Raw genomic sequence first — 288358 nt, 5'->3', positions numbered from 1 at the left:
ATAGTTAATAGATTATATATTGTCTTTAGTTTTTATTAGCAGTAGTATTTCATTCTGTATTTCTATTATTTTATTGCGTCTATTTTGTCCTGTTTTTAATTTTCTAATCTGTCACTCAACCACTCCTGTAACAAGTGAATTTCCCTGGTGAAGGATCAATAAAGTAACATTATATATAATATTATATATTTTATACAAAAGTATCTGCTGCCGTACCACCAGACTACAGAGCAGCTTCATTCTTCAGGCTGTGAGACTCAATTCATCCTCTGGCTTTGCAGGTGTTGTAAAGTAAGTCACAGGCTATAATGACTTTGCAGACCTTCTCTGACATCAGCTGCACCTCTCCATGCAAGAAACAAACTTTTCAATTTGCCAATATCCCACTCAACTACTGCCAATATTTTGATGGGCCCTATCAGTCCATACAAATACATCAACAAATTTTAAATCAAAGCAGCTGAAAATGAAGTTAATACTTTTCAGTACTTATAACAGTAGGATATTTGAGGGAAATATTTAAAGGTAGGATACTCCTACACATTTGTTGCAATTTAGCTGTGTTCCACTGCCTAGATGGAGGTATGGTGTAAGGGGCCTTGGTTTGCATGGTTTGAACAGCTACTGTCCCCTAACAAGTGGCAACTGTCTGGCACATAATATCCTTCAAAAAGCTTTCTCAGACCACGTCATGTGTTGAGCCTGGCCATTTTAGTACAATGTCCCAAATGTTGTAGTCTTCACAAACAATTTGAACAGTGATACTATTTTTGCTTAACTGCTTTTTGTCGGCAAAAATGTCTTTATTTCTGATATTGCAATATTGCAGATGTACGTCCAATAAATTATGCCAATGACACCAGGGAAGCAAGCTATGTCCATGAATGTCATTTTGTGAGCCTGCAAGGTATGGACATGTAGTAATAATGAAATGAACTCTAACACCATATGAGGCTGTGAAAGCACTGTTATTGCTTGTGTGATCACTCTGCTGATTAAAGGTTGTGACAGACCCAAGTCATCACTGCTGTGCTGTAGCATTATTCCAGATGCCAAATATTTTAGTGTTGTGATCACTTTCATTTCAGGTGTTATCTCATCTTTAGCTCACTGTCATTAAGCATTTCAAAAACATTTCTCCTAACTCTTTGTCTTTCTGCTATATTTTCCTCTGCTTAGGAAACTCTTAAGCCTCTTAAAAGTCGTCCTCCCTTCATCGCAGGAGCTCTCTTAAGGGCCAAAATGCTTTGTGAATAACTTTTATCTTTACCAGGACCTACTCTTAACTTTAAGGGGGATACATTTAAGAGTTGTTTTTAGAATTTTGACACTTGGAACAACTCTTTGTACTAGGAAACTTTATGAATATGGCCCCTGGATAAAAAGCAGTTCACCTTTGCCCACATCCAGGGTCAGTCCAAGTGGTGTAGCCATGTAAACCTCTCATGCCCCCACGGCTCCATCATGCAGTGTACAATAATCGATCATACCATTTCCTCATCTGCCTTACAGAACAAAGAGCCTGACTGTCCAAGGCAGACATCATCAGTGCCTTCAAAGTTGTTCCCCTGGAAGGGCGCATATTACTTGGCGTCCATCTGACCTTCGGATGGAAGAGCAGCCTGAAAACGTTTGATTCTTTATCTGAAGCGCTGTTCTGCATTTTCTCACCTTCTTTCACCTCATCATACAGTTTCAACACTCTGACCTCCACATTTTACAAACTAGGAGTTCCTCTCACCTCTGAGAAAACGGAAGGCTCCAGCACATCCTTGAATTTGGCATGGCATCATCCTTGACTCTGTTTGACTCTAAGCAGCCCTGCCTACTGAGAAAATCCAGTGGATTTCAATACTCATTTCAAATTCTCATATTCCCTCTGCCCTACAGATGCACTAACTTCTTTTGCTGCCAGGCCACCTTAACTACACCATCCATATCATCCCTCAGGGTCTATCCCTCCTTACCAAACCTCCTTTCTATTGCCACGTCTGTTCCATCTCTCCATAACCATGTTACACTCGAAGTATACAAGATGGAGCTATAACTGTGGCATCTAATTTTATGATGAGGGAACCAGTGGTCCATCTACTCTGAAGACAGTACTGTTGTAGACATCATTGACAATGGACAGTTGCACTGTCTACACATAATTCAGTTCATGCGGAGGCTCACCCTGGTTTCAACACCAGCTGAGCCTCCTACATTCCAGGTCACAAAAACTCAACTGCTGGCTCACATTCTAATTTCTCATTCAAGAAATTCAGGCAATAGGCACCAGCATCTGACCCTCTTTGAACTCCAGTTCCACCATTTTCGGCCACCATCATCAACTGACCCCGCAGCTGTAACATGTAGTCACCACTTACCAAGATGCCATCCTCAACAGCATAATCCTTTGAATGCTTTCATCATATCTGACTGGATGGACTTGCTTCAAAGCTTTTCACACCTCCCTCAGCCTTTTATTTTCTTCACTCTGTTCTGACTCTCTCTAGCTTCATTACATTCACCAATTCCATTCTCAAGATTAAATCTTCCCCCAGGTCTACATCGGTGGAATTAAATTCTTTGTTAAACTGTCCTCAGGGGCGGTGACTTCCGCTGGAGATAGCACCCAAGATGGCTGCCTAGGGGACTCCTCTGCTAAGCCGTTTCAAGATATCCAAGATTTTGTACAGAGGCTTCTCTCGGAAACACTGGATATCGAGGTGAGCCCGGATTTTGAGATCGACAGGGCCCAAAGAACCGGTCAATGAGGGAGCACAGACCAACACATTCTGGTGCATTTCCTGAGGTCTGGAGCCCGGGAGGCAGTGCTACAGGCAGCCAGAGAAAAGGAGTGAGTGGAGGGGCAAGCAAAATGGCTGTCTTCTTTCCAGGATTTGTCATAGGACAAAATACAGAGGCGCAAGAAGTTTGATGGAGTGAAAAAGCGGCTTCAGGAAAAGGGTTTGCGCTACGCCATGCTTTACCCGGCCACGCTGAGAGTAGTGGGCGATAACATAAGACACACTTTTACTTCCCCAGAAGAGGTGGGAGTTTTTCTGTCATTGAGAGCCTCATGAAAACCCCAGCACAACAGACAGGATGTTATCGACACCTGACCGACACGGGTGAGCCGTTTTAGGCTCCGATTTTTGGACCCACTGTGTGATTCCGACCGTCTTATTTCATGTTTTTTTTTCCCATTGATGCATCGGGAGATGAGGAGCCTGATACATAATATGACAGAGGGTTGGTCAGTAAGTTAATCGTTTAATAATTTGATGAGGACAAACTGGAATATTGTTTTGAGGTTTGCTTTCACCATTTGAGGGAAATGCTTTGAGTTAGGATGTAAGTAAAGCAAATTACATTAGGCTAAAAGACCAAAATATACATTAAAAGGGCGATAGGAGATGTTCAGGGCTCACTAAAGCTAATCCTACTTGTCGCTGTGACACTCATTTGCTGAAAATGTAATACACTAAAAATCTAGTCTGTTTATTTTTAGTCTTTTTTTTGTCAAACATTAGGTGTGAGCAGAGATATTTTGTTCAGCCGGTTAGGGACTTTGAGTTTCATGGACGCAGATGATCAGATGCCTAAGGGCATAAAACCACAAGTAATAGAATACTATGACTGAAATGCCTAAAGTGCTATCTTGGAATATTAAGGGGGCAAATCTTGCTATTAAGAGAAAAGAAGCTTCTTCTATATTTGAAACAAAAGAAAGTAGATCTCTGCTTTCTGCATGAGACTCACTTAGATAAAGAAGAATCAACTAAATTACAAAGAGAATAGGTTGGTAAAATATTTTACAGTGCCTACTCATCTAATCAACAGGTCGTTAGTATTCTAATTCGCAAAAATCTTAATATTAATATTCACTAGCAGCTCTCGGACAGGGAGGGCAGATGGGTGGCTGTAGACGCAGACCTTTCTGGTATCAGGTGCTCTATTATTAATATGTTTGCTCCAAATTCAGATTCTCCTGACTTTTTTATTGATATCTGTAACACAGTGAAAAAAATCGGGAACTCGTATGTAATAATTGGAGGGGATTTTAATCAGGTGAGAAACCCGGAGGTAAACAAGTCAAACACCACAAATATAAGAACAGCAACACGGACATCACAATTGGCAATTGATGTTCTAGAGGAGGAACTAGGATTAGTTGACATTTGGAGGCACCTACATCCCCAAGACAGGAAGTACATTTTTTACTCAAACCCACATAACTCGTATTCTAGATTTGACTATTTTTTAATATCTAAACAATTAGTGGGTTTGATTGTTAATGCATCAGTTGGTAATATTGCATTGTCTGATCATGCCCCAGTGGAAATAGTGTTATGTTTTGGATCATCAGAAGCTCCTAGACCTAGAAGCCGTTGGAGACTTAACACCTCTCTGCTCCACAATGAAAAATCCTGTAATTTTATAAAGAAAGAAATCCTGGAATATTGGCAATTTAATGAAGGGTCAATTTCTAATCCAGGTCTGGAGTGGGATGCATTTAAAGCCTGTTTGCGGGGCCGCTTGATACAACATTCTTCTTATTTGAAAAAACAAACGATCAAACGTCTGCTTGAATTGGAGACAGAAATTAAAGACCTTGAGAAAATGCATGCATCCCAACCAAACCCTGTGGTTCTTTCACAATTAAACAAAATCAGGTTTGAGTTGAACTCAATACTGCAGAAAAAAGCAGAATTTGCACTATTCCTGTGTAGGCAGAGGTACTATGAGCAAGTGGAAGCAGCAGGAAGGTTCTTGGCCCAAAGAGTAAAACAATATAATCCTACATTAATAACCTCTGTAGAGGACGAGAATGGGAGTTTAGTGACAGACACTGTGGAGATTTATGATGTATTTAGGGGATTTTATCAAAAATTGTATACCTCACAATGCACTACAGACCAGGATGACATAGATAATTTTCTGTCCTGGGTACATCTGCCCACCCTGTCCGAGGAAAAACAAAAGGAGATTGGGGGTGATATCACATTAAAGGAGGTCCAACAAGCTATGAAAAGATTGAGGTCTGGGAAGTCACCAGGAGATGATGGCTTCCCTACAGATTTTTATAAAAAGTTCTCTGATATAATAGCACCAAGATTACTTATAGTATTTCTGGATGCACTGGAAAGGGATAGGATGCCAGAAAGCATGCAATCTGCTGTAATGACACTTGGCTACAAGGCTGGAGGCACATTTACCCAGTCTTATTGATCCGGACGAAGTGGGTTTTATTAAAGGAAGGTCCTCGGCAGATAATGTACGTAGGTTATTACATTTTATCTGGCAGACTAGAAATAGCACTGAACATAAATATTGTTATACGCGGACGACGTATTATTACTGACCACAAATCCGGAAACAGCTGTACCTCATATTCTGGCATCGATTGACTCATTCTCTGTTATCTCAGGGTACAAAGTAATTTGGGGAAAATCAGAGGCAATGCCCTTGTCTAGGTTGTGTCCACCAGATATTAGAAAAAAATGGCAGTTTAATTGGCTTCCTTCAGGTTTAGTGTATTTGGGCATCAAGTTTACCCCAGGCCTTAAAAACATGATGACAGAAAACCTCCTCCCCCTTATACAGAAACTCGAGAGCACTTTACAAAACTGGTCTAAATTAGGGTTATCTCTGTTGGGTAAAATTAACATCCTTAAAATGATAACCATTCCACAGATCGACTATATTACATACATGTTATTTCTAAGTTTCCCTCCCCTATTACTAAAAAGGTTCAATAAGGCTGTAGATACTTTTCTATGGGCAGGCAAAAGATCTCTTTTTAACAGGACAAAGGTATATGCTGCTAAGGAGGATGGAGGTCTGAGTCTACCAAAAGTGGACTGGTACCACTATGTCTTTTCCCTTAGTCAGCTGTCTAAAATTATTTTTTTAGGAGATCAAGCTCCAGGTTGGGTCCCGATTGAGAAGGAACTTACTGAACCTTTCCCAATACAGGCTTTCATATCACAAACGGGGAGAAATCCCATTTAAGAACCCATTGTTGGAGTTTGCGAGAGAAACTTGGAGAGTATCACACCAGGTTGCAGGGCTGAAGCCCTCTTTGACTAATAGGACATGTCTTTGGCATAATAAGCTATTGAAAGTGGGTAAAAAAATTATCTATTGGAAGATATGGGTGGAGGCGGGAATTGTCTTTATTGAGGATGTTTTTGAGGCCGATGCTTTTATGTCTTTTGAACAGATGTTGAATACAAAGTTCCAAAAACGGACTTGAAAATGGAAATATCTTCAATTAAGAAACTATATAATGTCTACAAAGAGGAAACTTCCACTTATATCTCGAACAGCGATACAGGAACTATTTCAAGGTAGCCAGTTGGTTAAGGGCGGTGCATCTAGATTTTATAGTCTTATGAGACGACCTCACCCACCAAAACTTGACGGTCTCAGGAGAGCTTGGGAGGAGGATATTGGAGGGGGAATAGCTATGGAGACATGGGAGGAAATTGTTGGGTCCTGGTATAAGACATCAAGGGAAGTCCAGACAAGGTTAATTACATATAAAGTTATTAATAGGAGCTATTGGACTCCCTGTAAGATGGCATGATTGAAAATATGGGAGTCGGATATATGCTGGAGATGTGATAGGAGCAGAGGCACACTCATACATATGCTATATGTATGCCAGATGACATGGAATTTATGGGAAAATATAATAGCGTTTCTAAATAATGTACTCAGGACAGAGTTACTACAGAGCCTTGCACTCTGCATTTTAGGTATATTCACAGAGGGGGTGGATCTATCAGCTCAACAGACTCTATGGTGCAGACTGGCCCTTTCCACAGGTTGCAGGATTGTACTAAAACACTGGAAAACAAAAAACATTATCCCATTTAATGAATGGTTAATAGAGAGATGACCAAGATAGCCAATTATGAACAGTTGATCTTTAAAGTGAACAACAAACAAGATGTGTTTTGGAAAATTTGGGGGCCCTACATGAACACAGTGCTGAGTGGCTAACTAGGATGAAGGGAACACTGTCATAATACTGTATGAGTGATTGAGATGGATGGACATTGAAAATGCTTACCTGTGTTTACTTTTATTTTATTTATTTTGTATTGTCTTATGTTAGCTTTTTTGTTTTTTTCTTTTTTGTATCTTTGTGGATGTTTGTGTTGTTGTTGTAAATGTTAAATTCAAAAGGCAATAAAAAGTGAATTGCAAAACTGTCCTCAAAGGCATGGTGTCCAGCGTTGTCTCGCTCACATCTCTACATGTTAATCAAAAGTTTCTGTAAGGATGAACCATGTCTTACACCAAAACGCTTGTCCCTCACTTCGCGCCTCCTTGCCCACTAGGACAGGTGTCGCCGACCACATCAATAAAATTCTCAAATCTTGATCTTCCCTTTTTAAAGTTTTTTTGAGGGCACTATCCAAAATCCAAGTACATTGAGAGACTTCTTCCCTTTATTTGGACCCTTATATAGTATGCCGTAGACCAGTGGTTCTCAACCTTTTGTCAGTGATGTGTACCCCCTGTGAAATATTTTTTCAGCCAAGTACCCCCTAGCCAGCACCAAGACTTAAAACAGAGTGCTGTGCCATCAGTGTCTGATTTATTAAACTTTGGAACTGATAAACACTTTCAAATCCATGGCTAAATTTATTGCAAATCTTTCTCATCACTAAAATGTAGGGATTCAAACTAATGTAGTGAAAACAATGACCATTTAAAACCATTAAATGAACCATTTAAAACTCCATAAATGTGCAAAACACTGCTCATTTGCAGTGGTCTCTCTTGAACTATTTGGAAATAAAAATATATAACTTAAGACTTGTTAAAAAAGAAATAATTAACTTAATTATCAATAAAGATTTGTGCACGTAAAAATAATTATCAACTTGAAGTGCCCTCTTTTGGGATCATAATAAAGATCTGTTCTCAAAAAGAAATCATTAACTTAATTTTAAATAAAAGCAAAAAATGCTTTAAAAATTGCTAAAAATAAAAATATTTATCATCTTAAAATATCTTCTTTAAGGATAAAAAAGAAGACTGACATCTTAAAGTTACAAACTGTCAACACTGAATATTGCATTGTGGCACTGAACTGAGTATTTTTGCACTTAGTGAGACATTTTAGTAAGAAACTTGGGCTTGTGCTTCACTGAGGAGCTTTGTCATTCTTGGTGGCAGGGAGGCAACAGCCAGGGCTGGCTCTAGGCATAGGTGATATAGACGGTCGCCTAGAGCGACGCTGGCTAAACACGCTAGACAAAGACACTGATAGCTACTAAGAAGGATAAATGAATCATGAATCAAAGTAGAGGCCGCAGGTTGTACTCTGTGTTGTTTATTGTGAAATAGTAGTGAATCTTTTATTATAAGGTAATTATAAATGTTATGTTGAACAAACCACTTATGCAAATAACTGCTGCAAGCTGCAACAGTTGTTTGTCTGCAGTTGTCTATTCTGTCTGCTGTAGTTTTTTTTGTTGTTGTTGTTGTTGTTTGTACAGTAATAAGTGAATCTACTCTATATCTGTCTAGATGCGCTCAAAAAATATTTCCAGACGCCCCTAACAGCTGCCGGAGAGGGGCCTCCTGATGCAACATCCACACCACTCTCTGAAGCATGTAAGTTTAGCCAATTGTTTGTGGTCTCTTTTGCACTGCTATGTTGTTGTTGTTGTTATGATTATTATTATCATTATTGTTGTTGTTGTTGTGACTGAATGGTACAAGCTTGTTAGCAGTTACAGTAAATTTAGGTTTTAGGCAAATAAAATAAAGTTTATTTGTACAGTACCTACTTTATATCAAACCTTATTAATTAATTAATTAATTAAATGAAGTAGAATGACACAACAAACTTAACAGTATGGGTGTACTCTATGTTTGAATACAGCTACAAGTCAGGCGTCATGCAGCAGCAACCACCTCTGAAAGTCAGCTTGAAGCAGGTGAGTTATGTAATTGCTTGTTACAGCTGTAGTCACATTACTGAACAATACTATGTTTATTCATAATTTATGCTGGAAAGAGTGACTTGAAAGCTCATTCTTGTTGTTCAAATAAAACAGTTGTGAGTGTTCAGATGTTGTCATTCAGTTGTATGATGGTGTTCTTTTTTTTTGGGGGGGGGGGGGAGTAATCTCGCCTAGGGCACCAAATGGGCTAGAGCCGGCCCTGGCAACAGCTGTGATCAAGCTCTTCTCCAGGCACAGTCTGTTTCTTTACTTTGTTTTGATCACAGTCATTGCAGAGAAGGAGGCCTAACATAAATATGTGGAGGCAAAGGGTAGTAGCTGCTCCAAAGCTTTCTGTCCCAGGTCAGGGTGCTCCTGCTTCACACACACCCAAAACTGTGTAAGTGTGAACATGGCAAACTTCATCTGGAGGCCACGGTCAGGCTTCTGTTTGCTTCAGACAAGAGAAATGGGTTTCTCACCCAATCCAGCTGTGCAGATTTCTCCTCCATGTCAGGAAAGTAGGAATGCAAATCTTGAATCAACTTGGTCAAATGTCCCACTATGACCGACTTGACTGGAGCTCTGTCCACATCCTCACTAGAGAGAAAATCATCCGGCTGAGGAAAGCAGGTGAAGTCCTCCTGTGCACAGGCCCTTCTCCACTGCTGGTTTCCTTGCCCTGCAGAGACCTATTCAGTTTGTTCAGTTCGCTGAATATATCTGCCAGATAGCACAGCTTTGCAATCCAGTCTGTGTTCTGGAACAAGGTGGCATGGGGAGATCTGTGCTCAATCAGAAAGGCGTGTACTTCGGATCGTAATTACAACAGCTGGTTGAGTATTCTCCCTTGAGAGAGCCAGCGCACTTCTGTGTGCAGCAGCAGTTGTGTGTGTTAGCACCCATATTTTCACAGAGGCGGCGAAACAGGCGTGCATTAAGTGGCCTTGACTTTATGAAGTTGATCATTTTGATGCTGCCGTTTAAAACGTCATGTAACACAGGGCTCATTTTCTTGGACACCAATGCCACATCATGTAAGGGGTTTCTTTTTTAATGCGCGCTATTAGTCCTCTTGCGCTGCCCGTCATTGATGCTGCTGCGTCTGTGCAGATGCAGCTGCAGGATTTCGTTTCCACAGAAAGTGGCGTTGACAACATCAAATATGTCCTCTCCTGTTGTTTTCCCCTCCAAACTTTTGCAGAATAGTATGTGCTCATAAATGTCGTCAGTATCAACGTATCTCACAAAAGCAACAAGTTGTGCATTTCCACTGACATCTGTGGATTCATCCAGCTGGAGTGAAAAAGAGTCGCTAAGTTTTCCCACAACTTGCTCGTCAATGTCTGTTCCCATTCTATCTACTCTGCGGCAAATGGAGTCATTTAACAAAGGCACAGTCTTTAATTTCTCTGCTGCGTTTTTGTCCAGCATAGTCTCGGCCAGCACAACAGCCGCTGGAAGGAGCAGGTCTTCAGCGATAGTGAATGGTTTCTTGGCTTTAGCTACGAGCAAAGACACTGCATAAGAGGCCTCCAGGGCTTTGGCTGATGTTGTGGAGGCCTTCCGCATCGTGTCTTGAGATGACCTGAATTCAGAAACTTTCCTCTTAAAAAACTCAGGTGGCTTACCAACATGACATCAATGTTTGGTCTTGAGATGCCGCTGCAGATGTGCTGGCTTCATGCTACCGTTGGCTAATTTCTCCCCACAGAAAAAACACAGTGCCTTGGGTGGGTTGCAACTTGTGGACGTAAATCCCATTAAAACGTATGCTTCAAGATACTGCCGGAATTTTGCCGGCTCTGGTTAGTCCTTCTTTGGCACTTGTCCCGCCGTGTTTTCAACAGCATTGCTGCTACGCTTCAACCACGACTCCATCGTTTGAGTTTTCAAGAGATTGACAGGTAATGCCAAGTGCCATATGACAGGTTGGGTCAAACCATTCTGGTATGGGGGAGACTCTGGGTTTTTAGGACAATGAAATTGAATAGCCTACTGAATATAAAATTCAGTTTATGGACTTACACTTACATTTTTCTGAAATATTTATTAAATAATTATTTTCAAAGGATTTTTGCATGGATGCTACTTTTGAAATATATGTATATTTTAAAATCTCACATACCTCCTGGAGTGCCTTCACGTACAGACAGGGGTACGCGTACCCCCATTTGAGAACCACTGCCATAGACTATTCTAAATATTCATATTTTTATTGGTGTGGTCTTTCATAGGTGAAATTAAGTTTTATAGGTAGGTTTGGGAAGAAAGACCATGTCTGGAATACACCACATTTCCACACAAAAGCTCACCTGATCTATTCTTTTTCTTTTCACTCAGTTTTTTAGATCCCTCCCCAAAAGGTGCAATAGAATATCCTGTTTCTATATCCATATCCATATTTCCCTCAAAGGACCCAAATGCAAGACGACAAGGCAGGTTGAAAAAATAAAGCTGAAATCCATAGAATAAAAACTGACAGGTAACAAAACCAGACAAAGCAGGCTGGCGAAAATTCCCCAAAATTCAAGAGAAATACAAAACTGAGAACAAACCGGAAAGGCACAGAGAAAAAATTAAAACAGGGCCAGTTGGGCACCTCGGACAGCAGGGGCACAAGAGTTCTCGGGTGGACTGCCAAGAATCTGCACAGCAGGGGCAACCAGGAGGCTTGGCGTGAGTGGAAAAAAGGGGACCTCTCCAATACAGAAACCAGTGGCTGCTCAAGCTCAGCGGGTTGTTGGAGGACAGGAAAAGGACACAGTGGTAGGGCTGGATGTCAGCAGAGGTTCAGAAAGTCCTTGCCTGGAGCAGGTGTTGGCCGGATCGCCGATGGGAAATTGCGAATAGGATTCGACAGAAAGGTCAATTGGGAACCAGGAACAGGTGTCAACTCCAAGTCAGAGTCAGGAAAAGGACGTTAAAGACGTGAAACTCAGGAACTGACACTGGACCAGACGAGGTGTCAGCTGACCCTGGAACCGGAGAGACATCACAGGCTCTGGAACAGACAGGATGTCTGAGCAGGTTGAGGCCATACTCCTGATTATTTTTTTATGGACACCCAACATTTCCCCCATGAGCAAGCACTTGGCGACAGTTGCGAGAACAAACTGCCTTTTAACAGACAGAAACCTTGGAGTAGAACTGGACTCAATGGTGGGTGGTCATCTGCCTCGACCGGTTGGGTTGAGAGAGAGAGAGAGAGGGAGAGAGAGGGAGGGAGATGGAGAGAAAGATGGAGAGGGAAGAAACAGTGGGAGAGAAGCAACAACAGTAATAACAGCTTTACTAATTGAGATGATGAATATCAATAATACTAAAAGTATAATAATAATAATAATAATAATAATGTTGATGATAGTAATGATAGTAGGACTCAAGCAGGACCACAGTAGCAGGACAACCATCCATGGGAACCTGTGAGACAACAGGGCACAAAGACTTGACAAGACATGAATATGTTCAGACAGAGAGAACAAGAGTGGAGCTTAGTGCATCATGGCAAATCTCCCAGCAGTCTATACCTATGGCAGCATAGCTAAGAGCATGTGCAGGCCCTAACTATGAGCTTTATCAAAAAGAACATTTTTAAGCCAACTCTTAAAAGTAGAGAGGGTGTCTGCCTCCCTAACCAACACTGTATGATGGTTCCACAGCAGAGGAGCTTGATAGCTAAAGGCTCTGCCTCCCATTCTACTTTCGGAGACTCTAGGAACCATAAGTAACCCTGGATCCTGAGAGCGCAACGTTGTAATGGGCTAATAGGGTGCTATGAGGTCTATGAGATATGCCAGTGCCTAGCCATTAAGGGCTTTGTATGTGAGGAGGAGGATTTTAAATTCAATTCTGGATTTTACAAGAGGCCAGTGTAGAGAGGCTAATATGGGAGAAATATGTTCTCTAATATGAGTTCCTGTCAGAACAGCCGCAGCAGCATTCTGGATCAGCTGGAGAGACTATAGAGACTTATTGGGGCAGTCTGATAAAAGAGAATTACAATAAGGTAACATAAGCATGGAATGGAATGTTCCGTAGGTGGAAGAAGGTAGACCTTGAAATTTGTTTCATGTGGGAGTTAAAGGACAGATCCTGATCAAAGATAACTCCCAGATTTGTTTCTGTGGTGCTGGATGCTAGAGTAATGCTATCCAGAGTAGCTATATCATTAGGTAATATATCTCTAAAATGTTTAGGGCTCAGCACAAAAACATCTGTTTTGTCTCAGTTCAGTAGCAGAAAATTGCAGGTCATCCAGGTTTTATATGTCCTTAATACATGCCTGAAGTTAAGCTAACTGATTTGTGTCATCTGGTTTAATGGATAAGAATAATTGTGTATCATCTGCAAAACAATGAAAATTAATGGTGTGTTTTCTAATGATATTTCCTTAAAGAAGCATTTAGTAAACACAACTTTGGCATGCAATGAGAATTAATTGTTAACTTATACAAACTGAGATTGATCTAAATAAATAGGCCACCTCAATGCAGTTCCTTTAATGGCAATTTGTCAGATGTGATTAAGAGATCATTTGCAACTTTAATCAATGCTCTTTCGGTGCTATGATGCATTTTAAAACCTGATTGGAAATTCTCATATAAACTATTGTTATGTAGAAAGTCACATAGCTGATTGCCAACTGTTTTCTCAAGGATCTTAGAGAAATAGGGATGGTTAGATATGGGTCTATAGTTGGCTTAAACCTCTGGGTCTAGTGTCGGCTTTTTAAGAAAACAATGACCATATTGGATGGTTCTGCTGAACTTTTTTTTTTTTTTTTAAACAATGATTTATACAATTGCATAAAATGCTCTCAACCTGCTGTGACTCTGCTACATACAAGTACTGAAACAATTCAGTTAAAACAGGTTTAGTTTGGACTATTTTGGACTCTTTGTTCCTTACCTGATGCCTGTAGTGGTCAGGCTGAGCGCAGCGGTGATGTCATCAACATGGAACTCTGTGCCAAAGGTTTGTGCTCACATGTGCTTCATAGCTGGCTGGTCAGTCTGTTGACACAAATGGTCGAGTGGGTTTCCTTAAGAAAGCACATCAATGACGGAAGTAAATTCTTGTAATCTGTGTATTTTATGGGCAGTTAAATGCCATTTCAGAAGAGTTTATTGTTAGTAAGAATTGAGGAATGAATTGTTAGTTACTGTATGTAACTTGGGTCTCTGAGTACATACGATGTTTTGTGTTAAGTCAGTATTAATCCAACCCTTTATCTGTTGTATCAGGTGAACTTCATGCTGCACATTTGGTTGTATGTCTGTGTATAAGATTTTCAGTCCTTACTGCCCATTTGCTTCCTTGCTGGTTGCCGCTGCAGTTGAGCATGTTCCTTAGTGATGTAATCCTGCACAATCCTTTGTGCCTTCTGTTTTTAATACTAATCCAGGGATATAATACAAATCTGAGTTGTGGTAACTATACTGACCACAATGAGTCAGTATTCTGATATTACAACACAAAGATGTATAGAGTTTAAATGGCTTACATTTGAACTATCTGTTTCACCATCTAGGAGATAAAGCAAAGGGAAACAGAAGTTTATTACAACATGTACATTTATCCATCCATTAACAGCCCCACTACACCATTGTTTGTCAGTACATTAGGTGCCTGGCTCTTATTTGTGAAGCTTTAACCAACTGTTTATCAAGATGCTGAAATACCAAATACATCAAAAAGGTAACAAATTCCAAAATAATCTTATTTTAAAAGATTTTGTATTTTTTAAAAACTTTTTGAAAACTTCCAAATTTGATGGCCAGCTGTAAATCAATTACTAGATCCATGACGTGTGAAATGCAAATTACTATAATCTGATGAACAAAGCGTCATTTGGCCTACTTCATTGCTGAGTCTGTGAGCTATGTGCTGTGTATACGCTGTGCATACGTGTGTGTGTGTGTGTGTGTGTGTGTGTGTGTGTGTGTGTGTGTGTGTGTGTGTGTGTGTGTGCGTGCGCATCATGGCATACACCATTGTTCAATGAAATCTGTCTGGCCTGTATTGTCCTTATGTGATGGTATTGTTGCTGGTATTGTTTAAGCCAGTCAGTTTGTACTGAGTTCCTGTGTATCTTGATGGCCATTATGCTGCTAGAGGCCAGGCCATGTCAGATCGATCGAAGCGTAGGGGAAACAAAGAGACAGCACAGCTTGGCTTGAACCATGGGGTAATGGGCTGAGAAAAAATAAAGATGATGGGTATGAGAAACCCAAATGCTTAAGCTGGATGGGTAGAGGGATCATATGGGTAAGAAGTGACACAAAAAGAGTATGCTGAGAAAATATAAAGACAGGATATCTTCATAATAGTCCAAATGAAAGGACTTTTAACAGGCTATATGTTTTAAATACCCAGAAAAGAAAATAATTTGTGATTTCTAAAATGATAATAGCAAGAATGAAATGCAGAAAAATGAGCTCAAAGGATGATAACTAAGATTGTAGTGAAGAATGGAAATGTTGTTTTAAAGGATTTGCTGACATAAATCATGATTCATCATGATGATGAAGATGAAAGCAACACAAGGTCAACCTAAGTGATGTAAGTGATAAAATATGTAAGTTGCTGGTGCATTCTTAAACTTTCCATATGCTGATCTGATTTCACTATCACTGGGTCAGAGACATGACACCAGTATTTTTCTCATACTTCTGTAATTGTAAGGTAAATATTTATGTTGGTTAAACAAAGCAATTTTCTCAGTAACCAGGACGAGGCCAGCGTCGAAGTTAATCCATTGTGCATGTCCAGATCTTCAACTCCAACATCATACATAAGACTTTTCTCAGCATCCGGCTGCCCGTTACCTGAATTGTCAGCACATGGACCATCAGAGAACTGATTAAAATATTCCAAGATGGCACCTTATCCTTTTCAGTTAGTTGTCGATCGGGGGCATATGCCAAATAAGTTTGTCAGGCTTCTTCCAGCTCTAATATTTTTGGGCCCATAGACCATCGAGCACCCCAGTCCGTCTATGGTCTAGCTGGTTGAGCGCATGCATGGTAGAGACCTCTTCTGAATGGCAAAACATGATTTACTAGTACAACCCTTATAAATTTGTTGAATGTATTCAAAAATAATCAACCTCTGTCCCATCAGACATTTTGACATGCAGTCGTTGGAAAAGCACAGGTGTTACAAATAATATTAATAATGGCCCTGTTCCATTCAAGTATCCCACTAAGCCATAACAGTGTGACTGTGAGTAAGCTTGCAAAATACCAGAATCCTACTGTTAGGTCAGAATGGCTGTGTTCAATATATCTCCCTTACTCACTCATTCACGACTCTGCATAGGGATGTCGCAACATTGCGATATTCACAATAAGCATGATATTAAAAAAATATCATGTTAATACAAAAAAGATATGTAATTGTGAACTTGTTTGGCCATGATAATCGTGTAGTGAAAAACTGTGGACTCGCACAGTGGTAACTTTCATATTTATAAAATGTGACTCAGCGCATTGTGGGATTGTTAGCAGAAAGCAGATTACATGTGCTACAGACACTACTTTTTACATTCCATTGTGGATATTTTAAGGGTACAGTATAGTGCATTCAATTTGTAAATATAATGCACTATATAGTAAACAGGGATATTGGGATGCAGGTTTATGGTTGCAATTGTGATTATATATTTTTAGATAATAATTTAACTGGGGGCTCGTTTGTAATGATTATGTGTGAGGAAAAGTTTTTTTTAGGTCAGTATACATCATTTGATGTGCAATACCAAGTGCAAGTCCAGCAACTCCACCTGAATTGCCTCCTGAATTGTTCCTGGAGGCTTGGACAAGATCCGTGTCTCCCTGTCAACAGTACAAATTTGAATGTGAAGCTGACAAAAGTTCGACCGCTGAGAAGGTTTACTTAGCCTCTGATGGTAGGTAGGGAAAGGTGTGACAACACATGCTGGCCCTTTTGGAGAGTGAAAAACTTTAAGTTTAAGACTTGCAAGAACTCTTAACTGCATTATACCTGGGGCACCACAGTAGCTCAGTTGGTAGAGCTTATGCCACAGAGGTGTCCTCGCTGCAGCAGTACAGGGTTTGAATCCAACCTGTGGCCCTTTGTTGCGTGTCATCCCCCATCCCTCTCATCCTGTTTCATGTCACTCTTCATCTGTACTATAAATAAAGCCATTACATTTGTCTAATGACAATAACTAACACTATGATGATGCTGATGATGATGGCAATCAAAGAAAAACTAAATAATGAAGTGATTAGTTTAACATAGTTTTGACATAGTCAACAATGACGATGAACATGATGATCGTGGTGGTGGCAGAGGAGAGTGGCCGCCTCATCAAAAGTGTCTATGAGAAGCTTGGCGTCAGAGGATACTGCTGCTTCTTTGGCCTCAGCGGGTGGCATGGCCTGCTTCATAATCAGCTGAATAATGTCATATAAAATTAATGTGTCTTATCAAGCATGTCCTACAGCATTGTGATGGACTGGATTTTTTTCCCATGCCTTTCCTAAACACACACACACACACGTTTTCTTTCAGTTGCGTTTAATTTCTTTGTCATTACGTTTTTTGTTGTATTTTCTTGATGCACTCGATTAAAGAAGATGAAATGTTGTGAGAGTAAAAAGATGTGTGTTATTCTTGATCATGTAGTTTTTACCATGAGCCCATGCCACCCATTTGAGTGGCGTCAGAGGCTGCATGCTGAATGTTTTATGAATAGCCTAAAAACTAAAATTGTATTTATTTATCTATTTATTTTTACAATAATTAGAAATTTGCATGACCAGGACAGAAGAGAGGAGAAGAGAACAGGATGACAGAGCAAAAGAGAGGACGAGTGCTACACGCAGATGAGACAAGAAAAGAGCTGGAGGATCTCTAAAACTTTTTCTGTCCACACAAATTTCTTTTGAGTAGATATTTGTTAACATGTAAGGTATTCATTTTACATGATAATCCAACCACCTGACAGGTGACTGGTGACAGTATTGCTGGACGATGCAACTTTTCAGACACTTGTAGGAACTTTATTTCTAAAAAGTGACTTTTAAGAAATTAAGTTACTTTTTGAAATCATCAGGGAAAAGTCAAGAAAGATATTATATTGTAATTTATTGCCATGTACTCTGCTCAGAGTAAGCCGAGAGAGAGCAGCCCACGGCTCATCAATTTTCTCCGTCTCCTCATGCACTGTGTGTAGGCTGTCAGTAAGTGTGGTGTGTGAAGCAGGCAGGAGGACGCTGCTCGCTGCAGGAGTCAGAGGTCAGTTGTAGTGACTTTCTATGGTTATGTGATGCTCTCACTCTGAAACGTCTTCTGTAATGGAGCTTGTAAATATGTCAATAGTTTAAGCCTCTCTATCACTCTCTCTCTCTCTGAATCAGGGAGTTCACCAGCTTGTAAATATGTCAATATTTTGATCTTCTCCTTTTCTATGTAGATTTTTTAAATTCATGTAGTGAGTTTGTGAGTTCTTGGCTAAAGATTTCTATATTTTACATGGAAGGATCCCACAATGCAACAGACACAACCACTATAGGACAGAAACAGAACATCATTCTTCCATATGATCTACATTCCTTCTCTTTAGCTTGCAACTTCTACATAAAATAAAACAGCATAAGATAAATTAACAAAACATTCATTTTCTTACCATGCTGTCATATAATTTTTAGTACACAGCTCAATGAAAAAATGTACTTGGTTAAACTCAGGTATGTTCAACACCAAATTAAAATCCACATTTCAACAGATGTGACCACTGTAAGCAACATCACTCTATGACCCTGTTTGCATGGAGGGAAAACACATATATTTTCATGCGGTTTGGCCTTTCATTTACACGAAAATGGAGGTTTTATCACAGAAAACGATCATTTCTAAAAACTCTGGCCAAAGTGGAGATTTCTGAAAAAGCCGCTTTTGTGTTTGCGTGTGTACTAGGTCAAACGGAGTTTTAGGTACTCAAACGTCACAGTATGCGACTAAAAATGCATCACGTCATGTGAGCGTCCTATGTTTACAGTTTGTTTGCTTACCAATCATGGATGCTGTTAAGGTAGTGCTCAGTTTGTGCAAACGCTTTTGGCCTGTTTGCATTTGCAAACACAACTGCTCTACTATATCGAGGAGGCAGAGGCAAGAAGTGCACGGAGGTCAGCAGTATTTCTACAGCTTTCACTCCCAAGACGTAGGTACATTGCCTGCCAACGTCGCCGCCGCCAGTTTTGGAAGTCGCTCGTGTTATTCGTTGTTGTTGTTGATTTTGAGGATTCTGATTGGCTTGCATGGCTTTATCCTTCTCGTTACACTGCCGCCTACATGTTTGGCATAGTTATGATGGCGCTCGACGGCGTATTTATGTGGGTTCATGTAAACGAAAACTTTTTTGAAAACGATCTTGTGTGTACGACATTATTTTTGAAAAGGGAGGGGGAGAAATATTCGTTTCTGTAAATACCCGGCTATGTGTAAATGTGGTCTAAGTGCCTAAGTAAGAGAACTTAAAGAGAGCTTATTGCAGATATCAAATAAACACTGTATTCATTAACGGCAATTTACATTGAACACTTTTTTTGTCTCTTTTTAAATGGTCCTTTACATTCCTATATATATGATAAATGAAGTTACTATAACTTATATAAGTTCAGGAACTAGACCATGCCACTCTCCCTCGCTAATTTGCAACCAGGGCCTATCTAATTAAACCACCTGTGTCTCATTAACACAACCACCAATGCCTCTCCGATTCATTCACCTGTGCAGACCTATATAGGTGACTCTAACCATTTCACTCCCGTTCGTCTCAAGTTCTGACATTCTTTCGCACTTAGACAGACTTTTTTCTCAAGTTAACTAAAAGCTTTACCGTCTAACTCATGGATCATGAGCTGATTCTCAACCCATCGGGTGACAATCCTTTTGGCGGTTGATCCATCATCTCCGAATCTCCTCAATCTCTGATCATCTTCAAATCAACATGGCAAGCCAGGCAGCCACAACGCCTGCGCTCCGCTATCCACATTCCTCAGCACCGCATCGTCTATTACTCTCCATCCAGCGGCTCCAGCCAGACACCACTTCACCCACGCAAAGGTCGCAGTCATCCCTGATAGCTGGTCTCCCAGACACCGCGTGTCCGACTGACCAGCCTCTTGACGCACAACCCTCACACATAAGGTGCAAACCCACAACTCTGATCCATCTCCTCTTCCCACTACAGCCATGTCCCACTGGACAGTCGCCCGCCGCCAGCAGGCCCTTAAGGAAAGGAAAATTCCGTTTCACCAGACCAACAACAAAGCCTGGCTTTTCCAACTACTCACAGCCTCCACTTCCACCACCACTACAGCCAACTACTCACTTCCGGGTCCACTCATGAGCGCCACCCACTTGCGGCGCACCGGTGACATCACGACGCAGCCCACCTCAGCAGAGCTGCATTCTCTTCCAGCCCCTGCAGAGGGTCAGCTCTTATCTCCCCCTGTGCCTGCTCCCTCTATGTCTCACCTGTCTAACCTTTTTTCCGAATTTCTCTCATGCCTGTGTCCGCATAATTGTCCCTCACACGTGCATCCCTCCATCCCAGCATTTTTTCCTCTTCTCTTCCATCTTTCTTTCCTCCCGCTAATGTAGCTTCTGCAGCTACCCCCAGTTACTCTTTACCAGCAACCACTAACAACCACACCAATGTTCATACAGCCACCGCCACAGCAGGCCAGGGCTCTTCCACTGCTGGTCCTCCCCAATTTCCTCCTTTTCTATCCCCGTACCCCTCCCTCCCCCTCCTATCCCCCTCCCTCCCCCAACACCCTCCTGTTTAAACTGTTCCCACAGCGCCCCCCCCCCCCCCCCCCTTCCCACAGGCAGCAGATCTTATCAGGTACTTACAATGACCTTGCCCAACTTTTTCGGCCATCCAATTGCCCCTCCGCCGCCCCCAGTGAGCTTTCCACACCCTCCAGTGCAGCCCAGCTCAGACACCCCTCACCTTCACATTCCAGGAAACTCACAGCAGTGGAGTTCACCTTCGCCTTCTCTTTATCAAGACACCATCTGCTTTGTTTTCCCCGACCACAGGGCCAAGCTGGATGACTACCTCTCCACCATCTTGGACGTTGCTCTGTGGTTCAGTGGCACTGATTTCTACACCTACCACGTCCTTTTTTCTTCCCAAGTTGCAGGTCGCCTCCACCAGTTCAACCAGGTCACCTACTGGGGGGGCCTGGGTTGCAACGTTTCTAGCTACTGCTTTCTCCACAGCTGCCCTTTCTGTGGCGGAGCCCACACCAGGTCTATCCCCATAATCCGACCAAACATGCACCCTGACTAAGCCGATACCTCAAAACACCCATTGACATCACTGTTCTGACGTCCACTTTTAAACATCACCCCGACCATCCCTTTGTTCACTTCCTCGTCGGTCATGGTTTCACTTTCAGTCACCTCCCAGGCATCAAGGTCATCCCCAACTCATCATTCATCTGCCACAATCTACAGTCCACACTCACCAAGCCCGACATAGTGGGCCGGTTACTTCACAAAGAAGTTGAGGACGGTTTCATGATCAGCCCATTTTCCAGCCCCCCCTTCACCATCTACCTTATCAGCCCCGTTGGCATCGCCACAAGAAAGTACTCTGGAAAAAAGAGGCTCATCATAGCCCTCTCTTCCCCCCACGGCACCACCACACCAAGCATCAATAGTTTCATCCCCAGCCCAGATTTTTCCATGCATTACACCACCATCACCCATGGCGCCTGGTTGGCTAAAGCAAACATCACCAGCGCATTCAAGGTTCTGCCCATCCATCCAGATTTCTGGAGATTCTTTGGTGTATCCTGGAAAGGCTGATTCTACTTCGCAGTCCACCTCACCTTTGGATGCAAAAGTAGCCCGAAAATATTTGATTCCCTCTCCAAAGCCCTCTGCTGGATACTTCTCAACAACTACAACCTTCCTTATGTCGTCCACCTCCTGGACGATTTTCTCATGGTCACTACGCCATCCTCCCCACCAGTGCAAAGTCTTTCCACTCTTAAATTAACCTTCCAACTCACATTATCCCCAAGGATCAATCATTCATCACCCACTTACTATCCCTGTCTTCCACTATTCCATCCCTCCACGACTGCATAACCTTGGAAGACTTCTATAAAATGGAAGAATGGAGAATGGAATGTGGTGTGACTTGCTCTCTTCATGGAACAACATTTCCTTCTTCTACAATAACCAAATCACTCAGCCAGGGGACATCCAGCTGTACACAGATGCCGCACCCTCAGTAGGTTTCGGAGGCCACTACAGCGGTAGATGGTTTATCTCCGTATGGCCCCCAGAACTCTCCTCACTCTCTCCTTCCTCTGCCCTCTACGAACTATATCCAGTCGTAATCGCCACACTTCTTTGATCTCCTCACCCATTGCATCCAAACACTCCGCTCAGGATACTTACCCACGTCCATCGACTTGAACCTTGAATTAATGTTCCTCCTCACAATCTTCGGCTTCTTACGATGCTACATACTGAATCCACTTATGACCCATCTCTACATGCGACCCTCTCCGACATCTCCATCCACTCCAAGGACACCCTCTGATTCAACCTCAAACAAAGCAAGACCGACCAGTTTGGCCTCTCTCATCCCATTTTCCCCTTCTGTTTAGACTCATACCTGAGCCCTTACAAACCCATCCTATCATACATACACCAGAGACTAGCACGCCATGCTTCCCTCTCATCACTGAATCAGTCACCACATGATTCTGGTTCCACCACCATCTCTGCCTGGTTTTATCTGAGTCAGTGATTTCTCCTGAACTTTACTATAGTCACTCCTTCTGTATAGGCACCGCTACTACTGCTTCCAGACAAGGAATTCCTGACCACACCATCAAAGTTCTCGGCCGCTGATCTACCCAAGCCTACAACAGCTATATCCAAAGCCACCTCAGCGATATTCAACGAGCCCATTTCCGCATAGCCCAGTAAACCTTTTTGGGGGGTGATGAAGCCATGCCAACGGAGACATGTGTCCATCAAGATGTGCCCCCACTCTGACTCTCAACCTCCCTGGTTCTTAGATGGTCCAGCAACTCTGCAACATGACTCAAACCCCTTTCTTCATCCCCGGACCTTGACCCCTTTGTCCCTCGTCCACTGATCTTGACCCCCTTTTCCTCCACCCCCCTTTCCTATCCTTCCCAAATATTCTATTAATTTAAATAAACTACCTTTATGCTAAACAATGGCATGGTCTTTGTTAGTGAATTACTTCTTTTTTCACTGCACATATTTTGGATTTGGCCCTTCAGATGTTGCCTGAGCGTGCTATGTACTGTGTGGTGCTGTTCTCAGTGGGGGAGGGTGCTGTGGGTCTTGACTGGAGAGGTGATGTGTGGTGTGACTGTACAATGTTAGGTCCTGGTGTTTGTGGTGTGTGGGGAACATTGGCCATTGTGGTGGGGCTGGTGCTCTGGGAGTCTAAATCCTCTGCATAGAGCTGTGGTGGTGGTGGCTCGGCAACAGCAAGGATGTGGTGATGATTTCCCCTGTATGTGTTCCCTTTGGACTGGATGATATAGGAACATGGCTCTTTGCACTTCTCCTTCACAGTCCCAAGTTGGATCACGGGGAATGTTTCTGAGGTTCAGGAGATTAAAGAAGACTTCGGGCCCCTCTCTGAGGGACCTCTCCATCAGCTGCGTGGCGATTGGGACTGCCCTCTCCTCGAGTCCGTTTGACTGGGCAAACTCTGGGCTGCTGGTGGTATAGATATAATCCCATTATTTGGCAAAGTCTTTAAAATGCTGATAGATGTATTGTCTGGCATTGTCAGAGAAGAGGGTTTGTGGTGTGCCATGCACCGAGAAATGTCTCTTCAGTTTGGAGATCACAGGTGATGATGTCAAGTTGGGAAGAAGTGTTAGCTGGTGAGTTGGCTTGAGTGTTAGGAGCTCTGGAAGAGTATCAGCCAGGTACATGCATTTGCCGTTTTTGTACACCAAGCTGATATCGTAGCTCTGTAGCCAAAGCAACATCCTCTGGAGTTGGGCAGGGGTAGCGTGAATGGGTTTCTTTAGGATGGTCACCAGAGGTTGGTGGTCAGTTTCCACAATTGTGGGCTTTCTGTAAATGTAGTCTTTGATTTTTTTTTGCAGTCAAACACGACAGCTAGCAGCTGTCGCTCTATCTGAGCATAGCCTGTTTCTGTGTCTGTGAGGATGCGTGATGCGAATGCCATTGGCCTGCTGTATTGCAAGCATGTATCTCCATAGCAGTCCATAGCATGACGCATTATAGGTGAGCGTATCTGGTCAAATGCCTCCTGATGCTGCTGAAACCAACACCAGGCAGTGTCCTAATGGGTCAGTGGTGTAGCGATGTCACTGAAGTTTGGTATGTATTCGCCAAGGTAGTTGACCATGCCAAGGAAATGCTGTAGTGAAGTGATGTCTGTGGGGGACTGGCATGTTGGTGATTGCAGCATCCTTGAGGGATCAGCTTTCAGGCCTTCGCTGGTGAAGATGTGGCCCATATAGTCTACTTGGTTCAGGCGAAGCTTGCATTTGTCAGGATTCAATCTGAGGTTGACCTCTCTCACCCTTTGGAGCACATTAAGTTGGCATCATGCTCAGCTACTCCACGGCCTCCAACGATGATATTGTCGACGATGACTGAGCATGGATAACCTGAAAACAGTTGCTCCATTGTGCACTGAAACACCTCACTTGCTGAGTTTATGCTGAAAGGCATCCTCAGAAATCTGGAGCGCCCGGATGTCATACTGAATGTGGTCAACACTGAGGATTTCTTGTCATGATGTATCTGCCAGAATGACACATTTTTGGCATCCAAAACAGAGAACACTGTTGCTCCTGACATATGAGCTGCCACCTCTTCAATGCTGCGTATGGGGTGGTGGGGCCTTTTTAGTGCTGTGTTGAGGTCTTTTGGGTTGATAGTCTGATTTCTGCTTTATCCTTCTTATGTGCAGCTACCATAGAAGAGACTGTCTTTGGGCTCAGTGACTGGTGTTATAATACCTAGGTTTTGCATGTGGTTCCCTGCAGTTGCATTGCAACTGGGATGTGGTGAGCTGGCCGGATCACAGGCTAAACTCTGGGATCCACTGTCATGGAGTATGTAGCTCATCGCTGAACAGGTCTCTGTACTGTGTGAGGATGTGTGTGTTAAAGTCTGTGTTGCTCTCCACAGTAACTTGGTGAACATCAGCACTCATTTTGACGATTCCCATTTTCACAATTGCACAAGATCCTAGCAGTGGCTGTACATCTTTTTTCCACTATGAAGAAAGGCACTGCTCTTTTAAGAAGCAAGGCAGTGTAACTCTGCCAGTGGTCGTAAGTCTGGAGCCGCCATAAGCATCAAGGTTTGCTGCTTTCTTCTGCTTTTCACTTGCTCGCCATTAGCAACATGTCTGAAATTCTCCTGTGACATCACATTGCATTTGGCCTCTGTGTCAACTTTCATTTCAGTGGGGTTGCCATTTATGTGTATTTTGACAAATCCTTCATCCTGCTCACTGTCTTGGGATTCTACACAGTCAACACAGTTCTCAATATCAACAGTATCCACATAGAATGTGTCATTTTCGCATGATGCGTGCTGATCCAGTGCCACTTCATGCACAGTCTGTCTGAAAGTCTGTCTGTGTGGCACTGCTCCTTTAAGAAGCAAGGCTTTGCTTTGGCTCTATAGTTTAGATTTGCAGCACTTTTTGTAGTGGTTTAGTTTTTTGAAATTGTAGCATTGTCGTCCGAAGCTGCGTGGCTTGTTCCACAATTACTGCACTTTATGATGGTTTGGGTGAGAGGTTTTGATGGTCTTGACTGGTGCTTTCTGTTATTGACTGACTTCACTGCATCAACACTGGTGGCTTGGATGGCTAACTTCTTGCTACGCTTCTCCGTCATTTCATGAATGCGGCAGATTGAAATGGCTTTGGTAAGTGTTAATTCACTGTCTCTTAACAGAGATTTTCTCAGTCACTCGTGACGCCACACACGATCTGGTCACTGATAAGCTCATCAGTCAAGTCACCAAATAGGCAACTTTTAGCCTTTATCCTCAAATCACTGATGAATGACTCAATGGTCTCACCTTGTGTCTCTCCATCGTTCTGTTGTTTTGATTTCACTGAATTTTCTTTTCAGGCAGTCCAGTTCCTCTCTGAAGTCTGCCGGGGTGATTACAGCTCCGTCCGCTCCAGGTTTTCGGACTTCAGCTGCATAAACAGAGGAACGCTCTTTTGTCTTAAGTGGTTTGTCGGTGTGTGATGTTGCCACAAAAATATCATACTCCCTCTCAAAAATCTGCCAGTTCTCTGCAACATTTTCATCAAAAACAATAGGGTCGGGTCTGCAAAATCCTGCCATGATGTCCAACCCGCTTGTCAGCCGGCCAGCAACAAGTGTCCTACAAAAAAAGGAAAAGACTCAAAGACGAAAAGTCCTTACTGTCTTCTAACACCATGTAGAAATCAGTCCATGTGTGTGTGAGTCAGAGATCACACCGATGAGTGATGTTTAACTGGTTTATCAGAGTCAAAAGCAAACTGAGTAAACACAGGCAACAGCCTGACTGCACTGCGTCATGTTGTTGTGTTCAGGTTTTCGGCGGACCTAAAATGCAGAGAACGGAGACGGTACTTGTCAGGTGGCAAAAGGATTTATTTTTGCAGAGAATTAGTTCAGGTGGTGGCGAGAGTGAGGCGACCAGGCTGGCAGGTGGACAGGCAGGCAGGTGGGAAGGCAGGCGGGCAAGCAGGTAGGCAGGCAGGCGGTGTGGACCGGAGCCGGCGAGGAGGAACTCGGAGGAGCCGGCGAACAGGAACAGAGCGGAACAGCGCTGACGGTTTCTGCAGGGCAAGCAAACAACAGGAACATAAGCACAAACAGGAAATACGAGGGCAAGAAATACTATACATATAGACTAGACGTTGAGGCACAATGCAATACCGCACGGGACGGAATAATCTGGCACTGAAGCAGTGAGGGGACCAGGGTAATATAGGCGGAGGTTGATGGGTTGATGAGAGTCAGGTGTGCCGCTGCTGCTGCTGCTGCTGCCGCCGCCACGCCCACAGACACACACACTGAAAAAGGAGCAGGTGAAAAAAGGAGGGGGAGAAGGGACACGTGGAAAAACACAGACAGGACGAGGCAACCCGGCTGTCATGGTGGCACCATGACAAGCCTAACGTAAAACTGACTAGCCTAGATGCCCAGGTAGCTCAAGGTACAGTGGCTCATAGAAAACAAACAGAACATAATTCTGCCAAATGATCTACATCAACTCTATCAGTAAAGTTAATATGGTCCAAATAGGGCTTAAGAGTTCCTTTACTGGTACAATCATAACCTGTTGTACTACTATGGTTGACCTGTGCATCAGGATCTCACACTTAGTGAAAAACACACAAAAAAATGTATGTGTTGTACCTCACACCGACTTAACGCAATGGAACAACATGTCTTGGGTGAATTATAGGCAATGTTTGTCATGTAGAGACTGTAGTGGTGTTGGGGTAATTGACATCCAGTGAATGCAGACTGTCTCTCAGATCCGTGTTGCTCATGTGCCAAGTGACTGTGCAGACCTGACCCTATAGAGTTCAGCATATGGCTCAACTCAAATGAGCAGTACATCATTACACAGAGACAGCTAGAACATAATTGAACAGACGGCCACAGAGTTATATTCAGATACAGCCATGAACAAACACCCTCAGAGTGAGGTTGATGAGACCATGGGGTCTACTGTATGGGATCTGTGATACAGAGACAAAGGCTGCACCTGCTGTCGGCAGCACTGAGTGTACACTCAGTTGGTGTGCATCACTGATGAACACTTTCCTGTTTTTCAGAAAAATGTTAAAAACGTTTGTTTTTGTGTTCACAAAAGTTCCAACCTGTATCTGTTATTTAATAGCCAGTTTAATGTTTTTATTATCACTGACAATTTTTTGTGATATTGATACATTGTTACAGTGTACCGTGAAGGAATGATTCGACATTTTTGGAAACACTGATTAACTTTCTTTCTGAGAGTAAGATGAGAAGATCAATATCAATCTCAGACGGACAGAGCTGGATTCAGGACATGTTTAGTCTACCTTAGCATAGACTGAAAGCTGGAGGAAACAGCCAGTCTGGCTCTGTCCAAAGTTAAAATATTGAGTGCCACATATGTAATTTAATTCATACTGTTCCAGTATTTGTTTAGGTTGGTGGAGAACTTGGTTGAAAGAGCCAATCAAATCTTGTGTAAAATGACAGCAGAGCAAATGGTCACACTGAGAACAACACAAGAGCATCAAAAACTCACATTAGCTTTTCCATTTAAAGGATAAGTTCACCAATGAAAATAAAGATTTTCTTATGGCAAAAACAATAATAATAATAATAATAATAATAATAATAATAATAATAATAATAATAAAAAACATTATCTACTCATTCCATGACAACGGAAAGTCAGGTGAATTTCATGCTCCACAAAACACTTCTGGAGCTTCACAGCAAAACAGTGCTGCAGCATTCTCCTCAACAACTAAAGAAGCATAATACAGCTCCACACAGCTTCTCCTGCTTAATCTAACCCTCCAGAGCCCCACAGATCCCAGAAATATCATTATTTAGACCATTTTAATAGGCAAGATCTTCACTTTAGCTGCTAAGCTAAAAGAACACACCTCACCGGACTGTGGGTGCATGAGCTCCACTGTAGTTTGAGGGTGTAAACAACATCTTTTTTAATCGGTTTGGGAATTGGGACTTCCAGAAACTTGGATTATGCCAGAAGAGCTGTATGGAGCATTTTTTACATTTTAAAACAAGTCCTTAGTTACCCTGCAAATCAAATCAAAATCAAATCAATTGTATTTATATAGCCAAAAATCACAATAACATTGCCTCAATGGGCTTTACAATCTGTACAGTGAACGACATCCTCTGTCCTTAGACCCTCGATTCGAGTGAGGAAAAACTTGACATGTTGAGGAAAAAAAAAATTTTAATGGGGAAAAAAGAAGAAGATGTGAGAGCCACAGAGGCATTGACAGAATATCTGATACAAATTATGTATGTATGTATTATGTATGTAAAGTGTGTGGATCCAGGAGAAGGCCTAGGCATCGCCAAGTGGTGGCTGGACACACAAGATAGTTAAACAGAGGAGAGCAAAGATCCAACAGAGCCCAGGGTATGATGATCAAAGCCTTCCCACAACAAAGCCTTTCTAACCGGTGGTTAATATGAAATTGCAGTTTGGTTAGGTTTTAAGCAGAAAAACTGCTTGGTTAGGTAAAGGAAAAAAATGTTGACTTTTGCTTATACGCGGAAAGCCAACCCCAGTCATGTAGGGTCCTGTGTGTGACCCACCACTTAATCCTGACCTCCACCCTTTTCTGTCACTCTGTATCACATCACATCATGTGGAGAAGCTGCTTGATCGTCTCATATTTCCATGGATGGGTTTAAATTGGAGTTAGTTTAAAGCCTCTCACATAGATGTTGGGACTGTGTTCTGTGGTAAATGGTTCCTTCTGAGATGCAGGGGTATGTGACAAAACATCACTATTAGATGCCATGGGAATGAGACTGGCTTGAGTCCTTACTTTTAATACCACTATATAAATACTATTCTATTTATTTTTTAAAAGATAATAGTTCAGCCCTGGGCCACCTTTTTGTCTTCTTTATGGCCTGCTTTCATTGCCATTACCCTGAGTCTTGTTCTTACAGCATTGGCATCTTAGTCTCCAGCTTATACCATATAACTCTGTATGTTTTATTTTTAAATCATTTTTACAGTCAAAGGTCCTATTCTGTCATTTTCCAGTCTATTTCATATGATTAAGGTTTAATATCATCTGTCAGACATTTATTACACACACACACACACACACACACACACACACACACACACACACACTATTATACAGACAGTGAGCCTCCCGTTCAACAAGGCAGCTTTGGTTCAGTGGACAACTATAAAACTTCTTCTCCTCTAAATTACATGCCACAAGCCAGGCTGGTTGCCAGGCAGGCAGCTGGCATCAGCTGGCATCATTGTTTTTGATTGTGGTGAGAGCAGGAGGCTTGATAGGCTTTTTCTTCTCTGTCCTCTCAGTGTTCAGCTGCTCCACAAGCCCACACGTCTGTGTTAACACAACAAAGAGCTGAGAATGGGGCACACACAGGGGAACAGTTTGGCTGAAGAAAAACACTACATTCATTAGCTACTGAGCTGCTCCACAAAACAGACTGTACGGCTGAGTGACTCCCCTAAAAGACAGATCTGGTTTATAACTTTGCCGACAGGAGACTTGAGTCAGTCAGTTTTACACGTGGTTCAGTTCAGTACTCCATCAATAGAAATACTACTCAACCGGTGGGTGAAAAGTATCTTTTATGATTCTGAAGGGGGCATTCCAACATTTTGAAAAAATACCAAGTTGATGTCATCGTGATATCAGGGTTTTCTTGGCTAGGGCTTAAAGATGTTAATGATAATATTCAGCCACTAAATGTGGCATTCCATCTCTCCATTTCCATTGCATTCAAGCTACAGTCTGTTGTTCGAATCATCTGCCCTGTCAAATGGTTGCCATTTAGCTAATGTTGCTAATGCTAGCTAGCAAACAATGACAATGCTAACACATTCCTAACACTAATGTTGCTAATGCTAATGTTGCTAATGCTAGTGTTAGCTAATGTTAGGGTAGTACAGTATGCTGGGCGCAGGTCAGTAGTGTAGGTAGAAATCAGCCATTTTTACGGGGGTGTTTTTCTTTCTACAAACTGGCAACTACCAAGACTGCTTTGTCACACTCCTCATACAGATACATGAGGTACCCTTCTGTCTGTGTGCAATAAGCAAATCTTTTGTCCCAGACAGCCTTTCTAAGACACAGATCATGTTGTCAAGTGGCCACTGCTTGGTTAGGTTTAGGCACAACAACTTCTTGGTTAAGTTTAGGACTGTTACCATTTGTTTTCACACAAGATGGTCTCCTGTTTGTAAAGTCAATTACACAACAGCTCTTTACCAATTTATTGTTTTATTGTTTTTTATTTTTTTCCCCCATATGAATCAGGAAGGTGGATTATGAGTGTGTGCACCACTCACAGGGCCCTGATCATGGTGATACAGTGACACTGTGTGCATATCTCTTATACACAACCAAGTAGTCTTGTCTGTGTATAAACTTTAAGTTGTTTTTTGAAAAGTTAGCATGGACATAACATGATGCTCCTATATAAAACATAACATGACATAAAACAACATAGCATAAAGTCCCCATCTCAACTAAGGGTTAAGTTTAGCATCAGCTGCTCAGACCCAGCCAGCTCTTGAGGAGAGAGTTGGGTATAGAGCCAGACATTCTGGAGGAATAAACACCCAGTCACATTGGATTTGGCTCTGACTTGGCAGGATTAGATGGGACTGATGTCCAAGAGAATGAGAGCTCAGTTTACTTTTAAAGCAGAAATCTTTGTGAGGTGACCCCCGTTGAAGAGCATTTATGTACTGTAATGTTGACTGCTGACTGGAGCTGGAAGGGAAATGTACTTTGTTTAATGAACGTAACGTTACATAGAGGAGAGGGGAAAAAGAAGAGAGGGAACCAGAGTCCCTGGTGAGCATAGGTGTAGTGCTGTCAGAGTGCACTATAGTGCCTCTCCACCACTTTTCTTCCTCTAAGTGAGGAGATAGAATGCTCACAGTTTGCACAATCCATTTGAAAGCCATATACTTTTAAGCACTTGAAAATCCAGTCATCACTAAAGTGTCATGCAAGAGAGTCAACAAAATTCATTCATTCAACCTTTATTTAAATCTTGAAGTTATCATTGAGGGCAAGCCCTAATTTTAAATGATGTTGAGAGTGCAAATAAAAAAACAGAATATGTTAAAAAATCTGGTAACAAACAAACAAAAAACATAATCACAGAGCGAATAAACAGAATGGGTACATAAAAATGATAACATAAGAAGCAATATGACAGAATACCAATAAAACAGAAAAAAGTGCTAGAAAATGATAAACTGCAAGCAAATGAACATGACAAAGCACAAATAAAACAGAAGTGCATAAAAGATAAATGACAGACAACCATACAGGACAGCACGTTGTTAAAGACAGTTACATCCAAATGCTGAGTAGTTTGAAATCAAAGTCTTAAACTGACCTATAGGTATAACTGTATCAAGTTTAAATGTACATTGTAAATGTTCCAAGTTTATGTAGCACTGAAACTGAAAGCAGTTTTCCCTAATTTACCCGGGGAACTTCGAGCATCATACAATCACTAGAGTGTGTTGAATAGTGACTCTGTGACCAGTTTAATAAAGAGCTGATATATGGTGGCATGTTGCCCTTCAAGGCTTTAAAAAGAAACAGAAACCAATGGCTGTCACGTCTTACTGTTAAAGGTGCCCATCCAACTTTTTCATGTAGAATGCAATGATGAGTGGAATAACAGTCACCAGTAATGAATCTGAGGGCGGAGTGATAAACCGAGTCTACTGGAGTAAGAGTGGAGACAGAGGCCTGTCTATTGATAACATCACCATAATCCAGGACAGATAAAAAGACAGCTTCAATGATCCATTTCCTACAGAACATGGGGAAAGTAGTTCTGTTTCTAAATAACCCATTTTTTGTCTAAGCTTGCTAACAAGTGTGTTACTATGAAATTTGAGTTTCTGATCCAACCAGATACCCAAATATTTGTATTCAGAAACCCTTTCAGGATTGTGTCCTGTTAGAGTGGTAACATGCAGACCAATGTCTGTGATATCTCTGGCTCTTGAGAATATCATGAATTTGGCCTTGTTTGCATTGAGGACTAATTTCAGGTTAAAAAGAGAATCTTGCAGTTTGTGAAAAGCTTGCTGGAAAATTGTAATGGCTTTATGTGCAGTTTTAGCACAGCAGTACATGACTGTATCATCAGCATAAAGATGGGCGTTACAAGTTGTTATAGAGGATGTAATATTGTTAATATAGATTGTGAATCCAGGACTTTAGCCAAGACAAGGCAGTTTAGAAATTGGTCGATAGTTGTTAAGATCGGCTTTATCATCACCTTTATGCAGTGGGACAACGTGCAGTTTTCCAGATCTTAGGGATAACCCCAGAAGAAATGGATAGATTAAAAAGATAAGTAATTTCATAAGAAATAAGTGGAGCACAGAGCTTTAAAAAATATGGGTCTAGTTTACCCTCCCCAGTTGCTTTCCTTATATCTACACCTTGAAGTGCCTCCTTAACAATAGAGGAAGTGAAGTTCTGCAGTGTAAACACAGAGGTATGGTTTGAGGAGGGCTCATGAGGCAGCAGCTGACTGTTAAAGGCAGAACCTGAGTACACCATGTCAAATTGATTTCCAGCAGCAGCAAAATATTTGTTAAAAGCATCACAAATGTCTGATGGTTTATCTATTTGGCAGTTATTAAATGTTATACTAGAAGGTATAGACATAGAGGATTTGTTTTTATTTATATTTATTGCTTTCCAAAATGTCGATGGGTTTGTACAAGTGCTGGAGATTAACTTTGTGTAATTGTTGGTCTTTGCTTTTCTCATTGAAGATATGCATTTATTTCTGAGTTGTCTAAAAGTTAATCAGTGTGCTTCCTCACCAGTACACCTTGCTAGTGCCCAGGCTTTGTCCCTTGCATTGAGCATCATTGATTGTTCTGAACTGAACCAGGGGTTTGATCTATCTTTAACCCTGAGCTTTTTGAAGGGTGCATGTTTATCAATAATCGTAACTAAAGAGTTGTTAAAATGTTCAAGAGCCTGTTCTACATCCAGTATTTCAGTAGTATACTGTATATTACTGTAAGCAATGTCAGTTCAAAAAGCCTGTTCATTAAAATGTTTTAAATTTCTTTTGATAAAAATTCTTGACCTTGATTTTGCCAATCCAGCACTTCTAATACAGGCTACAGGGCAGTGGTCACTTAGACTAAGTGAAAACAATCCAGTCATTTTGTCCCTCGTATTACACCAAATCAGATCTATCAATGTTGACATTGAGAGATCCTTCAAATTAGGTCTGGTCAGCTCATCGATCAGCTGTGCCATATCTCACCATGTTGTGCCATGTGTCACATATCTCTTTTAGACAGTGTTAGACCGCTAAATTATCAGTTGCACTGGGGATAGTGGAGGGTGGTCTGTATACACCCACAACAATGACTGCAATATTACAAGATTTTCAGAGCAATAAATACAAAGGAATGAGGTAAAGTGACAGCATTTAAAACAGTGACAGATAAACCCGATTTCACATAAACAGCCACACCGCCCCCTCTTCCAACTCTGTCTATTCTGTACAGGTTATGCAGAGAAATATCTGAATCATGAATGCTCTGCTTGAACCTGTGAATTTTCAATTAATCTAATTTAGATTGATTACACAGACTTCTGATATTTGAATGTATCAAACCTAAGCCCTTTCTGCATTTAAAAGCATGTGAGTTGAATGTAGGGGTTACTGACAGAATGCAACTTAGAGCAATGGATGGTAGGTTGTACAATCATTAAATTTTTAGATCTATAATTGTACAGGAATTAGACATGTGATGTTTGCGGTGACCATTTGAGATCAAAACAGCAATATTAGATGCAGGAACAGATACTGATAGTGGAAAAAGAGGGAGTATTCTGGCTGTCATACCTTCATGCACTGAATGCTTTACCAGAGCGTAGCGTAAGTTGGATGGTGACAAAAAAATCGGTTATGTTGTGGAAGGTGGTGAAGTTGTCCACGTAGGGGATGCCCCTGTCGCAGCAGTAGCCCTTTAGCCAGATGTGCAGCTGTCTTAGTCGACTGAAGTTCATGTTGCCAAAACAGGGGGAGTGCAGTGAAAAGTAAAGTCCCAGGCTTTACAATCCCAGGACATTGGTACTTATTAGTGCACACATTTTAGGCTGTTTTTATTTACTGTTACAGTTATCACAAACCTCTATCCTCCATATTGAGCAAGTGTGACATTTCTTTTGCATCCTACTATAGTACGATACACCTCGATAACTGTATGACCAAAGAATATAAAATACTCCTAAAAAGACAAAGTGCAGTAATTGTGTATTTATTCGCTGCATTTTGCTGTCAGTTTCACATAATTTGACATAAACTGAGGTGAATCAATGATAAAAACATGCGTATGGTCTTGGCTTAGTGCCTCTTTCTCACACAATGACTACAACTTGTCCATGTGTGCCATCATTCGGTAACATCTGCTCCTTGAAAGATATCTATTTCTAAGTAACCTGCTATCTGCCTTGGAGTTGCTATTTCTCTCCTTGTTGTGAGTGCTTGTCTGCAGGTTTGCTGGAGTCAGGGAGGAGCCACTAGCTGCACTGCATCACCATAATCAAGACCTCCTCAAATACCCTGCTCAGCCATCTCCACTGCCAGTTTGTTGTTACTACCGTGCAGCCACTTTCAAGTCATTTTGCTCTTGTGAGTTCACATGCATGTTTTCATGAAATTATTGATAATTTGGTGCCAGTGTCTCGATAATCCTATCGTATAAGAGGAAACAACGCAATATAATGCCACATTGATATTTTGTTGAGTTAATGGGTGACCAAAAAGAAAAAAGAGGTCTCAACATGCATTGTTTTTGTATGGTGTTGTTGATCCAGGATGGATGAAGTGTGAGGAACTCACAATGGATGATCAGCATTCGTCCTGGATTTAGTTTTTATGGTGGTGGAGAGTGCTGTCTAGCATGGTTAGATTCTTTTCAGGGTTTAGTGTCCTGAAGGGGAAACACACCGTAGTTACACACAGTGGTTACATACAATAACTGACAGTGTTGCTCCAAAATCTTACTCAGGTGTTCATTTGGGTTGCCACAGCATATATCATTTTCATTCTCACCAAACCTGTATGAATTTGCACTAAGTATGTTTCCACTCATTTATTCAGTCGTTTCCCTTAACTTGTCCCCTTTCTGACATGTCAAAGCTGTGCAAGTTTAAACTGTCGGACTACACAGTATTTGTTGACTTGTATATGTACACAAAGCTGTTGTACTTCAATCTTTCTTCAACAGACAGTAAACACAAAGGTGAAAGAAGCTAGATAATTCCAAGCCATAATGACCAGTATGTTGCAGGATTAAGTCAGATACTGTACATTGGCGAGGTTTGTCATAATCAGAGTACGGTTTTGCTGCATTATTAAAACACTTTATATAACATTTAGTGTACATTCATTAGTTCAAAGCAGGTAAGTGGACTGACTGCCTCTCTAACCTTTGGGCTGTCTGTGGAAATATGGGTGTATGAGAAGTGCTCTTCACTTTTACCCGTTGTAATGTTCTCTCCCTCCATCACACCAGTTATTTCAGTTATTTCCTCATTTCCACTGCATGGTTCAGCTCAACTCAACTTCACTCTCTTGGAACCATTTGTTTTTTGATTTCCATTGTCAAAAGTTGTTGATAGTACCTGCTACTTATTTTACCCACTTACCTTACCTACCCACTTTTATTGCATTACCTCTCAGGTTCCAAGCGAGCTGAGCCATTACTAAAAGTTGCAGTTAAAACACTTGTGCAACAAGGAGCAACCAAAGTCATCTCTTCGTCTGCACTCTAATGAAGGATTTTTATCAGTTCTGTTTTTTCAAGTCTTTTGTCTTGCCACCTTCAGGCTTCTCTGAAACAAGGTTTGTCCCCCTACTGTGACGAACAGCCACAAACCAAGAATCAAGAACACTATCCCTTCTATTTTCTCCATTGTTCCTGTATTTGTGCCCAGGATTTTATCTTTGGTCGTCACAGATCACGTCACGATCATGTCAAATGTCTTATGTCTTTTTGCCTACATGTGATTTCATTTTTAAAAAATGCTTTGAGATGTGTGCTTGTGACTGAAGGTTTTTGGTTCATTCCCCAGACTTGCAAAACTAAATCTGGGTTAAGAAAGAGCATGATTTGCCTCTTCTTTCATGTCACTGAAGTGCCATTGAGCAAGGCCCTTCACCCCATCTCCTCCAGTGGAGCTGCTCATTGACAAACAGTTCAGACTGTACTAGGTAACTTGAGGTTGAAAATGAGTACAGAGTAAGTGTGTGAGTGTGTGTGAGAGCGTTCCTGAAAAACAAAGCATTGCATTCAGTCAAAGTATTTGATTGATCACTGGTACCATCTACAGAGCATCAGTTACATCAGTGAAGTGAGATGTCTGCACAGAGCCCAAAGATACTTAAAGGCAGCCACAGTCTGTTCACCCTGCTGCCATCTGGCACAAGATACATTATGCGCTGCCATACAACCAGACTACAGAGCAGTTTAATCTTCAGCTGCATGGCCCTAGTTCCCTTGACAAAAAGCCCATGGGAGTTGTATTACTGCAGAAAATGAGATCTGTGGCAAACTAAAGTTTGATACTTTCTTGTTTTATTCACCAAGATAATGCTCACAGATGAGCACCACTTTTATGATTTTTGGAGCATCAATGAAAAAGCCTGAAATAAAAAGCTAAAATTAGGCTATGATCAAACTACATTGTGTTCACATGACTTCAATATCACCAAAACTAAGCATCCTCCTGCTCTTTAGTATACAAACTTTATTATAAATTGATTGATCTGCAAGTTGTGAAGTTAGTTTGCAACTGCAGTCCATCTGTAAAGGCAGACTAGTGAGTAGATTAGTCTTAGTGTTCGACATTATGACATGTCTGTTTCTTTTGGGAGTCAGTGCCTCCACATCTGTTAGTAATCAGTTGTGCGTTTCTTTGTGTTATTGCACCACTTTACAGTACAGACATATGCATTTTAATTGGCAAAGGATTGTCTCGACACACAGACATAAACATAAAATGTGCGTAAATACACATACACATTTCACTCATTGTAGCTGATGTGGCTTTATACACGTTCACCACACACAGGGTGATCAGCGTATGGACCTATATTCTCTACATTTTAGACGTAAGATAATTTCGTCACAATGTAGATTCAGGCTTGTACTGTGTTCTCTCTGACTCTGACCACATGTGTGTGAATATATACAAGCCTATGGGTAAGAATAGGCATGTTGCCTGATTGATTTCTCTTTTTCTTTCATTTGCAACAACAAAGACACAGAAATGACATACACATAGGCAGGGGCGGGCTGGCCATAGGGAGGTTCGGGAGTATTCCCGAACGGCCGGTCTTTTCCAGGCCGAACCGGCCGGTGGTCAGTACGTTTTTTTACCCCATAAAATGGCCGCTGGTGGCACAGAGTGGAACGTCAGACTGGGTCAATCTAATATTTTGCATATTAAGGGGGGATACGAGCGGCCCCTCCCAACTTGAGCTGATCCTTGTTTCTATTGAAATGTGATTGGCTCAGCCGCTCAGTCAGTCATTAAACCGTTATTTTCCTGTTTAAAAAAAAAAAAAGAAAGAGGAGCGGGATAAATTCAAATTAGCAAACATGCTAAAAAGAAAGAAGCCGGAGAAAGAGATGGGTGGAGCAGAAAAATTAAGGGCAAAAAAGGAAAAAAGGTTAATACAGGATGCAGCCAAATGCGCCAAATTAACAGCTTTTCCATGGTGGAGGGCGAAGGTCAGCGCGGCTAGTGTCAGCCAGGCCAGTGACGACACGGGACCCAGCAGCTTCGGGCAGCCAATTAATGCAGGTATGCCGGGCTGCGTCGGGTTGGGTTGTAATTTTCAGGCCCATTGAGAACTCTAGTTTGTGTTTTTGGATGTGTTCAGGGAACACAGAACTAGGCTTTCCGCCGATCTGATCGGCTATATCGGATCGGCCGATATTTTGCATTTTATGCAATTTGTGAGATCAGCCGTAATGTTTTTTTTTTGTTTTTGTTTTTTTCTTTATTGACAATAGATCGGCCGTAATGTCTTAATTCACCGATCCGATCAATGACGTCATCCACGACACCGACATGTTTGTTTGCTAGTGATGATGTTGCTAGCTAATGATTCAAGATTCAAAAAACTTTATTGTCCGTCACATAGTGACAGGGCTCAAAACATAAACGCCACAAAGACATAAAAAACACATTTAAACCAATGAGTTTACACTTATCATTAAACACACACACACAGTAGTTTTGATTGTTGAAAAAACAGTGTGTGAGTATGAGTATGCATAGTTTGTGTGAGCATATGTACTTCAATACACTCTACTGACTGACTAATCTGTGTGTGTTGTGTTTAATATCATTAGATTGTTTTTATACTGCAAATAAAGTATTCGTGTTAAAATTATGGTTCCACTTGCGTCCGTCATGCGATCGGATAAAAGGCCTCTCCAAACCAAGCTCCCGGGCTGAATTTCAACCCCAGTCCGCCCCTGCACATAGGGACTAATAAGACATACAGATAGGGACTAAAAACAACAAACAATTTTGGGATATGGAGATGAACTGTAGATGCACTTAGAGAAGATGTGTGGTGAATGGTTATTGAAAGGAAGTAGTAGTAGTTTTGTGACTGTGGTTATAATAGATACAGGCAAAAAGACTGAGAAATAATAGGGATGAACAAGGATAATAAAATTTGAAGTGCAGCGAATCTCCTCATCACTCCTGGTTAAATACCATGGTCAACTCTGCATTCACTGCCAGATTGTTTCTGACGCTGCACCGTGGTAGTTAACTTTCGAGCCTAGATCTTAGTTAATTGCCTAGCTGCTATTTTTGTCTTTCGACCAAGATTTTGCCCTGTTTCTCCTCGTCACTCTCAAGTGTTGGCGTTGCCAACGCTCTCCAGCCTCTCACCCACCACCCTCCTGCCTACGCACCTCTGCCACCAGCCACACTGCCTCTGAGCCCCCCGAGCCAAACCTACTCCAGGACCTTGTCTACCAACTGGTAACATCACACTACCATCACCCAGCCAGCCACTACGCTTCTCTGCGTTCTTTGGACTTTTCTGACCTCTGGTAACCCCTCTCCTCACGGAGCCCTCTTCAACCAGCTTCAACGAGCTACCTCTGAACTGTACTTCATCTTTAAACCTTCTCCAGTCTGGTTGTCCACTTTTGGGTCTATCTACAAACATCAAACCATCACATCTTGTCTCTGTCATGTCTAGCTCGAAAGAATGTATGTTTTTACAATAGTGTATGCAAGTCTATAATCCCATTTGTGTTTCTCTATGTAAATGTACATCTCAAGAGATTTGAGAAGTTTGGATTACTAATACTTGTTCTTTTAAGAGATTTAACCACTGTGGGATGCTAAGTTGTTTTCTGTTTTTCCAGCTGAGCAGAATAGTTTTCTTGGCGATCATTAAGGCTACCAGTAGAGATGATGTGATTTGTTAATGTAATGCGTTGGGTGGTGATGGAATAGTGGAATGTTGCATCGGAAGAACATTGATAGTTTAATGGTTATTGTGTTCCAAAAGTGTTGTAAAGGAGGGCAGAGCCAGAATGTGTTGAAGTGGAGGTATGTGGTATTGTAAGTAAAGTGAGTGCATATATCTTTTTCCTTCTCCCATTGTGTGTATCTTGTGTTGTGTAAAATGTTTTTGGTGAATGGCAATATGACATATGATGTCCCAGACAACTTTTGTAGTCTCATGGGATGCCCCAGTTGTCATAATCTATGCTTAATCCAAATTTGAGTTTTGTTGTTAACTGTCTTGATAGAGACAATATTGATATAATCATCAAATCATCTGCGAGTGCATGAGCTAATTTCACAAAAATAATCTAAGATGTACCTTTATTGATCCCCCGTAGGAGAAATTTAGTTTGGCACATGGCATTGTTAGCCATCTATTAGTTTTCCATGAAGCTTTGAACAGACATTCATGGTCAGTAATCCCTATAATTTCACCCTTTGATTTCACTTAAGCATTAACATTAACTTTGGCATGCTGACAATATGGGGTATAGCATCTTCTAGGGGCTGCCAGATGGGCTAGACTATTAAAAAAAAAGGATAATTGTGTGTCTTGGTGTCATTTGATAATGTAATGGATAATTTAATTACTATGAAGCACATCATGTGTTTGGTAAAAATTTAAATCAAGCGATGTTGGTATGTGACTAAAATTTGTGCTTCCTCTTTTCAGTTCACAAGTTCACTGACAGCACGGTCAAAAGGTAATCATTTCTTTCATTAAAAAACAGGAGAAAGCACTCAAGCAATACTAGGTAGTTTGGACTCATTACTTCCCCCAGCTGGTTGAGAAGCGCAACTATCTGTTACCAGTGTCGTAAATACTGTCGCTGTATGAGCATCCCTGGGGAAAACCAGTGTTGGGGAGACTTTAACTACATGTAGTTGAACTACATAGCTTAACTACAATTTGCTGTAACTTGCTGGTAGTTAAACTACATTCATATTTTGTGCTTTGTCAAGTATTTCAACTACTTTTTGGGTCATTTTTTGTAGTTTAACTACTCAATTTACAAACTACAATTTTGGCCAATAACATGAACTATTTTTTTTTATTAAAAAAAAGACCTATAATATATATTTTTTTTTTTCTTTGAAAAAAGGCATGAAACATGTCATGACATGCTAAGCCAATGCTGCCTCTGATTGGCTTGCCCTGGCAGCACTCAAATGCTTCACAGAGTGGGTGGGTCTTTATGCCAAGGAAGGCAGTGCTCATATGGCACAAGCACGTCATGGACAACCCTCCAGCTACCCCGATGTGCCCCCGAACGCGCCAGCCCAACCATGGCCATATTTGAGCATGTACATGTTGGATATAGATGGCTTTTTAGTGTTGGTAAAGATGTTCTTAGTGCCAAACGGAACTGGCTGTCTGATAAAAACTTTGAGAGACTGCTCATGTGTCGTGTCAACAAGCGATTCTGCCCTGGCATCTAGTTCTAGTGCCTAAGTGTTAGTGCCTCTGAAGTTCCTGTGATGTTGACCAAAAATGTCAGCTTTTGTTCTTTAAAAAATAAAACTTGAGTTGAGAGGCATATTTCTGCTGGCATGTGAAGTTTTTGTAGGCTATTATATTTTGTTTCATATACACCATATGTTGATTTATTTAAGGCTGAGTTAAATGAGTATAATGAGTATAAGTAGTATTTATATAGCTCAAAATCACAATCACATTGCCTCAGTGGGCTTTACAATCTGCAGAGTGAGCAACATCCTCTGTCCTTAGACCATCGATTTGAGTAAGAAAAAACTCAGACAATAAACACCCTTGTAGCAGGGGGGCAAAAAAATGGAAGAAACCTCAGGAAGAGCCACAGAGGAGAGATCCCTCTCCCAGGACAGACAGACATGCAGTAGATGTTGCATGTACACAACAGAACAAAAGAATCACAGAATATCAAAATTTGATTGACAATATCTGATACCAGCAAATTATATAAAATACATATATGTGAAGAATGTGGATCCAGTTAGGAATAACCCTGTAAAACAGGCCACACCAAAATCCTTCACATAAAATTGATGTAACAAAAACAAGTTGAAGCATTCACAGGGAAAATGCATTTAAAAGTCGAGGTGATATTTGACAAGGTCTGACACACTAGATTAAAACCCAAATGCATAACTCGAGACAGTTCAGTTTAAAGGGCAAAAAGCCTTTACTGAGGACAGGTTCGGTAAACAGGAGAAGGTGGGATGGATCCTCCAGGTTCTGGAAAGCTTGAGCCGGACCGCTGCTGGTTGATCTACTTGGAGATGGGGAAGGGACCAAGGAATCGGGAAGCCATCTTCCGGGACTCCACTCGGAGAGGTAGGTCCTGAGCAGAGAGCCAGACCCTTTGGTCAGTCTGGTAAGTGGGAACCACGGTGTGTAGTTGATCCACCGCCTTCTTATTGCGTGCCACAGCTTTGATGAGCTAGCACTTAGCCTGGCCCGGCCCCAGATGCAACAACACTGGCAAATGAAAGCCTGGGCGAGACCAGAGGCAGTGCAAGGCAAGGTGTTATGGGCATATTCAATCAAAATTAAGTTCTTACACCAGGATGAGGGGCAGGAGGAGACGAGACAGCAGAGGCCGTTTTCCAGCTCCTGGTTGAGTCTTTGTCTGGCCATTAGACTGGGGTGGGTCCCACCTCCCTAACAATGGCTGGCCACCAGAAACGCTGCTTGATGATGTAGATTGTCCCCTAAACCCCTGGATGGCAGGTGAAGAGGGAGGTGTGGGCCCAGTGGATGACCTGAGAGCAGAAAGAAGAGGGAACAAATGGCCTGTTTGGGGGACACCCTCAGGGACAAGGACATCCAGATCAGTGTGTCTAACCTGCTCCTCAATTCCCCATGTAACAGCCCCAACAAAACAGGAGGAAGGCATGATACTAATGTTTTTATTGCTGTCAGATTCTGGGTCAAACTGGTGAGAGAGGGCGTCAGGCTTAACATTCCTGAAGTCAGGACGATAGGACAGAGTGAAGTTGAAGTGATTTAAAACGAAAAATAAAGCCCACCTTGCCAGTTGACTCTCTCAATACATCAGATGTATTCGAGGTTCTTGTGGTTAGTCCAGATGATGAATTGCTCAGCCCCCTCCAGCTGACGCCTCCACTCAGGGCCAGCTCTAGGCATAGGCGATATAGGCGGTCGCCTAGAGCGCCATCTGCTGTAGGGGCGCCGCCAGTCACCCTCGAGTGAGAAAAAAAAATCAATAATAATTTTCGATGCCCATTGGCGCCCTCCCTTCGTGTTCTGTCTTGAAAATAATAAATATTAACAAAATAAAGAAACAGATAAACAATTACATGTTTCTCACTTGTGGTGCTGAGTCACGTGACGTGTAGTCATTAGCTGCGCACCTCAGAGGGTCAGATAGGTGTCACGTCAAGTGACAGACAGGTTATGTTTTTTTATTTTGCGAGATGAAACGGCCGTCAAAGCCCTCGGCTGCGCGATACCGAAAGAGAAGAAAAGAGGAGGAGAAGAAGTCCCAATATAAAGGTAACATTATGTCATCTTTTTTTAAATGCCGTTTTGTGTGAAGACGTTTCATTTGTATTAGCTTGCTAGCTAGGTTGAAATAAAGCAACGCTGGCTTAGTACGCTAGACAATGACACTGATAGCTACTAAGAAGGATAAATGAATCATGAATCAAAGTAGAGGCCGCAGGTTGTACTCTGTGTTGTTTATTGTGAAATAGTAGTGAATCTTTTATTATAAGGTAATTATAAATGTTATGTTGAACAAACCACTTATGCAAATAACTGCTGCAAGCTGCAACAGTTGTTTGTCCTATTCTGTCTGCTGTAGTTTTTTTTTGTTTGTACAGTAATAAGTGAATCTACTCTATATCTGTCTAGATGCGCTCAAAAAATATTTCCAGACGCCCCTAACAGCTGCCGGAGAGGGGCCTTCTGATGCAACATCCACACCACTCTCTGAAGCATGTAAGTTTAGCCAATTGTTTGTGGTCTCTTATGCACTGCTATGTTGTTGTTGTTGTTATGATTATTATTATCATTATTGTTGTTGTTGTTGTTGTGACTGAATGGTACAAGCCTGTTAGCAATTACAGTAAATTTAGGTTTTAGGCAAATAAAATAAAGTTTATTTGTACAGTACCTACTTTATATCAAACCTTATTAATTAATTTATTAAATGAAGTAGAATGACACAACAAACTTAACAGTATGGATGTACTCTATGTTTGAATACAGCTACAAGTCAGTAATCTCGCCTAGGGCACCAAATGGGCTAGAGCCGGCCCTGCCTCCACTCCTCCAGTGCCACCTTAACAGCCAATAACTCCTGGTTTCCAACCTCGTAATTCCTCTTTGCAGAGGACGAACTGTAAAGCAGGATCCTGGAATAATAAAGAAGGAGGATTATCTCCAAATTCTTTAGGAAAACCTAAACTCATCAGACAGAAGATTGGGTCTTGGGTGCAGTTGGGTGTTCCAACAGGACAATGATACCAACAGACATTGAAAGTGGTAAAGGAGTGGCTAAATCAGGCTAGAATTGAGCTTTTAGTATGGCCTTCTCAAAGTCCTGACTTGAACCCCATTGAGAACATGTGGACTGTGCTGAAAAATCAAGTCTGTGCTAGGAAGCCATCAAATTTAGTTGAACTTCACTGATTCTGTCAAGAGGAGTGGTTAAACATTCAGCCAGAGGATGACAAGCTTGTGGATGGCTATCAAAAGCACCTAACTGAGGTGAAAATGGCCAAGAGACATTTAACCAAATATTACAATTACTGTATGTATATTTTTGATCTAGCAAGAAGACCTATAGTAAATTCATTATTGAACCAAACTCCATGAATGTTTTTGTGACATAGAAGTATGTGTTCCTCTCAATACATCACAGAAAAATGAGAGTTGTAGAAATCATTGGAACTCAAGACTGCCATGATATACAGGTACATCTAAAAAAAAATTAGAATATCATGGAAATGTTCATTTCTTTCCCTAATTTAATTCAAAAAGTGAAACTTTAATATGTTCTAGATTCATTACACATAATGTGAAATATTTCAAGCCTTTTTTTGTTTTAATTTTGATGATGATCAGGTCAGGCCAGTTTGCTGGCCAATCAAGCACAGTAATACCATGGTCAACAAACCAGTTACTAGTAGTTTTGGCACTGTAGGCAGGTGCCAAGTCCTACCGGAAAAGGAAATCAGCATTTGCTGGTCACATTCAAGTTTGCTGACCATGGTATTATTGTGCTTGATTAGCCAGCAAATTCACCTGACCTGAACCCCATAGAGAATCTATGGGATATTGTCAAGAGGAAGATGAGAGACACCAGACCCAACTATTCAGATGAGCTGAAGCCTGGATATTTAGAAACCACTGGGAGTATAATTAATTGGAGATAAAGCAGATTGCTGCCTTATTTCAACATTTTTTTTCCAAGCACAAGCCTGTTAGCAGCTCAGGCTAACTAGCATCAAAATGCCTCCCTTTACTGTGGACGACTTTCAGAAGATCCTACAGAAAATTGCTGTGCTGGAAACCAAGGTCCACCAAATAGAAGTAAACGTGGAAGTGAATGGACTATGTGGGAACGAAACTACTCTACCATGGAATCAGAACAGCAGACAAGAGCCTGCTAACACACGGCTAATTAGCCCCATCAATGCTACAACGAAAGAGGAGTACTGTGGACTGGAAAATATACCCTGGAATTCTTCCTTGCTGGAACACTCTTGGCGCAAAGCCTAAAGATAAATCCTTCACCTCGGATATGGGAGAACAAGTAACAGGCAGAGCCCAGCGCCCTGAGATTTGTGATGCGACTGGTTGGCCTGCACTATCATCTGAAAGGAGTGCATCCTCAACCCCCGTACCATGGAGGAAACAGCCGTGGACAGCAGCGAAAACAAAAAGTAAGAATAAGCCTACCTAAATAACAAAAATACATATGAAGAACAGATTTGCTCCACTCTCACAAGACCTCACAAGCTCTCCGTCCCATGACCTGAAAAACACCAGAAAAAAACACGAAAAATATGAGACCAAATCTAGAAATGAAGGGCAACTGTTACGACCAGGGCCTAGGGGAAACCCTGGCGCAACATGAAAATGAGACTCCCCTCTTCCCATCCCTCAAGCACCACCAGCAGTAAAGCATTTTAGAGGTTTTATTTAAAAACACGCTAGTCTGGCTGAGAGAGGAGAGCCCCCGCGGAACTGGGAAGAGCCGGCCTTTAAACTTCTGGCTTTGAGGCAGGAACCAATCCGCTCCCTGGACAACCTACAATCACTAAAACACACCTGCAACCAATCACACACACACTCAGGTAACAGAGAGGGTTATTTAAGCAGAGAGACGATAGAAACATTTATACGACCTCTGGGGTCGTAACAGCAACAGAGAGAGCTAATGACTGGGCCTCAAACACTGATTGTGGGTGATGTTGCTGTGAAGGAGGTTGTAGAAGCTAAGCCAATGCTTTAAGCCACTGAGGCATTTCAACAGGAAACCTAATTGACGCGCTTTTACTTTACCATGGCGGATGAATGAGAGTCCTGCTTTTCAGTTAAGATGCAAACAAGTCCATTTATTTCACATCTCATGCTTTAAATCACACAATCTCACACACACATCCGCATGGAGCATAACGTGATGCTGCACAGTGGTCAAAAACTGTTTTTCCTGTTCCGGTTGGAAACACCTGACAAGCCCCCAAAGGTTCCTACACTATATAGGCTGACCCGCCAATGACAGTCAGACCATGACACACAACAATTAACATAAATCTGCTCTTACAGAGGTAAACAGCTTTTGCAGCAAGAAGAACACCAAAGTACTCTGTTTTACCAACGATATGGTCTCTGACATCTCAGGAAAAATTCTGGATATCGTTGCTGAACATTCGACAGCGAAATCTCTCATTATACACACGGGGGCCTGTGATGTTGTGAAGCAACAATCTGAGGTGGAAGACTTTATTGATCTGTTGAGTAAAGTCAGATCTCTCGATACTGTGGTGTTTGTCAGCGGTCCTCTACCGACTGTCCGAAGAGGTGATGAGAGATTCAGCAGGTTGTTGATGTTGAACAGATGGCTCAAAGCTACATGTGCCGTTCAATCAGTGAACTCTATTGACAATTTTAACATTTTCTGGAAACGCAGACACCTATTTAAGGCTGATTGATTTGCCTCAACAAGTCAGGAGTAAGGCCGTTCACCTCCAACATATTTTACTCTGTGCACCACACATCAGTTCCTCCTGCCAAGGACAACAGGCGAGACAAACCAAAACAACTAATAAGACAGCCCTCGGGAGGAGAACTACTACTGCCTGAGATAAGCTTCAAACAGAGAAGACAGCTGAGCCAGGAGGAGGAGTCTTCACCGCCGCCATCTTCGCCCCCCAAAGAGGAGTGCCCTCTGGCCTCAACAAGAGGGAACTTCCACTCTTCACCACCCCGAACCCCATCCAACTCTCCGCCTTCTCCAGTAACGCCAGGTTCAGACAGGACGCTGAAGCGCCGCGAAGCGCAGCGCTCGGAAATTCTCTCGCGAGCCACAGCCCTTCCGTTCACACCAGATGCAAATTTCTCCGCGCCGGTCAGCAAGCGGCTCTGCTCCTCGGCTGTTCTGTAGTCACAGCGTTGGAGCTGTCCTTGTAGAATGTATGCTGGGGGTCATACAACTCCCTGTACTTCTCCACTTCCACAATCAGCTTCACATCATCCATCTTCAACAGCTCCGGCGCCCACTCTGTGTCTCTCTCTCTCTTTTGTGTGTGTGTGTTCATCTCGTGCTCTGATTAGATACACACACACACACACACACACACACACACACACACACACACACACACACACATATCGCATTCGTCAATTGGGGTGTTTAATTATTGAAAATTGTTTTATTTTGAAATTTGTTTTATTTTGAAAATCGACCGGATTCTCTCGCTGTTGCTTTGTTTGACTTCCTGCCCGGCTTGACACATTCGGCCAAACACACGCGAAAAAATAGACCAGACGCCGAAACGATCGCTGCACGGCGCGCCGGCAGCGGAGCAGAGCGCCTCGGCGCTTCGCAGCTAATCGCAGCGCTTCGGCGTCCTGTCTGAACCTGGCATAAGCCTCTCCCCCTCCTCCCCCTTCCTGGATTTCAAGGACGAGATGAAAAAGCTTGTCAGTGCTGGAATCAAACTCACACCACGTCCAAATCCCATATTCTCTCCCCTAAATCTCCCTCACTGCCCAGCCCCCTTCCCACCACCACACTTGAAACAACCATCATCGAAATGTCATCACGCCCCTCCACCTCCTCCACAGTCTGATAACAGCAGAGCACATCATGTCCATGTAGACAATACAACTAACTCTAACTGATATGTGCCGGGTCCAGGCTACGAAGTTGATATCGTTAATGTCTTCCCCCCAGAAAAGCCGGGGCCCCTTGGAGTTCAGGTAGCCTCCTCAATGCCTGTGTTTACAGGTAATAGAAAAATGGTGAATTTGCTGAGAAACAGGAAGTGCCTAAATAAATCTGCCAATCTATTAAATTTAGCTCCCATTCCTCTTCAGCCACAAACTGTCGCAAATAATTGCACAGCTGGTTTTGACTCTCTAAATTTAGCTCTAGTAAACATCAGGTCTCTGGCAGGAAAATCTTTTTTAATACATGATTTTATCATCAAACATAATCTTAAATTTTATTTTTTTAACTGAAACCTGGTTAGACCAGGGTAACAGTGCAGCTGTTCACATTGAATCAAGCCCTCCAAACTTCTCTTTCATAAGTGAGACTAGAATGCATAAAAAAGGAGGAGGTGTTAGTATTCTGTTTAATGAGTTACTCAAATGCAAGCAGATGTTTTATGGAAATTTTACTTCTTTTGAATATGTGGCTCTTCAGTTAAACCCATCTTCCCGGGCCATATTTCTAAACATCTACAGGCCACCTAAATACTGTAGATTCTTTTTGATGACCTTGTTGAGTTACTGTCTCTTATCTGCACTGACTTGATTGTGTGTTAATTGTTGGCGACTTTAACATCCATGTTGACAAACCTGAGGACAGATGGACTAAAGAATTGTGTTGTGTCCTTGATAACTTGGTTATCTCCAAGGGTCTGAACATTTCTAAGGTTCTGGTATCTGATGTTGCTCTCTCTGATCATTACTGTGTTTTCATTGAGAGTGATATATCTGTGTACACATATGTTCAAACTGAGGTCGTCTCAAAGCGCTACATCACTGAAAACACAAAATTTAGGCTTTCTCTTCCACACCTCCCCTCTCCAGGTTCTCTGTCAATGACCTTGTAGATCATTTCAGTTCTAAAGTTCCAAATGTTATTGATGCCATTGCACCCACTAAAGTGAAGGTGGTCTCTGATAAGAAAAAATCTCCTTGGAGAAATGCCACGCTGGACAAAATGGAAAAAAGGAATGTCGAATAGCAGAGCGCAGGTGGCGAAAAACAAATCTCCAGGTTCATTTTGACATTTATAAAGAGAGACTTTATATTTTTAATTTAGAACTGAAAAAGTCAAGGCAGTCCTTCTTTTCAGACATTATCACCAAAAACAATAATAATGCATGTGCCCTGTTTGCTACTGTCGACAGGCTAACAAACCCTCCTGTGCCAGTAGCCTCTGAACATCTATCTACCAGCGCCTGTAATGAATTTGCATCCTTCTTCACTGACAAAATTCAGAAAATTAGACAACCGGTCAGTGACACCACACCAGGAACAGGAGGTGTGTTATCCATGTGTCCACCTAAAACCAACTCTAACACCATGACACAGTTTGATCCAATCAATGGCAAAAACCTGCAAGAAATAATACAACATTTGGAATCTTCTTCCTGCTGCCTTGATATTTTACCAGCAGGGTTCTTCAAAAAAGTTTCAGACTGCATAACTTCAGATCTGCTACAGATTGTCAACATGTCTCTTCTCTCAGGCGTCTTCCCCCAAGCCATGAAAACTGCAGTTATTAAACCACTCCTGAAGAAGAACAATCTAGAAACATCAGTAATGAATAATTATAGGCCCATATCAAACCTCCCTATTTTAAGTAAAATCATTGAAAAAGCTGTTTTTCAACAGCTGAACAATTTATTAACAATAAATGGCTGTTTTGATGTCTTCCAATCAGGATTTCGACCACATCACAGCACTGAGACTGCTCTAGTCAAGGTCCTCAATGACATTCATTTAAATACAGACAATGGAAAAATTTCAGTCTTAGTATTGCTGGATCTCAGTGCTACGTTTGACACGGTTGACCACAACATACTACTGGACCAACTGGAAAACTGGGTGGGACTCTGGTACAGCACTAAATTGGTTTAAATCCTATCAAAATGATAGAGACTACTTTGTGTCTATTGGTAATTACACATCTGAATGGATGAAAATGACAAGCAGAGTACCCCAAGGCTCCATTCTGGGGCCTCTACTATTCAACATTTACATGCTTCCTCTAGCTCAGATAATGGAAAACAACATAATAGGTTACCATAGTTATGCAGATGACACACAAATTTACATAACCAAATCACCAGGGGACTATAAATAAGGGATAATGTATAGTTCGGAGGTTGTTATGGAGAAATAAACCCCGACAGGTTGTATGGAACCTTGGTTTCATACAATCTGAAGGGGTTTATTTCTCCATAACAACCGACTAACTGTACATTATCCCGCTTATTACACGGCTTACGAGTGAAATAAATAATAAATAATCACCCACAATGATTCAGCAGCGACAAGGATTGGTCGGTAAAGTTTTCACTTTCACTTTCACTTTCAAGGCCGGCCTTTGAGAGGAGCTGGACAGCGGTGCTTCTTATGCTATGGTTGGTGTAACGCGTTGAAAGTCCAGCTGTCTGTCAAACCAAGCCAGAAACCTTGGTGTAATCATGAACTCAGACCTGAATTTCAGCAGCCACATTAAGTCAATTACAAAGTCGGCCTACTATCATCTCAAAAATATATCCAGGATAAAAGGACTTATGTCTTGGCAGGATTTGGAAAAACTTGTCGATGCATTTATCTTCAGCAGACTCGACTACTGTAACGGTGTCTTTACAGGACTCTCTAAAAAATCCATCAGACAGCTGCAGCTGATTCAGAACGCTGCTGCTTGAGTCCTAACAAGAACCAAAAAAGTAGATCACATCACTCCCTTTCTTAGATCTTTACATTGGCTTCCTATCAGTCAAAGAATAGATTTCAAAATCCTGCTGTTGGTTTATAAAGCACTGAATGGTTTCGGGCCAAAATACATTTCTGATCTGCTGCCACGTTAAGAACCATCCAGACCTCTGAGGTCATCAGGTACAGGTCTGCTTTCAGTCCCTAGAGTCAAAACTAAACATGGAGAAGCAGCGTTCAGTTATTATGCGCCACATATCTGGAACAAACTCCCAGAAAACTGCAGGTCTGCTCCAACTCTCACCTCTTTTAAATCAAGACTGAAGACCCTTCTGCCACTGCTTTTCACTGAAGCAATTTTAAGGCTTTGAACTGCACTGTGACTTTTATTTTCTATTCTTGTCTCTTTTAAACCTATTCTATTTTAGCCTACTTTCCTATTTCTTAACTTGTTTTAATGTTTTGTTTTAATGTATTTTAAATGCAATTTTTAATTTCTTTTAATGTAATTTTTATGCCCCTGTAAAGCACTTTGAGTTGCCTTGTGTCTGAATTGTGCTATACAAATAAACTTGCCTTGCCTTGCCTATTGAGTGCATAAATGAACATACTTTTCAGAAGGTCGACATTTCTGTATCATAAATCCTTTTTCTGATTGGTCTTATGTAATATTCTAATATTTTGAGATCCTGGATTTTTTTTAAAAGGCTTGAAATACTTCACTATATGTGTAATGAGTCCAGAATATATTTAAGTTTTTTTTTTTTAAATTAAATTAAGGAGAAAAAAAAATTAAACATTTTTGAGAAGCACCTGTACAAATTTTACAAATGTATATACATTTCAGATAGAGATAGACCGATATGGTTTTTTCAGGGCCGATACCGATACCGATTATTAGTAGTCAAGGAGGCCGATAACCGATATTTGGAGCCGATATTCATTTGCAGTAAAAGGGAAAATATTGGCCTTGATGCAGTTACATTATGTCTTAAGTCTTGAACAGCAATATCCTGCTCCTCTCTACAAGAAACTGTCAAAGACAGCTTCAGGACACACTTCATCTAACAATATGTCATTTTCTGCTGCTTGGGATCTCTCAATCAACACAAAAAAAGGTAAAGTAAAATAACTGGGTAGTTAAACAGCCATTATTGCCCTACAGTTTTCTCTCAGACAGACGGTGCTTTGCTGTCAGTTTCTGCAGCTTCTCATGTGGCTTACACACACACACACACACACACACACACTATTCTCTAGCCATCCCCTCAACGTGCTTCCCTGCAATAAAACTAACTGAATTTTACTCACACACACACACAAACACTTCTTACTTTGATCACTGACTATTTCCCTATCAATATTATCAGCAACCTTGTTTCAAGTGATTAAACCCACTAAATAGTCTGCAGCATCTTCTCTTTAATAATCAGTGTTTATCATAGGAACAAACAGCTGCCGCTAACGTGTTGGGCCTCACAGTAACGTCAGTAGTCGTGAGTTGTAGAGTTTCGCTACAGTCTGCTGAGCGTCCAGAGCCAGAAGGAGAAAGCAGACCGGCGGGCTACCGGCGGGCTACGTTACTATCACGGACTATTTCCATATCGATATTATCAGCAACCTTGTTTCGAGTGATTAAACCGTTAAAAACACTAAAAAGCCTGCAGCATCTTCACTTCTATAATCAGTGTTTATCATAGGAACAGACAGCTGCCGCTAACGTATTGGGCCTCACAGTAACGTCAGTAGTCGTGAGTTGTAGAGTTTCGCTACAGTCTGCTGAGCGTCCAGAGCCAGAAGGAGGAAGCGGACCGGTGGGGCTACCGGCGGGCTACATTACTATCACGGACTATTTCCATATCGATATTATCAGCAACCTTGTTTCGAGTGATTAACAAGCACGTCTGGAGGGACTGCGAGCGGAGAGGAGAAAAAGTTTTGCCGAACGGAACCGGCGCTGTTCCTGGGGGCTCGGTTTCGAAGGTAAGTTAAGGCAGCAGACTCTCCCGAAATTGCTTGCTCGCAGTCCCTCCAGACGTGCGTGTTAATCACTCAAAACAAGGTTGCTGATAATATCAATATGGAAATAGTCCGTGATAGTAGAAGTCTGTGTGTGTGTGTGAGTGAGAGAGTAAAAACCTAATGAACTCAATTCAGTCCAGTTTTATTGCAGGGAAGCACGTTGAGGTGAAGGCTGATTAGCATTAGCGTAACATTAGCCCACCGGTCCGCTTGGCTCTACACGCTCAGCAGACTGTAGCGAAACTCTACAACTCACGTGAGCACTGTGCATGCACAGCTTTCACTGCTGATTGGCTGTTACCTGTGCCGTGGCTCTGCGTGTAACCAGAGCGTGTAACCAATCAGATGGTGCTGTGGGTGGGACAATGCTGGAGACAGAGTAGTGACAGCAGACAGAGAGGCGCGGCTGCATCAGAGCCAAAATAACCCAGTTTTAAATTGATCTCTTATCGGCCGTCGGATTAAAAAAAAGGCCGATGCCGATATGCTTCAAAATGCCGAATATCGGCGCTGATAATCGGCCCGGCCGATAATCGGTCTATCCCTAATTTCAGACCACAGCTGTACCCATTGGGATTTTGTGGCCTAATTGATCCAACTGATTAGGACAAGGGTGAACACACACAACATTCAACGTTAATTGTTTTGATTAGTTCACCTCGGGGGAGTATGAATGTCTACAGCAAAGCTTGTGGAAATGCAGCCATCTCAATATCTTGAGATGCATCATGTCAGTAAAAAAGACATTTTGAACCAGGCATTAGTGTTAGTGGCTACTTAAAGCAGTAAGATGATATGACTTGAACGCAGTCATAATGGTGGTACTTGGAGAGCCTAAACATTTCTAAGGTGGTACATAGTGGAAAAAGTTTGAGAAAAACTGAGTTAAACTGTAAAACATCCTACCTTCACTACGTTTGTAGTGTTTGATAACTGCATTTGAGGGATCATTGCAAAAATGTGTGTTTATGTATATTTCCTGTGTATATGAGATTATCTGCTGATAAAATTGATACTGAAATATTTTACTCCCCAATACCGTCATCAGTCCCTAAAACTCCAGGACTCATTAATACAGACAATAATGACTGATATCAGCAACATCATTTTTACCATCCTCGCTCCTTAAGTTCACAACCCCTCTCTGCTCGCCTTTTATCTCCCAGCCACCTTCATCCATCCCTCCATCCTTCACCCTCTCTCTATCCTCTCCTCTCTTCCCACAGTCTTAAGCATGTGACCTTTAGTCTGTCTATTGTTCTGTAAGTGGGCCAAGAGGAACCACTCATCTACTTATTGAATCAGTGTTTAGGAAAATGGGGGTGTGCTTAACGCCAGTTATGGAGTGTGTGTGTGTGTGTGTGTGTGTGTGTGTGTGTGTGTGTGTGAAGGATATGAACCATATGTTATTCAGTGTTAATCCTATAAGGATATCCTGTTGTTTATTTAAGGATTATGGATAAGGAGTATTTGCATATGGACTGTTGCATAATCATGTATGTAATGACATAACTAATCGTAATCTCTTGTTTGATAAACTGGTAATCTTAATGCACTGAAACATGTTGTGCCAGTGTCATCATTTCTCAAACCACTTTTACATTTTAGCACATCTCTCATCTGGAATGATTTCAAGTGAACAGGTTGGCTATGAGGAAATAAAGTCTTTCTGCAATTCAGAATTCCTGATATAACTCTTGAAAGTAACAAAAACATTACTTACACTGGTTAAATTTGAATGAGATTTATTAATCTAAAAAGAGGCCATACAACTCTCTTGATGAACAATCACTACTGTAGCACTATCTTGGTGTCAGAGGCAGCACTGAAATTGTTAAAACCGATATCACTGATGTACAGTAGATGGGTATCATCAAACTACTTCTGTGCAATAGTCTAACTCTTATGCAAACCACAAAAAAAAGCCTTGGCTAAGTCTTTGCCACCTGTTCACCTCCACTCCATCTTTCCATTGGCATTGTATGCAGTGATACTCAAATTCACAATTTAACAGAATGGACGGAAGAATGAAAAGAAAAGAACATGGAAACAGATTCCTTTGATTTGAGAACTCGCTGTTAGGGATTGAATTATTGACAGTGTTTGCTGAGAATAGACTATGTAGAGAGAGTTGTTGATCCGATAAGAACTGCTCAACCTTTCCCCTTGCAAACACCTGACAGTTGTCTGTAAACTTGTTTTTGGATCCAAAGACAGTTTGTTCCAAGTTTATGCTGACAGAGGTATAAAGTCCATGACTCTTGGACAGTAAAAACTTGACAAACAGTTCATCACATCTCACTGTAATTTCAGTGTGAGTCACCCTACCACATCTACACATTTAACAGCACAGTATTATAAACTATATCAAAAGAATGCCGTGCAAGATAAACACAGAAAGCATAAACACATTCTGGAGAAATAAAACTGAAAGCAGCAACAGCACAAAATAACACCATTTTGTGAATTAATACCTCTTCTGTCTGTTAATCACACAACCAATCTGACAGAAAATGAATCCTAGAATAAAAGTACAAGTGTGGGCACTACACGTCACCACATGCTGCAGCTGTTAGTCCCGTGTGTCCTGTGTGTTTCCTAATAATTCAAGAACAAATTTTGTTTTTCCATATAATCTAGTCAAAAAACTGTTCATACATACAGCAAATACTAAACTTTCCAGCTGCATGTGGTTATGTCTAGTGTAAAAAAATATCATTATCATTCCTTTTTTGTTTTTTAAGCCTGTGGTCAGTAAAGGCCCTGTTACCTATGACAGAAACTAAAAAAAGGACACAAAAACACTGCTAAAGCATAATCTCTATCCATGTTTGTGTTGTACCTTGAACATCATAAGTAATGCCCCATGACAATCATGGTATGCCATCAAATGGGATACAATCCCCAGTCTCCTGAGTACAGTCACAACAGTTTGCTCAAGACATGGGGCTTGTGGCTTTTTCATGAGTTTAAATGATGGTCCTGGAGCTACATTTATTATGATGTTCTAGGAACAAAACCAACAAGGCAATATCAGATACACCCTAAGAGTATAAGGAGTAAGGTCCATATCTGGTTACCACTGTGAGTAGTTGAGTTTTTCTATACAAATTCAGTGAAAACACTGTAATTGGATAGAATTTCTGAAAAAACAGTTAGCAAGATAGATAGGTAGATAATTGTTTCTAATTATTAATTTGTCCTGTTTGTACGGCTGTGTGGGAAACCGTCCTCAGTATTACTTGTTGACTAGTGAAGAATGCTGCTTTATTGGAGGGGCAAGTTAACCAGACATTTTGCAAACCAACCAATTCGTCCTCATCCTTGAAGTGTTTTCTCTTGTAAAACTTGTTTAAAGGCACCTAAAGCTGGAGTTCGTTACAGAGTGGGTTCATTACTGCCCTCTTTGGCAGATAGGGGGATTGGCAAGAACTGCTGCTGCAGCAGACCAGAAAATATAGCACTGACACTCAAAAACAAACAAGCCACAACAGGCAAAGTTGTGCTTTCAGACAGTATGTTTTGATTCTGAGAGAGAAAACACAAAGATGAAGACCAAGTGGTTGGTTATGCAAATGTATTTATGGCAAACTTTCTCACCTCTCACCCAAAGAGAGGCGTGAATGTCGAAATAGAGTGGAACTCTACTGGAAACAGTGTAATTAACAAAATGTAACGGTAATGTGGACACAGAAGCCAGTCTTTCAACAAATAACTGATTGTTGTCAGTGTCTCAGCAACTCCAAAGCAGACTTTTCACATGTTCTATTTGATCTATACTATCCACTATTAGTCACCAAATCACTAGTTGGGCTAGTTATGTCCAATGTTTGTCTAAGCACCATTTCAGACTATTTATACAAGAATCAAATTCTCATTATTTGAAAAAATCAGTGTAGTCAAACTTCACCACATGCTGTAACTGGGAAGAGAAAAGGAGAGAATGGGACAATGATGAAATGGGGGGTTGCTAGGAGGTTAAAGCAGAGGAGAAAGAGGTGAGAGGGAAAATTGAAGTAATGGGTCATGGGGGGGTGGGTCATTGGAGAGGGGATGAAGCAGAGAGAGGAAGGAAAAGAGTAAAGAGAGTGCAGTGGAGGGCTGATGGAAGGGGGTTTCTAGCCATGTGTCTCTCTCAGCTCCTAGATTCATGGCTATCAAGGATTAGACAGAGAGAGACTAAAGGTCAGATTCACACAACTTTCTATAATCACCAAAACTGATTGTTCAAATTACTGTATGTATATTTTTGAGCCAGCAGATTTGGTCACATTTTCAGAAGACCTATAATAAATTAATTAGTGAACCAAACTCCATGAATGTTTCTTTGTGATAAGGTGGTATGTGTTCCTCTCATTACATCACAGAAAAATGAGTTTTTAGAAATCATTGGAACTCAAGACTGCCATGATATACATGTTCTTTACAAGTAGATGTAAACTTTTCACCACGACTGTATATATCTGGTTTTACAGCTGTTTCTGAGTGTCCTGTGTTAAAGACTAAATTGGTACCATCTCTGGTCAAAAGGTGATGAATTTTGTTTCTAACAAGTAAAATTTTATCATTAAAGAAGCCCATAAAGTCATTACTGCTGAGTGCTAGAGTCAGACCTCTATTGATCCTTGTATTCCTATGTCAGCTTGGCTACAGTGCTGAAAAAAAACCTGGGGTTGTTCTTATTTTCTTTATCAGTCCTGTATAATAGACTGCTCTGGCATTACGGAGAGCTTTCTTATAAGTTTTAAAGCTTTTGAGCTAGACTAATTGAGCTCCTTCCAGTTTGGTGGAACGCCATTTCCTCTCAAATTTCCGCAATGTCTGCTTTTAATATTATGCAAGTTTTGGGGTTATACCACAGAGCTAATCTCTTTATTGTTTTCTTTTTTAAAGAGGCAATAGAGTCATGTGTCATTTGCAGAGAGCCTGCCACCCTACCAACAAGATCATCAATCAAGGGACTAGGATTAGCACTGGAGTCGACTGTTGTGCTGGGACACGGCATTAAATTAAAAGCTGATGGAATCATTTCCTCATCATTGGGACTCAAGACTGCCATGATAAACATGTTCTTTACAAGTGTGTGTAAACTTTTGACAACTGTATATCAATATTAATATCAGTAGCACCAGTGGAAATGGCAGTAATAGAAGAGAATTTGTCAAAAAAAACCCAACATAAACTGATTTCTTGTCCAACTAGGGGAAGCAGAACAAGCTATAGACACAACACTGATATTATTATTATCTGATAACATTGTTATGGTGAACATTTTGGCAAACAGTTAGAAGCCCCTAGTCTCCACCAACTCCTGAGAGAACAGGAAGAGGAAGAAGGGTATGATAATGTTCCATAGGCACTGTATGCTATGGCTTTCAGATTACCGTCTGGCATTAAAACTGTCACATACAAATGATTGATATATTACATAATACTGACTGTTGCCAGTTCAGTCAAATTTCGTATCGGTGTCAGACTTTCAATACTCATGTCAGTCTTAAATACTACTTAGAGGCAAATTAATTTATTCTTTCTTTTTAATCGCTTTCTTTAACTAAAAACCTGTCTTCAATTCATCAAGTATTTAGTCTCTGAAGAGCTACAAGGGCATTAGAGGAATTTAAGTGGTTGACATTCCTGACAACCCAATTTCAGTATCTTTTCTCCTTCATGGTTCACACTGTTCTTATCATTATTTTGCAGGAGGAATTTAATATATTTGATACATAAAATCAAACAATCAAACTCACACGCGCGCACACACACACACACACACACACACACGAGTTCTGTAATGCAGGTTTAAAGTAAAACAGGCAAGCATTACTTCTAATGATGTTTGTAGGGTCTATGTGAGGGTATGTCTGTGCAATCAAAGGTCGAAAGTGAAACAAATCCTGCTGAACTTTGACACCTGAATTGCTGTACACTATTTGACTGTAACTGACACACATTCTGTTTAATAAAAAATCTTCTCCCACTTCACTGGTCAAGTTTGGTGCCAGTCACCAAGATATCAACCTGAGTGATAAACGTGTGCATCTGCCTGCACCATGCACCATGAAGCATGAACACATCAATGTGTTCAATTGAAACACTTGTGAGAACACTTAGGCTGTATTTCCAAGGTTTTCCAAGTCATCATTCAATTCATAAGGTAGTTAGCTTTGTTAGCTGTGCAGCTAGGTTAGCTGTCATATTTACTGACTCGGCGCAGGGGTGCCAGGAGCCTGGCAAGTTAACCATCTCAAAACTGTATTGTTTGTCAACAAACTGACACACTGAGTGAGTGAGTGAGTGAGTGAGTGAGACGTCACTGCCTTCAAGTGCTAGGTCTGCACCCTCTGCACCCTTTATGCAGATTACATAAGCATAACTATCTTCAAGGAGGGACTAAGGATGTTCTGCCGTTATCCCCATTTGTACAATTCATCACATCTTGCCCCTCTCTGTGCTAGACAACATGACATACTGAGAACTTGATCCCACAGAGAGACAACAGACTCCTTGGCCACCTTAGGTACACCTAAGTAATCAAGTGCAGTACAGTACAAGAACGTTGCCACATGTTCTATTTTTAAGAATTTTAAAATGGCAGGTTTTTTAAAGAACTTTTTGAGAGGTGTTAATTAAACTATATGTTTATTACTGAGGTCATAGTTACTGGTGTTATACTGGACTGCAGTATATTGTTTATAATATTAATATTATAATATTCATGTTTGCAAGTGGGATGGGCAAAACACCTCTCTATATAAAACAGCCCAGTTCAAAACACCACAGCAACCAACACCTTCAATAATAAACATATAGTTGTCTGGCATTGTCAGTCAAAACTGAACATTAATGTATTTGTGATTATAGAATTTATGGCAGAACATTTGTTTTGGATGGCATTAGATTTTACTGGTGTGTCTAATAAAATGGCCACTGAGTTTAGATGACTTCACAACAATTTCATCCCACAGAAAACAGAGTACAGTTGATTTTATATATGCACACACATAGGCTATTCAGTGAAACAGAATCACAATATATCTGTGGTGGGCCACACCGACTGCAGCAGATCAGAAGTAAGTCACTACTTCACTGGTACAGATAATAGGACTCCTCTGGTCTCCAACCAGTCCACTCTGGTATCCAGACTACCTCTGTATGTCTTTTGGGGGGTAGAGACAGAGTGTGGGGCACCCACTGAGGAGTGTATTGTCTTGGGGCTTTCCTCTTGTTAGCACCCTTGGCCTCTCAGTGTGCTCTGTCTCTGTCTCTCTCTCTAGCACACACACACACACACACACACACCACCACCACCACCACCATCCACTCCACCCCCTCCCAACCCTGTCTTTTCGGATCACTTAACAGGACAATTACTCTATCCATCTTTTCATTGTGGTCTATTGTGTTTGTACCCTCGGTTTAGAAAGCTTTTATGGGGAAACCATCTCTTTCTCTTCTTTCAACTCTTTCTTCTAGGCTACATTCACATAGCATCATTTAAAACAGTGACGATACTGATTTAGGTTCAGGGTCAGAGGCAGACTAAAGGGATGCCTAAATATTCAATATTTGACATAGTTGTTGTTCTACCCAAACATCTCAACTTGTATATGAAAAAAGAAAAAATGTATCTGTTGTCTGCAATATTGTTAGCTTTTCTTTGGTAAGGCAGTCACTGCAGCTGAAAACATGCTAACAGGTCTCCTTTGTTTTTCAGTTATGTGTGGTAGCAATGAAAATGAACTGACCAATGAAAAATTTGGTGGTGAAGTTGGCCAAGTTCTTTATGGCAAAAAGACAACAGTGCATTTACTATAAGCAACAGTTCAACATTGTAGGTACTACACTTTTTCAAAGTCAGATGAAAAGATGAATGTCAGTTTCTTCTCTGTGCACTTTGTGTGTGAAATACCACTTTTTCGACCAGTGACAGTTGGGTGTCAACATGCAACATTTCAAGAAGAATCTTGCTAACAAAATATAATATGTTAATGTATTAAAATCTACAGTTCAATGGAGCCTAAAAATGTATTCAAAGTGAAAACAGTGAATTAGTTGTGTACTTGTTAACTGCTTAACTGCTAAACCTTTTAACAGAACATATTATCAAAGTAGTCTTGGGGTGTACTCTTCAATGCAGTGTATTTTTGTACAAGTAAAAATGGTACTGGTGGATAATGATTTAGCATAAAATCATTGAAGATTTAGCACTTCTACCATGTCCTACATAACTGATTCAGCACCTGGTCTTGCTCTAGATTCTTGAGGATGTTTCACCTCTTATAGAGAATTTGCACACACATTTGCATTTGGCTCACAAGTGTGTATATATAGTGGATGGGACAAGGACAATAGACAATAGACAATATAATTACAGGGATGGCATCCTTTTAAAATGTTAGTGCAATCAGTTGTTCCCTGACGTGATGGAGTACATAGTACAGCTTTAAACCCCTAGTGGAAAACCAGCACAGTACCATCCCCCCAGTGAGGAGAGGAAGATGGGGGCTGGTGGAGAGATGAAGGGCAGATTCTTTGGGAAGAACCCTGGGCTGTTCTCTGTTCTGTTCTGGTGTCCAGACTTGATAGCCGTGATACCAGGCCATTCAAGGACTTAAAGGCGCTGATGCACTTGAGAGCCAGTGAGAGCGTCCTTCCGTTGGCATACACTGTCAAACACATGCACACACACACACACTATATATAGTATGTGTGTGTGTGTATATATACATATATATATATATATACACACACTATATATAGTATGTGTGTGTGTGTATATATACATATATATATATATATATATATATATATATATATATATATATATATATATATATATATATATATACATATATATATATATCTGTGTGTGTGTGTGTGTGTGTGTGTGTGAGTGAAGACTGAGTGGAGGGCATTAGATATGGCATCCTCTGTGGATCTGTTGTGTCTGAAACTGGTGACAGTCGATATATTCATGCAAACAATTAGAAGAAAAGCCATGGGATAACACTTCCCCTAGTGGGCGTGATCTTTGTTTTGACAGGGTGGAAGTAACAAAAATTGCTTTTCATAATTGCTGTAAGTGCTAATTAAATCAGCTTTAAGGTAATTAAATCACTAGATAATGTATTGCTACATTTTTTGTTTCACGTGCATTCTTACCCCTCTATTTTTCGATTCACATGCATATTCACCACCTCCATTTTTAACAATTAATTTTTGTAACTCAGCGCAGCTTCATATTTGGTTTATTACCTTGCTGAGTAGAGATTTGATGTCCCAATTAAGTAAATTAACTTTTAGAAGGTTATAGTGGGCACTCTGAATATTTGCCATTGTTTTTATGTATATCATGTACTTTTGATAACAATGGTGATTTGCAGAAAAAGATATGTTGGCTGACAGGTTCATTTAAAAAAACTCAGTGGCAAGTAACTGCCTCTTATTTTCAACCATTAGTCTCCCTTTCTGTCTCTGTGAAGCCATTCTGTCAGGTCCATTTCTTTTCATTTATCTCCAGTGAACGATGGTAAGGTTAGATTCCTCAGCATGGAGACCTCTATGTGCTTTCTATAGCTGACACCACATTCATCTTCAGCATTATTGCTGGGTTCACACACACTCTTTAGCTCTGTTTCTGTTTCTCTGTTTCATTCTCCACCTGCTCAGTTCTTAGTTAGCATCTTTGTAAAGCTGTGAATGTATGTTGATTTGGACATTTATTTGCTTATTAGGTGGAATGTGATACAGAACATTCAGATTTATTGGGTCAAAGCCACAGATAAGCTAAGCTATAAGATAAGTTACATAGTTTTGATACAACCATTTAGCAAATATATTTAAATTCATGTCAGTAAGTGTGGAGTCACAGTATGCAAGTGGTAGAGACTAAAGTGCCTCCTGGATGCATTTTTTTTTAAAAATAGACCACTATTAGAACCATTAAAATGTCTTTAGTAGGCCCTTGTCGAATGCTCTGCAGGCTAAAGCCCATCCAGCAACATTAATGGACGACACAACAGAAGGCCAGCGAAGCTGATCACCACAGATCAGTCTCTATTGTAAGGGATCAATCACAATGAATCAATAGAATCTAAAGACTGCTATTGTATGCAGTGTCCAGAATATGACCCTGGACCTGGCCACCCTGAGAAACTGAGGTTAAAGGTTGCACACACAGACAAGGAGAGACATGGCGACATAGATTTCTGTCTCCGTCTCTCTCTCTCTCAAGACCATCTACATCTTTAAATCATTTGAGATTTACAAACAGTAGATGTCTGTGTGAGACAAGGATTGAGAGATTATGTTTTATGCTACGCTGGAGGTACGGAGACACCGATCACAGTGACTTGTGTGACAAACTGACCACCGCTCAGTTCAGCGGGAACAGCCAGTTGCGTGTGTGGTCAACGAGCCATGAGCTGCTGCTAACAGAGCTGCTGCTAACAGACTCACTGTGACTGCTGTGGAAACACAGAGAGTCAACTGGGGTTTTGATATTTACCAGAAGCACATCGGGCCCTTTGTAAATGTTTCTGTGTGGTACTTGTGTTGTAGCTGAGCCAGCGGCTCAGAGAGGGTCTCCGGTGTGAAAATGTCTGTGGGAGAGTGTCAATACGTAGCTGTTCCACAGCCCTGCTGTTTATCATGAAATTATAAAGGAAAGAATGCAGTCCAGAGATGCTTCTACAGCTGTCAAAAGTCCGAACCATTGTGCCAAAATTGAAAAATACCAAATAGAGGTTTAGCAATTACAGCATAAACTCCTGTAAATCATTGAGCATTGTTTGGGTGTTGGAGGAGGGCACCCACCTCTGATTAAAGGATGTAAACATTCTTTTTTAAAGACATAGAAAGATCACAAACAGTCAGCTCTATGTCAGTGTTGGCCTTGCAAAGGTTATGATGATTTAAATCAGTAGAGGCTTGTTGAGCTATTTTCAACCCATGAAATGCCTTTCTTTTTTTTTAAAGAAATGTCAACTTTAGACACTAGCATTGAATATAATTTAGTTTACAGCTCAAAAAGGCATTTATGTGTGCAGTAACTTTTTAAGCGCAATGTTAAAGTCAAATTTAAGGAGTGAACTGCTCACTGCATAGCTAAGATCTGTGGATTTTATATATTCATTTTTACCCAGTGGGCTCATATGTCACTGGAGCATATCCCAGCACGCATTGGTTAGAAATCATCCTAAAAAGGTTGCCAGTGTAGGGCAGTAATAACACACAAAGTGAGACAACACTTTTCTATTAATTCTTGAGGCACATTCAGATTTAAAGCAAAACAAATCTTTGCCTTGTGTTGTTCATGAAATCTGACTTTTACTTGCCTTATGTACCCACTATTTACAGAAAATGGTTGGTCATACTTTACATACATACTTTTGTAATTTATGTACAGTTTGCAGATAATATTTTAAAAGTATCAAACTGAACACAGGACTGCTGTCCTCCTGAATGCATCATCCACCTCTGCTGTTTAGAAAGCTGTTAACAAAATCTGCAGCTTAAAAGACTTTATTTTGAATTTGTGCGCTGAATAGCAACTATGGCACTAGTTTTTATTCACATGCATTGATGAAGCATTTTTAATTTTCTACCAGTTTGATTTGCACCACAGATTGACTTCTTTTCTCTATGGCCATGGTGGCTGAGAATGGTTGTAATATTTAGACCTGACCCCAATGCCAAAATGACAGACAAAACATGACTTCTCAGAAACAAATTTGAAAGAATAAAAAATTATGATGATGCAGTAACCTAATGAATCTTAAAATTATAACCGGTCAGAGTACCCATGCTGACCCCTGTCCACCACCGAAAGTGGCTATAATGGGCATATGAGCATCAGAACAGGACCATGGAGCAATGGAAGAAGGTGGCCTTGTCTGATGAGTCACGTTTTCTTTTACATCATGTGGAAGGCCGGGTGTGTGTGCGTTGCTTACCAGGGGAAGAGATGGGCAAACCAAGCAATGTTCTGCTGGGAAACCTTGGATCCTGCAATTCATGTGGATGTTGCATTGATGTGTACCACCTGCCTAAACATTGTGCAGATGAAGTACACCCCTTCATGGAAATGGTATTCCCTAATTGCAGTGACCTCTTTCAGGAGGATGACGCACCCTACCACACTGCAAAAATGGTCTAGGAATGGTTTGAGGAACACAATAGCGAGTTCAAGGTGTTGACTTGGCCTCCAAATTCCCTAGATCTCAATCCAATCAAGCATCTGTGGGATGTGCTGGACAAAAAAGTCCGATCCATAGAGGCCCCACCTTGCAACTTACAAGACTTGGATCTGCTGCTAATGTCTTGGTGCCAGATACCACAGCACACCTTCAGAGGTTTTGTGGAGTCCATACCTCGATGGGTCAGAGCTGCTTTGGGAACCAACACAATATTAGGCAGGTGGTTAGAATGTTACGGCTGATTGGTGTACATAGGCCTTTATGAATGTGTGTGCTGTTGCACATGACTGGAGACTTACCTATACTTATACTGTGAGTGCCAATGATATAGTGAAGTAAGTTTATTGGAGAATACCTCATCCTTCTAACCCCATGAAGCACATCCAAAATCCCCTTCATAAAATAAAAAAGTATTACATTTTGCAGCTCCACAGCGCACGATAGCTTGTTTCAGATCGACGTACTGCCAAAAAAGTGGACTTTCTCCACCACACTCTCGTATCTTCATTAAACAAAAGAAAAATAACCTTTTCAGCATAATCCTTTAAGTAATCCAAGGTGTATCTGCTCTGGTCTAGTTTGCGCAGAGGAGGAGAATCAATTATGCCGAGTGAGTTAATTGACGCAGCAAGCAGCATTCTGAATGGCTGGTGAGATAAAGCAGCCCAGTATGCACGCAACTCCTGGTCCAGTGACGCAACGCAACTCCTGGTCCAAACACTGGTCTTCTCCCGCCTGGACTACTGCAACTCGCTCTTGGCTGGACTCCCAGCCTCTGCGACAAAACCGTTGCAACGTATCCAGAACGCTGCAGCACGCCTCGTTTTCAATCTACCCAAATTCATGTGACCCCCCTCCTCCATGACCTCCACTGGCTTCCTGTTGCGGCCCACATCCGATTAAAGACCATGGTGCTGGCCTTCAAGGCCGTCAACGGAACTGCACCCATCTACCTCCAAACACTGGTCAGACCACACGCCCCAGCGCGAGCACTTCCCTCTACTACATCAGCCGGCCGGCTGGTACCGCCATCGCTAAGAGCAAACAAAGGCCGCTCAGCGAAGTCGCGACTCTTCTCTGCTCTGGCACCCCAGTGGTGGATTGAACTCCTGACCAATGTCAGGACAGCAGAGTCACTCGCCATCTTCCGCAAAAGACTCAAGACTCACTTGTTCAGACTTCACCTCGACCCCGCATAGCATGACTCCCTCCCCACCCCCCCACCCCCCCAAAAAAAATTTAAAAAATGCACTTGTATGTTCTTACCCTTAACACTTACATCATAGCACTTAGGTACTTAAGGTATCCTTGATAAATAGCAGCTACTTTGCTCAGATGAGTGCTTGAAATTAGTCTCTATTCTTTCTTTTCTACTTTATCGATGGTGATATGTTGTGGTTTCTTTCTTGTGACAAATGTACTTTTTGTAAGTCGCTTTGGACAAAAGCATCTGCTAAATGCCCTAAATGTAAATGTAAATGTAAATGCAGTATCACACGTATATCACATGAACTCACCTATTTCAGTGCTATCCTACTCCCATGTCACCTGAATCTTTACAAATGTTGCGAACCAAGCACATTAAGCACATTCACCTCACTTGAAATGGCATTAAACATTTTCAAATTAAAGATCTAAGGTCCTTTTTAAGCGTATTTATTTATTTATGCACTGAGTTTGTCTTTTATAATCAACTCCTCTAACTTATCTCCTGTATGGATAATATGAATTTGACATATCATTTTTTTTCTGACTCTTCCTTTACTACAGTCTCATGATTAAGGCCTAATAACATGGGTTACACATAGACTAGTGTGTCTGCATCTTTTTGTGACAGGTTGTTTCTGATTTTTGTGTTCCATAGGTGGAAGAAGGCAGCCCTTGAAATGTGTTTTATGTGGGAGTTAAGAATAACTCCCAGATTTGTTTCTGTGGTGCTGGAGGCCATCCGGAGTAGCTTTATCATTAGATAATGTGTCTCTGAGATGTTTAGGGCTCAGCACAATAACTTTTGAAGTTCAGCTAACTGATTGTCATCTGGCTAAATGGATAGGAATAAATGTGTATCATCAGCATATCAATCAAAATTAATGAAGTGTTTTCTGATTATTTTTCCTAATGGAAGAATATACTGTATAAAATTAATAGCATTGGTCTGAGCACAGAACCTTGTGGAAATATGTGACTAATTTTGGTATGCAATGAGGATTAATTGTTAACTTATACATACTGAGATCGCCCTGATAAATAGGCCTTAAACCAGCTCAGTGCAGTTCCTTTAATGGCAATTAAATCTTCCAGTCTCGGAAATAGGATGTGATGGTCAATGGTGAAAAAAAAAACAGCTCTAAGATCTAACAAGACTAGCACAGAGATAAGACCTTCGTCAGATGCAATTAAGAGATCATTTGCAACTTTAATCAATGCTCTTTTGGTACTATGATGCACTTTAAAACCTGATTGGAAATTCTCATATAAATTATTTTTATGTAGAAAGTCACATAGTTGATTGGCAACTGTTTTCTCAAGGATCATAGAGAAAAAGGGAAGGTTAGATGCTGGTCTATAGTTATAGTGAACCTCTGGATCAAGTGTCAACTTTTTAAGAAGCTGTCTAACACACACATTGATGGTTCAAATCAGGGGTATTCAATCAAAATTCAAAGAGGTCCAGTTAGAGAAAATCTCCTCAAGTGAAGGTCCAGAACCTCATAATGTCTGACTTGCATCGCATGCTTCAGTGCCATATTCAGTAGGCTAAATTGAAGCAGCCTAGTAGTTGTGTCAACATCTGTATGTGGTCAACAACTGACTGTCAAATTAAATGAAGTACAATTCTATTTTTTTCCCCTAGATTTTATATACATTTCTTATACATTTAAAATAAGGGTTGCATTTGAAAATAAAATATGCTACATAACAGACAGCTTTTGAAAAACGTGCCTCTAGTTTGCATGTGTTGAGAGTCAATTACTTTCCACTTTAAAATAAGAGCAGAAGATTTGCTAGTTTAATTAACAATATGTAGGCTACAATAACATCAATGACAATAACATAACACAAGAGAAACATATTTGCCATACAGTTAAATTCCTGACTATTTCGCATCATATTCATGTCATATTCATTGACATTTGCCATATTTTCAGCAGTATGGCACCACTTAATCATACTGAGCGAAAACAACATATATTTACCGAAAGACACCTGTATGAATCCTGTGAAAAAGCGCAAACCTTGATTTTCTGTATCATTTTTCAATAATTTGTGCAACAGAAATAAAATTCACTTCCATTCAGTGTTATGGTGATCACAAATCTTAATAGTGGATATTCAAAAATCTCAGCACTACACACCAAAATCATCTCCATGGCTAGATTACAAGAAAAGTAAAAAGCGTGTGCGGTTTTATTTTGAAACTTGTGGCCGGACGGGGTTTCATCCTATGCTCTGTGACTTGACGCGGACCGGTCATAAAGGCGGCGCAGCAGCAGGGTGTCGATTGTTAACTTGCCTCACTCTGTTGGTTGCGAGACCAGCGGTGGTCTGGTTTGTCCTGTTTTTCTGCCTTGTGTAACAAAAGAAAGTAACTCATAACCCGGCGGAAAAGGAATAAACTGACCCATTGACACAACGGAGGCAAACAAGGGATAATTTCATTTACTACATTTTTCGTAACTATATTCTCCCAGAAGTAAAAAGAAAACTGGAAGACGCTTTTGTCCAAAATGTGGAGCGGTTAGTAATCTGTAGTTGTTCATCGATAGCTGAGCAAACGCTTGTTTTAAGGTTCATCACTGCAGGGACACGGAGGACACAGCTGAAACAGACACAAAGCGGACGGGCTCAGTTGGGTCAATGGAACCTCAGTTGATGTGCTGTGAGGGAGACAGGCCTGCCATCCGGAGGGCCTACCGGGACTCCAACCTGTTGACTGACCGGGTCCTGCACGCCCTGCTGCGTGCAGAGGACAAGTATCTACCCGCTTCCAACTACTTCAAATGCGTCCAGAGGGAAATCGCTCCCTACATGAGGAGGATAGTGGCTACCTGGATGTTGGAGGTGAGTTAATACCACGACATTATATGTTGTACGAAGAGAACCAGGCGTATAGAGCTGGCATTTAAACGCTGTGCTCATGTGTAAAGTTATGTGCTTGGTCCAGTGAGGTGTTGTCTTTTTGTGAGGAATTCTGGTGAATTCAGCACACGATACAATAAATGTGACTTGGCTATCAAATCTCAACTCCAGGAGTAGATTGAGCATGCTCACTAGCGCCACTGTTGATTTTGTGGAAGGGCCCGAGCGTCCATGCATTTTTTTAGAGGGTGAAATAAATCGATGCCGAGTTGAAGTTGTAGTCCGTAAAACTCCGCAGTGCTGAGATAAATGACATGTTATGCAAAATTGCCGATAAACGAGCAGCACTTTGGGTTTTTTTCAATGAAGTTTGGAATTATGTAGTCAATGCAGTAACGTACTAGAGTTGCTATCAAGCGCAATCACATTGTTTCACTATTGGCATGATCATGTATGTTTGTGTTGCAGTTTAAAGCTAATCTGACGCCACCAAGTGCAAAACGGTAACCTGATGCAGTCCATGGAGTTACAGTCAGCTACTCGTGACTGCTTCATCCACCACGCGTCTTTTTCTTAAAATGAACTATTTTAACCTAAGTGTTAGGGATAAAAGTTTAAACCCACAGGTAATATAGATAAAGTAGATATAGTAGATAAAGTTAAATAACGTAATAATACTTTAAAAATATGTTTAAAACTGTAGCGAGCTCCCAGTGTGTGCAGACCACGCGCTGCCTTTGTGTTGGGGGCTCTTCACCTCGGCTGTTATGTGAACCCTCCATGTCCCCTCCACACACCGACCATCACCAGTTCTTCAACTTCTTAGAATGCATTAACGCAGACACCTACTGTATTAGAGCGTACCAGTATATTTATTTTGTTTCTGTGTGCTTGTCTTTTTACATGATGTAATCACAAAACCACAAATCTCTGGGGGCGACTACTATTTATGTTGCTTTCTATTACTGAAAAAGAACTGTATCTCATGTCCCCTTCAGGTTAGTCTGTATCTACTAAAAATGCATCTGGGAAAAAAAATCAGTTTACAGCTGGATCTATGTGGAACTATGTTGAGTTTGTCACCTCACCTGTTCTTAGAGGTTTTCAGTTTATATGAAACTCAGAAAAGTAAAATATTCTCACATGAATGAAGCTGCAACCACTGATGTTTGGTTTTAGTTTTTAACTGACTCTAATAATAATTTTCTGTCAATCAGTGAAATTGTCCTGGTTATTTAGTGACATTTTTCAATTAATTTCTTAAATGTGTCATTGCCATGAAGTAGATGAGCAAATTCTGCCATATTTTGACCAGTTGACATCACTGCAGCTTCTGCTGACACCATTTCTCAGTACTTGAGTCATGATTAAAGCTGTAGCAAACCATAGGCCTACCTAATGCATTTTGAAATTTCACAAATTTTCTGTGTCAATTCTCAACACCTGAACTCTGGGTCTGCTGAAACCACGTGCAGTGCTCGATTTTCTCCAAATTTAAAATGTGCTCATGAGCATCATTTTTACAGAGTAAGGTTACATGAGGCCAGGGATTGTACAGACACCAAAACAGAGTTGGGAGCCCTCTGTAACTTAAAACTGTATGTATCTGATAGTGGTAACAGTGAATTTCATAATAGCATTGATGAAGAAACAGTATTTAATGGCACTATTGTTGTCTGGTTTGTGTGTGCAGGTGTGTGAGGAGCAAAAGTGTGAGGAGGAGGTTTTCCCTCTGGCAATGAACTACATGGACCGCTTTCTGTCAGTGGAACCCACAAAGAAGAACCATCTGCAGTTACTAGGAGCTGCCTGCATGTTCCTGGCATCCAAACTGAAGGAGACAATCCCACTCACTGCTGAGAAACTCTGTATCTACACAGACAACTCTGTCAGACCAACTCAGCTGCTGGTATGTCATTCAGTAGTGACCACTGCATTAAAACACTTGGTGGGGGCACTATAATCAAGATCATAGGTATGAAACATCTTAGCCGAAGTATGGCATCCAGCCTGTCTGTCGGTCCATCTGTCTGAACACAGTTGTTCAGATCAAGGTATCTCAGCAGCTTCTGGACAGATTGCCATAGACTTTATGGTCCCTTGGAGATGAAGCCTATTAGATTTGGTAACCTCCTGACCTTTTTTTTGAAGAAAAAATTGAAAAAATTGTGGCATTTTTCATCCAGATCGCTGTTGTCATTCAAGGTCCACAGAGGATTCTTAATGGTTTTAATGACCTTTCCTCCAGTACCACCTAAAAGACAAACATTCCCATAAGTAGACAAAAAACACCCATCACCATCTTTGCTAATCCCTGCATCTGTCTCTTTGGATCACCCTTGAACCTGTCCTTCTGTCCCTCTCTCTGTTCTCATCCACTCACAGCAAATGGAGCTGCTGGTTTTGAACAAGCTGAAGTGGGACCTGGCTTCAGTAACCCCTCTAGACTTCATTGACCACTTCCTGTCTCAGCTGCCCGTCAGGAGAGAGAACAGACCCATACTCAGGAAGCATGCTCAGACCTTTGTGGCGCTGTGTGCGACAGGTATGCATGGTCCTACATTATATACATGACTGTATTTTCATTAGTAAGTATATAAATTCCTTCCTGTTTTAGATTTGCACACGTATGCCCATTGTATGGTGATACCTGTTTTCAGGTGTGTTGGTAAGGACGGTGATTTCTGAAATGGTGCTAAAATGCTTGTCTGAACAGAGACCATTTTTGTTTAAAAACTCATTTTTAAAAATACCTGCGTACATGTAGACTAGGCCTTAGCCACACTGTCTGTAATTGAAAGAACTATATAAAAAAAAATAGACAGATATACCTGTTTACTTTCACTTCCTGGCCTGAAAACACAAACTGCAAAAACCAGCCTAACCTCCATCTAGTTGTTCATTTTATTTTTGCAAAACAATAAATCCTACATCCGTATTATTGTTTCACGGCTCAGTGTAGGTAATTTGCCCATTTGCTCAAACCCTAATTATGTTCACTGAATAATTGGGTCATTGCAATTTTACATTAATTTAATCTAATGGATTAATTTGAAACCGTGAAGACTATTGAACATAACTACAACTGAATGTCAGTTAATTTAGCATTTTCGCAACACATCTATAACTAACCTGAAAAAATGCACCCTTGGAATACTGTGAATTGGCAGCTCCCTTCTCCTTTTGTTTTTACTCTCTTCCATCTTGTGCGCCACACTGTCAAATTTGAGCCAGATACCCACTAACTCTTGGCACATTAATTAAAGGTCCCACTCAGTTTCTTAATGTGTGTTTCTTGTGAATGTGGACACAGAGCCTTTGAGAGCTCAGCTCTGTCAGAAAGGCTAGATATTGTTAGCCCACAGTATCAGCCCCAAATAAAACTGGGCTGACGAGCTTTTTAGCTATGGTGTTGGAACTAATTCTAATCCAAAGAGACTAATTTCACCCTGGCAGAAACGTTGAACCAGGCTCAACTTTCTCTGCATTGCAATTTCATCTGGCATGGCACTGTGTTGGCCAATCAAGTCCACATTCCTGCTAGATGACTACTTCTCACTCCACACTTATTGCATAGGGTCATCAAAACGTTAACATTAAAACTGAAATTGGCTAACGACTCGTTAGGCATAACCAGCGCAGACATGGCTGTGGTTATTAAGTATTCTAGGGCTGCACCTAACGATTAGTTTTCTATTAATTAATATAATGATTCTTTTTTTGGATTTGCTTAATCAGTTGACTAAGTTATCAATTATTGTAAAGATTATTGTTTAATTCTAGATTTAAAAAAAAATCAAAATAAATATCAAAAACATTTCTCATTTATATATTGTTATTCTATTTTATTTTAAATTATCATGTTATCATAAACATTTAATTTCTACGTCACTGCTGTGTTATGATATTAAGGATAACCATAAACCCTCTGTCAGGTGCCTGATCAGAAAAAAACTGACGCTCAAATTCAAAAGGATTGCTGTGATCATCAATTAATTAAATCACTAAATGTCATAGTGACCTTTTCTGAACCGGAAAAGTGTTTTTGCTGAAGTACTTGGCTTAAAACTTAAAATGGTTACATGGATTTAAACACTAGAGTAACATGCATTTAAATTTACATTCTGACGAATGTAGGCTACTTGTGCATCAATGTGGGCAGGGAAATAAGTGAAACGATTTACAGACTAACAGTTGGCTGTAGCATTAGTTAAGACTTTTGATCGGTTATACATGGCCTGTTAAAGTGAACAGAAAGTATAAAACAGTTGAATAACAACGTTAGATGATGCAAGGTGTAACATATGTTACCAACATCAGCGGTGGGGTTAGTGGTGCCGCCTTGGGTTATACAGTGTGGTGACAAAAATGTAGGTAATGTTAAATGACATCCTCTTATGAGGAAACTAGGGTTGTCACGATTCTCCAAATCTTTGCTTTGATTTTCGATCTTTTTTTTCTTTTTTCTTTTAGCACAGATGGCTATGCCATTTTTAGACTAGTCTAGGATCATTGGTTTTATGCCAAGATAACTCATTTAATTTTTTTATTCTTATTTCAAAAAGATAGTCTACATGGTGTCATGAGTGATATAATCTCCATTAGTAGTTTGCAATTAAAGCCTTATTGTCAAATTTAAAATAATTTATTAACAATATAAATGTAACAATAACTTGTTTCACCGGTCAATTTGAAACTAACTGTAAACAAAAGAAGTCAGAGGGTACCTGCCATCTAGTGACTCTTAGTAACTGTAGTGTGCACTAAATGTTTGTTGTGTTCCCTCAGGTAGTATTTATCCATGCTAAATAACACTTCCTGCTACTGACCCGTTCTACTCTGGTTATGATCTCCGGTCACGTTTCTGCCACAGTAGGTTAAACATGCTGGTCCAACAGTGATCGTCGGCATCCACAGATGTGTTTTAAACTGGTGCACAAAGACAAACTGAGTGAATACACACAACACATTACTTTACATTCCACTGTGGCTTCAGTCTTAGTCTGATCACCAGCTTATGTGATTGGCCCCCGCAACGTGTCGTGGGCTGCGTTTCTCCAAAAGTTGACCCTGTCTCAACTTTTTCGGCACAGACCGCCGCAGCCAGAACGGACTACCCTCATTAAAATGAATGGGAAAACCTATGTTTTCACCACAACTCCGGATCCAATGTTTCGCTCTCAGCTGTTTCGGGAGTCATGTTAAGTTACTGCTGTTGAGAACCCAATGTTTCCTAATTTTGCCACTTCAAGATAAAAGCTTTTAAATAACTACTTCGACACACTTTATGGCTCACTACGGTAAAAATAGCATGCACTCTTCTGTGACTGCAGCAGCGTGCTTGTCACATACCCGGGGAGACTCACTCCCTAACATTCTCAACTCCAACCGCTGCAGTGCAGAGCAGTGGTTCTCCGTTTATTCAAAATGTATCAATATTGAACCACTACAATTCTACACTGCACTTCCATAGTTCCTTGGCAATAAACCTGCCAAGTATGAAGTAGATTGGATAAACGATTCTGGAAATATGCGGACCACAGACAGAAAGACGAATAGACAGATATTCCTTGTTTCCTTGTAAGATGAACACCTTATTTCTACTGTTTATCTGTACTGTTTGTTGCACTGAAAAATATAATAGCTGTGGTAACTCTTCACAGTGGTAAACTTTAAACACATAATCTGTTGCTCAAACTGAACTTCTTGGGTTGTAGTTCATGTCTCAACGCTATCTTAAACAGCCCCCTGCAGTATTTTTACGTGGGACTGTTAAACATCTTCGACAATGAAAGTTTGAATTCTAAATGTTTGTTTTTATTTGGGTTCTTTTATGGTCATCAGCCATTGGAAAGTCGTCATATCAACATTAAATTCCATCATGATCTTCCACAGATGTTAAATTCATAGCTAGCCCTCCGTCCATGGTAGCAGCAGGCAGCATGGTGGCCGCAGTGGAGGGCTTACAGATGAGAATGGTGGGCAATGCCATGATGTCTCAGAAACTGACAGAGCAGCTGGCGCAGACCATCAAGAGTGACCCGGTGAGTACATGTTACATTCACACTCACACAAGAACTGAGACTGTCTTTGATTTTCAAACTTACCTAATCTCTTACTCTTCAGGACTGTCTCAGGGCGTGTCAGGAACAAATCGAGTCGCTGCTGGAAACCAGTCTCAGACAGGCACAACAACAGCAACACTCAGTTACCATGGAAGTTAAGAACATCAGTGAGGGGCAGGACCTCTCAACGACACCCACAGATGTCCGGGATGTAAACATCTGATTGAGGACTGCCAATCATGATGCTGGATGATAAAAGAGAAAATTGAACTGATGAAGTCATTTTTGACACATGCATACAAAAACATACATAGCTTTGTTTTACATGATGAAATGTGTGTTTTAGAGTGCTCACAAGTGACTGAACTCAACCGTGCATCACAACTGTGAATATGATTCCAGTTTGAACTGTTGCGGGGACCAAAAGGAGATGCTGACTGGACACAATCATGTCCAGGACATTGTCAACTTTAAGACTGGAATTCAGCTGTCACTGAAGGAATGGTTGATAGACTAATGTGTGTTAGTGTGGCTTTTTACCTGTGGGCAACAATGGTATGCACCTACCAAGGTGTTATTTGAAGACCTAGTAGGCCAGTATGCACCATTGCCTCCTCACAAATGATGTCTGGCCTCAGAGACTGACAGTTATTGGTACATAAATACATCCCTGGGCCTGTATTCATCAAACATTTAAGAATTACACTAAGAATACTCCAAAGAGCCAGCTTGGGAGTAAAAACGTTCTTTGCTAAAATTGAGCTTTAAGACAGATTTGTTAAGTCACTCCTATTGAAAATGAAGTGTTAAGGCAAGCAGCTCAAGTGATCGAAAGTAGAAGCTGGAAGTAGTCACTTAAAACAAGTCTTCTCTGAATTATACTTTTTGCTTCTCATTACATATTATACATATTACCTACTGCATTAAACATTGTAAAATATGTATTAGAAGGTATGTGCTCATCTGTCTGCACTGCAGACATCAATGACCCTTACAGGCTACTCTTAAAGGACCTTTTTGAGACCTTTTTAATTTAAGAGCATTTGAAATATGAAAAATGGCTCGTATTCAAATTTAAGAATAAAAGTGAAGGATTGTACCACTTAACCACTAATTCACTTTTAGTGGTTTGATAAATACAGGCCCTGGCTCATGTAATACGTTTTTTACTTGTCATTTAACAGACAATAAAATGGTATGAACCAGGAGTAAAGTTGTGTGATATAGTTTACATTATGAGCTGCAATGTTTTGCTTCAAGACATTATGGACAACTGGCAGAAAATGAACAATGGTATCCATGTAACATCACCTGTAACTCTCTGAGGTTGAATTTGGATCCAAAAAGCACACATGGTTGTGTGGTATTGACTAATAAAATATACCTTTTAGTATATGGAAACCATTATAAGTTCTAATCACTTAGCACAAAGTGAAGGGTGTTATAAATGCCATACTAAAACCATTGTTCTAATGTGATGCAATGTAGTGCACAGTTTCTACCACCAGAGGGAAGTCATTGGGATGCAGTGGCTGCCAAAGATTATCAATTTTGGATCTGTCAGTTGAGATAACACATAATAGACATTGAACCGCATCTCTGTCTGATCAAAAGCAACAGTCTTTGACATGAATTTCATCAGCCTTGTTGCAACATGTCACATTTTCTGTGTGCATTAGAAACAAAAAAGTCAGAGTAACTGTTGAAAGTGTTAGGCTGAATCCAAATTTTTAAGTTTTTCAATCAGACAGGACAGAAAGAACTTGAAACCTTTTTTCAACATCACACACAGCAAGTCTTTCTGTTCCTCAAAAAAGTGATGAAGCGGTACTAATTTTGTGAAGTAAGATAAAGTGTACAGCTTTATTTTGCTTCTGATATTTATTATTTATCATTTTATTTTTACAGGAACTTTACAGCTAAAATTTACTGTATTCTAAGTAAGAGGAAGGTACGTCAAGGAGTGCTTTTCTGGATTGTGCTGCTCATAGCTAAGTTGTTGTAGGCTACCTACACAGTGGTATGAATACCTTTTTTATATAGGCAACTGCCCTCTATATAAGCTTGAATCAGGTGCCCTCTGTTGGGGCTGTTTTTGTCTTAGGAGAGAGCATAAATATGAATTAAAGGAAAACTGATGAGACTCCTAAAGCCTATTGGTAACGTTTAATTTTCTGGCATTATTTCTGGATCACATAAGCACTAACCCTCATCCTACAGGTATGGTCACAAAGAGAGCTGAACTGATCCCAAACAACGCTTTTTTAACAACGCTACTAACTAAAAATACAGTTTTGAAACAGAGCCTTTCTCAACAGAATGTTGTGTAGCTTGTTTCATATGTATGGACAACAGTTTTTTTAAAAATGACTGACTATTCAACATTTTGGCTTTTACTGGCCGAGAAGGAACATTTCCCAAAGTCCTAGACTGAGAGCTTTAATGTCATGGCTCAACAAGAGAGGCAAGTCCTCCATGAGCCTGTCAATGGGTCCAGCTGGGTCTTTGTAACAACAGCTAGACAAAGACGAGCGAATGCTGGTAACATTTTTAGAAGAGATAACAACTAAAAAATAAAAGTACTCTATGGACATGGAGGAAACTGCGTTACAATGAAGTAAGAATCTGCAATCCCACGCCTGGAGGCTCTGTGCTCACAAATGGTTTAACTTAGTGAAAATATCACAATGTTTCTACTTCTTATAGCAGCTGCTGTAGTAAATTTGTCTTAGAAAATGAAAAGCTTCATTTTTCAGAAAGACTGATGAAAGAAATGCTGAATGAAAGATTAAATTGCTGAATGAAAGATTTAATTTAGTTAAAGTGGTAGCGTTGTTGCTCGCAAACATTTTGTTCAGATGAAGGATTTTTTGGGGTAAATGAACTGAATAACTGCCTGAAATGATTTTTTCTTTTGTTGAACAAGTGAACGTGCAGGGATACACACACTCATTGATTCAAGTCATTCTTTCACAGGAGGAACACGGAGCATAGTATCAATATGTTGTTAAACCTGCAATAGGGGGCTGAGTCTGAGACTGTCTCAGATCCTTTCACTGCGAGGAAACGTTGCATGCCATACACAAACTATGCCAATATGTGATGTTGCCAGTCAGGATGCTTTCTATTGCTCCTCTGTAAAAGCACAGGTTACCTTAGGGAGGGCTTTTCTGTGCTTTTAAAAAAACATATAACCAGGTTGGTAATGTACGATGACCATGATAGGTTCTCTGTGATGTCTCAAGTGCCTAAAACTGTTCACCTGCTCCGCTGATGTTGACAGGGTTGTGTTTTTTTTCCCTCTTCTTTTTTAAATCAACAACTAGCTCTAAATTACTATTTACTAATACCAATGTTGATACTATCACCAACAAAACTAATATTACTACTAATACTACCAATGGTAATATATACCAGTAATTGCAATACTAAATAATAAACTTGTATAAAACTTTTAAACACTGACCCTGAATACGGACCTTGTGGTGTGCAGACTGGACCCAATCATTTCGAAGAACATGACAGCCTGTTGTCTGAGCCTATTTCTAGAAGAGGCAGAGGCAAACATCTGTAACATGGTTAACAGATACGGTCCTATGGAAACAGGCCTTCCAGATATGGCCATGTTTAATATCATAAAAATAGAAATTACCAGAAAGTTGGGCTGATAATTTGTCTTTGTTCAGACTCTGATAGCAGGGCATTATTTTAGTTAATGAGGCCTGTTACAACCCGACTCAACAGGTCGAAACAAAAAGGGAGACCACACAAAGGCAAACATTTTGAATAATATTTTATTAAATCCAATTGAAACAAATTAGACCACACCTAAAGGAACACAACTAAACTAAAACCCTGCTGGTCGGGAGCACAAGAGACAGAGAGAGCAAAAGGGAGATCTCCAGTCCTCTTATAGCAGGAAGTTGCCTCAGGTGTTGATCATTCTCCTGACAACCCCTGCCCTCAATACAGGAACAGGTAAAAACACAAGTAATCACGAACAGAGTGGGAGGGGTCGGGTGCTCTGCAAAAGTCTTGCAAAGATTATACACAATTTTAAAACTCTGAATCATCTAATGAGTATGAAAATGCAAAAACTCCTGTATACTTGAAGACTTGACAGTTACGAAGTAATCAATTACTTTTGGCCTATTCAAAAAAATGAGATACATTATCTTTGCAGTCCCTCCAAGTACTCTTTCATCAAACCCACATTAAGCTGATAAAATGTTTCAACCTTTAACACACAAGACTATTTTCAGACAAAAGGGGCAGTAAAATCAATGATTTTTAGAAGGTTTGTTTTCACTTGGGAGACTTGGAGGTTAATGTCTCAGCTATAACATCTCTGGATACCAGAAAAAGTTATGTCAGGAAATTCGATGTTCCAGTTGTGATAAAATGTATATCTGATCCATTTATTTCTGATGAGAAAGTCAGTCAAAGTTCAGATCCATGAACAGTGACCTGACCAATCACATAGCATGGTTATTCAATCACACCTGAGGTTCATTGTATATTTCATTTAAAGCTGCAATAACAGAGTTTGTAAGGGCCCTATGGGTATTCTTGCTTTAATTTACACAATCTACACATTCAGCAGACACATACTAATATTAGCAATAAATTCAGATTGGTGTTTGTGTCAACCTGATGCGTGTCAGTTCTCCACCAACTCCTGCTGAGCTGCTAGTGGGCAGTAGGTTTATCAGATTTTTCACTTAAGACAGCCTGGAAACAAGGTGGTTGACCATGGTGAGATGGTCACCATGGTCAACAGTGAAGTTGTGGGATGTAAAACCAAAACCAAAAGTTTATATACACTAAAATGCTCCATAGAGCTGAGGGGTCCATTTAAATGCAACACCTGTGTTGATCTAAAAAATTAAATTGCAGCTACCAAGCATTTGGATTGACAAGATGATTACTCTTTCCTCAGCTGGCTGAGTGTGAGATGCTTCTGCACTCTGTTTGGCTGTCCTTAGTTAAAACAGTGTCCCTGAAGACAGGAAGAGGAAGAATTCTTTAGTTTCTGGCAGTAAGGTAACTTCATACCTCATACATCTACAACTCACACTTTCCACATATTCTTAGTGTTGACATCATCACAGCTCTTTCACTTTCTACTATTCATTTTCCACTCTTAGATCAGACATATCAGACATATTTTGCACTGCACAGTTTTGAAATACTGCATTAGTAAACAAGAACAAATCATTTAATGAAAAAAGGGTGATTATGTGGTTTGTTAGCTTACTGACAGACAGATATACTTCAGTTCTGGAAGCATACAATGTCATTATGTAACTCCAACAGTGACTCTATAGGGCTGGTGCAGACTGGTTGAAACGAAGATAATAAAAAGTAAGGTAAAGGTTGTCCAAATATGTAGTGCAACAGGTGACACACAGGGAAGTGAGAGGCTTACTCCTGCCTTCTTGTGCAGTACACACCTACTATATAGTAAGTGCATGACACACACAGGACTAGCATTACAGCAACACTGTGCTTTCACACACATTCAGTCACTGTCACGAGAGAACAATCAGACGGCTCCTGAGTTTTGACAGTCGATAGGCTGACATGTCGGAGATACTGGCAGGCAACATTTTAGTGACTGGGACCAACAGAGGAATTGGTCTGGAGCTGGTCAAACAGCTGGCTCAGAAGACAGTAGAGGGGGCTCACATCTATGCCTGCTGCAGAGAAGCAGAGGGAACCAGGGCTGAGGTAAAACAGTCACACATGAGTACTTGACAAAATTCTCTGATCCATTGCTAACAAACACATTGCTGCTATTCACAGAAAGGTGTGGGAGCTGATTTATGTCTACGAGATGTGGACCCTGGACTCACTTACACGAGGAAAACTTTTAAATACGACTTCTGTGTAGTCAAAGTGATTGTTGATCAATAGGAATGACTAAAGAATAAGTCGTCCAGGTGTGGAGAGATGTACAAAGTACTATTTGTTCCAATAGTTGTTGGAGGCTATATGATGCTTACTCTGTTTAAAATACTAAAATAGGTGAAGTTCTATGACTGCACCTTCCATAATATTAAAATTATTCAAAATATTCTATGCATTACTGTATATATTTTCCCCAAAACTAAATATTATTGCAGTGTGGGATATGGTCAGTGGTTCACAAAGAGTCTCATTGTTGAACTGCATGTCAGTTGAGGGAGGTGATATCGGTTAGGCTAGAAAAACACTTTGGTTAAACACGGTTTGGTAAATTTTTAAGAAATTATAGGTTCTAACTTACGTCACTCTTTGTTTATTAAATTCTTATCAGACAGCTTATCAACAAAACAACATCATCTGTCAGTCCTTTCCGAAACTATTGGACAAACACGTTTGGTTAGATTTAGGCACAAAAAACAGATTGGTTGGGTTTAGGGATTCAAATTTAGTAAGGAAAAAAAAGGTATTTTAAGATTACAGAAACAATGTTTTGGGGCACTTACTGAAACAACAATGCTATAGTTTATCTTCGAGGACAGTCTCATAAGGAAAATAAATAAACTACACAGTCAACATTTTATTGATATGTCCAGTATGGATATTTTGTGGCTTTGCATTTCATTTATAACATTTCCCTGAAAATGTATTTGCTATTGCATATTAGTTGTACATAAGCATAATCTTTGGGAGATTGGGAGCCTAAAGTTCATACACTTATGATTCAACAATATATAGTGATGAACTATAGGTTCTTTGAACCTAGATGGAATTGGTAACAAATGTTAGCCCTCATTTAACAAACTAAAGCACAGTGTTTGTGTCAATACATCTGTTAAAAGGTAAATAAATCTAAATCTAACCTGTCTAATAAGACTAACAACTAGAGAGGTCCTTTAGGGATTGGATGAATCTTCCAAATTTAATCAGCAAATGTGAGTCAACAAGTCGTCATGCCAGCATGATTTGATATTGCTGTGTTGGTGTTGTTCATCATAATTAATGTTGCTCCAGGACCATCATAGCATCCCACCAATCGTGTTTTTGTAATGTCATAGGTTTGCAACATTGCACATTGGAAAAGTTATCCTTTATAATACATTTAACATTGTTAAAGGGTCTATTTTAACCCAAACCATGTTTTCCTAAACCTAACTAAGATCTCCTGGGTGAGAGTCTCATACTCATCCAATTGGCTGGTGCAAAAAGTGGACTTTGTAATTAGAAATGATGGTCCGGGAACACCATTTATTATGATGTTCTAGGAATATCCCCAACATGGGGGTATTAAATAGACTCCCATTTCCATGTAAATCATTTTAATGCGAGAGTCCAATATCTTATCCAGATCATTGAAACATACCAGTTTCTTCTGTGTCCAGTACAGCGATAAGTCCAGGACATGGACATGTCAGGCTAACAAAACGAGTGAAAGCTTAGGAAAACCGCAAGTCTTGGTCTGTCAAAATTTGAATTTGTAAATGGTATCCACACCAACTGTTGATCAGTAGAACAATGCGGGTCCATTGGTAGAAATGTGGTACAGCGCAAGATACAGCTAAGCATCAAATGAGCAGTGTATTTTGAAACTTTCACTGTCTGTCTGTCCATTCTTGCCTCACCATCTTTCTTCCTGTCATTCTCTATGTCTCCCTCTTCTCTCTGTTCCCTCCAGGCCCTGAGAGCACTTTCCACTCAATGTCCTGGAAAGATCACTATAATTAAACTAGGTAAACACAACACACACAATATATCTGTGTAGATAATTAAATATTAAGGCACAAGGTAATGCATTCATCATTATACAACACAGGGTTGCATAACGAAATGAAAGCTTGTAAACTCCTCCAACATGTTGTGCATCTTTCCAATCTGTGTCTGAGGGGATGATAATGCAGTCGGCATCTTCACATCAAAAGTTGAACATTTGGGAAACACTGTCCATCAACTATAACTGTGTGTGAGCACCAATCACTACTCAAAAGAAAAAAAAAATGTAAACAAATGCGAGTCTCACAGCCTGAGGAAAGAACATGCTCTGTAATCTGGTAGTATGGTAGTGCATACTTCTCTATTGCTCGTCTGATGGCAGCAGGGTAAACCAGAAATTCCTCATACCAGAGGTCTGCTGTTCTTGAGCCACATTCTGACAAGAGCACACACACAGCATTTCACCTGACACTCCCAGTGTCTATCTAATCTAATCTGTTTCTCTCTGCTGTTGTTTTTTTCCACATAGAGCCAGGCTGGATACAAGTTAACTTTTAACTGACCTTATTCTGGCCTGGCAGTTGACTGCTGGAACAAGCTCTGACGTTATATGATAAACAGAGAAACAGACTTAACATAGGCCTACTTACGGTTACAGGGAAAGTCACCTCAAAATAGTAGTAGGTGTTTACCATTCCTGAAAATGTATGTAAAATGATCCTGAAATTCCTATCCCAGTGTAGCCCAAAGTAAATTCAAAGCTGTTGTTGAACCATTTGGCGTACAGGCATGGCTTGGGGTTCTTGTTTTACCCAAATAGTCAGAAGTTCTGTAACTGCTTCCAGAAATTTGAACACACAAAAATATTTATAATTTTTTTCTCACCTGAATTTTATCAATGTAAAAATAAACCTGCAGATGACCTATACTGTAAATATCCCTCTTAGCTGAAAAACAAAACAGTGACCTTCTAATTAATGGACGACCTGCTCTACCTCCTGTGCCACAGACGCCCCACTGCTACTACTTGCAGCCACACCACTGCAAGACCTACATGCTTCATCGGTTTACTTTTTTAAACCGTATTCGCTTGTTTGTTCGTCTTGAAATGGTTTGCATGAATTGGATCAGTGGTTGCAGTGTCATGCAAATGTGCTGAACGGCCTGCGGACAGGTCGTCAGGAAAATGAAGAGGTTAACAAAGGTTTGCTAGTTAAACGGCAGGTAATTTGGGCGCAAAGAGGCGCACGGCGCACAGAAGTGGTATTTAGACTCTGAATTATTCATGGGTGTGTTTTGGGCGGAATTTAAATCAAACCAATCCGAGTGACATCTCCCATTTCCTTTAAGAGCCAGGTCTGAGTCCCTCTGTGTGTGGATCTCAGTCCGTGGATCAGGCGGGACGGGTCATAAGAAGTATAATCTTGATCAATAACTGGTGGGATGAGAGGGTGAAATACGTCCTTAATGAGGAAAATATTAATGACATTGCCTGCGTCAATCCTCTAGCAGCAGAAACGATATGGCTATCTCTCTATTAGCTGATAAACCTCATTGATTATTTAAAACCTCTGACTCATTCCCTTTAGAGAGTTTATAACTACAGCTTTTAGTTTTGCTGATTAAATGTAAAACGATATTTGTTACAGTACATTACTGTGTTCATGGAAATGTTTAAAATAACTGAAAGAAGCCTCTCAAATCATAAAGTCAGAGTGTATGAACGGTGTGAACCTGCCTGTGTAGGCACATCTAATGCGTCCTTTAAATAGCAGGAAACAGACTGCACTTTTGACTTTCGACCAGCTTTTTGTTGGTCTATGGCGCTGTCACTTTCCGCTGCCTCAAGATAGCAATCTGCCATCAGTGCGCCTGACCACACCTCATTTTAAGACCAACACACCCAGGGGCGCACAGGTGGGTGCAAGTGCATTTGTTATTAACACACACGTGGGCGCTGGGTGTGAAAATGACAACTGCGTTGGTCTGAAAATAGCAATGACACTTGAGCTGCGCACCGCTTTGCGCTGAGCCCTAAGACTGGGCTCAGACTACAGGACTTTTAAAATCCTAATGGGCTGTGAAATCAGGTTGAATCATGCACATAAGGAGCATCTTCACAGATCTTTTTTTTAAAAAAAAAAATACTTTATTGATTTTCCATTATTGAAAAGACTAAGGCTAAGGTCCCGTCTCATATCTTGTTTAAGGTCCTTCAGTTCTTTAGAGAGAAAAGTCAGACGCTCTAGCAGAGCGCTCTGGTTAGCTAACGTTACGTTAGCTTCTCCTGCCGTGGTTTCCTCATAGTCATCATTCTCCTTTCGGTCACTGTCGGAGTTTTCCTGTGTTTTTCCTGTACTCATTGTTGTGTTTTGTCCGTTTTACGACTCCTTTGCAATATTCCTCCTTTCATACTTAAGTTGAACTGGTTTTGATGCTCTTTTATATTGATAGAAGGTACTTTTACAAACCGAATTTGAGGAGCTCACCACAACACCTCTTCATACATTGCCACCGGAAGTCCCTTCATGGATCTTTTTGTCTCTAATCTCAGACCTGCACACACTACAAGACTTAACATAATGGCGAATCACACACTACAGGATATTATTAAGATTATTGTGCCAAAGGGAGTGATGCAGCAGCTCACCTGATCTCAAATGTACTTTGTAGAGTACTTATACTTTGTAGAACATTAATACTTTGCAGTGAGAAATAGTAAGCAAAATCAAAAGTCTGGATGATAAAAGGTTGAAGAGACGCAGTCAACATGGGCTGTCTTTTCTTCAATGAGAACAGAAGATGAGATTTAAACTGTCGATTTTATTATCTGTCAACAGTGGTATGCTAGCTAATATTAGCCTGAAGGGCTAGGGTTGTTTATTGTTGCTCTAATTTCCACTGAAACGCAGGGAAAGAGAGAAATGCAGAAAGTGGAAAGGCACAACAAGACACATGAATCTATAAAATAAAATGGGAAATGATGGACAAAAAAACCCAAACCATGACACCAATTTCATTAATTGATGCCAATCACAGTCATCTGACTGTGCTCCTTTCAGTGAACCTTGAACATTTCATTTTAATATCAGTGATAAACACACATATCCAAAAACACAATTTCTCTAGAATTTGACACCATTAAAAGCCCTGTAAAGGCGCGCACACACACACACACACGCACGCCCACACACACACACACACACACACACACACACACACACACATACAAAAGCTATACAGACTAGTGAATAAATAATAATCAAGTCAGAAAAATAAACTATTCATGGTGGAGTGCTGAGGATGAATCATTTTTGAATTCACTAAGGTCCTGTCTTATATCTTGTTTAAAGTCCTTCAATTCTTTAGAGAGAAGGGTCAGACCCTCTATCTCACAGCCTGTGGAGTGAAGCTGCTCTGTGGTCTGGTGGTACAGCAGCAGATACTTCTGTATCTGTTGTCAGATGGCAGCAGGGTGAACAGACTGTGGCTGGGTGGGTGTTGTCTTTTAGTATCCTTTGGGCTCTGTGCAGACATCTCACTTCACTGATGTCACTGATGCTCTGTATATGGTACCAGTGATGTTCTGGTGTTTTAATCACCCGCTGTAGAGCGTTCCTGTCCTGGGCCGTGATGAACCATGCCAGTTTGTAATGTTTCCAGTCACAATGCTATGATATATACAGTAAATCTCTGATTTGATCTGACAATCAAATGCCAATTCTGTAAGTGGTTCTGTGAATGTACATTTCTGTATGTGCATGTCTATCTGCAGACATGTCAGATGAGGACAGTATCTCTGCTGCTGTCCATGCTGTAAGCAGGCAGATTGGGGCTGATGGGTTGAACCTCCTCATCAACAACGCTGCTGTCAACAAACCAGCCTCACCAGCACCTTTATCTGCAACTGGGAAAGAACACATGATGGAGGTGTATGAAACCAATGTGGTTGGACCATTTCTCCTTGCAAAGGTTGGTTTATCTTACTGTTCTCTGCACTTATTGTGTGCAGAAACACAGATACACACAGATGCAGGCACAAAGGCAGAAACAGATATCAGCATGTCAGGGTTAAAAAAGGGGGTAACTGCTGCATTGCTTGCAACATCTGACCACAAGGAAACACCTACATGTCTGTTGTTTGCAATCATGTGTCTGTGTCGCTGCTGAGGTGTTACTGAACAAACAGTAACAGATTATCAGAAAAGAAAACTAAAAGACAGGAACAGGTCGCGGTCAACTAAGCACACGCAACTGGTTATATTGTAAGGAATATACCCAAAATATAAAATATTTATGATACAATATATATGGTACATAAATTACATTGGTAAATTCAGATGGTATTAATACAAGTAGTTGAATCAGTTACCTGATAAAATACACTGTACAGATATACACACCACTTTCCTAATTCTGTATACTTTAAACACACTAGTATACATTTTCACTATGGTCAGTAAACTATCACCTCTCTCTTCAGATGTTTCTTCCGCTCCTCCAGAGAGCAGCAGAAAGGGGCTCACCTGAAAAGGAGACGGGTAAATATCTTTTCTTTTTTGCCGTACTAGAATTTGTATCTCAGATTGTAGCGTAGGGCTGAAAAAAGATGCTTGCTAAGCAAAAGTTGGGCGCCAGACAGGAGCACAAGGCAGCCTGTCGTTTATTCCTCTAATAAAAAAAAACCCATAGATAACCCCAAAACATTTGTCAACTCAACACCATACAAAATCCCAGCTAGCTCAAGGCCCTAGCTACAAAAGATAATTAACCCAAGCAAAACACTGGCCAACAAAATGACTGAAAACAAAAAGTTAATTGTTCACCTTGCTAGACGAATCAAAAATCAAACAGATAAATCAAAGTAGGAAAACCAAAGGTAATCGGACAATAAATCAACAGATTGCAAAAACCAAATAACAAATTCAAATTCAAAATGCACATCCCAAAAAGCCATATCATTAAATAACAAAAAACGCATTCACCATCAAAAAACATGTGTGAATGGGTGTCAATGCAGTTCAGCTCTTTCTGAGTTCAGGTTAGTTGAAGTTCGTGAGGGTGTGTACCAAGGTGTGTGTGTGTGTGTGTGTGTGTGTGTGTGTGTGTGTGTGGGGGGGGGGGTTATAGTGGTGGATTCAGTTCAGTCCTTTTTAGTTCAGTCTGATGTTATGTGTATATGGGTGTATGGGTATATGGGGAGGTAGAAGGGGCCAGGGTAGAGGGAGAGGGTTGGCTGTATTGGGGGGGGGAGACCAGACAGTAGCTGAGAGGGGTGATGAAGCCGGGAGAGCAACAGGCCGAGACCACTTAGCTGTAGAGTTGGCTGAGCCGAGTTTCAGACTGATTGTACACTCCGAGTACCGCGTAAAAGACATCAGATGGATTGATCCACACTCCGGGGTAGCGTTTAGTCCTTCTCAAGTGTTTAACTCCTCTCCAGCGCCGATTAGCTTGGGTATCTCCTCTTACTCTCGCTTCCTCCTTTCTCCTCCATGCTTTCTTTGTCTATCTGACCAAACATTTTTTTCCCCCAACTCCCAGGTGAACTTAATTACTTCCTAGTCCCTCCCCTTCCTCTAAGGAGGGAAGGCAGTGATTCACTTCCTGCCACAAGATACAGGCATTATGCGGAAATAAAAAATAGGAGAGAATCAATGGTTTCATGTCCATTGCGCTGTACTATTCGACATGGATGTTTTTCATCAAGAACTGCAAAGAGGGGCAGGTTTTACATGTTTGACTGACAGCACAACAAAATTGCTGAAGTAGAGCAGTAAAACAGCCAACGGTTTAGAGGGAACAAGGCTAGAAGGGGGAAGCGCTGCTGCAGCAACTCGGATTCCCTCTTTCAGAGTTTCAGAGCAACACAGTGCCCTGGATAAACCCAGATATGTTTTGTTGTGGATCTGAATGGTGCAGTGTGTGCTATCTGATCTGACTCTATGTTCTAAATCTGCTGTTAATATGCCTCTGTCAAAGCCTGGCATTACTATGAACAGGTGAACAATAAAGAGACAGCGGGGTTTAGTACTTGTTGACTCATCAGTCAGGTTCAGGACAGTGTCCTGGACAAATAAAAAACAACTGATGATATATTTATTTACATTTGCACTGCTTTATATATCTTAAACACAATTCTCACTCCACAGCATTGTAAGCAAACCAAAAATCATCAGCCATTTGTCTTTTTTTGTCATTTGTTGCCACCGGTCACTGATTGTTACCTAGGAAAAAATGGTCAGCAGGCATCACTGATTGTTATCATGGACACACCTAGTGGGTGTCACTGATTGTTGCCATGGAAACACTGGTCAGCGTTTGTCACTGATTGTTACCATGGAAACAGTAGGTGTCACTGATTGTTACCTTGGAAACACTGGTCAGAGGGTGTGGCTAATTATTACCATGGAAACATGCAGTGCCTGTGCCAGAAAATTATCAGCTGAGGGGATTGGGTTTTCAAGGGTTGGCACTCCTTTTTACATGGGCGTGGACTGGATGTTTTTTTTTCAGTAGATGTCTGTGTAGCAGGGAGAGAATCATCGTTTCCAGCAAGCTCCAGCGAAGCACTAACCCCTAGATTCTCTGATGCGTTACAATACGGTCACCAGAGCTGATCACAGCTGTTCCAGATAATGCTTATGTTTCCACCAGCTAAGCCATGGCATGTTGCAGCAGCGTATACGTGCCAATTCTATTTTTGATGGAAGCGGCCCGCAGCCACATCAATCTGGGCAGAGCAGATTGAGCCAGACAGGAAGTCAGACAGCATAATGGCATAGTGCATCCGGTCAATTTCCAACTGGTGGATGACTGCTCTACCTCCTGAGTTATGATCACTAGGATCACTTACTGCGCTTGGAATGTAGTCTATATCTCACATTATCTGTGATTTCCTTGTAACTACTACGCAGATGAGTCAACAATGGAGGCATAGTAAGGGACTGTGCAGCGTGACACTTCTCATTCATTCTCATCACAGCTCATTCACTCAGGGTGATCCATGTTCTGTGCTGGAGTTTCCAAGAAAAAAATCCCACACAGATACTCATTTTAGCCAGATCCTGCTCACATTAGACCGAAGACCATTTATTTCCTGAAGGGGAAATAAAATGATGATTCTGTTGTGTGCTGTTTGAGTCGAATTGAGTCGAGTTGAGGTTCTAGGTTTAACTACTTGATAAGTCAGGAACAAAAGTGTGGTATTATATTATTAATATTTAATATTTCCAGATCATATCTTTACTTAAGTTAGTAAAAAACAAAAAGCCAATCAAGTTCTAAGACGTCAGCTATGGTTGGGAATCGAACTGCTTGGAATGTAGTTATGTTTGTCCCACCAATGTACAGAGAGACAGATCGGTTCACAGTTAACAGAAAGTCAGCTTCTCACAGCTATCAACCACAGAAAACTTTTTATAGGGGCCCAGCAATGTTTTTAGTACCCTCCATACTTCAGATTTGACACCAGAGAAAAAGACACAAAAACAGAATGTAGACAGATTTCGTGAAGTGGAAAGAGCTTGAATCATTATTGTTCATTTAGGTTTTCTTTTTCATGATGCAAGTCTCTCTCTCTCTCTCTCTCTCTCTCTCTCTCTCTCCTTCTCTTTCAGATGATAAAATGTCCAGCAGGAGGTCAGCCATCATCAACATCTCCACCCTCATCTCATCCATAGAGAAATGTCCAGAAACCTTCCCAATTGCACAGATGTACCCTTATAGGACAAGCAAGGTACTCTCGACTTGCACGAACTCGATTGACTATTCGATTGACTAAAATAATCGTTTATGGTTAATTTTTAAATATTTACACTGTTGTTATTTTTTTGAATCTGCAAGAATTATCTCTGGAAGACTAAGCTCGTTAATTTGTCTTTACCAAATAGGATCATACATACATAGGCTGCACTACACAGGACAGACAAAGTGCAGGATCACATTAACCACATTTTAGACACTGTTTCCCTTAATCTTTAAACTTATTTGCTTGATGCATCCTAAGTATATTATAAGATAAGGCTGGTATTATTCTATATTTACATTGTTACAAACAAATCCCATGGAAAGACCAAAACCAACAATGTTTAAGTTTGTCTCTCAATATTCTGACTTACCAACTGTTTATCGCTCTTGGCTCACGGCCCATTGGTTCCCTACTGAAGACATACAGTAATTATTTAAAAACTCATAATATACATGTTTATACAACAAAAGCTCAATAATTATATCGGACCTTTATATCAAACATTACTCACAAAGGAGGAAATAGCAGATTTTTACTATTTTCAGTGTCAGATTAATTCACATTTGGTGGTCTAGTGAGTATTTGTGGCAGCAGGATGGTGTTTGTGTGATATTGAGTCCATAAGCATGCAGTGTATGGACAATAACATGGAATATGACATCAGAATTTTAAACAAAAAAAAATATTGTGTGTAGGATTTGTTTAATGTTCTTTCTTTGCATTCATCATGTGCAGCTGAGTTTTAGTGTTTTTGACAAAATGAATAATGACAAGCAAACATGAGTAATTTTTAAAAAGTTTGCACAAAATCAGAACTTAAGGTAAACGTTTTTAAAAATCAGCTATGAATAAAAACAATGAAGGAAACTCAAAGTTTGGGTAATTGTAAAATAGCAATTTAGGAACGGAATAGAAATGTGCTTGTCCAGGATGAAAGAAAATAATGTATGAGAAATTCTTCACGATGTGACCTTTCTTTATATGGGATATAATACTGCGGCCCAGAACGAGGGAAGGTGAAATAACTGAGCATTGTCGAAATAAAAACTTGATGGGAACATACCTTGACATGATTGTCAGAGCACCCTAAAGAATCAGATCACATAGATTTGACATGCTATGAGTGACATATTTTTGATTAATGAACACTTTTAAATTCCTTTTTCTTTAAATTTTTATTCATAATAATAAAATAATAATTTTTTCCTGCCTACTTGATGGATAAAATGCAGATTTCAACAATAATAATCACTTTATTTGTATAGCACTTTTGACAACAATCTGTTATAAAGTGCTTTACATATAGGCTGAAGTCAAAGTCAAATCCAAAAGTACAAACAGGCATACATACAGTACATGCATACATCCCACATACCAACATACAGCCATACACAAACACAAGTAACAAAACCAAGTTGCAGTGATAAAACAAATCATTTATTAAATAAGCAACAAACAGATGAAAACTCCCAAATAACCCCAAAATAATCAACAACAAACTGATAGATTGGCCAAAATAAAAAAAAGCCTTCCAGATCAACTGACCAGGGCCATCAGACTGGGGACTCACCCTCTACCCTTACTAAATGTAAGGAAATTAAGTCTAACAGAAACAATGCCGCGAAAATAGGGCAACAGAACCCATTAGAAGAACACAAAAGAAAACTTAAAGGAATAGTTCACTCTAGAACGAAATTCAGTCATTATCGACTTACCCTCATGCTGATGAGAAATCCGGTGTAGTTTTTTATTCTTTTATTCGCGAGTCTCCCTCACACCCGCTCGCACTACGGAAGCCGTAGTCCGAAGCCGAAGTCCTCGGACATTTTTCTTTTTTCTTTCAAAGTTTCAAATCACTAGTGCAGGCAGATCCCTCTTGTGTTTGTGTGTCACTCGGTCGCTCACAGCATGATGTAAATACCGGTGTGTATCTATCTATCGCGCGCGAGCGTGCCTCCAGGCAGATAAAGTATAGTGACTGTTTAGGCTATAAAAATGTACTAAATGACGTCGTTTCGAGTAAACTCTGGATGTCGCCACTTCAGGACACTTGGATTGTAGCGGACGAGCAGTATGGAGGAATATTACAAAGTTTTTGTGTAGTTTTATGGACCTTTTTGTCTTGGGCACCATTGATGCCTGTTATATGGATTTTTGCTGCAGGACGGTTTTGCTGCAGGTCTCCAGCTGCACTTTGAGGAATAAAAAACTACACCGAATTTCTCATCAGCATGAGGGTGAGTCGATAATGACTGAATTTCGTTCTAGAGTGAACTATTCCTTGAAGATCACCACAGTGAGCCTCCTGACTGACTGAATGGCTGCTCAGGCCGGATGGCTGAAGGAAGAGAGAAAGAGCTTGGTGCCCTACCCCCTCTTACTGTTTAGCTTCAATCCACCAGGACCACTTCCACCTGGGAAAAAAGAGACAAAAAGTATCAGTCAACAGTTGCTCATTTTTACCAGCAGAGCCATAATGGGCAACTGTAACAGCAACAAACAAAGCCAACCAATCAGAGATGTAGTAGGGCGGGTCTTGCAAGAAGATCAGTGGGATCCATAATAATGCATCAGAGTTTGAGATGTTGACGACTGCTAGAATAAGGGCTCAGGAATTGTGTATGCAGGTGCAGGGCTATGCAATTATGTGATTAATACCGTCCTCATTCTTCTCGACCTACCTGCTGCGTTTGACACAGTCAACCACCAAATCCTCCTCTCCACTCTGGCTGAACTTGGCATCGCTGACTCTGCTCTAACCTGGTTCACATCATACCTGACAAATCGCACCTTTCAGGTCATGTGGAATGGCTCCTTGTCCAAACCCTGCTTTCTGGAAACTGGTGTCCCTCAAGGCTCAGTACAAGGACCACTTCTGTTCTCACTATACACTAGATCACTAGGCTCTGCAATCACATCACATGGATTCTCTTACCACTGTTATGCAGGTGACACCCAACTGTTCCTCTCTTTCCCCCTATCCTCCGACACCCACATTGCAACACGCATCTCGGAATGTCTGGCAGACATCTCCCCTTGGACAACTGCGCATCACCTCAAGCTCAACCTTCATAAAACCAAACTCCTCTTCATCCTGGGGAAAGACTGCCCTCGCATGGACCTGTCAGTCACTGTCGAGGACGTCACAGTATCGCCTTCATCGACTGCGAGGAACCTGGGTGTAATCCTCGAACATCACTGCTGTGGCCCAATCCTGCAGATTTGCCCTCTACAACATCCGCAGGATCCGGCCTTTCCTCACAAAGGACCCAACGCAACTCCTGGTCCAAGCACTGGTCATCTCCCGCCTGGACTACTGCAACTCGCTCTTGGCTGGACTCCCAGCCTCTGTGACTAAACCGTTGCAGCGTATCCAGAATGCTACAGTGCGCCTCATTTTCAATCTACCCAAATTCTCCCATGTGAATCCCCTCCTCCGTGACCTCCCCTGGCTTCCTGTTGCGGCCTGCATCAGATTCAAGATGATGGTTTTGGCATTCAAGTCCTTCAACGGAACTGCACCCATCTACCTCCAAACACTGGTCACACATCCCAGCGCGAGCACTTCGCTTCACTACATCAGCTGGCCGGCTGGTACCGCCATCGCTAAGAGCAAAAAAAGGTCGCTCAGCGAAGTCGCGACTCTTCTCTGTTCTGGTACCTCACTGGCCATCTTCCGCAAAAGACTCAAGACTCACTTGTTCAGACTTCACCTCGACCCCACATAGCATGACTCCCTTCCATGAAGTGAACCATTTCAGTACAGTACCAGATATGCCAACCACAGTTCAATAATATATCAATTAAGATGGAATGAACAATGGTATCAAAGGCAGCGGATAGGTCTAAAAGAACTAACATGTAGAGTTCATCATAGCTGCATGCATAACGCTGGGTTCAGACAGGACGCCAAAGCGCCGCGATTAGCTGCGATTAGCTGCGAAGCGCCGAGGAGCGGAGCCATTTTCGTTTCAGCACCCATGTTAACCAATGGTGTCGTTTACATAGGAAGCGCCGCGGCATCATATGTCAAGCCGGGCAGGAAGTCAAACAAAGCAACAACTAGAGAATCCGGTCGATTTTCAAAATAAAACAAATTTCAAAGTAAAACTATTTTCAATAATTAAACACTGCGATTGACGAATGCGATATGTGTGTGTGTGTGCGTGTGTGTGTCTAATCAGAGCACGAGATGAACACACACACACAAAAGAGAGAGAGAGAGACACAGAGTGGGCTCGCTATAAGGGGTGGGGGTGGGGTGTCAAAACATACACACGCAAACAGAGACAGTGAGAGAGAGAGGCAGAGAGACGCCGGAGTTGTTGAAGATGGATGATGTGAAGCTGATTGTGGAAGTGGAGAAGTAAAGGGAGTTGTATGACGCCCAGCATACATTCTACAAGGACAGCTCCAACGCTGTGACTACAGAACAGCCGAGGAGCAGAGCCGCTTGCCAACCGGTGCGGAGAAATTTGCGTCTGGTGTGAACAGAAGGGCTGTGGCTTGCGCGAGAATTTCGGAGCGTGGCGCTTCAGCGTCCTGTCTGAACCTGGCATAAGAATGTAAGCTGTGACTTTAAGCAGAGCTGTCTCAGTGGAATGTTTTTGATGGAAACCAGATTGAAATTGACAGTTTTTTTAAGAATTTTAGAAACAAAAGTAAGGAAATGGGTCTGCAGTTAACTTACTGGGTGGCATCTAGGGAGGGGTTTGTTTAAACATGAAAATAGCTGAATTTGACAAGCAATCATTAACACAGAATAACATTTGCTTCCATTCACACTTTTGTGAATAGTTTCAGAAACCCATATCCCCCTGTAAATTATGGTCAAGAATAATATAAGGAGTGTGATTTTTAAATAGAGGAATTTTGAAAAACAAAGTTTCTTTCCTTTCGGCTGTTGGCCACCAGGCAGCACTGAATATGCTGACTCGCTGTCAAGCTGAGGACTTCAAGATACACAACATACTGGTGACAGCAATCCATCCCGGCTGGGTCCGCACCGACATGGGTGGAAAAGAGGTGAGTTGGTGGAGAGTTCAGAGAGAAAGGTAAAGGTCAATGCAACATGGAAGGTGTATTGTCATTAAGAGGGCAGAAAAAAGTACCAGCAGCTAATTGGTGTCAAAAAAAGGTGCCAGTGCGCAAGAAAAATTACACGATGCCACATTAAATTGTAAGTTTAAGCACTGATAATAATTATAAGTGCTATATCATAGATTTGAAAGTCCAGTTGCCTACGATATAGCACTTAGAATTAACATGACCTGGATGACTGAGAACCTTCATCAACTTCCCATTGATAATTATATAAAAGCGAACATTACAATTTTGAGCTTCCTGGCCTTCCATATAATAGATCCTGGATAGTTAGTCCCACTTTTCCAAGCATTATGATGCCCCTGTATATAGGCCCTGCTTTACATGGTTTCTGAGTAAGAGGGAAGAAATGGATAATGCAGTTGTTTTATTTCTGATGACTTTCCTCTTTCTTGTGTTTGTTGTCTACCCTAGGCTCCTTTGACCACCCAGGACAGTGTACTTGGCATGCTCAGTGTGATGTCATCCCTCAGCAACAAAGACTGTGGGAAGCTTCTGGACTGGCAGGGCAACATAATCCCCTGGTAGCAGTCACCAAAACAACCACACCTGGCCCACCAGACTAACGATTTTTTGCATATAAATATAATTAACAAAGATCATTTACCAGAATAACTATTTTTGCATATAAATATGACTAACAAAGACATTTATACCAGGGTGATGCTGCCATGGCAACATCCACCCTTTTCATTTGGGATCCAATTAAAAGCTTTTTGGGCTCTTTGTCGTCTCTAACTCCCTGCTGGGTCCGCACTGACAAGAGAAAGTGCTGTAGGCTTTTTAAATACATGAATGTAAAGGTCAATACAACTATGTCCTGGCAGGTGAATGAAGTCCTTCGTAGAGTGACTTCACATCGGGGAAATGCATCAGTCTGGTTATTGTCATTTTTAAAAAATTGTTTCAAGCTAAAATGAGGCTTCAGCACAAATTAAACGGGTATCTTCCATAGTCACATTTGTTTTATGATCATTTTGCTCTACGTTTCATCAGAAAATGTCCCTGCTGAAGTGTGGCAGAGGGATACATCGTGGTAGTTGCACATAAGTTTGCTGCCATTGAGTAAACCTACTCAACTGCCAAGAATAAGTTACCCAGTTGAGTGAGGAAGAAGAAATACTTTATTAATCCCCTTGGGAAAATAACATTTTCCACTCATTTGTTATTTTTACACACATATACCCGCGAAAACATTCTCGTATTGTCATGAAATTTACATGACTGATGGGTCTCAAGGATTTAGACGGGAATTATTTTTGTTGGAATTTTTGCCGCAACAGGAAGTCGGCCATCTTGAATGGCATGCTGCAATTTTCATTTTTCCAACGCTGTTTTCGGGACTTGAGGATGTTCCCAGACTCACCAAATTTGGCATGTAGCTTCTTACCCATGAGTACGTTATTTCGATACCACAACTGCCCTCATGCGCAGCACGAAAGCGCAGTAGCGCCCCCTAACGCCGCCCTTATGGCTTTTCCCATTCTGTACGGACCCAATGTCTATGCTTCGTACTTTAACTAACTCGTCCTACAGATTTAACGCCACAGACTTCACACTCACTAAATATCATCTTCATACCTTGATGATGAAAAGTTGTGAAAAGCTTTCGCCTCTGATATACCTGGTGCGCATAGCGTGCAGTCAATTTAGATGACCCCCTTATGGCTTTTCCCATTCTGTACCAATGTCTATGCCTCGTACTTTAACTAACTCGTCCTACAGATTTAACACCACAGACTTCACATTCACTCAGTAGCATCCTCAGACCTTCAACAGCCTGCGTTGTACCTTGTGGGCGTGGTGGTGCGGTCAATTTCGATCCTTCGCCATCTCGCAGGAAGTCCTTATAACTTCTACATGCAATTTCCCGTCTACACCAAATTGGTTACACATGTGGAGGGGTTCTCCCTGAATACATGTATGCATCAATACTGTGTTAAGTGAAAAGATGGCTCTATATCGCCCCCTGGAATATTTCTCACTTGAAGCCCCGCCTCCTACATGCACGTACATGAACAAAATTCAGTATGCATATGTATCATGACCAGACGCACAAATAACCTTCTTGGACACATACCCTCAGTCCAACAGAAAGTCCGCCATTTTGGTTTAAAGTTGAGATTTCACTGCCATTTAAAACCCATTTAAAACCCATTTCTATGCCTCTTACATTAACTAACTGCTCCTCCAGATTTAACACCACAGACTTCACACTCACTAAGTCTCATCCTCAGACCTTGAAGATGATGTGTTGTCAAAAGCATTCGCCTACGTTGTACCTGGTGGGCGTAGCGGAGCGGTCAATGTCGATCCCTCGCCATAAGCAGGAAGTACTTATAACTTCAACATACAAGTTCCCATCTACACCAAATTGCTCATACATGTAGAGGGTTTAACCCTCAGTCCTTCTATTCATCAATACTGCGTCATATCCATAGTGCCACCCACTGGACACAGGAAGTCACTGAAGATGTCACTGTTGTGTTTTGTGTGACACGTATCCCATTTTAAATGTCCACAGGCAACGGGTGAGCACATCTCTGGGCGTGTGGCCTCCGACGGCGCCACGGCCCGACGTACGTGGGGCGAGGGCCCGTTCATCACTGCTTGCAGCTTTAATTTTTTTTCTTTTTTCTTTTTCCTTCCATTCGACTGCATATTTGGCGGCCTAAACATAACCCAAAACTCACCAAACTCGGAATATACGTCACATTTGAGTGCTGCTATTATGCTGCATTCCAGTTACATGGGAGACCACTCGCCTGAGTTGCGAAGTGGGAAATCTCGCAGCTGTCTCGTGACATTTCACCGAGGCACGCCCCCTTTTGGTCGGAATATCCACTGTCCGACTCGGTGCTACTGAGAGTACACCGAGTAGAGCAAGGATAGACAAACGACTCGTCAAACAAAGATGGCTGCGCTCGTAATTGATGTATTTTCTTTGTATTTGTACCAAGTTGGTCATTTTAATGTCGATTTTAAATGCTCTTACACACTTGATTACATTGCTGCTTTAATCCGGTCACCAATTTATGCATTGCACGGTCTTGCTGTGCGTGCAATACAATGTAAAGTTTTGTTTTCGAGCTGGTTTGCTAAAGAGGCTAATGTAGCTAACAATAACAGTAACAATGACTAGCCTGCTACTGCCCTGATGGCGTCCTTGTTCTTCCGACTCGTCGTGTAGCAAGACAAACGGGAACGCTATTTGTGCTACAAGCCAGGAAATGACGTCACGTTCTCGCGTAAGAGCAACTCGGGCGAGTGGTCTCCCATGTAACTGGAATGCAGCATTAGAATTCAAAATGATTGGGGGTAGGTGTGGCCAGGGGACTCCATAGCGCCACCTAACGTCGATTTGTCCCTGCAACATTTTTCTCGGATTGTCATGGAATTCGCAGGACTCATAGGTCTCATAGATTTAGCCAGTAGTTATTTTCGTCGGAATTTTTGCCGCAACAGGAAGTCGGCCATCTTGAATGGCGAACGGCGATTTTCATTTTTCCAACGCTGTTTTCGGGACTTTAGGATGGTTTCAGACTCACCAGATTTGGCACATTGCTTTTAACCCATCAGTATGTTAATTCGATACCATCACTGGCCTCAGGCGTGGCACAACAGCTCAGTAGTACCCCCGAATGGCTTTTCCCATTTCGTACATACAGACAAACACCTACGCACACCAAATTTTGCACACGCATCACGAGTCAACCACATTGATAATTGATATGGGTCTGGGCCTTTTAAGTTAAAAAAAGGCTCCATAGCGCCCCCTGGAATATTTCAAACTTTATGCCCTGCCTCCTACATGCACATACATTAACGAAATTCGGTACGCTTATGTATCATGACCAGACGCACAAAAAACCCTCTTGAACCCATACCCTCAGTCAAACGGGAAGTCTGCCATTTTGGTTCAAAGTTGAGAATTCACCGCCATTTCCACCCATTTCTATGGCTCATACATTATTTAACTTGGCCTACAGATTTAACGCCGCAGACTTCACAGTCACTAAGTGTCATCCTCATGCCTTGATGATGAAAAGTTGTGAAAAGCTTTCGCCTACGTTATTCCTGGTGGGCGTAGCAGTGCGGTCAATTTCGATCCTTCACCATAAAGCAGGAAGTCCTTATAACTTCAACATACAATTTCCCATCTTCACCAAATTGGTCACACATGTACAGGGGCTGGCCCTGAATACGTCTATGCATTAATACTGTGTTAAGTGAAAAGATGGCTCCATAGCGCCCCCTGGAATATTTCAAACTTGAAGCCCCGCCTCCTACATGCACATACATGAATGCAATTCAGTATGCATATGTATCATGACCAGATGCACAAAATACCCCCAGCACCGAAACCCTCAGTCCAACAGGAAGTCGGCCATTTTGGTTCACAGCAGCCATTTTGTCAAACTTGAAGCCCTGCCTCCTACATGCACATACACTAATGAAATTCGGTACACATAAGTAGCATGACCAGACGCACAAAAAACCCTCTTGGACCCATACCTTCAGTCAAACGGGAAGTCTGCCATTTTGGTTCAAAGTTGAGATTTCGCTGCCATTTTCCCCCATTTCTATGCCTCGTACTTTATTTAACTTGTCCTACAGATTTACCGCCACAGACTTCACAGTCACTAAGTATCATACTCATGCCTTGATGATGAAAAGTTGTCAAAAGCTTTCGCCTACGTTATTCCTGGTGGGCATAACGGTGGCCGTCAATTTCGATGCTTGGCCATTGTAAGAGCCATGTCAATGTATGGTGTGTGTTGGACACAAACTGTCCACGAGGTGGCTATGTTGTGTTTTTGGTCACATGCACCTATTTAGGTAGGAACCTTTCCATGGCAGCACACACTGGACACAGGAAGTCAGCCTCATATCAATCAATCAGACGTCATTTATATCGCACATTTCATACAAATACAATGTAGCACAAAGAGCACACAATAAAAGCAAGCAAAAACGAAACAGAAGTGAAACCAAAAGACACACACACACACTTTCTCTCACACATAACACATACATACATTTCTGACAGAAGCTTACTGAGGCACTATCTTTCACTCAGCTATGTGCTGTGACGACAAACATCATCCAATTTACATGACATTCACAGGTTGTTTTCTCCAAACCATACACTACAACATGACATATAATTGATGGGTGAGCTCTAGGGCCACATAGTGGACACAGGCAAACTTGCCCTCTGTGTCTGCCCTCTGACGGCGCCACGGCCCGACGTACATGGGGGGGGCGAGGGCCCGTTCATCACTGCTTGCGGCTTTAATTAATGTTTTAGTTTTCATGATGCTCTGTCAAATCTTGCATAAAGCAGTTATGTATGTGTAACTACGTTATTCACCACACTGAACAAAAAAGCCACATTAGTTGTAGCACCTTAGCTTCTTCAACAAGCCACCAAACAAACATTTGCATGGGGAAAGAGCACTGCTAATGTCAGTTTGCAGCCTATGTAAATTTAGTAATTTGACTGTACAGCTGCTGTACATTTAACAGCTTGTAAAGCTCTTATAGGATGCGGGATACTAATGCATATGCACTCAATGTAGCTGGTACTGTACTTTGGATTTACAATATTCCTTGCTATAGTAGACATCTGGACATGTGCCTGTCTAACAGTTTGGCTGCATGTGTTTTGGACAGAATAATGGAGTAGAAGTGTGTTGTCAAATACTCTAATACTTCTACTCAAGTAATATTCGTATGGGTGACTTTCACTTCACTTACCAAAGCAATATCTATAATACAATATCTTTTTACACTGACTATAACATTGTAATCAGTAATCTTCACTATCATACTGTATACTCTCCCTGTGTGTGTGTGTGTGTGTGTGTGTGTGTGTGTGTGTGTGTGTGTGTAGTTAGCAAATGTTTCATTAAATTCACCACGGCCACAAACACACAACTGTACACAGTAAGCTTTTGCTAAAATATTCCCTCAAACCTGAAGATTGTCTCCCCCTTCTGGCAGTGTGAGCAATCACACAAACCCTGTCGATGTGCTCCACCATGCTCCCAGTTGCTGTAACCTATTTTTTACTGGTTGATGTAAGACACATCATTACCAGTGCACCAGTACCAAAGAGTCTCCACAGACTCCAGGGGCTGTATCCATAAAGCTTCCTGGCACTAAGGCCCAATCCCATTTCCAAATTGTACTTGTACTGCTTGTTTTCCAGTGAACCCCTTGCCCGCCAGAACAGTTCCAAGGGGTAGTGGTTGAAATCTCCCCCTATGAAATGGGACAACCCTTCAACCCTCATACGTCATCAGTTGATGATGGTGTTTACAGACTTTCCAATATGGCGCCTTCCGCTGTGGTGATTTCTCTTGCATCACTGTGGCAATCCTGGTATTATCACAATGCCTTTTGCTATTTTTTTTATGGAGATTGAAAGCATGGACACTCACAATTCATCCACAACTACTGGCTGCTAATGTTAGCAGCACTTTGTATACATATACATTTTCACATACACATTTTCTGACTGTTTAAGATGAATAAACTCTTTAAAAATCCTCTGGATTAGCTGTAAAATGCATCGTCACAAAGCTGAAAACGGGCTGTTCTTCTGACACCATGCAAAGATGACTTTTTTACAGATAAGTGGTGGTCACGGGACAGCCCCACTACAGACGTATGGTAATATGTTACTGTAACACTGACAGTATTCGTACTTTTGAAGGATATGAATACTTCCTCCACCACTGTTTGTCAGAGCATTGTTCATGATGGAGAAACACAACAGTTATTGTATCGAAATAACAACTGCCGTTTTCCTGAGATAACGGGATAATTTTCTCGAGATCTTGAGATAACGAAACTTTGTTTTCCCGAGATAACGATATAATTAATTCGAGATCTTGAGAAAACAAAACGATAGTGTAGTATATTAAATCATTGCAGGAAACATCATTCAGTGTAGCAATGTCAGAGGAGCAGGAACATATCAATCACCACATCACATATCTTTTCAATCAAGGCCTGACACAGGCTGAAATAGCATTATGCCCTGCTATTACAGATAATATACACATTAGTGTGCGTAATCTAAAAAGACGGTTAGCAAGGCTTCAGCTATATCGGCGGCGCAATCTAAGTGAGCCTGATGTCATCGTTAACTACATAGCTGACCAGCTACGAGGTCCCGGGCGTCTCCATAATCTCAGGCCTATCATATCACAGTCATTATCTCGAGATCTCGAATTAATTATATCTTTATCTCGGGAAAACAAAGTTTCGTTATCTCAAGATCTCGAGAAAATTATCCCGTTATCTTGGGAAAACGGCAGTTGTTATTTCGAGATAATAACTAGAGATCTCGAGAAAACAAATGAAATCAACTCGTTATCACGGGAAAACAGAGGAAATAAAATGTATGAATGCATGGCCCTTTAGGGCTTCGGTAAGAAGCTGTGATTGATTGATCAAAAAAAGAAATAAAAATGCAGTCTTGGTGATAATGGGCATAGATTGGACAGTACAATTGATAGGCTCAAGCATAGAATTTAGTCTCTATTAAGACATGGTGTAATAATGACTATTATTTTATGTAATGATTAGCTGCTGCTCACTCACTGCATGGCAGCTGTGTTGCTGCGCTGCAGCTCCTGCCTGCTCAGTTTGGCTTTGATGATTATCGATAAATATGACGACGTGGTTTTCCTCTACCCCCGTTTAAAGAGCGAGAAAGCAGGAGGGAGAAAAAGAGGGGGGAGGGAGAGAAAAAACTGCCTCTCACCTGTTGTGTGTATTCTCTTCACGTCTTTTACTACTACATTAAAACTGTAGTAAAATGCTGGTACAGTATGATGTGGATATGACTTTCTACAGGTCGTTTTCAGGTCTGTTTTTGCCGAGAACTGCGCACATGTCACGGTACAAATAGGTGAGACTCTGAAGCTCTACATGAAGTGACACAGCAGCCTCGCTTGACTCGTGCATGAGAAGCGCGTCTCATGCATCCAGTGTGGCCCGTCTAACCTGCTAACATGATGAAATGAAAAGTGAGTTAACACCAAGCTGCATCACTGCACATGCGTCCACTGTGTCCAGCCTGCAAGGCTCTCAAAAGTCCTCCTACTTTTTTAGCTTCGGAGCTCTTTTAAGGGCAAAGACGCTGTATGAATAACTTCTTCACTACGGTCTAGTCTTAATTTCAACGCATTCCCACTTCCTCAGGTGGCCGCAAAGTGCCTCAGCTGAAGAGGAGAAACATCTCTTTACTCTCCCGTGCTCAGACTCACTTCACCGCAGACAACATTCTGGTCACCACCTTGCAGTCTCTGGCCAACTCCATGTAAACCATCGACGCACTGCTCTAGACGCTGGAAAATGCCACAGCCTCTTCCCCATCCTCTGCGGCCATCACCGCTACGCAGTGCCTTCCCCCGAGTGTGATAAATCTGTCGCCACTGAGGAAAACATCATGGCCATTTTCAAGTCGGCAGACCCCCAGCTTAACAGAGACTTGTTGATTGACCAGTTTCTCGTTGCCTTTGGCTTTTATCGCGACATCATCTGCTTCGTTTACCCCAAAAGAAAGCAAGAACTTTATACCTGTTTGGCCCTTATTGATGACCTTAATCTCATATACAGGAAGAACATATTTTACCTATATCACAAAGCCTTCTCCAGCAAAGCTGCGCTCTACATCGCCCAATCTAATATTTACCTCAACTGGTCTGTGCTGCACACTGAACTGTTTGTGATGATTGCTGGAGGCAGTCAGATAACTTCCTGCACTCATTCATGGTATTTTCTGTGTCAGGTAGACTTAATTGCATTTTATTTAAATTGGCCTCACAACCTCAATTTTGTTGGGTCATATGACCTTTTACTTCAGTTGGTCCTCTCTTACCTTTTATTGTGTTGATCTTACTGACACTAATATTTCCTAGCAGTCTGGCTCCACATGTCTGGCACTCAGCTCCTATTCTTGGAATAATTCTCTCTATGCTCATATGGATCCAGAACTGCACTGGTGCATGTCACTTCATTCATAGCATGGCCAATGCAAATCAGTCAATGCTTTCCTCTGTCTAATTGTCTCATGCTTATTTTACGAGAAATATATGACCCACCTGTGAGGTAAAGATCAATATCCATCAAATTAGTTTTTTCCTATACTACGCTCAGCTTCACCACTTCCTCCAATATGATGACAGAAGAATGGAGTCTAACTGCCAAAGACTTTCACATTCTCTATTGTGCAGATGGCAATAAATTATTTTTTATCATTCATTCAACATGCGTCTCTCCTGATTAAACTACAACTTGTTTTGATCTCATTATGTTCATAACTCGTGTTCAAAATTTGTAATGCAACGCTTCCACTGAAAATCTGCAGTCCCAAAGCACAACCAGAGATTGCTCAAATTATGTCACTCTTGAGATAGCATTAATCAACACTTTTATATGAGCAATGTGTTTTGTAAAATGGGGTGTTTATAGTGATGAACCCACTAAGAACTATCACCACACTCTGCAGGTACCCTCAGCACGTTTGAGCATTTTTCAGCCCATTGGTTTCATTTAACCGCTCACAATTTTACTCATTTGGTACAGTCTCAGAGCTCTCATCAGTCTTGTTTCCAGCAGCTGCAGAAGCAAGCAGCTGTTTTTTAGTGAAAAATAACTGATAAACCCACTGTTCACTACCCGCCCAGAACCAAAAAGATAGAGACTAGCTGGTGAACACAGTGCAGCATTTAGCAGCTAAAGACAGACAGATAATATTCTCAGGAGTTGGTAGAGAATAAAACAGAGCTAAAAGAGAGTGATTACTGGACATCAGGTGGAAACAGACATAACTCCAAATGAATGTTATTGGTGATGTCTAACTAGCCATCTGTGTGCTAACACATTAGACAAAGGAACTTTATAAGGCCTAAATATGTCCAGTGCGTCATTTTTAATGCTTGTTCTGGAGTTCCTCCACAACTTCCAAGAGGCTCAAACAAACAAACAAAAACAGGTGAATGCAACTTGATTGCATGTCAGTAGTGTTTATTTTTACATCTAATATGTTGTATTTAATATCTTGTATGTTTAATGACCAAACATTAATTTCAGCCAGTAGGCTTATTGCAAGCTAATAGCTGGTGGTAAAATACTATTTTAGCACTGCTGGTCATGTATGTGAACTTCCAGATGTTTTCAAAAAAGTCACTTATTTTGCCATAATCACACACACACACACACACACACACACACACACACACACACACACACACACACACACACTCAAAAGTAAAACCCCATTTTTAATAAGCCGTGGTTTTCCTGTAATACTGTTGGAATCTATCTGGTCCATGTTTCATTTAAAACTGTTGCCACATCTAAATAATTTGGCTTCATTTTTTATCCCATGATTTTGCGCTCTTTTGCTTTTCTTGCTGCAATATAAATTAAATTTGACAATATTCTGAAAGCAAAGTCAGTAGACTGATCACCACTTACCATTGAGACTACAGGTACAGTATCTTGAAACATGATGGTTATGAAATTAGGGCAAAACACAGGGCAAGTGCCCTACACACCGTCTCTAGGTGATAATTTCATGATTCATTGACATTTAAAATAATTTCTGAATATTTAAAAAAAACACAATATAACAGTGTCAGAGAAAAGAGGAAAAGTAGATTTAATTTCATTTGTATTTTTTAACCTTTTACACTCCTTTTCTCCAATACATGCCTGTTACAAAACAACCTACGTATAGTTTTCCAAAAAAGCAACTGAGATGGCACTGAGATCATTTTTAAAAACTGCAACTGGACAGTTATGTGGACATCTTGTGGCAGCATTGTTGCCTGCACTGGTGGACTAAAATCAATGTGGACAACTTATTGAGCCACAGGCGGAAACATACTGCTTCAACACAGAGGCAACGTGGCAAGGTGTATGGGTGTGTGCTCCAGTGTTTGTTTTTGGAAAGTGTGTCTTTGTCAGGGATGGAGAAGAGCATAGACGTACTATAACATACAGTCATACATATCATCTGGAATTTACACATCCATAACAATAATGATACAAGGATCAAGAATCAGAGGCATAATTATACTGGATAGCAATAATAATAACAATTATTGATATTGTCTAAAAACTACACTTTTGTTTTCATCTTTTCTTTCTTCTTTCAGAAAAAAGAACCATATATTTATATTTATATACTGGGAGGTCTTTTTTCTTTCTGGTTTTCTGACTAAATAGGTAACTTAAATATTTACAATGATTATTTTACAACCATTGGCCCAGCCCACTGAAGATAAATGTTCCTTTTAGCTTGTCTACCATAAAAAGCGCACAGAGGAGTGGTGGAATGGTCCCAGTGAAAGGTGAGGTAGGGAGGGCGCAGAGGATGGATGTGAGGTCAGTGTACCCGTTCCCAGACAGGGTCCCAGACCCCCAGGATCCAGGGCCACCGAGGTTTCCCATGTAAATGTCAGGGGTGCAGGGAGTAAAGCCTCACCCTGTCGAGGCACACAGAGTCTCCGACCTCACACTGGAAGGGTGTACAGGGTTTCCTGCATCACTCTGTGCTCCAGGGGGTCCAGGTTCTCCTACCCCGTGCTGCAAGGGTGTCCAGGGCCATACACCTCTTGTTACACGGAGGGTTTACTGCCCCTTGTTCCTGGTACATCTCAGTTTGTGTCACCCTCACCCCCACTACATCACCAGCAGCTGTCCCAGCACCATCCTGAACTGCTGCGTACACCCTGCCAGCTCCCTCACCCTCTCAGTCATTTCTCTGGCTGCTCCAGGGGAAGGATACTGAAGCGCTGCTGTCTTTGTACTGATCACGATGTCTTTGAGTTTTTCGCAGAGGGTGTTGCTGCTCTGGGCCACCCGGGCCCTCACCTCGGGACACTTGGCCTGGCGTGACAGCGTGTCACCAATGAACACCAGCTTGTGTGCACTGAGAATGACAAACTTGCTGTGCGCCACAAAGATCTTGGGTGGTTGGTTGGAGTTGATGGCAGTGAAGAAGGCGTCGATGGCATTGGTCACTGTAGTGACATTCTGCTCGCATTGCTCCTGGTAGAAGAGGAGGAGCTGCCGGTCACCATGGCACAGTTTGGAGGAGGAGGAGGGTCCTCCAGAGCCGTTCTGGGCAAGCTGAGGGTGTTGTGGGGACGGGACCCAGCCTGTCATATCATTGTTGATTGGCCGGCTGACTTCTTGCTCTAGCCGCTCAAACTGTTTAATCTGGAGGAGAAGAGGAAGGACACAGTTAATACTTCATAATAATACTTTTAGAGCTGCAATCATTAACTAATTAGTCGATCGATAAATAATCTGCAATAAATGTGATTTAGTTTTTAGTTTTAAGTCATATATCAGGTAAACACTCTCTGGTTCCAGCCTCTCAAACCTCAGGATTTGCTGCTTGTCTCTGTTTTAGATGATTCTACAGTTAATATTTTTTTGTTTTAGACTGTTGTTCTGAATCTTTCACCTTTTTTTTGGTGACATTTTATAGATTAAACTATTAATTGATTAATCAAATAAATAATCTCTATATGAAAAGATCCAGTGTGTAGTATTTAGGGAGATTTAGGGGAAGAAATTAAATATAATAATATTCATAATAATGTCTTCATTAGTGTAGTGTACCTCAAACTAAGAGTGTTTTTGTTACTTTAGAATGAGCCTTTTATATCAACAAAGGGAGAGTCCACCATGTTGCACTGCCCTGTTTCTACAGTAGCCCAGAACGGACAAATTACACACTGGCTCTACAGAGGGCCTCATGTGTTTTTGCATGTTTTTAGCTGGCACCATAGATAAGGGTGAGACAGAGGTTCCACTAAAGTCTACACACTGGACCTTTAATTCATGAAAATAAGAGTCTGGCAAGAACCTCTGATGGAGCAAACAGAGGCTGCAGCAATGACTTTCTCATTAATATAATTAGCTTTTGGACCATCAACAACTGAGTAACTGGGGTGAAACAAGATGTTGATATGAGTAAATGTGCGATAGTGTAAAACTCTACAAGCTCAGAAATCGATCACCCCTTCCACCGTTGGCAGTCCCAAGATGGTGGATAACCCCGAGGCCACAGTCTTGTTGCAGACGCCGCAGGCAGAACTACAAGCATCCACAGTAGCGTTGCTGGTGGAGATTAAAGCTGAGATTGCTGATTCATACCAGTAAATTAAGACTGAAATAACATGAAGGGACTAAAACAGATATTACAAATGATCTGCAGAGATGGTCTCACCTCCCTGTATCACTAGTGGGGCCAGTGAATAAAATTAAGATGACTGTTCTTCCCAAATTTTTATTTTTATTTCAATGCATTCAATTATATCTTAGAAAATCCTTTATTTATCTGAAATGGTAAAACACCAAGGATAAGGAAAGTGTTTTTACAGAGACCTAAATCAACAGGTGGGATGTGTTTACCACTTTTTAGCTTTACTACCGGTTGAGTAACTAACAGAATATCTCATATTGGACACAGAAACAATTCCCCTCTTGGATGAACATGGAAAGGGTCTGCTGCACTCCTTCTTCCTTACCAGCACTGCTCTTCTCAGCCTTATCTACGTAGTCACCTAACTCTATTTCTAATCCGGTGGTCTCCTGCTCTCTAAGGATCTGGATTCAGATAAGAAAAGTTTATGGCTGGCATTCCAGCTCCTTACTGGCCCCCATTATTATTCTTTTATACTGTTGTTTAACAACACTGTATTTGATGAATGGTATGAGAAAGGAGTATGCAATTTCATGGAGCTATTTATAAATGATTTATTTCTACCTTTTGAGCAACTTCAAAGGAAATATAATCTGCCTCATTCACAAGTAATTAACAAGCACGAAGCTTTGTTAAACAAATCGACGCATTGTGTTCTCATGGCCCCGATCAGTCTTGATGGCTACACTTCTCTTGAATGATCCACTTGGGCATGTCACCTATATATAAAAAGCTGTCTCGGCTGTCATCTACTAGCACCATGCAACATCTGAGACTTAAATGGCAGGAAGAACAAGGAATAGAGATTTGAGAAAGGCAGTGGGAGGAGGCACTGGACCTGATACATTCTTCATCTGTGTGTGCCAGACATGGCCTCATAACATTTAAAGTGTCACACACACTACACTGGTCTAAACAAAAGCTTAACAGAATATTCCTGAATATTGATCCCTAATGCGAACATTGTAGGCTTGAACCAGCATCACTGACACACATGTTTTGGGAGCTGTCCCAGTCTGATAAACTACTGTAAGTATTTTCCTTACTCAATCTAAGAGGGTCTAAATCCACACTTCTATTTAAAATCTAACAGCCATTTTTGGTGTAACAGATCCTAAGGTGGTTAAAACGAGGTCTGAGAGCGATGTGATAATTTTTGTTAGTCTCCTGGCGCGCAGATTAATACTGCTTAACTGGAAAAAGGCGACACCCCAAACTGCATGAGAGAAGTGATGATGCATTTTGATCTAAAAAATCTCATTAAAAGGACAAGAGGGTAAATTCTACAAAATATGGCTGCCTTTTATAAATTAATTTAATCAGACTAGAAACTGATATATCAAGAACTAGGAAAACTTCTTCACTGCTAGCCTTCCACTTACTCTTTAATCATATTGATTATGCTTGTTGATACAAACAGAAGACAGAGTGACCCTCTGTAGTTACAACTGGCTCATATACAAGGGTTTTTAGGCATCCACACTGCTCTCTTTATTAAACTTATACACTTTTTTACTTTGTGTTTGAGTGCCTTTTTCCCCCTTTTTTCTGTTTTTTCCTCAATTGTTGTTTTATTCTTTTTTTCAGTTGATAAGACTTTGTTTATACTGTTTTTATTGTTTATTACAAATGTCAAATCTGGAATATTATACTTTGTATGGCCTTCAACTTTTAAAGTGGGGATTTGTATGTTCAATGGTTCCAAAGCAAAATAAAAAAGTATACTTTAAAAAAAAAAAAGATGAAAATAGTTACACCTGAGATGAACGACAATTTATCAACTGCTTAACCTGTGTCTTATCTAACACTTAAATGAAATGTCCCAGAACATTTGTCACATTCTTCCAGTATGACAAGCCAAAATGAATTATTGGAAAAGAGGAGAAAAAAAGGATAAAAGGATGGCTTTGCCAGGCTAATATCAGAGGCCAAAAGTGAATTGGAAAACTTTTAGCCCAGTGCCTAAAACATTTTTGTGGTGATTTGAGTGTTTATATTTAATCTAAAAGGGGTCAAACACAGTTATAAACCCATGGAAATCATGATCAAACTCTGGAGGTGTATGGAGCTTTATATGCCTCTTTTACAGCAGGATTTTTTTCAGAGTTTTGAATAAGTCACAGAGAACTCATTTTTACTGCCATCTGTCTTAAACATAATCACACACACACACACACACACACACACACACACACACACACACACACACACACACACTCACTTGTTGTTGTTCCAGTTGTGTCTTGTGTCTGATGATGTTGCCTTTCTCCAGCAGCTGTCTTTGGTTCTTCTCAAACTCTTCCTTCCCCTGACAGACCAACACACAGCCACACAATTATTACACCACCTGTATTTACTTACATGATTTATTTTAAACACTTCTTTGTCTGAGTATCAGAAGTAAAATACAGCTGTCTCCCTCTAGTGGTGACAAACAGAAACTGCAATTCTGATGGAACTATCTCCTCACATGCACTCACATACACACACCCCCACACACACATAGACACATGCAGCTGAATTCACCAGTTTTTGTTTTATTTATAAACTTGGCTATAGGGATTTGTACAAGGCTGTAAACATGCTTATTTCTGCTGCGTCAGTGGCCATTCAAGGAACTGCAGTTTTAGGTACTGCAGTGGTTTGATTTTTCAGCCCTGGAGGTTGCTGCTTGGTAGTGACACTATGACCCCTTTGCCTTGCCTATGCATTTTCCAAATACTGTGATTTACACTTGTATCAGACTTAACACGGAGTCAGTCAGTTGAGTTTGAATTTGCTCTGGCATTCATATACAGTTACATCAACAGACCTGACTAGATTATGACAAAGCTTGCCACCATTCTGTGGTGAAAACACAACATCCACATACTTTCATGTACAGTATCAGTATCAGGAGTGGTGATTCCTGACTGACTAGATGGTATGGAGCATCATTGTAGTTCAGGCAGGCAGTGTTATCACTACTAATTACTAAATAATTGTGTCAAAAATATGTGAAGTAAAGATGGACAAATGGACAAATTATTGATGTACTGTTTTCATTCAAAGTGTCATTTAATTTCCTGAAGGCATGTAACTGTAGCATCAGAATGCACCGAAGATATTTAAAAAATGCAAAACAAAAAAATTAAAACTGCAAGCAGTGATGAACAGGCCCTCGACCCACGTACGTCGGGCTGTGGCGCCGTCGGAGGGCACGCATCCTACCTAAATAGGATACATGGTACCCAAAACACAACAGTGAAATTTGCAGTGACTTCCTGTATCCAGTGGGTGGCGCTATGGATATGACACAGTATTGATGCATAGTCGTATTCAGGGCGAACCCCTCTCCATGTGTGACGAATTTGGTGTAGATGGGAAATTGTATATTCAAGTTATAAGGACTTCCTGCTTATGGCAAAGGATCGACTTTGAATGAAAACAGCCGACTTCCTGTTGAACTGAGGGTTTTGGTGCCTGGGGGTATTTTGTGCGTCTGGTCATGATACATATGCATACCGTGTTCACATATGTGTTCATGTATGAGCATGTAGGAGGTGGGGCTTCAAATTAGAAATATTCCAGGGGGCGCTATAGAGCCATCTTTTCACTTAACACAGTATTAATGCATAGATATATTCAGGCCGAACCACTCTACATGTGTGACCAATTTGGTGTAGATGGGAAATTGTATGTTGAAGTTATAAGGGCTTCCTGCTTTATGGTGAAGGATCGAAATTGACCGCACTGCCACGACCACCAGGTACAACGGAGGCGAAAGCTTTTGATAACTTTTCATCTTCAAGGTCTGAGGATGATCCTGAGTGAATGTGAAGTCTGTGGTGTTAAATCTGTAGGACGAGTTCGTTAAAGTACGAGGCGGGAAATGGGTCAAAACGGTGGCGAAATCTCAACTTCGAATCAAAATGGCGGACTTCCTGTTGGACTGAGGGTATGGGTGTTGATTATTGTTTTGTGCGTCTGGTCATGATACATATCCATATCAAATTTCGTTCATGTTTGTGCATGTAGGAGGCAGCGCTTCAAGCTTAAGCACCCTTTTCAATCCTCGTGGGGGCGCTGTGGTCCCATCTTTGCACTTTAAAGGTCCAGACCCATATCAGATATCAATGCTCGTGACTGGTGATGGATCTGCCAAATTTGGTGTTTGTAGGAGTTTGTCTGTACGTACCAAATGGGAAAAGCCATTAGGGGGCGCTACTGAGCTGTTGTGCCGCACCTGAGGGCAGTTGTGGTATCAAATTAACATACTCATGGGTTAGAAGCTACGTGCCAAATTTGGTGAGTCTGCGAAGTCTAAAGTCCTCTAAACAGTGTTGGCCTCACCGCACGCCATTCAAGATGGCCGACTTCCTGTTGCGGCAAAAATTCCAATAAAACAAATTTGTGGCTAGATCGATGAGACCTATGAGTCCTGTGAATTTCATGACGATCAAAAATGATTTGCGCGCAAATTTTTCGACGTTAGGTGGCGCTATGGAGTCCCCTGGCCACGCCTACCCACAATCATGTTGAATTCTAATAGCGGCACACAAATGTGATGTATGTTCCGAGTTTGGTGAGTTTTGGGGTATGTTCAGGCCGCCAAATATGCAGTCGTTTGGAAGGAAAACAATAATCCTTATAGATACAATAGGTCCTCGCGCTGACAAGCGCTTGGGCCCTAATAAGCATTAATTTCCAAATGAATAGAAATATCCAAAGCTAGTAATTTTCACCAAAAGGCTGAAACTAAATAAAAATCCATTGCTTGAACTAAAATAACACCAATACCGTCCCTCTTCCATACTTTTCAATGACCACAATCTATCTCATACGTGTTCCACTCTTCATTCTTCTTCACATTGTTCCTCAACACTTCTGTAGTACCAGCCACAAGCATTAAGTGTTAATTTAATTCATGTTTATTCTAATATCATATTTGAGTTTCTACCTAACTTGTGAGTCAATGAAATGTCCTCACAACTATATAAAAAACTTCTCTGTCTGTGTGTGTGTGTGTGTGTGTACCTGTAAATGTACATAGTCATAATCCTCCATCCAGCCTTCCTCTGTGGTCTCATACGGCCTGTCCACACCTTCCTCTTCCTCTGCAGCTGTAAACTTTGGTGGAGAAGGGAGGGGACGCGACTGAATGTTCACCTTCTCCCCTCCCTGATAGCTCCCACTTCCTGATCCTGTAATCTGACAGCTAATCTCCCCTGGGATTGGAGGAAGTGGCAGCTGCTGTTGCTGCCGGTTGGTCCGTTTAAAGAGCAGCGAGGCGTTACCGTGGAGAAAGGAGGCAAGCTGTTTGGCGTCGTCTGGGATGCCTCGTGCAGTCATGATTAGTCGATCTAAGTCATCTCCTCCTGCCGGCGGTGCTGTAAGCGCTGTGTGTGACCAGGAAATGGCGTCTAAGCTCTGACTGTGTCGAATCAAACTCTGGAAGACCTCCTCCATCTTCCCCACTTGACGGCCCAGTTTGGTCTGCAGAGAACGGTCTGTGGCCTGGGCAGCATTCGCCACAGCACCCCGGGCAAATTCTAGGAAGTCTCGGACCGTGGCACGCACCCGGTCAGCAGCCTGATGAATGGCCAGCAGGTTCCCTTCCAGATGAGCAGGGCTTCTCCAATTACCTGTGATGAATGACATCATGAGGGAAACGCTGGACTCAACAGCTTGCTGAAGGCGAGACAGGCGCTCCATGGCCTGCTCCAGGTCCAAGATGAGGGGTTTCCCTGGAATAGGGCCAGGAGCAGAAAGTGAGGAGGAAGAGGATGTATCGCGTACAGGGACCATGTCTAATGATGAAGCAGAGTGGTTGCTACGTGTGCTTCCTGTACTCGAGGCAGACAGCCGCTTGAAGGACATGGTCAGCTCCTCACTGGTGGACTGAGCATCACGCACAACCTGGAAAAAGAGACATCATTACTTTGAGACTGTGGATTAAGGCAGTATGCACATACGCAGAGCAGTTTCTCCTTGTTTCCTGTTTTAATGTTTGCTAGAAGTAATATTTTCGTCAGTAAATGATGATTTAAAGCACGCCTATTCAACTACTTCCTTAAAAGGGCCAGATTTGAAAAAAACTGAAATGCCGGGGGCCGGGCTTTTACTTTCCCTATGTCTGACCTGTCAAGCTCAGAATTTAAAGGTGTTGAAATAAGGCACTTTTTTTTCTCTGTTTTGTTTATTAGTTTTCACAATTGAAAAGAAAAACATATTTACAAAAGTACGTGAAAAAAGTTGTGAAGAAGTAGGCTGTCAGTTTGATTCTCATAAATTCCCTCTGCAAAACAGCCAGTGTTAATTTTTTTTTATGAAATCAACAGAATATTTATGTTTAGCAACAGACAGAACTAATACATGTGCTCATTAACCTCCCAACAAAATGATGAAAGGGCTGTAATTAGGTTTTTAAAGGGCCGCATTTGGCCCATGGGCCGCCAGCTGAATAGGTCTGATTTAAAGTATTTGCTAATGACTGAATTGATGAATGAATGAAAAATGAATAATTTTCACAACAAAAAAAGTCAAAATCTATAAAAAATTAAGCGTAATCCAAAAAACATGAAAGGCAAGCATGCTTTAAATTTCCATGTCAAGGAGGATGAAATCTGGCTGAGATCACAAGTGAAATTTGCGTATTTTCTCCTTAAATTTTGACTTGACTTGGACATTTGTGCAACCTATCAGGTTTTTGGATACGCTCACTGGATTTTTGTTTCTAGAACTCCACTGAGAATCCCATTGTTGAAGCACAAATTCCTCTTGCAGTTCTATTGAAAGTAACTTTTATAAATGATTCCAATTTTTGTCAACAATTAAAAACTTCAGGACTAGCTGAAAGATGGAAAGATGGACAAATGAACATTTGTGTAATGTCGTAATGCTGGCAGCATGTTACCGGAAAACAGATTAGACAATTTAGACAAGAACTGGCAATTTTACTGCAGGGACAAAACATAAAAACAAGCTAGCCTGTACACCACCAGACATTCATAAAAGGTGAGCCAACTTTATTGTAACAACATTACACATGGTTCAAACACAGAGGAAGTACCACCTGATTTACTAAGGAGAGGGAGTGTGTTGTGTTACCACAGAGCAGAGTGACATGTGTGACAACCTTTACAGCTATGACAGTGCCTCTTCCTCTAAAGTCATTAAAGAGGAGAAACAAAACCTGTAACCATGGTAACTGTACACATTAAAATGGTGACAGCTGGAGGCTCAGAACACTTGAACATCATAGTAAAAGTTTATTCACATAAACCAGACTAAAATGACTTGACTCAAACAAGACCTGTCACTACACTGGATGCACAGAGACATAACTGATATGAATCTTCATATCTCAGTCTCGGCTAACAAACATCTTTCCCAGAAAGCGGGACTGCCCCTTACACTCTCCTACCTGTGGTGGGACATCATAGACATAGTGGTCTCTCCTCTCTCCTCCTTTTTCCTCTCGTTCCCGAGGGAAGTCATAGACATCCTGGGTGGGGTGACCTCCGGTCCGCAGGCTGGCCGGGATGTCATAGATCTCCTGGGGGGCCTGACTGGTTCCACTTCTGTCTCCATGGTAATGCTTGTCAGTTTGGATGGAGGGTGGGATGTCATACACATCCTCTGGAATCGGCGGCTCATCGTCGTCGTTGAGATTGTTGGGAAGGTACTGGCCAAGAGGGACGGGGACTTGTGGCTTGAGTTTGGCAAAGTGGGGTGGTACATCGTAGGTCTCCTCTCTGATTGGCTGAGCATCAGGGACATCTTTACTGACAGACGGAGGGAAGTCATAGACCTGTAGAGAGAGAGGGAGAGAAGCATTTATTTGATTGTTCATTGAATTGTTTTGTTTGTACTGTATGCATCTATTAAAGTGCTTACAGCACAGTTACAGGGCCTCTTTCTGCAGCCTTTGCCTGACAGATCAACACACTTACAGTGTCTGAAGGAATTTTAGGCTATTGTTCATTGATGGCTGTGTCTTTGCTGTCATTTATACCTGATCAGTCTTAATCACAACATTATACTGGGTTAATTCTGTAATTTCACAGACTCTATTCCAATTATTTGATTGATTCAAAACCAACAGGTTATTTCACCTGCCTCTAATCAGCTACTCACTGTAATCGAACCCTCTATAGACATCAACAGTTCAAAGTTTCAATTTGTCCAATATTTTGGTTAATGACCAACCCAACATGCCCATCAGTCTTAGCTGTTCTTTTTGATGAATGATTAAAGTAAATGTTAGCATGCTAATTAAGATAATCAAGATTGTAACAACAGACATCACACCTGTTTAACTGATACAGAACAGTGAGCATATTTCTATGATGATATTTTGGGACTGTGCCGTACTGTATTAGTTGAATTAGAGCACTTATGAGTCAGTTACTATCATTAACACATTTGATCCCGCTTTGTGCAATTGTCTTGATTTTTGCTATTGCATTTAAGTATTTTTGAACACTTCTACAATGGCACCATACATATAGGACTATATATATTGTTCTGTTCTTGTCTGATATGTTGCATTTACAGATATACATTCTATAAAAAACATTCACCATAAACAAAACCAAATTAACTAAAGGTGGTAAGATTGACCAAACATATACAGCACATAATTTACTTACTGTCTGCTGGGTGTTCTTGTCTGTACTTGCTGGGGTGTCATATATATCTTGACCACTAGAGGGCCCCTTCACCACCATGGGAGGGGTGTCATACACCTGAACACAGAGAAAAAGAATAACTTAAATGACTTGTTGTTACATCACACTGGACACATACCACACACGCACGCACGCACGCACGCACGCACGCACGCACGCACGCACGCACGCACGCACACACACACACACACACACACACACACTCTATCAGTGCAATGACTGCTGTATCAGAGAGAATACAGCATTGATTAGGGAAGGCCCATACCTCACACTAGAATCATATTCAATCAGTGGTTGTTATGAGGTCCACCTGTCTGAAGGCAACAGCCAGCTCCTCCAACAGCAGGCTGTCTGCAGGGTTCACGAAGTCACATTTAAGATTTTTTCTGACCTTCTGAATACCACACAGAATTCAATTTAACACCATCGTATTTCACACACACACACACGCACACACGCACACACGCACACACACACACACACAGAGAGAGAGAGAGAGCCTTTGTCTAGAGGGAGGGAAAGAGGAAAGGGTTGAAAAGGAAAGCACCACAGTGAGGATGAAGAGGTAAATAGCAGACGGTGGCAAGAAAGAAGAAAAGGAGGAAAGGAGGAGAAACAAGGTGTGCAGAAGGACAGAAGGATAGAGGGAGGAGGGAAAAGGCAGGGAAAGAAAAAGAAAGGCAGAGGGGTTAGAGTGAAAAAAGGTAGCGGGGAGAAGAGAAAAGGAGAGAAGGAGGACAGAAGCAGGAATAAATACGAAAGGGTATGAAACGAAGGTAGGGAGGGAAGACAAGGAAAACAGGAGAGGTGGAGAAACAGCAGATAATAGCAGAGGAAAAAGGAGGTAAAGTGAGGGCAACGAGCCGTCCCAGGACTTTGAACCAGTGTGGTTTTGGTCACATGACCATCTCTTTCTAGATAGTAAGCTTATTGAGGAAATGTACAACCATTAACACTCACTCCCCTCAATCCTCCAGTAAACGGATGCCAGTGTTATGGTTGAATGAGCTTATTTTTGGACATGTATGAAGTGTTTTGGTGGTTTGAGTTAGTTTTAGAGGTGAGATTAATTGCTTGGTCAAGATGCACGTTGGTAATGATGACTGTATGAAGAACTTTGAAAAAGAGAGAGATAGATTACTTGGTATGGTCAGAGCTATCTACCATGTCTCCCACACAGCAGACATTTTGAGGCCGAAGAGGTTGTTGTGTGTGAACTAACAGTTTACAGGGGGAGCGGGGCTGGTCTACACTGTGGTGGGATCCATAATAACGCCTCGCTCCACACTCTTCTGTTGGTGTCAGTCACATGGTGATGGTGCAACCGCACTCCACACCTGTTGGATGATTGGCTGTTAGCATTTCACTCGTAGCTCGCTCCATTATCAAGGGCTATGACAGGCTGTTTATGAGCCGGGGCGTATTCTAATAGGCTTTTCATCAGTTTGCATGTGATGCATACATGTGAAACTATCGAACATTTATCTAATTAATTTCTTTTTGCAATCAATGACCTGTCTATCACCGATAAATATTGCTATTGTTTTATCGCAGAGGCCGAGTCATTGTATTTTCATTACCTTAATGAGCCCTTAAGAGGGCCTTTCATTTCTTTTTGCATTATTTGCTGCTTGCAAAGTTAGGATAATTTATCTTCCCATCAGTTGTCAATAATTATTGTAATACTGTACCAAGAATAACACCTCACTTTAGCCAGGACATGCAAGAAAAGGTAACCTTCATACATTATGTTGTGCTGGAACTGTAATTTTGGAAATAAATAAACTTTCTAGAATGTGTCAGTAATTGCATTGAGTAGAAGTTTTATTCTTGCTGATTTGTGAGGGCTCATCAATCAATCATCACTATTGTTAGCTATCATAACTAAGTTCATTGGAAAGGTCATCAGCCACACAATCATTCAGCAACCAACAATGGTGCTCACAGGCGCTTCCAACTGTATGTCTTTATTATGTTATATTTTGTCAGAAAGCTGCCATGAAGTCTAAGTAATGTCAACCAGTGCATCGCACCAGGGCCCAGAAGTTGTCAAGGGCCTGTTTCCTTAGGAGCTTAGCTCCTTTAAACTTTTCCATTCAGTCTCTATGGTACTTCTTATATCTAAGGATATAGTATGTTTTTGCCCACAAGCGGGATGTTGGTGGCAATGGTTCCCCCTTTTGGATAAAAGTAAGAAGACCCTGTTTTCACATTTGAGTGACGGAGTGCAGCAGCATATGGAGTACAAAGGAAGGTCTGTATCTAATTCTACAGCATTTTGTCAGCTCTGTGGTCTAAATGTTAAAAAAAAAAGTTGGGGAAATTTTTAAAAAAAAAGAAACCCCCCAGCACATTTGGTCTCACTCAATGTTGACTCAATGGCTATGGCTATTTATCCTTCTTTACTCCTTTCTGTGCTCATATTGCTCCTCCCCTTCCTCCTCCTACAGCTCATTTTCCCCTGTTCTTCACCCTCCTGCTACTCCAGCTTTTGTTTTGCTGTGGTTGTATGTGAGTGACCTTTCTCTCTTGGCTTGTCAGCATCAACATTCTCTTGACCGTGTGTGTTCACAAAGTAGCAGCTTATTAAGCCAAAAACATTGCGAACAGTATGTGTGGAATTACAAAGAAATAAACTGATCATGTATGTGGGATAAAGGCACACACACACACACACACACACACACACACACACAGACACAGACACAGGCACAGGCACACACATGCACATATACACACACATGTGCACACGCAGGTATACACACACAGCCTAATATTTAGAGAGGGAGAGATTGAACTTTACATTGCATCAAATATGAATATTCTGCAGACAGACAGACTACTTGTTGCCAGACAATACCTGTGTGAGTCTGCGTTCTACACGACACTTATATGGATGAGAAGACAATGTTTGGATATGACACACCACCATTTGTAACTGTACATATCCTCTAACTAAGTATCAAGCACATACACACAACACACATCTACTTCTACAGCTACAACTGCTCAGACTGTTACATGACTCCCTTGAATAACCAGACTTATAACTTCAGTTTTGTATGATTGATTTAACTTTAACACTAAATGCAGTACAAAAGTTCAGTTCAGTGCATCACAGTGCTGTATATGTTCAACATTTTAATAATTTCTCCATTTTAAAAATGAAATGGTCATTATATAATACTGTTGTAAAGCATAACTTATTCTCATCAAAACAGTACACAAAGCTCTTTGAAGAACATACAAATAAATACGCAAATACATAAATATACCAAATACAAATGTTAAACTTAAACATATTTATTTCAAATAACGTAGAGCAAGAATTTCTTTTGAAAACTTAAAAAAAAAAATTATTTATCAAATTGCTGTAATACCATAAGTATTGTTGTAGTATATGTAGTGTGGAGTTGAATTTTACACCACAACAATTCTTACATTAATCCAGGACCAATGAATGACTACCCACTGCATCGGTTTAAGTTTTCTGTGCCATATACAACAAAGTCTGTCTTTTTATTCACATACCAAACATATTTACAGTGATTTTAATATTTATTGTCTGTATTATTATCTGACTGAGCTGGTGATCCATTGTTTTGCACTATGTATCTATGCACAACATCTTGGGTTTAAAAGCCAAGCATTTAGATAGGCATGTTGGTTTGTTGCATGAAGATATTTGCATATTGAAACACTGTTGTGAAAACTGAGCCAAAGCAATCATGAAATACTGTGAAAGCAAAATTAAGACAACTTTAAAATTAAGACAACTAGTGCACTGCTCGTTAAAAACAACTGCTCACAGATTCATCGGGGCCTGCCCGGATTATATCAAACGTGTTTGATATTTAAACTTTAAAATCTGCACAATTCCATCGGTACTTTCCAAGCTGGACCACAACAACCAATGAGAGAGGCATCCCGGAGCTGCCAAGCAACTGTAAACATTGTAGCCCTTGAGGCTGACATATATATAGTATACAGTATACTTACTTAGTACTAGTAAACTTAAAATCTCACGTCCAATTCCCTCTGAAGAATAGAAAACCTGTGTTTACCATGTCTCCCCACTCACCCAGACTAGTTCAGCCTTCTGCTTTTGCTTTTTCCTCAGCGTAACACGTTACTATAGCAAGTTGTTGCACCACACTAATCTCCATTTTGTTTACATCTACTTCCCCTAATGACACCGCTTGAAAGGTCTGCAGAGCCATGAAGCCAGAATTCTGAAGCCCCGCCCCCACTGCTGCACAGAGTGGTGTTTGCTGTTTATTCAAAATGTACAAATATTGAAAATTGGACCAAATTCAACACTGTACTTCCTTGGGTCCTTAGCAACAATCCTGCCAAGTGACGTAGATTTGATGAAAAGTGCTCCAGATATGTAAAAAACATACAGAAAGGCAGAGATTCTTTGCTTTATAGTTTGATATCTCTATGCAAAGCATTCTTCTTCAATCAGGTCTTTATGTGGCACTAATACATCATACAATAGATATGTGATCAGTCAAACAGAATCCTATCCATCATGTCAGATACATGGACTGGAGTGCATCCATGCCAGAAGAATCACTCACATAGTCTCTCTGTTTATCTCTCTCTCACACGCACGCGCACGCGCACACGCACGCACGCACGCACACACACACACACACACACACACACACACACACACACACACACACACACACACACACAAAGCAGTCTGACCTGTGTGTTGTATTGCTGGCGAGTGGGTGGCACGTCGTATATGTCCTGCTGGGTCGGAGGCTGATGTCTGGGTGGGACGTCGTACTCGTCCTGCCCTGGTTTCACTGAGTCGTACACATACACCTGTCCAACCCTAGTAGGAACTACCACCTGCACACATAAACACAGAGAAGAGAGGCAGGTAAAAGTCAAGAATAACACAAAGATATACTGTATTATAGCACCACAAACATCAGTATGAAGGGAAGATAATGGGTATCAGCTCTTCAAGAAATATTTGCTTATCATATGAACAGAGAGAGAAAAGCTTGACATTTATTAACAGAAAAACATTACAGCAAAACCTAGATTGAACCCCTTATCTTAAATCTTAAAGGTCCCTTTCTCTAAAAGTCATGAAGCCTGTGTTTTTATGACTATGGAAATCCACAAGGGTCACAATGCACCACCCTGTCATGGCAGTCTAAAATTAAAAGGCTTCTTAACCTCTCAATTAAAATATATTGCTTCTTCACACTACATGAACAGAGACTTAAGGTTGTTCAGTCTCATCAAAATTAGCTGCTGACACACAGACACACACAAGCAATAAAAACAGAACAGGGGTCCTGTCATAGTTGTCGTGGGAACCAGGCTGCCCTATTGTGTGCCTGTTTAAACTCGCATTATATGGTTTGAGTGCAGAGTCAACTAGCTGGCCTGGGAAAACACAACAGCTGTGGTATACAACATACACACTACACACGTAGCACAGCTAGCTCTCTTTGTATCCTTTCATCATTCTGTCAAAGACAATATTTACATCCAAGCCAAATCTTCACTGTAGCTGCTAAGCTAAAAGCGTTAGCGTCCCCCCCGCCCCCCCATATTTCATATATGTGAAAACACAACATAAACTAGCTCACAGGATACTATCAGTTCTGTGGCAATTGTCCATGCTGTGTACTAGAACAAAAGCCAAGCCTATAGGTGCAAAAAATCCTTAACAAATGTCATCATATGAGCTACATACATGTAAACATATAAATAATTCAATAGAATAATTTACAATAAAATACTGTTATTACAATATACTGTGTACCTGCAGATAGTCATCATCAGTATCAGATCTAACATCCCATATCAGTCTGTCTGTGTTTGTAATTCAAATCATTGTTTAATCCCACTCAGCGCTAGCCCTGATTAATGGAAAGTCTCTGATAATATTTGTTCAGCTCGCCAGCTGTCAGAGGTACGCTGTGTGAGAGACACACAGAGATAAATGATAAAACCATCCATTCGACAACCTGTCTGTACTAATCAGCCTCCGTCTCCTCCCTTTCCCTCTGCCTTCAACTCGCCTGCCTAATAACATGTTCTCTCTATTCTTACAGCAGGAGCCGAAATTAGAACAAAAACATGTCTTCTTGAGGAATAATTCTACCTCCAGATGTAAGAAGAACAGATTCCTAAAAAGATGAGAAATCATCTTTATTTCACTTTTCTGTCTTGGTTTCCCTTTAATTCTCTGTCAGTCTTTGTCACACACACACACACACACACACACACACACACACACACACACACACACACACACACACACACACACACACACACACACACACACACACACACACGTAAACACCCCTATCTTCATTGTCATTGCTTTCAACAGTTTTGATCACACTTTGCTAAGTGCCAGATGTGTCCTGCAGAGAGAGACACACACACATACACACCATCCCCAGCCCTGTGTTAGATAACCCATGTTATTGATCACCTGTCTGCATCCACCCCAGAGAATAGACACACTTAACACAAAATGATCTGTTTGTGCATATGTGTGTGGCTGAAAATTTTGACTATGAGTATCCATCAAAAAACCTTTTATTTCATGACTCAATAGTAACCGCAATGTAATTGAAAAAATATTGACAAGGACATTGACAAGTAAAGCACCTGGCCACCTCAAAGCGTGTCCTGTGCCCATGCAAATAACAGCTTTCACTATAACTTGTGAACAAGATAAAATTGTCAGAGCCACTACTAAATCCAGCTCGCTTAAAAAGCCAACTACTGCTGCTGAGCTGCTGCTGGCAGCCTCATCTTCACCAGCAGGTGTGAAGAAAGAGAGACATGCTGTGGACACATTTCTCTTATATTCTGAACCGAAAGAAAGACTGTATCATTCCTAATGAGAAAGGAGTGCCTTGTTTTCTCAAGATGGGCAGAAAATAAACAAATAAGAAACAACGTGCTCACCTCCCGTACATGGCTTCAGTACAGGGTGCAGAATCCCTCTTGTAGTGAATAAAGAGAAGAAAAAAGGACAGCAATCTCATTAAACTGTTTATTCTTGCCACACAGACGTTTCGGGCAGGACGCCCTTCTTCAGCGTGTATTCTGTCAAAATCACAGTGAAACTACACAGGTGTGCTGATTATAGGTTATCCAACAGATTTACCCCAATAGGAGGAGCTGTATCCTTTTGAAGGAGAGCAAAGGACCACGCAGGGTCTCATACAAACAAAACAAAATCTCACAACAGAATAGCATAAGTTGGCCAAGACACGTGCTTCCACATGTGTCCTGGTGGACATTCTACACCAGGAAATGTCTCCAGCGAAAAAGTGCATCATAGAAGACTGCAATAAAAAAGTGGAGACATACAAACGAGAATGGAACAACACAAGATGGCCAAATATCGTCGGGATGCTCTGGACTACAGGGATGGCAGAGCATATCCATATAAATCAGGCAGGGCCATGAAGAAACCAAGGTGCCCAAGGTCTACTGCAACACCAGCCTCCATCAGCAAGTCGTCAGAGAGCGTCAGCACTGACACCTAATCTTGATTAGAGTATCAGCATTTTTTACGATTAAGTGCTGTCCTTTATTTTTCTCTTATTTATCTTTTGTTTATTCAGAAAATAAACAACCCATGAAAAAAACACCTGACATCATCCTTTAATGTCTGCAAAGGTAAATATCAAATATGTATGTTGACTGATTTGACAACATGTATATATCGTTATTTCATTTTAGGAATACATTTATTGTTAGTATGGCTCAAAGTTCTTTGTAGATTACATTTTTTTCTCCTATTTCTATCATTCAATGTACAGTATACAAACATACATTTGTAATAGCACCAGTATCTGACAGCTATGTTAAATATAGTGTCATGGCATTGATTCTTAAGCTCTGACAAGCTGAATACATAATACAACCCTCCCATCACTCTACGCCTCGTTTCTTACGTCTCATCACAAAACTCTAGCCTGAGGATGGCTGTATACTTTCAGATTTAGTGACCTACATACTCACCAAAGAAAAATCTCTGTGTCGTGTTCTCAGAATAAATCAGTGGCCTCATAAAAGCTGCAGCTTCTCTGACCTACCAGCAGGAAAATGCCGTCACACACAGGATTCAGTGAAGGAGAATTCCTCTCTATGAACACATGCACACACACACTATTACAGAGGGCTGTGTGTGGCACAAGCTGGGATGTTCACTCTTTTGTTCCATGTGTATTATGACGTCAAGCACAAGTCATTGTTCAACAGATGACCTTTACCCCAAGCAATATCCATACCTCCTTCCCAGCAGCACCCTCTTCTTCTCCTTTTCTTTCTCTCTTTTCCTCTGCTTTGTGAAGGACAGATAAAGAGACACCTGATGCAGTCTTTGGTCCAGAAACAAAAAGTAGGATAAAATATTCTCTGTAGTACATGCTGGTAAATACAGGACATTCTCAAATGAAGCCCAATCTTCCAGCCACAAAATGACCACTGTAACTACACAGGGAGAGAAATAGACTTTCTATACATGAAGTTGCAACGGAGAAAAATAAATCCTTAAAGCACAGATGTGAAGTTCAAAAAGAAAAAAGGATAAATAGAGAGAGGCCTAATTACAGTAGGATGGTTTGGTGTTTTTTCTGAACTGAGGGACATGGCTGCCTCAGATCCTAATCCTATACTGTGCTCTCACTCTGCTTTGTTTCTGCCTGTTTTAGTGGAGAGGCTTTACTAATAATAGGGTATGTATATAGGAAAACTGTTTCATTTCTCAAGGGCTAGAAGAGATTTTGTACTATTCATATACTTACATTTTGTAAGCGTGAATCAGTTTATTTTTCGTTTAGCCTACTGATAGGGTAGACTTACTTTGAAAGACATTTTGCCTGTGTTTTTTTATTTGAAGAGTGACCAAAATTGTATGTACTCCAAAAATGAAAGATTTGGTATAACATACTATTAAAAAGATAGATATACAGTGGGGTTTAAAAGTGTGAGACCTTGAAAATCTTTTATATGCTGAGGCAAACCTGGAAATAATCATAGTTTGCGGATTCAGGAACACTTAAAAATACAGTTATGTTAGTATAATAAAGGAGATGTATCTAAGATCCTGCTCTGTTTCTAGGTCAGCAACAAATGTATGCAAATTTGTGGTTCGATTACCTTTATAGGCCTGACTTCCTTTATTTATATCCCTTCAATTGAAGCATGTAATGACACTCAGGTGGATTTGGCTTACTCATCAGTGGCTTGTTCACTTGCAGCCTGTGTTTACCTGTTAGAAATATGGCAGCCTCAAATTTCGAGCAGATCATTGCTTACTAAGTAGCATTGCGATAGTGGCAAACATGGCACCAGAACTAAGCAAAGTGTCAGAAGTCCAATTGTTATTCTAAGCAAAGAGAGGCTTTTTCAGCATCAAATCACGGTTAGACTAAAGGTGTTTAAAGTGGCAGTGCATGGAACTTTGAAACACTACAGAAACTGGATCATTTGGATCTACAAATCTCTTTGTGGCCTTCACGAAGTCCTGACTTGAACCCCATCAGAACATGTGGACTGTGCAGAAGAAATAAGTCCGTGCCAGGAAGCCAGCAAACTTCACCGATTCTGTCAAGAGGAGTGGTTAAACATTCAGCCAGAGGACGACCAGAAGCTTGTGGATGGCTAGAAAAAGCACCTAACTGAGGTGAAAATGGCCGAATATAACCAATTATTAGAATAACTGTGTGTATATTTTTGATCCAGTAGATTTGGTCATATTTTCAGAAGACCTATAATAAATTCATCACTGAACCAAACTTCATGAATGTTTTTGTGACAAAGTAGTTTGTGTTCCTCTCATTACATCACAGAAAAATGAGAGCTGTAGAAATCACTGGAGCTGAAGACTGCCGTGATATACATGTTCTTTACAACATCTGACCACAACTTTATGTGTATAGTACATGATATAAATATACATATATGCATACATGTATACAGCCATGTATGCATTTATAAGCTGTATGTATGCACATATACAGTGTACTCTATCAGACTTTTTGATGCTACAGTTTCACACACAATGACACTAATTTCAGTTGCTGCTGCCCAGGACTGTATATCCAATTGTTAATGTCCTTTTTAAAAAAAATGTTTCAGAAATTGTAAAATCACATTGAGTTTGTCCCATCAGCTCCAACCACTATCAAATGGCAACTGGCTACAAGGAGAGACCAAACATAGTCTTCCTAGATTGTTGGCTGATTGTCTGACAGCTAAACATTAACACCTCTACACTGTTTTCCTCACACAATTACACTGTTGCATGGGCACATATACAAGAGAGCACATTCAATTCTAAAGACGTTGCTTACTGAAGTCATAAAGTTTAGTCTGGATAATCCACACCACACACTGTCAGGCTGGTTTGGTTGGGAGTATTTCTACTAAAAACAGTTAGGTCTATTATCCCGAAGAGCCTGGACATATTTCTGGGGAGAGATGTTGCTGCTAAATTGTTTATTGTAATTTTTCTATGCTTTGAGCAATACTAACAAAATGTAAATTGACCTTCATTTCATTTGATGGTAACAGAAATTTCAGAGACAGAGATTATCAAATAAAACCAAAACCTATGTAACACCACTACAGGCAGGTGAAAAGGTATCTTTATGGGTGCACTGCAATAGATATTTAAAGTAACTAACAACTCCTTTAAGAAGTTATAGAGTTACCGCTGATGGTCATGAACACAACCCAGCAAGACAAAGAAGTAAAAACAAAGACAGAGCAGCTAAGAGGAGAAAGAATGAGTGAGAGAGAGTTGGAGCCACAGCCTATGAATACCATGCCAGCAATGTGGGGCATGTGGCAACACACACACACACACAGGCACCAAGAGGCCGTGTAGGGGGTCTTAACAGATTAGCAGGGGGAGACATGTCTCCAGAAGAGCACCAACACAGTGTACCCCCACTGAACTGGATTCCAACACCACATGGCATGACTGGTGTGTGTGTGTGTGTGTGTGTTTGTGTGTGTGTTCTGTCCATGTGTGCATGCTCAGACTAGCTGTCTGGCAATTCTGGCAAAATCCAGATGGACCGATTTACCTCAGGGGTGAGGGACTAGTGATGAAAAAGTAGAGTAAAAGAATCCTTGATCTAAATTGTGATTGTTTCTCGATTTTGAAATGCCCTATGGACTACAGCCAGACTTAAAATATGATTTTGTAAAGCACTTTTTCCAGCAGCAGTCTAGCAGCATTTAACAATTTTAACAAATCAAATGGTGGGCAATAAAAAAGTGATTAATACGTGTAAATTGCTACAAATTGTTACACAAAGCACTTTTAAATTATCTACAGATTAACATGAAGGGAGTTCTGACTGAAATCTCCCGTATAGTATTTGAGAAGTTACAGTCTGTTCGTTTGCCTATGGTGCACTTCTCATATGAATCAATTTAGATATAGTTTGATGTGCATATGTGTTAATTCTCCTTGCTTTTATTGCAGTTTATATTACCAATCGTGTGTGTGTGTGTGTGTGTGTCACAGGTGGTGAAAAACTTTTCAAACTGGACACCTTACTGAAAAGAGACTATAACCACTAAGTCAATGTACCACCTCAAACTAGATGCCTGACAACTCTACAATGAACAATGTTGATCAACAGTTGATTTCATTTGGCAGTGGAAACAAAAGTGGTGTGACCAGTGTGATGTGTAACACAACAGTATTGGTGTCTAGTGTGACATTTAACACATGTACAGGCAGTGCTTTGTTAAACAATTACAACAGCAATTGCAATAACAATCATTTACTGTCACTAGTATGAGGTGGTTGACCACGTCCTCTTGTCTCCCCAATTTTCAGACATTTTCAATTGCGGTTCATCTTCTTTGAGTAAGTTGCTAACTGCTGCTAGCTGTTTCTCAGTAATGGGTTGCACATATAACACGTAGTCAAAAATGTCATACCCTGTGTCGTCATGCTGGCTTCACTGACTGAGGGTGATTCTGCTGTTTTAGTACTTCTGCTGCCAGGTAGATGCTTCACACCATTTGTACAGAATGGCGAGGAGGAATAATGGCAAAACATTCTTGTCTTGAACAGGCCCAGTGAAAGGGGCTTGTCTCACTCTCTCTAAGACACACTAAGACATAAACACATTTTCACTCTTTACACCAGCGCCAGGCTCTATAGAGATCAGTCAGTTTGTCAAAAAATAAATCCACTTGAACAATGGCCTCCTGGCCCCCTACATTGATCGTTACATTTTATCGTATTTACTGGCTTTCTTTTTCTCATGTTCTCACAGTTTGGAATCCCCCTCACATTATTCTTGTGACTATCTCTGTTGGTCTGTGTCTCTGATATTTGTCTGACAGTTTGGAAAGACGACCTGATTGTTCCATACTGCTGTCTGTCTGAACAGTCTTCCAAAGGGGCATTTGGTGTGTAAAGCCAAGCTGGAGCCTTTCTCAGCAGCTGAGACTCTGCAGCTGGAGCTCCCTCTGCCTCTTTGCTCAGTTCCTTCATCTCTCTCCATGTTGAAATAAACACTGCCGTTTTAATCCCTCCAATAACTACTTACCCATGTGTGTATGTGTGTTTGAGTGGATGGACGAGAGAGTGTGTGGGGTGTCTTCTCTCAGCAGGAATTCCTTATCTTGTAATGACTAGCAGAAGTGAGTGTGTCTGTAGCCCCTTTTACACAGAGACTGTGCAATGCCGGCGAAATGAAGACCCTTCATTATGCTGGCTTTGTTTGTTATTTTACACTGAACCAAACATCAGCATAATGCCGGCCCTGTGTTTGAATTTAGATTTTAGATTCATGCTGGTGTTGCTGAAGCAAAACAAGTGCGATGTGTAAAACAACAGTGTCGGTATCTAGTGTGACATAACATATGCGTTGGGTGATGCTTTGTAAACATTAACAACTGCATAGCAAGGCAATAACAATCATTTACTGTCCCTGGTATATGGTGATTGATTGCATCCTCGGCTCTGAGGGTAACGCCGGGTTCAGACAGGACACCGAAGCGCTGCGATTAGCTGCGAAGCGCCAAGGAGCGGAGCCATTTTCGTTTCGGCGCCCATGTTAACCAATGGTGTTGTTCACATAGGAAGCGCCGCGGCGCTCTGCTCCGCTGCCGGCGCGCCGTGCAGCGATCGTTTCGGCGTCTGGTCTATTTTTTTCGCGTGCCGCGGCCGAATGTGTCAAGCCGGGCAGGAAGTCAAACAAAGCAACAACGAGAGAATCCGGTCGATTTTCAAAATAAAACAAATTTCAAAATAAAACTATTTTCAATAATTAAACACCGCGATTGACGAATGCGATGTGTGTGTGTGTGTATCGACTGTGGAAGTGAAGAAGTACAGGGAGTTGTATGACGCCCAGCATACATTCTACAAGGACAGCTCCAACGCTGTGACTACAGAACAGCCGAGGAGCAGAGCCGCTTGCCCACCGGTGCGGAGAAATTTGCGTCTGGTGTGAACAGAAGGGCTGTGGCTCGCGCGAGAATTTTGGAGCGCGGCGCTTCGGCGTCCTGTCTGAACCTGGCGTAAGGAGCTCCTAGACATTTTCGGTTGCTCGTCTTCTTTGCATTAGCTGCTATCTGCTAGCTGCTTTTTGAACTACCAAAAGATAACTTTTTGCATCTTCTTAGCATTCTGAAGTAAATGCTGATTGCACAGTGTAATGGCTGTAGAGAAATGACAACATCCGCGTATAGATTGGTTCCCTATAAACTTTGCTTTCACTGTGCTATTTGGCCTGCCCACCGGGCTAAATTTTTCTTGCAAACATGAAGGTCAAGTTAAAGCACAAAGAAGGTGAGTCTGCCATTGTGCAACCAAATCTGGAAGAGGCATTGTTTTCCCTGGTCACTATACCCAGTTAATGGTGGAACAACTGGAATAACTGTGGAAACTCTACACTGCAAAAGAAAAAGAACCCCACTTATGGAGGAAGCAAAGAAAGTGAAGAGGGAGAGTGATAGAAACTGAGGTAAAACAAGATTTAATGGATGGGCATTCACTCCATGGAGAGCACTCAGGTGTTGTGTCAAAGTCTGTTCCCTGGCTAATCTGTGTTCTCCCATACAACCAGGAAATGAGACGATTCAAAACTGGCATTCTTTCTACTAGACCAGTAAGTAACAAAACCTGCCTACTTCGGGTTTTCTAAGTCATATTGGGATTCTTATAGTTGTTTTTTGCTAGCCATGTTGCTAACACTGTTTGTGACAGTGACATCAACAGTAATACCGCAGGGAAATGCTAGGCAGGGGGATAAGTTGAAAAGTTGTCAGTTTCCACTTTAATAACACGTTATCAAAATATCACACCCCTGTGTGCGCGCGCGCGCACACATACACACACACACACACACACACACATACGGGTTTACACTCAAAGCCCACTGGTTAATATTTAGGACATGAATGTTTAAAATCACTAATATACAGTGCATTTTGATTACAAAAAGGCTAAAACATCTGGCTACTGCAAATGTTACTCATACAGAAGGAAACAGTATTTGCTGGGGACTATTTTCAGCAGTGGATTAATCCACATTTGGTGCTCTAGTGAGTATTTGGGGCAGCAGGACCGCGTTTGTGGGACTGGTTGGTTTGGGCTTTTCTGTGGGATTTGTTGACAAAAAGAAAAAAAAAATCAGCCAACATCACTGTTCAAACACACTTGCGCCTGGGACCCACTGTCTACCTGTACCTGTGAGTGATGGCTAACTCACTGAACTACTACAGCTCGCACACCTGATTTTCAGACATATGGCGTAGCTGCTGCAGAGCTGCTACTGCAGGCTCTATCTTTCTAAATTGAGTTTGCCTCTGCTAATGTGGCCAATGCTATCAGTGTTGCCAAAGCCATCTACTGGAAGAATTCTGCCTTTCACTTGATTTTTATATTCTTTTCATATCTGTGACATATTCTACAGATATAGACATTGCAACTGTAGCAAAAGGTGTAATGTTGCTGGCATGAAGTCAATAAGACTATGAACCAATCATTTCTATTGTCTACTTTTGCTGACAAATAGGTGACACACCAGATCTCTAGATGATGCGCCACTTACTGCTCAAACCTGTTAAGGTTGGTGCTGAAATGAAAAGTGTGAGGTTCCGAGATGCAAACACAGTTTTAATGCTTGTGTCTAAATAGAAAAACTTTGGACACCTTATTGGGACACCTGCCTCTGTTATCTCACTATAAATACTGTAGTGACACTGCATAGATATACATATACTATGCAGATTTATAAGAGCATGCTAGGAAGTATTAGATCAAAACAGGATCTCCCTTCAACATACGTTTAGTATCTAATTCCTTCAGATATTTGCTCTAAACAAATCTCTCAGCTGCTGAATGATGTTTTGCACAATTTAATGTTTAAGTAATCCTGCACTGAATGGTCTCCAAACCCTTATTCACTTCATTCACAGTGGCCACCAGACATTTATTATCATTACTGTTTTTGTTGCATTTATTCATCAGAGCTAACTGGCTATCTCGGGGCTCCTGCCAACTAGCCTCATGCCGCTAGTTCTCTCCATTTGACATTACATAAGGCAAATACTGGTTCAGTCAGTTGGCACAAAATAAAACCATGTGAAGCCTGTACACAGGACCGGACCAGCAAAACTGGAAACCTGCACAACGCTAATGCTGACTAGGAAATTATATTGGTGGATGAATAATTAACATGGTTGGTGTAATAACTCTGAGTAATGCCTTATATCCCCGATATTGATCTTAATTTTCCCAACAACAAGATGACATGCAGCAGCCTGGTGCTGGAGATCATAATAATATATCAATAACAACAACAACAATAATAATATTAATAATCATAACAATACTAATAACAACAACAATAATAATAATTAATCATTATAATATTAATAATAGTTTATTTATATAGCAATTGTTATATTGAATCTTTATAAATCAAAGCTTGACCCCAGACTCATTCAAAGTTTTTAAGGCGAAGCCCCACATCTCAGGATCAACCTAGAGCTGCCCTTCTCAGGAGAGGTGCTATCGTTGATGAAAACCTGGTCTTTACAATACAATACTGACATGGATTAACCAGTGGTCATGTTTAAGGAGGAACAGTACAACAATAACCAGCCACAATGAGCTGTGAGATGAAAAACTGCAGACAACAGGCTCTTCCCCAACACATCATCAAAGTGACCATCAAAAATATTGATTTTTCAATACATATCAATTCTAATAATTTAAAACCATTTTGATATTAATCTTCTGGAATATCAATACCAGCTGCGCTCTTCCACTCTCCTTTCTTTTTGACGAGTTCACACACACACTCACACTCACACACTCACAGCTGCAGTGCAGGCCCTGCCACTTACTCAGTCACTCACCATGTGCATACTGTCTTCACGTCACTCACCTCAAGCCATCACTTTCACCTTAATTTTATTTTATTGTCAGCTCATTAAAGACGGCGAGTTCAGAGCCTCCGTCACCAGTTTTGGTTACAAAGGAAACAGCAGGAGTCCTGTTTGGCTATACTTTGAGGTAAATGAACAAGGAAGGGCAAAGGATACAAGCATGGCCTTATGCAAGCATGCTACAGACCAGTGCCAATGAAAGGTGCTGACACAACAAGTTTAACAAAGCACCTGTAGGACCGACACATTGGTCACAGCTCCTGTTTTAACATCAATATCACTTGTAATAAAAAAGACAGCCCAGTAAACTGTCGTTGATAAGTGTGTTGTCCTGTTGTTTGCCAAACAGCTATTTGTAACTCTCAAAGCTAAGCTAATCTCCCTAAAAGCTATCAGGCCTGAGGCAGACAGCAGCATTTCAGTAGAGGAAAAAATGCTGCTGTGTTTAACAACACACACACACACACACACACACACACACACACACACACACACACACACCTTACCGTTAATTCTTCTGTTATCCATGCTGTCTTTTCTCCTTTTCTGTCTCTCTGTTGCTTGGTATTCCTCTCTATGTTTTCTTTCTCATCAAGTAGATATTACAAGAAACTTTTGCAGTAAGCTTTAATTGGTTTATGTAAAGCATTTCTGCATATATCTTATAGGAGTAGCAATTACCTACATTTGATTTTTTAAACATATTTGTTACTTAAATATGTCAGACTGCACTGTTTTTACTTTAGTGCCGTATGCATGACAATCTTAGAGGCTGATTGAAAAGCACTTTGTAACTTGTTTTTGAAAGGTGCTATATAAATAAAGTTATTATTATTATTATTATTATTATTATTATTATTATTGTTGGCTTATTATGAAGCAGTTATAGACAGAGGAGCAGAGATGAGATCATATGTTAAGGAGCAGGGGCACAGCTGGACCCAACATCACCATCATCACCATCATCACCAACACACACACACACACAATACTACGGCTAACAGTGGTACACATATGGCTCACTGCGCCACAGCAAGCCTGGAGGGGCTTCCCCACAGTACACACACACTCAGCCTGTCACCTGCTGATGCAGCAAAGTGCTTATTCACCCAACCACAAGATCAGTGCTAAATTATTAACAGCTTCATTATTTCACTATTTTCCTCCTCCACCCATACACACACACACACACACACACACACACACACACACACACACACACACACACACACACACACACACACACACACACACACACACCTTACCGTTAATTCTTCTGTTATCCATGCTGTCTTTTCCTCCTCTACCTTTTCTCCTTTTCTGTCTCTCTGTTGCTTGGTATTCCTCTCTATGTTTTCTTTCTCATCAAGTGGAACTGCACTTTGCACTGCTTCAGTTTCTCTCCTGCTCCGCAGCAGGTGGCTGCATGCCAGCGGTCAGATTGTTAGCAAAATAAAGAGCTGTAAATGTTATATTAGGCTGTCGAGTTACTGATTGTGGGCAGTAAAGAAGGCTACAAAATGACGGTTGAGTCAATACATTCATAGGTACATGTACAATTGGCTACATGCCGTCTGGACAATATAACCCACAAGCGCAACGAGTCGCAAAAGAGGTTTTACTGTAATGTTTGGTAATGCTAAAGTACTCTTACATGTTATTTTTCTCAGTAGATAACACAGTATTGCAACAAGTTACTTTTTAATGGCAGTAATCTTGTAACGTAACGAGTTACTTTTAAAAGTAACATTACCCAACGCTGGTGGTTGATGTTGTCATGCTGCAGTGAGGTCGACGATGATGAGAAAACTGAGGTGGCCAGAGTGAGAGGAGTAAAATATAATGGATAGGGGATGTATGTCCTTGCTGAACTACAATATGAACAGACGGTAATAAGTTTCCATTGCAAAAATAATCCTTGCTGCCTGTGCATCCTAACCCCCATAATCCACCAGGTGGGTCAGCATCCATTACGTCGGTAACACAGTCACCAGACTTCATCGCAGCCCTTTCCTCATTTAAGAAGCTTCCTAGAAGCGGCTCTCCGCTCTGCTCTGCAGAGAATACATGCCGGGTCTATTTTTGACAGAAGTAGACAGCAGAACAAAATGAACCAGACAGGAAGTCAGACAGCGGAACGACAAACACCCTGTACAGACTCGAGATCTACAGCACAACAAAGTTGGAAATATTAACAATAAACACACTTAAAATGGACAAACATCGAAAACAATTTAACTACATACCCACTCTTGCTGGAAGCACAAAAATCAAGGGAAAAAATGACAAAATAAAGACAATCTCAGCAAGTCAATAAAATCAGGCCGGTATGATGCTCTGCTTCTGAAATTCCCCCCGGTGGGATATGAGGTCACTTTGAGGATGGAACAAAACATAGTCACACATGTAAGGTAACAGAGCTGTACCCAGTGGAATCAAGGTGTAATCCATCTGCTCACACATATTCTTTTCTTTTCTTCATTGTTTCTTCTGTAATGATTCTGTCATTATTAAAGCCATCAGGAATATTCCATCCAACTGAATCCAGCAATGTTTTTGTATGTATTTCATGTCTGAAAAGATCTAAATTATAGTTATGGTCAGCAAGTGAACCACCTTTCTGAGTTATGTAAAGCTTTCTACAGCTCATTAAACGTACTGAACTCTCCCAATCTCTCCCATCAGCCAAAGTTTTAAAGTTGAGCAAAACTTCTCCCCAGAATAAAAGACCATAAAGAATTAACAGCACTACCACAGTTTTTTCTGAAGATTTCACCTTGTGATACACTACTGCAGATGATATTGACTGGCTGATATACAATCTATGCTGTCTAATATCTGCAAGCCTTACCACATAACAAAGAACAACCTTGACTTCTTTGTTTCACAAAAAGTAGACACTCATGAACCAGCAAACACAAACACTGACAATCACAGGAAGTGTGTGTGTGTGTGTGTGTGTGTGTGTGAACAAGATACGTAAACACCCATTAGGATCAGGAACAATGAAACTAAATGTTATATTCTCATCTTTTGCTTCAAGATTTTTCATTTTTAAACTGAAATCAGCAATATACTCTCTCTCTCTCTCTCTGTTTTTTTCTCCTTCATTCATTTTCTTCTTTCCTCCCTTTTTCTTTTCTATAATTTGCTCATTTAAAACTTAAAAAAAAACAACTTTTCTGTTCTTTTAGTTTCTGTAAACTACATGTATGGATACATCCGATGTTTAAAAAGATAAAAAGATTTTTTTTTAAAAAATCCTTCCTTCCTCCCTTCCTTACCTTGCCCAGGGGCTTGTTGCTGCTCTCCCAGTTTCTCTTATCCAGAGAGGGGGGCACCTGGTACACATCCTGCCCAGCTCCTGTTCCCACAGGTGGGGCTGCTCCCTGGCCTGGGCCTACAGAGGGAGGTACCTGGTAGATGTCCTGCCCAGGCAGCTGGTACTGTCTCTGGGCTAGAGTTGGGGCGTTGTTGGGGGGTCCTGGTTGGGCCTGTGGAGGGGGTCCAGAGGGGACCTGGTACAGACTTTGGGGACTTGGTTTGGGGCTGTGGGAGGCAGGCATCATGTAGACAGAGTCAGGATTGGGCTGTGCAGGGTTGGGGGTAGAATAGGCTGGGTGCATAGATGTGTACTGAGTTGAGGGGAGGGGCTTGTTGGTGAACCCAGAGGAGGACGTAGCAATGGCTGCAGATGATGGAGCTGGTGTTGGTTTGGCATAAGCACTGTGAGGGGGGAGTGGACGCTGTACCAGGGAGGCAGGACAGGAAGTGGCTGGATCTGGCGTGGAAGGCAAGGCCTGTGGCTGCTGCTTGCTGTCATACATGCCGACAAGGATCTTGAGACGGTTGCCGGGGACAATGCCTTGCCGACCATGGAGGGAGCAGAGCCACCAGCCGTCCAATCCCTGCGTGTCCCGCTCCAACACCGTCATGATATCGCCTTTGCGGAAGGACAACTCATCCGGAGACTCTGCCACGTTGTCATACAACGCCTTGGCCAACACATTCTGTAGAAAAGGACAGACAGAATTATTTAAGAAATGCTGTCGTGACCAGTAGCCTAACAAAACAAGGCATCTCATCTGTAAGGTCGGTTTGTAAAATATCTGTCTGCACAGTCTAAGACAATGCAGGAGGACAAAACAACTTATCGTTTGGTTTATGCGTCTATTCCAATTTTCCTGTCTGTACTGTTACAGTGTTGTAGGGACATGTGCACTGTGTCCTTGTCAGTTTTGATTCACATTTTTTGGTCCCGGCTAGTAGATAATTAGAATTTCAATTCAGGAAATGAATTTAAATGTGTGAACGTGAGAGAGAGTCATGACAGTTGATTGAGCAATGAGCCCTACATCTGATGGATTTCCAACTTGAAATTTGGACAAGTTGCTTTAATTTCAAAATGTATTTTGAGCTTTGAAAATCCTGGAATAGCAGGTGAAAAGTAAAGTTCTAATCATCTCTTACAAGTGCACTAGATAGATGATTTCTTCACTGTGGCATCCTCCAAACCATATTAGGATTTTCTGTCTTCTACTTATAAAGGTGGTGGTAAGTGTTATCTTTGTGCTAAACTTAAATCCAAGCCTCAAGACGTCTCCTGAGAAACCTGTGGTTGATGATTTTTCACCACCATCACACCAGTGTGTGGGAATAACTAACTTTGTCTTGTGTCTTGTGTTAGTATTAGCTGTTTTCTGATCTGCTACCCTTATGTTAAAAGGCACAAACAAGTACTTGCTGAAGGTTAGAGAAAGATTGTGCTTATGGATAAAAGAAACCAGCTATGGCACCGCTTTATAATAACCATCATTAATAAATGTTACATTTATAGTTAATTAACCTTTAGTTAATAGTTATTTCACTGTTAACAAACAATGAAAGGCTTTATAAACCATTTATTAAGCACTATTAAAGTATTATGAACATCAGTTACAACTTTACAATAAACAATTGTTTAAAACGTTTGTCAACCGTGAAAAAAACCTTAACCCAAACTGAATTAACTTTAAATTTACCATTTATAAATGATGGTTATTAGAAACATTTTTTAAAAACCCAGCTTTAACTGTTGGTATAAAATAGGATGTAAACTGTCTCTTGTGTCACATGTCTGGGTTTAAAAGGCAAAATGTTTTTTCTCGACATTTAATACTCATTTTCAGCTCCTCTACTTCCTTTGTATAATGCATAGCACAGACTCATAAAAGAAGCACATCCATACTCTTACATACATACACTCCATACACTCATACTCTTTTTTAAGATAATTACTTGGATACTAACAAACTACACACTCAAAACCTGCTTAAAATGAGTATGTAGAATGGAACTGGGACACAGCAGCTATGATAAGTGTTGAGCTGTGGAAAGTATGTCTGTCTACATGTGAGGAAAAACTTAAAAAATCCAGCCACAGCTGTGGACATAATTAGGATGGTAGCTAGAACACTCAGCCCTGTTGTCATTCATTTTCATAAATTACATGCTGTTACATGTGTTACCACGCAGCCAAAGAGAAGGCAAAGTACAGACCCTGAACCCTATATATATATATATATATATATATATATATATATATATATATATATATATATACATAAATGCTTCACAGAGTTCAAGTAGCAGACGCATCTCAAAATCAACTGTTCAGAGGAGACTGTGTGAATCAGACCTTCATGGTCGAATTGAAGCCACTACTGAGGAAGAACAAGAAGAAGGAGAGAGGTGTTTGGGCCAAGAAACACAAGGAATGGACATTAGACCAGTGGAAATACTTTGGTCCAAATGTGGACCAAAGTATCCAAATTTGAGAGTTTTGGTTCCACCCGCCGTGTCTTTGTGAGACGCAGAAAAGGTGAGCGGATGGTTTCTACATGTGTGGTTCCCACCGTGAAGCATGGAGGAGGAGGTGTGATGGTGAGGGGGTGCTTTGCTGATGACACTGTTGGTGGTTTATTCAAAATTCAGCATCGCTACCACAGCATTCTGCAGCGACATGCCATCCCATCTGGTTTGCCCTTAGTGGGACCATCATTTGCTTTTCAACAGGACAATGACCCCAAACACACCTCCAGGCTTTGTAATGGCTATCTGACCCAGAAGGAGAGTGATGGAGTGCTGCATCAGATGACCTGGCCTCCACAATCACCCAACCTAAACCCAATTGAGATGGTTTGGGATGAATTGGACCGAAGAGTGAAGGCAAAGCAGCCAACAACTGCTCAGTCCTCTGGGAACTCCTTCAAGACTGTTGAAAACCATTCCAGGTGACTACCTCATGAATCTGATTGAGAGAATGCCAGAAGTGTGCAAAACTGTCATCAAAGCAAGAGGTGGCTACTTTGAAGAATATAAAATATAAAACATATTCTGGTTTGTTTAACACTTTCTTGTTTACTACATAATTCCATATGTGTTCCTTCATAGTTTTATGTCTTCAGTATTGATCTACAATGTGGAAAATAATAAAAATAAAGAAAAACCATTGAATGAGAAGGTGTGTCCAAACTTTTGACTGGTACTGTATATATATATATATATATATATATATATATATATATATATATATATATATATATATATACATATATATATATATATATATATATGTATATATAAATAAATCAAAGTTGTTCGATGTTACTCCTTCAGCATTTATAATTTTTTTAAATCAGCTAATTTTTTCTCACTTTTCACTGGCTGTAATGTTACATTCAGTGGTTTTATTTCATCAGTAGATATTTGTACTGTGTTGACTTCAAGGTATTTTATCCATCTGATACCTGATAGCCTGTTTATCATTGGGTTCTGGAAATTTGTAAGATACAGCTTGTAATTTTTTCTTGTGAACTGGGAAAAGTTCTGGATTTTGGGTGAGTTAGCATGGAATGACCCTAGATAGTTCTAATTAGTGTGACTGTATTTCATATTTAAAATGCCTCTGATCTGTAGTTTTCATTGTTAATTTAACAGGATGGAGATCAGGGCATTTGAAGTTTTGCATATATTATCATCATTCCTTGTCCACACAGCCACAGCAAGTTCACACACAGCACACACAGCAGCAGTGCACTCATACTAAGAAGTTTTAAACTGGACACGATGGGAATGGTAACATTTAACAATAGTGAAAAAGAATGACTTTTTTTGTGCCACTGGAGTCTAAATCCAGAAAAGATTTTCTATCATGGCACCATTTTGGTTGAATCCTACTAACACACATAAGTACATACATGACCATCTGTGTGGAAGCCCAGCGTGCAAACAGACACACCTCCTCTCAGTCTCTCTGGAACTCTTTGAAACTAAACCAATATTTGTCGTCCACGTCTGAGCTCAGCCTGCTCTGCTCTCTCTCTCTGTGTCTGAGTTCCACCCCAACTATCCCAGACTGGTACAGCCTGTACTGGCCACATGCCAGCTCCACACACACATTCACACACATGATTGCACAACAACCTAAGCACAAAGCACTGCCCATTTAAATGAGGCCATGTAATTGGCTTCCAGATTTATAGTCAGACTTGTCTTTCACTGCACTGAAGACCTGTTCATGGCTTCAGAGTGGGCTGGGAACGAGACAGAGAGACAAAGACACTCAACCCTAATATACTCACTTCATCCAATTCACTGGGGCAGTTATAATGTACAGAAAATTTGCTTTTAAAAAGGAAAAAATACACTCCAGATACTCCTCCACAATTATGTGGTATTCAGTTACTAGTATCTTTCGAGATAACTGCTTTCAGTCTGTCAAGACTTTTTGACATCACAACTAGTTGGGAGCCGACCGTGGTCCAGTATGTATCTAACAGTGTGATGTGGAAACTTAAAGCCTTCAGTGTAACTTTTGAAATGATTAGTATGGGACTGCTCCACAACAAACTGGTTAATGATATGATACATGAAAGCCCCCCTCACTGCTAAAGTATATACAGAGAATCAAGATAAACGAGAGAATGAGAGACTCTGTAACATGTGGTCAGCTGTGTCACAGCCCAGTGGATACAGAACAGAAAACCTAGAAAATATTTTACTAATGTCTGCCCCTGAGCTACTTACTGTCATCAGTCTGAGGCACAGAGGTCATGTCAGAAGAAACAGATGTTCAAAGAGGAGCTTACCAGCAGCTAAAAATCGTATTTTTGGGGATCTGCGTGTATATTGTCACCTCACAGCAATGATGTAGAAGAGTGATCCAAGGTGCAACAGGACACAGTGACATCAACAAGTGAGTGAAAACTTACTCCTTTAAGCCTGGTGTTAATTTACTCTTTAATGTTTGATGTTGATCAAATTTTCAAAACATGACAAACAGGTCAGAGTAGATTGATAGATAGTAATTTTGTATTATTTTCAATCCAAAACATTCCCATTGCTACTAAAACATAACTACGGTACGCCCCTTCCTTGTGCAGGGAGAGAGTCACAAAACCTAAAAAATGGTGGTTTAATTTTGTCATGCCAAGACCAAGCATTTAATACTATTTCAAAGAATGTCTATAACCTAGCTTGAATTGTACTTGTCTTCTGATACATTCAGCATCAAAAGTATCTAAAGTTTTGAAATATTTCTTTAAAATATTTTTAATTCTTTTTCAGTCTTCCCAGTATTGCCTGGTTGTTTACACTCGTCGTCATTTATTTTTCAGTCACAGTGAAGCAGATTCCTAAGTCCCAACATTATATGACACAGCCAGCTCCACAATGGAGCAAAACATTGTCCTGTCTTTTTCTTGACATTCTAAACTAGTCCTGAATCACAGTTATGATCCTGAATTGCCAGATGTTTGTTAACTGTCAGGGGCATCAGCAAAGACTCAACTATTAGGATCATCATTTGTTTCCTCTGTCAAATAGTTAAACAGCTGGGTTACTCTGACATGGAACACTCTACAGTCATTCAGATATACTGTATGTGCCATATCTTTTTCCCTGTGTTATTGTCTCTTTGGAGTTCTCTAGTATCAGTAAGAGTGTACTGTATATGCACACACTCCAGAGCTACTGCCAGCCAGCTCTGTTTCTGGTGTGAGTGCTGAGTGGATGATGAATGTGCCTCTCTGTCTGTTGTCTGCTCTTTCTCTCAGTAAGTCTCAACAGAGAAATGAGCACAACTACTGAGGCCAGACTGAAGTTACTCTCTCTCACATGCAGCACACTCACTCACACACACACACACACACACACTCTCTCTCTCTCTCACACACACACACACACACACACGCACGCACACACACACACACACACTCTCTCTCACACACACACACACACGCACTCTCTCTCACACACACACACACGCACTCTCTCTCACACACACACACACGCACTCTCTCTCTCTCTCACACACACACACACACGCACACACACACACACTGTCTCTCTCTCTCTCTCTCACACACACACACACACGCACACACACACACACTGTCTCTCTGTCTCTCACACACACACACACGCACGCACACACACACACGCACACGCACTCACTCACACACACACACACACACACAGAAAAAGAGAGAGAGAGAGAGCGAGCAAAAGAGAGCAAAAGAGAGAGAGAGAGATATCACAGAAATCCCCCTCTTTAGTCCATTCCAGCATCCAGAGAAACAGGAAGTGCAATGAGGGTGATTCACACACCATCCTGCTGGACGATGACTCAGTGACTTGACCCTGAGGTCTGAGAATCACCCTCAATAGGTTCTCATGCTCTCTCTATTTCTGTCTCTCTGTGAATCCCACTTAGGTTTCTCTAATCGACAGTGGACGTTTTACAACAAACTTAGTTGATCTGATTAAAATTGATATTGAATTGTGTTAATTACATTACAAAAACTTTAAATTGTGAGTTTACTAGAAATGTGAAGCTGTGAGACTTAGTAGCGCAGTAGCTCCACTACCTCTCTTTAAAGTACCTGCCGACTTCTGGTAAATGTGTCTATGGCTACTGACTAAATTTCACACCTGAATAACTGCTAAACACAGTTTAAGATGAATGAACAACATCAGCTACATGGAAACTCAAGTTTCACTCCATTATTGGTGAACAGACAAGGATTTCTGCCTATATATAAACATCCAGCAGAAGCAGTTTCTTTCAGAAGTACTAGTGCAGTCAGTGTGCGAAATACCCGTCAATATTCGGGGGGGGGGGGGTCCCCATCTCCCGATTGTTGCGCAATACCGATCTAAATTTTCTCAATATGCAGTAGGCCTATAACATTACAATATTTCATGGATGCAAGCCAAGACAATCAGTCTATAGCCTACATGACAACATACACGCACACACTTAACAGTTTTTGACAATCCGATATGCTATAGTATTCGTAAAGCAACACTGACATAGGAGGTTGCATTGGCTAAAGTTGTTTGGATGCACGTTGTTTTATAACAAGGAGAGGCAAAGTTGTGCATTAGCTACAATGCAGACACGACAATAACTGGCACCAATCTGGCGCACTTACAAGAGCAATCAACTGAATAAATGCCAGGCAAAGCCTGTTGGAGACTGGCTCGCAATCAGTGCACTTGGAAATGAGAGCCTGCAGTATGACCGATCGTGTGACATTATTTAACCATCCATCTACAGCGAATACGATCAGACAGATACATCACTGAACACATACACAAAGCACATTCGCCTAACCGTGCAAACAGGCCATCTCTCAAATTGAAAAAAGCACCACAGCGGATGCGGACAGACAGCCTACAACAAGCCAAACATCCCCACGGCGGGTGCTCTCTCTAAGACCACAACCCTACATAACTTGCGGTCTTTCCATTCGCCCACCTGCTTCGTTGTCCAACCAGCCGGCAAGTCACCTGTGCTAGCAGCAGTAGCAGCTAACGTTACCTCAGCACCTGCTGCATCTTTGGAGCACTCGGCCTCAACTTCATGTTCTTCTGGGGAGTCACTGGGTGGGAGAGGACCCTCTGTTCTGGTACCGAGTGGGCCCACTGTGCTAACTGCACCAGCATCGTCTTTCGGTGCCTCTTCATCTCTGAGTGCCACCTTTTTGGATGTGAACCCAAAGTGTGTGAGTGATACACTCTGGTTTAGCTTTTGCTTGCTAGCCATGTTTAGTATGACTTTCAACTTTAAGTCTTTCTTCTGTTTGGCGCACATGGCTAATTTGCATATGTGCACAGGACCGGCTGGCTCCGTTTGGCAACAAATAGAATATATTTGTGAATAAATGTTTTGGATTCTGAATACTGGACATGGTGAGCTTAAACACATTTTAGTGACCATTAGTGACAATAGAATATTTTATTTTTTATTTTTTAGACAAAATTTGAGACCCCCTTCAACTTTTGCTTTTGAGGCTTTCAGGGGGTCTCATGGGTTAATCAGGGGGGTCGAGCCCCCACGGACCCCCCTGTATTTCGCACACTGAGTGCAGTGCCCATACGAAATATGCCTGTTTGGAAAGGGCCAATTGCTTGGCCTCCAATATTGCTCCCTGCAGCTTTCTTAATATCATCAACCTGCAGAGCAGGAGACAGAGCAGCTCATATGCACCACTATTTTTTTTCCTTGTCAAGACTTTATCAACAACACAGTAATATTAAAAGACCTCACCAGTTTTAGAAACATGAAACAATTATTAATTATTATCATTGTTATTTCTGCTTCTTTTAAATTACATTAAATTGATTGAATGTAAGCCGAAGATGTACTGCATATGTGACAAGCAAAATGTCAATGTCAAGGTATCAAGTAGGGATCTGGGCCGATATGGGCATTTTTTCACTGATCGGGATCGGCAATATTGAACGTGGACCCAAGCCCGATTATTTTTACGTCAGCTGACGTCAACGGAGCACAATTTGTGGCAGAATGCAGTCGTGCGCGTAATGTTAGTCTGGAGAACCTGTGGATAAAATGTCTGCAGTGTGGAAATATTTCAAATGCGAAAGCGAAAGCGAAAGCGAAAGCGAAAGCAGTCCAACGGCAACACGTAACATCTGCGATACGACCATTTCGCGAGCTGGTAACAAAAGAGCTGCATTTAATACTACAAGTTTGATACGGCACATAAACAAAAACATGAGTTCACTCAAGCAATACAGGCAAAGGCACCGAAGCAACAAACACTCGTGGATACTTTCAAAAGGAAAGAGAAATATCCTCGAGTCAGCGACATGGCCACAAATATTACAGAGAAGGTCATTGAATTCATCGCTCTGGATAACCAGCCCACCTCTGTGGTCGAGGATCAGGGTTTAGTTACTGACTTTGTTTACTTGTTGTTTTTGTTAAAAAAAAAAAAAAAAAAAAAACTAATGAAAACCAATGTTGCAATAGGATATGCAGAATAAGAAAGAGCCATATGAAAGTATTTACTTTGTTTCAACAAAATAAAAAAAGCTATTAAGAACAGCTTGGATGCAGGTGATTTTTTTTCTTAATGCAGCTGTATTATCTAAGAAAATATTAGTTAGGGCTAAGTATCGGATCGGGACTTGGTATCGGCAGATACTAAATATTAAATGACTCAGATCGGGATCGGGGTAAAAAAAACCTGATTGGGACATCCCTAGTATCAAGTTTAACTACCTAACATTTTACACTTGGTCAAAGACACTGTATTCCGGCAGCAAACTGTAGTTAAGCAATCTGAGTACTAAATCCACAGATTGAACTGTTGAAGGCCCAGCCAGCTCTGTGCAAACAAGGCCGAAAGTCCTCAAGCATCCTTGTCTGTTAATCAGCGTGAGAAAACCTTCAAGCAGACACTTGTACATCCTTCTACAGAGGCAGACTGGGAGTGTGGAGAAATGAGAACACAAGAGGAGCTAATCATATTACCCAGACCTCTCAGGATAAATCTCAGCAGCAACAGGCCAAAACAATATGATGTGACCATGCTGACTGTTGCCAGGACAACCAGATGCTGCTGAACGACGCCAGAACTTAAATGGTGTCGTCTCGTCAGGGAGACGACAGAGAATGAAAGAGAGCACAAAGATTGAAAAAAGAGGAGTCGAAGAGTTTAAAGGGCTGAAGGTCCCGCACTGAGACCTGATTTCACATAGAGAACTAAATATCTGATTGAACACAAATAAAACCCAAAGTAGTTCATAAGGCCTGTAGTAAAAGTGGAGCATTCTGGTGTTTGTAATTTGACCTTTTTGTCATTTTACTGTGTGAGCAGAGCATGGGTTAAGAAATTCCATAGCAAGACTTGTCTGCTTTGTTTTACTTTTGTGATGTTTTCCTACCTTTGTCTTCAGCCCATGAGGAATAAATACTGATGAACATATAACATAACAAGGTCCATCATAACCTCTAAAAACTTTGAAGGCAAGATCAACCCAATATTTATAGAGACTTGAGGCAAAACAAAAAAACATGAATGTCTGCCACATATCATATTTTTTCTACCAGGAAATGCTGTTTATTTCTTTAATTTCTGTAATTTCATTTAGAACTGAATTTTGCTTAAAAATTAAGGAAAATACCTGATAAACCGAACGTATGTATGGTGGCCAATTTTTGACAAAAGTGTCCAATCCAACTTTTTGACTCAAGATTTCTGCAATTGCAACACATTTGTTAGGTGATTGTTAGCTCAGGTCACAATGACTAGAATTTGTTTTACTTCAATTTAGTTCAGTGGTTTCTTATATGTCTTAAGCCATTTTAAAACATTAGTGCTAACCAGTCATTTATTTTCGTTTATTAATTATGATCCATTTGCAAAAAAAAACATTAGCAGGATGTTTGCTGTGACTGGCTACAACAATGGTACTGTAAGTTCACAAATCTACAACACTACGGTTTTATATCATGGTAAATGGACTATATCAGGGTTTTGGATTGTTGGTCAGACAAAGACAAGACATTTAAAGATGACCTTCAGTTCTGGAAAATTGTGATGGGTGTTTTCTGCCATTTTATCAACAAAATAAATATATATATATTTCTCTCTCTCTCTCTCTCTCTCTCTATATATATATATATATATATATATATATATATATATATATATATATATATATATATATATGTATATATATATAGTTCAGTTCAGTTCAGTTCATTATCTTGACCGCTTTTCCGTGAGGGTCGCGGAGATGTTGCCGCTTTACCCCCCCCTTTCAGGGGGTTGCGGGGGTTACTGGGGCCAAATCCAGTTTTCATAGGGCGGAGGCCAGGGTATATATATATATATATATATATATATATATATATATATACATATACATATATATATATATACATATACATATATATATATATATATATATATATATATACACATACCATCACATTAAAGGAATAGTTCACTCTAGAACGAAATTCAGTCATTATCGACTCACCCTCATGCTGATGAGAAGTCCGGTGTAGTTTCTTATTCCTCAAAGTGCAGCTAGAGACCCGCGGGGCTACCCTCCTGCAGCAAAAATCCATATAACGGGCGTAAATGGTGTCCGAGACAAAAAGGTCCACAAAAACTTTGTAATATTCCTCCATACTGCTCGTCCGCTATTTATGCCCGTTTTATGGATTTTTGCTGCAGGAGGGTACCCCTGCGGGTCTCCAGCTGCACTTTGAGGAATAAGAAACTACCCCGGACTTCTCATCAGCATGAGGGTGAGTCGATAATGACTGAATTTCGTTCTAGAGTGAACTATTCCTTTAATACATTACATACGAAAATTAACCCATGCAGTCCTTGTGCTATTTAAGTGATGTGAAATGCAAGTGAATGGGTGCAAAAACACTGGTATGGTCTGTATGTAAAAACCATAATAAGGAGTGTCCTGCTGTTGTTATAGAATATACAGCAACTCCAACTGCTTTAAGGAAAGAAGAGAGAAAACGAACAACAGAGAGCTGTCCACTGAGGGGAAAGTAATGTGAACAGCTGGTGGATTGAGCTCAGTATAGACAGGTCGCTCATCTGTGTGAGTGAATGTATGTATGTGTGTGTGTGTGTGTGTGTGTGTGTATGTGTTAGTGTGCACAGCTTAATGTCCTTTGTTTCTTGCCTCCTATTTGACCCCTGGGGACAAATACTAGCCTGCACAGGAGGTTGTGTGTTTGTGAGTGTGTGTGTGTGTGTGCCTGCATGTGTGTGCCTGTATGTGCCTGTCTATCGCACTCCCCCTCTTCTGTGCTCTTCTCTTGTCATTCGTCTGCTTAGTCATCTCTTAGTTCTCCTGCAGTAAATCAAACAGCTCTTTCCGGCACTTGCGTGCCCATAACCACTACATGTTAACCAGCAGTCATTCCTGACCTGCTGTGCTGTGGTAATAAAATCATTATTTTAAAACCATGTCATCTGACAAAATCTACTGAAATGAACATCACAGCCCCCAACCTTTATTTGTCAGATTACATCATGGTTTTGGAAAAGCTCTGTTTGCCCTGTACACACTGAAACACCAAACTGTTGTCTTAAGATTTATACACAATGCTAAGCTCAATAAGCTCAATGTTGGGGTGAGAATAACATTTTAGTCTTAATGGAGACCTGAAACTGAGATTAAAAGATGCTAAATTAATGTGGGAGTACTCTGAGTGAGGATAAACTGTGGTGAACACTGGAGTATTCACAAGATTCAACATTAAAGATGTATTGTCATTATGCAATACAAGATTATTTAAAAACATTTTTGTTGCATGTTCCTACTGTAAACACACACAAAAAACCCCAAACCTACACAGACTAATACATGTATATAAGTCCTTCCTGTCCCGCACCGTGCACGAACCATGCCAGTTTGTGATGTTTCCAGTTTCCAGGAATTTAACCTTCTTAAGTTTCCTTAAGAAGTATTTTTTTTTCTGTGCTTTTCTTTTCTTTTCTTTTTTTTTACCAGGGCAGCTATGTGTGAAGACCATGACACGTTCTCTCTGTGCTAACAGTGGAAATCTGGGCTAACGCAGAAATTGCTTTTACATTGTGTAAAGGGCAAGGTGGAATGATCTGTGCTGGTGAGATATCATTAGCTGGACTTATTGGCTTTCTTCCTTTGTAGAATTAAGCAGTACAAAACTGGCTCTATCAAATCAGCTCAGACCAGAATGATTATTTGATTCAGAAAAATTCTAAAAATTGTGACATTCCAGGTACTCGCACTGAGAAATACTACATAACTCATGTCTTTCAACGGGGTTACTGTATCAGATTAGGTGATCATGGTGCCTTCAATTCCTACTGTGACATCGCTGAGTGACATGTCAAACTACATGTTGTACTACAAATGACTCAACCCTCACCTCCAGCTGAAAACCTGTTAGCCTGATTAACTGGGACATAAAATAATTAGTAAAGCACAATCCAACAGATTAGATACAACCATATCTAAAGTAATCCATTCAGATCAAACGAGGACAGACACTCAGCCACGGACAAGCAAATTTAACCATATCAGTCAATCCCAGAAAAAACACCTTAATACCATAATTGCATCATTGGATGCAAGAAAAGTCACCTGGACATTTCGTTTGACTTCTATTGAGAAATATAGTTTTGGGGAGTTGTTCACTCAGTGGATTAAAACTCTCGACAACTCACCATCTGCATCAGTTATGACAAATAATCACACACCTCTCAATAGGGTTGGGCCAATGACAATGCTATCGTCCATCACTGACAGCTAAGCTCTCTACCATCAACATTGTAAAATATCACTCGTGTGGCTGCAATAACTAACTCTCTTAAAGGGAATGGGAGATGATACTCACGATTGGATTCATTTATGTCACGCCCAAAATACACCCATGACTAATTAAGAGTCTAAATACATCCCCGTTGCACAATGCACCTTATTTTGCACCCACATTATCCGCCATTTAACTAACAAAAGGGAGTTGGACACGCCCTCAATGCCCTCTATGCCCTATATGCCCTCTATGCACCAAAGATAATTCAAAAAAGGCTCTAGATGTATCTACATTTACATTTACATTTAGGGCAGAGAAGAGTCGCGACTTCGATGAGCGGCCTTTGTTTGCTCTCAGTGACGGCGGTACCAGCAGGCCAGCTGATGTAGTAGAGCGAAGTGCTCGTGTTGGGCTGTGTGGTCTGACCAGTGTTTGGAGGTAGATGGGTGCAGTTCCGTTGACGGCCTTGAAGGCCAGCACCATGGTCTTGAATCTGATCTGGGCCGCAACAGGAAGCCAGTGGAGGTCACGGAGGAGGGGGGTCATATGGGAGAATCTGGGTAGATTGAAAACGAGGCGTGCTGCAGCGTTCTGGATACATTGCAACGTTTTAGTCACAGAGGCTGGGAGTCCCGCCAAGAGCGAGTTGCAGTAGTCCAGGCGGGAGAAGACAAGTGTTTGGACCAGGAGTTACGTTGCGTCCTTTGTGAGGAAAGACCGGATCCTGCGGATGTTGTAGAGGGCAAATCTGCAGGATCGGGCAACCGCGGTGATGTTGGGGGTGCAGGATAGTCCATCGTCGAGGATTACGCCCAGGTTCCTCAGTCGATGAAGGCGATACCATGACGTCCTCAACAGTGACTGCCAGGTCCATGTGAGGGCAGTCTTTCCCCGGGATGAAGAGGAGTTCAGTTTTACTAAGGTTGAGCTTGAGGTTGTCCAAGTGGAGATGTCTGCCAGACATTCCGAGATGCACGTTGCAACGTGGGTATTGGAGGATGGGGGAAAAATCTCAAATATTTCAACTCAAAACTCAAACAATTTTCAATACAGCCCTTACTCTCTTCTCTATAATATGCCCCATCAAAGGGTTGCTTTACCTGGTTTTTAAATTTAGGACAATTTTCAAGAACAACAGGAATAAAACATGCATAAACAGAACATTTGTGACACTGACTTGATTAGCAAACACTGTTAGATTGTGGAAAACATGATGAAAAGACATCAAAACAAGAATGAGGGTCATGTGTTTAGTACAGCACTAACTCTGTTTTAATTGGTTGAGCTGACATGATTATGAAGACATGGGTCTTCTAGTAACTTAAAGCTATGGTCTACGATCTGAGAAAGATTTGAAAAAAGCACCCCCCCCACACACACACACACACACCCCTCCCCTCTGTGCTCCTTAATCCCTCCCCTCCGACCTCGTATCGCTCTCCCCTCGGAGCCTCCCGCGACACACCCCCTCCCGCAACAAACAACAAGAGCAACAAGCCGGCCGGCAGAAACCAAATACGGCTCCAGCGTTGAATGTGGAGTGACGATGTCGGATTCACAGGTAAGGTTATTACAATGCACGTTGAAACTAACGTAAATCTTGTAAGTCATTACAATGTCCACAGCTAAGCTCCACAGCCAAGCTAGCGTAACGTCATTAGCATGTTACAGCTACGTTACGTTACAGCTAGGTAATAAGTTACTATTTATCAACACTTAAGTTAGCCACTTCTAAAAGTTATTGAGGGCCAAGAGACTAACAGATGCTGCTGTCAGCTTTAATCACAACGATCGCTTCCACATTGTGGCTGAAAACTAAACCTGCATGAGCCTTGGACCAGCTGTGTCCCAGCTGTTGTCTGAGTAGCACCACGACCGCGACACAAATGTGCCCCGCAAACCGTAATCTCTTGTTTATGACAGATAAGACACACAAATACACACATCGTAACGCGTATATGATAATCCATCATATTGATTTAGCAAAGGCTTTGTTGAAAACAAATGGACAAGACCGGGAGGAGGGTTAGCAAAACAGTTGAGTAGTGACCAGGCAAGAGGTTGTTATGGAGAAATAAATCCGGACAGGATGATTGAAACCCCAACGCGAAGCGGTGTAAACATGATAGCAATTTTAGCTTACAATGCTAACACAGAGGCTAACGTCTCTGTCAAACAAGTAAACAAGTGTTGACAATAATGCAGAGACAGAAATTGTGTCGACGCCGTCTAATAACCCAGAAAAAAACAGCTTTCACAGTCATAAGCCAGCATCGGCATTAAAGTTATCTGTGTCACAACATCCACAATAAAGACGAAAGATTACCTGTTCAGGGCCAAACAAACCTCTTGCCCACTTGTAGTTTCAAATGCGGAAGTGGGTTGGAACGAGACGTGACCAGGAGCAGGAGAGTGAGCGAGGGGAATGGATGGAAAAATTGACCAATAGCAGCCATGCGGACCGCATGGCTGCTATTGGTCAATTTCTTTGCAGTTTTGCAGTCGCTAGAGAGAATGGATTTATTTGGTTCCTTTTGCTCTTCACATTGTGTAGGTCGTACTATTGGGCCATAACCACCATCTAAATAATGTTAATAATAATGATCAATCTTTCAAATCGTAGACCATAGCTTTAAGTATATCAGGGCCTGCAGATACTCTCCAGCTGAGTAAGCCTGCTTATTGCTGAAGCAAGCCTAGGCCTGTCTTTACTTTATCTCTCTCTCTTTCTCTCTCTCTCACACACACACACACACACTTATTACAACATTCCACAGCCTCCACATACAAACACACCACTCTTGTATTTCCTCACATTCCTTTGGTGTCACACACACACACACACACACACACACACACACACACACACACACACACACACATTTCACAATAAAGATGAAAAACCAACAAATACAGCACAGCGATCCTCTTTTTCCTTCTTTCCTTCCTTCCCCTTTAGTCCCTCCCCCTGTTTTTCCTGTCTTGGCACGCCAGACTACTCTTGAGAAATAGTTGTGAGAGCATGGATAATTTGTGCAACAGAAAGAATCCTCCACCCACTTGGGCATCTATGTGGAGCTGACACTGATGTTTGCAACATATTTATACCTATTATAAACATATTAACATATAATATTTAACATACTTTGTTTGTTGTTTGTTTCAGTGGAGAATTGTGGTGATCAATAATTCAAATGTGTGACAGAAATCCAAACCTTGCTGTGCTGTGAATTAATGCAGTTTTTAGAGTTATATAATTTCATTTTGTTTTATTTATTGAGTTTCAAAGATTCAACAAAATTTGGATTTTCTAAACAGCCCCAGCTTTATGTGCCCCGCTTAGTGCTAGTAAAGGATGCTGCTCTCACAAGTGATGATCCCAGTTGAAGAATTCCTGCCTTCAGGCTGTGACTAACAGCAGAAACAACAGCAGAGATTGTGTAGCCTGAAGCACAGGATAGACTCACAGAGGCGTGGCCTGGTTGTTGCTTAACCTGTTGACAGACAACCCTGGCAGCAACTTATGAATAGCTGCCAGACACACATGCACGCACAAAGATAGTTGGCTCATTCAAAGCAGCTCCTCCTTGCAAACAACAGCCAGAAATAGAGGTAGGAGGAATCAAAATATTGTACACTAATAGAACAGCTATTACTACCTATGAGATCTTATTGAAATACATTTTACACAGGTAACTTTCTTTCTTTTGTGTAAAAGTGCAAAGTAATTCATCTGATATTTGTTTTTTTAAGAATAAACTTAAATTGTTTTTGTTCCCCATTTAATCTAAAAACTAGAATCACTAGAGCACATGCGTCTGCTTAGCTCCGACAGTTCCCTTTAATTCAATCAAGCTCAATCTAATATCAAATAAAATATATTTAAATCCACTAGATCTGTTTTTTTATATTAAGCAAATTATCTGTATTACACAATCCAACAGATTAGCTGTAATTGTACTTACTCATAGATACCAGCCACATAAAAATGAATGATTTTTTTTTTAAATCAAGATCCATGCATTGAAAATGAAATGAAAGAAAGTGTCAAAAAACGCTTGCAATGTTAAAGAAAGTGAGAGAAAATGTATGGATCTATTCCTTTATTGGATGCGCACCAAACTTAATTGGGTCAATTCTGGGCCAAGACCCATCCTCCATCCAAGTTCCTTGGAAATCTGTTCAATGTTTTTTTGTGTAATCCTGCTACCAAACCAACCAACAATGGACACACACTAAAACATAACCTCCTTGGCAGATGTAAGTACGTTTACAGTGCTTAATAGCAACCACTAGCCCACAAACATTTCATTAATTTAGGCTGACATCATGATTGTGTTAGCCAATTTCTATTACTCTGTTGTGCCCTAACCAATCAATAGTGACTGATATATCCATCCTGCTGATGTTATTTTCTGTCAAAATGTTGAGGTACGGGTTGCTATGAGAAGTTTTTTTTTTTTGGAAATAGCAGTCACTGGGCAAAACAACAGTATTTCAGACATGTGTGCAGTGATTCAAGGCCTGGAACCAGGCAAGCAATAACACGCACTATAGCAAAATGAGCCAGTGTAACTTAAGTTCATAATGTATTCAATCTGTATTAAAAGGAGATGCATTCATAAACATTGTTGTTTTATCAGCTGTTAGCTGCTTAGTTAGCCAGCAACTCTAACAGCATCAATTCACAACCTCTTCAGAAATGAATTTGTGAAATACAGTACACAATAGTAGATCTGAAGGCACATCCACAGACCTGCCATCACCTGTGTTTAAGGGCTTTACTAACCTTTACTTACACAGGTGGGAAAGACCTGAGCTACAATCTGCTGACATGCCCTCGGCTAACTGTGTGGGTGGCAGAGAGATTACAGTTTTTACTTCTCTGATCGAAACATACTTATGATGACGGGCTCAGGCATTCATCGTTACCCTGGAATAAACAGTTTAAAACACAGAAGCTCAAAACCACTGTGACATGAAGCTGCATGAAAAGCATTAAAGCTTTACTATTTTGTTATTCTACATCTCCACAGAAATGCGAGGAAAAACAGCAAACCAAAGGTGCCTGGTTAAAAATGGTTTCACAACCACTGGGGCATAAATCTCCACACTAGTGAACTGTGACACTTTGATCACTCACATAAATCTGTTGAGAAAGCTGCAGCTGAGACTGCAGTGTTGACTCTATGATTCAGCACTGAGCAGTAGGGGAAAACATCCAGTGATTCATAGCTTGTTGTTTGTCTGCTAACTGTGCTCTACTGTAGTGTGAAACCAAGGGCAAGCAAAGTTTTCACTTACATCTCATTGACTTGTGTTTTCATACCTCAAACACAGATTTCAACAGATCATGAAAAACAGTTAAACTGACATTTGAGTTAAGATGTTACACATCACAATTGTTCTTTTGATCTTTAAGTTAAATTTAAGGAGAATAGGCATTCAGGTCAGAAGCTCTCTCACTGTGACCTGGCAGTACTTACTACTGAGCCACCGAGCTGCCTTAAATTCTTCTCTAGATAAGTAAATAGTTGATAATTGTGTACTCGCAGTATTCATGCTAATTGTGAAGACAGTACAATCAAACATCCTGGGAAAAAACCTGAGCTGTTAATTAGTCAAGAAATTTAATTTGATCCAGTCTATTCATGTTCTAGGAGATGACTACTGACTGCTAAGAATGTTGACTTGCATGGCAATCTTCTCTCTAATAGGCAGTCCATGACCAGTGTGATATGAGTCAGTCCAGAGCAGGACAAGGCCTTGTCTTTCAGCACCGGTCCAAATTTCAATGTGTCTCATAGACACTGGAGAAATGGGACAAAGTAACTGTGGTCACTTACTGTATTTGGCAGATTTCACAGACTCAAGAGACTTGCCGTGATAATACAAATGTCATTTTTCACACATTGTTGGTTTGGAGTAGTTATTGAAAATAGGGAATGCAGGGCATCCGGTAGCCTAGGGGCCTAACAGAGACATATTATGAAAAACTAAATTTTTCAGTGCTTGTGCACATACATTAGGGAATCTGGAGTGCATACCAACCCACAAACTGTTAAATAAGACAACACGGTCAGTTTTTGTGGGCTCCCTATGTCAGCAAACATGGGATTCAAGAAGCCATTCAGATATTGGTCTCCGTCTTCCATAAAGTGGAGGCTCATTTGAGCAATACACCCTGAATCTCCACCCATAGCTAGAGAGCTACTTTTTTGAAGGTCCACCATTGTTTTTCTCATAAACAATGGACCCTGCTAACGTGTCGAGTCGAAACTCTTGTATGTGCTAGCCATTTTACTTTGGAGGGTCAGTGCAATACAGAAACTGCTCTGTTGTTGGATGCTAGAATCAACATGAAAGTCTTCATCTACTCCCAACTGAGGATGTCAGGACCCAGTGGATTTACTTTGTTATTTATGTAAATATGAGAGAAAAACTATTGACTTGTGTGTGTGTTTGTGTGTGTCTGTGTGTGTGTGACTGCTGCGGTAAATTACAAGCTTAAGCATGTGTAACTTTAACTACAAACTGCATTATCAATGAGGGAATTATAATATTATTATAATTATAATACCTGTACAAGCTGAAGAATAGATCGATACCAGCTGTCTCTGACCAGACTTCAAACTTGGAAGCTGTAAGTTTTGCCATGTTTTATGTTGCTTTACTCTTTATTTTTTAGTTCAGCCTGTTAACATGTTGCTCAGCTAATGTGACTACTCCCAGTCTTGGGCGATGTTGAAATAATCCTGTAATATTGAGAGACAGTCAAGAGAAACTGTGTGAACATTAAGCCTTATTTGAAGCCAACTAATCCAGCTCAGCTACCGTTAGCTTTGTTCTCATATGTAGCCTGTTTTCCTCTGGATTCCTCACCTCTACGGGTGTGTGTTGCTGCTGTGTGTAAATGTACTTGATAGACATGCCCTGAAGGTAAATATATAGGTACATGTTAAAAACAAATGGTCAAACTGCAGGAATGAATTTGCTTGGCAACTGTTTGCAACTTTGATTAGCACCCAGGAGGTAGCTTGCTAACACCAGACAAAAACCATTACACAGCTGTAATGTTAGTGGCCTGTTGGACAGTGAGGCTGAGGTAAATAGAGATCATATTCCTTCTCTAACATGTGTGGTGGTGAGGAAAATGGATGCATTTTTTGAACATTTTAGCATGTAAACCTATTCCAGTAGTGACCTAATATAAAAGTATGAACCAACCATGTAATTACAATCCGTTAATTCACCATTCACCATCATTCATATTTCACCCTTCATTCTCTCGTCTCAATTTCCTATCACCGTGGTCTATTGTATGCTAACTAATGAAGTGAAAAATGACTGAATATTATATAAAATAAAAGAATTATTTTATACAAGTACACATCCTGCACTGCTTCATGACATTTGCATGTTGTTGCTTTGTGTCTTGTAAGCCAATGAGGGCTGAGCACCATGTGGTGGCAGGACACTTAAAATCAATCAATTAATCAATGTACTGTATACATGTATAAGTGCTTCTCCTGTTTTCTGAATGTCCTCACTGACAGAGATGACCTTTTTTAAAATGTACATTTTTCTGCACCATTTACACACATTAGATAAGAACTTTTTAAAAACAGCATACCTGATAAAACTAGCTCTTATTTTAGTCTGGACAGGAAAAAATTGTCATCTGACTGTCAACATTAACATGATTCTTAAGAGTGGAGACAAAAATGAAGCATAACAATAACAGTAATGAAGCCAGCTTTCTGTCACATTACTTTTTTCTATAGTCCTGTAGTGAACTGCATAATACACTAGGATTGAGGTGACCACTAGATCTTCATCTTCATTTTCATCATGTCAGGCAAATCATAATCATCATCTGTATCAGCTCCACTTTCCCTCTTTAGTACTAAAGCATAGACAGCACTGACTGCTTGACAGTATCTTCCAGACCATCGGGCACACATATTCAAAAGCTGTTTGGGGTGATCACTGAGGAAAAACTGATAACTGTCTGGTGTCGCCAAAGCCGTTTTAGGTGCTCTGTCTACTGACTTACTAGCTTTATGGGTGACACATGTGTGCTTTAACTCAGGGGTCAGTGAAAAAGACTGTGTTTGGTGGATCTGTATGTGTGTTCTGATGGCCAGAACATCCTAGTGGAGGCAGCGGTATGGGGGGTTGAGTGCCTCCGTCATGCAGGAGACAGAGGGGATTTCCTGCTGTAAGCCAGGCCTCCATGACTCAGTCAGTGAGTCAGGAGAAATAAATTGGCAAAAAAATGCGCACTGACAAAATAAGGACCATCGACTACCATTTTACTACTAAGACTGTCCTTTATGTCCATGACAAGGACTTGAAGCAAAAAATACAAAAAAGGAGGAAAAGGACTGCTAAGTACAGTATATAGTGTTTGTGATGTGTTTGTAAGACAGACATATAACCACGGTGCAAACAGAAAACCATTTCCCACTGATCTTAAAAATGTCTTCTTCTCGGTGCCATAAAGCTTCATTGTCGATCCATGGAGTAATATTACTCCATGTATGTCCGTAATATTAACGAGCTATGCTGTCGCACTGGGTGACATTTTCCTTTGTCAACATACATATATACACCATCCCAAAATACTCACTAGGGCACCAAATGTGGATTAATCTGCCACTGAAAATAGTCCCCAACAAAAGCACCACTTTATACTGTTTGACTAAAGGATATCTTATGAGCATTTCTGTACATAAGTAACACTCATCAGGGCTTCCTTAAAAAATGGAACTGTATCATCACTTACAATTGTAACAACACCTGTACACTCCAAAATTGGGGGGTTTCTAATGCTCATTGTATGTGCAACATCACGTTCAAAAAACAAGCGACTTTAGTTAGCATGCAGCAGTTTCTGAGTGTACTTCATTTCATTATCCTGCTACAACTCGAAACATAGTCAGTGTGCAATGAGAACATATATATACATCTACATACAGCTTGGCTTCTGGTGTTTTAAGAGTGTGTTATGAAGAAAATACATATACAGTATGTGTCACTCAATTTTTTATGCTGGACCAAACCAGATCAGATTTGTGTGCCAAGACAACCAATCTTCATATGTAGCTGTGGTAATGACATCGTAACTATAAATAGTTACGATGTCATTACCACAGCTACATATATATGCTTCCATGTGTCACTAGTGTGTACACTAGTGAAAAATAGAGATCCATCATCTCTCTCCCCAGTCCAATCATGTTCCACATTTCAGCTTGTCCTCCATACCGCTCTGCAGCAGCATGGATTCTGCTCAGCCACTCTGATGCACTTCCATTACTCTGGACTTGACAATGATGCTTGTGTGTCACGTTAGAAGTGACACAAAAGACACTTAGAAATCTGACATGAGCGGCTAAAGCATCTGGACTGACTCTCTGATTTGAATGCATTTAAACTTCTTCCAAATGTGGTTTGGATCTGATTTACAAAAATCTAATTTCATGTGGGTTTTTTGGTTTTTTTGCTATCTAGACTTCCTAAAATCAGGACATATCCTAAATAAATATGTTTAAATAAATAATTATTCTTCTTCTCATACAGTAATGTCTGTTCTAGTGGTCCTGAAATGATGCACAGATCTACTTCTTCATCGAAAAATATAATGCTGATGTTAACTTTTTTTTCCTTTTACTTCTGAGTTAAATGCTAGTGCTTCTGGGGATAAAAAAGAAATGACCAGCTTCCACCACCTCCAAGCCGGCCGCAGTGACATCTCATGACAGACAACCTGTAACAAGCATCGGTCCCACCCTTAAACAAGTGTGTGTTGCAAATCGATACTCAGCAAATGTCTGTGCAGGAAACCTGAGAGAAAGAGGTTTTTAAAAGTCGGTGTATTCAGCTCTCAGTCATTTTGTAGCTTCTAACTGAATCTCTTTAGTTTCTCTTGTCCTGCTTATTCTTTCAAACATCTGCTTTGTTTTACTGTTTCATCGTGTTCACTTTCAGCTGTTTGGGAGTCATGTTTAGTTACTGCTGGTGAAAACACAACATTTCCTGTGATGCTGCTTCATAATAAATGCTTTTAAATGACTAAATAACGGGGGCTTTTATTGTGAAGAAGTTACAGGAATTTAAAAGTGTTTGAAGCTGAATTAGCGGAGCCACTTTGTTAGCTGTGATTGTTTGGGACAAGTGCATCATTGGTTAAGACACACCTTCAAGCAGGTAGCCCAGCTATGATGGAAATGCAAGTCCCTGCTGCATTGAGTCAAACCGAATAAAGCCAGGCCAGCAGATGTAATGGAAAAAGGCATAGGTTCCACATTTAAGCAATTTATTTTCCACTATAAGCAATACATTTAAGTCAAACCTGAATTAACACTTACAATTAGCTGACACAACATAGCAGAGTTGTGACTGGCAAAGCTTTGACATGGCTTTCACAACAGTGGAATGTTATTTTACATTAATAACACACTAATTACTGGCATGTAATCACTAGTTACACACAAACAGCGACCTGCTCCACAGTATTTCACTGTCTGCCACATTCCTGACTGTGTAGTTAACACACAACTCACACACTCACACACACACACACAAACACACACACAGTGGTATGACATGAGCAGTGAGCCAACACTGATGCAGAAGCCTTTCGAACAATAGCAGGGAAGGACTGTTACGGCCAGTTTCTTTTTCTGTCTACTTTTTTGTCCTCTCCTCATTCCATTCCTTACTTCTAACTACTTTTCTCTCCCTCCTCACCAAACCATTTTTCTCTTCCTCCAGTCAACCAGTCCCCTCTGTCTCTCTGCTTTACTAAATCAATGTCATATTTAATACTTGCACATATCATCTTGTTCTGCCTCTCTTTCTGCCTTCCTTCTCTCTCTGCTCTAGTTTAACTGAAGCATTTTTCTCTTTCAGGCGACTGATCGCCTCCCTGTGTCCTCTGACCATAAAACCTTCATTTCTCTCCACTTTCCTCTGAGTCAGCAGAAAGACAGACCACGGCTCTCCCCCGCCTGTCTTTCTTTTTTTCTCTCTTTCTTCCTTCCCAGCCATAACTGGACGGCTTACTTCTGCTGTGTGCTCCGCTTCTGTGCAGTGATGCATTCAAGGAAGAAAGTTTTTAAAAAATGTGTGCAGTGTATCTTTAGGATTCAGTAAGGAAAGCTCTGAAGATGATGATAGGCATCAAGTTATAAACTTATGTAAATTCTTATTAAAGTATTAAGATATGAAGCCTATGCCACAATTCTGCTTCAGTTTCTTTTAACAACCAATTTGTGATGTTTTACTTATTCTGTCGGCATATAGTTTCCATTGTTGTTATACTTAATAGCCTACATTTAACAAAAGAAGTCAAGTCTTTGAGTTTCTTTAACTTTTAAATATTTACGTACATAACAAGACAATAGCAGATGACAAAAGTTTTTGATTTCTGAAAACTCACTTTTTTAGCAACTATATCCTTTATGTTCATGCACATTCCTTTACAGGACAGTGAAGTCTCTTCGAAATGTGTCTACTGACTTTAAACCCTTGACCACAAACACAGACACACAAAAAAGTACACACACTCCCTGCTGGGAACCAACAAAAGGGAGGAATCTGCCACAAAAAAAAAAAAGAAAAGCCAGGGAGTGCCATAAAGTCAGTGATTTTGCATGCACACATTGATATCTCTCTCTCAAACACACACACACACACACACACACACACACACACACACGCACACACGCACACACGCACACACACACTCACCAGATAGTTCATTTTGTCCCTGCTGCAGTGAGGCGGCTGTGGTAACTCCAGGGCAGGGCTGTAGCTCAGCCCGTGACACACTTTGCCAACTAGATCCTTTGTGGAAAGTAGATCACAAAAGATCCCAAAACTCCTCCAAATCTCCTCCTCCACCCTCCCTCCTTCCTTTCCTCCTGTGTCCTTTTGTCCTCCTTCGTGTTCTTCTCCGTGTCTCTCCCTCTGTCCTGTTCAGTCTCGTTCTCAGTAGTCAAGCAGATCCCGACACATTCTGCCGCTCTGTGATCTCACACAGCAAGAATGAGACTGCTACTTGGCCCATTTACTTCTACCCTGTGCGCCCCTTCTTTCTCTCTTGATCTCCCTCTCTCTCTCTCACTTGCCTGAGGAAAAGAGGGAGGAGTGTGTAATCTGACACGTCACTTCCTGTTGGATCCTGATATTCCCTCTATCCACTCTAGCTATTGGCCTGAGGCATGCAAATGAGCTTTCTCTCCACTGCCCCTTCTACCCCCTCTCTCTCTCCCCCTGGCTGTTAGAGACTGCCATTGCGTTGGAAAAGCTGCTGAGACTCACTCATACAGTGTACTGCACATGAGCAAAAGGCAACAACTGTCTTTCCCCTTAGATTGGTGCCTTGAAGAGCTGTTAACTAACCTGAAGCTGCTTCATTAGAGGTCCACACAAAGACAATCACTGTGTCCCATGGCAACAAATCATATCAAAGACAATTAACCCATGTCAAGAATGTTCTGTAACAGACTCTCTTACGGGTCCCATAGTTTCCTCTAATTTCCCACAATTATGTTATATTTAATCGTATATTCTTAGGAAAGTAAAATGAGACCAGCGTTAACTTGGTTCACTTTTTCACTGCCATTGTGATGTCTTTAGGTCAGTTTACAGCAGGTCAGCAGAACATATATAATATGAAATATTAAATTTGGCTAATGAAAAGTCAAAAAGTATTGCCAGGATTATCTTCGTTCCTTAATTTCATTTTATTTCCTTAATTTTTAATTTTCATCTATGAAAATGGGTGTTGGAAAAAAATGGATGAATGCAAAAACTTTTTTTTTTTTTGTCAGCCTCATTTGTGTGTTTTTGCAATACTCATTTTGGCCACAAGAGGTTGAAGTGCACCAAAACACCATATTCTCAATAGGAGTACAAGTATTCGTGATTTCTTCCAGGTGAGTTTTAATTTCTCCATGTACTACAAGCACAAGGTATTGTGGGTTAGCAAGTTATGTAACTAGGGATGCATTGTATGGATTTTTTTCAACCGTACTGATAACTGCTGATTAACTGCTTCTCATGGTCAATATCGATAAGATAACCGATAATTTTACATTTATGTATTCTAAAGACATTCCTAACCTGTAGTTTCTGCACACCTGAGGGTAAGAAAGGCTAAGATATAGTGAGCAAAAAAAGGATAATTTAATGCAACATTATATAACATAACAGCTTCAGAATCATGTTAATAGTACAGTGTCTTGTAATAGGGTGAATGGTGTCTCTGTCACTTATTTCTGCACTATGTAACTTCAGTGAGAAGGTAGGATCACAGCGTTACATACATGTTTAATTCAACATACAAGTTTTCAAGACATAACATTGTTCCGACCTAATGACTTTTGTCTGTAGTTAGCATCTACATTACACTATATGTTGTTGTACATACATATTTGTATTTACAACAGTGATGTTGCACTCAGAAACTGTGGGGGACGCCAAAAAGCATAAAATGCCATTTTCAACATAATATTGCTTTAGTATTCCATAGCTGTAGTAAGATTTGTTGCATTAAACTGGTAGACTTTTTTGCCTCCTCTCAAAATCCTGGGGCACTTGTATTGCAATGTTGTGTTCCTCTGAAACTGTACATATAAGAAAGTCCACACTAGCAATGACCTGTCCATAGCCTACTAGAGGTGGGAATCACAGGGTACCTCATGATATGATACAATACCCGATACATGGCCCACGATACCGATAATTTGCAAGACAATCATATAATGATACATCACGATATCTGTCTAACTGAAGAATATAAAATGCCTGTAAAAAGGGAAAGTGCAGGAATTCTCTATTTATTCACTGCAATTTGGTGTCAATTTCACAGAATTTGAAACTAACTGAGATTAAATACTGTACAAAAAGTCTTAGCATAGTGCCTCTTTTACAAACACACTGACTGTAACTTGGCAATGTACACATGTGCCAACACATAAACTGTTATTAGTCCAAACTGTTAAAAATCAGCACAGTTCTGCAGCACAGCAAGTTTTTCAGTCTGTAAAATACATTTACAGAGCTACAGAACAACCATGAAAACAAATGAGTGTAAAAAACATGCATTTCTTTATCAAAAGCACATATAAAAATACAAATTTTAGTGCATTTTGCTAGCATAACCAACTTGCGTATGTAAACCTGAACACCCCTGAATGATGTGTTATTACCGAATCCGGTTATGTTATTACCGAATCCGGTTATGTTCTCACAAGACACTTCCTACTCCATCTCTGAAGGTATATACACAGTAGCTCTGGTAATGTCTGTTTTCGGCAGTTTATAAGCTCTAGTTTTGCAAGTAACCACTTCTTCGGCCACTCTCCCAGTCTCCTGCTGCCCCTGTCTGGGTCATTCATCCTCTGGAGCAGCTCTTCAGAGTGTCTCTGGACTCGTCAGGTGGGCTGCTGCTGGGCGGCCCTGCCGCTGCTACACCATTTGGCCTATCTGCTCTACTGAACCAACCCAGAGACACTGCAGCTGTGGTGTGGTGTGTTTACCGGCAGGGCAACTACGGCTCACAGTCTGCTACATCAGCTCTGCCGCAGGCTCCTTGTTTTACAAACCAACCGTGAGAAAAACACAAGTGCATTTCCCAACTGTATGTCCAGTGGCTATCTGGTGTTAATGGGTTGTGCTTGAGGTTTCTCACAGTTATTTCACACAAACAGCCAGCAGTGGAGCTGATGAGGCAGACTGTGAGCCCTAGTTGCCCCAGTAAACACACCACCACAACTGGCTGTTGCAGCATCAGTGTCTCTGAGCTTGTTAGGTAGATCGGACAGACTGGGTGTCAGCTCTACCTAACAAGCCCAGAGCGACAGTGATGAGCAGGAGCAGCAGAAGACCGGGAGAGAGGCCAAAGAGGTTGTGTGTTGTCTGCAAAATTACAGCTCAAAAATCATCGTTTGTGTGTGTGTGTTTGTGTGTGTAGTGTTTCCCACAGAATCAGACTTTAATTGTGGTGGTGGCTGTCCAGCTGGGGTGCCATAGGGCGTGAGCCAGCTAACTTCCGGTTTAGCACCCAGCTAACTTGAATGGGGATAAAATGTAATCAGGCGGCTCTTCTAGACTCTCCAAATTTTATTGGACTGAATTGCTCAAATTCTGACAGTAAAACGAGTCATTTCGTAGGGGTTGTGCGGCTTTTATTACCGTTTTACAGAAGCGTCTTTCACAATGTTGTGTCACGTGACGATGTAATTACGCGGCTTGGCCATGACAAAAACTGGCTTCAAGGCCTGGCACTCTTTGTGGGGGCTTGATTTCGATGATGGGGCCAGCCGTCTTCTTTGCAGAGGAAGTTACGGTCAAGCCAACTGTGTTAAATAGTCCTCCTCCTCTTCTTCGTTGGTTTTACTGGCGGATTAAAAACCACACCACCATCCACTGTATCGGAGTATATAACATCATGCTATTCACTGACGGATGCGCTGTCTTGAGTGAGTGAGAACTGGATGCATGGCTACAAAATCAGAAAATCAATATGTGGCGGTGAATGTTGATATTGTGGCGGACCGCCACAAAAAAATAAATGTGTGGGAAACACTGTGTATGTGTGTGTGTGTGTGTTAACAGTTTGAATCAAGATGGAGAACGCCACCAACAAAGCCAACCAATCAGAGGCAGAGAAGGGCGGGTCTTGTGAGAACATAAGTGGGTTCCATAATAACGTGCAAATGACCCATCCTCTGCCTCTGATCTGCAAGTCATGCCTTCACCAGAGTAGGTTTAGCTACTGGTCCTATGGCGATTGTCTGCATTGCCAGTTGAAGAAAAAAAAAAAAAAAAAAAATTTCTCTGCAAAAAGTATTACAATCAAGCCCCCAACGAAGAGCACCAGGCATTTAAGCCAACTTTCATAGTGGCCAAACCGTGTAATTACATCGTCACATGACGCACTGGGGCCCAAAAACACTTTTTCCCATTACATTGTGAAAGAAGCATCTTTAAAATGTTGGATACATTTTGTGAGCGTCACAACCTCTGTGAAGTGACTCGTTTCACTGTCATAATTTGAGCCATTCGGTCCAATAAAACTGGGGAAGTCTGTAAGAGCTGCACAATTAAAATATCTTATCCCCATTCAAGGTAGCTGGGCGCTAAACTGGAAGTTAGCTGGCTTGGTCAGCAGAGGTTTCTAGTGCGCACACTCTAGGGGCCCCACAACACGGAAGACCTGGGTATTTTTTTGTTAGGAAGTCGAGCCAATTTGGCTTCATGCGCCACTAAGCATCTTTCATAGAAGTGAACGGGGCTCCGTCTCCAAGGCTGTGTCCAGGTTTTAATGTAACATCCTTGGTTACAATCCATCATGTTTTTGGTCTTTTATCCATGCTGATAGTCTTCCAGTCTGATCATTTGCTTACATGACTGGCCAAGGCAACTGGACGCTGGGTTGCACTCCTCCAATGTGGATTGTGTTTGAACAGAAGCAGTAGCACAAGAGAAAAGAAAATCTATGTACCTCTGGTTCCCCCTGCCTCTCATCTAATATTTGATGAACAGTAGTTACATTGTGTCTGTTACTGACCAGTACTAGTGGCAACTATCCAGCAGAACATTCCACACACCTACACACACACTTCTTCTTCCATGACCTGAGCACTGCCCTCTCTGACCGCAACACTTGACAACAACAGCCTTTGTCACACTGACCTACAAATCGTAAGTGCATGTCACACATACACACACACGCACGCAAGAACAGAAAGCAACCATTGAGGATTAAGCGATGTAGGGCAATGTGAATCTGAATATGGTAATGGTCTCTGCTGGGGAAGAACTTCATGGACACTCAGTTCCTGTGTCTTCACTCTCAGTTCAGGTTGATGACATTCATACTGGAGCTCAGGCTCAACACTATCAGTCATTTAAAGGTAGAATATGTAAGATTTCTGCAGTAAAATGTCGAAAAACAACTACCCCTTTGTTATATACTTTGTTTAGTTGTGTACTTACATTATCCTAAATGTTTCCAACAATCATCACGTAAACGAAAAACCAGGCCTTTACATTTTCCAGTGGAAAAATTGTTTTTTGGTCATGCACCATATATGCTACTACTGTATTTTCTATAGTATTTTGTCCCAGGATCCAGAAGTGGACAGGATGTTTGGTACAGAACAGTCCTCGAATGCCAGAAAGATACCCAAAGACAAAATGTGTATTGAGACCGGTTGAGACCGTGATAGTAAGGCATTAAAAATGCAGCTCCCTCGTTCATTTTGACGAGACTTTGGCACTGATGCACCTGTATCCACGAAGAATTCCCCAGCAAACACAAGGCAGTCAATGATAATTTTCATGGACTAAAGCAAAAGAAAATCCATTTCATATAAACATCTTCATCTTTAATTCTGTGCAAAATTTTTGTCTGTGTCAAATAATAAATCTTGTGCCCTTGTATTATAATCTGTGTATAATAGGTCGGCAAATATATATGCAAGGAATAATAGGAATGATTCAAATCTCTCAATATAATAATTTAACATTTTGATAGTGTATTTGATAATTATCCTTTACTTAACAAGTTTTTAGTAACTACATAGTAAGATCTTACTGCTTTAAATGTCTGATGTCAATAATGACTTCCAACAGCAACAGAATTTTTACAATGTTAGTGAGTATGACATCATATTTGTTTGAATTTTTTCTTACATTTCACTTATTTATTTTCCTCACTGAAACACACTTCCAATGTGTCCTTCAGTGAAGTCATTCTTGTAATAAGTCATTCTAATTTGTCAGTTTCCCAGTCTGTGTTGCTGAAGAGGGCTGTTTGTTTCTTGTTTATCAGTGAGGTCCCAAAGGTGTCAAATCTTACATATAGTGGCTGTGAGTCACTTGCCTGACTTAAATTACTGAATTCCTCTGCTTATGCATCTCAGCCTTTCACTTCAGTGTAGAGTAAAACCCCATCCTGAATAAAAGCAGAATAAAATGAATGACAGGGTGTGTCGATGAGCATCTCCTCTCTCATCTTCAGTCACTTCACTCTTCTTCCATTCTCTCTTCATGGTTAATAATTTCATTAACCCCTGTCAGATCTCTGCTCTGGTCCAGTGGCTGACTCACATTAATTGATGAGCTTGGAGAGTGTGTGTGTGTTTGTGTGTGTATCGGACTGGGCGTTCATCATTTAGGCCGCTTATTTTAACAGCAAGCGATCTCTCTCAGCCCTGTGCATAAAATACGAATACTCCATATGCTACTGTTGGGTGAAAATCTTGTGTGTCTGATTTTTTTTTTATATGTCCATTCTTTAAGATAAGAACTATTGATGTCTCCATGGGCTGATGACCATCTCAATCCATCTAGGCTCATATTTCCAAAACAATGAAATGAAAACAGGCTGAAGATTTTCACATGACAACTGTGAAGTGCTTCTCATTCACCACTTGTTTCACATAAATTCTAAAGTCTGTGAAAGTTGGCGGTATTACCTTAGGCCAAATATCGGGGCAATTATTTTTAATTCACCACAAGCAGCAGGACAGGACAAAAGGATCATTGTATTGATACAAAATGGCATAGCACACATATTGTGGATATAACGACTAAGTGGGTAAAGGCAAGTATTAGAACACGTAGAACAGTCTGGTAAGTTCAGAAAATGACATCACTTTACTGTAATGATGCCTTTAAAAGAAGGAAAAGACAACCATAATCTCATATCAAAATGACTAGAATAATACATATCAATATAATGCCTGGACTACAGCCATATCTCACTGTCGGTCCAGCTAACCAGCTAATGAGATATGAATGCATCAAACATGCATTTATGATTAATCAGATGTATACACTTTGAAATAACATCATGAAAGCAGACAATTAAATGGTATGTTGGATAGTGCAGGATTTCTACCCAGAAGCTACTGTAAACAAACATTGTGATTGCTTCTATATTATTTCCACTTAGGCGCGCAAGTCCAAGTTGTGTGTTGCGGTGTGAGCTCTATCAAAATGCTTGTAGTTCACAGAACTACAGTGGCAGAAGAGGTGCCTCATTACGCTTGGGCTTGAAATGTGCATACGCCACTTTCTAAGCATAAATTGGGATTTATAAAAAAAATACTTCACATGTATCATGTGTCAAATACTTTGACCTCCATGTCATAGCCAACAGTACCCTGACTGTTGTTAGTTACTGCGATGACTCCTCAGAGAGATTGTCAGACCTTACGCTGGTGCCGTTACATCTTAACCTACTGCTTTCAAAGCCCGGAAATGAAGCCATCAAAAGCTCTTATTTTTTGGCATACGTACATTTCCTCATTTGTACGTACACAAAGATTTAGTGTGGATTCCCCTGCTGAGTTTTATAAATAAGGCCCCAGGTCCAGTACAGTGACAGCAGTTGGTGATTTGCTGCTGTCATGACATGGCCAGTGTAAGGGGGAGGGGTAGGGGGGCAGTTATGTTTCTCATGCCTCCATGCTGGAGGTCAACAGTCTTGCAGCATCTTTCAATATGGGACTGCACAGTGAAAGCCTCACATTCACTGCACAGCAACAGCCATTCAGAGCTGTCTGGAGCATTATCATAAATCTGTGGCATGAATGTCATGCTGTCAGTTCAACACAAAGAAGACATAGCATATGGACTCTACCTATTCTAGAGAGATACACACTCAATCCACACTGTATTTACAATGACATTTCAGGCAGTAACTGGTCCAACTCTGATGGGATGTAGTCTGATAGATACAACACTACATATTTGTAATTCAGATGTAACTGGAGCAAAATATTTGGAGGTTTTGATTAGAGCTTGACATCAAACCTAAAAACTCTTTTGGCACTGACAGAAATTGTTTATAGTCCTAGTAGTCAGTATCAAAAACTGTACCTGTAAAGCTACCAAAAAACTAAAAACTTGCTGTAATACAGTTTCAAACCATTATCACTTCTAATGATTGTACTGAACTCATGTCTAAACGCTTCAAAAACCATATTCCACATTCTCAAAGACTGACACAGTGGAGAAACAGTCATGCCAGAGGCAACACTTTGTTCTACTGTGTCAGACAATCATCTCTTTGTCAGTGAAGTAAAATGACAGACACTGTAGGGAACACCACCACACAGCCTACGGAATGTGTCAAGTATGGACCTATTCACCTCCCTGTCTAACACCATCTCCATTCTCTCTATGTATTTTCTCCGTCTCTTCCCGCACCTAGTTCAATCAGCAGCGGCGCACTTAAGTACCACAAATATTGCTTCTTACTTACTTCTATAACTACAACTAGCTGCTGTTTACCCATAGAACCAGTAAGCGTTAGATTTTTTAGATTTGAGGGGGAATACCATCCCCCTTGTTAGCAAAACGACCAAAATGCATCCCACTTAACCTGCCATCCCCTCTCTCAATCCCTGAGTAGCAGAAGAGAGTCCATGGGCAGAGGGGTTGTTTAGCTAAACATGTTGGTCTAGTCTAGCTGATTCAATGATCCTTTATCTGACTGAGGTTTGTGCAAGTTAGAATCTATGGCTCCGACCATGGCTCTGAAATATGAGTAGGCTAACTGTGCTGCGTACTGATAAATTTATGGCGCCGTTCATGGTTCTGGAGTAGAAGATTGGTAATTTTTCATTTTCCTTTATTCCTGCCCTTCTGTCAGTTTCACCTTGAATCTATAATGTTCTTTGAGCTACATATTATAAATGCTTAATTCTACATTATAATTAGCAATTTGTAGTCAAAGGGAAGAGCAAGAGGATCATGGAGACACACTGTAGTCTTCCTATAATATTCCTTTAATAATCATATGATCATTCAGGAGTGTGAAAATACATCCCCTGACCTCCTCTGTAACAAAATATTTTAGGTGAGACTACAAATATAGTTTGAACTATAGATGTTTGGTGTAACCTGAGCAAGTAGCGTGATTTTAGCTGTATCCACAAAGAATATGTACTGTGTTGCTTTGCTAGCGTCTCTGATATATAGCCAACAACAACATTTCAGACGAACTGCTAGTTTTGTTTAGATTCAAGCTTACATATTCCTAAGTCTGTGGCCCAACAGGTTAATTAAGTTTCCAAGCTAACATTAGCGAATGTGTTGTTATAAAAGCTTTGAAACCAACAAACATGTATTTTAGATGAATATGACACTCTTGGTTTAAAATATCTTACATACAACTGAATTGTATTTTTTCATGATGTTATTTCAATCATTGTGATTGGTTCTATATACTGATTTAGGGTATAAGTAAAACTGGTAATTCAGTTATGAACTGAATGTGCATCAGTAATGCTCAGGGCCAGGAATTTGACCTTTCTTTAGTTTCACTCCATGCAGCTTTAAATATGCAGGACAAAGATCGAAACTGGCATCTATTATCTGACTCTGCACTTTAGAAGAAGTTGCACTGTTCTTTTATATGATATTGTGATTAAAACCACAGCATCTTTGCATGTAATGTCATAGAGCTAACAGCTGAGACGAAGGATTCAATGAACTGAGCGGGCTCACTGATCTCCGTTGCTATGTTGCATCTAAGGTCCATACTCTTTACTGGAGTAGTTAACAATGTTTCCATTACATAAGAACCTCACAGGATTGTAATTATTGTTTCAGATATTAGTCAAACTTGCAGGTGTTGCTAGGGAAACAGAGTTACTGCTTTTGAAAAACGTAGTATTTTGATTGCAAAACACGAAAATATACACAAATGGTCTTTATGTTTTTTTCTTTGGCAAGTGACCATGGTATAAGCAGGATAATGCCCCTCGAGGTGCTGCGCATCGGATGTTCAGACCATGACGTCGTCCAATTATTCCTGATAATGGACAACTCGTCGGCATTATCCCTTACTTCAAGACCATCATTGAAACAAACCAATTACATTGTACATAAAAAGTATTTGCCCCCTTGGCTCTTTCCCCTTTTATTGCTTTTATAAATGGAATCACTGTCAATATAATTCAGCTTTTTTGACAAAAGATTTCTACAAACTAATGTAAATTAATTAAAAATATATAATGTAAAATAAGTGATTGCATAAGTATTCACACCATTTAAAGTGACTGACCTAATTCAACAGAGGACCAGCCAATTGGTGCTAGTAGTGTCACAGTAAGTGAAATGGAGACCACCTTAGTGCAGTGAATGTGTCTCAAGTGATTGAAATATATAGACACCTTTGTCTGGAAGGTCCCATCGCTGGTTAATCAGTATTCCTGGCTACAATTACACCATGAAGACAAAAGAACCCTCCAAGCAACTCTGTGAAAAGGTTATTGAAAATAATAAGTCAGGGGATGGATACAAAAACATTCCCAAGTCACTGAACATCCCCTGGAGTTCAGTTAAATCCATCATTAAGAAATGGAAAGGAATATGGCACGTGTAAATCTGCCTAGAGCAGGCCGTCCTCATACGCTGAGTGACCGTGCAAGAAGGAGACTAGCTAGGGAGGCCACCAGGACACCTATGACTGCTCTGAAGGAATTAAAAGCTTCAGCAGCTGAGATGGGAGAGACTCTCCATACAACAACTGTTCCCCGGACTCTTCACCAGTCAAAGCTTTATGGGAGAGTGGCAAAGAGAAAGCCACTGTTGAACAAAGCTCAATAAAACTCCACTAAAGTTCAAAGGCATGTTGGAGACTCCAAGGTCAACTGGAAGAAGGTTTTTTGGTCTGATGAGACCAAAATGGAGCTTTTTAGCCATCAGACTAGACAGTATGTTTGGCAGACACCAAACACTGCACATCACCACAAACACACCATCCCCACCGTGAACCATGGTGGTGGCAGCATCATGCTGTGGGGATGCTTCTCGGCAGCAGGCCCTGGAAGGCTTGTAAAGGTAGAGGGTAAAATGATTGCAGCAAAATACAGGGAAATCCTGGAGGACAGCCTGATTCAGTCTGCAAGAGAACTACGACTTGGGAGAAGATTTATTTTCCAGCAAGACAATGACCCGAAGCATACAGCAAAGCTACACAGAAAAGCTTTATAGACAACAAGGTGAATGTTCTGGAGTAGCCCAGTCAAAGCCCAGACCTCAATCCAATAGAGAATTTGTAGCTGGACTTCAAAAGGGCTGTTGACGCCTGATCCCCGTGCAACCTGACAGAGCTTGAGCTGTTCTGGAAAGAAGAATGGAGTAAAGTCTGTACCCTTTCACAAGTACCTTTCACAACCTTTAACACTTGTAAAGTGTTAAAGGTTGATAACTTCTCCCATGTGCATATTTTTCTGGTCTATTTCACTAGGAGCAAAGCTATGACATAACAAAAACATGACTGGTCAGTTGCAATGATGGTCCTGAACAAACATTAATTGTGATGTTCAACAACACCACCACAGCGATTACAGACCCTGCCCTTCCAGACATCATGTTTAAATAGCATCTGAATTGCATTTAATGTGGGAAACAAACTCACTCAAATCACTCACTTACCAAACCAAGGCTTTATAGTGGACTAGTGCAGTTTATCTGCCGTGTTTATTACAAATGACAAGACTGCCCAAACTGAAAAGTCTTTCCACGGTCGCACTAGATGCTGTCGCTGTGTTGAATTTCATGGGTATTAGAAGAGGTCAGATGATTGAAGTGCGAGCGTGCATGAAAAGGTACATTTGATCTTTTTTTTTTCCATTGGCCCATTATGCAGATAATAAAATAATAAAGAAACAAAATAAGTGTTTAATTAGTTACTGTAATGTGATTACTGTATTTAGGATCATTAATGCATTACATAACTGCATTTAATCACAAATGTAATGTGATTACAGTAATGTGTAAAGTATTACCCCCAACACTGCGGGTGACTGTAGAGACTGCTCCAGTTCTAAATTCCTTTTATTATAAATGTATATGTTTGTTTGTTTGTTTTTTTTAAGGGTTAAAGCCACTTTAATTATTATCAAATTACATTGTATTCAAATGATCAGTGCTACAACATAGTTTGGAAATTATGACAAAATGTAAAACATAAATCCTGTTAGTCAGTAAACTGCATAAATACCCCTCCTCTCTGTCAGTCATTGTTCCCTCTCAACACATCAGATGACTTGTTAGAGTTACTGCACCACTCCATGCTGTAAGACCTACCTCTACCTGTGGTGCCCCGTGCAGGCAGCCAAAAATTCTACACAACACCTGGAGGACAGGAAGGGAAAATAGAACATACAGCATAGACATGAGCATAAATGTGTGGCAAAGAGTCTTTCTTGTTAAAAGATTAATGTTTATATGTTCTAAAATATATTATTTTATGGTGACATCTCTATATGTGTTCATCAGCTTTAAGTACCTTTACCTGGGACAGCATTAGACAGAGTTTAAGTGAGGCTTACCTTCAGATCATTTATCATTTAAAATCTGTCCCTACCTCCCTAACACACATGCAGACATAGGGAGGTTGCTACAGCAACGGAGCCTGAAAGGCCAGAGAATGAGTCTGGACTGATCTAGATTTGCTGATAACACATTTATGGGGCGCGCACGCGCGCACGCGCGCACACACACACACACACACACACACACACAGATGGTTCAATACATGCAACCTGAGAGGAGCTAACCAAGCACACACACACGCTACATTTAGAACACACACTGAAATGCTGGTTCAGCTGAATTATGTTCCTCTCACATCACAGCAAAGATGCAAAGACATTTGATAATAGATTTACTGTGAAATATTCACTGCATTTATTAACACTCCACTGACTGTCTACAGGTTGACCATGGAACATATCAGAATTAAATTAGATTTACACTTCACATTTACATACATTTACTACTATTGAGGGGGAATGATGAATACTGTGAGTCAACTTGAGGATTACAAGTAGGCATTAAAAAACGTGTGTGTATATATATGTATATATATATATATATATATATATATATATATATATATATATATATATATATATATATATATATATATATATATATATATACACGGTACATATTTTGGGAGTAATTAAATTTTGCTTGCTTATACTTTATACTGTGTGTATATATACATATATACATATATACATACATATACATATATATACATATACATATACATTTATATGTATATACACACAGCATAAAGTATAAGCAAGCAATATTTAATTATTTCCAAAATATGTACCGTGCACACAGCATTTCCCATATAGGTTCTACTTTGGCGACCCACCCAGGTAGAAATAAGTCCTGCACGGGCTAATAGAATCCAAATTCCAACTCCATTTTCCAACAAAGACGTGTAATTGTCATTTCATAATGCACAGACCAGTGGACCTTCATGGTCAAAGTTGTCAAATTGAAGGTGTTTTGATTGATCCATGATGTCAACTCACACATTGAGTAATATGCAAGATAACCTTAAAGTTTCTGGAAGCTGCCAGTGTTATGCCTTAATAAGTTGCATCTACACTGCCCGCAGGAAATAAGCAATATAGGCAAATGAACATGTGGGCACATCCATTCTGAGGAAGTTACAGTTCAGGCAGGTCAAGCTCATATAATAGCCAATGACATATTTATGACTATGCTATTTACAACATACTACATCCATGGTATCACCTAATACTACTTACCTAGATGTTTGGATGACTGCTGCATAATATTCTCAGCATGATGAAACTATTCAGTTTAATAGTCAACATTTGATCTTGTGGTCAGTTATAGTTGACTAACATATTTAAACTTCCCAACATATGACACTGGTGTTACCTCGAAACGTACCACAACTTAAACGTATGTGCACTGACATTTAAACAGTACTATGCCTCTAGTTTGACTGGAAAGCTAAGCATGCCTCACAATCTCAATAAATGGACCTGCCACTGAAAAAACATTACTCACTGTGCCACCCAACAACACAAGCCAACTCTGAACGAGTGGGAAACACTGGCACATTTACACTCTCCTGGGAAAAAATGCTTATGAATAAATTATTAAAAATAAAAATCTATGGCGTGTTATGTAAAGCTGGGGGACAAATGACTTAGTCCATCTATTTCTAAGGCTATTTGTAGGAATAGTAAAAGTATGTTTTATATCCTCCTGGACTGTAATGACCACTGCAGTCTCTCAAGCATACTATTACTAGTAGTAGCTACTGGCAGACAATTAGGACCAGGGAGGATTAGATGCATGTAGATTTTGAGGGCACAATAATGGCAATTCTGCAATGACGAATATCACGTGGATCCTTATAACCTAGATGTTTGTTTAAAGAACTTAAAGTATTCATTGTTTTCTTCAAATAATCTAAGGCTTCAATGGTGGACTGTTAATTCATACCAAAATATCCTTTTCAGAAATTTCTCTAATGTTAGATAATACACAGATCCATTTGCATCATCACATCATGGAGGAGAGGAAAAGCAGAAGGACAGAGTCCCTCAAAGTTCTCCAGAGGCTGTGCTGTCTTTTTATAGGCCATCAGAAGTAGAGTAGGCTAATTAGGATTCAGCCTTAATATAGACCAGCACAACACTCAGCCCCAGTCTGCACTGTCTGCTGTATGGAATACCATACATTTTCTAGACAACAGAGCAGACAAAACAACAAAAAAGTTCATCTCAGCCACAGGTTTGCATCCTGACTGCCCGTTAGCTTTAGAGCTGATATTAAGAACTGACTGATCAGTTTAAAGCATATCAAGCTGCATCAGTGGCCTTTGACACCGACACAAGTCTGACCAGCAGCTCCTACTGGCTGGTATCTAATCCATGTAATATGTTTATTTGAAGAGACTGACATGGATTACGGACTGATTTTCACCATCATGGCTCCTACACAATCTGCCAGAGGTGTTTAGGCTGTTTCATACTGCTAATACTACTCACTGATTGTTAAGACTTTGGATAAAACAGGTTTCAATTTTGAAAAGAAAAACGTTTAAGTACTAAGAAATCTAAAGTTATATGTTGATAGAACAAGGTCTCAGCAATCATGCAATATTTCGGTGCAACCTCCTGAGTATGTACTTTTTTCATTAAATTCTGCTTTTTTCCTGTCATTACTTCAACACCGTCAGACACAATAAAAAGCTCATTATTCGTATTTATTTAGTCTTACATAGATTCAGAGCTTATAAAGTATTATGTCCATAAGAACACTTCTATTCTGTTAAATGTTGAATATTCACATTTGTTAATTTTTTGTATTACTTCACATGTACTCCTTAGAAGCTCTTATGTCATGCAACTTTTATAATTAGCATTAAATATACAAAATAAGAATTTTGGACATAACATTTTTTTAAAGAGAGAATTACTTTAAAAAATAAACTGCACTGAAGGAACAGATTGTAAACAAATTAATTTAAAACAAAAAAAGGCCTATGAACAAACTTAGAGCAGCTCTTTTTACTTTGTTGCATTGAGCAACCATCAAGGGTCCTCAGGAATATAGTTGACCACCTGGGTGCCTCATTTTATATCTTTTTCATAAATATCTGATGGTGTTGACAAAATCTTGAGACACATTTGATCTAATATTGTACTATTAACTATTAATATTAATATTAATACTATTAATATTAATATTGTTGAAGATTCACTGCTTTTAGTTTTAAATATGTTTTACATTCTACTCTTTCATCTGGAATATGTATTAAACATTTTACATGATTTTTTCACATTTTTTGTTTTTGTGGGTACTGGGCTGACATATATGCACATAAATAAAATTATAAACAAACATATGTAAAAATGTTACACATGTACAAACCCACAGATAATCAACCATGATTATCTTAAACAAGAAAATGTTATTCATTTTCAATGGAATTAGCAATTAGTAATTACACACACAGCCGAAGTCTCAACAATCAGTGTACTAACAACCCAGATTCACAAAAAGTTGGCATGCTGTGAAAAATGTAAATGAAAACAAAATTCATTAATTTTCAAATAAACTGTTTATTAGTGTTCCTGAGCCCATGTAGTAATCTCCTTTATGCAATCATGTGTTCCACAAAGTGTTGAACCGCGCCCCATCCTTGCTTGTGATCGACCTTTCAAGGATGCCCCTTTCATACCCAATCATGATACTATCTCCTGTCACCAATGAACCTGTTTACCTGTGGAATGTTCCAAAAAGGTGTTTTTGGAGCGTTCCACAACTTTCACTGCCTTTCGTTGCTGATGTCCCGAATAGTTTGAAACGTGTTGCTGCCATCAAATTCAGGATAAGCACATATTTACAAAAATCTATGAAGGTGACGAGGTCAGACATTAAATATATTGTCTTTGTACTGTTTTCAACTGAGTATATGTCAAAAAGGAATCAACGTTGTAATAATAAGCTTCATTTTATCTTTCACCAACAGAAGACAAACATTTTGGTCAAGGATATTTTGACAATTAAAGAACAGACTGCAAATTCTGTTTTGTTTGGATATTCATGGATTCCAGAGGCTCATGACCTTGGTTCCATTGTGACCTTTCCTATAGCACTAATATCAGGCCAATACTGCAACACAAAAAAATATAAAATTCTCAAGGCTGAGCACATGTATGCTCCAAATGAGGTATAACTTTACAATTGTAACCTTTTGCTTTTACTCAGTGTTTACTCACTTTTTTTTTTACAGACTCTGATAAGTCATCATATGTACATCAGCATTACTATAGATACTCTAGAACTGTTCATTCTTTCAAAAGTTTAACTATATGGATTTCAACACACCACAAATATCTGTGTATGAACGAATGGTGGAGAGAGTCAGTGTTGAGGGGACATTCTGAGGCTTATTTCTAAGAGTGATAGTGTAAAAACTTCTTATACTATGATTTGGCTGGTTATTATTTACTGAGAGAGTGCATACATATTGGCCATCATGCCCAGCTACACAACATTTTTAATTAAATCTTTAATCAGTAGTAAGTGTCAATAATTGTTTTTTCCATCCTACATTATATGATCATTGTCTTATTTTTTTCTTTTAATTTTCTGTCTGTAAGGTGTGCCATCTAATTTCTGGACTGGTCCCCACAGAGGTTGCTGCTGTAAAGCGTCAGTTTCATTTCATTCATGCGCATATGAACACGTTACGGGCGGCGCAGTTATCGAGCTGCAGTTTATAAACAACATCGCCCCTTGGGGTAAATCAAACATAATAAATAGTTGTTTTTCACTCTCACTTTTGTCAGCAGTCCTGGAAGTGGCTGGCAGACAGACCCAGCTTGGTTACCATTATGACAAGCCAGAGAGAGATGCACTGCTAGCTAGCACATCAACTGTCACTGTTATTTCCATTACATCAAACTTTTCACATTGCTGTTCAAATTGCTGTTCCTCCAATTAACTCTCAAGACTTTTAGTTACCAGAAGGATAGATCTGCTCAACCTCTTGTCAAAGTTGTAAACATGACATTGACTCCTGCTTTGACACAAGGGGGATGCCCTTGTGCAATATGCGGAGCCCCTCGCAACTTGAGTAGTGAGTGTAAGCTGAGTGAGTTCTGATTCTGAGCATGTTCAATGATTTGATGAACAAAACTTTGATCCAAATATAAGACAATGTTAGTTTGAATTTCACTGACTTTTGGGCACTTCCTTTAAAAAAAGCTTGAAGCTGCTTAATCTTTTATCACTTTTGGTTTCCCACTGTAACCATGGGAACAGAAAGCTTAATCTGACCCTGAAGAGAACTCTAAAAGCATAATGATAATGAGGCATGATCTGAAGTTATGACAAGCATATTTTTTAATATGACTTCAAAACACACTAGCTGAAATAAACTAAACTTTAGAATTACTAAACTTGAAGGGTGAAAAGGAGGAGAAAACAGCATGTCAGTTTGGATGAGACGCACAGTAACATGACTGACCTACATTATTCTAATGGATGGGCCAGAGGGAGAGAAGAGTGGATGAAGAATTGTCATGGTTTTTTTATGTTATGTATATTAATTTATATCCCTAAATTCATTGTCACTCTACAAAAGAGGAAGCCATTAGGATTAATTAACGGGTATAGTTAACTTAAACTGCTGTTAGCTACATGTTCCTCAAAACGGTTACTGCTGGTGACATTAACTACTTACTTGTGATTACATTTTTTCCACGACTAGTAGTCTCTTACTCAGAATCACAATCTGTTTTATTAGCCAAGTATGCAACTCACAAACAGTTTTCAATCTGACTGTTTTGTTCATTTTCACTGCTCCCATCAACCTTGTTTCCAGCAACAGCTTACATTAATCAGGTGGACACGAGACATTTGAACATTATAACGTTCATGCTAAACTGTTTACTAGGTTAAAAGGCATTTTCTTCCCAAGGCTGCAATTATCATCAAAATCAATAGTCTTAATTCTCTGGGTACCATGAACATCCACTGCAATTGTGAATACAATCCAACCTTAATGTGAAATTGATATGTTGACCTGAATGGTGCCAGAGGAAAGGTCAGGATCATGAAAATCATTATGATTTAACCTCCGGGGAACATGAAAATCTTCCCTAAATGTCATGACATCTGGCCAGTAGTGGATAAGAGGATCTTGCTAGGGATCAGACCGAGCATCTGAAGTCAGGAGTGTAACCCCCATATTTGCTTCAGCCCCCCACCACTGTCTGTGAAGTAAAACAGAAAGGATATACAGTACAGTAAGCATAACCTGAAACTCCTGAATAAATGGGGGCAGAGGACCTATTATGAAATTACAGTGGTTTGAGGAAGTCAGCCTCTTCTTACATAAGGCCTGGTGGGGGACTACTGTAATGTGAGCTGGAATAATTCTGACCTAATTTTACTGCTACACTCCTCCAGCGAGGTCAAGAATGTGTTTGAGAAATGTGGAAATACACACAACTAAACACACACAGCAGAAGTAGTGCAAAGTCTGACCCGTGTCATTCATGTCACCTCTCTCTCTGCATACACATGCATGCACGCACGCACGCACGCACGCACGCACACAAGCACACACCCACACACACATGGAGCAGTCTGGCTTATGTCCCATTTCCTACTCTGTCTGGCCAAAAGAATGCTCAGTTTCCTGTGTGTTGTGATCAGTGACTGCTGAGTGCTTCCCAGTGGGCCTTCTTACAGATTCCAGCAGCTTGATAAGGAAATGGCCCTCTCTGGTAGTAGATACAACAGCTACTGAAACCACTACACTGTTTCCTATTTAAATCTCTACATTCCACTTTTCAGCAATTTGCACTCCATCTTGCTTTGCTTTTTTTTAAGTGTTCTTTTCCCAGAACTCCAGTAGATGAGAGCTTTGGTGACATATTAATTCAGTGGGTGACAAAACAGCCAAATAAAATTGGAGCAGTAATAACTCTATTTGGCCCACACCCATGAAGTCTACCTCATAACGAATTGCTCCATCAAGTAATTTGATGTTGGTTCAAGCTTAAGATTTGACTCATTTGTATCATGGTGAGAATGCCATTATTTCCCTATAGCTAGATTTATATTCTATCCTATTTTTATTCTATTATTTTTTTATTCTAGCAACAAACAAAGGCTCTTTCACATCACTCTTCCTAACCCACCAACTGTCGCAAGGGAGCTGCATTTGTAGCTAAAAATAGAACAGTTGTGATATTGCTATAAAAATAGCAAGGGCTCAGATTTTATCATCAAGTATAGTAGTGAAGAAAGAAAGAAATATACTGCAAAAGACAGCAAAGACATGGGGCAGGACTTTATCTCTCTGTAAGGGATGCAAGCTAAGACAGAAGAGGCTGACTTTGTGGTTGAATGGTAAAACCCTTGGAGCACTAATGTCTGTGCAGGCTACTGAATATCAAGAAAGAGTGGTATGATTTTTAAGCCTCAAGCTGAAAGAGCAACTAAGCACCATGGTAGCACCAGTTTGACCATTACCCCTTCACAAATCCTAAAAACTCCAAAATCCAATTCACTCACATGTAACTGCAAACCAAGAATGGTTTTCTTCTTTCTTTGTTCAAATGACAAACAATAAAATATCATACCTGGATTTCCACTTGTCTGTTCTAGTCAGGAAGAATGAAATAGACACTGCTCCACACTGCAATGAGTTGATTTCCATAATCAGATTGAAAATGAACTGCCTTGTAGTTGTAGACATGAAATTAAGGGCCACAAACGGTCTAAAAATGGACATATGCTGTTCTGTTTATACAATTTGTGTGTTTGCACACTAGGGTTGGGCGGTAATATGGTAATATGGTATACCGCGGGGTCTTAAAAATAGCAACGGTATCAGTTTCAATACCGTCATTAAAAAAAATGCAATGCACTTATATAGGAGATAAGGATTAAATATTAAATATCATTTATTTAATGCCTAAAAATGATTTTATGTCCAGGAGCACCATGTGTCTTTGTCATCACGTGACAGTTTGGAGGAGAGAGAGACAGAGAGAGAGCGAGGGAGAAAGATGGCAAGTCGCGCACCGAGTGACCTGGTCTCAAAGAAGAACACGACTTCTGCAGTTTGGCAGTATTTCGGGTTCCGAGCTTACGAGAAGGGAGAGGCAGTAAATACTGATGAGGCAATTTGTAAATTGTGCAATAAAAAGGTGACCGCGAGAGATGGAAACACCTCTAACCTAAAGACGCATCTCCGAAACAACCACCAACTCACTGCTGCGAGGATGCATTTGGCCCCAATACCGATGCAGGACCAACAACAACTAGGTCCACCGCCAGTTATATGCAGCTGACGATAATGGGGGCCTTCGGGAAAACAACAAAGTACAAAAGGGACAGTGTCCGTTGGAAAACCTGTACTGATGCAGTGACAAAATACTTGGTGAAGGAAATGGTCTCTTTCCACACGGTGGAAAAAAAGTCCTCTAAGGACATGGTAAAGTTCCTAGATGCCCAGTACGAGCTGCCTGGACGGAAACATTTCTCACAAACAGCCGTCCCACATTTATATAATAAAGTTAGAGATGAGGTTCAAGTGCTGCCGTCAGAGGCAGACAATTATTCCTTAACAACTGACATGTGATTGTCAGTTAACATGACACCATATATGTCCCTGACTGTCAACACCATTAGGCCTACACCTTAGTGGAAACTTGAATCCAAATGCCTCCAAACAACGTATTATCCTGAGAGTCATACAGCAGACAATCTTGCTGCTGCTTTCAGAGCTGCACTTCAGGACTGGCAACTTGACAAGAAAAAACTTTCAGCCATAACCACTGACAACGCTGCCAACATTTCTGCCGCAATCAGGTCCCTGCATTGGCCGTGGCTTAACTGCTTCGGTCACAATCTAAACTTCTAAACAATCAAGCTGCATTGCATGACCAGAGGCAAAAAACCGAGTGCACCCTCAGACTATGCCGTAATATTGTCGGGGCCTTTTCACACAGCTGGCAACGTAAGAGTGAACTCCACAAGAAGCAAGTGGAGTTGGGACTCCCAGAACATAGTCTCATAACGGTAAGCATAAATTTGTATCTGAATATCTGAATCTGTTAAGGTTAGATGATGTAACTAAGAATAGAATGGAATAATATACATTAATGGGCTTATTTATTTATTCATTTATTCGTTTATTTAGGCCTATTCATTCATGCATTTATTTATTTATTTATTCATTAAATTTATTTGTTTATTCATTCATTCATTCATTCATCCATCGGCAGACTGCGCAACTCGCTGGGGCTCCAAACTGGCAATGGTGGAGCGCATCCTCGAGCAGGCCCAAGCGATCAGACACGTCCTGTCTGATGACAGAAGGAGCAGCCTGTCCCTGACCTGGCAGGACATGGACGTCTTGAAAGCTGTTCATGACGCACTGAAACCAGTCGGTGACTTCACTGATATTTTGTCAGGAGAAAATTATGTGACCAGTTCCTCTATCCTCCCCATACTCCAGCTCTGCAGGGACAATGTGTTGGCTGTGTCAGAAAACGACCTCCAGCTAACAAAGTCAATAAAAACTGGAATTCTAAAAAAGCTGGAGGCCAAGTATGAATCCGATTCAGTCCGCAAATTAATGCGAAAATGCACTTTCCTCGATCCTCGTTACTGTGGAGGATATGAGACTGATGACAAAGCATTGGCTGAGACCAAGGCTGAATTACAGGCTGAGATCGTGAGCTTAGAGGGGCAAGCACCAGCAGGTCCAGTGGCCATCAGAGTGGAAGAGGGAGAGGCGCAACCCGAACCCCCACGAAAAAAGATGACTCTGGGAAGTCTCCTACAAAAACAAGCCGATGCAGTGGCAGGTCCCGTCAGCGCCGTAGAGGACCGAGCCGGAGCTGAAATAACAGCCTACTGTTTGGAGCCCGTTATTCAAGGAGACGAGGACCCACTTATCTGGTGGAAATGTGCTGCCGGGCATTTTCCCCAGATGTTGCGAGTGGCCTGAAAGTACCACAAGCTCACCATCGGAGCGGGTTTTCAGCACCTCAGGTAAAGTTGTCAGTCCACAACGTGCCCTGTTAAAGCCGGAAAAAGTAAACGTGCTGTTTTTTCTGGCGAAAAATCTTGACTAGAGTGTGTGTGTGTGTGTGTATTTTTTTTATTTAATTGTTTCAGGTATTTTTATTTGTTTTTCGTTAAAAAAATATTGGAAAGAAGACTGGACTCTGTTTTAATTTAGGCCTATTGATTTGCAATAATTGTTATAATACGGATGTTTATGTTAATTCAACTCAAGATTGACAAGTTGTTAATATTGTGCATGTTATGTTGTTATTGTTTCAGTATTAGTGTTTGGTATTCAGTTTCTGAATGGTGTAGGCACAAGCCAACAGTTTGGTGACGCCGTCTGAGCCTTAAGTCATAATTTTTAATTAGTCACGGTAATACCGTATACCGCGGTAAAATAAGAAGGAGGTTTGACTGTATCAAAATTTGGATACCGCCCAACTCTATTGCACACATGGATGTGCAGTCGTGAATTTTGGGCTGCACACCCACTCTCACAAACAGATGATTAAATTTACCCCTATAGAGGGTAGAATTACTTGAGTATATAATGGGAACAGAATGAACTGACAGTATAATGGCGTGACTGTATACATAATTTAATTCATAAAATGTTAATTTAAACATTTTTTAAACTTTAAACATTTCAATTCAGATATAAGATTACCAACTTGCACATCTGAAAACCAGTGTTGGGGAGACTTTAACTACATGTAGTTGAACTACATAGCTTAACTACAATTTGCTGTAACTTGCTGGTAGTTAAACTACATTCATATTTTGTGCTGCGTCAAGTATTTCAACTACTTTTTGGGTCATTTTTTGTAGTTTAACTACTCAATTTACAAACTACAATTTTGGCCAATGACCTATATAATATAAATTTTATTTTATTTTTCTTTGAAAAAAGGCATGAAACATGTCATGACATGCTAAGCCAATGCTGCCTCTGATTGGCTTGCCCTGGCAGCACTCAAATGCTTCACAGAGTGGGTGGGTCTTTATGCCAAGGAAGGCAGTGCTCATATGGCACAAGCACGTCATGGACAACCCTCCAGCTACCCCCGATGTGCCCCCGAACGCGCCAGCCCAACCATGGCCATATTTGAGCATGTACATGTTGGATATAGATGGCTTTTTAGTGTTGGTAAAGATGTTCTTAGTGCCAAACGGAACCGGCTGTCTGATAAAAACTTTGAGAGACTGCTCATGTGTCGTGTCAACAAGCGATTCTGCCCTGGCATCTAGTTCTAGTGCCTAAGTGTTAGTGCCTCTGAAGTTCCTGTGATGTTGACCAAAAATGTCAGCTTTTGTTCTTTAAAAAATAAAACTTGAGTTGAGAGGCATATTTCTGCTGGCATGTGAAGTTTTTGTAGGCTATTATATTTTGTTTCATATACACCATATGTTGATTTATTTAACGCTGAATTAAATGAGTATAATGAGTATAAGTAGTTGCTAAAGCTACTTTTTTTAGCAGTAGTTTTGCAAACTACATTTCTCCAGGGGCAGAAATGTTGTTTGTTAAAACTACTGCCAGGCTGAACTACATGTAGTTTTACATGCTACGCTTGCAAAGTAGCTTCCCCAACACTGCTGAAAACCCAACCATCTTATTATACTTAACCACACAATTAGGGATGTCCCGATCAGGTTTTTTTGCCCCCGAGTCCGAGTCCGAGTCCTTTGATTTTGAGGACTTGCCGATACCGAGTCCCGATCCGATACTTTTATAAAACAATAAAAAATGAAGAAGAGAAAAGAAAATTGTGCAGGATGTCCCTTTTATTATATTTTAACACGTGTACTGTTGTAAACTGAGCACATAGGAGGTAGGCAGCTTGAACATTCTTAAGTCAGTACAAAAAAATATTCTTCACATTAGAAGTAGAACAACTACTAGTGCAACATTAGAACTTAGTGCAATCACAGACTCAATAGTCTAGTATATCACAGACTCAATATAGTCTAGTACAAATATAGCAGCTTAACTTAAAATGCCAGTCAGGCATTAAAATATAAAATAAAACAAATGAACAAATAAAACAAATTTAAATGAAAGTGACTAAAGTAAGGCCAGTATTGTGCTTTTTGAAACTACACTACACTCCTATTTCTCATGCTTCTTCTCCTCTACCGGCTTCAAAACGTGTATGTTTTTCTTGATGAAGACCAGCATCTCAACTCTGTCAGCTGAGAGCCTGTTTTCTGTTTTCATTTGACAAATCTTACAGTTTGCGATAGCATCGTTCTCCTCGTTCACTCTGAAGTAATTCCACACAACAGACATGATAGCAGAGGGCTGCTTCAGCTTCAAAACAAACAGGCGTGCTCTGCGCGCATGCGGTGTTTCTGCGAGCTGTCTGTCTCTTGCAGAAAGGGCTCTGGCTGTGTGTCATGTGACACACACAGACAAGGTCTGACTCGGTGCGGTGGTAGTAAATACTAATTTTATTCGAATTTATGTTTAATCACCAATAGCCAATATATTAAAAACTGATAAAAATAATGACTTTCAATATATATATGTATATATATATATATCCGATCCCTGATCGGCTCATAACGTCCGAGTCTGGATCGAGTCTGCAATCACGTGATCGGCCCCGATTTCCGATCACGTGATCGGATCGGGACAACTCTACACACAATGTCCACTGAATGGACAATATAAGGCAGGAAGTTCCCTGACAAAAGCTTCTAAATGTTTTGACAAGACTATCTGTAGCGACTTCAACGAACAGTCGCTGAGAGACTGAGGTTGGGCCTGATTATCTGACGCGCTTCACACAAAGAATTCACTGAGATTCGAAAATAAGTTTAACTTTTTATTAATGAAAAAACGATGATCAACTCATGATAAAGTGCACAAATTCATAATCAAAGTAATCACAGTGATCAAATAAAAATAGCAGTCAACAAAAAATACGGCGACCCAGCTCACTATATTAACTAATATCCCCGCCCACATCATGTGACCCGCTATCCCCCCACTCAATATGACCACATAATAAAATATCACAACCAAAACAAACACCAAAAGATAACAATATCCCTTCACCTTATTACTAATAGACAAAAACCCTACTAATTCATTCATGGCTCCTACACTATCAAAATGTGTTGTCATAGGTAATTTCACCTGGACAGAACAATGCTTCCACAAGACAATAATGTATAATGTACAATACAAGCTGAAACACAGTATGAAGTAGGCATAGACCAATTATTGGCCTGGCCAATTATCAGGACCGATATTCAGCATTTTTCTGATTACTGGATTGGTGATTAAATTAACCAATTTAATCACCAACTACATCTACTTTGTGTGTGTGTGTGTGTATTATTTGTGTGAAATAATATTGAAAAAATGGTTGCCAGTACACCGACTAGGCTTGTATTTTATCTCAGCACAGACACATCCTTCACCTCTTCATTTACAGTGCTGCTTGAAAGTTTGTGAACCCTCCAGACATGGTGACTATTCTTGTAAAAAACATTAAAATAACCTTACTGAACATACATTCAAATCCCAATTTGTAAAGCACACCTTTAAAATAATGGACACACACACAAAAAGAGATATATCTTCATTATTTAATTCAACAAAAGTGGTGTATTTCACAAAAACTGAAAATTTAACGTGCAAAAGTATGTGAACCCTTTTAGTTAGTAGCTTGTGGCTCCTCCTTTTGCAGCCATTACTTCAACCAAACGTCTTCTGTAACCACTAACCAGTCTCTCGCATCTGCTTATGGGGATTTTTGCCCACTCCTCCTTGCAGAACTCAGCCAGTTGAGAGAGGTTGGAGGGACATCTGGCATGTACCAACTTCTTCAGGTCTCGCCACAACATTTCAATTGGATTAAGGTCCAGACTTTGACTGGGCCAATAAAGAGTATGAATCCTCTTTCTCTGAAGCCATTCCTTTGTAGTTTTGCTGGAATGCTTTGGGTCATTGTCTTATTGCATAATCCATTTTCGTCCCAGCTTCAACTCCCTGACTGATGGCAGGAGATTCTGGTCAAGAATTTGTTGATAGGCCATGATAGAATTCATGGTTCCCTGGATAATATGGAGTCGTCCATGTCCAGAAGCAGAAAAGCAGCCCCAGACCTTCACATTCCACCACCATGCTTCACTGTTGGGAGGAGGTTCTTTTCTTGATATGCAGTGTTGGCTTTTCTCCAAACATGGTGGTTTTGATTGTGACCAAATAATTCTATTTTGGACTCATCTGTCCAGAGAATGGACTTCCAGAAGGCCCCGGGTTTGTCCAAGTGCTCTCTGGCAACGTTGAAACAGGCAGCTTTGTTCTTTTTTGAGAGCAGAGGCTTCCTTCTAGCAACCCTCCCATGAATGTCATGGCTATTCAATTTTTGTCTGATTGTAGATGCATGTACATTTGTCCCGGAGGTCTGCAACTCTCTAGAGGTCATGTGTGGGTTGGCCTTTACCTGATTTATTATTTTTCTGGTGCTTCTGGGTGATAGTTTTGATGGGCGTCCATTTCTAGGCAGAGTTGCTGTCATGTTGAAGGCCCTCCATTTGTAATTGATTTGTCTTACAGTGGATGGATGGAGCTGGAATCTTTTGGAGATGGTCTTATAGCCCTCCACAGACTGATGGGCTGTCACTACCCTCTTCCTCATGTCCTCAGATATCTCCTTTCCTCTCGGCATTGTTGATCTGTATGGAACTACAGTGGTTTGGTTGGTTTCCTCTCTTTTAATTAGTGCTGGCCAAACCCTTTCCCAAGGATGTCTCATTTCATTGGTCTGCTTAAATGATTAATTAAGCACCCAAATGTGTTTCACCTGAGTCTGTTACCTGCTTGAATTTACCAATGCTGCTGGGGGTTCACTTACTTTTGCACATACACTAATTCCACGTTTCATGTAGTTTTTGGGCTACGTAAACAAGTCCCACTAAACAAGTACATGCAATTGATAAACATAAATCTGACATTTCATATATAAAAACTGGCGATGATAAAATAAGAAAATTATGGTCAGTCCTAGTGAATGTAATATTTGCAGCTGTTGTGCAGTGCTATTACTATAGCCGTCAGCAAGTCAGCAGAAAATCTGTGTTAAAACCTCGGCAAAAAAAAAAAATCGGCAGAAACTACTGACATCACACACACGCGCGTGTATATATGTACGTGTGTGTGTGTGTGTGTGTGTGTGTATATATATATATGTATATATATATATATATATATATATATGTATATATATATATATATATATATATATATTATATATATATATATATACATACACATATATATATACACATATATATATATATACACACACACACACACACAAATATATACACACACACACATACACGGATCAACCACAACATTAAAACCACTGACAGGTGATGTGAATAACATTGATCATCTCATCACAATGCGATGTTCTGCTGGGAAACCTTGGGTGCTGGCATTCATGTGAATGCCACTTGACATGCACCACCCATCCAAACACTGTTGTGGACCAAGTACACCCCCTCATCACAACAACACTACCCGATGGCAGTGGCCCCCCAGCAGGACAGTGTGCCCTGACACACCACAAACACAGCTCAAGAACAGCTTGAGGAACACAATAAAAAGGGCCCAAGGTGTTGACCGGGCCTCCAAATTCCCCAGATCTCAATCTGATCGAGACGTGCTGGAGCAGGTCTGATCCATGGAGGCCCCACCCCCACATACAGGACCCAGAGGATCCACTATAAAACGCCCTGGTGCCAGACACCACAGGACACCCTCAGAGGTCTGAAGTCCATGTCTTGACAGGTCAGAGTTGTTTTGGCTGCACAAGAGGAACCTTCACAATATTAGGCAGGTGGTCATAATGTTATGCCTGATCGGTGTATACACACATACATACATACATACATACATACATACATACATACATACACACAGACACACACACACACACACACACACACACACACACACACACATATATATATATACATATATACACACGGTTGCATGAAAAAGTTTGGGCACCCCTGACAATTTCCATTATTTTCACTTATAAATCATTAGGTGTTTCGATCAGCAATTTCATTTTGATCTATCAAATAACTGATGGACACGGACGCTTCCTATAGCCTCTAATGAGTGCCTGGATTCTGGATGAACGTATTTTGGACCATTCCTCCTTACAAAACATCTCCAGTTCAGTTAGGTTTGATGGTTGCCGAGCATGGACAGCCCGCTTCAAATCATCCCACAGATTTTCAATGATATTCAGGTCTGGGGACTGGGATGGCCATTCCAGAACATTGTACTTGTTCCTCTGCATGAATGCCTGAGTAGATTTTGAGCAGTGTTTTGGGTCATTGTCTTGTTGAAATATCCAGCCCTGGTGTAACTTCAACTTTGTGACTGATTGTTGAACATTATTCTCAAGAATCTGCTGATATTGAGTGGAATCCATGCAACCCTCAACTTTAACAAGAGTCCCAGTACCGGCACTGGCCACACAGCCCCACAGCATGATGGAACCTCCACCAAATTTTACTGTGGGTAGCAAGTGTTTTTCTTGGAATGCTGTGTTCTTTCGCCGCCATGGATAATGCCCCTTGTTATGACCAAATAACTCAATCTTTGTTTCATCAGTCCACAGCACCTTATTCCAAAATGAAGCTGGCTTGTTCAAATGTGCCATTGCATACCTCAAGCGACTCTGTTTGTGGCGTGTGTGCAGAAAAGGCTTCTTCCGCATCACTCTCCTGTACAGCTTCTGCTTGTGCAAAGTGCGCTGAATTGTTGAATGATGCACAGTGACACCATCTGCAGCAAGATGATGTTGTAGGTCTTTGGAGGTGGTCTGTGGGTTGTCTTTGACCATTCTCACCATCCTTCGCCTTTGCCTCTCCGATATTTTTCTTGGCCTGCCACTTCTGCCCTTAACAAGAACTGTGCCTGTGGTCTTCCATTTCCTCACTATGTTCCTCACAGTGGAAACTGACAGCTGAAATCTCTGAGATAGCTTTTTGTAGCCTTCCCCTAAACCATAATGTTGAACAATCTTTGTTTTCAGTTCATTTGAGCGTTGTTTTGAGGCCCCCATGTTGCCACTCTTCAGAAGAGAGTCAAAGAGAAGAATAACTTGCAATTGGCCACCTTAAATACCTTTCCTCATGATTGGATGCACCTGTCTATGAAGTTCAATACCCCAGTACTCAGCTTTATATATATATATATATATATATATATATATATATATATATATATATATATATATATATATATATATATATATATATTTTTTTTTTTTTTTTTCTGCTATATTGGCGCAATACTTTTCAGGCAATGTTTAATCTAAACTAAACTGTGCTCAATTTGGACCTTTCTCACTTAAAGACAACTTGACTGCTGAAGTTAAACTTCAGTTGAAATACCAGGGAACTCAATCATTTGGAACATCCCTAGTCTGCCCATGGGATTTGTTGACAAGAACAAAAGTATAGAACACCACCTGCTTTATGTGAGCACTATTAATGATAGAAGTGATAGCAAACACACATAAATATCACATAAATAAATATCACAATATCAATAATCACATAAATGATCGAGTTGAAGTAGAACATCATTATCCTTAAACATTGAAAAAAATTGGTGGAATAATGCAACAATCTGCAGGTTTCAATTAGTTTATGCAGTGCAAGCATTCTAGAGTTTCACAAATTACAGTTGTTTTCATTTGTCGTTTCTTTCCATGGTTCTCAGAAATTAGAAATTAGAAAATATTAATGGAAGCATATTCTGAGCTTAAACAATTATACATACACAAACAGACATTTAGGTACTGCAGCTTGGGTGGTCAGCCATGTACACACACTCACAGAGAGAGAGAGAGAGAGAGAGAGAGCTATGAGTTTAATCTGCCCAGTTGCCATTCTGTGAATTGGTTGTGAACCAAGAGGCCAAGCAATTTACTCCTCACAAACGCCATTCCACATCACTGAGCAGTGTGTGTGTGTGTGTGTGTGTGTGTGTGTGTGTGTGTGTGTGTGTGTGTGTGTGTGTTGTAAGTATGATTGAACTGAGACCGGATGGGAAGGGATGGATAGATGGAATATGTGTGGGATAAATAGTTCTGTAGTAGAAAGATGTGGAGGACTGGATAGATGATGTAGATACAGATAGAGACAGGACTGAAAGGCTAAGAGCAAAATGAGAAAGGGATGCTGGGAATTGAGGAAGAGGAAATGAGAGGAAAGAAGTAAAGGCACTATTTAGAGGGAGGTTAAGAGCAATGGACAGATTGTTTTCAACAGAGAGATAAAGGTGGAGGCTCTTGTCTCTTTTTACACCCTCCCTGAGGACAACACAAGCTCTGTGAGTGACATGAAGAGATCATCACTAGTTCTCCCTCTTGGTATTAAGCGGTCTACACTATGTGCAAAAGGACAAGCATGCTGTTTAAAAACTGTAATAATCAATTTTTGACCATGAACTCATTAAAAATAATTTGTGCTTTCAGAATGTGATGTCAAAAACAATAATACTATGGATCACCCATGCATTCAGGGCAGATATTTAGTGTTTGTTCTTCTAACGCCGGGTTTAGACAGGACGCTGAAGCGCTGCGATTAGCTGCGAAGCGCAGAGCGATTTTCGTTTCGGCGCCCATGTTAACCAATTGTGTCGTTCACATAGGAAGCGCCGCAGCGCTCTGCTCCGCTGCCGGCGCGCGCTGTGCAGCAATCGTTTCGGCGTATGGTCTATTTTTTTCGCATGCCGCGGCCGAATGTGTCAAGCCGGGGAGGAAGTCAAACAAAGCAACAACGAGAGAATCCGGTCAATTTTCAAAATAAAACAAATTTCAAAATAAAACTATTTTCGATAATTAAACAACGCGATTGACAGAAAACTACTCATTACTATGAAGTGGACATACATTTACAGTTGTCAGGAAAACATGGCGTTGTAATTTTATGTGGTTATTTACTTTCCTATGGTGAAAAAACAGCTCCAAGTGTGACTACAGAACAGCTGAGGAGCAGAGCCGCTTGCCGACCGGCGCAGAGGAATTCGTGTCTGGTGTGAACAGAAGGGCTGTGGCTCGCGCAAGAATTTCCGAGCGCGACGCTTTGCGGCGCTTCGGCGTCCTGTCTGAACTTGGCGTTAAGCAGTTGTCTGTAATACGGTACTTAACAATTTTGACATACTTGTAGTATTAACATTCTATGCTACTTCATACTTTTAGAAGGTACAAGGGACAAGGTACAAGGGCATTTAAAATGCCACCAAAAGCAACACAAAACAAAACACACTATTTAAAAGAGTGGAGGGTGGGGGATGAATTGAGTCTTACAGCCTGGGGAATGAAGCTGATCTGTAGTCTGTTAGTACGGCAGCAGATACTTTATTTTGATAGGCTTGGGCGATTGGACGAATATATCGCCAATCGCCAATCGGCTGAGTCCATCACAGTTGGTTTCATTTTTGGGCGATTTTTATCATTTTATTTTGCTTAATTAATGGTCTGCCTCCACAGAATTCAACACGGTACATATAGTTCATAATTACTATGTAGAGCACAATTCAAAGTGTGCGCGTATTGGAACTGGCAGCTTCACACATGATTTCTGACGAGTCTTTCACAAAATGGCGGCGCTGAAAGTAACGTTCATTCATAAACCATATTTGAGAACTACATCAAAAAAAGATGTGCAGTTGTGTACCCTGATCGTTATAATAGGACAGGTATGTTATCCTGATCTCCCACCTGTTTGCTCATTTAGAGGCTGTGAGCGAATGCGTCCTAAACTTTTTTGCTGCATTCATGTGGTGTCGGAAGATCCGAGTTGCCAAGTTGTTTTTCTGACATGAGGTGGCGTTCATGTGAATTATCCCATTCGGAAAGACATGGAAGGGAAAGGCTCACTCGGCAATGGAAATCAGAGACTACTGATTTCCGATTGCCGAGTGAGCCTGAGTCGCACTCATCCACTTTATTTCCCTGCGACCAGACTTTAACCAGAAGAAGGCTTGGTAGAGGGAGAGCTATAGGTCCAATTTGGGTCAGATCAGCTTCGATCCCAGCTCCCTTTCCTCTCTTCCTGGGGCAATTTGATCACTTTTGGTGATGTTTTGTCCTGCTGATCTGGCTGGCCAGATGGAAGATGTCACTGCAAGATGACCTCTGGCGATTTGGTGCACTTAATTCAAACCCCACACTTCCTTTTTTGATGTGAGTGTAAGCGTGCTTCAGTTGAGAGGGCCATAAAGGCCAAAAAATAGCAATTTATAACAAAAATGTGGCAAAGTACTGTCAAATGAATGATGACCATGACAATGGTGGTTTAATTGATGCAATTATGATTATTTAAATACGTCAATATACGCAACATGCATCGACGCGGAGGATGTAAGCAGTACTACTGCCATGCTCGAGCACTTGAAGCAGAAGCACCCCGGGGTGGCTGGATTCACATTGGATCCAACGGTGCGGCGAAACAACGAAGGTTGGTGTGACGTGTTGGGAACCCCCACTAATCAGTTTGCCGAAAGACAAAGCTGCTATGTTGTTATGCTACTTATGTGATTGGGCTACGTTCCTCCAAAAGTTGAGTCGCCTACAACTTTTCCGATACAGCCGGGTGCGTTTTTTGTGGAACCCCCTGTGGCATGCACCGCTGCAGCCACAATGGAATACCCTCATTAATATGAATGGGAAAACGTTTTCTTTGCAATGCCGGTTCCAATGTAAATATAAATCCTGTTTACTTATTGTCCCTACCCAAATATAATGTATATTAGGATTACACAGATTACCAGTTAAAACTGGGCTATTTTTTGTTGGGGAATTATGCCCAGCAGTGCATACTTTGTCATTTGTTTGTTGATGATTGAAGATGATTGAATAAAATATTGAAATATAAATGTCAAGTTTTAAAATGTTATTTTGGGTAAATTCATTGTTATATTAATTGAGTAACAAAAAAACCAATAGTTAGATTAATCCAAAAAATTATCGACAGATTAATCAAAAAAATAATCAATAACAAAATAATCCTAAAGTGCAGCCCTAGTTATTTGTTACATAAAAAACATATGATATACTCATCTGACATGATGCTAATCTAACCATTAGTATACAAATTATCTAAAACTATGCTTCTCATTGAAGAGCTACTACATGTAGTGGTGGGGGAAAGAATCCTTTCACTTTCATTCAAAGTGGAAACAGACAACTCCACCCCTTTCTAGAATTTTCAAGTGGTGTTATTGTTGGCTTCAATGTCACCAAGACAGTGGGCAGCTGACGGATCACAGCCAGTGCCTTGGTCAAGGGCACTGACTAGAGAACATGTTTTGGGGAAACCAGAATACCCAGAAGCAAGCATGGGTGAACATGCAAACTCCACAGATTCCTGTCCTGCCCCAGATGAGATTCAAACCCAGACCCTCTTGTTGTGAGTCAACGGTGCTAACAGTGCAACAGTTGATGGTCATCTTGCTGTTGCTCTTGTTACACTCACATTGACACAAATAAAAAAAAAAGTGTTAGAGTAAGAGTGTTTACATGTTACACATAATTTACTGCATCCATACATCAATACATACATTATCAGCTACCTACAAACTTTAATTTGTTTCATTTTGTGTTGTACAATGGCATCTAAGTCCCCATGAACCTTGAACCACATTCCTAGAAACACAATCATGCATGGAAACTCACCACCAGGTAAGACAAAAAATGTTATAAGGCAGTGGATGGTTTGTGTTTCATGGGTTATTGAGGATGACAAAGTTGGACAACAATGCTTATTATGGTTCCATCATTTTTACAAACTACAGATTTCCACCTCAGGTAGGGCTCGTTTGGACTCACAAATCATTAGGGGTTGGAATGTGATCGCAAATGCTCTATGCGAGACAAGAAGAAGAAGGAAGAGTGGGGAAATGAAGTCAGAGATTGTTCAATAGAAAGATGGCAATGCATAATGAGGGAGTGAGGTGAGGTGAGTGAGAAACTATCTGCAGGGGAAATAATATAAAGCCTCCATTTTTCAGTCGAGCAGAGTAATATCTATCTCTTCAAATCGTTAATCTCGTTCCATCTTCCCCTTTCTCCTCCATCCATTTAGCATTTCATTATCCACTTCTCATCCCCCCACCCCCCCACTCCCGCTACTTCTGCTGCCTCTCTGCAGTGTGTAAATCATCCAATCAGGCCTGATGTAGACCCCATCATGACAGAGGCCATAGGTCAAGCACAGACTAACTGGGATGAGGCATGTCTGACTGGGACGATGGATGGAGGAAGGGAAAATGGTTGGATAAATGGATGTCTTCAGTGATTCAAGGAGAAAATGACACAGGGTGGTAGAGGGAATAGCCAGCTTTCAGCAGATTAGATTAATGAAAATAACTAACAAATATTGATGAGTCCGTTGATTATTTTTTCTGTTTACTTTAATCATTGTTCGGTCTTTCCAAAAAAGTCCAAAATAGACATACAGAAAATTTCCCTGCACTGAATGTTTGCCTGAAAAAAATTAAAGAAGTAATCACTTATCACTTTCGTTGATTTACTAATCAATTAATCAGCCTGTCCTATCAACTATACATGAGACTGTTTGTGTAGTATGTGGAATATGTGCAGTGCATTTCCAAAATAATGACAAATACTGTCCAGAATATTCTCCAGAATAACCTCAAAGGTACTGCATGCTCCAAAAATATGTTGAAAGCATAACATGGCAGACTCAAGCCCAACAAGCAACAACAGATGGACATACTGACCTGAATGTAACATTCCTTAGTAATACTAACACAATGTAGTGTCCAACTTTACACTTTACACTGTTAATCGGCCTGCAAGCTGTAGCGACCCATTTAGCTATCGCTGCTGAAGGTTTGTCTCATGTAGAGTTGTTCAGGCGTCTCCGTTGCAAACTATACAGTGTGGTCTGCCTTTGACGAGGAGGAGGAGGGCTCTCTGCATCAGCAAGTGATATTTGAGACTGGATGTATTCCAGTGGTAACTCAGTCCACATCAACAGTAAATGCAAATAATTGTGTTCTTGTAGGGAGAACCATCTGGCAGGGCTTTGAAGCTGAACTTGCCATTCAAAAGACCCTTTTCTTTATCCATTTCTGCTCAAGGAGGTTTGTTTCCGTTGCCACCCACAACGTTACTGCTGCATCGCTGCCTGATTTCACAAACTACGGAGTGGACATAACGTCAAAAAAAAAAATCACGCTGTTCAGAGGAATTTGCGTTAACTTTGACAGCCCTAATATATAATATACACTGCTCAAAAAAATTAAGGAAACACTTAATCATCACAATATAACACCAAGTCACTTAAACTTCAATCTTTCCATTTAGGCAGCACAAGTGATTGTGAATCAATTTCACCTGTTTTGCTGCAAATGAAAGTGACTACAGGTGCAATGTATTCTGTGCTGATTTTGCGGCCATGTTGGTGTTGGTGACGTGTTGAGCGAAATGATGTAGTTCACTGAGCGGTTTAACACCAAACTTGATGGCACAACTCAGACGGGATAAAAGAAATTATTTATCTCTCTCCATTCACTACTTTGGGTGTGATGATACACGCAGATCACAAGATGAGATGATACATGATGTTGGGCTCACGAATGAGACAAGATGATATTTTAACACTATTTTTAAGAAAACTTCTTAAAAACGTATTTGATCGAAAGTCACAAAATGCAAAACAATGCAGGTGCATTCTGAAATGTTTTATCTACTAATAATCTTGTAATGAATATGCAGTAAAAGACACGAACAATACGTAAGCACTGTAAAAGGTTTTGCCACAAACTCAACTGAGTGGCTTCTCTCCTGTATGATTTCTCATGAGTCTCTTTAGACCTTATAACTGTGCATTAGCTATATGTGAGCTTCTAACTTCTAATTGAAGCTGTGTGTGATGTTTTGAAGCCAAAAAAGCTTGACTTCTTGGAAATAAAAATATCCGGATCCTTCCGTGCTGTGCGGCCTATAGAGCTAGAGACTTCCGCCAACCGAGCCGGCTAACTTCCAATTTAGCGTCTGACTAACTTGAATGGGGATACAATAATTTAATCATGCAGCTTTTCTAGACTTACCGAATTTTATCAGACCGAATAGCTCCAGTTATGACAGTAAAACGACTCATTTTGCGGGGATTGTGACGCTCAGAAAAATGTATCCACCGTTTTATAGACCCTTCTTTCACAATGTTAGCTTATGAGAAAAAGTCTTTTTGGGTTGCAGTGCATCACATGACGATGTAATTACACAGTTTGGCCACTATGAAAACTGACTTCAAAGCAATCAATTTTGTTACAGACAAGATGCTGTATTTCCAATAGCCTTGCTTAATTCAGAACACTGGGGTTTTGCTGCTACAATATGGGCAAAAACATATACAGAAACTGAATTAGAATTAATATTTAAGTTTAAATTGCTCAACTTGAATCATTACATCTTGTGATTTCCCTGCGTAATAAGCATATCAAACCATGCAAGTTTAACAAGTTTCAAACAAGAGCTGAGTAAACTGACTTTATGTACGTTTACTACCCACTACAGCCTGCTACACTGTCCGTCTGAGCTGACAACAAAACAAAACTCATTACGTCATAACAATGTTATGTGTTGAAAACTTGTACGTTCAACTAAACATGTATGTAATGCTGTGAGCCTACCCTCTCACCGAGGTTACATATTGCAGAAACAAGTGATAGATGGTGGAGTGGCTGAGACGGACACCATTCACCCTATTATAAGACACTGTAACATCAAAATGATTTTAAAGCCATTCTTTTTAGGTAAAAAAGTGACATAATGTTACTTTAAAATAGCACAGAACCAATTGCATTTCACTGGACTTTCAACTAACAGTTCAGTGCAGAACCGCAGATCCTTTGTCTGCTCATAATACACAGGAGACAGAAGAAGAAACATCCTGTTTCATGTACTGATGCGTTTATTGGAAACAATTTGATACTCAATTAATTGCAGCCCTATTTTGGAGTAAATGTGACATTTTATTATGATACACTATAGATTTGAGGTAAGTCATATTTCACTGCATTTTTAGTCTGACCCTAGTTTTAGTTTATTTAGTTATTCTAGAGGACTTTGTTAGAGAATGCTTAAATTATAGCCACTACATTTTGGCAAAGGGTATTGACCATAGGCTTTCCGCCGATCTGATCGGCTACATCGGATCGGCCAATATTTTGCATTTTATGCAATTTGTGAAATCGGCCATAATTTTTGTTTTTTGGGGGGGGGGTTTTCTCTTTATTGACAATAGATCGGCCGTAATGTCTTAATTCACTGATCCGATCAATTGTTGTCAATCAAAAAACACATTATAACAGCATCCATATGATTATAATCAGTCAGCGGGCACATGTTTAGATTAACAGCTGGACACCGGGGGAAACACACAGACGTCATCATCATGCTGTGTACCGTCACGCCTCTTTTGGAGCCGCAGCGCCGGCTTTCTGTGTGAATTACACTGGTTCTTCTTTACGCTGGAGCTGCTTGGCTCTGTGTGAACAAACAACGGAGGAGAATTGTCGAACCGCGACTGTGGCGATATTGCGGCGTCTCTGTGTGAAAAGGGTTACTATAAGTCCTTGTGGTGGAAACTTTTATAAACTGAATTAGTTCATTTTTTGGGGTATTATGTATTCTTCAGTCATACAGATATTTTGATGTTTTGTTTGATGATTGTCTTGCAATGCAATGATTATTGCAGAGTTGTTGTATCGTGATACTACCATTATTGTGGCCACTGTATCATGAATTGCATTGCATCATGAAGTATTCTGTGATTCCCACCCCTGATCAGGTAGCGTAGGCTAGTAGTCATAAAATGTGCATGCATAGTCACAGCTTGTTAATCAAAACTGGTTTATCAGAATGAAAAGCTAATAAAAGAAAGTACCCGGCTGGACTTAAACGAGTAGTCTGCTGTCTGGCCAGCAGCCGGGGCTAATGGAAAGCTCTGCATATTCCAAAAAAGCTACAAAAGCCTGTGGCGCAAAAAATACAAGAACAGACATGTGCATACTTATTAATTCAGTGCAACATTCCATCAAAACCGTAGTATTAGCAACGAACAAGGACATATAGAAAAATGTGCACACAGTATTACAGTTAGAGGATAACAGGTCTGAAACTAGACATAAGATGCTCTGTTGATGAATTTAAGTATATTACTATTTTCAGCCACAAGGACGGTGGAAATCATTTATCCATGTGTGATGTCAACAACAATGTCAATAATGTGCATTCCTAATGAAGGAACACAATAAATATGAGGCCTTTCTATTTCTCCTGTAGCTGACTGACACACACAGCTCGCCATTAGACCCTTCAGGCAGACTTAGTGAAACAGATCCTAAGGAATGTGATAAAGAACAACGCAACAAGCTCCATCAAGACCGTTTCTAACAGCAGCAGTCTGCACTAAAACATCTGGGACTGTGTCAAGGCGACCGCTACAGCACACTCAAGTAGTAATATCATGTCTAATGTGTTGACGGGCCAGGCCTGCCAACGACAGCTGTGTCACTACAGACCCAGTATGTGGCCTAAAGCCAAAGAGCATTCACAGAACTTTACAGATGACTGTATCTTTACTAACGAGCAGAGCCGTCCAGTACCGAGCACACAGCACACTTTACTACACTGCTTCTTCCAGCCAGTCCCACTTACTTATGACCAACCAAGAGTGGCCCTGTATTCCAATAGAATACACATTTCATTCAAATTGTTGTACTGTACACATTACAGTAGATAGCGAGATTAATTACAAATAGACTCACAGCAATTCTGAGAGCTGACATTTTACGTTAATCATCGAGGAGCTGGCTGGCGCAGAACAGGGTGTGTGCTGGATCGGATCAGGGCTGTAGCCTGTATCGATTAAACATGTCAGGTCTTGCACAAATGAATCGTTTCTAAACAGCTTGCATGAATCACTGAAGGACAGAAAGTATTTCAGGAGCCTCAGGGCTGACATACTTACAGGGACAGACATTTTGCTAGTGCTGTCAATCTCCGTGGCTCCTGGCTTTAAACCGCTCGGTAGTCTTTTTCCAGATGCTACTTTTCCCAAAGAACGAGGTTTTCTTCACAGCTCCCCAAGCGTCAGTCCTCCTTCGTCCATTCCATACTGGAGTCTATAGGAAACGAGAGATCCAGCGACAGAAATGGTCGGGATTCTGTTCTGTGTGGAGTGTGAATGCGTCTGCGAGCAGGGGCAGCAGCGGTGCGGCCGCCTGAGCGTCCAGCAGACCGGCTGACTCTCCTCCGTCGTCCGCCTTCCCCCTTCCTCCACCACTAATCTCTTCTGTCACGGATTCTCTCACGGACTCCTTCAGAAAGGCTTCACTTCAAATTCAGGCTAGTAAACGACACAGAGATGATTCCGGAGGTCAACTGGCTCGCACCGTATGTTGACAGGTCTGTAGCGTCAATGGGGCGGGGGAGGAGAGGGGAGGAGAGGGGAGGGGAGGGGAGGGAGGGAGGGAGCGCCGCCTCTGCCGCTGCCTGCTGCCTGCTGCCGTCCTCCACTGGGCTGAACCAGTCCGGCCTTAAAGAGACCGCCCCACTACAGGGACCTGTCATTTCTACAGTTTACAAATCCACCTATGGTAGATTTTAAGATGTCCCCTGGGGCATTTTATGGAACGAGCTTTTAAATGACCATTCTCGTGTTTTGTTTTCATGTTTTACTCCATTTTCTACACATATTTAAAAATGTAATGAGAGTAATATTTTGTCTCCGCCCAATGCTGCATCTGCTATTCATTTTTCCTTACGATTTGAAAATCTATTGTCAAACTCTACTCTGTTGTACTCCATCACATCACTGTGAATATCCGACATGCAGTCATTTGTGCAGCCACAACCACAAATTATTCAGCTGAATGTGTTTGCACGTTTTAACAATGTGCCCAGATTAAATCATTCAACAAAGTTACACTGACCAAAAGTTTTATAACAGAGTTGTTTAAAATCAGCTGCTCATTGAAATGACTGGAAGAGATTGAATGGATAGATTGTGATGATGATGATGATGATGATGATGGTTGTGTGTGTGTGTGTGTGTGTGCGCGCGCGCGCGCGTGTGCCTTGACGACACCTGTAGTCCTCATGGGGATCAAAGCCTGGTCCTAATAGACTGATAAGCAGCAATTTAAACCCACACAACTCACACACTTACACTTTACAGGGCAAAAGAGGTGAAAGTTGTCATCAGAAAGAAAAAATGTTACTGTTGCAGTTTGGCAACATTTTGGCTGTGTAAGACTGCAAGGGGAATTTTTTTATCAGAAAATGGGTCACTTCAAATGTATCCACCTGTCAAGAGTTCAAAAGACAAACCCTGTACACGACCAATCCAGGATTGCCATCAGAAGTCAAGATAACTGCATGTATATTACTGATTAAATGTATGTAGCATAGAATTATGGTCACTTGATGACATAGGGACTGTACGAAAACGATACAGAGGGAAGTCAGATTTAGAGGAGGGTCATTTATTTTCTTTTTGCTAAGGGTAGATTGCAAAATATTTTAGCATTATTCAATTAGATTCAATTATTTGAAACCTGAATGTTGGTGTGCTTAATTTTAACTGTGCTCAGTTTCTTCAATCAGTGACAGTATAACTGTTTATTTAGAAGCTCTTTATTCAAGGGTGGCAGTAATATTGAACATTGTTTTGTTTTGTTTTTTCCCCACATGGATGAAAATGCAGAAATGACCTGAACTCTCACACACTCAACACAATAACCTTCACAGGGATTTAAATAATTATAAATTACCCCAAACATCTTTTCCTGCGTTATAATCTTAAAAAAAAAAAAAAAAAACTTTTCACATTGGCACTTATCTGTCAACGTATATACCAATACAGATATATCTGTGATAGGCCAATATTGGCCGATAATATCTGCCAACCAATATATCAGTTGAGCTCTACCATGTTGGTTTGTACCTGGAACATCAACAGTTAATGTCACAATCATTGCAATGGACCAATGGCAATTTTGTAATGTCATAGCTTTGTAAAACATGAACCTTACAATTATATAAGCATTTCTTCATCAATAGTCATATGATGTAGATATATTTGGCTTTAGTGTGTTACCATTACTTCCTTTTTAGGTTCCTTGCACTAAAACTGGTGATTACACTACCAGCGTAAGTGTCTAATACAAAAACCCCAAAACATGACCCAACCTACTTCAGAAAACAGTTTGGCATCAGCAAAAAAAACAAACAAAAACAACTCAACTAGCGTATTTAAAATGATCAGTTCGTGTTTATTGGATATTTAATATTTACATGAACAGACAGAGAACTGTATCAAAACTCCACAGTCCGTTACAAGACATCAAATCTCCCTGTCATCCTCTCCTTCCTTTACATCAATCCTCTTCTCCTCGCCCTTCTTGTCCTTGTCTTGATGTTTGTTCATAGCCATGACTAAAAATCACCTGAAGCCGATATCAGCCATCAGATCTACTCCAGTGGTCCTCCTCTGATAAAACATTTTGATTGATGACACTTCTACTGTGGTCTTGTGGCCTTGCTCAGTACAGTGTCCACATAAAGCTTTTCACCTCAATCCATGAAAACAAGTTATCATAATTTAAGTGGTCAAGAGGGTAATTTTGTGCCTCATAATGGTCTAAAGATTATGAAAATGTTCATGTTTTAATCATTGTTGTTGTGTCTTTTCAATCCAAAGCATCAAGAATGGCTATAAAAAAACTCAGTACTGGCTGAGCACAAAAAACAATTAAAAATCTACCCAACACTGGTATAGTCTAGTGGAACATTTGACAGACAAGAACATTGGATTGGATTGGACCTTTAATGTGTCCTTCTAATTTTTTTCCTTTTTAGGTGTTTCAATTTTAGGTGACTATCAGTTGAAGTATTTCAAAAACTTTGTTGGACATGAAACGCTCCTAGCTTGATCATCATTACAAACAAGATGACTTTAGAAACTGTGTTCTTTCATTGACAATGTTTCAAATGTACAACACTAGATACAACTAGGAGCAATGAGGAACACAATATCAAACCAGGGACTCAAATTTTGTTGGCAAGCTGCTTATGGTGGGTCAAGTCAAGAGGTTGAGCTCATTGGTTAAATTTAGCAATAGGAACAAACCACTTTTAGATTTTTTTCAATCAATTTTAGATAAAGTCAGCAACTGCGGTGTGGTCCTCTGTTCTTGTTAGAACTCGAGTTCAACAGCTCTGATCGAAGACATAGTGACAGTTGCTAAAGCTAATGAATACTGTAGTATTTAGTTCACAAACCAAATTGAGAGAGAAGACATGGTTTTTCAAAAGTTACTTACAAGCGATATCTATAACACAGCCCTACATTTGGTTCAGCTATCTTTGAATCTTGTGTTTCTGCATAAGGAGCATGGAACTTATCCTTGGTAAACCACTCCTACCTGGTGTCAGAATGTTCTGGAATAATGTTTTTTGGATAAAAACATCTGGTCACAGGCCTTTGCATTTACACCTGGTATTAACAGGTTTTCATGTTGCACTGATTCTCCCCTCATTGTGTTTTATTCTCAATACAAAAATTAGGGAGACAGACTGTGAATGTTTTTTTTATTGGACTTAACCCACAGAAGACAATCTACAAATGTGAACCATGATTCAAAAATGTTTCATTTTCCACAAACATCTATTTGTTTCATTTGTGTAAAGTCATATCCATGAAAATACAGAGTAATTTGCAAATATGCATAACTTACTCTGCAAATACCATTTCACATGAAAATGTTATAGATTTTTACAAATGTAACTAGCTTCACCGCAAAAATACATGTGAAGTGATATGTGAATACATTTGTACGTGTGAAATGGGTTTTACAGTATAAACTGGGAATTGCTTCCTACCAATGTGCTACAACAGCAGATCTGTAGAAAATAGCCACACAAGACGTGCAGTTACTCGCTACACCAGCAGGGGGCGATATTACCTCACATGAGCTGAAGAACCCTTAACTGAAAGAAGGCTAAAACAAGAGACTTATGTTACCTAGCATCTCCATCCATACAACAGGAGACAATAAGAACAAGAACAATCTGGTTTCAAGCAGAATGTGAAAGATGAAGAGGAGTGTCTATGGGCTGAAATATGTGCCACTAGAAACTGAATTTGAATCATTTATATTTGAATTTGAATTGCTAAACTTGAATAATTGCATTAAAAAACTGAATTTGAATCACATAATTTGAATTTGTATTGTTTAATTTGAATCATTGCATTGAAAAACTGAATCTGAATATTATAATTTGAAATTGAATTTATTAGTTTGGAACTGAATTCCAATAAACTTGAAACTGAATGTAAGATTATGAAATTTAATTCAGTTTCTCTGAAACTATATTTGAACCTCACTGAAAATTCAACTCTATATATATTTTCACATTCAGTTCTCACAATTCAAATTCAATTTACTGTGACACACATCCAGGTAGTTGAGGAAGATCAATCGAGCCCAGATACACAGGACTCCTCTTTGGCCAATCAGCACCTACGTTTTTGAGCACGTAACATAGTGGTAATTTACCTTAACGCTGGCTGGTTGCCACCCACCATGAAACAGAGGAAGAAGTGCTTGACCCATAGACTGGCTTGACCATGGATGGTCGATCGATTGCTCTTCCTCAACTACCCGGATGTCTGTCACAGTAAATTGAAATTGAATTGGTGATTCAAATTCACTTTCTAGTGGCACATATTTCAGCCCATAAGTGTCACTCCACTTTGTCTTTCATGTTTTAGCCTTCTTCCACAATTGTTTCACCCCCCTGCTGGCGTAGCTAGTAACTACATCTCACATGTATCGATATTTTTCTTCAGATATTCTGTGGTAGGAATTGGACAAAATTACATGATAAAATAGTAAGGGTTACAAATTTCACATGGCCCACAAACTGACAGGAAGCGATTCACCAATATCCAGAGGCATGTACAAATGGATTCACAAATATGCATATATCACTTTACATGCATTCTTGCAGTGAAACTATTTAAAATTGTGAAACCTATAACAGTTTTATGTAAAATTAAAATACGTATTTACAGAGTAATTATGTATATTTACAAATCAGAATTATTGTAGATATGACTTTACACAACACACACACAAACTTTTTTTGCAGATAGTGAAATATTTGTGATTCACGGTACACATCTGAAGATTGTCCTCTGTGGGTTAAAACTCTTAAAAGTCCAAAAAACTTCCATAGTCATAGCAGACTTGTCAACAACATGGTGCATCTCAGGTCAGGAGAAATGATTTGGGTTACTCCTGATAGATTGCTATGACATGTATGGAGAGGATCATGTGACAGTGGGAGACAACTGGAAGCATGTACAGGCTACTGTTTGGCAACCTTGCTAAATAGGCTAATATTATGTACAGTAGAAAGGTAATGAAAACTATCGGAGAAGATACTAGCACTATTAAGAGCTTGGCTACCTGTGTCAGTCTTGTCTTGTACATTGTAGTTGTCTTTTGAAGAGTTTCCAGTCACTGGCTGTTAATACAGATGATGTCGGGAGGGTTCTTTGTGTTGTCAACCCCAGGAAAGCAGCCGCTTCAAACGGGATTCCAGAGGGAGCACTCAGACACTATGCAGACCTGCTTGCTGAGGTATTTTGCAACATCTTTAACCTTGCCTTGTCAAATTGCACTGTCCCCAAATGCCTTCAGTCCACTACCATTGTGCCTGTCCCATAAAAACAATCAGCAACCTAAGTGACTTCAGACCTGTGGCTCTCACCCCTACTGTAGCAAAGTGCTGCGAGAGGCTGGTCTTGAGACACCTTAAATCCTCACTCCCACCCACCCTAGACCAGCACAAATTTGCCTGCAGAGGCAATAGATCAACAGAAGACACCATCAACGCAGCTCTCCACACTGCACTGACCACTCTGGAACACCCAGGGTCAATGTAAGGATGTTATTTGTGGACTTCAGCTCTGCATTCAATAAGATCTTCCCCAGCAGAATGGTGACCAAACTGCTCGACCTGGGTGTCAGTCAGCATACATGCAGATGGATCAAGGACTTTCTGTCAGACCAAACACAGACTGTCAGTTGGGGACCCATTACTCTCCAACCCTGACACTCAGCACTGGTGCGCTGCAAGGTTGTGTGCTGAGCCCTCTTCTCTAATCTCTCTACATCTACGACTGTACACCAACCCACACCACAAACATAATAATAGGTTTGTAAATGATACCACTGTGGTAGGACTGATGATTCAGAACAAAGATTAATCTGCATACAAGGATGAGGTCAGCAAACTGTCACAGTAGTGCTCCATCAACAACCTGATTCTCAACACCTCCAAAGCATAGGAGCTGATCATCAGCTTCAGGAAACAGACAGACCTGATCCCCTATACATTGGAGGAGACAGAGTGGAGAGAGTGACCTACTTTAAATTTCTTGGTACTCACATCTTCCAGGATCTCACTTGGACTGTCAACATAACATCTATAGCGACTAAATACTGCCAGAACAGTATCTTTGAGCAGAAAGCCATAGTCGTGAGGGAGCATATCTGATCCGCAAGCACGCAGCTGTGAGGAGCGATATTTTCTTCTTTGATTGGTCACTCTGAATGCTGGACTTTTGATTGGCTGTTTGGTTTGATCAGAGACACAGTGAAAGACAGAAAGCTGCCTGAGACAACAACCGTGTCATCACCTTGCAAAAGTCTGCCACAGGCCTCACATTACTGAAGTTTGCTAAAGCTAGCTGGCAGACCCCTAACATTAGCTAGTCTCTATCACCTCTGCGATTCATACACCTGCATCAACACTAGTGTTAAATTATCACTATAATACAAACAGTTCACCTAGCAGCAAAGCCCTGATAGAACGGTGTTTCTCCATCATGAACAATGCTCTGACAAACAGTGGTGGAGGAAGTATTCATATCCTTCAAAAGTACGAATACTGTCAGTGTTACAGTAACATATTACCATACGTCTGTAGTGGGGCTGTCCCGTGACCACCACTTATCTGTAAAAAAGTCATCTTTTCATGGTGTCAGAAGAACAGCCCGTTTTCAGCTTTGTGACGATGCATTTTACAGCTAATCCAGAGGATTTTTAAAGAGTTTATTCATCTTAAGCAGTCAGAAAATGTACTTGAATTACGGAATGTTCTCCATCCATATACTCATTTCACCATCCCAATAGCCGTGGGTCCCAACATGGAGGTCCCAGATCCTGTACAAATTAAGCCCTGAGTAGAAGTATAAAAATTGCATAAAATCAAATGCTCAGGTATAAGTAAGTATAAGTACCTCAAATTTGTACTTAAATACAGTACTTGAGTAAATGTACTGAGTTACCTACCACTACTGTTGACGGATGATAGCACCTGCACAAGACATGCTATCTCTCTTACCATATTAGCATGATTACTATGAGAAGTAGGCGATATAAGGGGGATGTAATCCCTCCACCTTGTTAACCTGCCACCCCCCCCTCTCTCCATCCTCTAGTATCAGAGAGGGTACAGGAGCAGAGGGGTTGTTTAGCTGAATATGTCAGTTTCATTGATCCTTGATCCATCTGACTGAAGTTTTTGAATACAAAGTATCTCAGAGCCCGACCATGGCTCTGACATTACTGTGCTCTGTATAGATAAATCAAAGACGCTGTCCATGGTGCTTAAGTAGCAGACAGATTTGTAATTAGGTGTAACATTAAGTCTTATTACTCTGTATCACCTGATATGAGGGATGTGCTAAATGTAGGTAAACAAGGTAATAATAATGATCTTGAAAAACCAGATTAGCTGTAAAATGCAGCCTCACAAAGCTCCATCAAGACTTGCACTTCTAGATTACTGAACAGTTTTTATCCAAAGGCAATCAAAGAACTGAACAAAAAAATAAAAAAACTTGGGAAGGACTGTGTTGGACAGCAGGTCCAAGTACTTTATTAATTTATTTATTCCAAAAACCTGAAATAGGCAATAGCAAGTCTAAAGATCTGGTTCTGTCTGTCTGTGTGTGTGTGTGTGTGTGTGTGTGTGTGTGTGTGTGTGTGTGTGTGTGTGTGCGCGCGCGCGCATGCATGCCATCAGTCTGTGTCATTGTTTCATGTTGCTCAGACGCACTTCTTTTTCTAACTCAAACTGCCGATGGTCAACGCGCTCCAAGAAGTTCTTCCGCTCCACATACCTAAACACACACACACAAACAGAAAGAGAGCGAGATAGAGAGACAGAGAGAGAGAGAGAGAGAGAGAGACCATTAGATTTACTTTTATCATAACAAGTACAAACATACATTGAAAATGAAATTAAGGACAAAGCAATTCGTTTATCAGAAATTGTTACATGCTCCCCCTCTGCTGGCCAGGGCGCGCAACTGTTGCTGCTTGGCCTGCTGGCTTTCCAGGTGAAAGCGGTCTGGCTGATTATTGATAACCAATAAGAGAGGGTAGGGCACTAGGCTGTGGCTCTCTCTCCATTCCACCTGACCAGAGACGCAATCAGTCAGCCTGGAGGCTGGCTGAGGTATTATGTTTTGTTTTATGTTTATCTGATGGCTGCAGTAGTCCTGTTTTCATGGCTTTGCTTCAATTAGGTTTAGTTGTTTCATTGTGTTAGGGTAGAGGGTTAGCCCCCAGCTCCGCCAGCCCTGGTCTGGGAGGCTGCCCTTCTTTTGTTTATTTTGGATAACTTTGTGGACACGCAAAACCCATAGACACAAACACAAGCACACACACACTCACTACTCATCATTTAACCACATCTCTCTACACTTCTTGCACTTTAGCATAGGAAGCAGTCACACAACATTTTCTGCATTGCGTGTGTGTGTGTGTGTGTGTGTGTGTGTGTGTGTGTGTGTGTGTGTGTGTGTGTGTGTAATGGGTGCTTTTTTTAAATTAGCCCCCATCTTTCTGCTTGGTTGGAGGTTAGTACATGTTACGTATGGTGTCAGAGCCTGTGTGTGTGTCTTTGCGTAGTACAGAATGACAAGGAAGGAACTAACTAAATGCATACATTACAGAATCATGTTATTTACCTGGGGTAGCCAGTCATCCATTTGCTCCCTTCTTCCAAACATCCTGACTAAAGCATGATTCATGGCCATATGGAGTAATGTTTTCACGGTAATGTTTTCACAAATTTCCCCATTTGTGGGACAAATAAAGGAATTTCTGTTTTCCTCCATTTACACTCACTACTTTCCAGCTGCTATTTCATAATCAAAAACTCTGTTTTTCCACTGGACCTGCTCACTGTGGTTGAGCCATGTCCGTATTTTGTGATTATTGACTTTACAAGAAGATGTACTGTAGGATAGATTTGTCAACAATTTGCTGAGTAAATTAATAGGCCATATGCAAAAGTTAATCTATAGGTGAAGGTAAGATGAAACCTGGTGTGTTTTTTTGTATAAGACAGACAATGAACAACTTCTTCTTACTGTTTTTCATTTATGTGTTAAGTTTAAACCTGCATCTATTTACAAGAATGTGGTCTGCAACATTTATAAGGCATACCTGTTTACACCAATGACATTTTGCATAAAAATGTATCGTTTCGTAGCAAAATGACTCTTTCTTTCAGTGTTTCTGTCAGCTTTCAGCAGTGCAGCTTCATGCTGCCTTCACAGGACAGGATATCAGAGGTCTATAAAATTTCACCAGAATGGCCTTTACCGTGTCAACTCTTCTTTGGTATTCACTGTGGAGGAAACAAAGACTTTCTTCCTCTTAAAAGCATGATACACTGAACTCCATGTTATTGCCATGGGTATAAATAAAAAAACAATTGGAATATTCCGCTGTCAAACTTCCCATGAAAGCAACTTAGCGTCTAGCATTCAAAATCACACACAGTGATTACACTTGTGAGCTAGGGTTGCAACGGTTTATAATACCACTTTTCCACCAAAATTAGCAGGTCTACACGGATTTCTTAAACGCGGGTCAACACGCTAAAAATCACCTACTGACCCCATTCCCACTTCCCGCAGGCAAGGTAGCCCGTCTGTGATTTTCATCTGAAGCATTAGATAGACAGCCCTGCCGCTGCCTCAACCCCTGGCCTGTCCACTCTACCTAACAAGCTCAGAGATACTGCAGCTGCGACAGCCACTCTCGGTGGTGTGTTTACCGAGGCAACTATGGTTAAAAGTCCACTGCATCAGCTCCACCGCTGGCTATTTGTTTTAAACAACAGTGAGAAAAAACACAAGCACAATTAACGACAGACAGCTACTGAACATACAGTTAGGAAATAATAATGAGTCATGGCCTTTGTAGTTTAATGGACAGGAGGGAGAGAGATCAGTGGGCCCAGCGCCCATTGACGAATGCCTGTTCTTTGGCTGTCTTCCTGTGTCCACACACCCCTGGGTGATCTGCTAGTCCAATGTACAACCAGAGAGAGGAAGGGAAGCTCCGCAATGAATTTACTGTTTAATCAGACTACAAAAGATACAGTAATTAGCTATCTAGCGTGCCATTTCCTTACTGTATGTTCAGTGGCTGTCTGGTGTTATTAGGCTGTGCTCGTGTTTTTCTCGCAGCTATTTTTAAGCAAACAGCCAGCTTATGTAGCTGTGAGACTGTAGTTTCCCACACACCACCACTTTGGCTGTCACAGTGGCAGTGTCTCTGGGCTCATTAGATAGAGTTGACAGGCCGGTAGGTGGAGCAGTGGCAGGGCAGCCAGGCGTCAGCCCACTTGTACGCTCTACCTAACGAACCCAGAGACACTCTGAGAGTGAAGAGCGGAGGATGAGTGATCCCGACATGAGCAGCAGAAGACCAGGAGAGAGGACACAGAGGTTGTTTTTTTTTACTTGCAAAACTACAGCTTATAAATCACCAAAACCAGACATTACCAGAGCTACTGTGTGAGTTCACAGTTTGAGTCAAGCATGGAGAACGCAACCAACAGACTAATCATTAACATTCAGGGAAGAAAATTAGCCTACATTTTATTTGATGAGGGGCGGTCAGGGACCTGGATAGGGGAGCTCTGGCCCAAAAAAGGTTGAGAATCGCTTTCCTGTCGGAGGCTTTCTCATAATCTGTTTTTTAATCCAGTTTTAGGCTGCACTTTATGACTCATTTTTCAATTTTATCTTTTACTGCATAGTATTTCAGTCATTGGACGTGGATTTAAGTTGTATTAATAACTTTTCATAGTGGTGACAATGCTGCTTGCACGTTCCTCCACTGACAACTGGGATAATTGCTCTGATCCCTTTGATCAGAATTTTTCTGACCAGTTTTTATCTTTTACTATTTTTATCACAACCCTGTTTGTTTGAGAATTGGACGCAGATTTTTCACTAGACAATATTCTGCAAGCTGGGCAGTCAAGGCGCTCTGGCTACAACAACATCATGGCACCACTCACCTCTCGATCTGGCTGCAAGCGATGTGCCCGTCTGGGTCAGAGGATCATGGAACTGGAGAGGATAATCTCCCCAGCAATCAGGATACCCTCAGGGAACATTCCCTAAAGGTTACTCTTTGCAACCTTTAAAGAACGTTCTAAGAAAGGTCTAGGAACATTCTTGAAGGGTTAGTTTTACAAAACCACCAGACCTTTAGAGAACCACCAGGGAACGTTCCCTGACTGTTCTCTGGAGGTTATTTTTGTGTAACCTTCAGAACATTCCCTGAGGGTTGACTAAAGGTTATTGCTTAAAACCCTTTACAGAACCTTTTGGGAACATTCCCTAAAGTTTCGTTGGGCAAAATTTGATTAGAGATTGGACTGATTTTTAGTGAGACTGGTTTACATTTCATGGTTATATTCTTTGTATTGTCTACCTTTGCCAAGTACATTTTAGAATGCACTTATTTATTTATAATGCATCTATTTATATAGTTAAGCTGCTGTCTACATGAATCTTTTTAATTTAAACATATTTTAACAGAATAGTGTTATAATTTTGTTCCATTCTATACCTGCACAAGTATATTTTAGAATGGATTTGTCATGCTGACATCTATATGATTGTATGTTTTTATTATCTTCTCCTGTTTGATCATATATTTGTCTGTCATTAAACCTTCCATCACCATCTTTATTATCATTTTATTGTATTTTGTAATATAAACAATGCTCTAAATACTCACTGAATGCAGCCATTAATTTTGCCATGTCAGTCGCTGGTGTGATCAGACATACATTGCCATTCTTTCTTTGCTTCATGGAGAATGTTTTACACATCTATAGTGACATCTGGCCTAAATCTGAATAGAATTGATGCAATAGTCAAAGACAGTCTCCTACCCCTCTCTGCCTCTGTTGTGGATGGCCAGCTCCTCAGTGATGCCCTCCTCTGATTTAAAAGCATCCCAGTCCATCTTAGACTTTTCTAGTGTGCTCATCTTCTGTTTCTTTCCCCCAATACGACTCAGGATGCTGATCATGCTTGTAGGGCGTTTGGCACTGCAAAAACAAGAGGGGAGAACCTTAGGTTAGGACTCACACTTAAGGTGATCCAAAATGTTAGCCAAAGCTCCTTTCTGCTACACACATCAGAAAGTTTATGATGAAGGATATTGCCAATATTTTCAAATACAGAAGTACACAGTCTTAACAGCTGCACATCACTAATGGCAGCTGTAACAAATTGATTCATCACAGTGTATGATGGTATGAAAAGCATGGAGTTACACATTGTTTAAAATAGACATGTATTTCAGTGTCAGTGTTTTCGAGACCAAACTTTGTCATGGAGCCTTGTAAGACTATAGGACAGGAAGAGACTTTGAAGTTCCAAAGCTCATCAAAACGCATGAGTTCAACTCAAAGCCACTCCCCTGGGACTACACAAAATTCTTTATAAGAATGTCTGAAGTCACAGTGTAAGACTCCAAGTATTTGTTTTGTTGGTGTAACTCAAACAGTGTCTTATCAGTAGTGGCAGATGTGTTATGCTTGCAAGGCTATTTTCAGTTATGTATGTAGAGCACATTTTGTACAGATAAATCCAGACCTGGCTGCATCAGACACCGCAAATTGCAAACAAATGAAAGGACACCACACATGCATGGTACTTAATCATTCTAGTCCTTGGTGGGAGTCTTCTTGATTTTCATCTTCGTCCTTATATGATCTTCACATCACGACAGTCAACAAAACCTCATGCAAGAAAAAGCCCTGTTGCTAAGTGGTGGCAAGTTTGGGCACTAACTGCTGACCATTAAAGGGGAATTGGTGTTTTAAAACCTGGGCCCTGTATTTACATGTTTTGGTGTGTCAATGATTCATACTTGCCACCAGTTTTGAAAGTGATCCAGTAGATCGCCTAAGCTTGCAGCCACAACACAGCTGCAATGGCTACAACATAATCCTTTGGGGCAACTGTGATTGTCACTAAAAGTGCATGTTTTTGACAGGCTGAGTACATGTCTGAGTACATTACAGAAACAATTCCTACAGAGATAAACCTTGTTAAACAATAAGACCTTTTTTGTAACAAGAAACACAAGTCTCGCTCAAGAAGAAGTCTCGCTCTCGATCCCACGAGATGTGAGTTTTACAGTTGTTGTCTCATCTGGATTGTTGCAATAGGCTAAATATTGAGCAATGACTTATGACAGGGGTATTCAATTAAAATTCAAAGAGGTCCAGTTAGAGAACATTTCCTCAAGTGAAGGTCCAGATCCTCATAATGTCTGACATGCACTATGATTCAGTGCCATATACAGTAGCCTATATTGAAGTAGCCTAGTTGTTGTGTCAACGTCTGTATGTGGTCAACAACTGACTGTCAAATTAAATGAAATACAATTCTTCTTTTGAAAAACATGCCTCTAAAGTGCTTGATTTTAGAAAAAATACAGTTTTCAGAGTTTTCCCTTTTTTAAAATTTGTTGTTAACTTAACATCTTAACATTCTCAACCAACTGTATCAAAACAATCTCAACACCTCTTAACAACTGAACAGTCCTTTCCCTCTAATGCCTCACTCCCCCCCCAGTGAGCTTCAGCTTTTCCTGCCTGGATTTTAAATCTGGGCTGTAATGGTGTCAGGGCCATCCTCGTACACGTGTGTAGGTTCTCAATGTGAGCCTGGAACGATATTTTGTTTAAATAATGTTTACAGTGGAGAAAGCTGCCTTTATTTTTTGTGCCCTTAATTCATATTTGAGCTGGTATATTTTCTTAAAAGACTTGTGCTTCGTCTCAAAGGGGCGCTTCACAATGCTGCTTTTAATAATCGCCACGGTATCAGAACATATGAGACGTACTGGTTTTAAACTGCCTGTGGGAAAATTCAACATGTTATAGAATATATAGATATTTCTCAAGGTATAGTATCGAAGTTAACAATTCCAGTATCGTATAGTACAACACCACATTGAGTTACAGAAGCTATTGGACCAGTATGTTTTCTTTTTCCATAATTTTCCTTCTCACCTGTAAATATACAAAATCCCCCAAATCTTGAATGGAGCATCTCTCTACACAAAGGTTAAAAAAAAGTATTTGGATCCTTCTTGTCATTTGGCTGCCAATAAGTTTCACCCCAGGCATGTTGACGAATGTAAGCAAAACTGAAAAACACAAATCTCCACAAAACTTGAGAATGCCATTGCAAATATACAACATGACTGTACATGTAATTGCGCTGTTCAAATTGTAACAATGATGCATTTTTCAGTGTAGCCCAAAAATCATATTGGTCAAAAGTCACTTTAGGTCACGCCTGGTCAAATACTTAATACTCAAGATAAGCAAACTACCATTAAGCTGTATACAAAACATAGACAACAAGGTTACAAAACCAAACTGGTCCAACACCCATCACATCTACTTAAGCATGTGATTTCTGATTTTGTTTATATGATGCTCCACTCTATAGAGATGCTAGTATGACAAGTTGCTGATGTAATGTCCCATTTAAACGCACACACACACAAATATTCCCTAGCCCATAACCCTAACCATCACAACTAAATGTCTAACCCTAACCCTCACCTTAACCTAGAAAGTAAAAGAAATTAATTTAGAGTTTAACTTCACAAAAAACCCAAAAAACGTTTTTGCTTCTCAGTGATTAAAAAAAACAAAAAACTTTTCAGCTTGCTTATCATAACACTATTATTCTTATATAACTGCCCATCTCTCACATCACTAACATTATTGTACTTTAAATTCTGTGGTAAACATGAGTTTTTAAGTTCTTTAGTGAAGTGATTTTTACAGTATGAAGATAGTCTGTTTAAAGAGAAAGCTATTAATTTGTAAGAGCATCATGATGTCACAGGATGATGCTACAGAATACAACAGCAGACTTAGCTTTTCATTTACTGCTGCACGACTGGACACAGTCGTTGTTAATTACTGTAAACCATTTAAACACCAGTCATTTTGGTTTTACAAAATTACATACAGTACTGAGAACCTCATATTAATGCACTTAGATTGCAGTGTGTTATGTTTGGTTTGCTCATGCAGTGATGCTCAACCTAAGGACCACAAAATGCTTGAGCTTCCTGAATTCCAATGAGTCCACTGGATGTAAGTATACAGTCAAAACTCTTTCCTTCACTAAACATCTTTGTCCCCCATCTTTTCATATACACTTAATCCTGTTCTGCACAGGATCTGTTCTAAGTACTTGCAGGATCTGTCCTAAAATGTCAGCTGCTGGAGTGCTCCTGCTTCAAGTGTGTGTGTTTGTGTGTGTGCGTGCGTGTGTGCACGCACGTGTGTGTGTGTGTGTGTGTGTATATGCGTGCGTGCGTGCCTGTCAGTGTTTGAGTGTCCTAGCCAGTGTCATTTTGCAGGGTAAGATTTCCTTCCTGTCCATGAATAGACGGATAACTTCAATGCGAGCTCCCACTCCAGTCACAGCTGAATCCTTTCATATGTACCATTAATAAATTCATGCATTAGAATTTCTTGTAACCATCAAGTAGCAACTGTAGCTTTTGTTTTGCTCTCGTTTGAGATCCTTGAATATGTAAGTAACTGTTTCCTTCAGTAAAACTAACATTGTGTCACAAATGTTTTATTAAACTGCTGTTTATGAAAACAACAAATGATTGGTAGATCCTACTTTGCGTTATCCCTAATTTTCTTTCTAGTGTTGCCGATATCAATACGATGCAGACACTTTGTACAAAGGCTTGATAAAATGACATTCCATAGTTTTAAGAATGTGAGAAACCTCCCACCCTTTGAACATCAACACACAACCTAATGTCTAGACAGAGGTGAGTCATTTTCCCAGGGTCAATGACAGTGATAAATATCACCAATAGCTTCTCTCTCTCTATCTCTCTCGGTACCTGGATAATGCAGGAAGAGAAAAAAACTTCTGTATTTGTATTTGTTGTATTTGTTGCCTGTCATCCTTATCTCCTAATTACAATTTCATTAGACTTTTAGATTCTTTCAATTTGACCCAATTTGTGAAGCAGACCAGCAATAACAACAGGCATAGGCTTGACCAAGTGCAGTCCCACGGTGTCTGTGTAGATGATGTGAACCTGATTGACTTAGCTGTCTCCGATCACAAAGCAGTGCTTTAACACATTCCACTCCTCCCTCCTGACACCAAAACTCCCACTGATTTCCTTAAAATTCACTTTCTGTTCCTTGCTTCTGTCAAGCTTTTACTGCATTTCCTCAAACCCATGCAAGAAAAGAGGAAAGAAATGCTCTGGTAACACTTGATCAAATCTGGACAGAAAACCCCATAAAGAGACGGTCTTGACTGCTCGGGATACACGCAGGATACACGCAGGATACACGCAGGATACACCGGCAATGGCAGAACAGGGAAAGCTACCAACTCAAGTGCTCCAAACAGGCCAAGTGATGAAAAACACTTGGAGAGAAGAAACAGGCAAAGAGAGCTGTCTCAATAAAATGGAAAGGAGTTCAAATGTGGTGACATGGAGAGGAGGGGATTGATAACTGCAAAACAGTTATCACACTTACACTTACACTTACAACAGCTTTAAGTGCTCTCTTTCTACTGATATTTTCTCGTCTAATTTTAAACATTCCAAAGTTTACCCCCTTTTAAATAAGCCCTCTGTAGACATCTCTGTTTAAGTTATATATGTGTGTGTGTGTGTGTGTGTGTGTGCATGTGCGTGCGTGCGTATGTGTGTGTGTGCAAGGTTAATTTCATTAGGGAGTGGTGCTGATGGCTCTTTCCTGTTGTGCTGGGTGTCCCTTCTTCTCGTACAGACATTAACATAGACAGACACCAGCACACACACACACACACACACACACACACACACACACACACACACACACACACACACAGTGGACTGAGATAAATAGGAAATAGCTTGTGGACACACTGTACTTCCCGTCTGTTGGAAGATGAGTTCCTGTTTCCCGTCAGGTCTTGGAAGGGAGATGTGCACTCATCCCCATATATTAACATGGCAACAAAAGGTATTTAAAGAGGTAGTGAGGAGTGAGCAGAAAGGGAAATTTAATTGCATTGATGTCTAACTAATTCCCCCCACACAAAGATCGCTTGCCTGCAGCATTCACAAACAATAATGTTTTTGTTTTAAATGATTCTCTTATCTCTTAGCAGAAAAAACCTACTTTCCAGTAGCTTACTGATTAATCAGCAACTGAAAAGACAATGAACAGTCAAAATTCCAAGGGACATATTTCAAGGTAAAACAACATATTATAACAGTTAACATTACATTAAAAGCTTGATTATTGTTACATCCAGTGTGGAATACTTCCAGGCTTCAAATAAATTGTCCAACATAATGTCCTAATGTCCTATCTATTGTCTTAACAGTTGCTGATCAATCAGCTCTCTAAATGTATCCACATAACCGAGATGGGAAAGCATTCTAATCCTAATTTGTAAACGTTGGTGTAGGAGTTAAATGTTATGTTGTGTGTCTACCTGGGACCAGGAAGAGGTGGTTGGCTGGTTGACAAGCTCTTCTCTTCATCTTCATCATCCTCCTGTTTGGTGTTCTGGCTCTTAAGATAAATCTTAGCTTCCCTGGAGTCTGCTGATACCACTTTATTCACCCTGACATAGAGACAGAAAGACATTTATTTATTTGTTTATCGATCTCTATAAAGGCCGATCAGACACAAAACACACAAGAAGCACTGCTAGATTGCCACAGCTTACTGCTACTTAGTATACTATTGCTTAGCGAATGACAAACTGAACTGAGTGCTGGAGCACAGCTTCTCATGCTGTTACACACCACAGGACTGTGCACACTGGCTGCTAACACCTAACAAGCGCTCCTCCTCCTGTCAGTTGTGATTAAGGGATAGATGGACCAGTACCGAGGAACACTTTAGAATCTTCAAATGTTGAGTAACCATCCCATAATAAAACCGGATGTAGTTTAGCCTCTCACACATACAGTAAGAGACACACATCTGTCCGTGTCTCAGACAGGGAGGCTATATGAGGAACAACCGCTGCATCCCCTGGGAACATCAGTGCTGCACAGACTACACAACCACTGGCATCAATCAAGGCACACTGAAAGGCTTCCCCTCTTATGTATGCTAATTATATGCAGCCATAATTACACAAAGCACACAGCTCTGTAGATGATAAGGAGGAGTATTTTGAAAGGACAAGTCTGATCTCACGCAATTGAAAGATACCTCTGTTCCATGGAGAATAAACAAATAAAGAGACCAGGGCAACTGCAGGCGCAGGTGAGGGACGTCTGGATACCATTTGAAATATTAGATAATAAAAGCTTAGACAAAGTACACATTATAGTGGCTGCATTTATGTGTGGCTCTAGGGATAGGTTACAACTATCATCCACGTACTAATCTGGCTTCTGTAATTAGAGAGCACACACCTTCAGGCATAATCAATCAGATTAACCCAGGATCACATTTGGATACTGCCCATTCAGATGTAAACATTTAGGATTGAACATTACCAGGTCCACATAACTAGCATTTTTTCTGGCTGCTGGGGTGTGGCTGTCTGTGTGATATACAGCATGTTCATCTCACACAGTAATGATTATACCAATTTTAAAAGAAACCACTCGGCTGTTTGTGTAGGTCTGATTGAGGAAATGTCATGAGCTGTGATAATTAATCTAGATATGACGGCAAACTGAGTCTGTCCCAGGGCCTCGTTAAACTACTCACATTGTTAGAGTACTGTTATCACACTGTATTTTAGACTGCATTTGAGCGTGTGTAGCACCACCTATTGGTCAATCTGGTTTCACAACTTTTTTGAGAACATTAAAATCAACATCATTTATACACTTTGTTCACTTAAAAAAACAAATCCTTGTACAAATTTTCTTCTTAATTTGAGGATGATTCTGAGGCATACCTAACCTCTTCTCCAGCGAAGTCAAACACTTTAGTGATGGTAACTTTAGTAGGTTCTGAAGCTTCTGTTTCTGTACTCAAAGGAGCAACCTTCAATACTGAGGAATCACCCTGAGGAAAAAAACAAAAAAATCAGTTTAAGGGAGAGACAGAAATGACTGAAAATAATGTAGGTTTGATAATTCATGCTCTGTTGATCTAGGCTATATAGTTAATCCATTTGATTTGTATGCTGTATCCAAACCAAATCAGGGGCCAGATTAACTTTGTATGTGAACCATTTTGTATGTTTGGGTTTTACTCTCTACATACGGTATCCTCCTGTGACTTTACAGAGGCCTACAATATCCAACAGGATATGTTGTAGGATATGTTTCCATTACCTGGCATCCCTAACAATCACAATCATGCTACGCATTCACATGACGGTGGTTATCAACTCAATAAGTCAATTCAGGTTTTCCACATCTAGCCATGAGTGTGTTAACATAAAGGGGCAATGTTTGAAGCATCTGACCAATTGCAAACATGGACAGGTTACCTGGCAGCAGCAATACAAAGAATTAAACACCTCATCCAGGCTAAAAGCAACACAGCTGCAGGAGGCACAGCTTGCAAAAGAAAATCACTGGCTGAATGTGCAAGTTAACAGACTTATAATATCACTGCCCCATCATTAGGTCACAAGTAGGGATGTCCCGATCAGGTTTTTTTGCCCCCGAGTCCGAGTCCGAGTCCTTTGATTTTGAGGACTTGCCGATACCGAGTCCCGATCCGATACTTTTATAAAACAATAAAAAATGAAGAAGAGAAAAGAAAATTGTGCAGGATGTCCCTTTTATTATATTTTAACACGTGTACTGTTGTAAACTGAGCACATAGGAGGTAGGCAGCTTGAACATTCTTAAGTCAGTACAAAAAAATATTCTTCACATTAGAAGTAGAACAACTACTAGTGCAACATTAGAACTTAGTGCAATCACAGACTCAATAGTCTAGTATATCACAGACTCAATATAGTCTAGTACAAATATAGCAGCTTAACTTAAAATGCCCACACAACAGACTAGGGCTGCTCGATTATGGCAAAAATCATAATCACGATTATTTTGATTGATATTGTAATCACGATTATTAAAGACGATTATTCATTGATTTGAGAACAAGCATTTATTGAACTTTTAACTCTGGTATTTCTTTTAACACGATAAGTTTGAACTGAAAAATGCAAATAAATAAGAAAAATATTTTAATAAAATGAATTAAATAATATGTAATGTAAAAATAAAAAACCAAAGGTCCGTTGTGGTGGCAAAATATAATGCTGTTGACACTTCTCTTGCAACTTTTCCGCGACATTCGTCATAAAGGGCAGGCAGCGCAATTCTGCTGAAATGGTGACGTGATGGTAACACTTACTACCGCTTGTCCAATGTGTTAATCAGTTTATTGAACCCCGGCTCGCTAACGGTGTTGATAGGGCACATGTCTTTGGCATCATGTATGTGACGGCATCCGTTATTTCTTCATGCCTGCGGGAGCCGGGTGGATGTGCCTATCTTGCACAATATCTTCGTTTGTTCCGAGTCAGACTCCTCGAAACCGAAGTGTTTCCACACCACAGAATTCGCTTTATCTTTCTTCCCGACCAAAGGCTCCTTTCTGCCATCTTCTACCGTCTTCTTCTACACGTTTTTTCCAAACACGCACCGGCGTGGCTGAAAGCGACACTGTTCAGGCGGGGTCGGGGCGGAGCGGAGCGCACAGGTGGAGATGGAAGGGTTCGCTGCATTTACCACACAAGACACGGCGTGCGGCAGAATGATCGTTTTATTATGATTATCTTATTTTCATGATCGAGGGAAGCCAAAATCGAAATCGAAATTAAAATTCAATTAATCGCCCAGCCCTACAACAGACATGATAGCAGAGGGCTGCTTCAGCTTCAAAACAAACAGGCGTGCTCTGCGCGCATGCGGTGTTTCTGCGAGCTGTCTGTCTGTGGCTGTGTCTCAATTCAGGGGCTGCAGCCCAGGAAGGGCGCATTTCAAGGCCAATTACGTCACAACGCTGCGCGAAGGCTGTCCAAATTCGAAGGCTGCGCCACATGCAGCCCACAAATGCAGCCTTCCCCACCCTCGTTTAGGAGGACGCACCGCTACTGTCCTTCGCGGCCTCACATATCCCAAGATCCTTTGCGCACCGCTGCTCAGTCCCGAAACAGAAGAGGAAGCAAGAGAAAATGGCGACATCAAGTGGCGCAGACATGACATTTAAATTTAAGTAATGGGTTTATACTCGGTTTTTACTCATTTGAACATCCAACGCCAGATATGTTAAACTTCAAGAGACTATAAAACCTCCAAAGTTTAACTTTCAGTTAAAATACGTGAAGCTGGTAATGCTATGGTAAACATAGTTGTTATTCACCAATGGGTTCATGTTTATTTTGTAATGTTGATAATTCAATTCAGATTTGACACATTGTACACACACAAATAAATGTACATGTTTGATAGATTTGAACCAAAACAGACTTTAATGCATGAACACCTGGTGACGCAACCAGGAAATACTCCGAAGGCTAGACCGTCCCATTTAACAGCGGTGGATGTGGCCTTCAAGGTCTGTCCGAAGGCCGCGGCCTTCGTGGACCGCTAAGGCCGCGGCCTTGAAGGCTGCAGCCCCTGAATTGAGACACAGCCTCTTGCAGAAAGGGCTCTGGCTGTGTGTCATGTGACACACACAGACAAGGTCTGACTCGGTGCGGTGCGGTGGTAGTAAATACTAATTTTATTCGAATTTATGTTTAATCACCAATAGCCAATATATTAAAAACTGATAAAAATAATGACTTTCAATATATATATGTATATATATATATCCGATCCCTGATCGGCTCATAACGTCCGAGTCCGGATCGAGTCTGCAATCACGTGATCGGCCCCGATTTCCGATCACGTGATCGGATCGGGACAACTCTAGTCACAAGTAGATCTGACAAATTACATTTGTGTATTGCATTAAACTCATGTGTCGTTTAGATAAACAGACTATATTTACATAGCAATTTTCTAGTCTTAGGGACCACTCAAAGCACTTTACAACACATGCCAGCTTTCAGCCTTTCACAAACACATTCACACACTGGGAGAGGCTACCATGCAAGGCACCACCTTAAAGGAGCAATAACCATTCATACACACATTCACAAATCGATGGAAGAGCCACTTTGAGCAGTTTGGGGTTCACTATCTTGTCGAAGAATATTTCAAGATGTAGACTGCAGAAGACGGAATCGAACCACCGACCCTCCGGATCGTTCTCTTAGGTAGAGCGACCGCTAAGAGGTATTCTTATTGCATGATAGGCAGTTTCAGCCTTATTCTTTCAGCTGCAACCTCTGTGGTGTCAAACAGACTTGGGAGAAAATAAAAAATAAATATAAAAACATTATTCAAAGCGGTACCTTCATATCTTGTAAATACAACAAGTACAAGGATTTAGTTCTTCAGTCACTCTCTGCTGTGAATGATATAAAAATAAAATAAAATAAAAAAGCACATTATAGCCGTGGAAACCCCAAATCTTGCTTTGTAGTACAGGCCTCAGGACTATGGCCTGAAAGCAATAAAGTTTGGTTTAGAGTTTGGTACCTTCGAAGTGTAAACATCTGAAGCATAGTACTGTCTTAGTCATATATTTGGCTAAAGAACATATTTACCTCCTGTGTGGTACTTTGGACTTTGGACTGTGAGGACGGTGTGCATTCTTTGGGTCGGGATCCGACGTCGGACAGGAAACTCGCCCAGAGGTCATCTGATTTTTTCTTCTGTCTCGCATCATCATCAAACCCTACCTCAGTGGGTCTTTCCACCTCTTCCTGCAGCAGCTGTGCCTCCTCTACTACGCCTCCACCCTTCTCTTCCTTTTCTTCTTTCAGTACTCCTTTCTTCCTCTTTCTGTATATATTTTCAAGGACACCAGTGAAAATACTTTATCATAATCATTAGCATCATTATCTGTAATTAAGAGAAGCCTTAGATTTCCACTTGGTTTCTTTGATTAATAATAAAACAAAGTGCACTAAAAGTGAATGTTGATAATAAGATAAAAATGTAAACAAGCAAACAAGATGAAACAGTAAAATACAACAGATGTCTAAAAGTACAAACAGGGATGCAGGACAGAAACTACACTTCAAACTACAGATATTTAGAAGCTACAAAATTCCTGAGAGCTGAACACACAGAGTTGAGTTTTTCTGTTGTAACCTATTCTAAGTGCTATATCATAGGCAACTGGACTTGTTTCAGTTGCCTATGATATAGCACTTAGAATTACCATGACCTGGATGACTGAGAACCTTCACCAACATTGTTACCTATTGTAACCACCAATAGTGCCAGTGGAAAAGCCCCACAGGTGGCATTTCAGTGGTCGAATCAGCAATGATCACAACCATATTGTAAAAATGTCTAATTTGTTCAGTGTTATGGTTACCAATAATGGTCATTGATCAAATTGTCTTATCAAGTCCTTATGCCCTTTACCTGAAATCATTCGAATGTGATATTATGACAGTAAATTATGGTTCTACATCAGGATTTCACAACCTTGCCCTGCCTGTGACCTTATTTGTAGTTCACAAAATTGTCATGGCCCAGCTATGACAGAGCTGTAAACACAAAATTAAAGCATTACTGTCACACTCCAACCTGGAAAAAGTTATTCATGCACTGATCTTTTCTCGACAAGACTACTGCAACTCGACTCGACTCAACATTTAGAAATCTTCAGAAATCATCTGCAAATCCATGTGACATCCAAACTGAGTGAGTAACTTGTAAGTAAACTTGTGAGTAAACTTGAGTAACTGGTCAAAATTCTGTGTTAGAAGAATTTCCACAGTGCCAAAAAGAAAAAAAGTGCATAAACAAAATGATTTAATAGTGTTTACAAACATTAAAATGCTAAACTCCTCAGACTCATGAAGGCAGAACATTGAGAAGCACACTTTGCTTCATTTTCTCTGTCCTGGAAAACTGATCTCCATGACCACCTTGGGACGATTCTTTCAAGCCCTCTCACCTCACACGAATGTCGTTTTTTTTCTTCTTCTTCTTGCTGACAAAGTCAGGATGTGGCACATCATCATCCCTGTGAAGAGGGTCTTCTTTTTCACACTCATTGATGTCATCCTCACTGGGGTTATCATCTTCGGAGAAAAGAACAGGAAGCACAGGAAATGGAAGATAGGAACAGGCAACGGATTAATATTGGCGTTTAGCAAATTTCAGCAAAACCATATTGTGATTATACTATCATCCAATCATTACTGCAGTGATTAATATGTTTCAGTTGGCAACAACTGATTTAACCCTGACTGATGCAGTGAGTAGCTTCTCATTTCTTAAAAAACCATGTGGGAATATCCTGTGGTCGTGGAAAAGACGTTTCTCTGTTTCAGAAGGGTCGAATTATTGGCCTGCATCAAGCAAAGAGACCTAAGGGGATTGCTGAAACTACTCAAATTGGGTTAAGAACTGTCCAACGCATTATTAAAACCTGGAAGGACAGTGGTGAAACATCATCTTTGAGGAAGAAATGTGGTCAGAAATAAATCTTGAGCGATCATGATCGGAGATCACTTGAACATTTGGTGAAATCAAATTGTAAAAAATGAACAGTAGAACTCACAGCTATGTTTAATAGGGATAGGAAGGGCATTTCCACATGCACAATGCAAAGAGAACTCATTGGATTGGGACTAAACAGCTGTGTAGCCATAAGAAAAAAACACTTATCAGTGAGGCTAATCGGGAAAAAAAAGGCTTCAACTTGTTAGGAAGCATAAAGATTGGACTCTGGAGTGATGGAAAAAGGTTGTGTGGTCTGATGAGTCCAGATTTACCCTGTTCCAGAGTGATGGGCACCTCAGGGTAAGAAGAGAGGCGGATGATGTGCTGCACCCATCATGCCTAGTGCCCACCGTACAAGCCTGTGGGGGCAGTGTTATTATCTGGGATTGCTTCAGTTGGTCAGGTCCAGGTTCAGCAACGTTATATGCCCAAAAAATGATGTCACCTGAATATACTGAATGACCAGGTTTTTCCATCAGTGGATTTTTTCTTCCCTGATGACACAGGCATATTCCAAGATGACAACGCCACGATTCATCTGGCTCAAACATCATTTTCACACTTGGCCACCACAGAGTCCAGACCTTAACCCCATTGAGAATTTTTGGGGTGCTGGAGAAGACTTGACGCAGTGGCCTGACTCTCTCATCATCAATACAAGATCTTGGGAAAAATTAATGTAACTCTGGACAGAAATAAATGTTGTGGCATTGAATACGCTTATCAAAACGATGAGAGTGTGCGACTTTTTTTGGCCGGGCAGTGTAGATCAATAGTGGAAAATATATCTCTGTTATTATTACAGTAATGATTTAATATTGCCAGACGCTAGATACACAGGTGTCAGTTTGGTGTATCAGGGATATGGACCTCCCCTTACCTAAATTTAGCAATCTGCCTAGGTATGGGACGATATGAAGATTCCATGTCACAATTGTCCAGGCCAAAAAATTGCTATTCACAATATTATCCCAATAATCTGCTAAATACACTTAAAACTCCTAAAATGGCCCTAAACATACTTTACACTTACTTACATTTTGTTCAGAAACAAATATTGTTATTCAATCACAGATAGGAAACACTTTTTTTTTGGTGAATGTCCTTTTTCATGAAAAACAACCAAACTGTTCCGTGAAGAGAGCTGGACAGTGGTCGCTGATATGGGAGTTCAAATTGGAGCTGCTGGTTTGCGGGACAGACACGTTCCTCCAGCAGGTTCTGCAGGTGGGCACCTCATCTTATCTCATCTCCTTGTTCTTTAGTTTGGAATCCATAGTATATCCACACACGCAGTTTAACTTTTTCCATAGCGACAGGTTTAGGACTTTGGAATGACTGGGAAGATGGGGGCTCCCGAAATTGTGGCAATTCGAAATAAATTGGGAAAGTACATAGGAATGTATATAGGAATGTACATCATCGAGCTAGACAGCTTTCTCAAGTCACTCATGTGAGGTCATTCATGATTATCCCTATTTACGGTTATTCAGATAATGGAAATTCACCATGCTCAACTTATCCTGAGGTTTTTTTTTTTTTTTAATGGCAATCCGTTATTAAACCTTGTATTGTCCCATCCCCAAATCTGTAATTATGATGGATTGGAGATGAAGTAAATTAAACAGCCACTCAATTTATTCTTTTACTCACGCCACACACACTTTACCTTTATTAATGCAATATAAACGTACATTTACCATATTACTGCACAACCTTCTATATTACAGTTTCAACACTACAGTACAGTCTAAAATATCATATTTGATATCCATTTCATATACATAATATTGTATTCCTATATTTTAATAGGCCTATTTTATATTTCTGCAGTGTTAAATGTCTCATTTCCCATTTACTAGCATGATGGTCTTTTTGTACATATTGTATGTCATTGTCATTGGAAGCCTGAGGACAGTTTGTAAAATAAAGAACCTGAGTTGACTAGTTGGTTCATCTGTACAGTCTCATGCAATCCAACACAACCGTTCTAGCATAAAGTCAACATTTATGATGTTCAGATTTGTCTGTTTGTTTGTTTGTGTTTTGACATGGTAATAGTGTCAATTATATAGCATTGAGTACCAGACTGCATTATGATCAAACATACATAGCCTTGTGTCTTTATGTCTATATGAGTGAACTGATGAAGGAGATGTTCACCTGATAATGGGAGGGACAGTTTGTAACTAATAATTAACGATGTGTAAGTAAGTCAAATATAATCAACGGCCACATAACATGTAAATTACATAAGTAACTGTAAAGCACAGCCGCGTTGGGGTGGGAAAATATATTACAATTACTGCTTCTTGATTAATCTTATTCGAGCTGAAATTAGCAGCATGTTTCATTTTGTTGTAGCAGGCGTTAAGTCACGATCATGGGAATATGTACGTTTGCTGAAAAGTAAATCACCAATAAATTATTGTTTTCTAAAGGGAGTTTGGAACACAGTCCCGACGCAAGGGCGGACGTTGCATTAAAAGGTTACCATTGCTGAAATTATTAATATTTTACAGTATAGCTAGTTTATGATGTTTAATGCGTAGCATTTGTGACTCAGCTAATGGTAGTCATCTTATGTCACAATTCATTAACTAACACTACGATACTTAGTTAATTAATAGACTACTCCCACTAAGACCTTTCATGCGATATTTCCGAACTAACTAGCTACTTAATCGCTACATTTACCACAGTAAAATGTTTACACTCCCCACCTGATGGGACGTAGTCTGCATCTTCATTGGACGAATATCCATCAGAGTCGTAGTCAGAATAGTTCATCATTTTAGTGGAAAGGCTTCAGGATGATAGTGAAGTAGATGAAAGAGGGCTACAAGGCGCCAATACGCTTCCTACTATGTTAGCCTATTTACTGCTTCACAACTTTGCAAACGTAACCCTGACAGGTTACAAATGCCTCTCTACTAACAAAGAAACAAACTGCTACAATGCTGCTTTCCAAATTCTGTAATAGATAGTAATTTCAGCTTGCGAGGTGTATGAAACAGGCTTCGATTGCAGCGTTCCTGCAAACTGACAAAACATGTGACGTGTTTGTGACGACGACGGCAAACTCAAAGGCTCAAACTACTCGCATGCGCTTATTTTTTGTTTTGTGGCGAGTCGGCGACGACCAAACAATGTTACCGCCACCTACAGGACTGGAGTGTAGCGTATTTACCACATGAATGTACAAGATGACCTCCTATGTCCTTTTCTAAGTACTTTTCCTGAACCCAGATGGACAACGTCATGAGGTCAAGGACATGAGACAGGAGAATTAAACAGGATTTGGGAAAAGACCGCTTTTTCCCAAAAGTTTATTTAGAACAAATTGTACAATTCTTGTAGAGAAGGCCTGTAATTTGCATTCCATAAAACAATACAAACATACTCAAAACGGCAAGGCTAAATACTTCACAGCATCCTGGAGGAACTGTCTTCGGAGACACCTAACTGCCAACATTAGGTGTCTCCGAATTTTCAAATTTTAATCAATATTGCTGTTAAAAGCATAATTTTTTGTAGGAAAAAAGAAATCAAAATATTTTGAAAAGAGATCCTTACACCCTCGACACACATTCAAGCCCTTGCACCCACATTAGACAGGGGGCGCACTAACACCTTTTAGCTTAGCAGCTACAGTTAAGTTTTCATCTTTAAAAAGGGTGTAAATAATGTTTGTTTTTTTGAGTTCCAGAGACTTGAATTACAATGGACAAGCTGTATGGAGCTATGTTATGTTCTTTTGTAAAGAAAAGGCAGAAGGGCTGAAATGGTGTATCTTTATAGGTTGTTTGTCTTGTGCAATATTTCATCACCTGTTGATGGGACAAAGTTATTTAAATTACTTATGGAGTGCAGGCAGAGAGAGTGAAATCATGATTACAGTCTACTGCATTAAAGGACCAACTGACTGAGGATGTACAGTATTTCACTCGCAACAGATGTTTGGTACACAGTTTAGAAATGGTTTATGACCAGCAGAGGCTGCTGTTTGGTAAACTTTGCTCTGACCCTGAGACCTTGGTGGAGCATCTACATACTGGAGTGAGACATAAACCCACTCAAAACTGACATATCTGCTTTTAATGGATATTATTTTACACACATATTTCCCAAGGGCTGCAACTAACAATTATTTTCAAAATATTGTGATCTGAGGATTGTTTTCTCAATTGCTTGTTTAACCTATATAGAGTAGAGTTGAAAATTACCATTGCAATGACCTATAGAGCCCAAGGGGGACATCATCAAATGTTTTGTCCTAAATGGTTCAAAACCTGAAAATATTAAATTTACTTTTAAGATAAACTAGGGCAAACAACATATTTTCACATCTGAGTGGCTTAAACAAGAAAATCTTTAGATTTTTTTAATTTCTTGAGTGTTTATCAAAAGCTGCATATACACACATTGAGTTCTCTCCCAGACAGCTTAACAACCATTTATACCTGGGCTCACCTGGCCCTAGCAACCCACATGAAGGCTGGTTTGACCAACAACCCACAAGTGGCCCTAATGACTCTAATACTCAGAGCTCACACGTGACCTAAACCACTCTGTAAGGACACTCCCACACAAAGTTTAAAAGCCTGCAGCTCCTCTCCAGTTAGTTAGAACTGAAGAAGCCTCTTGGATGAGAGGTGAAAGGTCTTCAAGAAACTGAAACAAGTCCAGTTGCCTACGATACAGCACTTAGAATTACCATGACCTGGATGACTGAGAACCTTCTTCAACATTTAAGTAAGGGTGTTGCTGATTCATTTTTATCTACTAATCCATTAACTGCTGCAGCTCTTGATGTCACTATGTTAATGGTTTAACATATCATTTTTTGACAGTACAACATACTGAGACTATATCTGTAGGGTGCCACAATGATGTTTGAACTCTGCTGGTTCCTTGTCTCTTTGTTTTGTTATCTGGTCTCAGCCATTCTTCACCTGTCCACTAGGCTGGCTCACTGACTGCCTCTGAAATTATTTCCTTCTTCACTCATTCACTACACTTTATATAATATATCCCCTGCACTTGAATCATTGCCATTTTGTGCTATCACTGACAGTGGTAGTCTTCAAAATAATCTTTGCATCCATTAACTGAGAAGTTGCATTGTGGCATTGTCAGCAGACTACGCCATGGTCTACTGTTTTCATTGCATTGTGGGATTTTTTGAGAGAACTTTATAGTGCATAACATCCAATTCCAATTTGATCCCTACACCCTCCCTCACAATGAGATGAGTATTTAACTCTATGTGGAGTCCCACTTGCAGCTATGGAGGGTCTCTTAAAGGTGTATACACCAGCAAGCTCTCTCCGGTGGAAACAGGAGCATTAATCAGCAGGGTGCACATTGAGGTCCTTACTGTTCATTAATGATAAACCGTGTTTCCCATTATATTTTACAGAGGATATTGTAATTTTAACTAAATATTTTAAAAGAAAAACAATCTTATATCATCAATATGATTATAAACAGTCGGCGGACACATTTTTAGATTTAAAGGTGGTAACTGGGTGGAAACACGTGAAAAAAACCACACAGATCTTCCTTAACTCCTCTCGCTTCTGGTCTCTTCCTTGGGTGCATCCCATTTCACCTCAGTTTCATCCACGTTTCCCTCAAGGAACCTAAAAAAGAAGAAAGGGTCATTATGTTGCTGAGTCTTGCTTTGCCAGACTGTGGTATCTACAGTTGCGGTCAAAAGTTTACATCCACTTGTAAAAAACATGTATATATCACGGCAGTCTTGAGTTCCAATGATTTTCACAGCTCTCATTTTTCTGTGATGAAGAACACATACTACTTTGTCACAAAAAACATTTTTGGTTGACTCTTGACCATCCTGACCAGTTTTCTCTCAGCAGCAGATGACAGTGCTCTTTAGACTTTCCCATTGTAGTGTTTGTGGCTGAGTCTAATGGCTGTATCAAACAAGCCCTATTAAAATGGGCCCAGAAAAATCACCAGCTGTTATCAACCAGAATCACTCAAAAGTTAAGAGGCCATGCTACACAGAACATTTGATTCAAACGACTTTCTATAATCACCAAAACTGATTGTTCAAGTTACTGTATGTATATTTTTGATCCAGCAGATTTGGCCATATTATCAGAAGACCTATAATACATTAATTATTGAATCAAACTTCAATAATGTTTTTGTGACAAAGTAGTTTGTGTTTCATTCATTCCATCTCAGAAAAATGAGAGCTGTAGAAATCATTGGAACTGAAGACTGCCATGATATACATTTTCTTTACAAGTGTATGTAAACTTTTGACCGCAACTGTATGTGGTATGACTTCTGATGAAGAAATGCCTCCAGAAAATGAAAGACCACACTTCAAAGTGAGTTAATGACTGATTCTTTTTTCTCCAAATGATTTAAAGACTTTTAAAGGGCTCTCTCCCTCTCTCAATCCCTCTCTCTCGCTCAACCCAACCAGTCTGCTGAGGGGTTGGGTCCTCCGTAAAAGAACAGGAGGATGAAGCTGCTTGTGACACAATCATGCATGAGAGCTCCGCTCCCCTGAAGGTTCGAGGACTTCGTCCACAGAAGAACCCCCACTGGGGAAACTGCCCCACAGGAAGTCAGTTCTAACAACACATGCATCACTGACTGGGTGGGGAGCTGTCTGGGAGGGCAGGACAGTGAGGGGCATGTGGAAGCCCCCTTGGTTAGTAAAACATGTAAATGTTCATCTGAGGGCCATTCATCTGACTCTCAGGGGTTTGTTGCAATTCATACATCAGAAGCATGTGGTGGTAAGAACAGACAACACCTCTGCACCATATTAATCATCAGGGTGGAAGGAGGGCATTACGCTGTCTAACATGGGTGTGGCCTGATTGACCTCTCTTAGGGCAATTCACATCCCCAGTGCAGCGAGCAGTCCAGCTGACCTTCTGTCCAGGACAGACCAAATCTGGGCTCGATATGGGGCAGCCCAGGTCGATCTGTTCGCATCGAGGGAAACAATACAAACCCATTGCTTGGTATGGTACTCCCTGATGGGTCAGGGGGGCAGTTTCATTCCAGTTCATGAATTAGGTACTGGAGGTCGGTCAGATTCACCCCTCTTCCTCCTCGCCAGCAGAGTGTGAGGAGATGCTCACCCTGTGTCTAGTTAAGGCACTGTGTGCCTATGTAACTCGTACTTTGCCAAGGTTTTTTTCTGCTGTGGGAATGCCAAACTAGGGTTACGGCTAAGCAGAATCTGTCACATTGGTTGGTTGATGTCAATTCACATGCTGAACAGGGGTTTCAAGTTCCTACAGGCATACAAGCCAACTTAACCAGAAGTCTAGCTACTTCATTGGGCTGCACTGAAGAGAGTTCCTGGGAGTGACATTTGTGCTGCAGCTTCATGGTCCACATCATTTACATTTGGGCAATTTTACAGGATTGAAGTAACCTGTTCAACACAAGTGAGCACTGCTGTGCTGATGTCTGTTGCCCAGCGAGGTTCGGACAACTAAATTTCTTTCTGTTCCTCGTGACCCTTTTGGATTGAGTCATCCTATTAAGACCGTAGTGACAGTCAGAATGAGGTCAATTTAGTTATGAGTTAGTTATTCTGATGATTGCTGCAGCTGATCTCAGCTGGATCAGCTGTCAATTAGCTTTAACAGCTATAGAGTTTAGATTAATTTTTGTCTGCACACAGCCCCTTGCCAAAAATGCCATTATCTTTATATTTTTTTAATAATAACACAGAACTAATAATTGTTGAGAGATTTAAATAATCAAAGTTAAACTGATGTGCCTCTTGTGTAATTGGGCACAGCTCATTTAATGCACTCTAAAAAATAATTCAGGGGACCTGTTACCACCACCTAATTAAATGCATGGTTGCAAGATAAAAATTCGAATTTAAGGATTTAGATAAAACTTTTAAGTTGCAAACATTATTTTGATGAGTTGTGTTGACACAATAATGTTGGTGACTACAACAAATTAAAATTGTGCGTAATTTTAACTCAATTTTCTGTGTTGATTGATTTAGCACAAAATTTAAGTTGTAGTAACTTAATAAAATTGGCTTGATAACTTATAATTTTCTATACCTTGAGTCCCCTCCCCCACTTCACATGCCTGGACAAGTTCAGGCAGTTAGAGCGTGTTAGAGGACCTGGAGGCTGAACAAATACAACGGACGTTTTCGAAGTGAATATCATTTCATTTACAATTAAATTTGACTTAAGCAATTAATTTGGGCGTACTCTGAACTGTGATGTGACCAATAGTGGACTCGTGTACGAAGGTTAGCCTACACCTGCTAATGCTGTTGATGAAATATGTTGTACTACTACACGTAGCTAACACTAGTCATATTTAGCAGTTTAATTTGGCCATCCTACCCTTTGGTTTAGCATAACAGTGGATAACAGAGGATTCATTTGACAAATCTGCTCAGAGGGCTTTTCATTTGGCCGTGGGGCGGAAAAACATGATTGAATTTTGCATTTGCATAGATATCCTTCTAGTTTCACTGTAGGCAAACTGCTGTTTGATAAAAATTAGCAGCATTTGAACTGTGGATAGTTCTGTGAGAGGGATAAACAGTACTAAAGGTGGAGTGTTTCTTTTTTGTCGCTAATTTCATCCAGTGTTGCTTTATAAATCTATAAAACCTCCAGAAAGAGATCTTAGATATGACATTTGTACTGTAAACTATTTGGGATTTTGGTTACTATTGTGATACAACTTAAAGGTTTGTATTTTTCCTGGTCTTAAAGGGCTGCATTACATTTTTTCTTAAGATGTCATAATGTGTAAAATATTGCTAATGTGACTCTGTCAGTATCACACAGAGCTACATTTATCTACCTGACACTAAGACTTTTCATCAACAGTTGATGCAATGATACTATGTCATTTTCTTTTTCTTAAATAGCACAATACAATACGCAGAGAAGTAGCCATTCGCTGCCTTGTCGTCTACCTTGGAGAGAAGGAAGAGGACCTTTTCAAGGAGTTTGGTGTAAGTAATTCACCTTGAAAAGAAAATTAAATCCACACTGGGCAGGGACAGGGTTTTCAGATCTTAGTAATTATTAAATAACATGGCAATAACAGGCATGTGTTATCTTACCATTATCATGTTTTTACGATACAATGGGTCTACAATGCCAGCAGTAATCATTCAATTCATGATCTCTAACACACTAACCCATCCTTTTATTTGCTTTACAAGGACACAGAAGAGTTTGAGGCAGGCCTTGATAGGCAAGTGATGAAGATTGCCATCATTGGTGACCGGTTCACCCCAGGATCTGACCACAAGATGGCAACCATTGTGGTCAAGGGAACCAAAATCATGGAGCGAAAGGATATCCCAACATGCTGCGCTTTGCTGCTATCATAAGAAACTTAAATGTACTTTTGAAGTGTTTCAGAAGCTGTTCCTTGAGCTTAATGGACTGAAAGCCAGTGCAAAAGTTATTTATTTTAAATTATTTTACAGATTTTACAGATTTGGCACTTTGATTTTAAATATGTAGAGGTGTTTATGTTTGATGTGATGGCATAATTGAGTATGTTACTACTAAATTTCACAAGGCAATATGGCCAATTTGTTTATTTAGAATTTGTGGGCAATTTACATGTGTTTTTCTTTTTCAAGATTGAAATATAGTGTGTTCAAATATACAACAGAACTGCTGTTCAGAATAAAAAAAGTTCATTGTCTCAACACTTTTGTTGTTACATTAATTTCTTAAAAGCTGCATTAACAATAACATGAAAAAGCTAAAAAGTAATGAATATAATGTAATTGGAGCAAATTAATCTTGAACAGTTGTCAACTTAAAAATGTCTGTTCATAACTATGGTAATTCAGTACATTACAATTTAAAAAATGTTTAAATACTGTTGAAAAATGAGTTGGAACAACTTAATTTTTTTTTGAGTAATCAACTTAAAAGAGTGAATTCCCCCACTCAATATAGTACATTGCTTTAACACAATTTTATTAGAAGTTGTCATAAGTCAAAAAGATCAGTGCAAACTGTTGCCTTAATTTTCTTTGTTGAGCCAAGACATTTGTTTTTAGAGTGTGTGTATTCATACTATGTACTGTGTATTTATACTGTGTACTGTGTACTGTGTATTTATACTGTATACTGTGTATTTATATTGTGTACTGTATATCCATACTGTGAACTGTGTATTTATACTGTGTACTGTAAATCCATACTGTGAACTGTGTATTTATATTGTCTACCGTCTCTGCTTGGAGGCACAGGAACCATTTCAACTGGCAGAATGTGTTTATATATTGATTCATTATCTGCCTCTGTATTCAGTGATATTCTGATTGTGGAATCATCAAGCTAAATGTTTGAGAGAAAACTGAAATCATGTAACATATGAAACCTGACGCTCAGGAATGATCAGCCTTACTTGTTTAAAACAGACAATGAAAAGAAAAATGTTTCTAATAAATGAAGAAACTTGTTTGTGGTCCTTTTGCTCTCCTACAGTCAGACTGACACATTTTAACTCGCTGGTGAATCAGAAAACAAACTAAATATAAAAAACCTGATGTTGATACAGCTGTTATCTTTCTTTACTTCAGCATGAGACTCCAGTTACACTGAACAAAAATATAAACGCAACACTTTTGTTTTTGCTCCCATTTTTCATGAGCTGAACTCAAAGATCTAAAACATTTTCTATATACACAAAAGACCATTTCTGTCAAATATTGTTCACAAATCTGTCTAAATCTGTGTTAGTGAGCACTTCTCCTTTGCCGAGATAATCCATCCCACCTCACAGGTCTGGCATATCAAGATGCTGATTAGACAGCATGAATATTGCACAGGTGTGCCTTAGGCTGGCCACAATAAAAGGCCACTCTGAAATGTGCAGTTTTGCTTTATTGGGGGGGTCTGGGGGGGTCAGAAAACCAGTCAGTATCTGGTGTGACCACCATTTGCCGCATAGAGTTGATCAGGTTGTTGATTGTGGCCTGTGAATGTTGGTCCACTCCTCTTCAATGGCTGTGCGAAGTTGCTGGATATTGGCAGGAACTGGAACACGCTGTCGTATACGCCGATCCAGAGCATCCCAAACATGCTCAATGGATGACATGTCCGGTGAGTATGCTGGCCATGCAAGAACTGGGATGTTTTCAGCTTCCAGGAATTGTGTACATACACACATTGTCCATAACATACGCCTGCCCATACCATAACCCCACCGCCACCATGGGCCACTTGATCCACAACGTTGACATCAGCAAACCGCTCACCCACACGACGCCACACACGCTGTCTGCCATCTGCCCTGAACAGTGAAAACCGGGATTCATCCGTGAAGAGAACACCTCTCCAACGTGCCAGACGCCATCGAATGTGAGCATTTGTCCACTCAAGTCGGTTACGACGACGAACTGCAGTCAGGTCGAGACCCCGATGAGGACGACGAGCATGCAGATGAGCTTCCCTGAGATGGTTTCTGACAGCAGTTTGTGCAGAAATTCTTTGGTTATGCAAACTGATTGTTGCAGCAGCTGTCTGGGTGGCTGGTCTCAGACGATCTTGGAGGTGAACATGCTGGATGTGGAGGTCCTGGGCTGGTGTGGTTACACGTGGTCTGTGGTTGTGAGACCGGTTGGATGTACAGCCAAATTGTCTGAAACACCTTTGGAGACGGCTTATGGTAGAGAAATGAACATTCAACGGGCAACAGCTCTGGTGGGCAAATGGTGGTCACACTAGATACTGACTGGTTTTCTGACCCCCCCAGACCCCCCCAATAAAGCAAAACTGCGCATTTCAGAGTGGCCTTGTATTGTGGCCAGCCTAAGGCACACCTGTGCAATATTCATGCTGTCTAATCAGCATCTTGATATGCCACACCTGTGAGGTGGGATGGATTATCTCGGCAAAGGAGAAGTGCTCACTAACACAGATTTAGACAGATTTGTGAACAATATTTGACAGAAATGGTCTTTTGTGTATATAGAAAATGTTTTAGATCTTTGAGTTCAGCTCATGAAAAATGGGAGCAAAAACAAAAGTGTTGCGTTTATATTTTTGTTCAGTGTATGTTGTAATGTATATCCCCACAGCCATCAGACTGTTTAACTCAAGCACTACCTGAACAATCACTTCCCACTCACTTGTTTGTTTTTTGTGAATATCTTATTTTTTTCTATTTATTTTCTATTTAACTTTATGTATATTTGTCTGATTCTTTTTCCTGTACTTGTGAGCTGTTGTAACAAGTGAATTTCCCCGTTGTGGGATAAATAAAGCCTATCTAATCTAATCTAATCTAATAAAATCAGCTGCAGCGTCCAATCAATAACTGATATCCACTAAGGGATATCGGCCGGGAAAAAATAATTCCCTGAAAGGCTGCTCTTGTGTGTCCTCACTCATCTCTCCTCAGTCCTCAGTCCTCAATCCTCGCTTCGAGGAGCTTTGGGATGGCCTGCAAGATGGCAGAGAAGACCAACTTTCAGATCAAGCGAGGAAATGACTAATAAGGAAAATGGGATGTACCCCTTGACTCCTCTGCTCCCATCCCATTTCACTTAATTGCATCCATGTTTCCCTCACTTGCATCTTTTCCCTGTGACTTAGTCCCTCCCAGAATTTGCGGAGAGGCACAAGGAAATCATGCAAGGGGAGAGGAAATAAGGAAACATGTTTTTAGACAAATGAGAAGTCTCTTCCTCTGAAGCATCACATGAAGCAACATCTATTTCTGATTACAGCAGCAGCTGATCACAGCTGCATCATCTGCCAGTCGGCTTTCATAGCTGTATAGACTTGAATTTGTGTCTGCACACATGCACTGTGTTAGATCTGATTTAGTCACACATACTCCTTTTCCACTGGTCAAAAATCCCACTTAAACCCGCTAAGATCTGGCTTTTGCGTGCGATGGGAATGTATACACTCTGCATTTATACGCGGGTCAATTGACTCTGCAGAAGACCCGTGTTTTTATCGGCTCGGCTCGACGTTGATTTAAATGTAAGACCCGGGTGTGAACATGCTAAATTCCGCCGCGAGAGGTGATGATGCAATATCAACATCCAGTGGTGGCGCGTAAATAAAGAAGGAATTTGGGATGCGGTCTATTAACTTCCCAGCTATTAAAATACCTGGATCGATGACCGAGCCAGCTAACTTCTGGGTTAGCACCCAGCTAACTTGAAGGGGGATTGTGCGGCTCTTCTAGACTTTCCAAATGTTATTGGACCAAATGGCTCAAATTATGACAGTGAAACAAGTCATTTCGCGGAGGTTGTGATGCTCAAAAAAATGTATCCACCTTTTTACAGATGCTTCTTTCACAATGGGTCTATTGCTGTTTTCAGCACATTCATGATGTGAAATATGACGTCAGTGATGCTTCAGATAATGTGACGCTTCAGATAAAAATCACAGACGGGCTGCCTTGCATGCGGGAAGTGGGAATGGGGTCAATCGGCAATTTTTGTTTAAAAAACCTGTGTAGACCTGCTACACCTTTTTTGGTGGAAAAGCAGTAACAGTTGTCAGTGCAGAGCAGCAGTATTTTCTTTGGTCCTAAAAATTCTATGAAAAGACCAAAACCAGCAATGTGTTAATCTTTTGGTGCTTTTCAGTTACCCTGTCTAAGGCACAGACCTTTTGCTCATAATCCCTATAATGGAACGTAAATAGTCATCAATATTCATTTTGTCAAACCAATCAAAGGATGTAGACCTAGAAAGTACAGATTCTATTGAACAACCTAGAAATAAAGTTTCAGTTAAAATAGCAGATGATGCCATTTAAAGTATGAACATGTACTGTATAAAAGAAATAGGTCTCTTAAAACTGTAAGATGTTAATGTGGGGATACATGCAAGCAGCAGACAAATCACTTTTTAAATAAAGCAGGATGAAGGCAAGACAAAGTAAATGATGGGAAGATGTGTCTGTTCTGAAGAAAATCACAAGGTATGATAAATAAAAGGCACATTGAATAAGGTAAAAAGGTGCCCTGAAGGCTGTGTGTGTGTGTGTGCACGCGCGCGCGCGCGTGCGCGTGTGTACATATGAGTCACCTAATGAATGTTGTTGGTTGTTATACAGGGCTAAATTACTGGTCGTGACTCGTGCTGATCAGTCCAGTCCAGGACAGAACTGGGAAACACCATACTGTGAATACCTACAGGAGCTACAGCTTTTTTATGTCTACAAAGAGCTCTTTTTTGCCTTAAATGTCCCCACATTTTTTAAATTACATGCTGCCATTACATTCTGATGTTGCAACTGTCACAAAAGTAAACATCATGTAAGTTAGTTTGAATTTGTCTCCTTAACAAAAGTCTTGGAAATCAGTTGCCATTTCATTTTAAAGAAGGAACACAGAGAGTGTATTAGACAATAAAGATCACAAGAAGCCGAGGCAGATGTTCCCACAAAGGGAGGCAGCCATTATACCTTCTCTTCCCAAATAACACATAATTGCCAGGTCACGATATAATGTGTTTAGATGGCTTGCTCCATTTGAAGATGACCTAAATGATGAGTGATTAAATGTAATTTGCACATATTATTAATAGTAGTAGGAGCCAGAGTGGCTGTAGGCATCAGCTGGGAGAGGACAGTTGATTAGCTCTGTGATCAAATATACAAACCAAGTACAATTTCTTGACGTTTAGTTTGGTTTGATTGTGATGACCATTACCTGAAAGAAAGCACAATTTATCACACTCTGTAGTGTGTCTTCTACTGTAAAATTTTGCCTTCATAATGTTATTTTTTACCAAAAAAAAAAAAAACCTGTTACAACTGAAATGTGACACCGAAATATTTTTAACAAACAGACACAAACTCAGCTGCTTTGTATTCAACGTAATTACATTAAACATAAAAATAAAAAGAGCACACAATTGTAATTATACACCTCTGTAATGTATGTGTTTTAAAACTTGTAGTACTATATAGCCATTTAGAGTGAAAATGTCTTCCATTAGTTCGTATGCTTAATTTATTAATTTAGTTAAGGGTTCTGCTAACCATTTTTTCCCTCTTTCTCATAAGCTGAATTTGTGTTTTTCTGTGAAATATAATTTATAATTGGGTGTCTGTGCAGACATTTCACTTCACCGATATTGCTAATGCTTGATAGATGGGTGCCAATGGGTTGTTTTATTCATCTGCTGCAGAGCCTTCCTGTCCTGGGCTGTATGGCTCTGGAATTTAGCCTTCTTAAGTTTTTGTAGGAAGTATAGCCTTTTCTTTGCTTTTTATTTATTTATTTAAAAAAAAAAATTAACCAGGGTGGTGATGTGCGATGACTATGACAAGTTCTGTGATGCAGGCTGCACATCAGCTCCACTGATGTAGACTGACTTAAACTTAGACTTAGACGACTTTATTAATCCTTTTGGGAGGTTCCCTCAGGGAAATTGAAGCTCCATGTTACACACAGCACTGTTACACACATATACAGTAAAATAAGTATACATATAAATATATAAATATAAAATAACACTATAGGGATAGAAATATATATGTATATATATATATATACATGTGTGTATGTGTATATAATATATATAACTTTAGACCTCTAGACCTCTCCTCCCTGTCCTTCAGTCTCTCTGTCTCTCTGTTCATCTGTTCGCTCTCGGAGGAGCCCCCAGTGAGGAGCTGAACAGTTCGATGGCACGGGGGACAAAGGAGTTTCTCAGTCTATTTGTCCGGCTCTTTGGAAGGAGCAGCCTGTCGCTGAACCGGCTCCTCTGGCTGCTGATGACAGTGTGCAGAGGGTGGTTTGCATTGTCCAGGATGTCCCGCAGTTTGTTGAGAGTTCTCCTCTCTGCCACTGTCACCAGAGGGTCCAGCTTCATGCCGACCACTGAGCCGGCCCGCCTGACCAGCTTTTCCAACCTGGAAAGGTCCGCCTTTGACGTGCTCCCGCCCCAGCACACCACAGCATAGGAAAGAACACTGGCAACCACGGACTGGTAGAACATCCACAGGAGCTTCCTGTAGATGTTGAAGGATTGTAGCCTCCTCAGGGAAGTGTGTGCATACTTTAAAATAGAGTTGTCTTGATGTCTGGGGTTACAGTCATGTGTGGACAGTGTGAACAGGAGGGGGCTGAGCACACAGCCCTGGAGGGCTTCAGTTCTAAGCACAAAAGTGGAGGAGGTGTGACTGCCTATCTGAACTGTCTGAGGTATACTTGTGAGGAAGTCCAATATGTAGTTGAGTGTGTTTAGTTTTCCAATCAGCTTAATGGGTGAGATGGTATTGAGTGCTGAGCTTAAGTCAGCAAATAGCATCCTGATAGCTGATAGCTGTAGCTGTTTTTATTTTCCAGGTGTATGAAGACTGAGTGAAGGACAGTGGATATGGCATCCTCTGTGGATCTTTTGGTTCTGAAAGCATACTGGTGAGGGTCCAGGCTGGCAGGGATGTTGTCTTTGATGTACCGGAGGACTGGTTTTTCAAAGCACTTCATCAGGATGGGGGTCAGAGCCACAAGTCATTAAGACTAGACTGAGCAGACTTTTTAGGTACAGGAATGATGATGGCTGTCTTGAGGCAGGAGGGAACAGCTTCCTGTGAGAGTGAGATGTTAAAAATGTCAGTAATAACATCAGCTAGCTGATTGGCACATGTTTTTAGTACACCGCCAGGTATATTATCTGGACCAGCAGCCTTATTTATATTCACTCTCATCAGGATTTCTCTCATATCTGCTGTGGTTACTAACAGTGTTCGGTCCTCTGGATGCAGGGTAGACTTTACAGCTGAGTCTTTGTTGAGGAGATCGAAGCGAACATAAAACTTGTTAAGCTCATCTGGTAGCGTGGCCTCACACACGATGAGAGCGCTCCTGCTTTTGTAGTCTGACATTTTGAATCGTCTGCCACATATCCTCTGCTGTAAGTGTTGTAGTCTCTCTCAAGTCTCTGCAGATGTCTCCTCTTCGCCTCCTTGATAGCAGCTTTCTGTCTTGCCCTGGAGGTATTGTTTTTTTGCTACTTATTGGTCTAAAATCTGAGTCTGTAGATTTGAGGCATTTATAGGGACTGTCTCAGCATGGACCAAGTGAGGCAAGTCCATTAATACAATTGTAGAAGCATGTCCAGCATATGGCTCTGCCTGAGAACCCTGCCCATTCAGAGAAGAGCTTTGAGAAGTATTGAAATTAATTAGTTACTACTCACAATTAAATCACCATTAAAAAATATGTCCTGACAGAATATTTCAATAATTCAAAACAGAGTCGGCTTGTAAGATGGTATCACTGATTAGTTTTTGGGTTAAAAGGGGAAAGAATTGAGTAGGGATGGGATGGAAGAACCATTAAAAGGATTAGTAAAAACATTATGGTGTGTTCCCAGAAAGCAAGGCACATTTTTTGTGTCAGACCCTCATTTATCTACCCCTGCAGACCCACACCTAGACCTTCCAGACCATCAGTCAACAGTCTTTGCTGACACCCAGTCACATGCCTCAGGCTTGGTGCCCTGTTTACGGTCTTCATCTGTAGTACTCTGGCGCCTGGGTTGCCACCGGCCTTCCGAGGGGTCCCACCTTTGCTGCCAGTGTCCTGTAGGGTCCTGCCTTTGCCGCCTCCCACCTTTGCTGCCTGCCTCCAGAGGGGTGCTCGGCCTCCAAGGTGGTTGTGCCTTTGCTGCTGGCCTCAAGCCTTACGTCTTGAGCAACTCCACTATTCTGTCCTGATTCCTTGTCCTCCGCCTGCGTTGCTTCACACCTATGATCATCCTCCAGCCCGGGCCTCCAGGTAACCCTCCAGACCTGCTCCGCCCGTCGGCCTTGCCTCGTGGTTCTCCTACTGACCTATTCTGCCCATTTGTCCTGCCCCCAGGCTGTCTGCCTATGGTTTCTGGGGCGGCTGTGGCTCAGGGGTAGAGCCAGTGTCTGGTTATCGGAAGGTTGCTGGTTTGACTCCCCTGGTCTGCATGTTGAAGTGTCCTTGGGCAAGATACTGAACCCCAAACTACTCCTGATGTGCTGATGGGCACCTTGCATGGCAGCCATCAGTGTATGAATGTATGAATTACTGTAAGTCGCTTTGGACAAAAGCATCTGCTAAATGTAAATGTTTCTTACTCAGCCTCTGTTCAGCCTCTGTGCCGTTTGTCGTCAAATACTGATGCTTATGGGAATGTAGGATGGGTCGGTCAGCATCCAAAAGCATCAGTTTGTGGCGAGTTGGGAATGAGACTCAAAAATCAACTATCTTACTAACATGAGCTTTGAAAACAAATATTACTGAGACCACTACAGAAAATTGCAGTTGAACATTTATTATCCAGAAATTCACATTATAGACACCACTGACTGATACAGTTTTTGTTTTTGTTTTTGTACAAACTGTGTCTTTATGACTTGTAACAGGACACCTTTTCTGTGGTTGCAGCACTGCATTTCCATATTAAGGAAATGGAAGAAAGAAGAGAGGTTAGCTTAGAGACACAAAGGAGGAGAAGATGAATGACTGAAGAACCTACACTATAAGCAGTCCTTGTCTGCACTCCTCCTGTCACACTGAGGATAAAAGTTCACAGTGACAGATGTCATCCAACAGAAATAGAATTTTAATCCAAAATTTCTGCTGTTTTGCTGATTCTGCATTTGTCTGTGACTGTGAGAGTCTTAAGACCTCTGATGGATTTCAAGTGTGTGTGTTGGTGTGGATCCCAGGATGATCCCAGCCTTTCTAAATGCTAATGTAGGTGAGCAATAGTTTCCAGGGAGCCTTGCTTTAGACCAGCAGGGAAGCACAAGGAATATAATCGACCTATAGCTGCTATGGTTTCCTCATTTCACTGCAAAATAATGACAATGACCCAGCAAGAGTTTGAATTTTAGCTTCAAAATTAGGATCTGTGTTACCCGAGGAGACCTGCCTTATGTGTCACCTATTTGACACAAAAGGTAGCCTATGAGATACATTTATGGACACCCTCAGTGTAATGTACATGCAACATTTATGCAAGTTGAAAACACGTTTTCCATAAGTAACACATCATAAATGTACACACATTACCTAACCATAATTAAACATTTTTATTTAATGTTTTTGTGAACCTTTGTGAAAATATATCTACCTTTGTGAAGGATTGAGGTTTTTGTCAGACCTAAGTGGTGAATCATCACATCAGTCTGATCCGCTGCAGCATCCAATCAATAACTAAGGGGGTGTACTGGACTGTAAAAGACTTCTGTGAAGTCAGCTCTCATGTGTCCTCGGTCATGGGTAGTGTTATCAGTGGGCTACATTAAACAAAAATTACAACCAAAGAAGCAAAATAAAGCATTTAGGAAAATAAGGTAATCTACATAGGGATAATTTCAAATCAAATATTCGTATAATTTAAACATTATAAGCTCAAAGTCACTTAATCCTTGTTGAAACAGCGCAGGGGCGTAGCTATGGATACTGTGAATAAACTATTCAAAAATATTCAATTGAATGAATATTTTCTTATTTTCTTTGGTAATCATGTCATGATGCAATGACGATTGCTGGGTAATGTGCGTATGTTGTTGCCCAATCTGAAGTCTTTACTTTATCATGTGACAAGGTGACAGACTTCGCACCAAATCTATCAAGACCAACAAGCAAAAATAGCAGTCATGCCATGCAAACATAAAAGTAGTTGCAAGAAAAGACAGGAGCAAAAAGAGCAGGAGGAGAAGGTGGCAAAGCTCCCTAAATTCGGGTTTGGGTTTGGGTTTTTAACGAACACTTGCCAGTCCACAGACAGGCTCCCCTGACCATGCCTCAACAGCTACGCCGCTTCCCTCAGCGATGTGTCAGCAAGTAGGCAGCAGGTAAGCCCTTACAAGCAAGCTAGCTTATGTTGTTCTAAATAATCATAACATGAGGCAGTTGTGTTCGATGAAACTTCTAAGAGAAGGCGTATATGTATTTAACGATTGATGCCATTCAAATAGGTGGGTACAAGTGCTTTTTCAAAGGGATTTTTGGTGTATCTGGGCTGCTGTGCCCTTGTTTAATTTTTTTTTATCATTTCAGAGTCAGGTTACCATTGAGCACCTGTTGCATTGTGTGTGTATGGTTTTGTGGGTAAACTGTGTGCATGCCGATTTAACTGACCAGTTTTCGGGACATGTGTTTGCTTGCAGCTTTACTATAATCTCTTGCATCTATGTCAAAGAAGAATAGGGTTGCCGTGATTCGTAAAGTTATTGTACTAAAAATGCCCGAAAATTCTGCAGTCATTTCACAACACTCTAAATGGACATTTACCGCGACATCATCTGCTCCGCTTTCCCCAAAAGTAGGCAATCTACATGCCTATTCGGCCCTCATCGGCGACCTTAACCTCAAAAACGTTTAGAACATAATCTACCTGTACATAAAGCCTTCTCCAGCAAGCTGCGCTTCACAAAGCAATCCAACATCTGCCTTTAACTGGTCCGTACTGGACAATGAACGGTTGGTGATGATAGGTGGAAGCAACCATATAATTTGCTGCAACACCTGCGGAAATCCAGCCTACGACTGCCAGGACTCCTTTCCCGCCCCGCCCTCAGCCTACCTCTGACAAGCAAGGTGCAAGTACATCTTTTCAACAACATGCCGTATGCAATCATTTCAACAAAATCATTTGCTCATACCACAACTGCATTTTCTCCAAATCTGCAGCCATGCACCTGTGATAACCGATAGCCGTTGTCAGCATCATCATTAGAGGGCACTTTACATCAGAGGATATCATGCCCCTCATTAGAAGCATCACATGGTCATCCATCACTCACAACTTCATCATCACAGCCCATCACGTCAACACACTAGCTGATTCACACTCCGTTTCAATCTTCAGGCCTTCCGGATCATCTGTCCAGAGTCCTACTCAGTACTATCCAGTCCCCCCTTTTCATCCTCTAGCTCTGTACTAAGTCAAAGTCCCCTGCATAGATATTCAGAATCACAGATCTATGAGAGGGTGGAGCAGCTTCTACCCTGACAAAAAGTATGATTTTGCTTAGAATACTCTGCAAGTTTCTGTGCCACTTAAATACAGTCTGTGCATTTATTTGCTATTGTATGGATGTTTAAGCATTTTAAACCACAGTAGATCTGTGGGTTAGTTGCTGGGATTCAATTTAACATCAGATGTCATGATCAGTAATTCAATCGAAACAGATATTTTATTTTCTGATCCAACTTTCATCCCAGTCATCTTTAGTCTACATCTCAACATTCAGTCTGGAGGCGCTTGCTAACACCTCCTACATTTTCCCCCGATATCGACAATGTTCTCTCAAATCAAAGGTTGCTGAAGCCCTAATCCTCCGGTAAGACATGCATACAACTGGTGGTGGTGTTCACGCTATTTATACACTAAACTAAATACCATGAAATTTTCCGACTGCTTGTCGGACATTAATTTCTGTTCTGTCACTCTATCTTTATTTTCGTTTGGTCGCCAGACCTTATCATTTCTGTTTTCATTTTATTTTTCAATTGGCTACAGCCTTAATTTGTGTTCGTCTTATGACCTTTGTTTCTGTATGGTCCTTATGTGACCTTTTATTTTTTTGCATATCATCATCTTCGTGACCTCTCGCATCATTCATGACATCACAACGGTCGTCAGACCTTAATTTCTGTTTGTCATTCGGACTTAATTTATGTTTGGTCACGGGACCTTATCATTTCTGTTTGCATTTTATTTTCCTTGGCCCACCGCCCTTAATTTCTGTTTGGTCTTATGACTTTTGTTTCTGTTTGGTCCTTATGTGACCACTAATTTATTTGCTTATATTCATGGTCTTCGTGACGTCACACATCATTCATGATATATGAACTTTATTTGTGTTTGTCATTGTCCTAATTTTTGTTCGGTTGCATAACCTTTTATGTCTGTCAGGTTCTCGCCGACCGTTAAATCATGCTGATCATGTCTTAAGCATTAAGCTCTACGCATTGGGGCAGATCATAATAATAATTTCTTCCAGCAATGCATTCTGTATCTAATACTGTTATGCTTCTTCTGCTAGAAATGATGTCCCTGTGGAACGGCAAGTATTGATATCCATCAAAAAATGTGTTCCCGTCGGGGAGTTTCCTATTCTAGGCACAGCTTCATTACCTCCCCCCCAAAAATATTCTTCATCACAATGGAGTCTAAATGCCAAAGACTTCAGTGAAAGAAATTACTAGTCTCTCCTGACTGAAATGAAGCTCAGCGTGAGTTCAATCAGGAAGACTATCTTTTCATTCACCTCTCTCCCTGCTCCCTCCATTCACCTGACATGGGTGTTTCTTCATGTACTCTCTCTCCATTTAACCAACCAGATTCTGCCAAGAACACCATCAGCCAATCATGTCGCTGCTTAAAACTTAAAACCGTTCTCCTCTGTGCTGTCAGTTGTCAGTTCAGGCATTTGTGCAAACCTTCCTCCACCCCATCCTCCTCCAGCTCTTCGTCCATTTGCCAGGTTCTACTCACCAAAATCAACTCCCCCCGTTATCAAATCTACAGGATCATTCTTCCTCTATCACTGATGGTACCAGTGTCTAAACTCCATCGAGGGTTTCCTGTTCCACGCACAACTTCATCACCTCCCCAAAAATATTCTTCATCACGATGGAGTCTAACCGCCAAAGACTTCTTCATTCTCTTTGTACACATGGTAATAAATTCATGTTCACTCAAAGAAATTACGTCTCTCCTGATTGAACTACTGACCAATTAATTGTCTGGAAAATGGCATCAACATTCATAGAATATCCTGTGGAGGGAGTGTTTGGAACCCTTTCTATATTTTTCTTTCATTATTACAAAGGTACTTATAGTCAGATCTACTAACCCACCTAATGATGGGGCAGTGATATTCTAATCATATTAATATAACTCATTTACTATTTATGCATTCACAGTGGGCATATTCTTTGCGAGCTGTCCTCTGTTTAACTGTGCTAACATCATAGTTTGCTCTTGTCCATGTTTGCGATTGGTTATATGCTGCTAACACCTTCACTTTTATGTGAATGCACTCATGGCTGGATTGGGTAAACCTGGTTTGGCTTATCGAGCTGATAACCATCTCCATGTGAACACTTGTGATTGTTAGGGTCAGTGAAGCCAGATTATAGAAAGATATTCTAGATATGTTGAACTTTGTGATTTTGAATTTTGTTTGACATTTTTAAAAATAAGGAAAAACAAACAAAAAAAATAATGATAGCTATAGCAATAGCTTATGTGAGGACCCCAGAATGTCTGTGAGCACCCTGGAGGGATTTATTCCACAGAGTGACGTCTGTACAAAACTGGAATAAAAGTAAAATGTAATATAAAATGCACATATAACACATATGACACGTACTTGTCATATTACACAGTCTGGGGTAGAAGAAGATAAAACTAGAGGTAAATATTGTTCATATTTGTGTAAAATTCAGCTTAAAGTTTTGTTTGGTTAAATTAAAAATCAGAGCAAGACATAGCTGAAAGAATAAAAAGACTCAAGGCTGGAAGCCCTGTGTGGAGTGTTAACACAGTAAGTGGTTTAAGAGCTAACAGGCCCTCTGACCGCTGATTGTCATGTCAGAAAGTTTTAACAGACCTCTAGTAATGTTAGCAGGACCTGATCCTTTGGAGGAACTTCCTCATGTGGTAGATTCATTTCTTACACACTAAGTAATAAAAAACCTTATTTGAAGATGTGGATCCAGACAGGTCAATAGTTTACAGTGGACAAATCTCTTCATAACTGTCTCTCTAATGCAATAATGACCTATATAGTGGTCTGTATTGACAGCAGTAAGACACGACTGAGGCAAACCAGAGCAGGAAGATCAGGTTCAGAGCACAAATACAACACTGATTGTAACTTAATCTACCCAGCTCCACAATGATGTGGCATCCAGGCTGATAATGATACAATATCCTCTTTAACTCTGTCAAATCGACCAAAATCATGTCAGCCTCAAGATGAAATTAAAGGCCCAGTCAGTCATCCAAATATCAACCAAATGTTTATATTCAAACATGAAATCTTAAAGAACTTGAAGTGTATTATGACATTTCCTTATGAAGTTATGATGTGCACTCCACAGCCATTTAACGGGCCGCTTCTCAAAATTGAGAATCATGTGGCTGCAGGTTCAACATAAAAAAACAATGCAGTCTAGAGGTTCACTTAGTGTTTGACTAAACATTAGAATGGTGTAAGTGATGGTAAGTTGTGTGATGCCAGACATGGTGGCTGCAGTTGCTCATGTAATTTCTGCATGTTTCTCTGAGAATGTTGAGATCAATAAAAAACTAACAAGCCTTACACCTGACATCAAAAAGCATTTTTTATATATGACCCTCCCAGAAATGGTTCTTAGAACAGTTCACAGAACTGTTTTTTAGACTGCATCTCCTTGGCTAAGATTTGGTCAGTTTTAGGACACTACTACACCATTCAGACGGACACAGTGATGCTCACACCAGTCAGTGGTGTCCAGTTGACCAAACTGGAGTTGCTATCACAGATGGATAATTGAAAAGAGGGTGAAAGAGAGGAAAAAAAGAAGAACAGAGACAGAGAGATACTCGGAATATGTGCACATGGTTCTGGAATTTCTAACTTCAAAACAACAACAAAAAATCAATATTTGATATAAATTTTGATAATATGGGGAAAAATTGACACAACGAGGACGTAACATTTTAATTTTTTTCAAAAGATAAATATATCAAGACTTTCCGTACTGTGTGTTGAGCGCAACAGCATCTAAATTTACTTCTCACTAGTATTTTCCTATCAACTCAAACTGCTACCTGGGATTCCTCAGGCCTGATAGCACTGAGGGGAATTAATTTAGCTTTGAAAATTACAAGTTTCTGTTGGGCTAACAGCCATTAGTTTACTGGGCCATCTTGTTTAATACTTTGGACAGGGCCAGCTCTAGGCATAGGCGATATAGGCGGTCGCCTAGAGCGCCATCTGCTGGAGGGGCACCGCCAGTCACCCTCGAGGGAGAAAAAAAAATCAATAATAATTTTCGATGCCCATTGGCGCCCTCCCTTCGTGTTCTGTCTTGAAAATAATAAATATTAACAAAATAAAGAAACAGATAAACAATTACATGTATCTCACTTGTGGTGCTGAGTCACATGACGTGTAGTCATTAGCTGCGCACCTCAGAGGGTCAGATAGGTGTCACGTCAAGTGACAGACAGGTTATGTTTTTTTATTTTGCGAGATGAAACGGCCGTCAAAGCCCTCGGGTGCGCGATACCGAAAGAGAAGAAAAGAGGAGGAGAAGAAGTCCCAATATAAAGGTAATATTATGTCATCTTTTTTTAAATGCCGTTTTGTGTGAAGACGTTTCATTTGTATTAGCTTGCTAGCTAGGTTGAAATAAAGCAACGCTGGCTTAGTACGCTAGACAATGACACTGATAGCTACTAAGAAGGATAAATGAATCATGAATCAAAGTAGAGGCCGCAGGTTGTACTCTGTGTTGTTTATTGTGAAATAGTAGTGAATCTTTTATTATAAGGTAATTATAAATGTTATGTTGAAAACACCACTTATGCAAATAACTGCTGCAAGCTGCAACAGTTGTTTGTCCTATTCTGTCTGCTGTAGTTTTTTTTTGTTTGTACAGTAATAAGTGAATCTACTCTATATCTGTCTAGATGCGCTCAAAAAATATTTCCAGACGCCCCTAACAGCTGCCGGAGAGGGGCCTTCTGATGCAACATCCACACCACTCTCTGAAGCATGTAAGTTTAGCCAATTGTTTGTGGTCTCTTATGCACTGCTATGTTGTTGTTGTTGTTGTTGTGACTGAATGGTACAAGCTTGTTAGCAATTACAGTAAATTAAGGTTTTAGGCTAGAGCCGGCCCTGCTTTGGTGATGTTAAAACTTGAGCTGTCAACAACATCTTGAAATTCTTTATAGAGGTCATCATGTCAGTCCCACAGGTGCTTTGATCAGTAACATCACTTGCATATTGACATGCACGTATCCTTTGTCTTTCCTTGTTCATTTTCCTCAACATGTCATCCAGCATAATTGTTTGTTATTCAATTTTACTGTCCTAAAATCATCTCTGCCACTGTGATTAGCACTGAGGGAGCTCATTCATCCACGTGTTTACAATGCAAGACAGTTTTCATTTTGGTCATTTTGACATTTCACATGTTGCAGGGAGTGATGAAGGAGTCAGGAACAGCCACAGTTGTGATAATCCATCTGCAGGTGACTGGCTGCACACCTCCAACTCCTAAGTAATCTAACCAACTCTTGTTACTGTCCTTCTGTTGTGAGGAATTCTACTTGCACCATGTGACTCCTGTATGTTATGCTGCTGTTTTGGGCAGACTCCATTGTAAAAGAGATGCTGAATCTCAATGGGAACATTCCTTGTAAAAATAAAGGTTAGGCAAAATAAAATATTAAATATGCATATTGTATGTGCCCTGCATGCGCCTTTGTTGTATAACTGACAAATTGGCTGCTCAACCAGTGTTTGCTGAAATATTAAACTGTACTTGCTGTTACCACAGCAATCACCCTTTTCATCTTGTGACCCCTCAGATGGATAGTGTAGCTTAACATTGATGACATTGACATTTACAGTGATGAGGCACCACTACAATAAGATAACTGAAAAGAGAAAATATCTAGTTTGACATGATCTTATTTCTCTTGTGACAAGTCGATAATTGGTTCAGAATCTGATGTACACAGTCAGAATCCAGGGATTCACTGGAGTGTCAGAGCTGCAAGGCTGCAGGCTAATGGAGAAGAGAGTAGTTTCTTGGCACACACTCACCACTTCAGTGGAGCATCAGTCAAATGGTCATAGTGTACCTTGGCATTGTTTCTGAGCAGGTGCATCCCTTTATACACATTCAACCCACATAGATGTGTAATGCCACAGAGCACTCACTGTCTCATGATGGTTCCAGCAACATGATAGAGAATGCAGTTTCCTCCCTTGACCTGTACAGTCTCGACAGTCTCAAGCAAACAGAACCTTTAGGTCTCTGGCTGTTCTGATGGGGTCGTTTACCTTGTGCTAACACTAGGGATGCACCGATACCACTTTTTTAGTGATAAGTACTTAAATTTGGCATTATTAAGTAAATATCATATCGGTACTTGGTATCGTATGTAGTATGATATTTACTTAATAATGCCATTAGAGTGTAACTTATTGTGGTTTCTGACATTTTAATATTCAGAAGTATATTTTTCTTAACATACATAGCCTTGGGTTAGGTAGGGGACTGAAATGATACTCCCCAGGTTATGGGGGTATCTGCACTGGCACAGTTTTTTTTATCTACTTTGCATTTGTTATTCTTCCTCTTTATTTCAATATTAACCCCTATTAAAATATAAGAATTATCCCTTAAAAAGCAATAAAAGGAAAATAAAAACAGTAAAAAATAAAGAAGAAAATAAAGAAATAAAAACATCATAAGAGGATTTAAATGCCTATAAAAGTGAGTGGGGGGTGGGCTGGGGGGAGAGAGAAAACCCTAGGTTAGGTAGGGGACTGAACATGATACTCCCCATTAAATGGGGGTACCTACACTGGCTCTGTTTTGTTTGTTTACTTTACATTTTTTAATCTTCCTCTTTATTTCAGTGTACAACTCCTATTAAAATATAATGTGTATCCCTTAAAAATGACCAAATAATAAAATAATAAAAACAATTAAAAAATCAAAAGAACACATAAAAATAAAATTAAAAACCATCATATCAGAGTTTGGGATTGGCTATAAGATTGAGTGGGGGGTGGGTTGGGGGGAGAGGGAGAAACAGTAAAAGTGACCTTTTATTGGTTAGGGTCAGGTGGGGGAGAAAAGGTTAGGATTAGGAGGGGGGGGGGGGGTTAGGGTTTGGGCTGAGGGGGAGAGGTTAGGGTTAGGAAAAAGGGTAAGGTAAGGCTTAAGAAGAGAAAGTTAAAATTGTAAAAAGAAGAAGAAAAAAAAAGGAAACTATATGTGAAGAATTTGCATTGTTTTTCCCTCTAAGTGGTGTGTGGACCCCCGTGAGGGATGGCATCGACCATAGTGGCGACCTGTTGGCCTGCGTGGGTGTGCGCTGGTGGTTCGTAATCAAAAGGCAGATCTGTTATGAGGATAAAATGACAAATTAAAATGAATAAAAGGTAGGCCCTTATGAAAAAACCTGAAGATATTCTATTCCCTGGAGTTAAAAAAAACTGGGTTAAAATTCAATCACGTTTAATAATAAATATATATTCTCAAAGAATAAAATATAAAATATGCAAATTCATTAAAAAAAAACACAAACGGGAATAGAATAAAAACACACTTTATATAAAAAAATAAAAAGTGTTTAAAAGGGAAAAATGTTATTAGGCTGTTGCAGTACCTTTAAAGACCTTAAAATTCCATAAATTTTCTCATTTAATCCTAATGGATCAATTGTTTTCAATTTGTGGATCCATTTTCTTTCATGTTTTTGCCTTTCGGGTTCGGACCAGGCGTTATTATTTTCAAGGCCCATGTATATGTATTTTTGTGGGTCGTGAGTCTTGAAATGATCGTAGAGCACTGTTGATTTGTTTTGTTTAGTTATATGGTGTTTGTGTTGATACATTCTGCATCTTAGAGTATTGCCTGTTTCCCCATGTATATTTTTTTGCAAGTACTGCACTGTATGGCATAGATAAGATTGTATGAATCTTCCGAAAAGGATTGCCACACTGGCCAGCCCTGCTGGGAAAATCAGTTCTCCAGATAAGATGTTTCAATAAATTTTGAATTTCTGACCTTTGACTTTTGAGTATCACCAAATGCTGTTTTAACTAGGATGTCACGGAGGTTTTTGTTTCTCCTGTAGGCTGTTATCACTTTGTAGTTTTGTAAGCCTGTGACGTTAGCCTGTGCCTCCTGGAAGTGGGATTTGATTTGAGAGTTCAGAGGCTTGAGTTGATGAGAATAAGTTACAATAAAAAGGATGATGGGTTCAGTACTATGTTTGCCAGTATATGTCCCGGATGATTGAAAGAGTTCCTTCACCTCACTCTTGATTTGCTTTAAAAACCTGGTTGAGTATCCTCTGGGTTTTAGGGCTGTATAGAGTATCTGGGTGGCAGTTTCTATGTCCTCTTTGTAGGTACAGATCCTGTGGAACCTGATCAATTGTGACTTGATCAGGCCTCTGTAGGTATGACGGGGATGATAGCTGGTCTTATATAAAAGTGCATGTCTGTCTGTCTCTTTAAAAAATACCTTTGTTCCTAAGCCTTTTGGATTTCGTTAAAATTTGTAATAAAAGGCTTGTGTGTCCAAAAACTCGACCTTATGCTGTTGGATGTTGTGTTTTAAGGTAATCTGGGGGTGATGGTTATTCAGGATTACCATAAAATCATCAAATTCAGCCAATGTGTGGGGCCAAAGGCCGAAGATGTCGTCGAGATATCTCAAGTAGAGACATGACAATTTCTGGCACTTAAAAAAAACTGTGTTTTCCCAATCTGCCATATATATGTCAGCATAGGCTGGGAAATATTTGCGGACCATTGCACATCCCGAAACTTGTGAAAAGTACTTGCCGTTAAACTCAAAATCATTGTTTCTCAGCGTTATGTCCAGGAGGTCAAGGATGACATCATCGGGGCGGGACAGGTCAGGGTTTTTCAGGAAGCTCTGGGCTACCGCTTTGATGCCCAGCGCAGTGTCGATGTTGGTGTACAGCGAGCCGACATCTATCAAGAAAATGTAGCATTTGGTAGGTACTCTTATGTGTTTTAATTTTTTAACAAAGTCGTAAGTGTCTTTGACATAGCTGTTGTGTTTTTTAGATAGCGGGTTTAAAAAATAGTCGATGTACTCCGTGACATTGTAAGACTCCGACCCGCAGTCGCTCACTATGGGGCGGCCGCTCGGGATCAAAGAGGGGACAGGACACGTGGTGGGAGATTTGTGGATTTTCGGCAGTAGGTAAAAGAGACGCAGACGCGGGGAATCAGGACCCATCAAGTAAGTTTTTTGTCTTTTTGTAATAAACTGTCTATTATGAAGCTCCTCCACCTTCGTCCTCATTATTTTTTGTGTTTCAGGCTGGAGTAGGTGGGGTAACGGTTTGTAATACTTGGGGTCCTCGAGCTGTCTGTATGCTTCCTGAAGGTAATTAACCTTATCTTGAATACATATCTGACCCCCTTTATCCGCGCTCTTAATTATGATGTTTTGATTTCTGGTTAAATTAGCTAGTGCCGATCTTTCATCACCGCTGATGTTACTTTTATTGTTTGGTTTTAGTTTAAAGTTGTGGAAAGAATGGATGTCTGACTTGATTAAGTTCTGGACTTCCATTGATACAGACTGTAAAGAGGGTTCCCAGCTAGAGGATGTGATAAAAGGCAGAGGTGCCTGCTGTTTATCATAACCAAAATGATCAAGTAGTTTTAGCCTCCGGTGGTACATATGTATGTTGCGGCGGAGGTCGCTGCGGCAAGGAATTTTCGGCGTTGGGATGAATGTGAGGCCTTTCTCCAGTATATCAGTTTCTGCTCTATCTAATTTGAATGATGAACTTAGGTTGATGACGTTTGTTAACGGGGGGAGTGTGTCCGGACTGTAATCCCCCTTTACATGTTTAATTGTGCTGCCCAATGTCGCAGGATTTGTCTGCCATCTCCTTCGTCCAATGGACAGGCTCCCTGGGATTAGCTTCATAGTCTGTCTTCTCAATGCGTTGCAGGTATTTGAATTTAGCCCGGATTTTAATGTTAAGTTCTTTTATCACATTTGTCTGATTGACGGTTAATCGTCAAGAGAAATGAATGAGCGGGACCAAAATTGTTGCCAAAGGGAATATTGTTGTGGCTGTTGCCACCAGTTGCTGCATCTGTTTCCATGTGGTTATTTGTGTTTGCTCTCTTAGGCAGTTGTTTAAGCCCAACGAGAGGACCACTTTTTCCACTTGTGGCTGGATGCTGAGTTTGCGCAGTAGTGCAGTTATGTGCGCACAGGTGGCTCCCGGGAAGCTGTCGACCTGGAGTTTGGAGTCAGTGAAGACTGGAATATGTGCCAGGTTCAAGTTGCCGCTAATGATGTTTGTTTTAACAATCTGTATATGCCAATCCTGTACTTTATGGTTGGTATGTGGATGCACTGTCGGCTCAGTGCGCTGTGTTTTATTTTGAGTGTGTGGGAGGATACTTGTGCTTGTTGTTGCAGGTCGGGATGCCGGTAAGGGGGGAGGTTGATCGTTAGCATTTGATGAGATGGCTAACGGTGTCGTATTTAGCACTGGCTGCGGTGTGTTACCTTCAGGCTGAGGTGGCGCACTGGCTGTAGCCGCTGGTGCGCTCGAGTCGCCGTCTGGAGAGGGATCCAGGAGTATTGCCTCATTCTCGGTAGCTACTACATTGGAGTAATGCAGTGGAGCGGGTACGTCATTTGTTGTGCTATCGTCATAGATTAGGTTGAAGTTTATTACCGGTAAGATATCTGTGCTAATGTCTGTTTCATTTATTGTGATGTTAGCTGCTGGGGTGGCCGTTTGGCTCGGGGTTTGTGAACTGAGCAGTGGGCCATCAGTCACAGTCGGGTGCATCATCTTTACTGTGTTACGTGCGGGATGTTGCGGTTTGGGTGCTTGTGCGTCCGTCGAGGGAGAGGACATTGTGGAGGCCTGTGCGCCCTGCGCTTCTGTCGGGTGAGTAACAGTTGTGTTTTGCACATGGTTGTGTTCTGGTGAAGTGAATGCATTCAAGCCGTCAGGCTCGCCTGCCACAGGAAGAGGAGGGAAGTCAGTCAGAGTTATTGCTGTGTTCGCAGGTGCAGTGGATGACTGTGTTCGTGTGGCAACCAGATCTCTGCAGGTTTCTAGCGAGGAGCTCCTACACTTACGCCTGTATCTGTTTTTGGCCCAAACCATAGCTTTTTCAAAGCTTACTGTGTCGAATGGGCCAATTGTGACGAGCTCCTCGGCCAGCACTGTATCATAGTGTTCCCTGAGGATCATCATGTTGTTGGTCATCCACTGCAGCGCCATAGGTGAGGGGTGGTGGTAAACATCTGGGCCTGTCCCGTCTCAGTGGCCGTGTTTCAGACGGATTGAGAGTGGTGATGTTATACTAGTTAAAGGTGAGTATTTAAACAGTTTCAAGGTTGTTATGCTTGTTTTATAACAGGGGATTAGAACGAATGTAATCAATTAAAAGGATAAGTTTTGGTGGAGAAGGTTTTTAAAGCTAAAAGTTGGTAAGATAAGAGAAAGAAATTAAAGAAAGAAATTCACAATAAAAAAATTATAATAAATTTGTAGGGATAATCAATTGTGTGTACATTTTCAAAGGACTTATAAAGAAAAAGGAAACTCCTGGGATGGACTATGTTTCTCCTGATTTTGCAGAGAAATACCTCCAAATAGTAAGGTATTTCCGCCAATAGATATTTATAAAAAGGGGGAAAGTGGGGGAAGGTTTTTCCATCTTTTATGGCGTGTGTTAAGCCCTATGGTTACCGGAAATGTTAAAACAATAAAAAACAATAAAAAAGTCCATTTTTGATTTGTTAAATCATTCAGGCAAACTCCTTTTGTGAAAAGGAAGGGGAAAAGGAGTTAAAGGGCTTCTTTGAAACAACACAGATAAAATTCATATAATCCAGTTGTGCACAACCAAACGAATGTGTGGCTCCTCGTGGAAACAAGGAAGCACACACTCGTTAAAATAATAAAAAGCAAATGAAACACACCATAGAAGGTAAGGTTGAGTGGAGTTTTTTGAAAAACCTTGTTTGGATAGTAGGTAACACTTGTGGACAGGGAATTGGGTCAGTGGATATTTGCAGTAGCTAAAATCGAGATGATGAGTAAATAAAACAAATAAAAATATATATACATAAAAAGGAATAAGATATAAGTGCTATAAAAGAGCAAAAGTGATAAGATATAAGTGCAATAAAACAGTAAAAGTGCCAATCAAACGTTAAAACTTCATGCAAACCATCTCGATGTTAACTTGTGCAAATAACAAATAAGAACAATCATAATACGATGTAACAATGCTGTATGAAGACTCTTTAGCAGGTGCTGTGGTCGGTGAGTGGCCACCATGGAAGGTCTCCTGGCTGAAATGTTTGTCACTCACCAGACTCACCGCAAGGCTGCGAGGCAGTTTGGTGAGAGAATTCACTCGTATATCTGTAAAGAAAGTGTAGGTATCCTTGTAGTTGTTTAGAAAAAGCTAAATCTCCTTTTGTTCGTTTTAGAAGAAGTTCTCCTGAGGAGCTTGGAAATGTTCCGGTTGGGTTAGGGTTAGTCAGTCAGTGGAAATCAGTATCAACATACAACTGTAGCAGAACAACTGAAAAAATACACTACCCGGCCAAAATAAAGTCACACACTCTAATATTTCATTGGGCCGCCTTTAGCTTTGATTACAGCACGCATCTGCCGTGGCATCATTTTGATAAGCGTATTCAATGTCACAACATTTATTTCTGTCCTGAGTTGCATTCATTTTTCGCCAAGATCTTGTATTGATGATGGGAGAGTCCAGCCACTGCGTAAAGTCTTCTCCAGCACATCCTGAAAATACTCAATGGGGTTAAGGTATGGACTCTGTGGTGGCCAATCCAAGTGTGAAAACGATGTCTCATGCTCTCTGAACCACTCTTTCACAGTTTAAGCCCGGTGAATTGTGGCATTGTCATCTTGGAATATGCCTGTGTCATCAGCGAAGAAAAATCCACTGATGGAAAAACCTGGTCATTCAGTATATTCAGGTGACATCATTTTTTGGGCATATAACGTTGCTGAACCTGGACCTGACCAACTGAAGCAATCCCAGATAATAACACTGCCCCCACAGGCTTGTACGGTGGGCACTAGGCATGATGGGTGCAGCACATCATCCGCCTCTCTTCTTACCCTGATGTGCCCATCACTCTGGAACAGGGTAAATCTGGACTCATCAGACCACACAACCTTTTTCCATCACTCCAGAGTCCAATCTTTATGCTGCCTAACAAGTTGAAGCCTTTTTTTCCGATAAGCCTCACTGATAAGTGTTTTTCTTAAGGCTACACTGCTGTTTAGTCCCAATCCAAGTTCTCTTTGCATTGTGTGTGTGGAAATGCTCTTACTTTCACTATTAAACATAGCCGTGAGTTCTACTGTTCATTTTTTACAATTTGGTTTCACCAAATGTTTAAGTGATCACCGATCATGATCATTCAAGATTTTTTTCGGACCACATTTCTTCCTCAAAGATGATGGTTCACCACTGTCCTTCCAGGTTTTAATAATGCATTGGACAGTTCTTAACCCAATTTGAGTAGTTTCAGCAATCCCCTTAGGTCTCTTTGCTTGATGCAGGCCAATAATTTGATCAAATAACTTATTTCCAGCTGAAACATGTTAATCACTGCAGTAATTAACCAATGGATAATTCAAAGTTCAACTGTGAAGAACCTTGGTGTTACTTTTGATTCTACCCTCTCTTTCGATCAGCACATCAAAGAAATTACCAAGATCGCTTTTTACCACGTGCGCAATATAGCTAACATTAGGTCCTTCCTGTCCACGGCTAACGTAGAGATCCTGATTCATGCCATTGTTTCATCTAGCCTGGATTATTGCAGTGCCTCATTTTCGGGTCCCAGTTCATATAGGATCAGACTAGTCCTTGACTTCGATTGTTGGCTTCTTCAGTGGGTCGATCTTAGTCTTAATGAGTTACCTATAGTATTAGAATTCACATTGTCCTGCCGACGAGAAACAATCTGCTTATTCTGATTAACATCACGTTTCTCTAACTTTTGTTTTTGTTTTGTCCCCACAAGCTGAAAGCTGTGTCTCTCTCTCACTCTCTATAGCTTCCTCCTCTTTCTCCTCGTCTTTCTCCTCTTCCTCCTCCTTGTCATCGTCGTCCTCCTCCTCCTCCTCTCTTTTCATTCAAGCTCCCTTCTGATGGACCACGGGCCCATCTACCTCTCCTGGCTCCTGCTGCCTCACATATTGATGCTTATGGATCGTCATATCCTGGGCTCCACTGGATCATTGCTCTTCTCTGTTTTACTATCTCCTTATATCTGTATTTCTGTTAAATTTGATGCCTCTTCACTCTGATCTCTCTGTTTTACTGCTAATTATCTTGTGTGGCCTGCCCTCTTCCAGGTCACCACGGTGGAGAGGAGGTCATGTGGCTCTGGCACCACTTGGCGATGCCTAGGCCTGCGCAGTCATCTCCTGGATCCACACACTTTACATATATTATCATTTGTATCAGATATTCTGTCAATACAATTTGTAAACTGTGATTTTGTTGTTCTTTTCTGTACATGCGACACCTATTGCATGACTGTCCATCCTGGGAGAGGGATCCCTCCTCTGTGGCTCTTCCTGAGGTTTCTTCCATCCTCTTTTTTTTCCCTGTTAAAAGGGTTTTTTTCCATCAACATGGCAAGTTTTTCCTCACTTGAATCGAGGGTCTAAGGACAGAGGATGTCATTCACTGTACAGATTGTAAAGCACATTGAGGCAATGTGATTGTTATTTTGGGCTATATAAATAAAATTTATTTGATTTAAGGACTCTTACCTATTTGCTTAGTTAAATCCAGGTGGTGACTTTTTTTGGAGGACCCGAATATTTCCAGGGCCCTCTTCTGCTTGATGAGAGACTGTAGCATGTAGTATGTGCAATTCCAGCAGGTCTGCACGTCCTGTTGGAGTCATTTTATAGGCAGATTGAGCTGCACCTGAATATCCTCCAGGTGGGAGTTTAAAATGTCCTACTATTTTACATCCGACTGCCACTGCATCAGCTACACATCTCTGAGGCAAAAGGCCCTAATTAACAGCCAGCTGAAGGGTGTGTGCTAGGGTTCGGGAGTCGAGCATCACTCATGGCTTTAATCATGTTTTCAGTGTTATCCTGGAGCACAGGATAAATTCCTTACTGATCCACTGTGCAGTTAAGCTAATGAGAGAAATTGGGCTGACACTGCTAGTCCAAATATCAGTGGTGGAGCTGACAGCTGAAATTTCCTGCAACAGGCTGTTGATGTGCTTTTTTACAAAGTCGCGGAGCTTTGTACACGGTGTCTGTGATGTGGTGATGGCTTGGAATGTCATACCTGGGCTCCAGCACACTGAGAAGACTTTGAAATCCCATTTTATCGACAACTGACTATTGGCTGGTCATCAAGAGCAATGTACTAGGTAAGTGCCTCTGTTATTTTCACCACCCCCTGGTTTTTTTTGGACAATTTCTCTTGCTTCTCCAGCTTTTGCTACAAAGTTGGTTGTTGCTGTTTCCTGCTGCTAGCATTAGCAAACTCCTTGAACTCTGTGCCGTGTTGGTTCTTAAGATGTTTTATCAAATTGCTTGTGCTGAAGGACCTAGTTTTTGCCCCTCCTCTTGAGAATTTAGCAGAGCATAGTTTGCAGTCTGCTTTACTTCTATCATTTTCGTTTATCTCAATAAATCTCCAAACTGCTGACACCTCCTCCGCAGCTTACCTGCTCAACTGAGAACTGAGAGGTTAACATCAAGCTGCAGTAAAGTGGTATTGGGTGTGGTTGTATCTGAGTCGTTTTATTATTATGATTACGAGTGCATATGCACAGTATCGGACCGATAACTGATCGGTGCATCCCTAACTAACACTGGTTCACTATTTTAGTGCTGTGGACCAGGTGCACAGCATAATGCCTCCTTTTGCCTTATTCATTGTCATTTACAGCTATTTTTTGTTTATCTGTTGATATACATTGAAGAGAACTATATCAACAACTTTGTGTTGAAGATTGATGATATCAAAGAATGCTGATATCATCTTCCTGTGAGAGAGCCAAAAAAAAGCAGGTGTGAGTTGGATAAATGCAGTACTTGTCATCCTAAGTAAATTTTCAGAACTCTTAGTTTGGCATATTTCTGTAATTGAAGTGAAAAATATATCCTGCTCTTGGCAACCTCTAACAGAGCTTGTGTATGGCGGCTGTGGCTCAGGGGTGGAGCCAGTGTCTTGTTATTGGAAGGTCGCTGGTTCGATTCCCCTGGTCTGTCAATTGTCCTTGGGCAAGATACTGAACCCCCCAATAAATTGCATGGCAGCCGCCGCCATCAGTGTATGAATGTATGAATTACTGTAAGTCGCTTTGGACAAAAGCGTCAGCTAAATGCCCTAAAATGTAAATGTGTATAGTGGCTTTAACAAATAGCAGACAGACACAGTTAGAGGCTTGATCTGGTGAACATTTAGGAGAAAAAATTTCAGATATTTTTCTCAAGATTTGCTACAGACATAAAACATTTAAAAGTTAAAAGAGTTAAAAGAGAGTGGATGTTGGATTTACTGTTCATTTGCCATGTGGAAACAAACAAAAGGACAAATTAACAAAATTAATGCAGATTGTCTGTCTTTTGAAAGTGTTTTAAATGTTAAAAAAAAGTATGGTGGATGGTAAGGAAATACAATAATAATACATACAATCAAATAAAATCAAGATAAAATTAGATAAAATAAAATAAAAATTGAAACATTAATTCTTGGTATCCATAGCCTTACTTTTCAGTACCTACTACTACTTCCTGCTATGTAGGCACTGAGCATTGGTACTACATGTTAACTGTGAGGTGCAGAGTTATCCAGTTTAGATCTAAGTTCTGGGATAGTGACTCCACATGAAATGCTTGGTGAGCTCAATTCATCTTTCCTGTTATCCTCTTTCTTATTCCTCTTCTCTTTCACCTACTCTTCTCATTGTTATCATTTCATTCCCGTCTTTCTGTGTGACTTCACCTCTTGTTTTCACATCCCCCTCTTTTGTCCTCGTGTCATTTCTCACTGTGTCCCTGCTCCATCATCTTCATCATGTGCCCTGACTCTGTGGTAATGCCCACCATCATGTCTGATATCAGTGACAATCATTACAGCCAGTGACAGTAAATCCTCAGGGGATGCTGCCCAGCTCATTTCCAGGAAGGCCTCTACACAGGTCAGTGTGTGATGTGTTATCACAGAAGGTGGAAAGTTGGAGAGAGAAGGATAGAGAAAGAGAGCATGAAATGGCTTCCTCCCTCTCTGTTGTACTTTTCACCTGGCTATTACACTGCCATGTGTTTATTTCGACCACCGCAGGGAAGATGTAAATACATCCCTTATATTGTGTGTTTTCCCCTTACAAAAATTCTGGACTTATTTCATTATTGTGTTTTCTTGCTCTGGGCTTGTGAATGGGTTATAATAACCTACAAATGTAACTATGATAATAATAAAACAAATCAATATTACTGTTACTGAAGGCTCTTATGTGCTCTCAGAGGCTTTAATCCACTGTCCCTGCATGAAATCCCTACAAGCTAAAGACAAGTCTGGATAAGGAGTATCATTCAACACAGTGATATACAGTATACTGTATCTATCTATTCATTACAACTGCGATGGGAGTTATAATTTCTCTCCGATCCTGACAAAGGTTGCACACACTTTCTGAGCATCTTTTCATCAGGAAACTCCATAAATCACAGAGGGTTCAGGCAGACCTGCTCCAGAGGACAAATAGAGGGAAAACCAGAAAACCTTTTATCCATAAATTTTGATCCAGTTTTGCCCAAATCAGTGAATTAAGTTAAACACTGAGGCCTGATTAATCGCACTATGCGATGCAGGATTTTTGATGGGTTTCACATGCAAGCTCATAGGATTCACATGTATTCTCAGAGGATTAACATGTTGATTCACAGGCTTCACATGATAATATGTATTGGTTTTACATGATTATTTGCATGGGTTTCACATGCAATCTTATAGGTTTCACTTGGGCATTTGTCTGGGTTAAGATGGGTATTTACATAGGTTTCATGTGTAATCCCATAGGTCTCCTATTTAATCCCATAGTTTTTACATGTGATGTCATTGGTTTCACATGGGTATTTAAGGGTTTTGCATAGGAATTTACATGGGTTTTGCATGTATTCCCATAGGTTTCAAATGTGTTACCATCATTTTCAGATCCAACCATGGTGGATGGCAGGCTTGGTGATTCCCTGGATGTTATTACACAGAATGTTACGTGATCCTTGGTGCCTCCTTTCCTTTGCCTCACTTCTTTTTAGAGTCTAGTTTCTTTAAAAGAATAACTGATGGTGATGATGATAACTTGCGATTTTAATCAAACAGACCTCAGAACTGTTTTAGCTAAATTCTACCAGCATATCCAGATCCCCACGCCCTCTCACGTCACGTACACAATTCTCCTGCTTCATCTGCCTTCACACTGCCAGAGCAAGACGGAATGCTGGAGAGAGACCTCAACACCAGCACTAAAGATAAGTGGCAAGCGATTCAAAATGTCACAGGCTACAAAACGATCATGTGTGAGGCCATGTTGCTGGATGAGCTGAACACATTTTATGCTTGCTTTGATCTACTCAAGAGTCAGCTGTAAGGGTTTTTCTGCCTCCAGAGGACCAGCCACTGTCAGTAACCACAGCAGATATGAGAAAAATCCTGCTGAGAGTAAATATAAATAAGTTCTGCTGGTCCAGATACTATACCTGGCCCTGTACTGAAAACATGTGCTGATCAGCTAGCTGATGTTATTACTGACGTTTTTAACATCTCACTCTCACAGGAAGCTGTTCCCTCCTGTCTCAAGACAGCCACCATCGTTCCTGTACCTAAAAAGTCTGATGTGTCTGGTCTTAATCACTACCGCCCTGTGCCCCTCACCCCCATCCTGCATCAAGAAACCGGTTCTCCAGCACATCAAAGAACATCCCTGCCTGCCTGGACCCTCACCAGTATGCTTTCAAAACCAACAGATCCACAGAGGATGCCATATCCACTGCCCTCCCATCAATCTACTGCTCACTGTCAGCAAAACCAAGGAGTTGATTTTTGATTTTAGAGAAATGGAGGCAAACACTCCTGTCTCCATCAGCAGAGCTGAGGTGGAGCAGGTGAACAGTTTTAGGTTCCTGGCATCAACATCACAGAGAACCTGTCATTGACTTTGCACATCATAAAAAAAGAATTAAAAAAAAGCACAGAAAAGGCTCTACTTCCTAAGAATAACCAACAGACCAGGAGTTTCCACTTATAATAATTCAATTCTGAATTACCACTAAATAAGTAGACTAAGGTTGTTGAATGCTAATTTTTCGATGCCACAAGCCAAGTTCAAGCAGCAGAGATCTCAAATACCCGCCAAATAAAACTGAAAACTGAAACAATCTGTATGGACTGATACTATACCATGGAATAATTTCACATCACATTTACTCCCTTCTCATATTACAGCCATCAATTATGGTAAATGTAAATGGACTTGATATAGTGCTTTACGACACTTGCCACATACAACCGTTCACACATACATTCATACTCTGACGGCAGAGGTTGCCATGCAAGGTTTTCACCTGCTCATCAGGAGCAATGCAGTGTTTCCCAACCAAAGTGCCACATAATATTTCTATGCTCAGCCATTCACACACACTCTCACACCAATGGAAATGCCAGGAGCAATTTGGGGTTCAGTATCTTGCCCAAGGACACATTGATGTTTAACCGAAGCCAGGGATCAAAACACCGCACCCTCCCTTAGTGGATGACCCGCTCTACCTCCTGGGCCTCAGCTTTAATATATTCAGTCATAAATTGCGTTCAGCATCACAGAATGTGTCCATCTAAACAATTCCACTTCAATTCCAGCAATGTGTCCTTCAGTAAGCACTTGATTGTGCTCATTGAGCCTCTGCTGAGGTCCAATAAAGCACTGTTTTATTTGCCTCATTTCAAGTGCTTGGTTATTGTGTTTGAAGATGTTTTATTTGTTTGCTTTGCAGAGAAGGACCTGAGGACCAGAAGAACTGAATTTCATTAGAATTGACTATTAGTATCAAGGCCAGATTAGCTGTGGATGTGGTATTCAGGAACCTTAAAGCTTCATCAGCAGGTCCCACTGGGTCCTCACTGAGATGAAACATTGTTTAATTTTCACTCTGCTAGTCTCTAACATGCGCGACAATGCAATCATGTTTGTCTTCAGTATGTTTTTTGGTCCTGTTAAAGAAGGAGAAACTTTTATTTGTTTTATATGTTTCACTTACACTTTTTTTTTTTTTTTAGAATCATAAAGCAGATAGAGGAACTGTGAACCCATGTACATGTCTTTAAAATAAAAATGGATTGAAATAAATTTTAGATATTTTTTTTTTCAACATATTTGCTTTGTTTCCCAACTTAAAATGTAGAAAGTTGTCATGCTCCGTTCACCAAGCATTGTTACCTACTTTGCCTACAAAGTTCATTAATCATGTGACCTACAAATCCCCATGATTTCTAGGGCTTCAGCGACATATTTATCTCCCAATACTATCACGATACTGGGGTATTGCGACTATTAAATATTGCGATACAACATTATGATTTATTTCAGTTTTTATTTGCAACACTAGACCATAGGGAAAAGTTGAATCATAGCTCTATATTACAACTGTAAACGCTGTTATAAAGTGAAAAACAACATTTCACAAAACAAAACAACATTTCAGTGGGACAACACTGGTTTGCAATTGTCAGAATCCAAGTCCCTGGCAACAGTTCAGTTTCATCATATTTTTACTTTTAATTCTTTTAGTCTCGATCTGAAGGTTGCTACTAAGTTCCTGACTCGTGTACAGTGACCTTAATACTTCATAAATACAAACTTGTATAACCAGTTTTTTTATAAATAAAAGGTTTATTAAACTGCTAACTACATACACACACACAATTAATGACTACTAAACACAATTAAGGAATAATTACAATACAAATAGATATGAATATACACAATGAATATACTGTACATTTTAAAGGTGACTTTACTTTATTTTGCCACACGTCATAGGTGGTCGCCTAAAGCATGGCTTGTTACTAAAGGTAAGGAACTCCCTAATTTGTCTTTTTCTCTAACACTGTATTCGAGCTGGGACAGAGGAGTTTATGCCTAAATTCCATTATTAATGAGCACCATTCCTTTATTTTGTCCAGTTTTTGTGATTGGTGTACCAATCAATGTAGTGTGTACAATATTTCCAATTGTGCTTATTTTGTCACTAGTGAAATCAGCTAAATCAAGCCATCTTTACAGCAGGCACACACACATTTTAGAAACACAACAACAGAAACACCTGTCACTGTAAAGCAGTTCAACAGCACCACAAACTACATTCTCCAAAATGATCCTAGAGTTGAATCAACACCCCTCGAACACACTAGTCCTTTCAACACAAACTAACCAACTATGATTAAGGAAGATTTATTACATGACTGTTGATTTAGACTACACTGTTATTATCTGCTGAACATAATAAACTTGTATCTGAGTATCAACTTAAATATGATCATTTACATTTGACAAATAAATATATTATGAAAGAAATATAAAAGCAAGGAATCAATCATAAAAAATCAGAAGCCATAAAATAGGCGATGATCATGGAGAAGAATATGTTCTCCTGACCATTTGCTCTTTAGACACGTATGAAGCTCCTGAGATAAGCTTGTTAAAGTCAGATATCAGATTACGAGAGACGTATTTTTTCCCTTTTTAAATTCAATCCCATGTCTCCGAGGGCGACAAAGAAAAATCTGATGATGGCATTATATGATATTATTGAATTCCATTATGCGATGTGTTCGTGACCTGCCCATCCTGTCTGCAGGAGGGGGCTGCTGACGCGCGCTGACAGCAGCGGGGTCGGGCTGGGATCACATAAAAGGTGGATGGAGTCCTCGTTCCATCCGAACCGCTGTGTGACACACATCGAGCAACTTCTGCTGCTGACTTCTGAGTGGAACAGACGGCGGGACAAGCATATCAAAGGTAAATACTTCTTTCTCTTCTTTGGGAAAGTTTGTTTATGTCTACTAAAATATAGGCTATGCTCATGACTAGTCGTCCTGAATATTGGCTGATGATTTGATTGTTCACACTTGTTCTTTGTGGATGTGGACATTCTCTGTTCTCTATCTCAGATGCAGAGGTGCTTTGGGTTTTTCTGCGTGTCGCTCATCTTCTGCGCAACTTTTTCTGAGACCATCGGGTTGGTCATTGCGGTAAGTTGTTCGAGATTCAACGCAAATTTCTACTGTTATTGTGTAAACGACATTGCATTGCATTTCCAATCAGGCGCTGAGTCTTTCAGAGATACATTATAGCAACAACAAAATACAATTAGGTGATATAAATAACAATGTAAGTGACAAAAGTGACAAATAGGCCAGAACGTATATGTAAACCTAAATGTAAATTATCAAATAACAATATGAAATAATATAAACGTATGATATTTACAATTTAAAACTACAAATTTGAAAGGAGAGAAGATGACTGCATATAAAGAGGGAAATGCCATTCTAGGAATACATATCAATGTACTGTAGTAGTAATGTAAAATGTATTGTATGGTAACAACAGGTGTGTGGAAGTGCTGTGAACAAAAACCACACAATTAATTTTATTAAGGTTTATTAGTACAAAGATATCAAAAATAGACACACAAAAAAAGAATACACCAAAATCCAAGACAATGAAAACAGTTTAAATATGAATTTCTTTGTCTTGTCTTTGCATATGTCATTAATATGGGAGTTGAGTTGATATAACAGACAAACTGAGCAAAGGCTGGCTGTTGGGTTTGTGCACCTGTGGATGTATGTTGGGAGATGTCTGTGGATGCCCCAGGAGTTCTTCATAAGTGCAGCAAGATGATGGTGGTTAGACTACATAAATAAATACATAGAAGAGAGGTAGTTCATTTATTGACTTGACTATTTCTTAGAGCCCGATCAGTATATCGGTTGGCTGATATTATTGGCCAATATGGACCTATCACAGATATATTGGTATGGCCGTATATGTTATCTAATATGTGCCAATATGAAAACTTTGTATTTGGAGATGATATGCAGAAAAAAATACCTTTGAAAATGTAAGATCATTGCCAAAAACATGTATTTCAGCAGACATACAGCTATAGAAATGTTTTACTTCTTAAAATAGGTATTAGCATTGGCCACAAAGATTGAGTATATGTCAGGCTCTACTAATTATCATTTTATATATATATACACCTTTCATACATAAAATGCAGCTCAGAGTGCTTCAGAACAACAGAAAGAAACAGGCACATGTTGTAATTAATCATGCAAGGGTTTAATAAAGGTTAAAAAGTTATATAAAAGATATATAATTTACATATATATATTTAATAAAAAATAGAATATTAAAAGAGAAAGGGCCATGGCAAAAACTAAAAAAAACTCAAAGGATATAGCCAATGAAGCAGGATCAGATCAGAATCAAATAGAGCAGTACCATTACCAAGTGTAGGAAAATAGTCGGGTAAAAGACAAGGTTCTTGACCAAAGAGATACAAGAGTGAAAAAGTGTGTTTTCAACAACAGTGTTTCTTTAAGTCACTCATAGAATCAGATTGTCTGATATGCAGGGGTTGTGTGGTCCATAGTTTGGGGGCATAGGCACTAAAGGCTGCTTCAGCAAGTTTTTTTTTTAGTCCTTGTAACTGTTAATAGTCTAGAGTCTGATGATCGTACTGGCCACTGATCGTACTATGAGGGTACCATATCATTATGAGCTTTAAAAACCGATAAAAAAAACCCAAACTTTAAATTGATCCTATAGGATACAGGATAGGATAATTCATTTAATTGGGTAGCATATTTTATATTTTCAAAGATTTTAGACACACTTGATGAAGGAAAATACATATCAGAAACACTTGTTAAAAACCATCAACATTGAACAGTAAACCCATGTATCTTGTTTGATGATCTGATCATTGTGTGTGTGTGTCTGCAGGCCAAGGAGAAACGTGGCTGGACCCTGAACAGTGCTGGCTACCTGTTAGGTCCCCGTAAGTACTAACTGAACACACACATATCACTCTGCAGCATTCTGCCTCTGTGTGCTCAGACAGCATCTGGTTTGTCTTGCTGAGCTCTTCAAGTTCTTCAAACACAAAGACATCAGAAGACTAAAATCCAGGCCATGCTCAAGTGTCAGTAGCTGATACCATTTAACACCTATGTCCAATTACTCCCTTACCAAAGGCTGAGCCAGGAGTGAGGCACTCTCCCTAAAAACATAAAAAGAGTAAAATAAATGGGGCTTGGAAGGCTATATGTCAGTGTTTGATGATCTGCAGCATTTTGAGGCAATTCAAGTAGGGAATGTTTCCTTTACTCAATTAGAGTCACAGCAGATTACACAGGACAGGTGACAGGAAGAATGTAATGTCAGCATACATTTGCACAACAGACTCCTTTGCAACATTTTAACTTGTCATACCATGAAGAGCACAGGTGGAATTTAAAACATTGATGATGGCTGGATTCCATTTAGGTTGACACTTAATAGAATTAAGCCATTGTTAATGTTATTATTTACGTGCTTTTCATGCTACAAGTCAAAATGTCTGCTGTTGACAGATAACTGTGAATATAAACTGCGAAATATCTCTTAAAGCTCAGAATTTTTTTAAGACATTAATAATGTTCGCTAGACTGACATACCGCCGCTTGTGCCAAATATTGATATTTTAATTGAAACATGCAGGTGCTCACAACAGATTCCCCTGCTACCCTTGACTTACCAGAGTAACCACTTCATAACTTTTGGTGTAAACTTCTGTGAACCTAATTTACACAGACTATAAAGATTTTAGTAAGGTATAGTTGTATCTTCCTTTAAACTCCAGAACTGTTCTGCTCTCTGGCAGTTCAGCCTTTTACCAGTTTCCGGCTATTTTACATTGGAATGATGGGACACGTGGAAAAGTTGCAGTTTCATAACTGCGTCTTTAATAGGAACATACTATAAGACTCCAAGCACTTTTTGTGCATTGTTTAATTTCTGTGAATATAGTGAATAAAATACATTTGTCCTGCCTTTTGCCTTTTTAGGGGTATTTTTCCTTCTTCATTTACAAAAACATCATGATACAACATTGATGATTGTCTTGCAGTGTATTGCAAAATTGATGTATTGTGATAGCATCATTGTGATAGCACCGTACTGTAATTTACTCTGATTCACAGCCATTGTTTTGATATTTAAATATTGATTAGTGCAGCTTTAACCAAAAGTGGGAGATGGATAGGACATCCAGCACCTGAGTAGCTGAAGCATTAAGTCCTAATAGTTTATTGTTAAATAATGACCTTGAACCTAGAACATGATGAAAAAATCTTACATGCAGTAATCAAGCTTTGACTAAACTGGGCTTTCATATGGATCCCAGAGCTCACCTGTATTGCTTGAAAATGTTGCCTGTAACATGGCTAACAAAAGACACTGTGGAGCTTATCTTCTGTGAATCAATGATGTTCTGTCTCTTTATGCCTGTCCACTGTCTCCATTATCTAATTTGGTATAATTTAAAGATTGCCTCATTACCTTTGGAGGACACATTAAGTGAACACTGGGTATCCAGATGTGTGTGTGGTGTATGTGTGGTGTGTGTGTGTATGTGTGTGTGTGTGTGTGTGTGTGTGTGAGAGAGAGAGAGAGAGAGAGAGAGTGTGAGTGAGTGTGTGAAGCCCAGGTAAAGGTTGCTCCTGCCTCATCCTGTGTTTCAGGTCGTATTGATCACCTAATTCAGATAAAGGATTCTCCCAGTGCCAGAGGCAGAGACGAGCTGGTCACTCAATGTAAGATAGAAACATACGGCCGCTGCAGGGCCTTGGTGGAGGCAAGGAATTGCTCTGTCCAAACATCCCGCCTGTTAGCTGCTTCTGTCACTCATCAAGGGGGGACATCTGTCTTCCTGCTGCTGTCTGCGCTTAAGCATCCAAACATTGCATTTCTCTGTGTGCTTGAAGCAACCAGAGGAAAGGTGTGGCACAATGGATTACACTGCGTATAAGTATTGTTGTCAGAATAGGAGAAACAGGAAAGCTTCCCACTACTCAGTGCTAGTAGTCGATACTAGCACTGTAGTTCCTTTTGCCACGTAGTAGTATCAAATGAACAATCAAAAGCATTTGTCAGTTCAGCTTTTTTACTGTGGTTTTTTTTTTTATTTTACAGTAATGTGCTTATTAAAATAGCATTAAGCCTGAAGAAGTGTTTTTAACTGGGCCCCTTTGATGTTAAAACCGTGAAATTAATTATAATTGAAATTAGAAGTTTTACTTTTCAAGGAAGTAGATTGTAAAACACATATTGTTATTATATGTTATATTTTCTAACACTCTTTAAGACATATTACATAATAATTTGGATTAACACATGGTATTTAACATTGCAGGATATTTAATGTTAAATGTAAGACCTAAACACATGGAGACAAGAGAAGAGGGTATACTTGAAAGACAAAACCATTAAAATACATTATTTTCCACTCCAATGCCATGTATTTTAATTGGATTTTTAAACTTACAGTTCAATAAACACACAAAGACTGCAGGGGTTTCTAACTCAAGTACTACTCTAGCTGATGAGGAAGACCCTGAGAGGGGTCAAACAGTTCCAGCCACTTAACATCTCTCCTCTATAATCTAACATCATGACCACTCAGAGAGTCGAGTTGTGCCCTTAAAGGATAAAGACACATACCTGTTAAAAGCTGGTAAGTAATGCTGCAACATAATGAAAAAATACTGTCTGATAAAGTAGATAATGTCAGTAGTTTAATGAAGATACACTTTTTATTTATTTAAATCATCAAAACACTACCTCAATAAATTCTATGTGAGCCCCGGTTGTTTTCCATCCAACATTATTGTTAAAGTACAGAGAGATGCATTGTTTTCCAGGCCATTTAAAAACACTTCAGTGTTGTTTTGGATATATTTCCAAAATCTGTCTGCTGCCTGATCTCCTTGCTAGTTCTGTACACAAGGCAAATTTATAACTCGTGACAGGCACAAACTGGGGCTCGTAGTAGATGAGACACTGTGGTTTTAGAAGTAGTTAGCCTTCAAGTTATTTCCTGACCAAATACAAAACCCAAATTACAATTTACTGTGCAACCTAAAAAGGTACAAAATGGATATATGAAAAAGTTTCTTTCCAGCTTTTTTGTTATTATCCTTTTTACAGGGCAAAACTGGTTTCCCCCTGCCTCCAGTCTTTGTGCTTAGCTAGACTAAATATAGTCTCATTATGTGCTACTACAGTTCTACACAGAGACCCAAACCATTCCCTTACCCATGTCCTTAAGACCCAACCCAAATGTACTATGAAATGAAATGAAATATCAAGTTTTTGGGGAGGCCTGTCTCTTCCCCACTTCCTGGCAACACATGACACACAAAGATGTGAACCAGACATTCCCAAATTTAAGAATGACATGGCCCAATTTGAAATCAGAAAATCTTTTGGGGGCCACCCAAAATTTTAATCACAATTCTGATCAACACATAACACGAAGATGAAGTATTTCCCTTAACAGATGAAGAATAACACCTAATTTAACTCCCTTGTTTAATCAGTTATGATTACTTAAGGAAAATATTTGATCATAAATATGTTATGGCAATTTTACAGTTAATCTCACGGCCCATCTGCAGTACCTTCATGGCCCACACATTGGGAATCACTACTGTAAAAAATTAAGAAGGGACAGTTCCTATTAAAATATATTTGAAATAATCCCACTGCAATAAAGCCAACTGTGCTCTGGTGTGACCCTGCTGGACACACAGAGATGACTAAAAGCACAGTTTCCTGCTACTGGACATTTCTTTTAAAAATGGCACAAAATATTCAACTTCAACTCTAAACAATGTGATATTTAAAAACCAACACTGGTGAACAGATTTGTTTTGCACAGTGTGTTCTGGTCTGTTACACAGCAGTGCCACCATGAACCACTTAAACTGATTAAAAGACATAAAAAAAGTGTTGAGGATAAGTTGAACTCTGTCAAAGATGTGTCACTTTAATCCGTAGGCTTATGAAAATCTAATGCCACTCTTTAAGCACATAGACTCCATAGGAATACACTGATGGCTAATGATGCATCCAACACCATGGCTAAACAAATTATTTTGCTTTCCCATATTTTATTATCATTTATTCTTTCATCATTATTATTCTAACGCATTTCCTTGTGTGTTAAATCTGCAGTCCATCCTATTTTAACTGTGCACTTTTTATTTCTTCTGTTGTTCAAATCTCTGTTTTACTGCAATTCAATGAGCCAAGCCTTGCAGGTGGTCCGTAAAAGTTTGGAAATTAACCCAACCCTTACAAAGCAAATACCATGCTGAAATAACCAAGTGTACAACAATGTGCTTTAGCTCTTCTTACAAAAATTAGGTAGGTCTGGCCTGTGAGTATTGTGTATGTATGTGTGTCTAATGTATGATGCTTCTGACGGTGGGATATTTTGGAAATGTGTGTATTTTCGGTTGTTATCACTTTGCTTGGTAAATTCAGATAATTTCAAGTGATATTTTCAGTTCATGCAAAATACAAAAAGAATCTTTCACAACTGAAAAAAAGGAAAACATAAAAAATGTTCTTGAAAATTAAACTTGAACTGCAGTGTAACTACTTATCATGAAATTGAGATTAGGGCTGTAACCAGTGGAATCACATATTCAGTAGACCCATCTGCAGTTTGTATGACTGTATCCATTGTAATCACTCCTCATTGTCCAGATGGAATAGATGGACACAGGACACTAGGAGACAAGCCGGGTCTGGCTGGCAAGAGGGACATGGGCCAAGAGGAGGACTTCAGAACAGGTCTGTCTGTCTGTCTGTCTCTCATACACAGAAACAAGATGATATTCATCTATCTACTGTTAAAGATAAGCCTCACTGATTTATTGTGCAGCCGCATAGTGCCCCTGAATCAAATCAAGTAAGCGCTATACATTAAGCTCTAATTCCTTTTTTACCCCTTCTCTGTGCGTTCTCTGTGATCATCTTCATGCTGTCAGTGTGGATGAAAATTAGGGGTGTTTCACTGACTATTTAAAGGCAACTGTGGGTGTTTCATGAAGCTTGAAAAAGGTACGCCACATTTCAAGTTGATTGTGATTTACAAAGGGAAACCGGCGAGCACTTTCTGTGTTTCTTCTGTACACCACCTTTCGATGTGAATCCTACGCACAATTTTATGTATGAGGCCCCAGGTTAGGTTGGCAGAAGTTCCCATGGTGATATAGCCAGGTTAAAAGTGCAATTTTGCAATTTGCATTTTGCAATGTTTGGCATTCTGGCATTACTGAGCACTTAAACAAAAACAAATGTATTATGAAATTTTTATTTTAAAAAAGGTTTGCGTATTAAAAAAGGTTGAAAAAACACTGTTTGCAGTACAACTTAGAAACCACCAAGAGTCACCATAGAAACCAGGTAATACAGCTGAATTACATAATAACATTTCAGAAACTACCCCTCAATGTAAATAATTATTAAGTGTGACTTAAGTCAAATGAATTCAAAGTGGGCTTATAGGTTGTGAAAATGTAAAACCAGCTGAAAAAAGGTAACTGAACAACAATTGACCAGATATTATATTCAAAGGTCATTTTACAACACAGGGTTGTACAACGTACCAGGAAGTTGTATTCAACAACTGGTTACACTGCCACATGCTAAAGTCAGATTTGCTTTCCAGTTACACTTTCAAAAGTCAGTCTTCATTTAACACACAAAACATATTGCTGAGGCTGCTGTTTGAGTCGCTTTCTACCTGAGTTAGTGTATACATATAGATATATATATATATATATATATATATATATATATATATATATATATATATATATATATATATATATATATTTTTATATGTACATATACATATATATATATATATATGTACATATACATATATATATTCTTGCGGACACAAGAACCTAAATGCAGACACAGGGAATGATGCATTAAGAACGTTTTATTTTAAGTAACGGGGATGGAGGTGAAGAGGAGTGCAGGGATTGCTGGTGGACAAGTAGGCATACAGGCAGGCAGACAGATGAGGTTATCTTGAGGCACAGAGAAATACTTATTAAACAAAAGTAAAACATCGCAAGGAACAAACACGAGAAATAGCATTAATTATAAAGAGGCTAGGAGCCAGAAAGGCAACTATCACGGTAGAGACATGGATCCAGCGCAGACTGGAAGTAAAGCTGGGGTTAACATACTGGAGGAGGTGAAGAGCTCATGGGAGACAGGTGAGCAGACTGGGAAAGATGACGAGTTAATTGCAGGCAGGTGAGCAGAGCTGGGAGCCAGTGGAGTGGGAGAGGGAGACCACAGCACCACAGGACAGACACACAGAGACACAAGCTAGAGCACAGGAGAAACAGAGAAGGGGAAAAACAAAAAAATACAAGGAAGAACACTGGAACATAGCCATGGCCGTGACCGATAGTTCAAGGAGAACACATGACAGCATTTCTTAAAGACGTACAATTAGTTCCAATAATACCTGTCGCGGCCGCGTCTCATTCACCTTACGGCTGCTCTAGACTATGTTTGTGTATCCAACGGCTACACCACGGCAAATAACAAAATGATTTAACTACGTAGCCTACTCAACCTCAGTAGAGGCACAAAAATCAAGGAGAAATGATGAAATAAACACAATCTGAGTCTTACAGAGGACTGAACAAAACAGCATTGCACGCGCCAGGTAACAGAGACACATCCAGTGAAATCAAAGGGTGAGTAACTACTAATGCGATTCTGGGGAAAGATAGTTGAATAATGAGTCTTATCCTGAGGTCATTGGAACCGAGGCACTAACCCAAAGCTTCACTATTTAATTATTCAAGAATCCCCCATCTTTCTCCAGAAGTTACGTATTGTTGCTTTGAGTCAGAAGAATTTCTGTTTTTAAGTTCTGAAATGGGTCTGAAAATGAAAAATAGGAGGTTCAAGTAACTTGAAATTTATATATATATATGCTTTAATTCATTGATCAAAAATTCCTGCAAGATGTTTTACAGTGCAAACACCAAAGCAACAACATAGCCCTTCCAACAACCATGTAACCCTCCAGCAACCTTTGCAATAGCTATTGCAAGACATTTTCAGAATCCTTCATGTTTCATTCTACTTAAAGTTGGTTAAGAGGACTTTCCCAGAACACTGATTACCTTTATATCATGCATTGTTTGGTTCAGTTTTCTGTGTAATTGATATCTGTCATGTTGAAGAATCTTAAAAGGATTCCTTCTATCAAGATCTTGGTATCTGGAGTTATTAATTTCCCCTCATGTTGTCACCAGCGCTCCTGTCAAACAGAGTGTACTGCCAGACTTTAGATGACATGATAACAGGCCACACTTTGTTCCTTTGCTTCCACAGGTGCCCTGAGAATAGCAGATGGAGACATCATCCACACTGTCATTGACTTTCTGTCATACCTCAAACTTAAAGGTATGCTAATGATTTTGGTTTTAACTAACTTAAAAGCAATGTTGCGGTACTTACTCGTAAAAGAAGTATTACGTATTACACACTACTTGTTTCTATCTTTAAAAAAGAAAGTTATGAATCACTTTAATTTATTCTCTATAGAAAGTAGTCTGTTACACTATTCGTTCTAATACTTTTATGTTACTCTGCAACATCACCTGAGATTCACTTTCACACAATCGCCTAGTGCATATGCAAAAAAGTTTTCTGGTTTCCGCGTTTACTTCCTGGTTATGTGTCCCATTGAACATGCGCAGTAGAGGTTCCGCCGCTGGCCCAACCCGCGGGTTGCCGCTCAGGCCAAGTTTTACAAATATCAAACCTTCATGGATCAAGGATTCATAATAGAAAGAGTCATAATTGACCGTCTTTGCAGTCCTTGGTGTCCTGTCAACAGTTTTACAGAGGTCTCTTTCATAATGGCGCTTTTTGGGGAAAATGCTTTTTGAACTACAAGGGATTTTTTTGCTGCAATACCACGTGTGCCCACTGGGCTAGCTTGGAAGTGAAGCTGAGCGGCACCCTCTTATCTACGTTCTATTAATAAATCTATGGGAATATTGCACAACAAGGTGTCCATTATCAGGAATTAATGGACAATGTCGAGGCCAGAACCATCCGACGCACAGCAGTTGCCTCCAGAAAGTCCATTACTTCCTGATTATGGACACCTCAAAGGGCGTTATCCTGCTTAAACCATGGTCACTTGCCAAAGAAAAAAATTTAAGACCATTTATGTATTTTTTACGTGTTTTGCAATAAAAATATTACATTTTTCACAAGCAGCATAGCTGAAACAATAATTACAATCCCGTGAGGTTCTCATGAATGGAAACATTGTTAACTACTCCAGTAAAGAGGATGGACCTTAGATATGACTCAGCAATGGGAGCTCATTGAACCCTTCAGCTCAGTTTTAGCCAGAAAGCTAATGTTGTGCTCGCAAGATTCAAAGTCAATAACATTGCGTACGGTCAACAAACAGTAAATATAATTTCACAGCATGATTTGATTTGCTAGCTAACTGGCCATGCAACTGTCCACATATCAATAAAAATGTTTGCAAACAAATGAGTGACCAACTGCAGCCTGAAGTAGTGAATTGAACAGTGAATGGGATGAGGGAGGATCTGTGGATACCAGTAAGTTCAGAGGGACCGTGTAGCAGGCTGTAGTGGGGAGTAAACGCACATGTTCATGTTTTAGTTTAGTTTACAGTGAACCACCCAAATCAACCAGGGTTTACTCACCTTTTTATGAGTTATCCATGACTCATTATGGACAATTTAGCCAGCAGACACTTAGGTTACCCACCTGATAATTTACCACAGCCCTGAGTCTAGTCTACCTCTAGGAGCTTGTGTGTTACAAACGCTACCCTGTGGTGTTCAGAGGATGGTATATGGAAGGACGTTTGTGTTGAAAATAAGATAATTATATTTTTTAAATTTAGATTATTTCAAATGTCAACGTGTCTGCAGCCAGTTGATGGCAATGCCACTCATTTTAGATACAGACTATAGTACATTCATTTAGAATGGTAAACCGGCACTTTCACTGGAACTACTTGAGGACTTCCAGTGGTGTCTGTTTACCAAAGGTTAATTGACACCCTCCAGCCAATCAGAATCGCGTATTCACCCAGACCATGGTATAAGATTAATTGTGGTGTTTTCTCAGAATACAATAACACATTAATATCAGATCATGTGCCATCCACAGGCCTCCCATTAGCAAAACAAAAGGACACTCAGCATTTAATGATTTTACAATTGTGAAATATATATCTGGAAGATAATGGTGGGTTTGTAAGTAAAGAATGGTTATGATAATTTTGAAATTAGTTGAAGTGACGCACTGCTTCTCTGACGCATATTGTATGTCTACAATAAAGTTCTCTGTTTGTGTGTGGTTACAGAGATTGGAGCCTTGGACAGCCTGCCTTCCTCTGTGACATCAGATGAATTGGCCAATCCCTAATGCCGTTGTCTCTTAGCAGTTCATCTCCCTTTACCCAAGTCTGTGTTTGTGCTATCTGGGCTTCCATTGCCCAAAATGTCACTTACTGAACCTCCATTCACACGCTGACTGTAATTTGTCCTGGTACCAAAGATCTGGCTCTGTCCCTACTGATGACAGAGACTGATTGTCCCCAATACAAATTTCAAATTTCTTTTGTCTTTTGTAAATAAAACCTTAAACTTAGATGGATAATTTAAGTGGATGTAGGTAATAGGGATGTCCGTTCAGAATCCAACACTGTATTACCATCTTAATATACTATCATCTCATTTAAGAGAATGGAGTGAATAAACAGAAAATTGAAATGGCACTGGACTTACTCGACAACTTGAATTTATTTATTTCCATCAGTCACAATCACAACATTTATCACCTAGATTTCAACTGCAACTGAGTAAAAACAAAAGTAATACATGCCTCAACATGTGTAATATACTGTAAAATGTGCCTTTATGAATTTATCATGTAAAAAAGCACCAAAAGAATCCTATCTGTTCCAGATGATCTTTGCTTTGCCATTAATGGAGAACAGTCCTGTATATACCACATTTGTTTGAAAAAAATGATAAATGAGTACATATATTTCTAAATTAACTCTAATAAAAAAATTTTGTTCTGGGTGTGAATTGCTGGGTGGAAGGGGGGATTTCCCCCTCTTCACTGATTATACACCCCCTCTGTTCATTAATTTTCTCTCCCCTGCGGGAAAACGGTTATTCCTGCTTATGGTTAAACTGAATAAAGTAAATGCATTTCCTTTGGATGCCAGTAGATAATGCAAGTTGAATCGCGATATTACTTATTCTTTAAAAAAGACATTACGGATCTTCCTAGGTGGACCGAGCACTGAGTGGATGTAACTCTCAGATGTTAAAGATGATAACTAGGCCTCACACTTTGAATTACACAATAAAGCCAGCTCGGTAGTTTCTTTCCACCATGGACGAGTTAAAAGTTCACTAGCTATCAAAAGTGTACACCAGTATGAAACAGCAACAATGTGTTTTGCCTTTTTTTGTGCCAAAAAATGCAGTCATGAGGCGATTGCAAGGCCCACTTTGGTTGATGACAACCAAAGTGGGTCTTATGGGAACATTGCTGCTCCCATAATAAGTTGTTCCAATGAACATACATTTAACTGACTTTGGTAATATGAGAGGTTTCCAAACGAGCCGCCATGTTGATCTGGTCTGAACTCCCGCAGCAGCACTTTGTGCAATGTATGTACGAAAATAAAACAGGAAACTCAACTGAACAAAAACCTAAACCATGACAGAAGTTGAACTGATAAACTTTTCTCTAGGCTGGTTGTAGGCCTATATGAAACCTGCTTCTGAGGGTCATAAATCAAGCCCTGCAGACTCTAAGAGGACATCCAAGAAGAGTATGGCCAGTTCACCACAGGAGAAACTCCAGAATTTGATAAAGGATGAAGAGACAACCTCAGCCACATTAAGTGAAATGTCGATTAAATGGTGTCATATGCTTTGTTGGAACTGAGAGAAATACATATAATTATGACATGTCAATTTTAATTGGTGCAGAAACATTAAGAACTGAACCAACAAGAAGTCTCCATGAATGGATAGTGCCTCAACAATCTGCAAATACTGCTTTGTTGATTCACATTTACAGATGTCAATTGCTCAATTTAGTTCAGTTTTCTCTTATTCTTCCAACAAGAGACATACCAAATGTGAAGGGCACTGAGACTTCCCAGGTCAGCTCTGTGTCAGAGCATCTATTAGACATTCCTTCATATCCAGAAGTTTCTACCACATGCTATAAAATGAGAAGAAAAGTACCCATCACAACTTTATTCACCAAACTGAATTCTGTGTGGATATTTTGTGTACCAAAATTCTGTCTTCTGACCTGCAAGGTCAAGGCCTGGCAGGCATAGCTCTTACAGTTTGCACCTTCACCCATATGGTTATGTAATGGAGACAAGTGTAGAGGAAATGTTAATAATGGCTGCACTATTGATCTAAGTTGACTGAGCTCCAGCAGTGTGCAGCAGAGAAAAGAGGGCCTGAACACAGGAGCAACAAAAAGAGATGATCAGCTAGAATGATCACATTAAATACAGTTCTTCTACACCAAGAGTAGAAAATAGATGCTCAAAAGTATATATATCAAGTATATATAAAAGCAGAGGAAGTGGAAAGCAGTAAGTAAACGGATAAAAACATGTAATTACATTTAAAATCTTAAAATACTAAAAACAATCATATCATCTTTTTTATTTCTTAAAAAAATTAATTTGTAGGGTACTGGCTAAAACACAAGCTTTGTTTCTGTGAAGATTAGCAAGCCAATTATATTAACTTATTTGTGTTTTAGAGCGCTATTTATTTTTCAAAATTGTTCATACTACAATTCTTTTATTATGTAACAGCCACTGTGACAAAACCTGTACCGGAAAGTGGTCTATTATGATACATATAACCAGTGACAGAGAGCATTAGAGGCCATACACAGTTGGCTTCATAATGTTGTCACCAGACTTAGTGTTCCATATGATTGCAAATTTAAAAAGGAATGTTTGTATTTTTCTAAAGCTCTCTTTTCCTCGTCCGCACAGCAATGCTGTGACCAGCCAGCCAATTTTGTCCACTTTGGATAGTATTTTTAAATGATCCATTCAGGGATTGTCTAAAAAGTGGGCTATGTGTAGATGATAGGCCAAAAGATGATAGGATGATAGGCCTTCATGTCGGAGCCATCTGAGCTCCTCACCTTTGTCTGCTCGATGTCTCCATCTAAACTCCCTCTAGGTGACTTCAATATTCATGTGGACTCCAGCAGCTACTGAATTCCTGTCACTACTGGACTGCTTTAGTATCATACAGCATGTTTGAGGTTCGACCCACACCAGAGGTCACACATTTGACCTGGTGTGCTCCAAAGATGCAACTCCCTCCCATCTGCATTGCCTGGAACTAGCTGTATCCAACCATCATGTCATCCACCTTAACCTGTCCCTCTAGGAAGTTGCCAGTTGTTATCACAACAATTAAAGCAAATTTAACCAATCCCTGTGATTTATGTACAACCTTGACATTTTTTTCATTGCAACTTTTCTACAAATTTGACCAATCATCGTATTTATATCACATGTATGTCACTAAAGTTACTGTCTTGTTTCTAATTGTTAAGATACAGACACAAACATCTCACTTTTACTCACAAACATTACTGCTAAAGACCATGCAAGGTATTTCCCTGATAGTTTGCTCAAAAGCAGAGGTAAACTGTTCTATACTGCATGCCATGTGTAGTGGAGTGTAAACGAAAATCATACATTTACAAACAGTTTTCTACTGTAAACCACACCCGGAGAAAGACTGAAACAAGTGGACAACGAACAAGACAAATCACCATGACAGAGGCTGTTGCATCCAGATCTATTGCAAGTGCTGAAGGAATCACAGTGAGTTAAATAAACATGGTTGTGGTAACATTAGTGTGGTGTAAATTACAAAGTGATAGATGCATGCTGTTTGTCCTGTGTGTTGTGTGTGTGTTCAATCATCACCAACATCTTCACAGAAACATAGTTCACATCTAGGAACAAGCTATTGTACTGGATAGGTGGACCTTGTTCAGAGCTGACAGGACACAGGACTCCGGTAAGAGGAGAGGAGGAGGGGGCACTGTGTCTACATAAATAATGCTTGGTGCTTAAACACAGTTAAAGTGGATGGACAGTGTTCACCAGATGTTGAATTTCTGATGTTAAGATGTCAACCGTATTATCTACCCAGATAATTCACCATTGTTTCTTTTGTTGCTGTGTTCAATCCCCCAGATGCTAACTCAAAAATTGCACTGCAGTCATCAGCAGTAACATGACTACACAAAACTAAACTGCTTTACCTAAATGCCACCAGCATGTCTAGATTCCCACCAGAGGAAAAAATATCCTGGCCTGTTACAACCCAGCTCGTTAGGGGAAGGAAGCAACATAAAACCAGATATTTAAGTGGGAATTTAAATAATTTATTCGCCACAATTTATCAAAGGAGAAACAATACAAAAACTGAGGATGCTGGATGGGGGGAAAAGGCCGGTGGATGCTGCTCAAAACAACAAATGAATATAACCAAAAGAGACTCTGATTCCAGAGTTATGCCAATTTTAAACAGACAAACAATGAAAATAAAACCCACCCCGACCTCGTCTGGAAATGGCGATAAAACAGAACATACAAAGTGAACAGCACCCTCTAACTCTAGTGAAATCTAATACAAATAATAACCTAACGTGTGTGTGATCTCGATAGCGAAACACTCTAGCCCTGGCCCAGTACCCCGACACCATCCACAGAACACAACCGTGTCAAACAAAGCGAGGCGAGCTGGCCACCGGGATCAGTCGCCACGACTGACAAGCCGACGGACCATTTGAAAACTCCAGTCCCTGATTGTCACCCTCGGATTGGCGCTCCTCCACCAGACGGAGCTGCACCAATCAGGATCTGCCACTGGCACTGGAGACGAGGGAGGAGCCTGGTCCGGGCCGGAGAGCAACTGAGCAAGAGAGAGAGGCCAAAACGGAGAAACGAGAGACAAGACACATACACACACATACACACACATGCAGGGCCGTAACATGGCCCATGTGTATACCAACATTCCTGGCAGCTACAAAGCCCTCCCACTACCTCACTTTGGTATGTCAGATCATATTCTCTGCTTTTTCTGGCAACATACTCACAGTTAATAAAGTTAAAACTGTTAAAGTGTGGACAGATGAAGCTACCGCAGCCCTACAGGACTGTTTTGAGTGTACAGAATGGCAAATGTTCAGAGATGCTGCCACTCGGGTTAACAACATCAGTCTTAAGGAGAACACATCTTCAGTGACATCATATAATCAGCAAATGTGTTGATGATGTGGTGATCACAAAGATCATTCCCCAACCAGAAGGCCTGGACAAATGGAGAGGTGAGGGCTCAATCTGGAGCCACAAAATCTGCCCTTCGGTCAGGTGACAAGGAAGCATACAACACCGCCAGAGCAAGACTGAAAGCTGGCATCAAGGAGGCAAAGAGGAGACATCAGCAGAGACTGGATAGGGACCGCAACACCAACGGCACTAAAGATATGTGGCAGGTGATTCAAAATGACACAGGCTACAAAAGCAGGAGCGCCCCCATCATGTGTGAGGCCACGCTACCAGATGAGCTGAACACATTTTATGATCACTTTGATCTCTTTGATCGCCATTAATGGAGAACAGTCCTGTATATACCACATTTGTTTGAAAAAAATGATAAATGAGTACATATATTTCTAAATTAACTCTAATAAAAAAATTTTGTTCTGGGTGTGAATTGCTGGGTGGAAGGGGGGATTTCCCCCTCTTCACTGATTATACACCCCCTCTGTTCATTAATTTTCTCTCCCCTGCGGGAAAACGGTTATTCCTGCTTATGGTTAGACTGAATAAAGTAAATGTATTTCCTTTGGCTGCCAGTAGATAATGCAAGTTGAATCGTGATATTACCTATTCTTGCAGCAGCAGTTGAAGAGGAAGAAGCGTAATTTCATGGACTGAACTTGAAGTGGAATAGCACAGAAGTGACAGAAGTGGTAAATGGCGTGAGTTCAAAGTACATTTTCTGTGTGTATGCATGCTTTATACATTTGGCCCCAGGCTGGAATTTGAATTTTAAAAGTCGTATGTTTCCCCTTTAATGGGGTCTAGAAAGATTCAAGGAAATCTGTTCAGTGGTTTTGAATAACAGGCTCTATCTTAGGCTCAGTGCAGAGCGGCACACAGCAAAGTGCAAGTTTCTTTGTAAGTTTCAGACCAACACACTTATCATTTTCATGCCCAGCGCCAATGTTGTGTAAATAGCAAATGTATTTGCACCTACCCACTGGCCGTGTTGTTCTTAAAGTGAGGTGTGGTCAGGCGCACTGATGGCGGATTGCTATCTTGAGGCAGCAGTGTGTTGCTCTCATCTGTGAAGAGGACGGGGCGCCAATGGCGGACCTGCCAATTCTGGTGTGGTGTGTGAATGCCA

General features: G+C 40.5%; 5 protein-coding genes across 7 annotated transcripts; 3 read left to right on the top strand and 2 right to left on the bottom strand.

The window, feature by feature from the left end:
• The first annotated feature begins 69275 nt into the window (after window positions 1–69275).
• LOC141000515 (G1/S-specific cyclin-D1-like) lies at window positions 69276–78021 on the top strand. Its single transcript, XM_073471219.1, has 5 exons — window positions 69276–69795; window positions 71507–71722; window positions 72199–72358; window positions 75709–75857; window positions 75940–78021. Exons 1-5 carry the CDS (start codon window positions 69592–69594, stop codon window positions 76099–76101), a joined length of 891 nt encoding a protein of 296 aa, XP_073327320.1. The 5' UTR covers window positions 69276–69591; the 3' UTR covers window positions 76102–78021.
• A 3304-nt stretch (window positions 78022–81325) lies between these two features.
• On the top strand, window positions 81326–97363 carry LOC141000614 (C-signal-like). Its single transcript, XM_073471364.1, has 7 exons — window positions 81326–81608; window positions 83518–83572; window positions 87328–87524; window positions 88036–88093; window positions 91172–91290; window positions 96217–96327; window positions 96820–97363. Exons 1-7 carry the CDS (start codon window positions 81462–81464, stop codon window positions 96931–96933), a joined length of 801 nt encoding a protein of 266 aa, XP_073327465.1. The 5' UTR covers window positions 81326–81461; the 3' UTR covers window positions 96934–97363.
• A 9699-nt stretch (window positions 97364–107062) lies between these two features.
• bcar1 (BCAR1 scaffold protein, Cas family member) lies at window positions 107063–203267 on the bottom strand. Of its 2 annotated transcripts, none has more exons than XM_073471446.1 (8): window positions 202856–203267; window positions 138036–138761; window positions 123034–123183; window positions 118279–118374; window positions 117051–117437; window positions 114662–115543; window positions 111867–111953; window positions 107063–108651 (listed from the first exon to the last, which is right to left on the bottom strand). In XM_073471446.1, the coding sequence occupies exons 1-8, from the start codon at window positions 202865–202867 to the stop codon at window positions 108112–108114; spliced, it is 2880 nt and encodes a 959-aa protein (XP_073327547.1). In that variant the 5' UTR covers window positions 202868–203267; the 3' UTR covers window positions 107063–108111. The 2 variants fall into 2 exon arrangements, with proteins under 2 accessions (XP_073327547.1, XP_073327546.1); XM_073471445.1 differs by lacking the exon at window positions 202856–203267 and adding an exon at window positions 163139–163472.
• A 7543-nt stretch (window positions 203268–210810) lies between these two features.
• On the bottom strand, window positions 210811–230898 carry cfdp1 (craniofacial development protein 1). Its single transcript, XM_073472727.1, has 7 exons — window positions 230585–230898; window positions 227311–227437; window positions 225944–226181; window positions 222221–222330; window positions 220790–220921; window positions 215173–215331; window positions 210811–211084 (listed from the first exon to the last, which is right to left on the bottom strand). Exons 1-7 carry the CDS (start codon window positions 230652–230654, stop codon window positions 210994–210996), a joined length of 927 nt encoding a protein of 308 aa, XP_073328828.1. The 5' UTR covers window positions 230655–230898; the 3' UTR covers window positions 210811–210993.
• Window positions 230899–270868: 39970 nt separating this feature from the next.
• Window positions 270869–282638, top strand: gal (galanin/GMAP prepropeptide). Of its 2 annotated transcripts, XM_073472541.1 has the most exons (6): window positions 270869–270949; window positions 272715–272769; window positions 274493–274564; window positions 277524–277610; window positions 280191–280262; window positions 282220–282638. In XM_073472541.1, the coding sequence occupies exons 1-6, from the start codon at window positions 270869–270871 to the stop codon at window positions 282279–282281; spliced, it is 429 nt and encodes a 142-aa protein (XP_073328642.1). In that variant the 3' UTR covers window positions 282282–282638. The 2 variants fall into 2 exon arrangements, 1 of the variants encoding a protein (XP_073328642.1); XR_012179586.1 differs by lacking the exons at window positions 270869–270949; window positions 272715–272769; window positions 274493–274564; window positions 277524–277610 and adding an exon at window positions 279116–279544 and having other exon boundaries at window positions 282220–282236.
• The last annotated feature ends 5720 nt before the right edge of the window (window positions 282639–288358 follow it).

This window comes from Pagrus major, chromosome 8 (genome assembly GCF_040436345.1).
Source record: "Pagrus major chromosome 8, Pma_NU_1.0".
Classification (NCBI taxonomy): Eukaryota; Metazoa; Chordata; class Actinopteri; order Spariformes; family Sparidae; genus Pagrus; species Pagrus major.
This window is presented reverse-complemented; position numbering and strand designations above follow the sequence as displayed.

What these genes read in the sequence shown, in the direction of transcription:
- LOC141000515 (XM_073471219.1), top strand. Translation starts at nt 69,592, where the DNA reads ATGGAACCTCAGTTGATGTGCTGTGAGGGAGACAGGCCTGCCATCCGG. An exon ending in TGGCTACCTGGATGTTGGAG is followed by an intron (nt 69,796 to 71,506) that starts GTGAGTTAATAC and finishes TTGTGTGTGCAG; the next exon opens with GTGTGTGAGGAGCAAAAGTG. An exon ending in TCAGACCAACTCAGCTGCTG is followed by an intron (nt 71,723 to 72,198) that starts GTATGTCATTCA and finishes ATCCACTCACAG; the next exon opens with CAAATGGAGCTGCTGGTTTT.
- LOC141000614 (XM_073471364.1), top strand. Translation starts at nt 81,462, where the DNA reads ATGTCGGAGATACTGGCAGGCAACATTTTAGTGACTGGGACCAACAGA. An exon ending in CTCACCTGAAAAGGAGACGG is followed by an intron (nt 88,094 to 91,171) that starts GTAAATATCTTT and finishes CTTCTCTTTCAG; the next exon opens with ATGATAAAATGTCCAGCAGG. An exon ending in ACCCTTATAGGACAAGCAAG is followed by an intron (nt 91,291 to 96,216) that starts GTACTCTCGACT and finishes GTTGGCCACCAG; the next exon opens with GCAGCACTGAATATGCTGAC.
- bcar1 (XM_073471446.1), bottom strand. An exon ending in TCTATGATGTCCCACCACAG is followed by an intron (nt 115,544 to 117,050) that starts GTAGGAGAGTGT and finishes CTCTTTTTCCAG; the next exon opens with GTTGTGCGTGATGCTCAGTC. An exon ending in ATGACTATGTACATTTACAG is followed by an intron (nt 111,954 to 114,661) that starts GTACACACACAC and finishes TTGGTCTGTCAG; the next exon opens with GGGAAGGAAGAGTTTGAGAA.
- cfdp1 (XM_073472727.1), bottom strand. Translation starts at nt 230,654, where the DNA reads ATGATGAACTATTCTGACTACGACTCTGATGGATATTCGTCCAATGAA. An exon ending in TGCAGACTACGTCCCATCAG is followed by an intron (nt 227,438 to 230,584) that starts GTGGGGAGTGTA and finishes TTTTCTCCGAAG; the next exon opens with ATGATAACCCCAGTGAGGAT. An exon ending in TCCAAAGTACCACACAGGAG is followed by an intron (nt 222,331 to 225,943) that starts GTAAATATGTTC and finishes TTTTTTCCTCAG; the next exon opens with GGTGATTCCTCAGTATTGAA.
- gal (XM_073472541.1), top strand. Translation starts at nt 270,869, where the DNA reads ATGCAGAGGTGCTTTGGGTTTTTCTGCGTGTCGCTCATCTTCTGCGCA. An exon ending in TGGCTACCTGTTAGGTCCCC is followed by an intron (nt 272,770 to 274,492) that starts GTAAGTACTAAC and finishes CCTGTGTTTCAG; the next exon opens with GTCGTATTGATCACCTAATT. An exon ending in AGAGGAGGACTTCAGAACAG is followed by an intron (nt 277,611 to 280,190) that starts GTCTGTCTGTCT and finishes TTGCTTCCACAG; the next exon opens with GTGCCCTGAGAATAGCAGAT.